This window comes from Ostrinia furnacalis, unplaced genomic scaffold, assembly GCF_004193835.3.
Source record: "Ostrinia furnacalis isolate ACB-3 unplaced genomic scaffold, ASM419383v2 OfSCF1160, whole genome shotgun sequence".
In the NCBI taxonomy this organism is placed as follows: Eukaryota; Metazoa; Arthropoda; class Insecta; order Lepidoptera; family Crambidae; genus Ostrinia; species Ostrinia furnacalis.
In genome coordinates, this window is record NW_021131399.1 from 160,175 (window position 1) to 415,191 (window position 255,017).

Consider the following 255,017-nt stretch of genomic DNA (forward strand, 5'->3'; position numbering starts at 1 on the left):
TAAGGATCTTCAATTGAATCTTTATTACCGTCTATTCAAGCTACAGCGCCATCGATTTTAGCTCCTGTACGAAACATACGAGTCTCGTACATTATGTAGATATTCACGTTGAGTGAGTTTCCGAATGGCTCATAATGATTGTAAAATATAAATAGCCAACTCAACACAGGGAAGCCGGACGGTCGGGTCGCATGAAGGAACAAATAGGGTATTGTGTCGCTGTTTATGTACGTTTGCTTTGAATAGGGCGAAACGAGAATTTCGACCTGCATGTAAATTGTACGGCTTTATGTGTGTGTTTATTAATTCTGAATATTCTTTACGGGCAACATGATGGGTATGAATATGAATTATTTGAAGGAAAGCAGTAAAAGTAATAGCTTTATATGATTGAAGAGTATTTTGGTGGTCCATCGTTGAAGTCTACACTTCTGTAACCTCGAGTATCAACATCAAAACACTTATTGATAGTGTCTAGTCTGGTTAGGAGAACTAAAAGTAAATTATTTTCTTCATACAGTTGTATGGCTGCCCAAATGAGACCCAGTGTGGCAATATAAAGAAGAGATGTAAGAAGATGAAGAAAACTAAAAGAATAAAGAAGATATAATAAGCAAATACTAACGAACGATGACTCACTCTTTGTATTTATTCCCAAGACAAATTAATATACCCCAGACAACACTCCATTAGGCAACCTTACTCAAAGTTAATTTTAGTTGGCACGACTTAAGAGGACTCTAGCGCGGCCATTCAGTTTATATTATACGGGATAGAATTTTGTAATGCCACCTGGAGGGAAAGTACTCTTAATACTGTAGATACGGGACTATTCCCACCTCTCGTTCCCACTACTGCAACTCCTGTGTAGCCAGGATCTTCAGCTCGACCGCCAAATAAAACCGACCGACAGTTCGTTCGTTTCAGCCGAAAGATGTCCACGCTGGACAAAGGCCTCCCCCAAGGATTTCCACAAAGACCGGCCCTACGCCGCTCACATCCAGGCACCTCCCGCGACCTTCACCAGATCGTCGGTCCACCTAGTGGGAGGCCTGCAAACGCTACGTCTTCCGGCTCGTGGTCGCCACTCAAGAACTTTCCTGCCCCAGCGGCCATCAGCTCTCCGAGCTATGTGACCCGCCCACTGCCATTTGATTTTAGCGATTCTGCGGCTATGTCAGTCACTGTGGATGACTCGACCGACAGTAAAGATAGAAAATTTTATTCAAAGAAAACATCTCTTTATTTTTGTGAACTGAGAACTGCATAAAAGATTTTCGAGATTTTTCGCTACCAACCGCGCGATGTGGAAATCATTGGGGGAGGCGTTTGTTCAGCAATGGACATCCTGTGGCTGTAATGATGATGATGAATATATAGACCATATCCAATCTGAAGACATATTTAATTTATTCTCATCACATTAACTCTCTTCTATTACCAATTTGTAGGTGCACCCGTGATACTAAAAATATAATCATTATTATTTCGTTAAAGGTATTCCTGTTTATAACCCATAAAAAGCGATACCTTTATTACTCTAGTTATGTAATCTACTTACCTGAAATTGCCTCCATATAAGCGTCGAGCTATAACAGTATTCGTATTCAAAAAATTAATGAGATACTGAAATTAGTTTAAAATCTGCTTAGCTAAACAAAGGCTTGATAAGGAGGCACTACACTAAAGCCACTTTCTTCCTCCGTAAGCTTGTTATACATTTTACTATATTATAATTGTAATGAAGAGTAGAATTTAATCTCGTATATACATATTCTAAATAATTAGAAAGAAAGAAAAATATTTATTTGGTACTAAATGATACACATTGAATAAAATAAATAAATTAAATAATTAAATTATATAATAATTATTAAATGATTGTCCTCAGACATAATATTCAATAAATGTGTCATAATGGCACAGCTAATTTCAATAGCTGAGATAACAAGCAAATTACGAACAATACCTACCTACCTAATTTAACTTTAAGAATATTGAAAAGTGAAACAGCACACACAAGGATGAAAGTAAACAAAATAGTATTTTATAGTCATACTTTATTTAAATCACAACAACATTAAATTAAACATAGTTTAATCGATCGTGATTGGTGGTAATTGACTCTACCTACGAATGAAGATGTGCGGTCGTCTCACTGAACACATTCTTATTATGCACGTCAGTATGTTCCGTTTTAAAAACTACCAAAATAACGCATCGTGAAAGCACCCCCCTTATTTTTTAATTATTTCTATTTATCAGCAACAGTAAAATTTTGTTAGAGTATTGGAAGTACTAAGATATCGCTATTTTTAAGTAAGTTTATCCATAACTTAGTGATGAGAAAAAGTGCTGTATAGTCTTGATTCGCTTATCTTAATGGTGAGTATTTATTTCTAATTAAAGAAGACGCGAACCAGCAGGGTTTTGCTATGGTGTAAAAGGTATCTAAAAGGATTTAAACTCCAAAAGATGACTATAATATCAATGTAGTCCGCCTACTCCATTGAGGCTTCGAGTTTAATATTAAATGGGACCGTACTTTGTACAACTTTGTATTTTAACTCTAATTAAACGACAAATTCCAAATCTACAGTGGAACGAATGCTATTCAACTTATCTAAAAGAGCCTACGGTGATTTTGCAACCGTATGACTACCTACTTCGCTCTAAATTGAACACCGTTTTCGTCGCCTGTTAAATAAAACTGTCTATCTGTATTTACAACGCTACGTTTGGCACGTAGTTTCAGTATCACAAATTCACGTGAAAATACGAACTGAAAAGGCAATACACGATGTAATGGAGTGACTAATAAAGGAAATTGATAGCTTAAGCTGAATTCGGATATAAGACAAGTTCCTCTAAATTGGTTTGAAATTAACTTCTGAAAGTATTAAAACTTAATACTCTAATTGGATTACAAAACGTTCTTACTTGATCCCAATAGGTAATCACTACTAATTCATTTAAATTCACTGGGAATGTTGATACATAATATAATTTATAAATCTCTTATCATATTTGTTTTCTTTCAAAATGAAACATAAAGGTAGGTTTTTACGCTACGAAGTACATTAATATGGGTGCGCCAATCAGGAGAGTGGCGGTTAAAGGAGGCGCTTTATTTTCGTTTGCTGGGAGGTAGGAGCTGGGCGCCGCCGGGGCCGAGGCGGGCTGTCGCTGGGACCTCGTCTCCTCGTAGGAGCCGCTGCCTTCTGACGCGTCCTCGTCGTCATCGGAGAGAGCAGTAGGCTCATGCTTAAAAGCTTCTGCGCGCGGTAGATTCACTTCCACAGGATGCGATATGGTCGTGCGTGTGTGTGCTGCAGTGCTCACAGTTGTCGGGTTTGTCACGTTATGTTTGGGCGCTTCTGTGGTCTTTACTACTTCAACCGTTATTGTCTTGTAGAGCTTATCTTCAGTCACATTGGCGAATGAGTGCGATTTGAAGAACATGTCCGTATAATCAGATGAGTTGTTGTTTGTGACGTTAGACTTCGAGAACTCAAGCAGTTGGTTCTGTAGTTCTTTGGAGAATGCAGAGTTGCACAGGTCATCTGCGCATACACATGTCAATATGAATGTGCCTGAGGAACGTGTCAAGGAGCACGGTGTCTTCGAGGCAGCGGCGCAATGAAGCGACGACGAGTAATCTGTGGAATAAAATATTGTTTTAATTAAATGTTGAGAACATACATACATGTGTCAATAACTTTTAGTTACTTATGTCGTCATAAAGATGTCACATTAGGGTCTGATATACATGCTAGCAAGATGGTTGTTAGTATTCAGTGTGACACCGGAAATAGTCCATATCGCGGTTATCAGGGCATTATAAATCTTGTTCGCACGCCGTGGTTGGGGTTGTGACATTAATATTATTAGAGCATTACGAGTACCTGCGTGTGTAGGTCTAATGATTTTGAATAACATCATAGTTGATGACAGCAGTCACTGAGTATTAAACTTATGACTCATTTCAGCAGTATAATTATAATAGTGGATAATATTTCTAGAATAATAAGTTGTACGAACTTGGTACGACAGCTGAGGTAGCGCACAGCGGGCGGTCGCCGGGGCATTCCACCGTGGCGTGGCAGGCGGTGCCGTTGGCGGCGCAGTGGTAGCAGCGGCGTAGCGCTGCATCTAAAACAAAAACATTACAACACAAAATACACGTAGCTTCTAACCTCGGATCATCCCAGTTTCCTTTAGTCAACACATTAATAATAAATGTGTTCCTCATAATTAGCCATATCCAAATAAACAAGCCGAGGAGAAAACAGAAATTGTGGAAGTGTGTGGCTGCGGCCAACCAAATACATGAATAATGAAATGGAGAATCCGAGAGTTCCCAAGGCGGTTCCCTACGAAAACATAATTATAGTTACACAGCGTCATGTAATTACAAAGATAGGAGGATCCTTAAAGTTTATTCAGTAGACGGGGATAGAATAAACATGATATATTATGTATTAGTTAAGTAATTGCTTACAGGCCCGGCGTGAGTCGGAAGCGCTGCTTTGACACAGCACTTGTCAGACAAACAGAGTTGTTTTTGCGCCGCGGTGTGAACCCTTCCTAACTTCCAACAACTCGCCAACTTCGCAGCTATCAGACGTATGTTCGTGAGAGCTCGTGGCTTCCTTAATATCTCTCATTGTCCCGCGCCACCTTTGTTTGTGCTTCGGAATTAAACTTAACGAGCTAGACGGGCGCAAACTTATGGAATAATGTTTATAGCTCTACCAAACGAAAAGTTTTGTTTAACAAGCCTTTACTCTCGCACGTGACTGAGTTCGTATCAATATAATAGTAGACAACCAAAGAATCAGCAGCTTTCATTATTATAAACATCAATCATCTTTTGAAATAAAACATAACGAGAAAAATACATTTTTATCTATTCACAGTAAATCACGTATTTTATAGCCTAAGTAGATTATACCTTTGCGCCAATGAAATAAAATTGCCTCAATAAAACTTAACGGCGTATCGCCATTCCGCAAAACCTCTTTCCATATCATTAGCTAAATTGGAGGTAAATACAATTTGGGAATATTAACACACTCTCGGCACTGGAGGCATTTTACACAATGGTCTAGACAATTAGTGGATTTAACAAGTTTGGAAAGTTCCAAAACTACTCGGTTTCAAAGAGATTTGACAGTTAATCCCCCAATTTAACCAAATTTAAATCCTTCCACTCCATTAAAATGCCTGTAAAAGGTATTTTAAGATAATATCCGATTTCAATCAACCTACAACACTGTGAGAAAGTTAAGGCCTTTGTCCAGTAGTGGATTTATAGCTGAAACCACAGAATAACAAGTAGGTATCTACTAAACGAACGAACTGTAAGAAAATAAGTTTTTCCATAGATAAAATTTAAGTATGCAATATTGTAATAAGTAATATCCTGAAATATCAAATATATTTACTTTATTTTTTACAATCTACTCGTACCTACCTCTGAAGATAAGGTCGAATATTGTTTTTCGTATTAAGTTATAAAACAATTGCAATAGGAAAAGTTTTATCAACACAAAAGCCGTACCATGCTATCATGAAATAAGTATACCTATAGATGCTTTCTACCATCAAAATAAATTCAGGCGGGATGCGATTGAACAAAGAAACACTTGTCATAAATAATGATCGCCGAAAGAGTCTGTAAACCCAACACCATTACAAAGGAAAATAATGAGTAGAATTTGTGATTTTGTAAACATCATAAAAAATATTTGGAAGCAAAAATACAATTTTTTTGTACAAATCTATTCTGTTGGCAGGTTTTGAAAAGCACGGTCGACCTCGAATACTTGAAATACAACTCATTGGTTACACTCGCAAACTTTTAGTATGCAATGTTGGGAATATTTGTATTTTTGCGCGTAATATTTGCGCCATTTGTACGTTACCAGGTGACGTGTACCTAGTAGTGTCAGTTCTTTTTTTACTCAAAAATGACCTAACAAAATCATGTTAGAAATATTACATCGCGTCCAATCACTTTTTTCTCTGATATTGCACCGGGTGAGAACGGGGTTGAGGCCACATATTTCAAGCCCTACGCAGCATTTTTGCACCCTTCTGAAATGTAAGGGCCGCCAGTGAAACAAGGAGGCTTTCTCCTTTATTAATCTCCAGAAATGCCTGTTCTATCAGACATTTTCAAAGAAACTGAAGCTCCTTCAAGCAGCTCACATTTTGAGAAAACTTCTTCGAATATCACTGTTAGATAATTATGAAATTAAAAGAAAACATGCCATAGTTTTCTTTTATAAAAAATATCTCAATACCCAAATACAAACTGGTAGGATTTTAACTAAAGACCACTTGAATAAAATATGAAAAATAATAATAAAGGTATCTCACTCAAATCAAGTTATCCTTATGTAAAGTAAATGATAGACAATTAGGTATTTACTAGTTTACTACTTTTGCGTGTTTCTACTTTTGCAGAACTTACAGGTAATGGACAAGTAAGTACATTAAAGTGAATAAAAGAAAACATGTTCATTGTTTACTTTTGTACACGTTCCAGTTCCAGCATGTGTTTTATACTTTTTCAGGCGTGTGAAACGTGGCCTTTAAGGCTCTGGCAATAAGAACTGCACAAGAGCACTCGGTGATCCTGTATATTACTAGACTTGTCGTCGCTAAGGGATTTCGAACCTCGAACTTTTGTAATAATAATCAGAGTTCCGGCGATATTACTCAACTTCACGGCGGTAGGCACGTTATTAAAAATATTTTTAATACAATTTCGTTTCATGCAGTAGCTATTACGTGAGTTTGCAGGTTTAGTAAGTGCTTCATTTCAACTTCATAATCTACGAGTATTCTATTCCTCTATTATTTAAAACAACTGTCCTTCCTGTAGTGTCTGGAAGAGCTCGCTCCCTATCGATAAGACCGCCTAAATTGTGCTACCTCTTTTGAACTTGTATTTCTTTTATATGTAAGTTTTGTGTGGTTAGTGTGTACTAAAAAGTATCTCTAATAAAGACAAATCGAGACCAGTATCTAATGTCTATGTTTTCTATAGCTATACTATCTATTAGATACAAACTTTGTACAGTGCAAACCACCGGAACATTTTAAATGACTCGTCAAAAAAGCGACCGTAACTGTCGCTCGTTTAACGTACCGTAAGAAAAATAGCGCTCAAAAAGACTAAACGAATGAATGTTGAACAATGGAATCACATTCAGTTGTTCGCTTCCTTGATTACAAATTGTTATAATTGAAGTAAAAGTCCCAAAGGTTTAATGCATTTTACTTAATTGTTAGCACAATTCTTTCGACACATAAAATTGGATTATATTTGTAATAAAAATGTACGGTTTTAGGATTTTATCCTTTATTTGTGCTCTATGATGTTGCTTTTTGCCTTTCATATACCTAGGCCAACAAAAAGTACCCTAAAAAGATTCCTTATGAGAGCCTCTCCTCTTAGGACAAAAATGCATTCTATAGGGATACCTTTTTTACTTTTAAGGTACAAACCGTAAAAATATTCAAATTTCTAATCAATTACGCGAGATTTTATCATTCGTATCAAATAACCAAGATATGAAAACTCAAACATCGGGAGACGGTACTGATCAGAAAATATCGCAAAAATTCTCACGCAGTTCCGAGAACTTCAGATACCAAGCAGTGAAGTGATTGAGAAACCATATTGATCGCGAACCCTGATTATTTTTTCAATAGATGTCATAAAAATATAAATGTGATGTGATTGCCTTATATGTACCTATTATGATATAAAAGTAGGTGGTACTTAGTTGAGCAGGTATTATTTAAAATTGGAGAAAAAAATATTTAACGTTTCTCTTCGTTCTTGTTTATGCAAAAAGTTACCTCAGTTATCTTTCAATACTACCTATGTACAGTCACGGAATGAAAAGGTTCGTCAGTTTTCAAATTGATTCCTTCAACGAATCGCGAGCACATATTACCTTTTGAAACTATGTTACAGAATAATCTCGAGTTAGAGAAAATAATCTTTAACTGTTCGTCAGTAAAGTTCAAAATTATTCGGATCAAAGTTGTTTGACGATTTATCTTGTCAAGAAGATTATTATGATTGATAAACTAAAACCTTCTTGTTGGTTCAACCTGCCATTATTATTTCTATTAAATAAAAAAAACTATTGTCAATTGGTCAATGTCATCATTGCATTGCACTGATGGGATAGAAAAATAAACAAGCAAAACCTTATTTGTTAGCAAACTTCATATTTATTTAAATGTTAGCAGCACTGTTTCTTGCACTGTTATGTTGGCAGGTTTGACTCTTACAGTACCTAGTGCAAGCGAAAACCGACACTAAGGTGACGAACCTTTTCATTCTGCGACTGTACCTACTTAAGTTTACCTCGATAGTTGAAAGAGGGATCTTTAGTTTCAAACTATAACCCCGTATGAAAAAAGTTTTATTATCATGCATCCATAAGGCACTGGGATCAGATTTGGGGGGCAAATGTATAATTGCTACATAATATTTAAAGATGTAAATAAAATAAGTAGTTGATTCTTGCTTTCGTTCGAGCTTTTTCTAACACATGGGGAACATATAGGTATATTATGTCGTTGTTTGTAATTAGGTATAGACATAATTAATTTGAGGTTATTCTAGTTGTATAGTAGGTACCTATAAATACCTACTTATATGTATAGGTTCAATGAGCACCCTTAAAACAACATTTGCCGATCGCAATGTACAGAGTACAAATTAATATGGTTTTCGTAGAAAATCAATTATGTGTAGGCAGTTGTATTTATTTGACTGTAAATAGAACTCTCATTGTAAGTTATCAAACGATATATTCTCCAACTTTTCCCAATATTTATTATACACATGTCAATAAAACATACTGAATAGGTACCTAAATATACGAAAGAACTTAACAGTTTTCCTGGAACTATTTATTTGCTCAAGATGAAGCCTATTTAAGGAGTACTTGTACTTTACTTGTACTTTATTTATTAATGATACAATTTAAACGCAAGGAACACGTAACTAATTAAGACAAGCAAATATTTAATTATTCTTGCCGTGAAATATGTTTATACGCTTACAAACATTAATAATTATTATTTACCATTAATTTAAAGAAAAAATTATTAGGTACAGAAAGAATTGATTTTAGTTCTGATAAAAATTATAAGCTCTCGAACTGCTGAGGCTGAGAGCACCACCTTACTTTAACCGTAACTATAAACTAGTTTTATAACCTGTTTTATGTGTGAAGTTTGACAGACTTTTAACGTTTGTTATTGTTAAAGTAAAGTGTTGCAACCCACCCATTAATGTATCAAGTTCTATTAGTTGTTGAGCAAATACAATCAAAAATAAACTTTTAGGGATGATTAAAAATGTTGTTTGTAGAGCTTAATGTTAGCTTTATTTATAGAAATAATTAGCATGCATCAAAAATTCTCACCTTTTTGTTGTAAGGCTCCAGTGCGGACATCCACTACAAGAATGGCGATTATACTCATGAACCACATCGAAGGAAGCATCATAAGTCTTTTGTATTCACGTTACAGTCCACTATCTACGTTAATAGTAACAATTGTTTCCTGCAATCGTTCAATATTTATTAACGATTAATTAATCAAACAATTCGCTTGTTGCGAAATCATATAAGATATAACCTACGTATTGATTTGCCTGACCTATTTAACTTGAATAAATTAAGACATCAAAAAGCCGCCAACGACGTGGAGGTGTGAACAAAATAAAGGGCTCCCATTGTTTGTGCGCCTTTAATTCGCCACCCGACGTCTGCGCCGTTTTGTCGCCGATATTCCTCGCGTCAAATTTATTCAAATTAACACTGAACTCATAAATTCCGACTCTATCATAATCAAATTTGAATAAATCAACTCCCCTTGCCCCAATTTTAAATGGGAATTACTAATGTCAACACACAAACATTTCCACACACGAAAACTTACTTCAAAAGTCCATTAATAACAATATCAAGCCTCGCTAGTATTTTTAAAAAACTTTTTGCTCTACTTATTACAGTTGTAATAAAGCAAAATTACAGTTTTATTTCGCGCACGTGTTCGTCAAAGCGCGCGTAGTCCTCGTAGCGGCGGCGTCTACACCGTAGCAGCCGCGTCTACGGCGCGTAGCAGACTGCCGTAGCTCGTAGCTCGGCGGATTCCCGAACCCGGCTGGACCGGGATGGTGGCAAATAATTCATTGAATTTATGATGTACCGTTCATATTGCTGCTCGGGAATACCTAGCACTGTACGCGGTGGCATAAATAACGAGCCGTGTATACGTAACACGATTTAGAATCCTCGTCGGCGCCTCGCGCGGTGAGAGTATATCAAGCCGAGAGAAGTCTGCTGTCAGTCAGTGGATTACCTGACTATTGTGTAGATTAATGCGTCTATTGCTTTGTGCTTAATATGGCTCTCATTAATGCTGCATTGTGGAGCGCTGTAAATCTTAAAAGCGCTGGTAATTACGGCAACTATAGAAATCACGGTATTGTAGCCGTTGCGGTATCAATGAGAATTGGTATAATGATTTAGCATACTGCGAAACAGTTGCTAACCTGATTTAAATATACGAACGAGATTAGTTTTTGTGGTGGTAACTTACTTTTGATTTATTACTACTTTTTATTATAGAATCATTGGGAAACATATTGTTGGCTTTTGATCAAGTGCATCGTTAATGACACCTTTAATTTTGAGAAATACATTTTGAAGGTTTGGTTTCTTAAAAAAATGCCTCATATTTATTAAAATGACCAAGATGTTTACGTTATCAGATCAGCGTAAAGAGATGATTACACATAAATACAGACTCATTATCTCTGCAACCCTAGAAACACGTAAACACATACTAAATCTTAATTAGCAAATGCTCAAGTGGTCTAATGTTTACAAAAAAAAGTCACGAGCACAGTCCCCGGGGGGCGGGGCGGCGAGGGGAGTAATTATTTACAAATAAGAATAATGTATTCAGAGAAGAGAAAAGATCGGATTAAATCTTCCGACTCAAGGTATCCAGGGATATTGGTAAAGCTCATCACACACTACTAACGTCAATTCATTATGTAAAAAAAATAATGTATACGGAAATGTTTCCATTTAAAAGAAACGATGAGACACCTATTCAAAATCGCTCGAATTTAATACTCAAATTACGCTCGAACTCCATCTGATCTTAACTTATTCTTACTTCTCAGTAATTAATTTCACGTCATTTACTTTTGTCTTTGTACGTGGAAACTTGGGCAACTTAATTAAACTTCTCAACGGAGAGCATTCGTGTTTTGTTCAGATGAACTAACCTTTAGGAAAAGCGGAAAGCGCATTTGCTGAGAAAAGGGATTTAGAGTGATATGCACTAATTCCTTGGACATCAGAGCATTACTTAGCTTTGCAATTACGAACTGCAGGTGTAAAGGCAGACGGGGGATTCTAATAAATCATTCCTTTGGATGTAGGTTCAATTAGGTGCTGCGAAAACGAGAAAGAGTTTCTTTCACGGTGAAAAAATAACACAGACGATTTTTAGGGTTCCGTATGACAACCATATTTGTTAAAACATTTAATATTATGGGCCATTTTTTTGTATAATCGCATACATGACAGAGTAAGAAAGGCCTCTTACTTATTTATGAAGACACTGAACATGATTGAATGGCACGCATGTTCGCTGTAGAAAGTATAAAACTGGGTTTATTGGAATGTATGTGTCGACATTTTAATTTAATCATAGATTTACACAAGAATTATACTTTATAATTATTCGTATTATGTATCAATCAATTGAAAATGTACGGAACTACCCGCTCGCTTGTATCATTCGCACTCGGCCAGTCTTTTTGTTTACGTGTATACAGACAAAGAGAAGCATGTTTTCAGGGTGCTTTTCTAATGTGTTAATGCATACTTTTGGTATTTGTTTTCTTTTTTTCCGAGCTATATGTATAAGTCTATTTTATACTTACAGCTATACACCTTTGATCATTCGTACCAAACAACTTTCTTTTCAGCAGCTGTTACTTTAAGTTTCTCACTATCAATCAAACCTGATTATGCTTTATTTTGGTATTCTCACCTGGTTTTTATTTAACTCTCAAACTCTCTCTCTCATCTCAAATGCCTAACGGCCCTTCACATTATTTAATTACCGTGAACTTTAGCCGACTATACCTAAGACCGTACCAAGAGTGTAATAACTAAATTTAATGTGTCTAGTCCTGCCACTGGACAAAGGCTCGTTTAACTCCTTGAAGTTACTTACGGTAATATATTAAGGCATTATTGTGTCATACACAACAAACAACTGTAAATCTTGTCCCTGGACCTGTTTCCATTAAGCAGGATAGTTCTTAAGGTAAGGCTTAGCGGTCGACGAGGGATGATGTAGGTGCTTACTTACGGCTACTATCGCGATGCAGAACCACGTAGTGTGTCCTTGCCCTAAGCTGGCGCACAATGTAGGAAGAAAAGCCAGCTCACATTATAAAAAATAACCTTTGTAGCTTGTCTATGGGGTATAAGTTAAGTAAGCTTATGAGCTAACGTAAAGTTCTTGCCAATAGATGAACACGATTTATCACGCTGTGGCCTTTTCAGAATCTTACTAATTTTCAGGTAAAACTGTATTGTATTCAAACAATGCTTTTCTTATCAATAACAGTAAAAAGTCTGAAAACGTACGCCTCCACCCACCTACGTATATCTAAGGAGATAGTTACCTCTGACTGAACATAGAAATATCGTTGCATCTACCTTCATTATGCCAGCTAGTAACAAAACCGCTCACAGGTCTTTCCATCAAGTGAGATGCCAAGAGCTTCCTCGTTGTAGATAAAATAATAATCATTCTATTCAGGTGGGTTTCTTTACTATAACCGATGGTTAATTTAGCTATTTTTCCGGCTGTGGTGGCGCTGCTACGGGCGGGGGAGCCGCCCGACGCATTAATTGGCAATTTCCGCGGCCCACTGCCCGCCGCGATCCGCCGTACATTACTCATCGGCACAGATATCAGATAATGATGTGGCGACGCCACTACAAACTAGTGACCAACAGATGGCGCTGTTACTACTTCACTATGGCACACTCCGCCGCTCATACAAACCTGCATCGCGGTGACGGAGTTTTATATCCTGCCAAGTATATATAGGCAAACCAAGATGGTGTAAATTGGACCTTGGTCCCCGAGCATAACACCCGCTCGGAAGGAAGCACTAACATCTAGCTTCCTTATTGTGGACGAACATCATATCCCACATTGGTGACCCCGACGTGATTGGAACGTGACCTTCCATCACCACCATCTTCGGCATCAGCCTCCGCCATCCTCACCATCTTCGCCACTCCGTCATCAGCTCCAGTCTTCAACAAGCCAGCATCCAGCCTTCAGGGACCATCGCAGATCGCAACCGACCTTCCTGGTTCCTCGGCAGCAAGCAACCGTCACTTCACTGGTCACGGGTACAGCTCTGGCCCAGCTCCACGCCCGACCATCGAAGACGCCTCCGCTCACTATCCCGACTCACCGTGGATAGAGCACCGCAACCTGCTCGTCTCGACTCACCGCAGACTTGAGCACACTGGCACTTGTAAGCTCATCACGCACAGACTGCTGAGCTCGTCCTGACGTCATCCACCTCCGGTTCTTCCGGGGGGAGTGGTGTGGCGACGCCACTACAAACTAGTGACCAACAGATGGCGCTGTTACTACTTCACTATGGCACACTCCGCCGCTCATACAAACCTGCATCGCGGTGACGGAGTTTTATATCCTGCCAAGTATATATAGGCAAACCAAGATGGTGTAAATTGGACCTTGGTCCCCGAGCATAACACCCGCTCGGAAGGAAGCACTAACATCTAGCTTCCTTATTGTGGACGAACATCATATCCCACAATGACGTTGCCAGACTTTGACTAGAGGGGATTGACGATTCGTTATCAACAAGGATTTGATTAACGGTCAATGAATATGTAGATTATATGAGTATACAGGAGAGAATATTTAATACAGCAGGTAAGAGTCGGTGTCACGATAGTAATGTCCAATAAGGTATAATTTGTAATCAGATTTAGAAAATAACGCAAATAAAATTAAAGTCATAGTAGCCGAAGTTATAAAATGATCACTAAAATTAAACTAATGAATCTCATTTCGTCTTAATTGATAAAAAATGCATATTGCTCTTGCACAACAATATGTAAAGTAATTTAATATTTAAATTCTTAGCAGTTTATAACTCTGCAATACGTGGTGCGACACCCGTAAAATATTCGCCTCCTGGGAAGAAACTTCCGGTTTTATTCTGTGGTTCCTATTTGCCGGAATAATTGCACCGGAATGGGCTGGGCGTGAACATTGCATTGGACACTGCTGTGATACAAATTATGGCAGCGACGTATACAGTACTACGACGGATATATTAGAAGTTATACATAGGTACAGATATAATGTTTTAGATTATATAAACGCATACATTATCATCAAAGGGCTCTTGATGATAATGTATGCGTTTATATAATCTAAAACGGTGTGTCTTGTTATTTTCTAGATATTTAAGAGATGACCTCCTGTCCTATCGATGACCATGATTAGGAATGCAGATTGCTAAAAGACCATTATTTTAGTCATAATGTCCGTATGCTAAATTATTTTGTTGTAACAGGATTCTAGATAATAATCCGTCTATTTAAAGACAATCCTACTTGTACGAAGTTGGGACGTGTCATAGGGCGTGTATTACAATGATATATGTATACTCGTATACGCGATTAAAACTGTCAATTGTAGTAAATGATGAATAGTCCCCGAATGACTGATTACTTTGAACTTGGCATGTTAATATAAATAAGGTAGCAATTCTCGTTAAGTACCTACTCAATTTAATATAAATTAATTACATGACATTGATGATAGTACCTACGAGTATCTTGGTGTCATTTATTTCTAATTGTTTTCCATAAATACCTCTAATAGCTACAGTATACTACTAAATATACATGCGATTTCGTGCTTAATAGAAACACAATAAAAATAATAAAGGTTATGACAAAAATAATACGAATCACTAAACATTGATAACAACATAACAAAGCGCCACAGCAAATGTATTTATTGTTCCAAATAAATTGTAATTAAATATATTCTGGCGATATTTATCTATTTTTCCGGATTTTCCCCATTTACTGAATGCCCCAAAGATTTATGGTGGCATTTTTTCTAGTATGTACTATCGAGGGCACATCAAGCTGACCACTGTGATACTAAATGTAGTTGTAATAGGTGTGGATTTGCAATAAAAATGCTTAAGCCTGATATGCCGGACTGTACGTAATCTGTTCATAGTCGTTTGGAATGTTTCCAAGGCTGATGCGCTCGCGACAGCGCGGCGAGCTGCTAAGTGCCCCGGGACATTATGCTCGTATGATTCGGGAAATGACGCTCGGGCAGGCGACTCTTGAGTTACAACACTGATAAATATCCTTCTTTCTTGTCGTCCGAACATTTGAATAGCAGCGACTACATTATTTATGCTTGTGTCCCTTCGGACGGCTATTCCCTTCCTTATTATACTCAGCGTTCAAGTTTGTGTCTTCCTTATTGGGGTCATCCCAATGTTAGTATAGTTACAAACAAATAACAAAAATCTTAATAACAAGAGTTCACAACCAAAGGCAAAGGAGGTATTTATTTATAGGTAGGTAAAAGATATCAGTATCTCGGTAAAAATATAATTACTAACCATCAATCTCGAGGCTAATTAATGTGCCTATAACAAGAGCAATAATCAATAGCCACTTAGCAGTTTTGATTAATGAAATCTACGAAATTCAAGGATAAATTATTAAAAAACTTTGACAGTCGCGCTAGGCCGTCGCTGTCTCAGACACGAGCACGTTTTAAAACAAATCACTTTCAGCGCTGAAGCGTTTGAGTGCTTAATAAACTTGGTAACATCCCGTTTTAATAATGAAGCGCGTCGCAGTCCCGAGGGCGGTGTGTGCCCCGGCGACACACACGCCCGGGACCGACAAACAATTCACGTGTCGCGAGGACTTCGCAAAAGGTCGTCTTGATTGAATTGCATGAAATTTTCGAGTCCTCTTCATACATATTTATTGCATATTTCACTTCACGTCTGTATTTTTATATTGCAAACTTCGTTACTCTCGTATTTATGCTCGCGATCCGCTGTGCGAGGAGATTAATATTTAAGTTGTTCATCCATCAAATAATGTCGCTGCCAGAGCTCCACTGTTTCAGTTTTTGAACAAACTCGAAAGATGTGAGCGACAGCCTGCACTCTGAAATATTATCCGAGGCTATTCCCATTGTGTATACAGTGGTTTTTCAGGTCAAAGCTTAATTACTAAAATGATCATTTAATTTTAAACGAATTATAATCACGCATAATTTATTGGCTCCCAAAACCATTGACGCCGCAGCATATCTACAACGAACCTAATATAATTTATTCAGTGCTATTATTATTTTAATAGCGTTCGGTTATAGCATCAAAAACCATCTCATTATAGGCATGTATTTGACCTTTACTGTCAATTTTCATAGGTATCCTTACGTACCTACTATCGTAAGATGACGTGTTATATTCTTTTGTATACGTTACTTTTAATTCATTAGTATTATTATGAGTTTTATGGTTTTGACAGGGATATTACAGATTTAATAAAAAGTTATATAACGGAAAACTGCAACAATGCACTGTGTGTTATTTTAATTGTATTCGATTCCAACATCGAAACATTTATCTCGTAAGATAAGAAGACTGAAATATAAAATGAAAAGAATATTCGTAAACTCACAATACAAGATCGTGCAAGCACAGAATATAACATATTCCGCTCACGGCACGTTAACATTCCCCATTCGATTACCGTACCTATAAGCTGGGTAATCCGATTCGCAGAAAAAGCAATTTAGTGCAAATAAGGAAATGTAGCGGAGAGATGAAAATGAAATAGAGTCGCGATCGTCTCGAGGCAGTTTAATCAGGCGACAGACACGGCGCGGGCGGACCTAACTCCGCCGGCTAACGCAATTACACGCGCGCCACAGACTATCAGGTGCAGTGGGACAAATGACAAACACGATTTTATATTTCATTAATTAAGTTTACCATGGACACCATGTTCATAGCATACAATATTAATAAATCAACATTTCGCCGAACGGATAAAGCTGCAACTGACACGTGACTGAGTTTGTTCTTCTCAGAAACCGTGATAGGATTATAAGCCCAGTATAAAATTAATTTTCATAATTTATATTGCAATGATAATATTCTGTAAACTCATTTTGAAATCATTTTGAATTTGAATGAAGAAACAAGCTAAAATGACTGATATTAATTTAGCAAACTAGAGCTAACATTACTTTTATTTCAAGTTTTTACTCGTGTATTAAATTCACTCTTCTTCAACCTTCACATCAGCACCAAACTGCACTAGAAAACTAATGTACCGCCTCGGAATAAGGTTATATTGTAATATTACATTTTCCCTTAAAAATTCTACTTTTAATACCTACTTTCATATCTCAGGTGAAACTTTTCACGATGGCATCATTAATTATGTCAGTACATGTATAATCCCAATTTCTCATTACAGCGCATTATGAACTCATGACGTCGCGAGCCAAATAGACCAGCATGTTTTATGTGGTCGTATAAATAATATAGTAATATAATGTGTATAATAACTAATGAATCACCAAGTAAGTACATCTTATACTTAAATAAATAAAAGGAAAAGTGTTTGCTACTGCGATTAAAAAGATAACTTTCCAAAAAATACTTATACTTATGTATAGAAAATAGCTCTATCGTCAAATAACCTTTCCATCCACACACATCTAATAGTTAATAATAACTTCTTACAAATCATATTCTTTGCTATACGAGTATATAAATAAATTATTAATTATCTGACCTACTGAACACGCCTCTCTGCGCAATTTTCCCGCTTTGCCCGGGACATTAGTGATACTCTACTACTCGTCTGCCTTAGTAGCCGGACTTTGGGAGTTCCACTATTACACTATAAGCTGATTTTATTAATTTCAAAGAGCTAACAGAGAAATATAAGGCTGAATCCATTTGAATTAAGTTGGTAAAACACAAAAAAGTGTAATTTTCAACTTGATATTGAATTAAGGACACGATAAATTAAATTATATTCAATGTCACATAAAAGGACATAGAGAAAACCTTCTGATATTACAAGAGTAACTTAATTAAAGGCCAAGAAGCTTACAAAATATGAATATTATTGGAACCCTGCTGTTAACGTTAAGTAGGTACCTATACTTACATCCAATGACATATTAAGATATAAAAAAACATCTTAGCTTACATCAAAATACATAGAATCGTTAAAAACAAGAAGTATTCCTATCTTATTCAGCCTCTAAATAAATAAAAGGACTTCTTCCAACTAAACCTAAAGCACCTACGTAAAATAAGAACCGGAAAAGTGAGCACGCAAAAAATAAAAGCGTGGTCATCACATCATTTGTGGACTTAACGAAGTGGACCGCTTATCCCACTTACAAAATAAGCGTGAACGCGGCCTTTAACGGCAATATTGGCAGAGGGTTGGGCATAAAATTTCGTTGCCATATCGAGTAATTTCACGATAAATTGCGCGATTTGTCAGTCAATTGGTCGCGCTAAATTCGCGCTGTCGCTCCGATGTCGCTCGCGTCCTGCATTTGTCATCTCGTCTCATAAATCGGGGAGTGGAATTATTGATGGCACCACTTTAGTTGGTATGCGATTCAAATTACCGACGCGCACTTATCGGATTTGATTTACACATGTGTCACGTTACGGCACATGAATATAGCTGTTCAAACTATACATTATATGGAAGGGTACCTCCTACGACATTTAAAATGTTATCATCTTGTACTATGTTTTTTACCAACTATCATAAAAGTAAAGTAGTAAGACAGGGGTCTTAACGCGACGTTTATTAAGTTACATTATGTACTAAAAATATCATAAAAGTGTCTATCCCAACTAATATTATAAATGCGAAAGTAACTCTGTCTGTCTGTCTGTCTGTCTGTCTGTCTGTCTGTTACGCTTTCCCGCTTAAACCTCGCAACCGATTTTGATGAAATTTGGCATAGAGATAGTTTGAGTCCCGGGAAAGAACATAGGATAGTTTTTATCCCGGTTTTTGAAACAGGGACGCGCGCGATAAAGTTTTTCTGTGACAGACAAAATTCCACGCGGGCGAAGCCGCGGGCGGAAAGCTAGTAAGTTCATAAAAACTAGTCTCGGCTTACAACCTAATTAATAGGTAAAGGGCAAATAAGATTTCAGCATACCGTTTTAGTAAGTATGCCGTGCTTTTTTCTTAGATACCTACTAGGTACTTAGATATCTTAGTGCCCAGCCTATCCATCGTATCTATCAAATTTTTGATAAGGTTGGTAATCAGTTAACATTATAAGATTTGGTGATTATTAAAAAAGCTTAATTTCTGATGGTGCTTAACACGCCTCTCTACAAAGTCTCAAGAAGATCTCGATTTCAAATTAACACCCTCCTGCCAAAAACACAAACACACAAGTTAAAGTAAATCCGCTTTTGTTAGAAAGTACTCCATCAAACCAATACGGTAAGTGATTCCAACTCCTCCAAACTTTGAGTTTTGGGCCGACAAACAATGGAGGATTATTGCGTGTCCTACTTGTAATTATTTTAAAACGATAACTGAAGCAAGGTCATCGAGCCCAACACCTTCAAAAGCAGTGTTGTTTCAATCTTGTTTTGTTTTTGTTTTGCTTCACACCTGTCCGGGTGTCTGTCTGTGGGTAATCAAATTATACAAGCTGAATTTACCCACTTCCCAAGTTGAGCTTACAATGTAGATAATATCGTTCATGGTGTTATAAAAGCCTGATGGTACAGTTGGAAATTTAAAGTAGGGTAGAGTATGAATAGGATTTTAACAGATTATTTTAAAATAGAGTTTTAATCCTTCATGCCGTGTTTCTAATATTCTCGCTTTCTCTCTCTATTTTGTTGACAAATACCTACTTATATTTATATTTTACACTTAATAGTACTCAACTATACCTGTAGTTATACGATATGATTTTATCTTGAAGCCACCAAGTTAACATCAATTGATGAATAACGATGCCTCATGTAGGTTCGATTTCCAATGCTCCCAAATGGAACTATTGAAATTTTCGATGTCCAATGCCCCTATAGGCACATTGAAATAACCATTTATGGCACTATACAAACTAAATCATACACAACATTATTTTTGTAGCCTTAGAAAGTGTTATAGTTACGTCCCAAAAAGAGGTCAGGCTAACAAATAACCGTTTATTACTATAGTTTAGGGTCGGGATTATTGGTTCGGTTTTTGTGGGAACAGGGCAACGATCAATAGATATTCAGCTAGCAATAAGTGATGTAGAGTTTTAAATCAAAATACGAAAAATGACTTTGTTTAAGACAACGCAGATTGATTAAATAAGTCGTCTGGGTAGGCGTCTAACCTGAATTAGTAAAGTAAAACATAGGTACTAGACGTTAGTATTACTCGTTGTAGCAATCAACTCTACATGTATACCTGCTGAAGAAGAAAATTACAAGATTAACACGAGGAGAGCGAATAAGACAGTTGACACGTAGGCGTACCTTCAGCAATCTGGAAAATCAACTGACGATTACCTTACTACACAATCACATTTTATCGCTTATTTATAAGCTCTGACGTGTCGTTTATCTGAGTTGTAAATAAGCGCATCGCGATTAAAAGCAGGTCAGTGATTCGGAACGGTCGGCGGGTTGGCGTACAACGCTTCTACACGACTGGAAACTGCCATCCAGGGCCGAAGTGCGGGGAAATCTGAGCAAGTAGGTTAAACCTATGTGCTATAACCTCAAGCAATGTTATCAGACTTTGTGATCGTTTATTGAATTATGCACAATATTCATTGTAATTTATCATCTTAGTAATTTATTCATTAATTTTCCGAAACTGATCTAACACAAATGTTTTGGGAAATTATATATTTTCTTCTTTTTCTTTTTTCAGGAAGTAAATAAACAAAGCGCATCATGATCCGGGTCAAGTTTACTAAACAAGTAAGCGTAAGCCCGCTTGACTACACTTTCAGTGAAATGAAATTGCATTTTGGGCTAAGTGCACAGCTGCGTACGGCTTAACCCTTACGACCCCATTCTCTGTTGTTCCTTTCAAATGTTCCTAGAATATACACGCGTATTTCGAATAAAATTGCTTGAAATTTATATAATAAGAATTGGTAAATAAATACCTACCTACATACTCGTATTTACTCAATGAATTTTAATTTTCTAACTCTACATTATAGCAATTTAAAGTCCGCACAATAGACTTATGTTATTTTGTTAACAAATAAGACTCACCAACATTATCTTAATTGCGAAGTGATAAGTGAGATTCATCTTGAGATCGCAAAATCTTGTAATAGATTGTTATCAAAAGTATTTTTTTCTAGTTTTAGCTTACTAAAACACACGGCGAATAACAAAGGTCAGACCCTGGCTGCGGTTATGGCGGCCCTGGCTGGCTCTCCTTTAATTGATTCGACGCAGGATTGCCTGCCCCACTGCCCAGAGATAAGCGGACATTTTTAACCAGTCCTTTGTTTAAAAAATGAAGACTTCTCGTGCTGGTTTGGGACTCGGTAAACAGCAACCCTTTTTTCGGCAAAGCTTTCAGGAATGTTGTGAATAATTTGTTGGCTCCGGAAATTTTGGAAATTTTAATGGGTATTTATTTTCGTTTTGCAGGACCTTGGGACTGAAGCGTTCTGTTGTAATTCGATATTTTATTAAAGGTAAACAAAGTCTACCTAGGTAGCTACTTTTTAATTAAATTGTGTCAAAAGTAATTAATTAGGTAAGTATCTGTTTTATATGAAAGACAATTTCCACTAATAACCTAAAGACATCGCGGTGAAAAGCAATAACGAAGACAAGGTACCCTTATCGTTGCAATAAAGTATAATGGAAGACGTCCGCTATTTACAATGTATTGTAAGTGGCTCCGCAGTTTTATTGGAAGTGAAACAATGTGTATCATGGCAGATACCATACATCAAAACTAAAAATTTCAATAGTTCCATTTGGGAGCAGTCGGTCCACGTTATGAGCTGTAAAACATCTTCAGTCTTACAATGTTGCACGTTGTTTATACCCAGCACAGACTGTATACCTAAGCGCTATTTACCTTTAATAGCGGCTGTATTCAGCAAATGCTCACACTTTATGGCACTTCCACGGGTTGCTCCATTATTGTGGTACCAATCTGTAAAACAATTTCCAATTTGGAAGGGTGAAATTCGATTAAGGTGGGATAAAGCGGTCGATAGAAACACCAGAGGGACACAAAGGCAATTTGGGCAACACATTTGCGACAAATATTGAGTTGCGGTAATGGCATAACATCAATAATAAGTAATTTAACCGCCATGAAAACCTAATTACTTACCTACTGTTAATAAATATTTCATTATTACGGACGACGTTGATAAAAATTAATTTGTCTTTCTACGTTTGATTGGTACTAGGTAAGTACTTATTGGTATAAGCAATTCGCTTGAGTGATTTACAGGATCTAGGTCGAGCCTATAAAGTGGATTAGCATACTATCAGATGAACAACAGGTGAGATATGGTTGTCAATTTGTCTACTCGTATGTAATTCGAAGATAAGAGGTAGGTAATACATGGATGGGTACACAGATTAATTAATAGTATTAAAACATAGAGAAAGGTTATCAGAAACATAAAACATACGAGCAGGTACCTACCTAAGGCTAATAAGTTTTAAGCGCCTACTAAGTAGTATTGGAGTAGGTACTATTGGACTAAGTTAAGTATCCAATAGAGTTAATGAATCTTTTGATTTGTGGTCGCGTAGCAGTGACGCTCAGACCGCTCTTTTTATTGTTTTATCAAAATTTATATTTACATCTAAGTAGGTATATAAGTATGGCATACGAGTGGCACCTTAAACATCAGCGTCAGTGTACTACCTATCTACATGGCAGAACGTTTGCATCACTCTATCCCACTATCCCAAGTCGATTGAGAGCAGGGTTGCCAACTCTACGTATTTTTACGTAGATCTACGTATTTTAAGCCTTCCTTGCAAACCTACGAACTTTAGTCCCAGAATCTACGTATTTTCTATCAAATTTGCAAAATAGGCTGAATGGGCATCGTTTCCTTTACTTTCGCGAAAAAGTTCGATCATGGTTCCGATCACGGTTATTTGGCATGTGGCAAAAGTCGGAACTAATGTTATTTTGACATTTCCCCATAGAAAAAATGCTGTACAGCGCCCCCCTGTAAATGTCACTGACGCTATAAAAATATTTCGAACTAAGATTGTGCTAAGATTTCGAAGGTGTTGTTGTATTTCGATATTTTTCAACTTCCTTCCTTCTTTCCAACAAATATAATTATGTATAAATTTAATTTGTCTGAAAATGATACACAATAAAAGTGTACTTTACTACTTTTAGGGTAATATAAATTGTCGTTTTATTACTTTTACCTTACCCCTACTCTCTTCATTTCACTCAGAAAAAAAAGTACGTAGATCTACGTATTTTCTATATGGAAATTGTACCATTTCTACGTAATTTTCTAATCTGTCCTACGACTTTTTCAAAATCCGAGTTGGCAACACTGATTGAGAGTCAATCGGCTCGCGTCATGCTCAAATATAAAGCTTCCGTGAACATGTAGCGAAGTTTGTATGTTTAGCATTTACAAAGCCTGACAGGATTGCTAATGTTTGGCCAAAAAACGTTTCCCAAATTATCACATCGCAAACAACGTTTCGCAAATTTTCATTTGGCAAATTCTCTTTTGGCAAAGCAACTTATTGCAAACTTTTAATTCGCAAATGTTGTTTTTGACATATTATTGTTTAGCAAATTATTGTTTGGCAAAGTATGGTTTGCCAAATGTTTCATTAGGCAAAAAATATTCACGATAAACTATTTACAAAATAATTTGATTGGTGCATAGATTGGATACAAATTAGCTTGTGGATATTATTTTGTTTAGTGGGTAGTTAATATAAAATTTGTTCTACATTAATTTCCTTATTTCATTCTTTTTATCGAAATTTCCAAACGATTCATTAACAATAGAGGTGATACTAGCGCTCGGCGGCCGCTGCCGCGGCACGCTTCGCTCGCCTTCGCGCATTAAGGGTCACTGTTCTAACCTAACCTAACCTACTTTTTTCTGTAATACCTACTTTTTGCAACCATACTATTTCCTGCAATGTTTTACATAAACTAAATAAATAAAATAAATAAAATTCTTGTGAAAACCATAATCATGTGCCTTATACTTTGATTTGTGGGTAACGGTGGGTAAGTATGTGAAGTGTCAATTTTACCAAACAAATTATTTGGGATATAATATTTGGCAACATAAAACATTTGCTATATAAACATTTGCCAAGTAAAATTTAGCCAAATGATAATTTGACCAAAATGAATTAGTTGCGAAAAGTACAGTTGCTAAAAGTTCATTTGAGAAATGAAACTTTGGCGATAAGTAGTTTGCGAAGTGAAATTTGGCGAAAAGTAATTTGGGCAAACGGAAGGATACCAGCCTGACAAGCTAATACATTCTTTAGATCGTTCACGGTATGCGTGTATGGTGGGTGACTGCTGAGAGTAACAAAACTAACAATAAAATTTAAACTTAAAGTTTTGGGCTGGACACTGTGTACCTACCACGAGTTTACGTTAGGTGTGCTCGCTAGCGAGTACGTCAAAAATCTCTATGAAGATTTTGTTTCTTGAAAGTAGTCACTAGGGGCGCTGCACAATATGTCATACAATTTAAATGTCATTTTTTTACGCAGTCGCTAGCGAGCACACCTAACGTAAACTCATGGTAAGCACACTGATGTATTGGTTTGTTACTGACAAGAAGAAGAGATGAGCTACTCATCTCTGTTGTAACAACTACCTACTTAACTAGGAGGATCTACCCGAGAAAGCAATTTGGTCTAAGTAGGTACCTACCTACTAATGTGAACTGCTTTCGAATGGAAAGAAATACTTACCTACCTAGTTACATTATATTATTTAAAGAGCATTTTATAGTTAATCCTACGTGACTGGGATCGCAGCTTAGACTAGATAGTTGGAAGATACTTTTGCAAAAACAGTTAACCTAATCCGTAGCCATCAAATTGACCCATAACTCGTATTTCTGAATGACACTCGTAAAAAAGATCTTTTCACAAGTTTTAAACATTTCGCGTGCGCTTGTAAAAATCTCTTCTCTCTGTATTCCCTGATAGATAACGTGACGTTGTCTTTATAGGGCCATAAAGTAGTTATTGCTGCGAGGCGATAACGGCGATTTATAACACTTTAGTTGGTTCTGGGCGCCATTTTGAGGGCCCTACTAACACATCTCCTCTTTTCCTGCGTCCGTTATGTAGGCCTATACTCTTGCTTATCTAGGAGGGTGCTGAAATATGAGTATAAACTTTTATATTCACAGCTATTCATGGCAAGGATTTTTTCTTGTCAACGTTGTACTGTAATGAAAAAGATAGGTAAAACCTCATTCAGAGTATTTTTAAAGAAATCGAGAGAAAAGAAAATATGACAAGTGTGAAGAAAAAGCCTATTTTCGTGATTTTTGCATTGCGATACCAGTCAAAGATGAGGCGTCACCTAGTACAGGTAGACGCGAAACGATTTAATAAAATTGTTTTTCCAAGATTTTCTCGAAAAATAAAGGTTCTCGCGCGGTAGGTACCTATTTACCGCGGCCATAGTCATATTATATAATTTACTTATTAGCTTTTCTTTTATGCTTTATAATTCTGGTAGGTATTCAGTAGTTTTGCAAGCATACTTAGGTACCTACCTACTTATCTTCTAGTCTCTTGATAATTTAGAAAGTCACTTAGATCAATTTTATCCAGAGCTTTCTCAATTAATAGAATGATCTCATAAATTAGGCAAATTTTATTATTGACTGAATGACGGCAAAAATATTTTAATTTTGTGAAATTAGCTGCAAATTACTGGCAAAGGGTAGGCGCGTTATATTTCATTGCGAAGCGGATCTGCCGTAAAGTAAATTTTTATAGCGGTGCGGTGACGTAAATATGAATTGTCCAGCGAAATATAAGTGTCCATTGTTCCTGCTCCGCAATGACCGTGCCACTCTTAACAACAGATAGGTTCTGGCGTTTTTATAGCTCTCTACGTAATTAAATGCTTTGTCGTTATTTCATTCCACATAATAATAGTAACTCTAGGTAAGAGGTAGAACTACCCGATAGTATGAAGTAACATTAAATTGCAAGTTGCAGCCTAGGTAGGTAGGTACATAATAATAAAATAACTCTTGAAGACAGTAGGAAAAGTATGAGCCGTAGCCTCAGAATCGGTAGAACGATTGCGTCTTAAACGTCGTATGAGACGAAAATCTCACTACCGTAATCAAATATGTGGTCAATATCGCCCAGTAGATAACGGAATCTGGGATCACCACACGGTCCCTAAACTTCGCTCCGTCGCGTCGCGTCGCGTTCCCGTCACATAGTTTAATTTTCATGTTCGCGTGATTGCCGCTGCATTCCCGTCCAGTTGATCAGTTCCCGATCCAGTTCGTTGATCCCATGAAACTACATAATGCGTTGGAAACTACCTACCTTACTTAATGCCTTTTTTACACAAGTTTTATACAACCAGTAATGTAAAAACTAACTTAGTATAGCCATTTTTTGTGACTCAGTTTGGGAAGCCCTGCCATAAAGTAGGTATAAGGGATAGACTATTCTGTACTGAGCTTATGGGTATTTCGCCGAAACAGTAAATTTTCTGTGTCCAGGCAGGCGAACACATGTTTTTTTATATCTATCTGTATAAAACTATTTTTATGGGAAAGTTCATCAAAAGTTTTATTTGTTTTTGCTATTACAATAGCAGAAACTACAAATAATACCGTAGAAAAACTTAATCAAAAGTCGTTTTTCTAATTTCCTTGTCATGTCCATTACTGTTGTTTGCCAAAATGAAGGCTCATTATAACAAATTGAAGCGTAATTTAATTCTAAGAGCACTCTCTTTACATTTGAGAAACGTTTGGCTATCGGAAAATAAAAACTTTAAATGTCAAATACTTATAGGAAGAAAATAAAGTGAAGTTCTTGTCCAGGTCAAAAGTATAATTTCCCTGGGTCTTCGTTTCGACCATTGTTGTAACGAAACGAAAATTAAACTTAGAATGGAACGCACTGCACCACTACACTCGGCCATTTCGTCCCAAGAGGCCATTGAGGCAGGACAGCACGTCGTTGATCAGTTTTGCGACAAATCGCATAAATAGGTCCCTCCTTGGGTTTTTGTTTACTAAAAAGTCAATTTCTTTGGACGGTTTTTTGCAACTAAACAATGGATTAATTTTATTGTTTATTTACACAAATGTAGTGTCTGTAGGGGTAAACCCATGATTTAAATAGTAAATGTATAGGGTAAATAGGTTTTTGTCTGTGGTGTCTTTTAGGCATAAATCTAATTTCTTTGGTCCTAATTTCCTTGTTTTCCGTGGCATAAAATGACCTAGGAAATTATAAAAGACCATTAATAATTCGGCGTAAAGTCAAATTTTGAGTATTTCTTTATTGGAATAAGTTTAAAATTTACATTTTAAGAAATAGGTATCAGAATAGATATAGAAAAACTTGTTTTTAACTTTTAACTCAATCTACTGCATTTATCTCCCTTAGTTGTGTAAAAAGGTCGTAATGATATAATATTCATTGGCATGTTTGCTTGCGAAAGTACACAAAAATAGGTCGAACAAAAAAAAAGCAAACCACAGAAGAAAACTTAGAGAAAAAAATATTTATAATAATTTCCTTGGCTACCAAAAATTTATGACCTCATAACTTTGTTTCTAAAACGAATTATGACACCCCTTCTAGATATATTAGCTTAGTTTTTACTACTTAATGCAATGGGAAACTAAAAATAGTTAAAAACAAAAATAAAATTAGTGCCAAGGAAATTAGGCAAAATTGACCATTTTTGGCGAAATACCCTTATAATGTAGGTATAGATGACCCACGCTGAACTGTCCCGCCAAACTCAATGACAGGGGGGCGCTACCATCGTTCAACTATATGGTTTCCAACATGGCAAAAATCTGAACCAGCGATCCGGTATTGACGGTGGCGCCCCACTGTCAATGTCATCGACAGGACAGTCCAGTATTTTGGAACTATACACTAGATTTATTAAACAACTATGACATATTTCAAAATAAGAACATAAGTTATAGGAAAAGTATGAATAAAACTAATTCTGTGTTTCTTTAAAACGCCCAATATTCGCGAGGTATCGCCTTAATACATTTTATTAGTAAATTACTAGCAGAGGCTATTTAAATTCGGATAAAGCACTCAATAGCTTGTTTTTAAGAAGAAAATAAACCAAAAAATAGTTTCAAATTTTATTGAAATAAAATTAAATATTTTGTCAATAAATATCTTGTGGTGGAGGACTTCCAAATAGAAACTTCCATGATACAGGTTCAATTAGTTGTGCCGTGAGATCAGATGATTCAGGAAATAGTGGCAGTAAACTTGCTAAATGGCTAACCATCTCATATGCATCTGGTATATTATTTCCCTCAGAACAGTATTTGAATAAAATTAGACAAGGCAGTGAATTTTCTTCACAAATTTCATACAATAATGTTGCAAATCCACCACCATATATTTTAAGTTCCTTATCACGTTTTTCATGTTCCATCCAATCCAGAGACTTCACTTTGGACAACAATGAGAATGAGTTGCTCGCAACAAATCTAAATGGTGAAGTAGAGATGTGTCTGTTTTCATGAGCAAAACTGCTACTCAATATAATTATATCCTTAATATTTCGCTCCGTAAATTTTTTCACAACTTCTTCTAAAAATTCTCTTGCATATTTATAAACAATAGGCGCTCTTAATTGTAAAACAACTAGATTTTTAGAGGCGCATTTGTAGATCTCGCAACAAGTGGACAACTTAGAAGACTTAAGGTCATAAGGATCATATCCTACTACTGGAATAAGAGCGGGGCTGTATACAGAAGCTATTTTCACCATATCCAAGGATGAAATCAGCAAGTCACAAGCTAGTTGTCCAACATTTCCCACTGCAACACTTGTAACAATAAAAGTGTATCCTGACAAATCACCATCTTCTATGAACTTCCAAATATTTGTTTCACTCATTTTTAATATTAATTTTGTCTAGAATAAACCAGAATAACTGAAAAAATTTTTTGTTAAATTGATTAGAGGTTATGTTTACGTCCGGTAAAATGACAGATTTTTGACACAATGACAAAGGATATTTTGATTTTTTAATTTTTCCTCTCTCAGAAACCGGCTAAGGACAAAGATGAGGCTGTTCACAGATATCCATCTGATGCTGTCTATAATTAAGTCATCAGTTACAATGTCTATGAAAAGATGACACAAAATTATCAAAATCATAGAAGCCAAAATGACCTTTATGCCATAGCCCTAAGCCCTATCCCAAAGATTTTCACAACGACCGGCTCTGTGTCGTCGCACTACAGGCAACAGTATCGTAGTCCTTCTGTAGTGCTTCCATTATCCGGTATTTTGTAGCTCAGTCAGTCAAGAAATTCCTATCTTCGCTCCATGATTACAGTGTCATATATTGCACATTTTGAGAGCTGGAAAAAACTTCTGTTAGAGTTGTGGTTTGAGTTAAAATTAAATCTTGAAGAAATATGAGCTCATAAATGAGTGTAAGATCTATCATCCTTCATTATATCATTACTTGATTTCATTTTGTAACTCGTATCACTTATACTTGAAAATGGCACAAATCAAGTCGACCTCGACGTGTATTGCCATCATCAAAAAAGAAGAAGAAATGAGTGTAACTTATGGTAACACCGACCACATATTCATTCATTCATAGTAATGACTCTCATTCACCGTTCATTCATTAAAGTGTCAGATTCTTTTCTGTTGGAGAATTTCTCCAATTTTCTCCATTGTTTCGAATTTTTGCTTTTCCAGGTATTGCTTTATTCAGATACATAAATGTGTACAATCCATAAAGATTATTTTTATTGTTTAGCGTATCAGGTTTAAAATATAATTTTGATCTGATTATGACCGAAAAAGAAAGTGTTGATCCGCAGTTGGAAGATTTTATCCTTGCTGAAACCCAGAAACAAAGATTTCAGGTACCTGTAGAAGAAATGAAAACAATATTAAATGTGTTACAATTGTAAATAATTAGATAAAATATTTATCGTGGTATTTAGTTTTACGACCAAATATATAACCTCATAGTTCCTGACCTTTGGCCTGTATTTAAAAGAACATAATTAATTCAGATACACTGTTACTTACTTAGAGTGTATTAGTTTTTCAAGGTTTACCGATAGCTTAATTCGATAGTGTCTTCTACGACGTTAAATGTTCATTTTATTTTCATTACAGGTGCTTGTCCATGGTTTAACAGACACTTGCTGGGACACATGCATGGGCCGGCCCGCCACGCGCCTCGACACTAAAACTGAAGTGTGCATCATGAATTGTGTAGAGCGATTCATTGACGCTACTACCTTCATCACTAAACGTCTAATGAACACAACCAAATACCGTTCTGACTCTCCCCTGGAATTCCAATAATTTAATATCAAGAGTACAACAGAAAACTATTTACAACCATGTTTTCCAGTATCAGAAACTTTTTGCACCGTCATAAGAGGAAGTTCATAGTGACGGGTGCAGTTTTTGGTGGACTTTATATACTAAGTAGTTATGCCCAGAAAAAACTACGAGACTGGCAGGAGAGAGAAACCAAAAAGTTCTTTGACATGACTCGCAAAAAGCAACATTTTGAAAGTACAGAACGTACCTGCAACCAAACAATACTTTCCTTGTCAAAGATTGTTTCTGAAAGTATTCTTAGTGTTTTAAACACAGAAGAAATTGTGAAAAAGTTGCTAGAAAATCCTGATAATAAATTGGAACTATGGGAGCAGTTGAAAATTATGATATTTACAAGAATATGTGTGCTTGTGTATGCCTTGTGTATACTGCAAGTCACTCTGAGGGTCCAGCTGAATGTCATCGGTGGTTATCTTTACAGGGACTCGGTCCAAGAAGATGAGCAACTGGTTGATAGTGAGCTGCAAGCAAAGTACTTATCTTTGTGTCATCACTTTGTTGGTAAAGGCGTAGAAGATTTGATTAAACAGATTGAGAAAGCCGTGAAAAGGGTTGTTGAACCAATCTCTCTCAAAAAGAAGATAACTCTACAAGAAGTAGAGCAAATGTTTTGGTCAGTACAGACAATATTGTGTACAGACACTACTGAAGGTGACCCGGTAAAGAAGATGGTACACTACCTAGTTGGCCATGCTGAGATAAATGAAGCTAGATTAGATACAATTGTAAAAGAAACAATGGACATTTTAGAGAGTGATGAAGTGTCTTCAATCACTGTCTCTTCTATCACCCGTAGTTTTTCATCTGTTATTGATGAAATGGCCAACCTTTTTGTGACCAAATCAACTCCCATGACAAAAAACCATTTAGAAGTAGATGAGCATGTGGTAACAAATGGAGCTTTAAAGTTAGGAGCAGCCCCAGAACCGTTTGTGGATGTAAACAAAGTGGAGATGTTCTTTGTGAAGCTGCTGCCACTTGTGAACGACCTCATCGCCAAGAACACTTGCAAAGGGAACACTAACATTCCAGATATGCTGATCCAACAGCTTACTCTGAATGATAAGCTGAAACTATTGGGAGCTAATATTTATGAAGTATTCAGTGGAGCATAAAGAATTCCACTTACATAATTGCTCTTAGACCCTGGTCTGGTTTAGATTTCAAATTATTCTCTGGTGATATGTTTAGCTTACAATTTACAGTGTTAAGGTAATTTTAACTTATTGTGATGATTGGTACCTAAAAAGGGACATTATATTTTATAATTAATTACTACTTGGTAACTTAAAATGATTATTGAAACTCTTGGCACATTTTATGTTTAACTAGCCAGTTTAGTTTAGGTGTTAAGTACTTTTCTATAATCATGCATTTGGGGAAATTAAAGTTATATGACAAATTATCTTTTTTAATATTTTGTAAGTCTCAAACCTGAAACATTTTTGTTTTCTTCATAGAAATAAAAAAATATTAAGGCATAATATTTTGTACTGATTAAAATTAAAGTAACTAGTAAACTTCATGTAACCAAAATATCATATTACTCTCTCCTCTACAAAAAAATCCATCTCAATTTTAAATGTTTTCCCCAATCCTTTTTTAACTGACAGAGATTGCCCTAACTAAGTAATAAGTGTAGAGTGTGTTCAGCGCAGTAGAAAGTAGCTCAGTGCAGAATCATTAGCGATGCGTTTTAATGAACCGTTACCGAACCTCAGGAAAAGGCCTAAAGTGCTTTAATTAACTCCAGGTAGATAGTACCTACGTTAGGGCATCACAATAAATAAACACAGCAGCTTAATCGAAACTGCAGCTATGGTAAACAAAAGGGTTTAGTCGGTACTTGAACATGAAATACTAGGATAAGTTTCCACCTCATCGTGAATATGAATATGACGACTGCACGTAATGAGGTGTAAAGTACAGCGCGAGTGCCACAGCAAACGCCCCGCAATCTGGTTTTGCAGACCGCAATGGCTAAGCCACTGCTACTTAGTCGCAATATTATCGAGTCTGCAGTAAACTTAAAAAGAAAAATCTCCAGCGCCCCAGTTTTAGAAACAAGAACTTCAGTACCTAAGTAGTCACTGATAGCTGATAAAGAAATCTCCCGCAAGTGTGCTTTGTCCCATGTTGAATAATTAAATACTAGGCCTGCCTAGGAAAAAAACAAAGTGGCGCGAACAACTTTTTCAAATCAATAAATCTTGTAATTGAGAACATTGTTGCGAACGATGTTAGTTAGGTACAATAGCTAAAAAACTGTTTTGAAATTAATGTCTCCCATGCACCCATGAGCACACTGGATCTATTTAGAATAGAATAATCTTTATTGCCAAAACTGTGTACAATTTGTGCTGGTCACAATGCAAAAAAATATTTACTTAGCTACTTACCTAATAAAAACTAAACAGAGTACCTAAGTAAGTTGTTAGTGGAGCAACATTCTCCTGTAGGTATGCTGTGAATGTGCAGACAGAAGAGCTCAATAATTCCGACAATAGGAAATTAATTTAAACATCCGAAACTTTTTAAAAACTCAATGTTAGGAATTTTTTCACTATTCAATTCGGGCGTTCCGCTCCGATAAGTTAGTGCTTCCATTTTTATGTTCAAAGTTTCAAAGATTATTATCTGAACGGCTAACTATACAGCGTCACGAGGGCAGCACGCAATAAGTAAATACCTACTTATCATTAATTTTCGATTATTCAGAATAGCTTGCTACATATTTTTAGTGATCTGTGATTCAGAATGATCATATTTATAATGATAACGTGTATGTTTACTTTTCCATTAGAGCCAGACATCTCTGTTGTTAGAGTCGATCTTTACACGCAAATAAGCTATGCACAAACGTAAAAGGATATTGATAACCACATAGTTTAGGTACTTTATTGATCTAAGGATAGCCACCATAAATTAAAATTAGGGAAATTATTTATCATAATTTTACCCTACAAAAATAAGTAGATAAGATACCTACATAATACCTACTCTTCTTCCAATTCTAAACTAACATCTACGCCATAAAATGGTGCCACCGAGAAGTCGTAAACAGCTGGTATGCAGATTTTGGGTAACTCAAGATTTTGTTTTGGTTTCAAAATGTCGCTATCGCAACACTGATTGACAGTGGCGCGGATGCACAAGCGCGTTATAAATAACAACGATGAAGTCTTGTGTGGATCTTCGATTCAGTGTGTTGTGGTGAGATGTTACTATAACATTTGGGAAGAATACGGTGAACAGTTATAGAAATTTAAATGCGCGGTGAAACTTTCGACTAAGTACGCTCGGTTATTCTCATTACTATTGATGATTAAGTCAATTTCGACCCTGGCGACCTCTTCTACTCGGTTTGCTGCTGGGGTACTCGATGGCTGATGCGGTGATCGAGTAGATATTGGGGATCTTGGCGGTAAACTCCCAGGCTCGTGCACAACGAAGACACGTGAGGTAGGATGCTCACTTTGTTGTGTTAAGGAATGGCAGCTGGTGGACTCAAGGTTTCAGGTATTAATATGGTCCATGTCAGCTTTGCGCTACTCTCATTAGTAGTTTTCAGTTGACTGTAGGTGGTTAGGCTACTATAGACTGTATAGTTCAGATGTGTTCAGTGATTAGTCCTGAAAGAAAGAAGTCTTCTACAATCTTAAGTGTTCTTCGTAGTCGTCATATCTTCGTGTGTCACATTTAATTAAATTTGGCTCTCCTACCTACATATTTAGGCAGTAGGTACTATGGTAGAGTAACCTTTTGAAGTTTATCCATAACGGGATTTAAACCAATGCCAACGTGTAGCAAACTTAGAACTTTAAATTAACTTGTTAATTTTTTTTAAACTAATTATCGACAACGATTGTTTTATTGCGTGGTTAACCTATGTTAACTACGTAAGTATTTGTCAAATCTCAAAATCGTGCCATGAACGATTTAATTATCAGAATCGGGACCCAGTGGGAATTGCATGCCAAATTGACGTTTAATGATAGCTAGATAAATACCTGCGACGCGACGGAATGTGTGTGTGTACGCTGTATTGTACACGCAAATAACACTTATCAATGAAGTTACATTTCGTCATTATATCTACATTTGCAGATAACTCAATGTTTCAATGCTACTCGAATACATTTACCTACCTAGCAACGAAATTATGTAGGTAGATCTAGCTATTTTTCTAAAACTAAAAATTTACTAGTAGATATTTCCTGAAAACTGTTCTGCTAACTAGTCTTTCTAAGCCTTCTTTTTTCATATACTACTTATTCTTAAGGAAATTATCAAATGAAATAAGATGCGATTGTTTAGGTCCGATTCAGTGCCAGCAGCATTTCATAAACAAAATGCGTACATTGCATTGAGAACTCTGAAAGTGTGACATGCTGCGAGGTGGCTGTAGGCTACGTAGATATCCGTCAATGCGGCTCGGATATGCGGCAGCGGCTTGCGCGCGCAGCACCGGCCCGCCAATACCGACCGGTGGCACCCGAAGAGCGCGCGTCGCCTCGCGCCTTCCGACAACCGATATCGACGCGCAAACACTACGCACACTCGATTAAAGTGAAATACAGTGATCCCTTCCCCTGATTAAACATCACCCAAAAAATACCCATCAAACACCCCATCACAAAGCATCGATTGAAACCTTATCAGTTATCACAGGACAGTGCAACGCGCGGTTTCATGTAAGTACATTCCTCAGCTGTATTTAAGAACGTGCAGTGACTGATGATAGATCGTTTGACTGTAGGTAGGCTGATTTATGAATGTATTAAATCTCAAATATCGTCACGGTTTTGTAATGAAGCAATAAAAACTAACAACAACAAGGCAAGTGCAAGAAGGCTCTATCTACACTGAAGAAAATATTATAGGATTAGTAAAAAATAATACTTACTTAACTACTGTTTTTGATACCTTTCAGTAATAATTATTAATTATTAAAATTCTGCGACACTTTAAGTATACCTTGGCATTGAAACGTAATGTAACACAAAATATTTATCAGAACAGCGTAATGTTTGTGTACTCACCAGCTTTATTTTATTGCTATAGGAGCTCTACATTGAGAGCCGTACCTCTAGTAGGAAAAACTTTCGAGTTCGTTTCGTTGCGTATTCAAAGTGTCATCGAAAAATTTTGTATGAAAAATTAAACAGCGCCCCCTATATTATAGCCGCCCTAGGGGGCGCTGTTTAATTTTTCATACAAAATTTTTCGATGACACTTTGAATACGCAAACGAAACGAACTCGAAAGTTTTTCGTACTAGAGGTACCGTTTTATGTCACGACTGTAGTTAGGTACGAAATAAACGTATTATAAAGAATTGGTATTTAAAGCTGTAAAACGCCTAAAAATCGTTACAATTGTAAGTGATGATGACGCAGAATTGGGGTCTTATTTTGACTCCTAAACTTAAAGTCGCTAAGGGCGTTATCGTTATGTAACGTGTCCCTTGCAGTGTGGACATGGTCGGCACGCCCCATACTCACCGGCTGCATTCGATATCTCCATATCAAATCGTTTAGTTGACATACGATAGCCATAATTTTTCAGTCCGTAAATAACGACGCTATTATGTTGATTGCTCTATCGTTAAATGTTTCAATTTAATTTAAAACTATCTTATTCAAATCGAGAAATCTTATTAACATAAGTACAAACTCATTAGCGATAACCAAATCCAACCAAATGAGTTAATTAACAGCCACAGCTTCATTGTATTAAAAATTAAGATATGGTTTGATACACTATTTAACGTAAACTTCTAGTAAATATTTTACTGATCTAATGCTTTATGGAATAACGGCTATTAAAGAAACCAATCGTAACGTAAGACCTTAGAATGTATTTTTTCTAAGCGTAAGACATTAATACCTAAATATAGTTTTGTTTACGCATTTTTATCGGTCTGCCGTAAGTGGGCACTTAATTATTAAGTGACCCGGGTATCTTTAGCACTTTTTGTTTGTGACTCAAGTGTAACCTACCTATCGGCCAAATATGGCTATTTTGTTAATTCATGCAAGTATATTAATTTAGTCTTACTGGTAGAGTTCTGTACCTCTAGTAGGAAAAACTTTCGAGTTCGTTTCGTTGCGTATTCAAAGTGTCATCGAAAAATTTTGTATGAAAAATTAAACAGCGCCCCCTAGGGCGGCTATAATATAGGGGGCGCTGTTTAATTTTTCATACAAAATTTTTCGATGACACTTTGAATACGCAACGAAACGAACTCGAAAGTTTTTCGTACTAGATGTACAGAACTCTACCAGTAAGACTAAATTAATATACTTGCATACTTTACTACTGTAGAGAGCTATTTCCCTTCTATGATCTGAGGCTATTCCTATTTCCTATTGTAGAGACATTTAAAATCCATAATTTTTCCAGGATTTCAAAATAAACACTTGGCAAATGTGAGAAAGTGAGAAGAAGTTCCGGCAGAAACTTTGTCACCACAGGCTGCCAAATAAAATAATGATAATGATGCAAAACTAGCTTCTGCCTATGGCTTTGCCCACGTGAATTTCAGTACACAAAAAGTCATACCAAATCGATAACGCGCTAGAGACCCCCACGTAAAACACTTTACTTATTTGTTAATAAAAGATATTATGTTTTATATTCCTTACGTGAGAAAATATTGATTCCCTGTATGTACTTACTTACTACATTTTCATCGTAAGGTAAGGACATTCGAAAAGGCTCCAGAATCAAAACTATTTTTACACAACAATAATCTGAAAACATAATATAACAGACCGAGTAAATTTCGGATTTATTATAAGTTTGTAAAAGTAACACACGAACGCATTCGTGAAAATTAATTGTGTTTGTATGTCGTTCTGTCACTGGACGTATAGTGTTATTTGTATGGAAATAAATTATTTTCAACAACACAAAGCTCAAATCAGCACACATTTCATATCCGCGAAAATCGTTATCATGACTACCTAAATGAAAAGTTTGCAAGTTCTGACATTCTTATGAAAACATTTTATTTGCCATTCGTACAAATATGTACGAGTAATGGGTAATTATTGTAATTCGATAGGTACCTACTTTTGGAATTCTGTTTTCCAGTTGTTAAAACTCAATTGTTAAATTGAGTTTTAACTGAAAATCGCACAGAACGTATTAACGTAGGTATATTATACGGAATGCTAAATGGTATTCCTCACTATATTTTCGGCCGGACAAAAACCATGCCATAATATTTTTCTTATGTCAATTTCGTCGTCAGTTTAGCGACCTCGTTTCTTCACACAAAACCGTAGTGTTTCGATGAACAGCTAATAGGTTTTTTAACGCCAATGACATCAGTGATAACGGGGTCCGTTTATCATTTCAGTCCTCAAAACACGCGGTAGTGTTTAAGCCAGGCTTATGCAGAAAATAGCATCTTTTCAATAAACCAGTTTTCCTAACAATACACAATGGTGCTGATTAATATAATATATAATAATGTAAAATTTATTTCGACCACATACATATCTAAGTTAGTTGGAAAAAAAGAAAGTTAAGAACAGAGAGGAAAGTTTAAAGAAACTAATACTTACCTGTATAGGTAGGTCTAAAGCCTTTCCCAGAAAAAATCGTAAAAATCCTTATATTTTACATGTCATCCTTGAATGCTATCTAAGTTTACTTATTATGTAGTTGATCGGTTCAAAAATTTGGCCAAACTAAAAATGTGAAGTCCCCCGGAAAATCCACGCTAATGAACTGGCATAGTCATTTATTATTATCAATCTGTACCTAAACAGTATAAATGTAAAATGTATTACAGTGCTTCATCAATTACTTATTCATTTAATTAATTTTGCGACTATTAAACTAAGTAATAGAAAAATAAGGAAAATAATTGCTTTTTTAAATAGTTAGGTAGTTTTTTAATGAAACTCATTAGAATTATCGACAGATGACGTCCATTTTATCTTTTTATTTCCATACACGAATATCTAATACATAGTTGATTCGTTCGAATAAACTGAAGCGTAAAATTTTCATCCAAGTCCAGCCCAGCCTTTCCGTCCAACAACTGAAGAAAATTTCGTTATCGTATGCAGTTTGCTGAAAAGTTACGCAGTTAAAAATTAAATTAGCTCGGTTAGTTGTTTACCATTCGAACGCTTCAGTTACTTGTTTACCATTCGAACACATGATCGTCTCGTGCCTTGATCAATCGCACACACTCACTAAATGGAGGAATCACCACTCATCCAGAGGGACTCTACATACTAATCGTCTAGTTTTTAAAAGCAACACGCACGATTACCCCAGCGGGCTTAGATCACGCGAAATTCATATTATGGGTACCTACTAGTTTTTATTCTGTGTTGTAGGCTAGATTTCTGTAAATACTGACACTCCTAGCCCCGTGTCAGCCCGTGTGAGTACTAGGCTGGGTGATTGGTTATCGTGAAAACTCGCAGAATTGACTTCGCTCTTTAAGTGCAAAAACTGTTTTTATGTTGAAGACGTAGATTTGCTGTTTTTGTTATAACATAAAATTGGCATATTATTTTAGTTTGATAGTACCTACCTAGTTACCTTCTTAAAAACTAGTCTACATACAACCTCCCTCCCTAAAAATGTAACTATAAGGTACTTACTATGTTACCTACCTCCTACCTATACCTATCTTACTAATTACTGTATGAAATGCGTCATCATCAGTAGTTTCAAAACCATAACAATAACTAAGGCAACTTATAGATTTCAAACATTGCTACGGCTATCGTGTGCTGTGAAGCAAGTTTATTATTGATATACAGTATAGTACCTATGTACTTTGATTTTAAATGACATTAAATCACACGGCTAACTCACTTGCTGTAACATTTATTGCGATTTCAGTCATCAGTTAGGTTACACTTTATGAGCAAAAAACTTTTATTAAATAAGAGATTGGTTTGGTACTTTTCAAACACGTGAAAATGTAGATTCCAAGCTAAACTTCTTTTTGGCATGAAGTTATAATATTGTAATCGTTATGTAAGAATTTGGATTTTATTCAAATGTGGACTGGGAGAGAATTACTTAGTATGGCGACAAGTTCACATATTTTGTACAATAAAGTTGTTAAAAATCATATAATAATACTCATTGCACACCGTTAACGATTGTCTATGGTCCTTACGAGGCTACCTTCGTATTCCCCTTTATACTTATGTATTCCCCAGTTTCGCGCACCAGACTCTACATTTTTGTTGCAATGTAGCTCCCATTACACAAACAAATAACATAGAAACGCCACAGTGTTAACTTGACATGCTGTCGTTCGTACAGGGTACCTAATCATTTTCTGTTTTTGTTTGCCCGAGGTGAATGTAAGTTCGATTAAATCCCAAAAACATCTGTAATTTGTGACTCACAAATGCGAAATTGTGATACTGTTATAATTTAAAATTGCGACGTAGTTGTGGTATTCTTTGATAACAAACTAATACAATCGGTACTGTTGAATGAACGCCTATCATTGTATTTCTACACGGGCATAATGATGTCCCGAATATTAATTAAAACAAAGATAACATAAGACTGTCATTTTTTAACAGTAGATATAATTTTAAACATTTATGTACGAGTCCTATCCATCCACTCTACTTCCTACTAATAAATATTAGGTAATTATTGTGAAGATGGATGGTTACCTAATTAAACCACTGAACTTTTGTCTTTAAAAGTTGAGACCCACGGAAAAACAGAATAGTTTTTATCCCGGTTTTTGAATAAGGATAGATACTTTTTGTGGCAGTCCGAAACTCACGCGTGTGAAACTGCGGACAATACTTAGTATAGCTAGCTAATTTAAAAATATAGAAAAAAAATGCAGAATAAATTACTTAAATGTTGGATAAAACTTTGTTTTGCGAAAAGTCAACTATTGCACTATGAGTATACCGATAAGACGGCCGCCATAAATTAATTAGTAACCCAAGACGTAGGTAATTGATTTCCGTGAGTTGCTTGCCAATTAATTTAAACCAGAATGATCTTCAAACGAAAGAAGATTGCAAATACAGTAGCAATTTTTAGAAACATAGACAGTGCGATAGTGCGAAGAAAAGTAAGTAAATAAGTAGTCGAGAAAAGTCAGAAGTTGGGTTTCCGTAAAGATATTGTCGAATACAACTCAAGTAAACTTAAAATATAATTTGGATTGTTATTCTAAAGTAATAGCGGAAACTCTTCACCAGCACCATAATTTCCTCCATAAGCAATATCTAATCAAAAAGGTCCCTTAAAGCCCTAGAATAGAAAATTGCTTTGTTTGCATTTCTCTCAGAGAATTTATGAGCAAATGTTTGCGAAAACAGATGATTCGTTTACGAACAGACATGCAGTATGAGGCAGCATTGTGTTTAAGTCATATCGACACACGCAGGCAGTCTCTGGATCATCGCCATAAATTGATTTTATTGCTCTTTCATCATCATCATCATCATTTCAGCCACAGGACGTCCACTGCTGAACATAGGCCTCCCCCAATGCTTTCCATGTTGATCGATTGGTAGCGGCCTGCGTCCAGCGCTTCCCTGCTACCTTTACGATGTCGTCGGTCCACCTTGTAGGTGGACGTCCCACGCTGCGTTTTCCGGTACGCGGCCTCCATTCCAGAACCTTTCTGCCCCATCGGCCGTCAGTTCTGCGTACTATGTGCCCTGCCCATTGCCACTTCAGCTTGCTAATACGTCGGGCTATGTCAGCGACTTTGGTTCGTTTACGGATCTCCTCATTTCTGATTCGATCTCGCAAAGAAACACCAAGCATAGCCCTCTCCATAGCACGCTGTGCAACTTTGAGCTTCTGTATAAGGCCTATAGTGAGAGGCCACGTTTCCGAGCCATAAGTTATCACTGGTAACACACATTGGTTATACACTCTAGTCTTCAGGCATTGAGGTAATTTGGACGAAAAGATGTTGCGTAGTTTCCCGAACGCTGCCCAGCCGAGTTGGATTCGACGATTGACCTCCTTCTCGAAATTGGACCTACCTAGCTGAATCGTTTGTCCGAGGTAGACATACTTGTCGACAATCTCGAGAATTGAGCTCCCAACTGAAACTGGGTAGGGCGTAACATGGACATTCGACATAAGCTTCGTTTTGTCCATGTTCATCCTCAGGCCTACCTGTTGGGAAACTCGATTAAGGTCTTCGAGCATTGTGCCAAGATCTTCCAACGATTCTGCCATGACCACAATATCGTCGGCAAACCGAAGGTGAGTGATGTACTCGCCATTAATGTTTATGCCGAATCCTTTCCATTCCAGGAGTTTGAAAGCGTCTTCCAATGCAGCGGTGAATAGTTTCGGAGATATAACATCTCCCTGCCTAACGCCTCGCTGCAGTGGAATCGCCCTCGTGCTCTGCTCCTGTACTCGGACCGACATGGTGGCGTTTTTGTACAAGCACTTCAGCACCTCGATATACCGATAGTCAATACGGCACCGCTGGAGAGATTGTAACACTGCCCAAGTCTCAATCGAATCGAAGGCCTTCTCATAGTCTGTTATTGCTCTTTATTTCTTTGTAACTACGTATTGTTAATATCCTATTCTGTGTAGGCTTTAACATTATTATGGCAAGGTACTCATAAGTAGTTAGTACGACTGTGTGACTTAAAACTATCACAAAGAATCACATCTTCCTGCATCAGAATTGTTATCATAATTTATTTAAGTAGGTACAATCTACATTCTCATTCACTTTCATAAACTATTACACAACTTAGATATTAAGTACCTACAATACCTACTAAAATTTAATCCAAAAACGTAGTTTTTAAAAAAGCAAAGCCTCATCATCAAATTTATAATGGGACAGACAGACGGACTTAAAGCACGATGATTAACTCAATTATAGTTAGAGAACGCGGAGGGTTCTATTTTTAATCGGCATCACACAAAAAGAGAGCATAATGAAATAAGGAAGGAAAGGAACTGCTGAGAAATTAAATTGATATAATAACATTAGAATTGATATACATTCTATTATTGTAGATAATTTTAAATTTTCCTGTCCTGTAGTAATATCTATAGGTATAATTATCAAAATGTGGAAGGAAGGAAAAATTAAATAAACACCATAAATTCGAGATAACAATTAAATATAGTCTTATTCGTACCTAAAACCTACATAAACATTTCGAAATAGTTATCATAACTAATTAATGAGAATGTATTTGTAGTTTGCATGGATAGACAAACTTAATAATATTCTATGTAAAGGTATTATTTAAGGTGGAGAGATATGGACACGCGTGATTTTCTTAGGTTGCCTGCATAGCGAAATACTGGCATGGACGACAAATAGAGCTGAAAATGAGGAAATATTTGAGTTGCAAGGGGTAGCCCCGTTGCTTTTATGCTGGTGTAGGTATGTTATAAATTGCGTTAATTCTATACTACACTAATTTCAGCACTAAAAGCATGAAACGAAGTGCTTTGAATATTTTAATGCTATCGAACACCAATCGACATAACTCAGACACATTTATTTTAGATCACTTTCATCATCTCATCCGTATTGTTCTTTAGTCTAGCGGTGGTAGTTAAAAATAGATAGTGGGGCACATAAATTGTTAAAAAACTGATTGAGATTCCTTGTTTGGTTCGTGCAAGAAATAACAAAAAAGTAAAAACCCTATTGTTCATTCGGAAATATATATTCTGTGCTTTAAAGAGCACATTTATGATGACTCCATGAGCCCCTTTTTGGTTGTACCCCATGTTATTCTATCGCTCTTAAACGTAGGTTCTTGCATAAAGTTTTTTTAAGAAAACTCACTGAAAAAAAATTGTCTGTAAAATGCAATCACCATCAAACATAACACAAAACAGCTGTCATGCGGGCATACCACTATGGTGTAGCTGTATTAACCTTAACACCGTTGGAAAGTGCATAATGAAATGTACCTACAATTTTAATTAAAATACCAACCTGCAGCTTCTGGCACCGACCGGATAAAGTTTTACTTCGCTTATTTTTTTCCAAAGATTTACCGTTCCTAATTCAGTAGACACTGCTAAGTATAAAATTACGAAGTGAGCATTTATTTTCTAACCAATGTCTTAAGAAAATAACGCGACGAAGATAATTTGATACGGTTAACTTCAATTAGCCATACCTTTTAGCTATTTCTTATGTAACGGTTGTGAAATCGCTAGGAACTGAGATTCGAGGTGGAGTACTAACTTTTCTATTTCACTCTTACTCGATCATAGACTGATTCATTCATTAAGTATTGAAATTTTGAACTATGGCTGCAGCTAACGCTTTTATCGTACAAATGGCCTAAAAGGAGTATTTTAAAAGCTTTTTAATAAGCTAATTGATATACTAATAAAAGCTAGTCAGCGATGCTAACCACTATCCGAGTTTCAGTCTTCTTCTTCGTGACATCGTAATTTCTTTCTGTCGAATGACAGCTCGTGACTTTACATTACAGAAACTAATAAAGATTTGAAATTATTCGTTGAACAATAATTGTCTAAAAGAGAGCTGGAGCCAAATACCTATAGTAATGAAACTTGTTATAAAATTAATTAAAATATATTAAGCTTGACCTCTCTATAACTACTTGTTATCTTTGTCGAGACTTTATCTTCTTAAATCACTAGGTAAAAATATGTACTTTTTCATTTCAAGTTGATTGCACTATCTAAAGTTAGGGTGCTTTTACAAAATTTCAACAAAGGGTTTCCTCGCTTGCGTTTAAATTAGATTTTCTCTGACCTAATTTGCAAGTGAATTGTTTTATAGAGGCGACCTTTCTTCGTGTCAATGCATCCATTTACCGAGGTACGTAAAGCGACTATGAGTCGTGAAAATTAAGAAATAAAACTTATACCAATGTCTTGTTCAATAAATAAAAGACATTTGACCAGGTGTGTACAAGTAAGTGTATAATCGAGTTTCATACAATTCTTTAGTGTGTAAATATAGTTCAAGTTACAAAACAAAATACTCGTGCAGTAAACAAACATTTAACTGACTACATATTTGTTCCAGCAATAGTCCCAAAGGGTGAACGATATTAGTTTTTCGTGACAATTTACCGATGGAAATACCTACTCGTGGGCGTGCTGGCAAATGTGGGCAATAAAGGATTATAGGAGCGATAAGATTACTCGTATTTGCCTAGTGAGCTAGCTTTATCATATTTTATCTATTTTCAATGTTTGGGTGTTGTAACATTTTTTTAGTATTGCACTAAAAAAAATATAGTAACGTTTGAAAATCTTATATAATTAACATGCTTTATGCCTAGCCACACATTACTCTACTAATCATCAATATTCGGAGTACAAGTAAATATTTTATTCTCGTTAAGGTATGGTAATCTTTTTTTTTGTATGAGAAACAAAACAGCAGCGCGCCGTTACGGTTGTTATGGAATTCGATTAAGAAAGTTATTCGTGCTCAGGGTACAGGCGGGCTATCCATAAATATTGCATTGTTTTCTGATTTTACATTTTAGATTAATCGAAAACGGTACAGAATCAACTTTCAGTTTTGTTGAGTAACCAGAGTTAGAACGGGTGAAAGATAGTAAGTCTTGTAAATCTTTATTAAAGATTTTAGAAGAAATATAGTGTTTTAGTTAGGTTATATTAACACACACGTAAAACCTATTTCAAATTATTTTAATGACTGCTTATTCCATAATCCCATTAAATTTCATGCTTCGTCAGATCGGAGGCATTATTTAGTCACATTATTACGTGTTACGCATGTTCATCGCACACAAAAAATGTGACAATAAAATTCTCTGTGTAAATAAGTACGGAAACATTTATTGCTGGCAACAATTTACATGTTGCCAAATAAAGTAATGTTGGGTTACGTGAATTTTGAAATAATTGAATGAATAATAATAATAGTTGATAGGCTTATACCTACATAGATCTTGGATAATGGATTTTCCAACCGTGAACATTACATATTATCCATCGATCATATCATTAAAATATTGATTGTTTATCATGCTGGGTGGCTGATAGTACGAGTGCAAATTAAAACTAATTTTAAATCATTCAGGCTGATAAATAATATCTTTTATTTTCCATGTAACATATTCATTAGTAGATTTGGTTATTCGAGATCGTTGGAGTGAATTATTTTTACTTTCCTAAATAAAACATCTAACAAATTTTGTTTCACTGTTATTACTGTGTATTAATGTTTGTTACATTAACATAATTTACTGGTACTTTATGAAACAGAAATGCCTACATGACCAATTACGAATACCACAATACAAATTATATTCATATTTGGGTATTAAGGAAATAAAATAACTTAATAAGGTCGAAATAATATTAATGGCTATCGACATAATATTAATACTATTTTTTTGCTGTACCTACCTAATGTAACAATAGCAATTCACATTTTATGTAGCTATTGCATACAAATTGTTACCAAGGTAATCATAACGATGACGACCTATGTAAAATTTTATTATGAGTAGGTAACTATATTTTTCTGTCTGCCTGTTTGTCTGATATTGAGGATAACATCTTCAAAAACGAATGTAATGTGCCGGCGTTAAACACATAAACATCGATTGATACTATGGAAGTGATAACAGCTGATAAGTAATAAATTATCTTTAACATAAGTATAACCTACATATAAAAGACATCAACGCTTCTATTTCTATCCTAATAGGGTCACTTCATCACTTGCACGTGATGGTACTTAGTATAGACATTTCCTAGTGATACGTATAAAGAACGCTCGATGGAGCTAGATCTCATATTCTGTAAAAATCAAATTCATGGGTTAACTTGTAGGTTAGTAATTACTTTTACCATAAAAGACGCTGATCTACGTAGTCCATACATACTATTGATCCTGCACCTGCATAACTACGTGGGCCTTGAAATTGGTTCGTTTTGTAAACTACATAAAATCAATTTAATTTCCGGCGAAAGCAATCAAAATTTGATTAAACTGCTACTTGTTAAAGTATCGTAGCTACGGTTTTAAAATCGAGCGCATGTAAAGTTTTTGTTTAATTTGTTGAAAGAATTTCCATATAGGTACAAGTTTTTAGCATGTAAGTTGAAGCGCAATGCGACACAACGGTAGGTAAAATTAGCGTCCATAAGGCAGTACGGTTACCCCGGCAAATAGAGTAAAGTTCATGTACACCGCAGATGTCGGACGAGTTAATAAAACTAACAAATAATGTTTTTCCGAAGTTATGAGTCCATTTTACCTGCAAAAGAACTAGAAATTGCCTGTGTTGTTAAGAACAAAACGTAGAGGAACATTTCGTTCTTGCCTAAGAGAAGAAATGCCGATGTAAGAAGATAGATTTAAATGGTACCTAAGGTGCTTTCAGAAAAGTAAGATAGTCAAGTCGCACTCAGCTCTCCCTACTCGTACCTACCTACATACTCGATATGCCGTGTACTACATTTTGAAAATACCGACTTAGGTAAACAATACTACCTACAATAATTACTAATAATCTTTTTTAAAAAAAAAAAAACAAAAAAAAAACATATGTGGTAAGCATGTATGATTACTCACTTTACTTATGGACTCTGTAGGAACTCAGGGGAAATAAAGTTACCTTTGGGTTTACCTTACCCAAATGAAATAACTTCAAAGACAAATATCAAAATAAGAAATTCTTCGTGTTGAGATCTTATTTTTCTCTGTGACTATAAATTCTTGGCGGGTGCGAGTGACACTTTGTCAAAGTTTCAGGCTTGTTTACCATGTTTTTAGATGATAAATATTTAGGAAATGTATTGTTTACATGGTTAATTGGACGGCTTTAACGAAAATTCGTAGACTTATTTTTGTAAGAAACACTACAATGTTGAGTAAAATGCCACGTAGATTATAGCAGCATAATTTATTAATAAAATCGATACTTCGTGCGACGTTCTTTCCAACTTCGTTTAATGGGCGAAGGGCACATCATAATTGGACTCTTCTTTGAGCAAGTTGTACGTAATGTTAAAAGATTGTATTAACACATAAGTACACATGCGAAAAATCTTCTCTACAATAGTAGGTAGTAGTAACAAACTTGACCTTCATTGGTTGGGTTTTTATTGGCGATCAAGCTACACAGGAGGTCCTGGCTACACAGGAATTGCAGCAGTGGGAATAGTCCCTCTCTCTCCTCTACATAATAAAAAACAAGTATTGAAAACTTTTTTTAATAATCTCTAATATTATGTAACTAAAGTAACTTTTTAGGTAGGCGTGGTAAAACTTAAGTTTTACCACGTTTTACATTCGTTGTCTACTTAGGTAGACTCACTACCTTACTTAGCACATAAGTACTTTGCTTTGGGACTAGAATCAGATGGTGCAATGAAAGATGTAGTATATTGTTTATCAAACATAGTTTAAATTGTTCCAGATGTCCCCAGCAAACGGTTGCGTCCCACGATAGTGAGGGGATGGGCGCGGGCGCGGCCGCGGGCACTCAGTATCGCGGGGCGGGGTAGCGCAGCATGCGGGTGCGGGCGGCGCGCGCGCTGCGGGCGCTGCGGCGCGTGGCGCTGGTGCTGCCGCTGGCGCTGACCGCGCTGGTGCTGCTGCTGCTGCCGCGCCCGCCGCCCGCCGACTCGCCCGCGCGCGTGCCCTCCTCGCCGCAGCCGCCGCCGGCGCCGGTCAGAGATGATCCGCCGGTGCAAGTAAGTTTCTACCAGTATCGTTCGTTTCAGTCAAATGACGTACACTGCTGGACAAAGGCCTCACCCAAAGTTTTTTGCAATGAACGGTTCTGCGCTGCCCGCATGCAGGTTATTCCCGCGACCCATTTATTGTCCCAAAGCAGTGGTAGAGTTAATACTGGGACGTGTAAAAGTGCTTTTTAAAAGCCTATTTGCAAAAATAAATGAGTTTTATGAGGTTTTTCTTACCTTTACCAGATCGTCGGTCCTAGTTGGACGCCCGCCCCGCTTCTACGAGTATATTCAAAAGTTATTGGATTCGGTGCTCGAAGACGCTTTTACCTGCAACTCCACTTGTAGTTCAGTTCCTAACATTGTCAAAGATGATAAAACAAGCAGCACGGGTGGGTGTTTTGTGGCGTCAAGCGTCAGCGTCTCACCGATACCACAGCAGCAAGACTTCAGATGTGCTTGAGAAGACTCTCTCTGTCACGTGATGTCACCCCTCCGCCCGTGCCGTTCCCTTACCTTAGTTAAGCGGTAGACTTGTACTTAAACGAACTTTATGAAATTCTTCTGTGCTTAAACCATTTACCAAATATCGACAAAAACTCCGATTTCTTCAGTTCCAGATTTTAGTAACCGAAAACAATGACATAGCCGTCGAGGAGAACAAAATTGAGGATAGGCCATGGTTCATGCGAGGCGGTGAGAAACGGCCCACGCCGGAGGAGCCACACAGGGGGATGTTCCCGGATGATCTTCCAGGAGAAGACAGGTAAACTGGCTTTATTGTTAAACAAAAAGTATAAAATTCACAAAGATACTTTCCAATTAGGTAGTAGTCGAAATGCTTTGCCCAGTCAATCAATTAAAGTTATGAAGACTTTCACCTACAGACTTTGAGGGCTTACGATCACAGGTAATCTGACTTCAACAATTACTTTCAGAATTTACGAACAACTGATGTACGTTCTTCCGAAAAGCGATGAAGAAGTACCAATAAAGAAGATTCTCCTTGCTAATGGGCTGGGAGCTTGGGGTGTGCCAGCTGGCCGGACGGAGTTCATACGAAACAAATGCCCGGTGGATCGCTGCTCTCTGACTGCAGACGCGAGAGAAGCCGCCACTGCTGATGCTATCTTGTTCAAAGATCATCACACACCGTTCAACGTTAAACGCCCGATGAAACAGGTAATTTATCCGTTAAAGAATGACAACGTGGGCAACCGCTAACAAACTCCTATACTGCTTTGTATGATCTTGGGTTATGGGTAGACGAATTTTGTCTGGAAGAAGGAAAAAAGTCGCTCTTCGTCAAATCTTTTACTTATGCCTACATATTTTCAATTCGTTCCAGATTTGGATACTCTATTACCTCGAGTGTCCATACCACACAGCCTCTTTGCGGCCGACGTCAGTGGACCTGTTCAACTGGACGTCCACATATCGCCGCGATTCAGACATCGTGGCACCCTACGAGAAGTGGTTGTACCACGATAAACTCGTTACCGGAAAGGACCACGAAAGAAACTACGCGGCTAACAAAACCAAAAAGGTACCTTAATGATGGACTTATTTTAGAAATTCTGCGAGCGAGCTGGACAGTTGCCTCGACTTGAGCCGCCCCTATCAAACACTTCGTGAAGGTTACATTACTTATTTTAATGCAATTTCTTTATTTTTAGGTTGCATGGTTCGTATCTAACTGCCACGCTCGAAACCGTCGCCTACAATACGCTCGTCAACTCTCAAAATACATTTCCGTGGATATCTACGGAGCCTGCGGATCGCACCACTGCCCTCGCACCGATCCCAACTGTTTAGAAATGCTGGACAAAGACTACAAATTCTATCTAGCGTTCGAGAATTCAAATTGCCGGGATTATATCACAGAGAAATTCTTTGTCAACGGCTTACAGTGAGTATTCGTGCCGAATTTCGTGGTAACTTTATGTCAACTACCTACAAACAAACACAAGACCAGCTTAAGACCTTTATACGTTTCTGACAAGGTCACTCAGATAACTTAATAAAACCGAATAAACCCATTATCCAAAGTGCCCTCAATTTGAACAGCGCTGTTATAAGAGGCTTACGTATTATCCGTGTAGTGATAACCTTATCTACTTATCATACATCTATATTTTTTTATCTCATCAGTATTATGATTTCACATCCGTTATTACGCATTGAAGTAAAGATATTCAATAGAGTTATATTCTCACTCAGTTCTAAAGGGTTCTGTACACTTGCGCGAAAGACATTTGAGCGAAGACACTAGCGCAAAAAGCCATTTGCGCGCATGGACACTTGCGCGAAAAGACACTAGCACGAAAGACATTTGCGATTTTCTATAAAGATCTAATTTTTCGCATTTTCAAGATACAAGCGAGATAAGAAAATCGAATCGTTTCGGTCATTCAGGAGCTATAATGAAAGACAAACAGAAAGACACCTCAAATACCTACTTTTCGCGAATAACAATTCTAAAACTGTTTTCGAGCTAATGTCTTTCGCGCAAGTGTCCCGATACGGTTCTAAAGAGGTGAGTCTTCTCTTCCTTCAGGCACAACGTCCTGCCGATAGTGATGGGCGCAAGAGCGTCGGAGTACGCGGCTGCCGCGCCATTCACCTCGTACGTGCACGTGGAAGAGTTCGCGGGGGCCGAGGAGCTCGCCGCCTACCTGCACCGGTTGGATAATGATGACAACCTGTACAACTCCTACTTCAGGTGGAAGGTAAATGTATATCTATAAAAGCGAAAGGTCACTGATTGACTGACTCACTCGTCACGAAATCTCAGAAACTACAAGTGCTAGGAGTCTCAAATTTTGCATGGGAAACCCGTTTTAGAACATAGGTGCTCGCTAACAACGGATTTTACGAAACTCCACCCCTAAGGGGGTAAAACGGGATCCACGCGTACGAAGTCGCGGGAGGCCGCTAGTAATGTGCTTTGGTCTACTGAACCAGAATCTCATCTTGCATGTCATGTCGTCTACGAAAATATAAACTAGACTTGGCGACTTGTTTGTGGCTTTGTGATTGAGGATTCTGGGTAAAGCTCGCTTCTAAGTTCAACCAGATCATCACATTCCATCAGGTGAGATGCAGGCCAAGAGCTTCCTCATTGTGGATAAATAATAAGAGATTAAAGAGAAGCCTGATATCGTAAGTGGGCAATCAACAGTATTCAGTCAGGGTAATAATGACGAGGAATTTACTAAACCTGTAGGTACTAGACACAATATTTGGACTCTACCCACGTGTTTTTAGTTTCTGACAAAAGGATAGATTGTTCTGGTGCTTCAGAACAAGAAGAGCCGACCCAGGGGCTAGGGCAACGAAGAATAAGAGGAAGCGATATTTATGTGTCATTATTTTCAGAGTACTGGCGAGTTCATAAACACGTACTTCTTCTGCCGCGTGTGCGCGATGCTGCACGCGAATGACCGGCGCAAGCGCACCGGCAGCTACCCCGACGTGCAGTCGTGGTGGCGCGACGGGGCTTGCACGCGCGGAGACTGGCGCTCCACCGAGCGCGACAACGGATAGCGTCCAGCAGTCCTCCGCCTCACGGGCGCGAGACACTGATGCTCCCATATCGCAACGCTTTGCGACGGACTCGTACGGACATTCATTTCATTATGCACATTATCGTGTCGATCATCGCTTAATGCGCCCAAAACTAACGATCGTTATTTGAGGACATCATTATTCCAGTGTTTACATTAGATTCGTCGGCGTCATCTATGATAGATCACGCTATAATGCAATATCAATGGCATTGTAATGCTACGAATCGGTATTAGGAAATCTATTGTCAACGTAGAGATACGTGTGGTTTATAGCATCACAATTTACGAACTGTAATTTGTATCGCGTCCATTACATGAATATGTAACTAATTTATTATTAATTATGTATAGTTACTTTTATAAACCATGGCACGACGATTAGTTTATTTAAATTAGTTGTAAGACTTGTCAACGTGCGTACACAACTGAAATGTGTTTCGAAAGTACTTACTACCTATTTACGTAGGTGGTTGTAAGTAACATTAACATTTTGGGACATGGCTGACACTAAAAATGTCTTAATCATAATATCTTACACGTGCTACATCGTGGCATAAGCAAACAACTATAAAATAATATGTGGTGAATTAGACATGCCTCTTAACCTAGCGAACTTGGCGCCCAACGTGGGGCTTGAAAGTCGATCCATGTAGCCTGTAGTATTTAAATCTGTAGTGAATGCAACCTTCTTTTACTTCTTCATGCTGTCCAGCCCTGTTCCTGGCACTGATAGATTTAAGTTAGTTTGTTTGAAAATTAACAATGGGTCTTAAAGACTGTTAATATTATTTGAAAGTGCAAAGAGTAGATTTAATATTAACACGCGTCATTGTACTAGCACCTAAAATATGCTCATTGTGGTGTGGTGTGTTCATTTTAAGACCCTTTTGGAGCTCAAAAATGATGTCTAGTCATGACAGCATTAAGTAAATCATTATAAAATTAGCACAAATTAAACCATTACTGCCATATTTTTCGATTAGAGCACAATATGCACAAATTCGAATTATTATGAACTTCATTTTGTAAATCAATTTGCTTGAATTTTTTGTGGTTTTTGACTTCTGTAAGAGGTTTTTAGTATTAATTATTACAAGTACCTATTGTTATGTTTGTGATAATTAATTGATGATGTAGAAACTTAAACATTACTTGATTTGATGTTTTTAATTGTTATTGTTACCTAATACTTAATTGTTACTTTTTCCAACAGTGTAAAATTGTTTTAAGCTAAGTTATTTTGAATTTGTTTTGTTACCTGCATTTACATTTTATCAATTATGGTGATTTTATTTATTATTTATACATTATACACTTTAAAATCTGTAAATTATGTTTTTGTGTAGACTTTTGTTTATCAGAGTATACATTTTAATACCATTATACATTTCATAGAACTAATAAAAACAGTGGGTTATTAGTTACCACGTAAAGATATACCAAAAACATAAATAATGCCAATATTAAGAACCTACCAAATCCCAACATTTTACAAAACACTAATGAAAAAGACAAAATGTGCATTTAATATTAATCTACTTAAGTATTTAATAATGAATTAAATTTCCCAATGTTTTATTCTTAATTATATGCAATATGTACATTACTGTGTGTACTTAGGTATTTATTAACAAGTTTTGGTTACTTGTGTTATCTATTCAATGTCAAGGATTATGTATGTAATTCAATAATTGTGATATTATCTTGTTTGACTACCTATATTTTTACACATAGCACTAAAGAACAAGTGCTTTCTGTTAAAAAACCAAGGATTTTTAAGGAACCTTACAACAAAAGTTTCTAAATAATATAAATTTGGTATGCCTACTTACTCAAAATAATGCAATGTATGTGTGTTATGACTACTAGATAATTACCCATTGTTATTCAAGCTAATCAAGTTAATTCTGAAATTCTGTGAATGTATTTAAATACCTAATACTATTGATTAATACATGCAGTATTGAAACACCAATCTTGTTAGATTAGTCAAATTACTATTGTAAATATGATTGTCAGTTTTTTAACAAAAGATAACTTGGCAAATAACAATAATATATTCAATATAGTATACATAATGTATAATTCTGTTATGTAAGTGTCCAAGACAGATATAGTTATTAATAAAGTAGGAAATGCCTTAAGAATGTATTAGTAAATCATCAAGACATCTAAAGGACAGGCTTATGAAACTGATAGGTATCAAAGAAGGCAAATTATGATCATGCTTTTGCAGTACAATGAAACATTGTTAAGTTACTATAATAGTTATTTATTTGATACCTAGTGATCACTTCACTGTTATATTAAATAATTGAATTTAACATGGTCTTTTATTCAATACACATACAATACAAACCAAAAATTTACAATTAAAATGCATAATTTACAGAACTTCTAAACTTTGTAAAGTATCTAAGCAAATAATAATAATATTAATTATCTAACTTACATACTTTTTTAACATGTCCATCTTCTTCATATTATCTAAAAGTTGTAACTGTACATTTACACATTCTACTACATAATTGATTGCATTTTGGAAAATGCCTTGGGCTTTATGCAAATTCTGAGGAACCAAAACTCCGAACCAGCGCATAGGATTAACAGTGTTTTCAGCTTTGCTTTCTGCTACCTTAAACTGCATGATACCATCATCATCAGGTGTAGTCTCACATACAGCCGATGCTGAAAATTCTGGGCTGTTCTCAACTGGCAACCTAGCTGTACTCACTGAACTCTGACCCATGATATATCTTGATTTTGCTAAGTGAATGCTGCCATTATTTATAGAAGACTCAATGTTCATCTCGCAGCGCATTTTCTCTTCGATTAAATGCAAGTGTTTTATAGCAAGTTTATCCAATATATCATTTAGAACTGGTTTATCTAGAAACAAAATAATATACATTAGAAATGCAGTTATTTATTGCACAAAAACGCGAAAGTAAGACAATAGTTTGACTTCACATACCTTTATTATCCTGCATTTTTTCTATTAAATGAACTTTCTATGTACTTGTTTATTATGTTATTTTATATTTTTACGTATTTTAAAGTGAAATAGTTTTTAGAAAAGGTGAATTGTATCGTTTTTGTAAATAAAAATACGTAACTAGATCTGTCAAAATATTAGAATCTATTTTACCGATTCAACAAACGTCACATGACCTGTGTCCAGCAGGCTTATTGGCTGACTATATCAACTAATTGTTTCAACAAATAGTGGACACTTTTAGTTATACACTATTCGAGTTCATCATTTTATATTATCTTTGGATACTTTGACAGTTTATGCCGACGCCATTACGGTGTGGTGGTCGCCATTTTGACATTTGTGAAAACTCTCGTGTCGTGGGAATTTTGTGCGTCTGGAAGAATTTATATTTTTGTGGATATTATTAGAAACGTCCTAAAATAACTTCAAGCGATGTCTGATAGAAAACGTTTACTCAACGACCTTAGGGTTATAGACTTGCGCGCTGAGTTAGAAAAGCGTAACCTAGATAAAAGCGGTGTACGCGGCGTGCTCATCCAACGCCTAACAAAGGTGATTAGCTGCTATTTTATTACACAATCGTTTAGTCATCACATGGATTTCAATTATTTATTTATTTAATACATCTTTCGCGTGTTTTTAGCATTTAGAGGAGGAGGGCCACGATCCAGCAACGTTCAAGTTTGAGTTGACTACTCCTGAAGGTAAAACGCCTGTAAAAAAAACACGTCGTTCAGAAGGTGCCGCAGAACAGGAGGCTGAAGAGACGACTCCTACAATGGAAGACATGATCGTCCAAGACGACGCAGGTGATGAGGAAGAAACTGAGCAAACTGAAGAGGAGACCAAAGCTAACGACCACACGGAAGCCACAGAAGAAGCCGCGGACGAGAAAATGGAAGTAGATGAGAAAACAAGCAGGAAACGTGAAAGCAAAGAAGAGCCTGAAGCTAGTCAAGCTAAAAAACCATGCATTGAACCAGAAATCAAGAGTGAGGATGATCCTAAAATTGAAAATAATACAGATGCTGAGGACAGCATTAATTTAGATCTTGGAGAAGATGAATTGCTCAATGAAGAGGTACGTTTCTATTTCTTCAGAGTCACTGTTAAACTGCCTCCAGTTGTCACCAAAATTACAAATGGATATTTCATGGATATAGATTAGAAGATCATTGTAGAGTAAATGATTATGTTCACATATTTTTGTAGCTTTGATATAAATACATGTTGATTTGAAAGATATAATCATCTTTTTTTAGAAGTAAATCTATATTTTATTAGTTAGACAAAATGCATTTATGCAATAATATTAGCCAAATGCATTTATGCAAAAATTACAGTGTTATGATTTTGATAAATATAGATCTATTAATATTTGCCAGTATGTGATATTCTGGCACTTTGCCAGAATGCAGTAGTTACTTCCATGTTGCTTAAAGATTTGTTTTACTTCTTTCAGACTGATAATGCTGAAAAAGCGGACAATAATGGTAAGTTCCTTTTTTATTTGTAATTTAATACAAAATTAAGCTCTGCAGTAACAGCTATTGTGCAATAAAACCTTTGATCCTGGATAATTGATATACATAGATTACAATGTGCCTAAATGTTACTGAACCTAAGAACATTGTTTGTTATGTAAATTTTTAAAATGTTTAAATATGAAATTAAATGTGAAGTGATCCTGCAACAAGACTGGAAATATTAATCAGAAGAGATAAATTACGATGGCACTTTAAGGCACCACTGCCATTGATAAAAATTGTGTCAGCTGCAACGCAGAACCCAATGTTGAGCAGAAATTTGAGAAAATGCAACAAGGCAGAAACTATCTACATACACGAGCTGAAAGCCAAAGTTATGTGGTTGATATATAAAAGTTGCGGGACATTTTTGGTTGCGTTGCGACCTTCAGGTGTTCTACAAATGTGGTAATGTGTAGTCCATAAGTAACATGGACATGGTGGCCCAACGCCACTTCTGCTCCATATCCAGACAGTGGTGCTAATATCCAATCAAGTTTTCAGGTCAAGAGTTAGTATTTTTTCAACATGCAACTGGGAAATTCTCTAAGAAGACCATTCTGCCGTTCCCAAAAGAAGATGAAGGGAGACAGGGCAGGCCGCCGTCGACTCGACGGGCGACCTGCGCTGACTCAGCTGATAACCGCTACTGACGTAGATGATGCCGCTCTCGAAGAACCAGCCGAGGCCTCGGGCGACGCATCGGCGCCGGCCGACTCCGCGGCACCTTCGGACTCCACCCCTGCCGACGATCAACAAGTAAACAGCGAAGCCCCTGCCATTAGGTTGGTGAACGACGAACGGCCGTCGCGACGCCGCTGCGCGCATTATATTCCGCTCCGAAATATCGACTATTCAATTTCGTTTTCACTACAAAGTTTTGCACCTAGTTATTTGGATGGAAGAATTCTACGCCTACCGTTTGGACGTTCCCGATTTCCCAGAGAAGAGGATCTCCAACGCATCCTTGGCTGATTGTCTCCGCGCCCGAAATATGACGGACTTCAGGTGCTTCGTGGTCGCTCCCCGTGAGAAGGCCTGCGGTCGGCGGCTCCACGCTTGCGGCCACCCGAACTCGTCGTGCTCAACGATCGACTCGTCTGCTTCCCTGCTGCTGCCGGAGTACTGGTGCAAAACTTTGTAGTGTCGTGTGCGTTTCTGATAGTCAAATCGTAAAGTCACGAATTAATGGACGATTTCAAAAATTCTATGCCGATGTATCGTCAGACCAGTTTGTGCCATTACTATAATAAAAAATTTCTGCTTTCAGCAATGATGGTGAAAAAACGGAAAAGGATGAAAAAGGTACAATTTAGTTTTTTTTTAAAGAAAATACATCCCTGAAGAACATGAATGAGAACATTTGGTTAAATAACTTCTTTTTTTTTTAAGACGAAAAGGATAAGGATGGCGAAAGTGATAAAAAGGAAAAGAAAGATGACAGTAAGGAAGGTGGCGCTCGCAACCTATGGGTCAGCGGGCTGTCGGGCGACACTCGCGCTAAGGACTTGAAGCAGCTGTGTAGCAAGCATGGAAAGGTAAATTTAATAAAAAAATGCATTTATTTACCTAAACCTTTAATAAAATATTTTTGTATAATCTGAATAATTTTAATTTTGCAGGTGATTGGTGCTAAAGTTGTAACTAATGCACGGACACCAGGATCTCGTTGCTATGGCTATGTTACCATGGCTAGTCCGCAAGATGCAGAAAACTGTATCAAAAACTTGCATAGGACTGGTAAGCTAATTATCTTGCTGACTTTATTAAAAACTACTTCAAAGATTGATGTCTTTTCATTTAAATGAAATCATCGTTTTCCAGAATGTTTGTAAATAATTTAAAACTTTTTGCTAACAGAACTTCATGGTCGAATGATATCTGTGGAAAAAGCCAAGTCTGAGTCGGAATCGTCGTCCCGGCGCCAACCCTCGCGCACGGAACGTCCCAGCAACGAACGCAAAGAGGAGGGCAAGGAGAATGAGGTTTGTTTCATTTTGTTTTTTTATTTTAACTGATATGAAAACACTCCTAGCACTATTGAGGGTTTTAATTTTTATGCAGTAGTACACCATTGTAGTTACTAAAGTGTTTTCAATGTAACGTCAAAAAACATAAAAACAGAAGTAATGAAAATACAATAAAAAACAGCATAAAAGGTTGTTTCTGTCGCGAACAACAGATAACGACCTTATTTATCGCACTCATATTGTAATTAATGCATTAAAACGTCTTTTTAAAATACTGAAACATTTATACAGGAGGGTAAAGAAGGTGAAGAAAACGCCGAGTCCAAGCCAAAGAAAGAAGGCGAGGAATCCGGAGAGGAAGGCACGCGGGCCACCTCGAGGACGCGGGAAAAGTCACATCGCTCGGACAAAGTAAGATTTGGTCTCATTACTCTCATTTATTTCTTTTTCTGATTTATTTTACTGCCCAAAAACGTCTCCTGTAGACCTCGGGTGCGCGCCGCGCCATAATAAGCTTACTGCGAAATTTCATCAATTTTATGAGTTTGTCATTTAAATTCATCGATAAAATTTTATCACGGCGCGCATCCTTGCCTGGCTGATACGTTGTTGACATAAATATCAAGGAAAATAATCATCTCTTTCTAACAGCTGATCAGGTACTCAGTGTGGGAAAGTGTATATTTTCTTTGATGTCGATTTCAATCTCATAAGAGATACATTTGAGTAATATCAGCCTGTAGAAAGAAGGTAAATAATAAAATTGAGAGACCTTTTTAAAAATGCAATTTATTAAAATAGTTTACAACTTTCAATATATTCAGACTATTTTATTCAAGAATATTACTGTAATGGCTATTGTTATCGAACCATAGGACAGGGCAAAACGCAGCACAAGAAGCCGCGAGCGTAAACGGTCCCCAAGAGAAGTGCTGTCGTTTTCGAAAATATGGGTAAGATTTTTCATCTCTAGTCTATTCTGTTAAATACTAACCATTCTTCTCTTGATAAAAATGTAATTTTCACCTAGCGGTGCTATTGCATACTAACCTACTTAGCTGTGTTTGCCGTTGTTCTATTGCTTGTCGTTCATGTTTTTAGGACTCGTTCATTCTTTGATGAGGTGTTCAAAGCGTGCGTGTTATTTTTTTATGTGTTTTTTTTAAATATGTATTTGCATAGTCAGTTCTTCTTGACTGTGTAAGTTTAACGCTCCGCTTTGAACGCCAAATTAAGCTTGGCCACATGTATTCGCATTCTTCCATTAATTCATTAGTGGGTGGGTTTTGCGGTGTTCGTTCGTTCGTTCGTTTCAGCCGAAAGACGTCCACTGCTGGACAAAGGCCTTTCTTTGCGGTGTATCACGCATTAATAGGCCTCCGCTAAAACTTGTACGGATGCTCTTCGCCGATTGTATCTATAAAAATAGTATGACCAGCGCATGCCTACTACCCTACACCCGTGTGTTATACCACCCATAAGCTCGTATTTTAGTAAGAGGCAAGTCTGCCTCTTAATAAAATACTCTTAAATTAAACCGATCGCTGTTTGATTCTAGTCAGAATCAAGCAACCTAATTTTTAAGTTACCCTTTGTAAAAAAAAATCCTGGTATGCGTTACAATAGGGGTTACTTAAAAATTAGGGATTGATGGTGAAAACGGGCATAGGCGTCTCCTAAATAAGTTGTTCCTTCCCTCCTGTAGAAAGAGCGTGACGTGGCGCGCGCTCGCGAGCGGTCGCGGGCGGCGCGCGAGGAGGAGCGCCGGCGCCGCGCGGCCGAGGACGCGCTGCGCGAGCGCGAGCGCCGCCAGCGCGTCGAGAAGCACCGCCTCGCGCTCGAGCGGGAGAAGCTGCGCGCCGAGAGGTAACAACACAGACGGGGCGAGAGGTGGCCATATTGTTACTAGTCGCGCGAGGAGCGCCGGCGCCGCGCGGCCGAGGACGCGCTGCGCGAGCGCGAGCGCCGCCAGCGCGTCGAGAAGCACCGCCTCGCGCTCGAGCGGGAGAAGCTGCGCGCCGAGAGGTAAGTAACGCGACAGACGGGGCGAGAGACGGACATATTGTTACTAAAGCCCGGTCTGTGAGCACGTAGAATTTTGTCCAATGACCCCTAGCCCCATCCTTATCGCTCGCGAGTAATTATATTGCTGTCGCGACTGTGCGACGGGCGCCCGCAGTGAGTGTGCGAGAGCGATAGCAACATAATTACGCGAGCGATAAGGATGGGTAGCTTGGGGTCATTGGACAAAATTCTACGTGCTCGCAGACCAGACTATAGTCGCGCGAGCGGTCGCGGGCGGGAGAGGTAACGCCACACAACGACGACAGACAGCAGAAATATGTCCATATCTAAATGCCGGCAGTACACTCTCGCTGAAAAACCACGAGACAGGCTGAGTCCGAGAGTGTACGGAAAGTTCTCGCTACCTCGGGACCCGTGAGCGAGGCACCTCGACAGGTGTCTCGCTTTCGGGTCCCGTGTTCGTACATGAACCTGTCACGAGACATTCGGGTGAGACATTACAACTAGTCCACCAAAAACCAACACTTCTACAGGCGGACACACTGTTTAAATTCTGCTAGTTCAAAAGAAACGTGTGACAAATGCTTATTCGTCACACTTCACATTGTGTACTTAGGTTAGGTTCACATAAGCTAACATATAATTTTGTTTCAGGGAAAAAATTGAGAGAGAAAAGAATGAACTTCTGCGTCTAGAACGTGAGAGACATAGACTTGAAAGGGAAAAGCTGGAGCTGGAGAGACTGGAACTCAAGAGGGCACAGTTGAGGTTAGTCCTTTTTACCTTTTAAGCGAGGTTTATGCCCGTTTTCCCCATCATTCTGTAATTTTTAAGTAACCATTTGAAAACAAAATAATCCTAGTAAGTGTTACCATGGGGGTCATAGGGAATGATGTTGAAAACGGGCATTAGACTAGCAATGAAACTTGCAGAAGTTGACTTCCGCAAGCTGTCACCACTGCGTAAATCTTGCAAAAGTTGGCTTGCCACAGCTATTTTCACAGTGGTAAACAACTTGCGGTCTTTATTTTGTATCCGTGCTTACGCAAAGTACGGCCAACTAAAGCCTGGTCCGTGAGCACGTAGAATCCCGTCCAATGACCCCAAGCTGCCCATCCTTGTCGCTCGCACTTAATTATGTTGCTGTCGCGCTCGCACACTCACTGCGGGCGCGCGTCGCACAGTCGCGACAGCAATATAATTACGCGCGAGCGATAAGGATGGGTAGCTTGGGGTCATTGGACGGGATTCTACGTGCTCACGGACCAGGCTTTAGCAGCTATACAAAAGGTCGATACGACTGTCGAGTTGACAATATATTCTGTATCTTCCCATCTTGTGTATTTGTCGTAATGTCTCGTTCCCCCTCCAAAATATGTCAAAGTAAGATGGGTTCACCCATGACATTGGGTTTGTTTACATTTGGTATCGCTTCTCGTTAGCCGTACTTTAATTAATGTTATGTCTATCATTACCCTAATTTAAGAAAAATTCAAAAAATCAGAAACAACAAAATTAGACAACAAACAAAACTAACAGATGCCCTCCAAAAAGCTTTAAAACTAAAATGGCAGTGGGCTGGACACCTAGCAAGGTACAAAGATAGAAGATAGACTATAACATCAACAGAATGGAAGGGACCGAAGGGGAAGAGGAATGTTGGGAGACCCAAAGAAAGGTGGGCTGATGATATAATGAGAGTAGCGGGAGAAAATTGGCTCGACCTAGCCCACGACAGGAAGAAATGGAGCGGAATGGAGGAGGCTTTTGCCCATACAGGGGTGCCACAAGAGTGAAGACAAATGCTTCTAACTTAATTTATAAAATTGTAAACTTGTGGAAATAAAAGCTTTTTATTTTATTATTTACTAGCTTTCCGCCCGCGGCTTCGCCCGTGTGGAATTTTGTCTGTCACAGAAAAACTTTATCGCGCGCGTCCCTGTTTCAAAAACCGGGATAAAAACTATCCTATGTTCTTTCCCGGGACTCAAACTATCTCTATGCCAAATTTCATCAAAATCGGTTGCGAGGTTTAAGCGGGAAAGCGTAACAGACAGACAGACAGAGTTACTTTCGCATTTATAATATTAGTTGGGATTTATGTCTATCATTAGATTGGAGGAGGAGCGTCGCAAGCGCGGCTACGAGAGCAGCGCGGCGTACCGCAAGGCGGCCAGCCCGCCCGAGCCCGCCTACGAGCGCGACCAACGCCACAAGCGCGTGCAGCCGCCGCCCATGGTCAGTGAGCCTTGTGTGCTTGTATTAAGTGCTATTTTGCAACAAATCGTCCTCTTGCGACGACAGTGTGACCTCTCCTACGTTAATCTAATGAGGGCTATCGTTTTAGCGCTCGCCACTGTAGAGTAAGGTCCTGTCACTTGCTAGTAGCGAAGACGGTGGCGCCAGTTGGTGAGCGCGAAAGTGGTAGGAGGACTATCGCATTTGCACTCATCAAGATGGCGCCACTGTAGAATAAGGTCCTGTCAATCGCCAGGGGTGCCAACTAGGGCATGCAAAAACCGAGCGGTTTGGAAAAACCGGTTTTTTCGGTTTTTATTTTTAAAAACCGAACTAAACCGGTTTTTTCGGGTTTTTCGGGTCGACTGTTTGTAAGTAAATAAAAATGCTGCAAATTATAATAAAAATCATTTTATTTCTTTTATATTCTAGTTTGACAAGATGAAGTTACATGTTCTGAACATAATATTGTGAGATCAATTGAATAGTTTAATTAAAAATCAAATATAAAGAGATCAACAATAGGATACTTCGCTCATTAGCAAAGCAAAACCTTTGGTCAGGACTTCTTGGCGGGAATCTGAAGCGTCATGTTAGCGGTTTTGTTTTATTTCCTCAAATTCGTGTGTGGGCGACTATTAATGTGTAATAATGGTGGATTATTAACCATTGAGTGTTCGTGAACGTCCATGGGTGTGGGCAAGTGAAGCAAAACAGTGCATCGTGATTCTTCTGGTTCTCTCAAGTTGTCCATAGGAGGTCTCAGTAAAGCACCACAACTTTACTGAGACTCAAAGGGTGGGAAAGGGTATCATCTATCATCCTTCATTATATCATTACTTGATCTCATTTTGTAACTCGTATCACTTATATACTGGAAAATGGCACAAATCAAGTCGACCTCGACGTGTATTGCCAACATCATCAAAAAAGAAGAAGAAAATTTGGTCATAGTTATGCTTATTTAAATAATATGTAAGTTGACACTGACAGAGACTAGCAAAGCAAAAATAATGGCGGCAATGGTCAAATACAAAGCGCGTTCCATTTTGCGCCCGCGCGCTTATAGCTTTAGCTAGAAGATACATGGTACTTTAGTTCAATACCATAGCCATAGACTATACTCTACTCATTCACATTGCATTCATCATCATTCATCATCATTTCAGCCATAGGACGTCCACTGCTGAACATAGGCCTCCCCCAATGCTTTCCATGTTGATCGATTGGCAGCGGTCTGCGTCCAGCGCTTCCCTGCTACCTTTACGATGTCGTCGGTCCACCTTGTAGGTNTACCTTCTAAATACTTATTGGACAGTTCTGTACTACTCACGCTTATTGTTTTCTCATGCAAGTGACTATGGTTTTAATGAGAATAAATATTCTTTAAGTCTAATAGATATACTTTAGGTTTGAGATGTATCATTTGATATGATTAAAAGAGAAAATATCTATAAAGATTAACCAGTTCTCAAATAACAATAACTTTATTTAAACCTAGCTTTTGAGAGTGTGTAGTTGAAACTACCTCAGTAATTTGATTGCAGCTGCTTATAACCTCGTCTAGACACAACATTGGAGTGTGAATACCTTGCTAGCTAACGGGGGCTCTGACTAATGAATATTGAAGACTGCGTTTAGTGTTGTTATGCCATCGATAGTTTTCTGATCGATGAATGATTTGCTTCAATTTTCAACTGCCAATACCCAAATTAAAGTAGCATAGTATTTTGTGGTGACTATGGAACTGAACCTGTGTTCAACTATCTTGCTGCCAAGATTGACATATTTTATTAGGTATACGCATGACGTATGCATACATGTAACTCCGGCAAAAGTCTTAACGGTTATGACATTGACTAATCCCTCTAGTAAGATTCGACACTGTTACAACAGCTGTCTGGCACTAGCACGGTGTATCATAACTTATGCTCTACGTATACAACTTCCTCTACAACGAAATAAAAGACAAAATCGCATTTTAATTATCTAACAATTGTAGTGCCACCTGCCACACAATCAATTATATCGATAAACAAGACATTCAATTAGATTCGATAGTTTACTTAGGACTTGGGACAACACTGCCTGCATTACCGCACTCCTCAGTCTCGCCTATCGATATACGCCTCAAATTAGATCCGAAGGTAAATCGCATCAAATCCTGAGATGAAGGATAAATATTATTAGCACTAGCAAGATCTAAAAGCCATTACAGTTAGGCTGAGTTGCATCACCTTATTTTAACTGTAACAATAACAAGAACCGGTGCTTTTTGTATGGAGTTTGGCAGATTTTTGACGTTAGTCAAAGTTAAAGTAAGATGGTGCAACTCAGCCTTAGTGTTTCTAGGAACCGGCTAGATAGACTAAACGCCTTAATTAATAAGCATTTTCACAAATAAGAATGAAGTAACTTTGCCCATCAGTATAACATTGGCTCAAAATACCCGTTTAATGGCGAGTTTAGTACTTTTTCGTTTTGATTTTTTATATTTCAAACGAGCTTTATAAACAACGTGTTAAAGATACATAAAAACTTATTTTAAGTAAATAATTTAAATCAAAGTGAAAAAAAAAAACTACTTAAATTCGCAATTTTAATTGAAGCCACTGATGGGCAAAGTTACTTAAATTGGCTGTGGTCTTGTGACACTTTTGCTATCAAATGAAATGCATAAACAACCCTTGGAATGTCTACATTTGGAAACTTTAACATCACAGCAAGGTTTGCAAAGGATAATATTGGGTCAAAAAGTTGCGTAATTCGTTTATCTCATAGTCAACTACAAAAGTAGAAAGTATGACCGTTATTTGTATAGGATTAAGGTACACATTGCAATATGACCCTTGGGCCGGATAGTCGACAAATAAGTCCGGTAGTCACGAGCATTTGAACCAATGTTTGTTTATTTCATTCACGTTTTGTGCTCCTAGTGAGCACTCGTAGTTTTAGGTTTCAGAGTTGTAGCTGTTCAGATTAGGTTAGTTTAGCGGATAATGTTCAATGTGAGCGATTTAGCTTGATTAATAATTGAATAGCTTGGCTTATTATTCTCAGCACTTGCCAAATGTTGGTCTCGAAGCGCTGGTAGGGTAAAAAGATTATGAGACATGTAGAGGCTCCTTAAGAGCATATTTTATGACGATTTGTAAGAACTATTTATTAGTCTAAACAAATAAAGAAATTTTGACTTTATTGATGTTTACTTGTGACGTTAACCAATATTTTAGGCTCAGAATCATAATCAGAATCAGAAATATTTATTTGGTTTTACAAGATATTATTATTACAATTGGCATGTCCACATGTTGACTTAATTAGTCGTGCAAATATTGAAAAAAAAAAAAAATGTAAGTACAAAAGAACAATAATAAATTACAGCGTTTGAATGTCAGGATTATTATTACAATGGATTATATTAACATGCTTTACAATAAATAATTCTAGTCGAGAAAATTAAATAGTCTGTTAATCATAATAAATTGTCGTCAAAGTATTCTTGTATTGAGTAATAGCATTTATTGAAAAGCCAGATATGCAACTTTTTTTAAACAACTCTAGCGGCAACAGTTTAAAAAATTCAGGTAACTTATTATATATTTTAATAGCCATACAATAGGGGCTTCGTTTAACCCATTAACCGCCGCAGTCGCGTATGACCGACAACAGAATTTGGGGGCACTAGCGCCGGAGTCGGGCATAGCAGACTGAATTTTTGCCGCTCTATTTTAAGGGAATGAGACGATCCATGAGAAAGATAATAATAAAAAATCCAATACTTTGAACACATTGTTTTAATTCATGAATTCGGACTTCATTGCACCTATTAAACGTGACATATTTAAAAATAACTAACACCATAATTTCACATCGCATAACGCAATATTATTTTAGGACCTCAGCGCCGCAGTCGTTAATAAAAGACCATAGTGTTGTAGTAAAATCTTCTCATCATTTTAATGAAATGGAAATTAATTATGATGAAAATGTATAAATTTGTTTTAGTTTATGTAGATTTAAATACAGAAAGATAAGTACAACGTTATGAATTAAACAGACGAATTATTTAAATTGTAATACGATATAAATTTTAAGTAAACGATGATAGAAAAACGCAAAGATTTGGAAACTTTCACAACACTAGCAGCGCGGAGTATTCAACGTTTTCTTAACATGCTCCAGCGCCGGAGTCGGGAATACACGACCGCTTATGACGTCATAGACGCACGGAAGTTTGGAATAGTGAGGGTACGTTGATAATTTTATCGTATGATGAATATTAACTTACAAGTGGGTAGTTCATGACTAATTGCTAGTGCAAAATAACGCAAAATAACAAACCGATACTTTGTAGAATAACTAATATTATCAAAGACTTCAGAAATACTGAATTTTTTTTCTGATAGTTTGCAAATAAATGTCCACCCATGCAAAACTGAAACGGGCTGATAATAAATAAATAAAATCAAAATCTTACTTACTCGGTTACGTTCTACGTATGAGCTTACAGAATGCAGGTAGCGAATAAAATCGTACAGTAGTGGAACCAGTGTAGCCAGTACTTTTAGCCGCATTTGATTGTTTCGTGTCCATGAACTTCTTAAATAGCCATAAAACATTAGTTAAATAATAAAGAAAAAAATACTATTTTAAAGCTAATTATATTAATTAAATCAATAAATAAATTATGCAGTGGTTGGAATTTATTCGTTAAAATTCATCAATTTATCGACATCCATTTGATCGAGTTACCTCGTCACTAAAACTAATAAAAATAACGCCTCTTACTGCGCCGGGGTCGTCTATACGCGACGTACTGCTTTGTCAAGGTTAAATAGGGATTGAAAATATCGATATTCTGCTGAATTAAAAAAAAAGTTTCGTTTTTTCTCAACCTGTTTTTTATTGATTAAGCTATGAAATAATTCTCTATTTATTGAAACTATTCTTCTTTTTATATTTATTTTACAAATATACAAATAAATACATACATATTACACGTTTTTTTACACCAAAACGCATCTTGAAATAAAACTATCGCAAAGCAGATTTCCCATCACTAACGTCAAAGAGTTGAAAAAGAGTTGCGGCGCCAGTGGCACGTTTTGATATCAGTGGTCCCGGCGGCTAAAAGGTTAAATAATTGCAGTCTTATGCTAGCTCTAATATCTCGGGGAGTTTTCATGCGAACGAAGTTATTGTTTCACTAATGTTTCGATTATTGAAAGGTCCTTCAATAAGATACCAAAATAAAATAAAAATACATTATGCCCGTTGCACATACTTTGAGGGTATCGTACGCGTCGTTTTTACCAAGGTCATTGTAATAAATAAACGATGGAATATTTAACGACCTGAGGGTCGATTTTTCTAGAGAGATTTTGTACTAACATTCTACGAGACAACTCTGTCTACTCCCAAACCAATAGAGAAAAGAATGACACTATGGTAATGTTCAAGAAGAATATAAATATAACACAAACTGGCAACAAAAAGTATATTTTACTAAAATATTCTCCATTTAAGTACACATTGTACAAACCACATTCAGATTTGTCACACCCGTATATTCATACTGTTCCATAAAGGAAATAAATTACTTACATAAACAGAAATTGTTGTTCATTTCTGACGATACGCGTGTGCTGCAGACCAACTGACCTGGCAGATACCTCTATTTATTTACTGAATGAACTATCTCGACATTTTTGTTTATTTAAGCCGCAAAGTTTAGTGACTCATCATTTAGACATTACATAAAATGTATCGTGAAACTATTTTTACCTACGAGTAAATAAATTTACTATTTTAAATTAACCATTGTACCAAACATATGGTTTTTAAATCATCAACGAGGAAGCTATTGGCCTGTATCTCACCTGATGGTAAGTGACGATCAGGCCGAAGGTGGAAGCGAGCTTCACCCAGAATCCTCAACCACAGAGGGACTGGCTATTTCACCTCTAACTGCCGGAACACAGCAATACTGTTAACATCTTAACAATCTTATAACATAAGCTGACATCTTAAAGCGTGTAAATTCTAGTCTCGCAACATGCATCGCGAAAAATTTACTTGTAGATTGTCGGCCAATTAACTCTGACAAAAACCGAGTTCCAAATTGTGTTGGTTATCCGGTTTTTCGGTTATCCGGTTAACCGGTTTGCATGCCCTAGTGCCAACTGTTAGGTAAAAAAACGATAGCCCTCATTGGAGATGTCACACTGTCATCGTAAATGGACGAAATGTAGAATGATGTGCTGACGTTGTACATAACCTGCGACACGCGGGGGTCTGGGCATGCACTGGCCCGTCTCAGTCAAATGTGGCACTGACTGACACTGACTGGCTTAAGTGGCACAGGTAACCATAGCTTACAAGGAAGAGTCCACTTCTCAATAGAGGCGCATACGTATCATCACCAATTTTATGGCGTAGTTATACTATGCGCGAAACCAGATAGTGTAACACGCAGTTCAGTTACTTTTGCAGTGCTTTGCCCATGCTTCCGTGCGCGGTGTTCGCGCATAGTGTAATTGCGTCATTAATATGTGACGATAACGAAATAATGTTTTCTGTTTCATTAGTTATCATTTCATTCACGAATGTTTGTAACACTTCTTCTGATTAATGTCGTTGCGGGTCCAATGACAGTTCTTTCCCCCGGAACAAACTTGACCTTCATTGGTTGGGTTTTTATAGCGGTCAAGCTGTAGATCCTTTCTACACAGGAGTTGCAGCGGTGGGAACGAGAGGTGGGAATAGTCCTGTAAGTGCCTTTTCACACGTTCCGGTTGCCGGCTATCTGGCGCCGGGTACCCGGTCGTGAATGTATGGGCATGCCGGATTATGTGAAAGCTACGTACCATGCCCATACACTTCACCACCGGGTACCCGGCGCCGGATAGCCGGCAACCGGAACGTGTGAAAAGGCACTAACAATTGGATGTTGTTTCAGTCGTCAAGCCGGGGCCAGTTCGAGGCGCCGCCGCCGCCGCGCTTCGAGTTGGGTGCGGGCTACGAACGCGGCGAAAAGCGCGACCGCGAGCGCGACTACAAGCGAGACTATCAGCGGCATGTGTCCTGTGAGTCTACAACTTATTGCCTTTTTTTCCTCTACTGCTGACTAGTGCCAGACTTATTAACCCATTAACCGCCGCAGTCGCGTATGACCGACAACAGAATTTAGGGGCACTAGCGCCGGAGTCGGGCATAGCAGACTGAATTTTTTCCGCTCTATTCTAAGGGAATGAGACGATCCATGAGAAAGATAATAATAAAAAATCCAATACTTTGAACACATTGTTTTAGTTCATGAATTCGGACTTCATTGCACCTATTAAACGTGACATATTTAAAAATAACTAACACCATAATTTCACATCGCATAACGCAATATTATTTTAGGACCTCAGCGCCGCAGTCGTTAATAAAAGACCATAGTGTTGTAGTAAAATCTTCTCATCATTTTAATGAAATGGAAATTAATTATGATGAAAATGTATAAATTCGTTTTAGTTTATGTAGATTTAAATACAGAAAGATAAGTACAACGTTATGAATTAAACAGACGAATTATTTAAATTGTAATACGATATAAATTTTAAGTAAACGATGATAGAAAAACGCAAAGATTTGGAAACTTTCACAACACTAGCAGCGCGGAGTATTCAACGTTTTCTTAACATGCTCCAGCGCCGGAGTCGGGAATACACGACCGCTTATGACGTCATAGACGCACGGAAGTTTGGAATAGTGAGGGTACGTTGATAATTTTATCGTATGATGAATATTAACTTACAAGTGGGTAGTTCATGACTAATTGCTAGTGCAAAATAACGCAAAATAACAAACCGATACTTTGTAGAATAACTAATATTATCAAAGACTTCAGAAATACTGAATTTTTTTTCTGATAGTTTGCAAATAAATGTCCACCCATGCAAAACTGAAACGGGCTGATAATAAATAAATAAAATCAAAATCTTACTTACTCGGTTACGTTCTACGTATGAGCTTACAGAATGCAGGTAGCGAATAAAATCGTACAGTAGTGGAACCAGTGTAGCCAGTACTTTTAGCCGCATTTGATTGTTTCGTGTCCATGAACTTCTTAAATAGCCATAAAACATTAGTTAAATAATAAAGAAAAAAATACTATTTTAAAGCTAATTATATTAATTAAATCAATAAATAAATTATGCAGTGGTTGGAATTTATTCGTTAAAATTCATCAATTTATCGACATCCATTTGATCGAGTTACCTCGTCACTAAAACTAATAAAAATAACGCCTCTTACTGCGCCGGGGTCGTCTATACGCGACGTACTGCTTTGTCAAGGTTAAATAGGGATTGAAAATATCGATATTCTGCTGAATTAAAAAAAAAGTTTCGTTTTTTCTCAACCTGTTTTTTATTGATTAAGCTATGAAATAATTCTCTATTTATTGAAACTATTCTTCTTTTTATATTTATTTTACAAATATACAAATAAATACATACATATTACACGTTTTTTTACACCAAAACGCATCTTGAAATAAAACTATCGCAAAGCAGATTTCCCATCACTAACGTCAAAGAGTTGAAAAAGAGTTGCGGCGCCAGTGGCACGTTTTGATATCAGTGGTCCCGGCGGCTAAAAGGTTAAATAATTGCAGTCTTATGCTAGCTCTAATATCTCGGGGAGTTTTCATGCGAACGAAGTTATTGTTTCACTAATGTTTCGATTATTGAAAGGTCCTTCAATAAGATACCAAAATAAAATAAAAATACATTATGCCCGTTGCACATACTTTGAGGGTATCGTACGCGTCGTTTTTACCAAGGTCATTGTAATAAATAAACGATGGAATATTTAACGACCTGAGGGTCGATTTTTCTAGAGAGATTTTGTACTAACATTCTACGAGACAACTCTGTCTACTCCCAAACCAATAGAGAAAAGAATGACACTATGGTAATGTTCAAGAAGAATATAAATATAACACAAACTGGCAACAAAAAGTATATTTTACTAAAATATTCTCCATTTAAGTACACATTGTACAAACCACATTCAGATTTGTCACACCCGTATATTCATACTGTTCCATAAAGGAAATAAATTACTTACATAAACAGAAATTGTTGTTCATTTCTGACGATACGCGTGTGCTGCAGACCAACTGACCTGGCAGATACCTCTATTTATTTACTGAATGAACTATCTCGACATTTTTGTTTATTTAAGCCGCAAAGTTTAGTGACTCATCATTTAGACATTACATAAAATGTATCGTGAAACTATTTTTACCTACGAGTAAATAAATTTACTATTTTAAATTAACCATTGTACCAAACATATGGTTTTTAAATCATCAACGAGGAAGCTATTGGCCTGTATCTCACCTGATGGTAAGTGACGATCAGGCCGAAGGTGGAAGCGAGCTTCACCCAGAATCCTCAACCACAGAGGGACTGGCTATTTCACCTCTAACTGCCGGAACACAGCAATACTGTTAACATCTTAACAATCTTATAACATAAGCTGACATCTTAAAGCGTGTAAATTCTAGTCTCGCAACATGCATCGCGAAAAATTTACTTGTAGATTGTCGGCCAATTAACTAGTCTTGGTTTTTCGTGAAATGTAGAGTCTGAACAACTAAGTTCTCTGTGCCGTGCGCGTATTTATGTGAAAAGAAAATGCGTTGCGGTAATTTTTACGCGCCCTCACCGCTGTCATCACTTGATTAGGAATAACGAGTTGTTGTAAGTTGTTGCGGTATCGTCTTGTGAGGGATCGTGTTGTAAATATTTCAGTAAATAATAATTACTTTCCATTCTCGTACTTATTTATTTGGAGGAGTTATAATGCAGTTTACACATCAATGCTAAAAAATATAGAAAGTATAAGTCCTTGATGATAAGAATCTTTCGAATTAAAGTCGCCGACACTAACCCGTATTCACAAACATTACTTTGAGGCCTCATAGTGCGCGTTGACGCACAGGGTCCCAAAAACCTATTCATAGACAATACTTCAGTGGTGACAAGCACTATGCGTCCCTTAGAATGAACGCAAAGCTAAGGTAGACAGGGAGCTGTATTACGCAACGCATAGTGTCTATTTACGTCAAAATTTTTAGGTTATTCTCGTTTTTGAGGTTTGTTTGCTTTATTTATGGTTGTATTCGATTAATGTTATCTTANAAATTCAATTTTTTTATTGCATATTAAGTGTTTACAATCATATTGGGTCTTAATCTAAACTACTGCGACTATAAGCGAGACTACCAGCGGTACCAAACTAGCGCTACCTTATGTTCCCTCTACTGCTGGGTAATGCCAAAATAACAAACGAATGTAGGCTAAACTCGACCGGAGGAGTGACTAGAGTTTCAGGGAAATTATGTGATACAGTGCAGATGTTTAGTGAGCTGGAGTCCTTAAATTCAAACTTCATTCGAACAAAATTCAAACTATTGAAAGCGAAACTCCTAATTTAAATATCTTTTTTTCTGTAATATGAAACGACTTCAGTACAAAGTACAAACTGGTTCAATTTTCAAACATTTAAAGTACCTTTTACTAGTAAAAGAAAATAGGAAATTATAATATTGTTTCTTTTCATTTACAGCTGGAAACATGAAGTATCCTAGTAATGGCAGTTCAAATGATGACTCACGGCAACCGATGCCTCCTGGAACGAGACCAAAGGAACCTGGGTAATTATTACATAAATTTTTATTTGCTGTCATTTTCATCTGCATTGAATTGAAATTGATGAATTTTTGTTTGGTTGTTTTCATGTCTGAAAAGACTAATAGCGCGATCGTATATGTATGTACCCCCATTTTTACTACTATTTTATGTTGTACTACAATATTATACATTTGAAAATAAGTATTCGATTCTCACACAGAAATAAATAATTAATTCGGATGAATTTGGATGGAAATAAGATTTGTTTAAGAGGACATGGCTGATTTGTCACAAAAAAAATTAAGGGGGTGCAGACTTCCCAAGTTCAGGATCATAATATCATTTTATTTACATTTACGATTGGGATTAGATATCATTCAAAAGTGCACATATTACGAGCGTGTTTTAATCTCATTACGCGCGATAAATCTTTCTCATAAATCCACCCAGCAGAAGCGAGTATTGTATAAAATGTATGTTTTTTATTTAATCATGAAGAGGTTCTGACAGTTCTCCCGATATTTACAGGCGTTCATACGACTCGCGCGACACCCGCTCGTACCGACCGTCGCCGCCAGGCAAGCCCGACCCGCGGTGGAACTCCTCCAGCCGGTATCCTGACTCCGCAGCCGCCTCAAAGGGTATGCACATTATTTGTCTTACTTCGCGACTACAATCTTGAGTTTTGACAGACTCGAGACTTGTGAAACTTACTAGTTACATGTCGGATTTGCCTTATTTTTGGTCAAAGTTGCATTAGATCTATTTACTGACTTACGAGTAGTATGAATTGATCCTGGTCCTAGCAGAGTTGAATAGGAACACCCCTACTCTTTCGTGGATGTCGTAAGCGGAAGGAAAGTCCTGTCCTGAAGTAACGAACGTCAGGCCACCCCAACCCAAGACCAGAGTGTATAGGTAGTGTAGGCCAAATCTATAGTACATGGTGTAGTATTCCTCTAATGGAGACAATTACCTGATGGTGATAATTATGTGTGTATAATAAATGGCCTGATGATGATAATGATTGATGTATGTACAGTCAACGTCAAATAGTTAGTGACACCCAAAGTATCCAATAAGTTCGCAAGACAAAAAAGGTTGTTATCAACTTTTTGGCCACTTTGGGTATCACAAACTATCTGACGCTGACTGTATAAAAATCAAGCCGCAATTCTTTCTCTCAACAAAATTTTATCATGTCCTCACTGTAGCAGTTTCCCATTTGGTCCGCAGGTAGCAGCAGCGGCGCCGGCGGCGAGGGCTGGGCGTCGGAGGCGCGCTACGGCGGCGCGTACGAGGCGCGCTACCCGCCGCAGTACCAGCCGCCGCCGCCCGGCGCCTCCTACCCCGACCGCTATGCGCCGCCCGCGCGCGACTACCAGCGCAAATACTAGGCGAGTGGCTTACACCAAAATCTGGCTTATTCCACTATTCCCCGTTGACAATCCCCGTCAACGGGGATTAGTGAACTTTTTGTTCACTAATCTTTTGGTTTAATTTTGGGCTTATTCCACTATTCCTTGTTAACGCCAATTGGAGCTTATAATGGGGAATAATGAACTAAAAAGTTCATTAATCCCCGTTATATTAGGATTTTATTTTTAACGTAATGGGGATTAATGAACTTTTTAGTTCATTATTCCCATTATAAGCTCCAATTCGCCTTAACGGGGAATAGTGGAATAAGCCCAAAATCTATATCTATAAAAGCGAAAGGTCACTGATTGAGTGACTCACTCATCAGGAAATCTCAGAAACTACAAGTGCTAGGAGTCTCAAATTTTGCATTGGGGTTCCGTTTAGAATGTAGGTGCTCACTAAGACGAGATTTTGCAAAATTCAACCCCTAAGGAGATAAAACGGGATTTACGCGTACGAAGTCGCTGGAGGCCGCTAGTAAATAATAATATTAACACAACGCGTGGTGGCGGATGAGCTTTTTCCATGTTGACACTAACCATATAAAGAATCACTATTATTAATGTATTTTCTAAATATTTAATTCCAAGCAGCGCAAAAATAATATTATTTTGTCCATCTTTACAGGTATTCTCACGGACTCGGCGAGGTGCAGACACAGTGTAATCAATTGAGTTTTTGAAATTCAAGTAAAAGTAATTGTGCACATGGGATAACAATGCCTTTGTCAATCATTCCGTGTAATTGTTTGCACTTATGTATTTGACTTCTAAAATTATGTGATGCATTAAAAGATAAATAGTAAAAAAAACAATGATCTTGCATTGCCACTAAATACTATTAAGTTGAATTATTATGTAATATAATTATTTAGGTAATATTATCTATAGATTAACTGTATGGTAAATAAAAAAACAATTGAAATAAACATGTTTTTACTTTGAATAAGTACTATAACTAAAAATACTCACAAGCCTTACTACTCACTTTATTCCTAACATATTATTGTTCTTGGCTTGGCCAACAAATGAATAAAATAGGTTAGTAAGTTCATTCCCAAGTACCTATTTTTAAAACAAGGTACCTTATCTCCTACATTATTTTGAAATAGCGATAATTGTTTTGATAGCCAATTTAAATTACCAATGATTAATGTAGTGTACTGCAAACTTTAGGACCTAAGCTCGTGTGCATTATTTGTTCTCGGTAAATGTCATGTATGATTTTATTCAATTCCTATACAACTGCATTTTTTTCTTATTCAAATGTTAAGTTGTTTTAGTTGATGGCGAATTTAAGTCAAAAAGACTACTTACTCATTACATTTCAGACATACACAGAACAAAAAGCGTTAAGTACACAGCTCCATTTTAAAATAAGTACTATTCTGAAACAAGTATATGGCCATCTGCCACACTTTAAAAACCAAACCACCACAAACAGAGAAACATCTAAGTATATTTTTTTAACTTTTTGATTAGTTTTTCTGTACACAAAACAAAGACTGAATAAAATATTGTGCTTAAGTGCTAACACTTAAAAATTAAAAAAGTAATCATCACTAATATCTAGTTTATTCATTCTAATTATAATCAATTAGTACGCATATTTCTCTGGACGACAATAGCTTACATTTTCCACAAATAGTGTAGTTGGTGTTGGCATAATGCTGTTATTTTCTCCAAACAGATTGTTGAATTGATAAGACCAAGTGCCTGTATTGTTATGTTGAGGTTCAGTATCCAAATCCAGTGACTTCAGTGCATCTATGGCATCTTGCTGACCCTGCACTGCAGCCAGTCGTAAGAGGCGCGTCGCCGTAACAGTGTCGCGAACCAAACCACCTCTGCCTTGGCCGTAATAAATACCAAGGTTATACAGTGCACCAGGATGCTCTAAGGCAGCAGCAGAACGATACATCTCCATTGCCTGTTTTAAAGAAAACATGTTTAAACATACAGAACCGGTTAGTCATTTTTGTATCAAGTGACCCTCAAATATTTAACTTACCACTTTCTCATCAACATTCACACCCAATCCAATTTCATAACAAAGGCCAAGATTGTAAAGGGCAGGGGCATGATTACGGTTTGCAGCAGACCTGAAATGATACATTTATTTCATCACTGTTACTACCGACAAAAGAAGTTCGTTTTGAACTGCTGGTACTAGATAGAACATGAAAAGATTACCTTAGTAGGTTAAGTCCATCCTGAAGCTGACCATTCTCTATAGCATTTAAGCCCAACTTATTCTCGATGGAGTTTAAAACATTCCCTAATGCATCATCAGATGAATCAGGGCTAGTTGAGCTGCTACTTTGGCTCTGAACACTCTCTTTCTTCTCTCCATTCTGTTCATTGGACACCAAATGCACAGTAGGGGTAAAGTGGTTAATTATTTGTTCAATTGTTGCCCCAGAAGTTATATTTTTATTCACCGATTTAATATATGGAGACAATGCAGAAAGTAATGCAGTAGGGCATTTCTCCTGGTCTCCTTTCTTAGCATGGTATTTGTATTTTAGATGGATGAGCTGACTAGTATACCATCCTAGTACCAATGCACTGCTCTGTAAATAAAAATCAAAATTATCCACTGCTTATGACACAATGATGAATGTACAAAGAATAAAACATGTTCTGGATATAACCAGCAATATAAATAACAATATTAGGACAAAAAAAAAATTACATTTGTTGTCAAGGACACATTTTTAGTACACAAACTATAGAATATTATTTACCAACCCAGGTAATAGCACCAATCCAGCTGGAAGTTAGGTGTTCGAAGTTCCATTTGTAGTTATTGTTGGTATTGTTTCCTTGTTGAAAGGAATTCCAACATTTCCGTGAAGTGAACCAGCAACACGGAGGACATGATCGTTTGTTTTTCTCTTCTACATTACCAGGAGTATGCACTACACCACTTGCTCCACGTTTATCAAAGTGGTTAGCCCCTCTTTCAAAAGTGTCTCTGATACGACGTGACACATATTTCCACATATTTATTAATTTAGTGCACACCTAATCTAGATAACTAACTCAGTTCCATTTTTCCAGATTTTTTACAAATAAATAAAGTAGTGTTTCTATTTTTAATACACACACACACACACACTTTTTTTTAATCTGTCAAAAATGAATGAATGAATGTATCGCAAATTGACACTTTCTTTTGTGCTTTCTTTCCATGAAGCTAAAGATAAAAATGGAGGGCAGAGTTGGAACAAAAACTTGAGTCAAATACCTACTTATATCTATCTCGCTCTCTGCGGCCCTACCTCTCTTTTTAATGTGAACTGTAGTATTGCTATCTTCTGATTTAAATCTCCTTGTAAATTCTTCGAAATAGCCAATTCACTAACCAAATCAGAAGTTAAACAAATAAATAATTAATATTTGAAACTAAGATTACCTAGTTAAATAAAAAATCACAAAATTGTCGGCCATTTAGGCTTAATGTGTTGGTGAATCAGGGAATTACAATCCCAATTCCTGGGTAATCGGTACCATGTGGCAGCATCGGCCCAATCCGGCCCATCATGGCGGTTGTTTACTATTTTGTTTATTAAGCAGTTAATTTCGTTTGAGATTGTTTACAGGAAATAATCATTGTTTTATCACAAGAATTGGTGCAACATTTTGTAGTGCGTGGTTGCGGTAGTACGTGGTGTCCTGGAATTGACATAAGATTCCACGCGTAAGTGTTTATTTCGTGATTTCCGACATTGGATCATTGTAAACATTTTTCACATTTTTTACAGTAATTTCTTCCTAAAACGTTTTACCAGTAATTACACATCATTTTTAATTATACCTATGTCAAGAAATAAAGATTTTACATTGGTTTCATTGAATTTGAGCAATTTTATATTTTTTGTTTATTTAGAAAGAGCGAGTCTGCCCACAGAGAGCGAGATAGTGATACTTAGTTTGTGCTTCAAGTAGGTATTCGGAGTGTGGCCTCCATTTTTATCTGTAGCTTCATGTTTCTTTCCTTGGATCGTGTTCGTTCGTTCACTCGACTACCGGTGCTTAAAAATTAGTTGACAACTGAATAAAATTGAAATTTAGCCAATATCTCTCGTTGATTGTTAAAACATAAAAAATTATACCATCTTTGGACGATGAGCGAGACAAAACTAAACGCAAATAAGAAAGAAAGAGAAAGAAACAATGTTGAATGAGATGAGCGAGTGGAACTGAGCGGAACGGACTCCTTTCTTTCTTTGTTTACATCACAGATAAGGATAGATGCAGCATGTGTCAAAATTTGTATGAAGCCGAGCGTGCCACTTTTTAAACGTCATTAGTGTCATTTTAGCGAATTTTAGTGATTGCCGCAACGTAAAAGTAATCGTATCATCGTACTGCATTCGCAAAGTCATCGAATGATATCGTGTGACTCGATTCAAAAATTAATTAATTCCGATAAAACTGATATTTTGTTAAATTTATAGCTAGTCTGACTGTGGATTAAAATAATTATGTAGCGGTAGACGTTATTCTACAATTCTACATTATTAATTTGCAAATAATATTTTTGTTGTGCCTAATGTTTATGAAAGTAATGATCGTTATTCCATTATGTTAAATAGTATACTACTAGTAATTCATACTTAATTCCATACTTTTAAATATCCTAGTAAGACCTACTTTCATAAAATAAAGACTATTTTACTCAAGTTTTTTATTTTTAATAAATGTAAAAATGCGTAGTTTTGCCAATACGTTTTTTTTTCATAAAGCTAAGTCAGGTACCTAGTTTTGAAGATATTTCTAAACGACAAAATCTCGAGCGTCGTATACATAGTAGTAATAATAGTGTATACTGCGATCACTGACCTAACTTCTTGATTTGTATATTTCGACGTTATACAGTGCACTCTGTCTTCCGCGATCACTGATCTAACTTGTTTTATAATTCTTCTTCTGCTACTTTATTCTAATTAATTACATATTTGTTACTCGTTGCTGTTAATTACAATTCTCAATCCGTAAATAATTTCTTCTCTCTACCGTGTTCGTACTACTGTCCTCGTAAAATCATCGTATCCGATTGTTGTAATCGGATTACATGAACATCACTCGACCATGTATGTCCATTTGGACATATCGGAATGGCACGCTTTGACTAGCAACTTGCTGTATCTACTCTAATCCATATCTGTGGTTTACATGAAATTTTTGGCGCCTAAATTCATTTCATACTAGGCCTAATTTTTAAGCCTAAAAGTACCCATATTCATATAACAAAATATAATTTAAAGGTGTCGCTATGTGTGGACGGACTGGTTTGTAAGTAATGTTTCTGGTATTCAGTGCAAACCAAGTTTTTTTTTAAATTCTATGTGATTTATATTATTATGTTTTTACAGATCCCTAAATAAAACACAAATACAATGTGCTTGTAGCTATAAACCTAAAGGTTCAAGTTCTTACATAAAACCAGACTGGCTCCCTGAACACAATGATGGCAAGGAATATACTCCTTCTTACAACATAGCTCCCACTGATGTCACTCCAGTATTAGTATCAGCCAGTAAATATAAAAATGCAACTAAAACTTCCCGGGTACTGAAACCTATGATGTGGGGCATTATACCCCCGTGGCATAAGGTCAGCATTACTTCTAATATTGTTTAATAAGCAATTAATTAATTAATTAATACATAGTTAAAAAATTACAGGGCGACTATAAGACTCACAACTTAAGCACAAACAATTGCAGAATAGAGACCATACAGTCTTCAAAACTTTACAGTCCAATTCTGAAAGATGGCGGTAGATGTATAATCATTGCTGAAGGTTTTTATGAATGGCAAACCACAAATAAAACTTCCAAGATAAAGCAACCTTACTATATCTATGCTCCACAAGAGGAAAATATAAAGGTAGTAAATTAAAATACCTAAATATATTATGAAGACTTAAAATTTAATTTAAAATTATTTTGTTTATCATTACAGGTCGAAGACCCTAAAAGTCCTAAAACATGGAACAATGATTATAATGAAGAGAATGGTTGGATGGGACTGCGCCTTTTACACATGGCAGGACTCTATAATGTATGGCAAAATGAAGACAAAGTTATGTATTCATACTCTGTCATCACAATGGAATCAAACAACACATTCAATTGGTTACATCACCGAATGCCAGCTATTTTACACAAACAAGAACAAATTGAGGTAATTATTAATTAATAATATTTAAATTGATCCACCAATCATCATTTACTCTACATTAGGTAGGTACTAAGGTTGACTGGTAGAGATTGCTGTCACACTGTAGTAATTTCTATGGTATGACTTGATATCAATACTTTTAAAAGAATTGCCATGACCTTATAGGACCAAATTAAAATAACAGCCAAATTATTGATATGGCGATTTTCTCAATACAATGACCAGAGTTTCGCCCAAACTAATGTATTTTAAATTCATTTCAGGCATGGTTGGATATAGATAATGTGCCAGCAGAAATAGCTCTTTCTCTTCTAAAACCTGTAACAATTTTATCCTGGCACCCAGTTTCAACTCTCGTCAATAACTCCAAAAACAAATCTGATGACTGCAACAATAGGCTGATAGAAGAAAAGAAAGACAAACATAAACAAAAAACTCTATCTTCATGGTTCCAGAGGGCCGAAAAACGAAAGAGTGAAGAAGACAAGGCATCAGATTCTAAAATGCCAAAAAAAAATTAATTGCTCCTAACTTACAACTTTTTTTTAAGACTACCCACCTCATAGGTTAATTATTAAAAACTGTTGTTCACATGTTGGCGATCGATCTATCTATGCCACACACAGTAAAATGTTTTGAAAAACTAAGTAAGGTTTATTCTTCGATACAAAAACATCAACAAAACATTATAAGTAACGTAACTGATGCAGTACCCTAAGCACGAACGAATTGTATTTAAACTCGTAGTCGTATTCACCGAGCACGTAATAAATCGTATTTCAAAACCGTAACGCACGCTGTTTTGTTTACCACCTAATTACAAAATAAAAACTCAAGGCATTAGATATTAAATCTGTATCCAAGAATTAACTAGAAACTCACCGCCGCCATCTACTATTATGTGGTCGCAAACTAAAATCGCTGATCTAAGCCGACAACGTAACATGAGGCGCTTGAAGCTTTGTAAATAAATTCCGACTTCTTTCTGAATCATCAGGTCATATTTCTATGGATCATCAATAGTAACTTACACCTGCGCGTGAGACACAAGCTACTCTTAAGGGCCTTGCCACACTGGCGCATTTTAAGCGTTTTCGTGCGGATGCGCAACGTTTCCGCCTAGAGTTTTCTTTGCCTCGTGTTTGCCGCGCAGCCGCGACATCTTCGCTGCCGCTCCGCTCTGAAAACGCTTGCAAACCGCCAGTGTGGCAGCACACTAATTTGCGACTCATGCACAATGCACGACCTGCATAAATTCATAAAATGTATAGATAAGTAGTACGGCAGCACATCAGACTCTTGTTTGTTGCAAATAAAATAGCACCTATTACCATTAGGTACATGAGATACCGCATTGTTTAGGCTAATGTGCTGTTGTCTGCACTAAATATTGCATTTCAACCAGTCATGAAACATTTAAGTACAAACTTGCGTCACAGATTTGCAAAACAATGATTCGCTCAAGCAGTTTTAAAATTCAGTAAAGAAAACAAAATAAAAACTTACCGCCGCGGTATTGTTTTACGTATGGTTTTACGACTTTATATTATAACTCTTCCAGCAATCATTACTAATCTGAATACTTTACAATTCTTTTAGAAGGTCCTGCACATGCCGTTTTTTTTTACATCCTAATTTCATTTCTTGCCTTGTCACACTCTTTTCCTTTATGCATGGTTTCCCATGGTGTATTTATTAGGCTAACATAATTAAACATTCACAAATAACAGGCAGTAAACATAAATGATTTATTGTTCCCTTTTACATAACGAAAACAAAACTTGCATTATAACAATTTAGTGGTGTTCACAAATTATCAATCCTAAATTGCTTGAAATCAGCTTCACATCTTATCATTTTATGATTCTCAAGGAAGTCTGATACAAAACTGTGAACTTCATATTCGTCTGCAATAAAAATTGATAATATGAATGAGATGGAACTGTGAGGGCAGCATCTACAAGTTGATGCAAATATAAATAACAAATACATAACAGCATTTCAAAGTACTAAAAAGCAACTTACGAGGGTATTTACTGCACTGATATATCAGCCGTATAAGATGCTTAGCTACTGCTTTAAACAGTGCTCTGCCTCTAATCCGTCCTTTGATGTAAAATGGTGTGAGAAGTTTTATGACCCAAGGCGCAATACGCTCTTTGCAGCTGATAACAAATTCAGGCGTTTCTTCCAGAGGTGACATGATACCTTCATCATCACTATCATCACCAAACAACTCGGTAAACATTTCTTTTATCTGAAATTAAAATTTGTAATAATTAGAAAGTGCCAGTAAATAACATAATAATGATTGTGATCATATTTACCCGAGCAAGCTTTTTTCTGTTCTTATCCCCTATTTCATCTAACAATTCATACAGCTTTAATTTGAGAAAATATTCCTCACAAATCCACTTACTAGAGTTTCTTTTTTTTATTTTTGGGTTTTCTTCTGGTTTTTCTTGTGGAATATTACTGTCATTGGTATTGACCAAAAGACCAACAAGAGAAGATACTCTTTCATCTAATGACTTGATCTGTGCTGCATGATTTTCTATCACTGATTCTGGGATTGATGCAGAATTTGGTTCAGTACTTTTTTTGGCTCCATCTTCATGTACTATAGTTTCATAAGCATCACACAGTCCACCTTCAAAAATATCATCTTCCTGTGAATCACCTTGGAACAGCTTTTCCATCTGTTGCATTAAATCATCTGAATCCTGTGATTCAATGGACATTCTTGTGCTTTGATTCATTGATAACATATTTGGTTTAGTGAGCATAACTGGCATGCCTTGAGTTTGAAGTGTTTGATCACTGATGAGATTTTTTTCTTTAGCCATTTGTGGACTATCTACGTGTAGGTTCTCTATTACTGGTATAGTGTATATGGGTTGATTGGTGTTCTGGTATTCTGCAGCTGTTCCATTATTTAGCTTATCAATATGGTTGCCCACGGGAGACATGGGTACTTTACGGCGTTTCTTCTGTGAGTTACAGGCGCATTGACACATACAGTCATTGACATTAATTGGCTCAGTTTGTGTTTTTTTATCATTTCCAGGAGGTGTGCGGAGATATTCAAACAATTTTCTGTGTAATTTACCATTCTTTGTATCACTTTTTAATTCTTTGATCTACAAATCGAATTACATATTAAAGTTCAAAAGCTAGAAGACAATACATTGCAAGCATCAATCAATGTGTAATAATGGAAAGTTATAACTTTACAAATTGTATGCTACTACCACTAATACTTACAACTGCAACAATACTTTTTCTATATAGTTGCACAACCATGCACGTCTGTGCAGCATTCATTTCTATAGATTTCGCGCACCTCCAGATAGCGCTTGGCAAATAAATATTCTTATTGAGGAGTTTTTGGTTCTGTTCATAGTTGACAGAAAGTAACTTTATCACATATTCAAAATAATGTTTACGAACCTAAAATGAGCATATAAAATTAAAAGTAAGATTAAGGTACGTGTAAGTTGTGAAATTATTTTGGAGATAAACCTTACTTTGGATATTAGAAGATGCGGTTCAGCTTCAAAGGCCGGCAAAGACATTACAGTATCGTCATAATCACATAACATTTTATCTAATAAATGGTCTGTATCACCCAATTCCATCTCTCTATCGAGAAATGAATTCATTTTGTCAGAATCAATCTCAATACATTAATTAAATAAATTCACATAAATCTATTTTAAATTCTAGGAGAAACCGAACAAACTCAAAGAAAATAAATAATACTTTGCGACCACAGACCGTACTGTCATGTTGACTGACAGTGTTGACAGTTGACACTGACAACTTAATAAGATCTGTAAAAAAAAAGTGCTTAGAACAAAGAGATATAGATGACCCACGCTGAACTGTCCCGCCAAACTCAATGACAGGGGGGCGCTACCATCGTTCAACTATATGGTTTCCAACATGGCAAAAATCTGAACCAGCGATCCGGTATTGACGGTGGCGCCCCAGACAGTCCAGTGGGTCTAGACAAAGTGCCATTATAATCGCAAACCAGTCGAAAAGTGGTCGAAAAGCCCCTTTTTTGTATGGAATTTGACGGATTCGATTTTCGATTCGATCAAAAAGTGCGTTTTGTCTAGGGGGGCTGTATTTTGGAACTCATCATTATTTGGAATAAAAAAAGGATCATCAAACCCTCAAGGGAACATAATTCAAGCAATGACTTTGTATTTTTTTATAAATGCTTGCCGCGCTCCCGTCTCAAACTGTTTTTGTCACTACATACATATTCTCACGACTCACTCAGTGAGAATTTCCACTGTATTCCAATAATACATCAGTCAGTGTATTCGCTCAACTTTCGTTGCGCAACCTTTACTTTTGTTTCTCTCTAAAGCTTATAACATCTTTGCTAAACTAAAGTCCTTATAAATCTGTGGTAAAAAAAGTAATGTATCCAAAGCCGTAAAACTTCTATGAAAAAAAAAGCTGTCTGTCATTTGGTCTGTCTGTCAGTCACTCTCTGTCACTGTCAAATCCGGCGCGCTGGGCCGGGTGTGTTACTCTCTAATCTGTGGGTGTGTTATTTTCTCTGATAAAATTTTGTTTGTTGGAGTACGAGCAGGTATTCATAAAAACTATAGCTATTTCAGAAAAAAAAACACTAAATTATGGCAGATTCCACAGTTACCGATGTATCTAAGATGAAGGTAGTAGACTTAAGGAAGGAATTAAAATCCCGAGGTTTGTCGTATGCTGGTGATAAAGCGGAACTAGTCGCAAGGCTCCAAGCAGCAATGTCTCAAGATGATCACGGCGACATTAACCTTGATTCAGACGAAATAGATTCGGACGGTGTACTAGAGGATGAAGATGATAAAAGCCAGACTGATATTCTGGATGACTCTGCAGTTGACACCATAAATGAAGAACTTGCATTAGCTGACAACCCACCACCCGTTAAATCTGCTCCCGAAACAAAGCACAGGGTTTTGAAAAGAAAGATAACTTTGTCAGAGACTGATAAAGACAAGTCCGCAGACAAGGATTCAGGGTCAAAGAAAATTGTACTAAATCGGTCAACATCAACTCAGCCAAAACCAGTTGTAGAAGAACCGACACAAAACAAGCCTCTGGATGACAATAAACCTTCTGAAAGTAACAAAATCCGCATAACAGCTGAAATTGACCCTAAAACAAGATTAGAAATGAGAGCAAAGAGATTTGGCTTGCCAGTCAAAATGAGTGAAGCTGAAAGAAAGGAAGCCAGAAAACAAAGATTTGGTCAAGGGACTGGCACTGCTACTTCTGGAGTGTTAAGTACAGGGACCACAGGATCTTTATCAGAGAATATAGACAAACTGAAGAAAAGAGCAGAGAGATTTGGACAGTCTGTATCTAAAATAATGACAGATATAGAGAACAAAGAAAGGCTTGAAAAGCGCAAAGAAAAATTTGGGAAAGTTAAATAGATTTGACTGAGGGATGTATGTGAGTTTGAATTAAATAGATTCTAACATTGTTAGTTGTAACTTGACAGTAAGCATACTGTATTAAATAATTGTTCATTACTTGGTTTTCCATTTTTTCATGTCTTCATGTACTTATAAAATGCATTTGAATAAAAATAATTTGGAATTTATGAAGATTTATTTTATTAAATAGTCAACCAAAACAAAAAGGTAATTCTTGAAAGTCTTTAATGTCACTTTGTACTCCTTTATCCAGTAATGACTCATCAGGATCTTCATTAAAGTCTTGTGGTATGTTAATTGCATATTCCATACCAAGTTCCTTATGTATTGTCGCCCACCTTATAGCAACATCTTTGTGCAGTGTCTTTCTAAATGCCATGCAATGCATGTGCTTGAATTTTTCATATTTGATTCTCATAAAACCAATACATGCTAAAGTATATCTCCAGCATTTCATAAGTTTGGAATTAGCTCCAACATGTTTTGAATCTGGGGTATTTATAATCAGCAACCCACCAGGTTTCAGAAGACTGTATGCCTTTTGACATGCTAATATTCTTAAATTTGAATCTGGTATGTATTCTAATAAATAGCAAAAGGCTACAACTTCAAATGAGGATGAACGCATTTGTTTAACCTCACAATTGTTAATAATGGTCTCTGCACCAACTAATACATTAAGAAAATCACACTGCAATACACTGTTGTTAGCAGGGCATAAGTCAATAGCAAATACATTTAAATATTCATACACTTTAAAAGGATTGTAACAACTCCCAACATCTAGGAAATGAACAGGATTTGAAAAGTGCTCATCTTCATCTTGAACTAAATTATTTTTTTCTGCTATATTTCTTTCTTTTGCTTTGAATCTCATGTACTGTTCATTCAAAAAGTAATCAAAACAAAAATCTGCAGTCCACTGAATTCGCGAGGTTGCTCCACTGGTATCACTGGCGCAGTTCGTCGTCCAATGAGTAGTTGCTAATTTCTCCATACAATGAGCATACGTCTCTAAAACATCTTTATTTGCACAGTGGTCCAGCCATGCTCTGTCTGAACCATTCTTTGCAGACGCTTTTCTGAGTTTAGAATGAACGTTTTTCAGATAGCTTGCTAGTTCCTTATGCTCTTCACTAGCCATTGTGGACGATAGGACTATGTCCAGTATTTACAATATTATAATTCAGCATAGAGAAAAGTAATTAAGTGAATGAGAGACTTTTTATAAAACTTCTCCGAATCTGAAAGAAGAACTAAAAAGTTATCGGGTCCGTAAAACAATTTCGATATATTTATATCTCTCTTACTCAAGTCGGTAAGCTGTCATGTCTGAAAGAGACAAACAAAAAGAATCGAAACAAGTTTTGCGATTCAATACGTCCACGTTGACATATTTGACAGATAGTAAACACAGATTATACCGACTACCAAAGATCATAGATGACGATAGAGCTATTTCGGGATCAAAAGGCAATCCGACTTTCGAGTAATATGATCCCATCTCATGATGCAAGATTTAGAATCTGAAGGATTCAGTTAAATTCAATCTTATGCAGAAGTAGTAGGTATTGCTGTGGAAAACTTTGATTTACAGTTCAAATCTGTTCGTTCGTTTCAGCCGAAAGACGTCCACAGCTGGACAAAAGCCTCCCCCAAGGTTTTCCACAAAGACCGATCCTGCGCCCCTATCCCACATAACCCTACAGACATAAAATATACCAGTGAAAACTTACTTAAAAAAATCCAATCTAATTTGGATTTTTGGGTATTTCGCCAAAAATGGTCGATTTTGCCTAATTTCCTTGGCACCAATTTTTTTTTTGTTTTTAACTATTTTTATTTTTCCATTGCATTAAGAAGCAAAAACTAATCCAATGTATCTAAAAGGGGTGTCATAATTCGTTCTAGAAACAAAGTTATGAGGTCATAAAATTTTGGTAGCCAACTAAATTATTATAAATATTGTTTTCTCTAAGTTTTCTTCTGTGGTTTGCTTTTTTTTAATTCGACCCATTTTAGTGTACCTTCGTAAGCAAACACAAATGAATATTTTATCATTATAACGTTTTTACACAACTAAGGAAGATAAATGCAGTAGATTGAGTTATGAGTTAAAAACAAGTTGTGCTATATCTATTCTGATACCCATTTCTTAAAATGTAAATTTTAAACTTATTCCAATAAAAAAATACAAAAAATTTGACTTTGCGCCGAATTAAAAATGGTCTTTTATAATTTCCTAGGCCATTTTAAGCCACGGAAAACAAGGAAATTAGGGCCAAAGAAATTAGATTTATGCCTAAAAGACACCACAGACAAAAACCTATTTACCCTATCCATTTACTATTTAAATCATGGGTTAACCCCTACAGACACTACATTTGTGTAAATAAACATTAAATTAATCCATTGTTGTTTAGCTGCAAAAAACCGCCCAAAGAAATTGACTTTTTAGTAAACAAAAACCCAAGGAGGGACCTACTTACGCGATTTGTCGCGAAACTGATCAACGATGTACTATCCTGCCTTGATGGCCTCTTGGGATTCTAAGTTTTTTCGTTTTGTTACTACAATGGTCGAAAAGAAGACCCAGGGAAATTATACTTTTGACCTGGACAAGAACTTAACTTCACTTTATTTTCTTCCTATAAGTATTTGACATTGAAAGTTTTTATTTTCCGATAGCCAAACGTTTCTCAAATGTAAAGAGAGTGCTATTAGAATTAAATTACGCTTCAATTTTTTATAATGTGCCTTCATTTTGGCAAACAACAGTAATGGACATAACAAGGAAATTAGAAAAACGACTTTTGATTAAGTTTTTCTACGGTATTATTTGTAGTTTCTACTATTGTAATAGCAAAAACAAATAAAACTTTTGATGAACTATCCCATAAAAATAGTTTTAGTTATACAGATAGATATAAAAAAACATGTGTTCGCCTGCCTGGACACAAAAATTTAATGTTTCGGCGAAATACCCTTTTCCACTTAAAGCTATCGGAAGGGATAATATTATGGAATATTTTGCTCCTTAAATCTCTACCATTGCACTGGTGGGGTGGGGATAGTTGGATTTTTATTTCCATTTATCGCTACCAGTGGGGATAAGTTTTCCAGGGTTTCTATTAGTCCAGTCATTATAGTAAGTTCACCTCGGAATTCGAGATACGTATCCTACAATATTCATAATAAATACAAATAGCAAAAAACCCATAGGAAATGAGATATTTCTAAAAAAAAGCGCAAAAAAACGATTTTTGTGACCTTGAAATTTAATAGTTGCTTACTCCCTCAGATCATAGAAGGGAATAGATGTGAAACGGGGGCGTGGCGCGTGTCTCCGCGATATGCCCAGAAACGAACATCGGCCGCGTAGCTAGGTTAGTCGCGATTCAGTCGTACTAAGGAAATGTTCTCCGATATTTTGGATAATGCGTCGTTACGTGCAATAAAACAAGTGAAACGAAGAACTACAGGAACAATGGAGTCATTTACTACATGTAAGTATTACAAATCCATTGGTATTTTGCTTATAAATAAAAAGAACTAAACATTTTTACGAACGAATTCAGTGCCGTAACAGTTACTGCGATATCGAAATCAGTGGTGATAAAAATTCTAACACGCTTGTACATTGACGATTTAGTTATTAGCAACCACTTTATGTCATGCTCAACTACTGCGCAATGTATTTAATTTCTTCCGATATCCACTGTCGTGTGAAAATACACAGTACGGCCGCATGTGCCGGTCGTAACATAGTGCCGTGCTCGTGTTCTAACGCGGTTTCCGATTATCGATAAATAGAAGTAAATGTATCTAGAAAACTGGACCGAAATTGAAAAATTTTACTCGACTTGGCGGTTGCACTACCGTGCCCCCAAATATTTTAGTTTTTCCTTGATTCATACACCAAACACTACTTATATTCCAAATTTGAAGCTTCTAGGTCTGCTAGAAGTGCCTTATAATTTTGATGATCGGTGAGTCAGTCAGTGAGTCAGTGAGTGACAAAATTAAGTAACTTTGACCCGTCATAATTCTTAAACTACTGATTCAAATTGAATGAAATTTTAAATATACCGTGTCTTTACAATGCCTGCATAGCTAATGAAAATTCAGCCTTCTAGTTTTATCCACAACGAAGTTACAGGTAGTCGAAAATGGACTGAATTGCTTCGAGAAAAGGATGGTACGGCCGTGCCGCTTTTTTGCTCGACTTGGTGGGGGCACTGCCGTGCCCCCAGATTACTATAAGAGCTAGTTGAAAGCCTAATATAGGCATTATTTTTGATAAACATATTATGCGGTACGCAGATCGCCATAATTAAAAAATAAATGCGTGATAGTAGTTAATAATAACGTATAATAATAAAAAGGTTTTCATACATAAGCATTTTGTGAAACCAGTTTCGAGCCTTGCCCCTAGCGATTTAAAGTATCGATATCTTGTCGACTCCATTTTATCTTTGTTCTCTCACTAGCGTTTTCTATGTGTGCGTCACGTCACGCGGCCATTGATTGGCCATAAGGCACGCCTTCTGGCCAATCACAGCACTTTTAAGCCGGTTGCACATGTTGTCGTACACTCTCAGTCGCTTTGTTTTTACACAGTGTCAGTTGAATGTGTGTGTGGGAGCTGTGGTGGGGGAAATGTGGGGACACTGGTTCTCGTTGTAGTTACGCGCGACTTCATATCTATTCTCTTTCTATGATCTGAGCTTACTCCCTACCATATGTAGGTTTTGAGACAACTTTTAGGGTGTCAATATACGTATTTACAGACTTACAGCTGGGTATCTCGAATTCCGAGATTCTTACCTAATTTAAGCTTAAATTACTGGACTATATAATGATTAGGACCTAATAAAGTTCATAAACAGACGTAAGTCATGAAAACGATTTTAAATTAGTACGAAATTGCCACTCAGATGCAAGTTAATTGCAAACTTATCGCGACTGACTGTTGTGTGACGAGCGGCCGCAGTGAGTGTGCGACCGCGATATAATTACACCCGAGCGATAAGGATGGGTAGCTTGGGGTTATTGGACGAAATTCTATCTTCTCGGCGACCGGACTTTACATGTAATTAATTTTAACTCCGCTATTGAGGCGGAGCGGAGATGTGATGTGTATTTTGTCAATTTTGTAAAGTCTGCTCTGCTAAATATTTTCTATAATTATTTTTACCGTTTTCTCTTCAATGGTGGTCTCGTCGACATTCCATTAAGTAGATACCAACTTGGGACAGGAAATGGTTTGACAGGAAAACATTTTTGCAAATGTTGAACTAAACTACATGTTTGTATAATATATTTTTATTTAAGAATAAAGTGCTTTACATTGTTGTTTTGCAGATTTAGTAAAATAATAATAGTTACGGTTAATCTAAAATAACAAAAAGGATGAGCAACAATAAGTGAAACACAGTGATTAAGCCCACTAACCACCCTTATTGTTAATGAAGTCGATTTTTGCAATTTTACAAGACAAGTGAAGCTTATCTTACCCTGACCTAGAATCCGATTTACAGCTGTTTACACGTTCAGCCACGTTTATAGGAACAATAAAATAGCCTATTGAATTTACGTTTTAGCGGAAGTATATCCCAAACTTTCGTAGTTTAAAGCCGAACGCAGACAGGAATTTGTATAGTCTGTGTTGCTGTTAAAGAAATGCACAGAAACCTACTGGTTTGCGCTTGGTGGTGAAGCCGGTGGGCGCTTCACTCCTACCGGCGCTCTAACTTTAGATTACAGCGCATGAGATGCCTGTACTATCGGCCACAGTGTTAACTATCCATTTCCGTTTTTGCTCTCGCTCATCAAATGGTGATTCTTTGCGATAGAACGAGACAACATGACCGGCAATGGGTAAGTAACACTGTTGCCGATATTACCTGCCTAGTGTTACAGTGTGAACAGAAACAGTAGACAGCCTGACCCGCTAGGCATTGAGATCGAGATCTAAGCAGAATGGGAATTGAAAAAGTGAAGTTACACAGAATACTACACAAGAGCAAAAGATAAAAAGCACACCTTTCGGAACCAATTTTGCAGCGTGTGCGAAGTGTGCTTTACCTCAAGAGATCGCGGATACTGTTTGTGTGAAATTTTTGTAATCGAGTAAATGTCGCTGCAATCTAGATCCCTGATTTTCAACACCCACCTGCTAAAATCGGATTCGAAAGTAGGGGTGCTGTAAATATCTTTCGTACAATTTTAAACAAAGCAGTTTGATCAGACTCCATAACGCAACCGAGGGCCATGTGTTTTATATTATGATACAAAGTTACACGTAATTTTAGTGAAATTAAATAATGAAATGCATATTTTAATATTATAGAATTTATTTAGGGTACATACAAACTTTTTGTAATGTTGGAGTATAATAATCAAACTAATAAGCACTTCTTAATATAGCTAGTGAATCTGTGGGTGTCGCATTCGTTTGTATTAAAAATTTAGAGAGGAGTCTCCACAATTATTATTAATTTACAATTACAAGGGTAACTATACGCGTATAATTAACTCTCAATTCTATGCAGAACATAACAAAAGAACAAAAACTACGCCTCACTGTACAATCGCCGGAGCGGGCTCTAAGAAGCGGGGGCCGGCGCCCGCGGCGACTCCTCTCGGCGAGGACGCTCCGCGACTATCACACTCTACGATAACGAAGTCACACGGATACTCGGAAAGCCAACAAACAAAGGGAAGCGGCCGCCGCGAGCGTCGGCGGCGGCGGACCGCGGCCGGCGTCGGTATGTACAGAGCGCGGGCGCGGCCTCCGGGATAAATAAAATCAGATAGACTACCGTAATATCTAAGGAGCGAACGTTAAATAGTTTCATCTACCGATGTCTATACAGGCGCGGCGCGGCGGGCGCGGCCCCGACACTACCTGCCCTCGGGCAGCTGCCGCGCCGCCGCCAGCGCGCGCGCCGCCGCCTCCTGCAACACAACGCGCGCTCAGCACACTGCCGGCGGCCACGAGAGCCGGGATATTGGCGGTCAAACTCGATGGGTCGGGGACGTTTCCGGACTTTCCCCGATATTTTCACTCGACGGGTGCGTTCCGGGAACGGTATCGCCCCTACGATTGATATTGAAATTATAAGAGAAATCCATTTTCCCCAAACCGATATCGGATACATTCATCGGAGGCTTCGATACGTTCCGCCTCCGGTCCAGTCAAAATAACCCAAAGGGCGACAACGTCGTTACACGATAAACAGCGCATCGATATGCTGTTAGCTGTCAAAAAGCGACGATCTACTGTGGCGCATCACCGCGCCTGTCAAAGGCTGACGCCCGCGCAGCGACGCGCCGTTGCCTGTTGGCGCATCGGCGCGGCGCGCCAGCTGTCAGAGGACGACGGACGCGCGGTCGGCGGCGCACCGGTCGGAGGCGGCCAGCGCAGGAGCGCGCTAGCTGTCAAGCGCGGGCGGCGCGCGTACCTTGGTGTAGACATGGGTTATACTAGGTAAATTTGATACTAGGTGCACCTATTCCAAGTATTTATTAATACTCGATCCAAATACCTGTTCCACCTAGTACGTAGTAATTTATCATACTTGACGCGACTAGTGCGGACTAATCCAAGTAATGTGACTTTAAAATACAATTTTCTTTGAAAAGATACAACCGTAGTATGAATAATGCAATTTGAAATTGAATAATAACATAATTCCTCCCTTCATACTTCAACAGGCTTTGGACTGTCAACTTAAAAGTTGGCGTATTTAAAAGATATCAATTTCATAAAAATATTTACATACTTTTTTCTTATTTGCCTACATGAATATTATGGTTTGACTACGTTTGTGTGCGTTTGCTTCGTCGCGCTCAAATTTGTTTGGTCAGACAGAGACGAAGTGAATCTCTACGTTCGCACATAAGCTTAGCGAGAAACACTAGGTGCGCGTAATACACGACTACGGATTACGCAATAATAACCTCTATTACTTTCAGGGTAGGGTCGGAAATCGTGTAATTTATAAAATACTAGGTGGATCAAGTATTTTTTAAAACGGAATAGGTGCCGCGCGGGCACGGGCGGCGCGCGGGGCGCGGGCGGCGGGGCGCGCGCCAGCGGCGGCGGCCGGCCCAGCGACGCCAGCATCAGGCCCCGGAGCAGCGCCACCCGGGACTCCGTCTCCGCGGCCGCGGGGGTATTCGATGCTCCTGCGGAATTTTTATGTCGATTATTTTTCCATCACGCGCAGGTAACGCACTACCTGCGTAATATACAAAATAGTGACAACGTTATTTACATTATCATTTTTGACCTCACGCTAGCCTTTTTTTATCTTGTTTGTATGTATTTTTAGATTGTTTTTTTTTTATTGATTTATTTTTAGTGCATACTATACTACCTACCTACAAGGTGGTGTGTTTGTGCACTAGGATTTACTCAATGCAGATGAAAGAAAATATACAAATAACATGCGGTCTTCAACTTTGTCTGTTTCAATTTATCAATAAACTAGTCTTTTTGGGTAAAAAAAAGAGTCAATTCTGTATACCGATTTAAAGCATCTGGAATTTTGTGATACAAATACGATAATGGTAGATATTGTTCATTGAGTTATGCCACAAAGATCGATTACACACTACAATAAAAAAACAACAATCTCTCAACTGACCTAAGAATCCGGACAGCAGGAACTGCGAGTCGCTGGCGTCGGGCTGGGGCGCGGGCGCGGCGGGCTGCGGCTGCGGCTGCGGCGCGTGCGCGGGCGCCGGCCCCGCGCCGCCCGACGCGCCCGCGCGCCGCGGCAGCCGCTCCAGCTGCTGCCGCGTCGCCTGCGGGTACAACTGACTTATGTTGACACACACATCACTCAATCATAGACAAGCACCCCATCATAGCTTAAATGGAATCTACATTATCAAATCTCAGGTGTAAATCTCATATTTCAAATATTCAATGATGCGCGAGTCTGCGGGTACAACTGACTTATGTTGACACACACATCACTCAATTATAGACCAGCGCCCGATCAGAGCTTAAATGGAATCTAGATTATCAAAATATTCAATGATGCGCGAGCCTGCGGGTACAACTGACTTATGTTGACACACACATCACTCAATTATTGACAAGCACCCGATCAATAGAATCTACATTGTAATTATATCGCTGATGTCGGACTCAAAACTAAGTATTTCTAACATCCGAAGACTCTTCTCCATCTGTTGCCGCATCGCCTGCTGCGGGTACAACTGACTTATGTTGACACACACATCACTCAATTATTGACAAGCACCCGACCAAAGCTTAAGGCCGGCAATACACGGACCGCTTGAAGCAGTCAGGGTCGACAGCTTCAAGCTGCGACTGCACAGTGAACTGCAGAGTTCTATGGACGCACATACACGAACCGCTCGAGCGGTTGCAACTGATTCGGGCGGTCGACAGCACGGTGAATTTTCATCGTGCGGTCAAGCAGTCGCCAGCCATACACTGACTGCTCGAGCTGTCGACAGCTCTCGCGCAGTTACCTCCGCCCACTTTCTTCATTCCACGGCGCGCGCGCTTGTGATTTGTTGAGCAGTTAATACCAACTGCTCGAGCAGTTATCACTGGAAGCTTCAAGCTGTTGACTCTTGACTGCAAGAGCGGTTCCTGTATGTTGATCACTGACTAATTGCTCGACCTGTCCGTGTATTGCCGGCCTAAATGAAATCTACATTTATGTATTTATATCGCTGATGTCAACTCAAACTAACTATTTCTAATATCCGACGCGGGCGCCACTCCAGCTGCTGCCGCGTCGCCCGCGGGTACAACTGACTTATGTTGACACACACATCACTCAATGATAGACCAGCACCCGACCATAGTCTAAAACTACATTAAAATGAAATCTACATTATCAAATCTCAAGTGTCTGACTTAAATCTCATTTTATTTTTTTATTTTTATTTATTTATATTAGGGAAACAAACAATTTTGATATACAGACAAATAATCACACAAAAAATAGGACAGAAATCAGCAAAGTTTCCACAGTTAAAATTAATACAGAGTGCAGACTAAAAATTAATTAAATAGTAATAAATTATACATTAATTTCTAAATGTCAAATAAATACAATGTCAATCTTATAAAATGTCAAGCAGTTAAATTTAATAAAAATTATAAAATGTCAAAAAGTTAAATATTAATAAAATTATATAAATTAAAAACACAATAATTATGTAGGTCAAAATTAAAATCAAGTTATAGGTATATTCAAACATTCTCTCAATTGTTTTTTATAAGATGGTAAGGAAGAATTAAAAATGTCAATCGTGTTAAACCTATTATTATATTCCTTACAAGATCTAGGTACAAAATTGTTGCTAGCATAATTAGTCCTAGTGAGAGAAATAGAAAAAAGTTTTGTAGAACGCGAACTCGTCCGAGGGCACCTAAAACTAATATTACTTAACAAAAAAGAGGAGTCAACATGGTTATTTAAAACTTTGTAGAGAAAGACTTGGTCTTTCTCAATGCGACGGTCTAAAAGAGATGGTACATTAGGAAGTGTTCCGCCAAACTTATCAGCTTTGTAACGTAAGTGTTTTTCAAACTTTTTGTTAATTTTTTCTATTGAGTCAATGTATATTTTGTATTGTGGGTTCCAGACAGATGATGCATACTCCAGAATGGACCTTACGTACGAGTTGTAAAGTAATGAAACTGTAGAACATAGTTTAAAATCTCTTCCCGTTCTTAAAACGAATCCCAGCATTCGGTAAGCCTTAGCAGTCATGATGTCTATGTGTGTTTTAAATGTCAATTTGGAATCTAAATGAACTCCCAGATCTCTCACCTCTGTCACTCTTTGAAGAACTATGTTATTTAGGTGGTAATGATGGTCAATCGGCTTCGCTTTCCGCGAAAACGAGATAGAATTGCATTTATTTATATTGAGAGTCAAATGATTAAAATTACAATAAGCACAAAGCGCGTCAAGGTCATTTTGCAGTAAAACACAATCGTAAGGTGATTTAATTTGTTTAAAAATTTTCATGTCGTCAGCGTAAATTAGAATGTCAGTGTTTTTAAAAATTGATACGATGTCATTGATAAATAAATTAAATAAAAGAGGGCCCAGATGAGAGCCTTGGGGTACCCCAGAGGATACAGGCACAAACGAAGAGCAGAAACCTTTGATGGTAACCGCTTGACTCCGCTGCTTCAAGTAGGACTCAAACCATCGCAGAAGGTCGCCATGAATACCCATGTCACTAATCTTTTGAACGAGAGTCGAATGCGGGATCTTGTCAAAAGCTTTGGAATAATCTGTGTACACAGCATCCACCTGGTAACCCTTGTCCATTGCCACTGAAACTCGGTGAACAAATTCACAAAGATTGGTTTCTGTTGATCTTTTATTAATAAAGCCATGCTGTTGAGGTACAATTACAGGCCTCAAAATTGGATAAATTACATCGTAAATAATTTTTTCGAATAGTTTAGGTATAGTACTAATTTTAGAAATTGGCCTATAGTTTTGAACATTGTGTTTATCGCCAGACTTGTAAATCGGAACGACATGACACTGCTTCCATAAATCGGGCATTGTACCCTTAGCCAAGGATAAATTAAATAAAATACATATAGGGTAAGCCAAAGATTTGCTACAGAGTTTGAGAAAGATGGGTGGAATGCCATCAGGCCCACACCCCTTAGTAATATCAAGTAATTTCAAGTATTTCTCCACCGTGTCTGCAGCGATATCAATAGTACTAATCACTTTTAATGGATTTGAATCGTTTAAGAGTCCAGCTTGTGTATAGTCCGAAACAGAGGGTTCAAAAACTGAGCGAAAGTAATTGTTAAACAAGTCACAAATATCCCTCCCATCGGTAGATACAGTTTCATTATAGAACATTGTATCTGGTAGACAGGAAGATGATTTTTTTGATTTAACAAATGTCCAAAAATATTTGCTGTTTATTTTTATTTTTATTTCTGCATTAAAAATGAATTTGTCATAACATTCCCTTTGCACCCGCTTCTGCCGCTCGCGCAGGAGACAAAAAGTATCGTAATCGCTTTGACGATGGTAAATCTTCCATTTTTTGTGGTATTTAAGCTTTTCTTTAATTATCTTAATAAGAGCAGATGAAAACCAGGGCGGGTAGCGATTATCGCTTTTAAAAGTTTTAGTGGGGACGTATTTTGAGATAACATCGTTTATTGTCTCATAAAATCTCACCACGGCCATATCAATGTCGGTGCTATGATCTAAAAACCGCCAGTCAATGGACATAATTGCATTGTTAATGCAGTCATAGTCAGCCTTACCGAAAAGAGGAACGGTCCGCGGTATAGATGGAAATGAACGCAAAGATAAGGATTGCACGTTCACATCCAGAGCGGGATGGTGGGCATCCTCATTTATTAGCGGTTCTCTACATCGTCCAACCACGCAATTTCTATCACTGATAACAAGGTCAAGAACTCTGTCATTTACATTGGGTATGTCATTAAATTGTTTCAGATTCGTAAAACTTAGGAAGCTTTGTAGAGCCTGAGTCAGATTATCGTGGTCCTTGGATGAAACATTAATCAACAGTTCAGACCCACTGCGAGACCATTGTGCTGAAGGTATATTGAAGTCACCTAATATGAGACAATGGTCATTTGGATTATTTAGAACGATGTCAGATACGTTTTCAAAAAAGCCACATAAGCAGTCAAAGTGTAGGGTACAGTGTGGGAAATAGCCACATAATATACGAACCAACTCTGTCTTGGAAGAACATTTAATTTTAATAGATACCTGGACTACTTCAGCTGCCGCTTCAGGCATAGTCATAACCCCGAATGAGTATACCGAGAGATCCCTGCGCACTGCTATGAGTACACCACCGCCTAGCTGGTTTCCTCGAGAGATGTAGTCGCGGTCGCATCGATACACATTATAGCGCGAATCAAATAATTCTGAGTCATAAATTCCCGGCAGTAGCCATGTTTCAGTAAGACAAACAATATGATATTCGGCCTCAATAATATTGCGGAAGAAAATATTTGTTTTTGTACGTAAACCACGAACATTTTGGTAGTACNCAACAACTCATGTTTGAAGTATTCAATGATACGCGAGTCTGCGGGTATAACTGACGTTGACATAGACATCACTGGATGTTAGACAAGCACCCGATCTTCATTTATGTCGCAGGTGACTCAAAGCTCAAGAATTTGTAACAACTGGAAGTCGTGTTTAAAGCAAGGTTTTGCCTACTGAATGTAGTTATTTTACAAAATAACGCATGCAGGACATTAGGCGTTAACGTTTAGGTGCAGAAGGTCCAAGTTGCAAAATTTCCAGGTCAATAAAGATAATAATAAGACCTTCTGCATCTAAAGGAAATGTAGCTTTTGCTACTGAAAAGCAACTGAACACGTTTTCTTCAGACCACCAGATCGCTCGCTGGCCGCTGTACATACCGAGGCCTGTTGCCGCTCCAGCTGAAGCTGCATCTGCAGCTGCTGCAGCTGGCTGGGCGTGCCGGGCTGGCCGGCGCCGCGCCGCACGCCCGACAGCTGCGACAGCAGCTCGGCGATCGGGTCCACCACCGCATCCCGCGACGACGGCGACAGCGACGATATGCCGCCGCCCGTGCTGCAACACATTGTCAAATCAAAACATTCATTTCAGGGCACTTATGCTTCAACCACACCAACGCGGGCAGATCGCCATCGCCGGCGCGCGGACTGTCATGGGTCGCGCGACCTGTCATGGCTGATGTATTTAGATTATGTTATGCATATCATACGCGCGACCCATGACAGTCCGTGCGATCTGTCATTGGCCTATGATCATGCCGTCGACGGCGATCTGCACGCGTTGGTGTGGTTGAAGCTTTATACATGTCCCAAATGTTACTTGCCCTAACACCACTTTGGGACAACATATCGGCTGGAGTTAAGATGTGGCGGAAGAATCTGTCACCTTAAAAATAGCGAATTTCAAATTGATTAACTTCTAAATGGGAATTTACGTGATTAAACATGTTACAAAATGGGATTTGGCAATTATTATGTGGAATGAGCTAAGGAATAAACAGAAGGGCACCTATCTGTGATCGACATACTGTATGACATTGCTATGCAAGTAATCACCAAGTGAAGCTACATAGGAGGACTTTGTTGCAATCAAATTAGTAACATAGGGCTAATGTTTCGAGGCAAAGCAGATATTTTAGGGCAATAAATGTAATTACTGAATGAGTTTGTTTGATATTAATTTACCTTATAATTATTATTCACAGGATTAATTAGATTTTCACAGGAATTTGTTGGATTGTACCCTATGAAAAAATAGTAACATGCCTGTCTTGCAATTTTGGCAGAACAGACAACATCACAGGGTCATGAGCTTGTGCCAAGAGCGTTACTACAGCAGATTGAGTCCAATGAAAATTATAACATACAACCAATTTATAGGTGGAGATAAAATATAATAGACATAATATTATTATGTACAATAATCAGATTAAGTAAATTATTCAAGCTGGGCTGATGTATTTAGATTATGTTAAGCATATGAGTTAATTGTTGGAGTAAATAATAGTATATCTCCAATATTATTCAAAAAATGCCTATTTTGAAATAGTAAAAGCCCAGTAGTATTTGCTACAATTGATGACTCATGCATGAGCAAAAACTGTATCAAGGTAAGATGTGGTCATGCATATGACTAAGATAACTTTGTCTTTTCCAAGAGTTAGTTGTAGTGGCAACATCGGCATGCAGCTGTCAGAATACTAAAAACGCTTATGAAATACTTGAGCTAAACTAAGGTTTGAACCTGTGTTAAGCGGACGCCTGCGCGGTTTCAAGTAAAAGTGTTCAGTCGCGGGCACTCGCGCTGGGGACTTTAGTATGAAACCGCGCGGGTGTCCGTTAAACGTAGTTTCAAACCTAAAACATGGTAATATACTTTACCTAAACTGCATATTAGTCCGGCGCGCGCGGCCGACGCCGCGGCCCGACTGCGGCACGCGGCGCACGCCACCGTGTCTGATGCCACTGGGTTCGTCGTGCACAGTGGTTAAGGAAATTACTCAATTACACGGCCGTAAATATACTTGATAAAAATCACAGATGATAGAAAATGAAAATGTATGACTTCATATTGGCAGTATTGGCACCAAATGACGTATCTTAGATATAAATAGTGATAACTACTGAAAACATAGGTGGTCTATGTTTTAAGAATCACTATGTAATATGACTAAGCTTGATATAGTCCAAGCAAGAGTAAGAGTTACCTTACCCCTCCACTTATTTGGACTGGGCCTATGTGTGATGTTTGGCCTGAATCACTATAGTGGTGGACAAAAATAGACAGCCTCTGTTTTTGTACTTCCTCATTAGTTAAAACAAAAAATTCTAATAATTGTAACCTAATATTTTTGACCACCAATATAGTTTGAATGCGGTCTGAGCCCAGTGGAGCTTACTACTTACACACATAAAGCTTATTTCACTTTTTTACACAAAAACCATTTGAAAAGGATATCAGAAATGAGATGAGATCTCTAGGTCCAGTCCTGTGCTCAAGTGTGAGATGACCAGCAAAGTCATCAGTTACAAAATTAGGTTCTCCACCAGGCATTGATGCACACACTGGACAGACCACCTGGAACAATAACAAACATATTTTTATGATTCATGACCAGTGGCGGGGGTAGCATGGGTTGGTACCCGGGGGGATCCCCCCCCCCCCCCCCCGTCATAGTCCTAAGGCACCCCCAGGTACCCCCCGGGATTTTGGGGTTACCTACCGATTCGAATATTGAAAGATCGCAATCGCACNCACCCCCAGGTACCCCCCGGGATTTTGGGGTTACCTACCGATTCGAATATTGAAAGATCGCAATCGCACGCACCCCTCCCGTATCATGACATAGACCGCAGATTTGCCATGCAGATGCGCCATTGAGTACTAATCAGCGCGACTTGTGTCACCCCCTGATGCTTGGCACCCGGGGCGGACCGTTCATGACTCACATCAATGATATGTCATGCAATACTATCATCAACAGTCATACATGTATAATTTAGTACTTAAAAAGATAGTATTTTCAGTGAAAAGTGCCATATTCTTCAACATAAACACTGGTTTATTGTTGGAAAAGTATATTGAGGTCAGATGTTAACCTGACTGATATCAGTAACATTGTATTTTGTAAAATAAGTCAATAACTGGTTAATACTACTTTAAGCCAAATAGTAAATGGTTTTTATGTACTTCACTCACAGCTAACGTGGTATCAGCATGCTCTGCAGTGACGTGTTCCATGAGGGCGGTGTCCGTGAACCCCATGCGGTTGCAGTATGGGCAAGTGTACGCTTGAGGCTGCTCAAGGGCCAATGCTTCACCTCCATAATACAAATCTGAAAAAAGTTAAAAATATACCCAGTCAGTAACCTTCCACAATAATCAGGAATAATTTCTTAAAAATATATTGCTTACTAACATCTATTTATAGACAAAAAGCGAAACCTTTGTCTGTTCTTATTAGGCAATCACTACTTAAATTCTAATTGGAAATACATCCAAACTAATAAGTAAACAGTAATTTTATGATACTTTCTAATATTGCTACATTTTTGACACAAACATAATGACTAATAACAACAGAATCCAGTTTAGATCTAACTAGGGCAAATCGATTGGGAGCTAAAAAATAATGATTCTCACCAAAATCACTTCTAGAAAGAATACACTGCATAGGATGCTCTGTTGTATGTTGGTTTGTGGTAGCGCCAGACTCATAGCATGCAGCGCACAAGTCGTAGTCGATGCAAATCAAACATTTGTATCGTCGTCCTCTGAAGTTATTTTTCAAACAAGAATCACAGCTGACTCCTGAAAAGATGTCAATACAATGTACAACAACAATTTTTGATAGTGAATAAATAGTTAATCTGAGGGTTTTAAACCTTGTTTGGGACTGAAAAATCATCAATTAACAGGGGCAAAATGTTTTTGCAAAGAATTTCACGGTGACAAAAGCATCGAACAAATTTTGATTATCATTACCCACCTTCATGGCGATTCATTTTCGCCAGAGAATGTCGCCGAAACAAACACTTCTTGGCACCAGGATTACTGCTACTCTATGAGGTATTTATATTACTAATCTAAAATAAGTAGCACAACATATATTACACTAAAATACAAGATTTTTAACAAAAATTTCCAAGCAAACCTAACCCAACCAGGCCATAATGACGTCACATAAATGTATGAAATGTTGCAAGCACTAAAAAATTTGTGTTGATTGACAGATTGCGACACAATGTGTTTTCTACCTAAGTTTAGTGATGTAGAATGGTTTGTAAAACCGGTAAGTAACACGTTTTACTAAACGTTCAAATAGTGAGACAAAAAAAAACAAATTTCAATTCAACTGTCAAGACTGTCAAAAGAGTTTTCGGCTTTTCGCGTTTCTTCTTCAGCAAATCTGCAAAATTACTTGAATTTACAGCTCGATAGCGCCGTATTTCTTTCTAAAAACTTAACCATTAAAATTGTAAACGGCTGTATATCCTTTATCATCATACATTTATAGATTGCCAGCTAATCGTCGTTACAGTTCGTATTCCAGTTCTTTCAATACCTACATTTTGCGCGGGAATCGTCGAGTTCTGGTGGAATGAAAGTTGGACTTGAGGCCTGTAAAATCGGCTCAAAATGACTGATCAGCTGTGCCATTTGGTCGTAGATGGAAATGAAATATTAGAATTCAAATTAGGTAAGTATTCTTGGTGATTAAAATCATTCAAATGTTTGCCAAAAAAAGAAATTTTAGTTGCCTTTCTCACATTTGTAATAAAGGAATTGTAATATTTTAATATACCTTCATAAATATGATTATTTCAGTAAGGAGCCCAGAAGATATAGAAAATGATGAGGTTAGTTTTGGGCCCGAGATGTGCCACCAGGTGTTCGGGGAGAATGAAAACATATTTGGTTACACAGACCTACACATACGCCTCTACTATAGCGCTGCCAGCTTACAAACATACCTGGGAATTGAATATACAGATAAGGTTAGCTCTCCTTTTGTTGTATAAAATTGTTTCCAGTTGTAATCCATCATAATATTATAGTACATTAATTTGCCCAAGATTTACATTTAAAAGCAACTTTTTATTATGTTATTATTTCAGATTGAACCCAGTAAGTCTGATGGAATGAAGGCAGACGATGTGGAAGGTGCCTTGAAGAAGGTCCTGGCTCCAGGTTATGTTACTAACCTGGACCGCTTCGTGTCCTTGCTGGAGAAAGACAAATCATTTACACCGCACGGTAGACTATTACATGCATTCAGTGTAACTCCACGTAAGTATTGTATAATAATTAATTTTTTTTTCAGACCATGATAATTTGTGTGTATTGATACTAATTTTAATAAAATGTTTAGATGATGGCGGTGAAAAGCGTACATTCGAAGTTTACTATAGTGAGACATCAACACCTGGGTTTTTGGCCTTCCATGAGAGATTGCAAACATTCTTGCTTTGGTATGTGGACGCAGCATCTTTCATAGATGTGGATGACGATCAATGGACATTTTTCACTGTGTAAGTTGCTACTGCTGTATTTTTATTTATAGTACCTACTTAATTAAGAATTAAGTGCAGTGGACTTCATCTTATCTGATAAAGGCTGACGGCTGATCGCAGATAGAATAAAAAAAAATAAAAAAAAAAGTGCAGTGGACAGCACACCATTTACTCTTTTGGTTGCAAAGTAGCTCCTATTACAACTGTGTACAGACTAAGTGAGCTGCTGCTGCGTCGCCGCTTTGAAAAGCTTTTAATACACCATTGTGGCAAGGCCCTTAGCTAAAGCTAAGGGCTGCATCTTATGAATATAGGTGATTTTTCTACAAAAACATTTTCATATTCTGTCATCATATCAATGGTTCATATTTTTGTATTTTGTAGATGATTTGATTTAAAGAACATACTGTCACAATCGTTTCAGCCAAATGACGTTCACTGCTGGACAAAGGCCTCCCCCAAGGTTTTCCACAATTAACGGTCCAGCCAGCGCTGCCCGCATCCAGGCTCCTCCCGCGACCTTAACCAGATCGTCGGTCCACCTAATAGGTCTGCCCACGCTACGTCTTACCGCCCGTGGTCGCCACTCGAGAACTTTCCTGCCCCAACGGCCATCGTCTATCACAGTGGTTCCCAAACTTATTTAGTCTACTGCCCACTTTGAGAATAAATTATTTTTAGCGCCCCCCATTTTTGTAGTCAAGAGTCGAGCTCAGTCGATGTCTAAGAGTCCTCCTAGTAGATGACGCCTCCCAAGCCTCTACACAACGTCCCGATTTTTTTTCTGGTCTTAGCCTGCAGCGCCCACAAGGGGGCGTTATCGCCCACTTTGGGAAAGACTGGTCTATCACAATGTTATAGTTCCAAAATACTGAACTGTCCTATCGATGACATTGACAGCGGGGCGCCACCGTCAATACCGAATCGCTGGTTCCGATTTTTGCCATGTTGGAAACCATATAGTTGAACGATGGTAGCGCCCCCCTGTCATTGAGTTTGGTGGGACCTCAGATCATAGAAAGAGAATAGATATGAAGTCGCGCGTAACTACAACGAGAACCAGTGTCCCCACATTTCCCCCACCACAGCTCCCACACACACATTCAACTGTGTAAAAACAAAGCGACTGAGAGTCTACGACAACATGTGCAACCGGCTTAAAAGTGCTGTGATTGGCCAGAAGGCGTGCCTTATGGCCAATCAATGGCCGCGTGACGTGACGCACACTTTGAAAAACGCAATTAGAGAGAAGAAAGATAAAATGGAGTCGATAAGATATCGATACTTTAAATCCTGGGGGCAAGGCTCGAAAACTATGTTACGACCGGCACATGCGGCCGTACTGTGTATTTTCACGCGTCAGTGGATATCGGAAGAAATAAAATACATTGCGCAGTAGTTACGCATGACATAAAGTGGTTGCTAACCAAATCGTCAATGTACAACGTGTTTGAATTTTTATCACCACTAATTTCGATATCGCAGTAAATGTCACGGCACTGAATTCGTTCGTAAAAATGTTTAGTTTTTTTTATTTATAAGCAAAATACCAATGGATTTGCAATACTTACATGTGGTAAATGACTTCATTGTTCCTGTAGTTCTTCGTTTCACTTATGTTATTGCACGTTACGACGCATTATCCAACAATATCGGAGAACGTTTCCTCAGTACGACTGAATCGCGACTAACCTGGCGTCGCGGGCGATGTTCGTTTCTGGGCATATCGCGGAGACACGTGCCACGCCCCCGTTTCACATCTATTCCCTTCTATGATCTGAGGGTGGGACAGTTCAGCTTGGGTCATCTATATTTAAATACACATTATGTTGACACCACCAGTCAATTGACGCACTTTTTAAAACTGTCAAAACGAAACTCCCATAGATTTTGTATGTCATTACAAGCAAGTGACGTCACTATTTTGTCAACTCAATTAAACTACTTTTTTTCAATTACAATGCGAACAAAAATCATAATTTTACTGGTAATTTAAAATGAACTAAGTTTTAAAGACCAGAATAAGTTTTTAAGGGTCTTTTTAAAACAGTTGTAGTTTCGAATTATTGAGGTATGGTGTCAAACTGTCTGAATAAACCACGGATACTCTCGGCGCACTTAAGGGACTCTTATCTAGGTATAAATAAGACGTCAATATGTAGGTGACAATTTATTGCTTGACACAGGTTGTCAATGGTTCACAAAGGTTGTCAAAGGTTCATTGTGTCAAAATCCTCCCGGTATATAAAGCCGGGGAAAAAAATCTGGACACCGCGGTACAGCTTTACGCGTCTCAATATCGATACAGTGACATCTATTGGCAAATTACACAAACAAGTTTCATGGAAGGTTTATACACTGTCTATTGCAGGTTCGAAAAGTACCAGTCGGCCGAGGGCGCGTGGCGGTACGCGGCGGCGGCGTACGCGACGGTGTACCGCTACTACGCCTACCCGCGCCACCTGCGCCCGCGCGTGTCGCAAGTGCTCACGCTGCCGCCCGCGCGCAAGCTCGGGCTCTGCGCCAACCTGCTCCAGGTACCACGTTAGCCAAAATTAACTACTTATAAAGCCGATGACATAACAAACAAGGCAGGGAAAAATTGGATGCACATAGCCAGCGACAGGGAAAGGTGGAAAAAGATGGAGGAAGCTTTTACCCAAGTGGGGCCACAAACAACAGATACAGATTAATTGAATGAAACTGTAAAAATGTGGAATATAAAGCTATAATAATAAAAAAAAGCCCGGTCTATGAGCACATACAATTTTGTCCAATGACCCCAAGCTACCCATCCTTATTGCTCGCGCGTAATTATGTTGCTGTCGCGCTCGCACACTCGCTGCGGCCGACCGTCGCACAGTCGCGTAGTGCTCGCAGACCATAGTTGTTGCAATTCACGAAGACGAGTGAGCTTTACATGTGTGGCTCGCTACTGTTCATTTTTCAAAAGTTTTGATACAAATTACACTATCGTTACGTACACGTACACACACAAGTAAAGCTCACTCGCCTTCATGAGTTACAAGAACTTAACTTCTTATCGAAGCAGTGGGCAGGAGATATTTGATTATGCAGTAATCTCAACTCTCAATCTCCCTCTTCTCTCATCACTGGAGATTCTTTCTTGAGTGAGAGAGGGCTTGGGTAGAGACGAAAATATCGGATTTGTTTTACTTAACAAAACAGCTTCGTGTTGTCAGCCGTAGCCCTTTATTTCCAATAAAAAATATAGCCCTTTGCTATAGAAAATATTTATGTTAATTCACTCACTTTATTCAGTCTTGGACACAGATATTACCTGTTTTTAGGGTTCCGTAGCCAAAATGGCAAAAACGGAACCCTTATAGTTTCGTCATGTCCGTCTGTCCGTCTGTCCGTCTGTCCGTCTGTCCGTCTGTCCGTCTGTCACAGCCGATTTACTCGGAAACTATAAGTACTACAGTGATGAAATTTGATGGGAATATGTGTTGTATGAACCGCTACAAAATTATGACACTAAATAGTAAAAAAAAGAATTGGGGGTGGGGCCCCCCATACATGTAACTGAGGGATGAAAATTTTTTTTTCGATGTACATACCCGTGTGGGGTATCAATGGAAAGGTCTTTTAAAATGATATAAAGTTTTCTAAAAAACATTTTTCTTAAAGTGAACGGTTTTTGAGATATCAGCTCTCAAAGTCGTAAAAAGTATGTCCCCCCCCCTCTATTTTTATAACTACGGGGTATAAAATTCTAAAAAAAATAGAGGTGATGCATGCTAATTAACTCTTTCAACGATTTTTGGTTTGATCAAAGTATCTCTTATAGTTTTTGAGATAGGTTGATTTAACTGTAATTTTGGTTAAGTTATTGTGCTTACACTGAAAACGATGGCTGAACCTTATAAGATAGATCAAAAAATATACTACAGTATTGTACACCTTTTAAAATCCGCGATGATATAAAATCTTTATAATGTAGGTACTTTTTACGAGAAATATTAGCTTATTCAAGCAATACGCCATTAATCCTTATCCAGTAATGTACCTTAAATACATTGTGCATTTGATAAAGTTTAATATTACAAATGTGATTGTTGAGTAATAATAGGTTAAACATATCCATCGAACCAATATTTTTAAAACGCGTTAATCCTATAGATTATTATTACATCGATTCAAGAAGATCGGTCGCTCGCTGCGCTGCAGCGCGTGAGTTGCGGGGCGTGGTCTCGCGCGGGAGCGGGGATAAGATAGCTAACCGCGTCGACCCGAACGGGCAGACACGTGAGGGCAGACGTCGTTGTCACTTGTGCGCGCTAAGAGAATTTCATCGTTCCCATTTACTTCTTTCGCAAGTCGAATTTGGCGTTGAGACTTTTTAATATTGAATTGTACCTATTATAAAAAATAAGTAAGTAGGTATACTGGTTTAATAGGTGCTATTAAACCGGTCACGTACTAATAAATCCCCCAATAATATAAATTCCTTTGTTTTTGGTGCAAATTTTAGTGTTTCGTAGCAGGTTTTTAAAATTTCTAAAGCTTATTGTATATCATCTAACAATGGATACTTTAGATAATACGTTTTCCTACATTCTGAATTATAATAACTATATCGAAGATGATGTGGTTCGCGCATTTCATGAAAAGTTACTTCGGTGCACATCATTTAGACCGCGTGAGCTAGAATTATTTCAACACCCTGAACTGATTGAACCTGTACCTAAAAATGAGACGCACCTTCAAGTAATTTATGACGGTGACGTGGGATTAGTGGGGCACTGGAGTTGTATTTATTACATTAATGGAATACTGCGTGTGTACGATAGTCTTGTTGGTGTTCTAGGAAAATCGCAAAAAATATATGTAAAAGCCTTGTTTCCGTATCTATCGGAGTCATGTATTCAGTTTCCAAGTGTTCAGCGACAACCGAATACTATTGATTGTGGTTTGTTTGCCATTGCTTTTGCCACCTCTTTAGCTCGGAATATTTATAAATACATATATAAAATTAATATTCATACATAAAAGTACAAGGCAAAATATCGGGAGAGTTTAGGCTCCATTCACCAGGTGTATAAATTGACATAATAAGTTTATTATATTTGCTGCTACGGAACCCTTTGTGCGCGAGCCCGACTCGCACTTGTTACTTTATAATGTTGTGCTGTATTTTATTATAACTTTGTATTTCTTGTTTTCAGGCTATTTATTCTCATTTCGTAATAATACCAGAAGTTGTGGACATAACAGTTGAAGACCCATCACAAGACTTTCAAAGAATAAGAGACTATGTTGATGCCAAAAATTGTGAATCGTTGCCAGCCTTCCAACCTGCTAAATTAGTTCAAGGGTAAGATATTTAAATTTATCTATTAACACTATTTAATGTGAATGAACAATTTCCAGAAATATCCAAATCATGTAGGTGAAAACTTCTGTAATTGTATTTTTTTTATATCTATAGGTTCTCATCGGAAATGGCAAGCCAAGCATGTGCCAAGTTCAAAATTAACAAAAAGCAAGCACGGAGAATTTACGAGATTCTGCGACTAAAGAACACAAATACTTCAGATAAAACTGCTTACCTAAATTACAGGCTTGATGTTAAAAATAGGCTCAATGCTCCTTACCAGGTATGTTGTTCACTAACTGTGTACATTGTTATTATGTTTACTGTTATAATGTACTGAATGAATAGTCATTCTGTTATCCTGTACTTATCAGATTATCAGACTAAACACTGACATGATTGTAGTTGTAGTATATGCAATTTTGTAACCAATAAGGATAGATATGCAGACAATATTATAAGTATGGTATGCTTTGCCTCTGTGTAATTTAATTATATTTACTATTTATTTACAGAAAAAGAAGTTAGAAATGAAGAAGCTGCAAAAAGTGTTGAAGCCCGAAGAGTTTGCCGCCACCATCAGCTCCACTGGGCTCGCCGAGACACACGGCCGCCTCGCCTCGCAGTATCTGGCCCTCGAGGACGACTATCGCCGCGTCATCCATCGCATGGAACACGACTAGCCCTCAAGGAAATAACCACTCTGCCACGCGGAGATAACGCATACTGTAGCAGAGCACGCGGCACGTTTACTAACCAGTTCGAACCAATTAAAATTAATTACGACGTTGAGCCTCCTTTTACTGTCTCAAAATTTTTATGCGACAGCTTGACTGTATTTTTACAATTCGATGTTACTGTGAGAAGGGTTTAGGTTAAATTAAGAGTGAGACTGCATCTATTTTAACTCGCTATTCATATCGTAAGTTTAGTTTTACTGTTATTATGAATACAATCAGTCACAGATAGCCGATTATAACATTTGTATTGTATCTATCATCATCATTGATCTCAGATTAAACGTTTTAAACAATAATAGTGTCGAGATTTAAATGCTAATGATTTTTATTTTCTTTCATAGTACTTAAAATGGGAATTGTAACAAATGTATTTAAGTTGTAACAGCCATGCTGATTTTTAAATTGTTTATATTCAATTTGGTAGGTTTGCATATTTGTCAATGCATTTATGTTGTACAGTCAGATGCGAAAAGTAGGTGTTGAATCTTGATATACCTACTTGCCTGGCATCTAATGCTTGTTTTTTGTAATTTTGTGGTTTAATTTTGTCATATAAATGATGGAATTTGACGTGACAACTAAAATATCATGAAAACAGGAAGAAACTTTTAAAATATAATTTAGTTACTCTTTTATGAATATTATGTAATAATTTTCACGAGTAAATAATAGTAATACCTAGTTGTGATTTGGTACCAAGTGTCTCTAAAATTGTTCTTGTTATGTACTTTCGAATAAAATGTAATTTTGATAATAAAATGTGATTTTGTAAAATATTTTTTTATTACATTACATTAATCAATGAAATTAGATAACAACTACTTCAAGAAGTACACATTTTGATATTGTCCGTGCACTCTTGCTTTGTCTCGTAGGAGTCGTAGGTACCGCAAAAATTGGGACGAAAATTAAAAAAGAACATGTTTTTTTCGAATAACTTTTATTTTTAACATATCGCTTACAAAGTACAATCAGTAAGTCGCTAAATTAGAGAGCTAACAGGTTTTAGAAAACTAGATAGTCTCGAGAGTAAGCTAGTGAGATCATGCATTTTTGACGTATTGGTCGGAAATATAGTTAATAATAATAATACTATACTTGTTACCCTATTCTCTAATAATATCAATCAAGTTTCTATAACTATTCCCAACGTCTACTGATAAAAGGCTTATAGCAAGTCACTCGTTTTCATTCCTTAAACATAGAAATAGGCGATGAATATTTCAATAGCTCGAAAATATCATTTTTGATGACGAAACCTATTTTTGACAATTTTGTATCCAATGGACGGTATGTAAGCTAACAATTGAAACTTAACTTAAAAATAAAATGTGATTTTAACACGAGTATTATGTATTTGGAATGCTTGTAATAAAGTGTATGTAGCACATTTTCTAATTGCAAATGTTGAAGGAAATGGTAAACCACTTACCAAAATTCTATTATTTCAGTTAATATGATATCGTTAATGTATTTAAATTAAGTACTGTGAGTTTAGTGAGAACGGGACATATTATCGGCCACGTAGTACATCTCCCCGAACCATTCGTTGTGTTCATCCAAGTACCTGCATGAAGGGAAAGTAATATTAATTATTAATCCCAAATAATATTATAAATGCAAAAGTAACTCTGTCTGTCTGTCTGTCTGTTACGCTTTCCCGCTTAAACCTCGCAACCGATTTTGATGAAATTTGGCATAGAGATAGTTTGAGTCCCGGGAAAGAACATAGGATAGTTTTTATCCCGGTTTTTGAAACAGGGACGCGCGCGATAAAGTTTTTCTGTGACAGACAAAATTCCACGCGGGTGAAGCCGCGGGCGGAAAGCTAGTGTATATGGATGATGGCCCATCAGGCTAAACATTGTGGTTGTCATAATGAAGAAATATTGCACTTTGCAGCTCTGTTTTGTTGTTTTTTTATGATAAAGCTGTACCAATCAGGATATAACCAGGCCTGTTCATCTCCGCGAGTTTACATCGAAAACAAAACACGCACGATTGCCCCCTACAAGAGTACTATTCGACAAGGCCTCACATACGAGCGAACATTGACTCACGCACGCGTATTCTTGTGTGTGTATGATGGACAAAAATAAAGAAAATGGTGTACTAAATACTGTGCAGTATTTAACTGCCTAAATAATAATAAAAACACAGAATGTACTTTTTTAAGCTGCCTGAAGACACTGAGAGGTAAATAAGTAGTTAATATTATTTATGATAATTCATGCTAAATCATGTATTTCCTCCGCCATTTTCTGCAGATTGGCACCTCACGTCACATCATTTTACCGAAGTCAGCCCTATAGCTTCGGCGCAGTACCGATCACTGACGTTTGTCAACAAAACTTCTGACAAACTTGCTTGACTCTTGAGACAAGCTAAATTACACCATATTGTTAATGACATTGAGCATACATTTTTTTAAATACCTTCGCGAAGTAAAACTTCTGTACGTAGTACTTATTATTCGTTCGTTTCAGCCAAATGACGTCCACTGCTGGACAAAGGCCTCCCCCAAGGTTTTCCACAATGAACGGTCCTGCGCTGCCCGTACTATTATTATTATGTGATATAACTGATGTAGGGATGTAATATAGGCATACTCACTGGACAAACATATCAATGTGTTTCAAAATCAGTTTGAGCTTAAAATCCGGCATCTGAGTTGCGTTCAGGAAATCTGGAAGTTTCACTGTAAACAAAAATTAATTAATTAAAAACAAGTCACAATTAATCCAAATTGTGTAATGAGATGTAAAATATAAAGTACCAAAAAGACGGGCAAGATGAATAGCGCCATACACCCGGCAGGGCAGGTGCTCGGTGCCCTCGCGAGGAATGATCTGCCACTTCGCAACCTGAATAAAAGACAGTGATATTACATACAATTACAGACCTGTATAGATTGTGTCATTTCATAACAAAGATGGATGCATGAATATCTAACCCCCTTACTAAAAGTTACACGCGCGTTGATTGAACATTACTAAAACTTAATTCAAGGCATGGGTAGATTCCTTTAAAATAGTGGTATAGTTGATAGTTGAGTTTTCAACTATACGAACAAAAGTATGGAATCGGGTTCTTGTGTTTTGTTACCAGCGATATGAAGAACTCATTTATTATCTATGGTATCACAAAGTTTATTATAAAACCTTTAAACTGGCATCATTTTAATTTAATCTTCAGAGTCATTCAGTTCTAACGAATTCACTCGAAACGAATCTGGTGATTCTATACTTTTGCTCGCGTAGTAGTTGCTAGGTTCTTTCTGAGCTCTATAAAGAAAATTGTGCTTTAAATGAAAGCCGGTAAGGTACCTTATCGAGCAGCAGCGACAGCGGCGTGCGCGTGGGCGTGGGCGCGGCGGGCGCGCGGCCGGGCAGCATGGCGCGCGGCCACGGCTCGCTCAGCGACGACCCGCTACTGCCAACACTGCATAAATCAATATTCCTCAACGCTAGCCACCGCCGCAGGTGGGAATGAGGGCTATCGTATTAGTTTTAATACATAATGCACTTGAAAATTTCTAGTCTCCCTTGTACAGTGGTAAGAGCAGTTGCCCAATAAACGCCGCGGGTTCAATGAGGGCTATCGTTTTTATACTTAACAGTTGGCACCCCTGGCGATTGACAGGACCTTACTCTACAGTGGCGCCATCTTGATAAGTGCAAATGCGATAGTCCTCCTACCACTTTAGCGCTCACCAGCTGGCGCCACTGTCTTCGCTACTAGCAAGTGACAGGACCTTACTCTACAGTGGCGCTAACAGGTGAGCGCTAAAACGATAGCCCTCATTGAACCCGCGGCGTTTATCGGGCAACTGCTCTTACTACTGTACAAGGGAGACTAGAAATTTTCAAGTGTATTATGTATTACACTTTTGGCCACAGTTTGCGATGCATCTCTTCAAGAGCAAAAATTCTACATACGAAAAAGATATGTGCTGCATAAGAAATCCATAATTTTGGGTTTGTACTTTATGGGCAGTCGTAGCCTGAATGAGGCAAACAAATACAGAAGGTAAGGCGTACGGACACGAGTAATACACAAGCTGGGTAGCAACATACTTTATTTTAAATAACTTACGAACTGCCTAAGGCGGGAATCGAACCCACCACCACCCACCTTTCGCTTGCTGGGTTACTGCTCTTCCAACTTAGCTACTTAGACACTGGATGAACCCGTCGAAATTTTCAAGTGTAATACGCTGTTTTGGCCACGTTTTATTTCATCAATGTAATAACATACTTTTATTCTACAAAGAAGCGGAGCGTGGCGTCGTAGATGTAGCCACCCGCATTGGCGTATCTAGGGTTCTTTATCAGGGGGGCCTGCCCTTACATGCCATGTCACGGCCCAACATCCGCTATATACGCGCCTGGCCACCCCTACATAAGATAAATCTATACTATTATTATAAAGCTGAAGAGTTTGTTTGTTTGTTTACTTGAACGCGCTAATCTCAGGTACTACCGGTCCGATTTGAAAAATTCTTTCAGTGTTAGATAGCCCATTTATCGAGGAAGGCTATAGGCTATATACCATCACGCTACGAGTAATAGGTGCAGAGCAAAAATGATTTTCATGCGTACGAAGTCGCGGGCACTGCTAGTAAATAATAATGGTCGTCCATACCTGGAGGACTGCGTCTCGAAGGCGCGCGGCTCGCTGCCGCCCGACGTGGACGGCAGCGGCTCCTCCGCCTCCGACGCCGCCGACTTGTGCGAGCGAAGCCTAAGGAAATAACGTAAATCAATATTTTCTTCCTCTTTAATCATACTTTATGCCACAGAATTTTCTTTTGTGGAAATTTTAAACCTTTAAATTATAAAAAAAAGTTAAATAAACACTTTTATGAGCTCGGTATACACCAATTACTGGCGAGCAGGCGATTTCGTAATTCAAAGGCACGATAAAAGCCATGTCTAATCGCCAAATATCTGACGCTATATTCAACATCCAAACGTTCTAAGAGCAACGACCATAACCGCGTATCACCTCCTGTAGGCCTAGGATACGCGCCGCGACAAGCTGTTATCACGCCATTTTATCGATTTTGCAGTTTTGCACATACATTTTACCTTCGATAAATTATATCACAGCGCGTATCTTAGCCCGGCTTGTGACGTGGTAGACGCGCGCTGTCGCACCTGATTTCTTAATTCCGGAGCACGCTATATGCAACACTAACATCACAGCAGGAAAGATCATAATCGAATACAAACCTCCTGGCAACATGACCGGCGCGGGCGCGGTCGCGTCGCGAGCAGGCGGAGGCGAATGACACTGAGGAAGCGTCGTCGGCCGGCTCCTGCTTGATGTCCAAATCGCATTCCAGCTTCATAGGCTCGTCAGGCTGGCTCGTGGGGCTTGGCGAGCCTAGAATTTAAAACATGTATTCTATTATCCAGGAGGGGGGCGGGGTAGTCATATCTTAATTGAGCAAGCTCTCGCACTAAAACTACACATAACACAAAGGCTTTTTAACATAAGACGTTTTGTTTGACGTACACACGGAAAATTTTAATCTAGTATTTGAAAGAGCCCTTAGGTGGTGTAAGGTATACCTATACAGGGAACGTCCACGACTGCTAGCTTATCTGTCATACTCCTTACAGACTCGGTAAGCTGTTTAAGTCACTGCCAATATTGTTTAATTGGATTAAGTTTTAAAAATCGTAATAACTAGGTAAGTAATATAACTGCTAAAGTAAAAATTAATTTTATTTAATTAATCGATTTATTAACTACTACGGCACTATTCCCACCTCTCGTTCCCACCACTGCAACTCCTGTGTAGCCAGGATCTACAGCTTGACCGCCACAAAAACCCAACCAATGAAGGTCAAGTTTGTCCCGGGGGAAAGTTAAACTGTCATTGGACCCGCAACGAAATTAATCAGAAGAACATAGGAGGAGTTCGAAATTAACAATTAATTTCGAACTCCTCCTATTTATTAACTACTGCTTAAACAAATGCGTAATTCTAATCGCAGAATCACAAGGTCACTGCCTATTTATAAATAACAAAACACTGGTGCATATCGTCATACCGTTTAGAGCTGACCTTTATTATTATTGAAGCTTTATCATACACAAAGGCACATCGCGTTCCCCCTATGTCTAAAGAACATAACAAAAAATGACATTGACCTAAATCATAACAAAAGCTGGACATTTTGCACCCTCTTTTCTGTTAACCTTCAAAGGGCAATGGCAATAAACAAAAACATATTATAGTTCGTCATATTTTGAACCTTAACTAAGTGCATTTAAGTAGATTTTACCTTCCTGTTTCTCCGAGTCCACGGGGTCGGGCGGGAGGTGCGAGTACTCGGGAATCTTCGGGCTCTTGAGGTCTTCCTCGGCCGAAGCCATCGCCTCATCCTGCGAAGCTACCTCGTCTTCCAACTCGGTTTTCAGCTCTAATTCTTGCCTAATACACATAAAGTTATAAAATATTTATCTGTAGAATGAAGAAACATTAAAAACTAGCTGACCCGGCGAACTTTGTTCCGCCTTAATGGCAATAAATAAGCAGACTTTTTTTATTTCGAACGGGATGAAAAGTATCCTATGTCCTTCTCCTGGCTCTAAACTACCTCCCTGACAATTTTCAGCTAAATCGGTTCAGCCGTTCTTGAGTTATAAGTGGAGTAACTAACACGACTTTCTTTTATATATATAGATCTTTGGATAGCTTTAAGGCTAAGAACTCATGGCGCGATTTTCACCCGCGCCCGCGGCGGTTGCGGGCCCGCAGCTTCTGTAGAATGCACTTATGTAAAAAGAGCAGGGTGAGCAGGATGACCAGCGTGCCGCGCGAGCCCGTTCGCCCAGTGTGGACGCACCATTAGGATAACCGCGCAAATAACCGTGAGTTTTGAAATAATACCGCAATTCCACAACAGCCGCGGGCGCGGGTGAAAATCGCGCCGTGAGTTCTTAGCCTAAGAGGAGATTATCGTCGCCCACCTACTACGCGATCAGGTATAAAAAAACAATCACTCAGAAAATAACAATACGTCGTTGTCGTCAACCTAAAAAGATCTGGCTAGTGATCGAAGCCTGTAAGGGGAAAGGTAATCTTCCCGTAAACGGGAGGTTTTTCCTCTCGGAAATAAAAGTCTAATGCCCGTTTTCACCATCAATCCCTAATTTTTAAGTGACCCCTATGGTAACACATAAAGAATTTAGTTGTCATAGGGGTCACTTAAAAATTTGCGATTAATGGTGAAAACGGACTTAAGCCCTTTCAAGAAACGTAATAAAATGAATAAGTACTCACTCCTCGATGTACTGTCCGCAGATCTCGTGGTACTGGTTGAGCTCCTGCTTGTACAGCAGGTGGCCGCGCAGGATGAAGTCGAAGTACACGCGCAGCCCGTCCGCCACCTCGCGCACCAGGTTCAATCTGCGGAGGTCATCGAAAGTCAGTTTCTACTGCTCTTCAGAGCATAGGTTTGGCCTTAAAGCTGTAGATCCTACAGGAGTTGCAGCAGTAGGAATTAGGAAATAGGACGTGAGAAAAGTGTCGTATACGAAACATCTAGATACCTTCACGAACAAATTATTTGTTGTGCGGCGATCGAACCCGAGTGCTTTGATATAGGTACATACTACATACATAGTAATCCGGTACGCGAGCTTACTAGGTTTAGCGGCCGTCAAGCGGTTGTATTGTTCGTTTCAATCAAATGACGTTCACTGTTAGGAAAAGGCCTCCCCCGAGGATTTTCACGACCCCGCCTCCCGCGACCTTCACCAGATCATCGGTCCACCTAGTCGGAGACCTGACCCGTGGTCGTCCTCGTAAGTCACGAACTTTTCTACCCTGGTTTCTGGAGTTACAGGGTGAATTTTTCAGGAGGGCGTAGTCGTGGCATGGCACGCGTCAGGTGCCAGGACAGCTCAAACCTCCGGGACAGCTGCAAGCCACTCACCGCACGACACGCCCAGGAAGTCGGGGAGTTTTTCAGGAAGGCGTAGTCGTGGCATGGCACGCGTCAGGTGCCAGGACAGCTCTCGAACCTCCGGGACAGCTGCAAGCCACTCACTGGTAAGACACGTCCAGGAAGTCGGGGAGTTTTTCAGGAGTGCGTAGTCGCAGCATGGCACGCGTCAGGTGCCAGGACAGTTCTCGAACCGCCGGGACAGCTGCAAGCCACTCACTGGTAAGACACGTCCAGGAAGTCGGGGAGTTTTTCAGGAGTGCGTAGTCGCAGTATGGCACGCGACAGGCGCCAGGACAGCTCTCGAACCTCCGGGACAGCTGCGGAACACTCACCGGCACGACACGTCGAGCAGGTCGGGCCGCTGCGGCGGGTCGTGGCGGGCGCGCGCCGGGTGCCAGGACAGCTGCAAGCCACTCACCGCACGACACGCCCAGGAAGTCGGGGAGTTTTTCAGGAGGGCGTAGTCGCGGTATGGCACGCGTCAGGTGCCAGGACAGCTCTCGAACCTCCGGGACAGCTGCGGAACACTCACCGGCACGACACGTCGAGCAGGTCGGGCCGCTGCGGCGGGTCGTGGCGGGCGCGCGCCGGGTGCCAGGACAGCTGCAAGCCACTCACCGCACGACACGCCCAGGAAGTCGGGGAGTTTTTCAGGAGGGCGTAGTCGCGGTATGGCACGCGTCAGGTGCCAGGACAGCTCTCAAACCTCCGGGACAGCTGCAAGCCACTCACCGCACGACACGCCCAGGAAGTCGGGGAGTTTTTCAGGAGGGCGTAGTCGTAGCATGGCACGCGTCAGGTGCCAGGACAGCTCTCGAACCGCCGGGACAGCTGCAAGCCACTCACCGCACGACACGCCCAGGAAGTCGGGGAGTTTTTCAGGAGGGCGTAGTCGTAGCATGGCACGCGTCAGGTGCCAGGACAGCTCTCGAACCTCCGGGACAGCTGCGGAACACTCACCGGCACGACACGTCGAGCAGGTCGGGCCGCTGCGGCGGGTCGTGGCGGGCGCGCGCCGGGTGCCAGGACAGCTCTCAAACCTCCGGGACAGCTGCAAGCCACTCACCGCACGACACGCCCAGGAAGTCGGGGAGTTTTTCAGGAAGGCGTAGTCGTAGCATGGCACGCGTCAGGTGCCAGGACAGCTCTCAAACCTCCGGGACAGCTGCAAGCCACTCACCGCACGACACGTCCAGGAAGTCGGAGAGTTTTTCAGGAGGGCGTAGTCGCGGTATGGCACGCGACAGGTGCCAGGACAGCTCTCGAAACTCCGGGACAGCTGCAAGCCACTCACCGCACGACACGCCCAGGAAGTCGGGGAGTTTTTCAGGAGGGCGTAGTCGCGGAATGGCACGCGTCAGGTGCCAGGACAGCTCTCGAACCTCCGGGACAGCTGCGGAACACTCACCGGCACGACACGTCGAGCAGGTCGGGCCGCTGCGGCGGGTCGTGGCGGGCGCGCGCCGGGTGCCAGGACAGCTCTCAAACCTCCGGGACAGCTGCAAGCCACTCACCGCACGACACGCCCAGGAAGTCGGGGAGTTTTTCAGGAAGGCGTAGTCGTAGCATGGCACGCGACAGGCGCCAGGACAGCTCTCGAACCTCCGGGACAGCTGCGGAACACTCACCGGCACGACACGTCGAGCAGGTCGGGCCGCTGCGGCGGGTCGTGGCGGGCGCGCGCCGGGTGCCAGGCGCCGGCGCGCGCGAACCACTTCACGAACGACTCCAGGATCTCCGCCGCACATGGTGTGGCTGGCAGACGTGAAAGACGTCCGCGTTTCACTACCAGGTGGTAGTCGAAGGTCAGACGGTCTCTGCGTTTTTGACAGACGTTAATTAGTATGATTTACTCACAAGGTAAATACGTGTAGCACCTACCATCTTTAAATTGTTTAAAAGTCAAGTTTAACTAAGTTCTAAAACTCAAGTTCTTAAGTCTTCCGGCCTGGGTTCCACCAAGGCGGCGGAGCGGTGCGCAGCAGAGCAGAGAAGTTTTTTGAATAACCAATTAGATTCCATTATTTGCACATCCCCACTCTGCTCCGCTTTGGTGGAAATAGCTGCTAGCTTCACCGCTCATCTCTGCACCGCTCGACCTTGGTGGAAACGCACACATTTGGAAGTCAAAATACTGGAATTCATTGTGTTGAATGCCTATGGAAAATAGGTAATACACAAAACGTACCATGTTAAATAAATGCTGTTAAATTATGTTAATATACTCATTATAAACTATGGTTAAATACACTAGGTTTGTGTTGACTGTAAACACTTCAAGCACTATTAAATATTCTGGTTAAAACATAGTTACAAAAGTGGTGCTATTTGTCGTCTACAATCTACAATCATGACAATCGCAAAACAATTGACAAGTAACCTGAGAGCCGAGGGCAGCGTGATGTGCGCGCGGCCGACGTGCGCGTTGGGCGGCGGCGAGCGGCGCTGCGAGCCCGAGCCCGCGCCCGAGCCCGAGCACGAGCCCGAGCCCGCGCCCGAGCCCGACGCCGACGAGTCCGTGTCGCCCGCCTCGCCTTCTGTCGTCACATACACATTGCCTGAACATACAAAGTCAGTTCTCCGGCTATTATATGTTTTAGTGAGGTATAAGTATCTTTGTAGCAGGGTAGCAATTTGGAATAGTACAAACGCTTTGTGCCAAACGCCGCATCACGAAAAACAGCAATCGCGATTCATACATAACAAAGCGATCTTGAAAACATGATTACCCATCTAAAAACGAGAAATCTTTAGAAAATTACTTGGCGTTACTAATAAAGAATGACTTTCGAATTATTCAGAGGCTATTCAAGTTGTTTACTGAAAAGGCTGACAAACATTTAAATCATAATCATAGTACTGCAATTCCACACCATTGAAACCATTTGCAAACACCACCACCATCCTAATTTCGAAAACGGAAATTAAAAAACAACAACAAACCATCGGGCTGCGTGCTGCTCGAAGAACCGTCATCGCTGAAGCCCTGACGCGGGCGCTTGGCCGGCCCCGGCGCGGCGCCCGTGCTGCCCTTCTTACGCTCGCGCCGGTATAGGTAAGCACCCCTTTTGGAACGGACAAACATGTTGTACACACTTCCACAGCAATAAAACAGTTCAAATTATTAACCTGTCACTGCAAATTTATTTTTACCTACCCACAAATAAAAAGATTGATTAATTTTAATCTACCCACAAAAAAATAAAGGTTAACTTATTTTATTAAAACTACAAGTTTGCTTTGCATCTTTGCAATTAATTAAGTCATACATTGTTACAGGACCAAACACTTTGGTTGCAAGCATTTCAAAAGTTAAATTACGTTGATTGCTCACTCAACTCAATTTAAAAATTGTGATGAACAAATTAACAACTTACAATTGGAGCTGTGATTTTTCGGCGAGGTCCCTCTGCAGTTGTCTATTCTCCTCTGTATCTTTGAGGACAAAGTCTTCACTGACGCAACGGTCCCACGAAGAGTTCCAGCCTTGAAAGTGGATCAAATATTCCACTGTCCGCCGACCGCGCTTATCCTTACTTTCTATTACTTCCAGCACCTATATTTGACATGTGTCAGATTATAAGATCCTGCCCACAACACTTTATTAACATGTTATGAGCATTCAAATAAAGTGCACAAATTCATCGGGATAGACCATTATTTAAACAAATGTCACATAATTATCACTGCACTGTAATGAACACTTTTTCTGATATATTGGTTGGTGATGGGCGTTGCCTGATAGTAATTTATGCAAGAAAAATTTTTTGTATTAGCCGACAATATGGTAACAGATATGGTGTGAATAGGTGTGGTCTCTAAGTTACTCTTTGAAATAAAATAATTATTAAATATCAGATATAGTTCAAATACTTCGCAAGCATAAAATGTATATTTTAAAACAATTACTAAATGTTTCTTCATTACTAATCACAAAACATCTAAATGACACAAATCAAAAACGTTGTTATAAAATTCCCAAACACTTTCATATTCCACAAAATAAAAAAAAAACTAAGTAATATCTTTATAAATCCATGTTTGAATTAGGTTTAGTATTATATTTAAGTGAAGACAATATTATGCAATAAATGCAGCAGATGGGAGTGGTCACATGGCCAACAACTCGCAACCACACCCTTGATACGCTCTAGTTACTAAATAATTTATTTATGGCTGAAATTCTTAAGTGATCCATGTTTTCATTCATAATCCTGTTAATGCTGATCACACAGGATATTTTACAGTAGTTTAGCAAGTCTCACTTTGTTCACAACACAACTTTAGCCCACTTACTGCAAACCACACCCAACCCCACCCATGTAAACAAAGACATTTCAAACTGGGATAAAGATGAAAATACTATTCCAATTAAATTCCGGTTTTAAATACAGGTTTTTGTTACGATGCTACACATAATTAGCCCATTAAAATTGCATAGCATTACTGCAGTAGGTATGTAATTGTGACCAATTATCTGCAGGGAAAATTCTATGACAAAAAAAATTAAAGTGGTTCTAAATGAGAATATTACATTTTTTTATTTGGTTTAGTTAAAAATGCATTAAAAATATAAATTGGCTCAAAAAAATTAAGTGTAAGGTTATGTAAAAAAGTTTTTGTTTTGATTTTTTGGTTATGATGAATTGAAAACTAGGATAAAGTTTAAATGTATGATATGCCTAGACATTAAAGAATAAAAAAAAGGATAGTTACCTTAGAATCGTAAAGAACTTTCGCCTTTGTGGGGTCCGGTTCGTAGCACAAAACCCGTTCGCCTTCACTGAATTTATATCGAATTCCCCTGGTTGAAACCATTTTCTAGCACTGTAGAGGAGGGTATGTGTCTTTAAAGACTTAAGGTTACAGGCCAATATTTAATTACGTAAGTTTACAAGTTACAACGCCCAGAAAATGTTCTAAATTCGTAGAAATGCGATACCGCCAGAAAGTTACGTGTAACAATATTATTTATGACTAGAGTTTAACATTAAACACTTTAAAAAACTTTCACTAATTTACGAGGAATCGGCAATTTCCAGCCAACGCCTACCTCGGAATACCAAAGTATTATTTTATATAGAAAAATATGTTTTTGTTTGGGCGTCGACCGCACCGAAGTTTGTTTGCAAACTGTCATCTGTCAACACATGACACAAGACAAGCCTTTTCTTTTTTTTTAATGTTAGTCTATCGTTACCCTAGGGAAAGTTCCACATAACGTTTGAGATACCGGTATTTACCGTTATATTGTTATTGTAGTTTTTGTACTTTGCTGCGTTTCTATCAGAGATATGCTACGAATCTATGGCTACGAAGGTAAATAGATCGAGGATAGCTGTGAAATGGTGAGGGTATTTAAACCAAAGCTGTGCACAGGAAGATAAGCTGTGATAATAGCATCCATCCATCGCCCAAATTCCTAGCCCTGGCACATCATCCCTCTCTAGTTTCTTACATATCTTGTCACATTATCTTGTATGTTGTACAAAAACCTCGCTCCGTTATGCTATTTCCACCAGAGCTGTGCTAACAAGGAGAGATACCATAGGCAAGAAAAAATGCCTGTGTCCATCCAGGGGAACCTAGCAGGTGGACCTCGACCGAACACTGTTGAAACAGAACACAACTCACATTTTTCGTGCTCGCAAAATGTGAGTTGTGTTCTGTTTCAACAGTGATCTCTGGTGAAAATGCAGATTTTTTCTTAAATTGCCTAACTCCTATTAAATTAAGTATAGCAAATAGGTACGTATAAAAAATTAAGAGCAATGATTTATTTAAAATAATCCAATTAGGTTAATTGCGCTAAAAATAGACTATTAATCAATAAATGTTACTTAACAAATTATTTCAGTAATGGAACATTAAACTGTTCTAGGGTTCCAAAGGATCTCATGTAGGTATTTTATATTATTGTTTTCACACGTTCGCGTATGCACAGTTCGTTCGTTCGTTTCAGCCGAAAGACGTCCACTGCTGGACAAAGGCCTCCCCCAAGGATTTCCACGAAGACCGATCCTGCGCCGCTCGCATCCAGGCACCTCCCGCGACCTTCACCAGATCGTCGGTCCACCTAGTGGGAGGCCTGCCCACGCTACGTCTTCCGGCCCGTGGTCGCCACTCAAGTATGCACAGTACCTATCGGAATAGAATAGGTACCCATACGTACTTATACTTACCTATTACTTATGTAGTAGGAGTAGTATTAAAACATGCCTCATGTTTAATTATTTAACTTTATCAGGGCTACGAAGTGTAGGTTGCCTGAATGAAACGATTGCGTAACGGTGTGCGCCGGCGCAGGCAGCTGCCGCATCGTCGTGGGAACTATGGAAATATCAAGGTAGCCTAGCGATTAAAGCTGCAGCGTATGTGTGTGTCTCCTGGCGTCTAGACTTTATGGTGTAGGCATAATGAGGCGACAGAAAGGCTATCCGCTCACCTTCACATTTGGATAGGTGCTGTGAGAAAGATCAACTTCTAACCTCTGGACTTCAGACCCATAAACCTAATTATAAGCGTACTTGTTAGGTACTTGTAGCTTGCGTAAATCTATTTATGTGTAATGAATTAGGCAGGCTACGTATGTACCGATACCTAGCACTAAAATATGTATTTGGTAAGTAGGAGAAACTGGCGACTTGTAGAAAATTATTTTACTATCATTAACGCCATAATATGTATAGTTAGTTTCATTGGTTTCATTTTCATAGGTAATTTATATGCATCGTATCATCTATTTATTGGTGTAAAATACGTTTTTCAGTAAATTACAAGTAGGCAATAATTATCTCTTATTCATGGTGAGGTAGGCAACATTGAAAAATTTGAATAGGGATAGAAAAATTTAATTAAATACCTATCCTACTGATCATAACATTTCATACAAAACAATGTATTTAAAATAATACTTTATCGTTTTGTACAACATAAATTACTATAATTTGGCAACAATTTAGTGGTGGTAGACGGGAGCAGAGTGGTAGACGGGGGCGGAGTGGTAGACGGGGGCAGAGTAGGCCACGGGAGCTGCGATCTTGGCCACGGGGGCGGCGTGGACCACAGGGGACGCGGCGTACGCCACGGGGGCGGCGTACTTGGCTACGGGCGCAGCGTAGGCCACGGGGGCGGCGATCTTAGCGACGGGGGCGGCGTAAGCGACGGGGGCGGCGACCTTCACGTGAGCGGGCTCCTTGTGTACGACGGCGTTGAAACCGTTGTGGGGGTCGGCGGTGTAGTCCACAGTGCGCTTGGTGCCATCGGGGTCCACAACGGAGTAGGAGCCCTTGACGACATCACCGTCGCGGGTCTCGTGCTGGGTCTTGGAGTCACCGGTCAGACCGTCCTGAACGTCGTAGGCGAAGCTGTACTGGGGGTGGTGGTCGTATTCCTCGACGGCGACTTTAGCGACGGGTGCGGCGTATGCGACCGGGCTGGCGTACGCCACGGGGGCGGCGTGGAGGGCGGGGGCGGCGTGGTACGCCGGGGCGGCAGCGTAGGCCACTGGAGCAGCCGGGACTAGGCCGGCGCTGGCGGCCGCCACGAAACAAGCGAGAACCACAAACTGAAAGATAAAACGTTACATTAGATTTTTTTCAATAATCACTTTGCACGATCACTTATCACTTTGATGCACTTTATCACACAATATTGTTCATTGGTAGTACCTTGAATGCCATTGTGTAGTGTGTGAGTAGATCGAGGATGTTGAATGATGCTTGATGAGAAGCGTTTGGAGCTTTTATAGCGGAGGCGGGGGCGCACCCTTTCACTCGCGGAGGCTGCGTCACGCGGCCCTGAGCCCGCGCCCCGGGCGCCGGCGCGGCTTCCAGGCACAGCCGCCCTGAGTTGCACTGTACAAAGCCCACCACTTATAAAGAAACTTTAAAAGAACTGAAGGCACATAGCATGAATTAGGCAGATGTTTCATCTCTGTATAATGAATTTTAATGAATAGCATTTAAAAAAGATGTCAATTTCTAGTTAATTAATTAATTAATAACCACCATAGTACATTTTCATTTAAAAATAGACGGTTCGAGACTCGAGAGGGATAATACTGATCTCTACATATTTTGCCGAGGGTTGTAGCCGAGGTGTAAGTATTTTGAATAGGTACTTGGAGGATTTTAGCTTGTGTAAATAACTTAATACAAAATATGTATGTACACCGTACCTATACCTAACCTTTCCAGCATAAAAGCTCTTCAGTAACAACTGCTTCAACAATTTTCAGATAGAAATGTAAATAGGGAATTACTAGGAAATGCTCCACATAACAAAAGCAGGTGAATATCGTACAGACAGGTAAATTAAACAAGAAGATCAGTCAAGTAGCCGCCGTGTTACATAATCATGCGTAGTAGGTAATTAAGTAGCAAGTGCTATAAAGAACAACTCGTGAAACTGGCTTCCGGACCAAAGGCTACGCTTTTAATAAATTAACCTTTATACTTTTATTAATCTTTTAAGGACACTTTTGTAACCAAATAAAGTAGGTACCTTACCTACTTGACCTACTTACGAATTATGAACATTGAATATGAATTTGAAGCTCATAATCCTATTGGCGTTAACGGGGATTAATGAACAAAAAGTTCACTGGTCCCCGTTGACGGGGATTGTCAACGGGGACCAGTGGAATAAGTCAATTTCGCATGCACTACTTAGATATTATATTCATCGTTAGCGTCTTATCTTTAATGAAAAAACTGTCGTTATCAAATTGGCACTGAGACCGGAGCGAAGGAGTATCACAGATTACTATAATTATAATAGTTACTTCGTGAGTGTAATTGTCTCTCAGAATCTATGTCAGTAGTAGCAATTATGCAGCTATCATTCAATACGGTGCAAAATTAGCTAAGACAAAGGCCGAAAAGCTCTCATGCTAATTAAATTAATAGCTTAATCATTTGCGTCTAGACTATTTTTAGATGTGAAATTTTCCCTTACCTACGATATTAATTTGGTTTCAGCTAAAGTTCATCCTACCTACTTTAAAAAAGCTCTACATAAAGAAAAGAAGCTCAGCGTTATAGCAACTCTACAAAAGCTTAGTTAATTATTTCCTAATGTTCTCGATCATAACTAAAGCTCTATTAGACGAGCGAGTATAATGGGTAGTCATTGACACAGTGCAGCGTAGCATACGCAATCCGCGCACAAGGTGGTGCTCATGAAGTTATTATGGCGGCTTTTGAAAGCTCGCACAACGCTTGCAGCTTGCAGTGAGAGCTTTACACGGCGGCTTCCAGGGTTAGGATTTACCTAGAAAAAAGGGAATTCCTCTCTTTGTAGCAGATGTATTTTTAAAATAAAATAAAAATATTGTGTTACTTCTTACACAAATATTGTGTTCTTCTTACAGGTGGACTGACGACCTGATAAAGGTAGCAGGAAGGCGCTGGATGCAGGCCGCTACCAACCGTGCGATGTGGAAGTCATTGGGGGAGGCCTATGTTCAGCAGTGGACGTCCTGTGGCTGAAATGATGATGATGATGATGACTTCTTACACTAGGTATAATGTTACACTTCAATAAATACTACTTAAAGAAGGTTTTATTCATCTGTTTATTTTCTAGTCCGACAGTATAAAAGTACAGTAGGAGGAAATATAAAAGTCACCGCAGCAGTTAGCGTCTCTGCTCTACTTAGTGTTACGTAAGGGAGCCGCCCGCACTCAAGGATGGCCGAGCTCATAATCTGATCCACTGTCAATTAACTAAACGGCTCTGAATAATAATCCGCGTGAGAAATACATCAATATAAAAGTTCAAGCGATGTTCTAATACCGAAGACATATACAATCGAAGATACTTTACCGCAAAGATCTGCGCGCAGTAGTTCTAAAATCACCGTTTAGTAGTTTAGTATACTAAAAAGTCCAGAATTGATTTAACAAATTGAGTGGATATGGGGCGTTTTTTGATAATATGAATTACTTATATGAACAGTGATAATACATGATAATCACTAAAATATCTTATTCCAATCTTCTCAGGCGCGGATCCACCGTTGTGGGCACTGTGGGCATGCCCACAACCCTAATTTGCTTGTTTTAATTAAGATCTATTGATAAGATCGATACGCATGTATGTACATATGTCCGGGCATGTAGTGATCCAACTACATACTTTTGGTGGCTGTGCCCACAACCTTTTTTGAGGGCTGGATCCGCGCCTGAATCTTCTCTACTTTTCTACAGTGTGAGCGTTACTTAGTTGTAAACTGGTAAGACCTATTTTAAACATTGATGGCAGACTTATTAGCTATCCTTATTTGACATATTCAAAGAAAACACCTTGCCTAACTTGGTGTAATTTAGATCTAAAACGAATCGAATAGAACCGGATGAGTGCGATGGCCGCACGGTCGGCGTACATGATTGCTGACAACTGTAACATACTCGTAACGATGTATGCAAATAATAAGTAGATACAAACTACATACGAGTGGTTCTCATTGCTGGAACTGGTTCCGCTCAAATGTCAATAGAGCCTCTTAACTGCAGTACCTACATTAGTGATTAATGTTAAATCTAATAAGTACCTACCACGAGCGTAAAACAGACTTTATGGCTCTACTAAAAAGCCTACGTCAAAGATGAGGTACATAAAAAAAAATCTCATACCATTATCTATGCGTCTGTTTCCTAAACAATTAAAAAGATTCCCTTTTGCCGGTTGGACGCATGCTAGTTTAATCGAGTCAATCTGGATATGATATGAATAATTTAGGGAATGCAAGTACTTAGGCCTAGTAGGCAGTAGAAATAGTAATGTTCAACAGTGGACGCCCTTAATTATAATAATATGTTGAAATGATGGTTATGATAAAGATTCCCTGATTATGGCAAATACCTAGTACAATATGTATTACATAAATCTAATAATTTATGCATGTTTGTCGCAACACACATTTGGAGCAATTGGACAATAAACGTTTAAGTTATAGTGGGCGAGAAAGGTCTAGGTCGTAAACGGCTAATTTTCTCGTCGGTCAAACATGAAACTTCTACTGAGGCCGCTGGCCAGCGGATAACATCGGCATTATCCACGCCGAGTAATGTCAAGGTGAGGCTTGCATTGTTTCAAGAGAATATTAATATTTTATTTATCGCCTATCAATAACATTGAGAGCTTTTAGTGCACTCATGTTTGTGGGATTGTTTCGTGGGTTGTGTTACTTGTAAATCTTGTAATATAGATATTGACTGCATTTTTTCTATAGTCCTTGTTGACTTCTAAATGCAGAGTTAATATAATTATGATCTTTTCACAGCTTTTGAGTGGTTTTCATGTAAACATTTAATTTAATCTACATGTTACGTAGATATTCTATCTACGTAGGTATTTGCCCATTAGCATATCGTAAGTGACAAACATTATTTAAAATCATAATAAAACCGACCTCTTCATCTCTTTTAACATCAAAATCAATGAAGCTCACGATTCCCTTTCACGTGACAAATTATCTTTGTCACTTCAGGTGTCAGCCCCCCTAGACAAAACGCACTTTTTGATCGAATCGAAAATCGAATCCGTCAAAACTCCATACAAAAAAGGGGCTTTTCGACCACTTTTCGACTGGTTTGCGATTATAATTTGCACTTTGTCTAGACCCACTGATCCACCATACACATAACGCGTGCGAGAAGCCGTATACCTGCGTAACCTTGTTCTGATTAAAAATACCACTTGAGCATGTTGTAAAAGAATAATTTATTTATTAACGTTCGCAACTTGCACGCTAATGAGTGAAGATTACGACGTATGACGTTTATCATCAGACTTTATAAACATTATTGGCAGTTAATTAAACATGAAACGAGATGGTGTGAAGTTATTATTAATTTATTATGATTGACACACTACATCTATATAGATAGGTCTATAGTTGACTGTTGGCTATAAATAAATTTTATAGGTATTAACCTGGTGTTATTACTATATATTTGTATACGCTGTGTTTAAATTCTGACTGGATTTAATTAAAAAAGGAACCTTCAGTTAAAGAGTTTTTACTTTTCTAATTTAGCCAATTAAGTTTTCTGCCGATATTTAATCACATTGTCATTAAATATGTGAAGCAAAGTCGTGCGGAAGTTTGTTGCGGGTGGAGTCGATGCCGAAAGTTTGAGGTCAGCCGGGCGGTGCTTGTCTCTCGAATTAATAATTCTTTATTAATTACACGTTCAACGTCAAAGTTCAATGAAACGACTAACAATACGCAGCTATGTTCATTAAACAATTTTAACGCAGGCGTAATAAATTACCTACATTTACAACTGGTTAATAACGTTCATAAAGATTGGATCAGAAACTAGTTTAAGATTGCTAAGAGAAATAAGATTTTTTGGTATACAGAAAAAAACAGGACAACCAAGGAAAACTATTTTATATTTTGATAAAAGCTTAACAGTTGAGCTTTCGGCGTATTGAGTAGTGTCAGCACTCAGAGTTTATAGTATTGTTACTATGTTGTTAGTTTGTTATACTATTGTAGCGTGAGCCCGCGCACGCGGTCACGGAACGTGACGCAACGTCCGGAGCGTGACCCTCGCCACCGTGCGGCTATTTTTCCGGTTTAGGAAAACCACATATCTAGCCCGAAATCACTAAGATTAATAATTAGAATTTAATAATAACAAAAGTTTGAGTTTCGTGAACCTAACCTAGTATTCCAGAAATAAAGCAATTAAAACATGAAACTTGACTTTTTTTTTTATTACTTTAGAAGGTAAGTATGTTACATTTTACTCGTACTAGCATAGAACTGCGTTTTCAATTAGTAGTAGACCTCTGAAATGGAGATACCCGTAAGGAACCACCACGAAAAGGTACATTTTCAATTATTAAACTGGAACAATATACCTACATCCTATATCCTATTATTTTAAAAATGCGAAAGTTTGTGTGGATGTTTGTTGCTCTTTCACGCAAAAACTACTGAACGGATTTTGTTGAAACTTCACAGTATTATTGTTTATAACCCAGAATAACATATAGGCTATAATTTATGACGATATGTGACAAACTAAATTTCACGCGGGTGAAGCTGCGGGCAAAAGCATGACATAAGTAAAATCAGAACAATTCTTCAAATAAAGTTCGTTTAACTTTCACAAAAACTAACGTATTCCTATTCCTACATGCTGAACTACGATCCTAGACATCTTAGGTACTTTGTAAAACCTAACATAAGCAATGGTATGACCTCACTCATATGGTAATGCGTTGTTGCAGTATCCTTGTGCACCTATCACATTTTGTTCTAGTTTAGTTACTTAACCTGAGCCTGTTCTGAGAAATATTGTCATGGAAAGCGTTTAGGCTGCGGCTGCGCGGACGCACTGAATGTCAATAGGGTCTGACGCGGCAGACATCGTGATGCAATTTGCCATTCCGGTGAGTAATTGAGGTTGCAATAATTAATAACTTCGACATTCGTTTCAAGAATACGACATTAGAAACTGTCCTCTTCAGCCGCCGACGCTGTAGAAAGGTTTCAGGCGGTCATAAACTAGGTACATACTTTGAAAAAATTCAGGTTGCACAATATGAAGAAACATGTTTAATTGTTTATTAATTTATACCTAGGCTAGTAATTTTCGTAAAAAAATAGAACAAAAATATTTTTTGTTAATTCTTTTTAACATATTTAAGCATACCTACATTTGTATTTTATCAGGTACCTTATGACGAAGTCGGAAAGTGTATAAAAAATGAACTTCAGTTGAATTTGCCTAAAAAGCCCTTTTAATAAGATACGAGTAAAACAAAATAAAGAATATTCCCAATATTACGAAATCGTCAGTTAAAGTTTAAGTTTAAAATCAAGCTAAAAATAATGATGAAGTGTCACTAATGATTTTAAAAGTGAATGTTTCTCATGCCGAGTGTGTACGAGTATACTCGTAAAGTCGAAAAGGCCGACAGGAGCACAGGACATCAGTTGACTACTCAAATACCAAGTTTAATTAACTGGAAGCATTTATTACGCAGGCAACCTCGACGTTTGTGTCGCGGGACATATTTTATCAAACGACATTTGAGTGCGACATTTTGTAACTTGGTTGATGAAGTCATTGGTGTGTAGATTACATTTAATTTTGTGTTTTACGGTTTGTTAATTTCATTAGAGACAGTCTCTGCAAATTTAAGCAAATCAAAGTAATGTTCGTCTTAGGCTTAGGCCCCACGACGATAAACGGTTGTTTTCGTATGGAGTTTGACAGATTTTCGACGTTTGTTAAAGTTAAAGTAAGATGGTAGGTACAACCACAGGTGCAACCCAGCCTTAGAATGGTTAATATTGTTTTGGCATTTGGCAATTGTGATAAAATAATTAATTATCGTTTGCATCAACAACTCTTACTCGTAATAGATTGGTGAAGCTATTTATTTATGCCCACAAATAGCCAAACATTATTAGCATAAATTGAACCTAGAAATCAATAACCGATATCTATGAGCAACACACGCGAGATGTCGCGCGCGTATCAAGCGTGCATTTATCGTTGCGCAACACCTGGCAGCCTTCTGAAGGACGCGCGTGCGCAACTCGGGAAAACGCCTGTCGTGCATTTTCATGCGCTCGGAGTGGGGCGGGCGGGAAGTTTGACATAGTAACATGATTTTTGCCGATGCCAATGCCAGCGAACTAATAAATGGTTGCCATTTAGCATACTTACTTTGTATAATAATGATAACGCTTACGTTTTTTGACGCTATTTTAAATGAGTTTCAGTGAAATAGGAGATAGTGGTACTAATACGTTATATTGTAACAAGTAGGGAACTAATTGTAATTACATTACATTATTATTCGCCTTGAAAATTTTATTTTTCAAAACACCAGGAGGTTTATTCTGCAACATACTTTAATATTTTAAATTCCAAAAAGAGAGACAATGAGACATTGAAAATACGTGTTAGCAACGCCCCCATTTACGTGTTTTGGTAAGCTACTCATTCTAACTATACAGAGCACAATATTTCCAATTCGTAACACGTATTCTAAGTGAGCTTAGAAGATCAACTCCTTTTAAGGTGTGGGCCGACAGTTATAGTGGTAATAGTTCCATATCTAAGATCTCGGCAAACCTTAGACGATACCTGTTTAACATTCATGTGAGACAGCTGGTGAAATAATTGCTTGCCTGGCTTGTTAAATGTCTGTCTGTCTTTCACTTTCATTCTTTTCGAATTCCTGAATACCATTATGTAGTAGCAATCTAGTAAAACAGCTTCAACTTGTTCGAGTTATGGTTTCAGATAAAAATAGTGAAGAGCCCTAGGTATTCATTCAGAAATGTAATGGTTTAAAAATGACCTACCTAAAACAATAATACAATAAGTAAATATGACGAACTCGACGAGCGGAAGACAGAGCTTTAGTTACCGCTATATGAGCTTTTTATGATGCACCATGCACACCTACATTTCATATTGAACCAATCTATGTCGGACATAATATACAATTAGCTGCATCAACATAAAGAAGTTCCTAAACTTACGTTCTTTTTTTATGTATGTTTAAAATTTAAATTAGATGAACACCAAACCCTCATGGAATTTGAACCAGTGCAGAGGCACGTGACCTTGCGTCCTTGCGCGCGATCTGAAGACTGTCCATTGTAATGCAAATTCGTCGACAATGACACACATGCTTTCTACACTCGTCCACTTCTATAGAAACGCCTATGTTCTTCATTAAGCGTTTAATTGTTGCGAAAGTGAATGACCGTAGTTGCGATCATTACCATCTTACGTTTTGTTACAGCATGTACAGTGTACACATCAGACTAAATAACTATGCCAAGTTAAATGAAAAAAAAAATGTATGAACTATCCCATCAATCACCTAACCTAAAAAACATACCAGCCGAACATAGAACCTCCTCCTTTTTTGAAGTCGGTTAATAAAGCCATAAATGGGACTATAATCCTCACGTTCCCAACACTGCAACTTCAATATAATGCTCGTAAAAGTTTGAATACACAAGAGTCTACTCTCCTACACTAGAAAAAACTTATGATTCAAACTGCCTGGAGTTTGAACATCTATCTTCTTGAACATCATCTTGAACATCTACCCTGAAAAATATAGACGGTAATTATTATCTATGTAGGTAGTACGTTTCTGTTCAGATGGCACATTAATATGTAAATCCATGCTGTGATTTGTTAATATCTGAGTACCAAGTAGTGATAAAATCACAGGATAAAATCTTATTAATCTTGGTCATATGTACATGAAGATAAATATGTAAGCAATCCTTGAAGATCATTGCATGTTGCGCAGACGCCTCATGTCCGAGCTGGTTTTAAATGTCGTTGACGCAGAAACGCGTCCACCGAACTAAACTGGATCACTATCGCCCAGAACTGGCCGTCTGCTTTCAATGAAATGTTATTTATTTGATTACCAATAAAATCTAGATGTAATTACAGTCGCGCTAAATCGAATCGCATTTTTATTTGAGAAACATTTATTAAAATCATTGTAAATTTTTAGTTAGCTTTACATAAATGTTTTGCTGAGTATACCACTCGTAGTTATTGGGATATCAATCACACATTAATCGTAAATCTCTACCTTTCTACAGTGATAGAGAACGAAGTTGTTCACAAAATATTGTGGTTATTTAGGCAGATTATTCTGTAACGACGCTCAAGTTGTCTTAAACCTCAGATCATAGATTCCCTTTCTATGATCTGAGTCTTAAACTAAGGCCTAAACTGAAGAATCTATAGACTCAAATCTGTGATTAGTCCACGTTGAATTCAATTAACCAATCATAGATTTGGGCTTGTCGGCAGATGCATGGTTGATTTAGAATATGAACTTTGTGTCCGAATCCTGAATTGAGATTTTGAACTTGAACGTGCTCATTTTCTACTCAAAAATGAATTTAATATGAAAAGCTCATAACTACTTGATTACAAGATTCAATGAGCACGCTCAAGTCAAAAATCTCAATTCAGGATCGGAGCCTGGAAACCTACATAATTTGAAATTACATAAAATCCATAGTAGGTACAACAAGCTGATTACTGACTAAGTCGTAGGTAGTGTCTTATTGTGGACTACATTATCTACATATATTACGGAACCCTATTTTTTTCCAAAATAAAAAAACTAAAAAAACTCATTAAAACTCATTTATTTCTGTAAATAGGCTTAAAAAAAGCACTTTTACACGTCCAGTATTAACCCTACCACTGCTTCAGGACAATAAATGGGCCAGTGCTGAGAAGAAGCAGCGCAAGAAACTCAGTCACTATTGTCAGCCTCTTTTTCAAAGGTTTACATGCTTTAAAATGTACAAAGTTATAAATATTTATGCGAGCTAGGCAGTAACGTATCCCAAACATTTTTATCTTTTAAATAATCATCGACTTTATAGTAGCCCTTTTTCATTAAGGTACTTTTAATATGTGCTTTGAATTTATGAATGGGTAGTTCTACAACAGTTTGTGGTAATTTATTAAATAATTTAATACATTTTCCCATAAATGAATTACCAATCTTATGCAATCTGAAATTTGGAACGGCAAGTTTATTTTTGTTTCTTGTATTAAAGTTAACCTATGTTACTCGTGGATAATGTAGCTTTCGAATGGTGAAAGAATTTTTAAATACGGTCCAGTAGTTTTTGAGCCTATTCATTACAACCAAACAAACAAACAAACAAAGTTTTCCTCTTTATAATATTAGTGTAGATAGTATAGATGAAATGTATGAAAAGCTTTTCAGCCTGTGGTAGCTGTAAAAAGGATATGAGCGCAATATAAAGGAAATAATAAAGAAAATAATTCAACAGAAATAGAATCCGGCTACTTTCACACCATACAAAAGTCTTTTGACCCAAAAAATATGCATTCGATAGAATAGCAGTGCAAACACAATGGAACTAGCAATTTCTCTGCGAATATTTTCGCATTTCCTTGACGTCTCATTTCAGCGTAGCCTCACCGTGAAGATCGCTTAATGTGCCCCCTGAAAACAACTTGCTTTGAGGATTAACCGAAGAATTGGCGTGACCGCGATGTTTCATAGGCCCGGTACGGTTGCACAAGTAGCTGCTTTGTCTGTGGCATTGTCCAGTCCCATCGGTCAGGCTCGTACGTGCGTACTTGAATATATTTAAATTTGGAGATGCGGCCGGGATGAGGCAAGCGCGAGACTTCAACGACTATAAATGGCGTTAGGCACCAACAGGGGGTACAGTTCACTGCTCCAAGCACCCCTGTTCACAACTCAACAAACAAAATGGCTTTCAAGGTACGGAACACCTGTGGATTGATATCGTGAAGTGTGAAAAAAGTGATTGTGATAAAAGTGTTATAGTGGAAATTCATAAAACCTGCAAAAAAGCTCTGGATTTTCAATAAATATTTGTTTGGAAAATTATTGTGAAAATAATTTATAAAGTGGTAAATGTCTGTAATATTATTAATTGTTCTAGTTGGTGGTCTTCTCTTGCCTTGTTGCCGTGGCTTACGGCAGCGTGGCCCCGGCGGCCATCGCGGCGGCTCCCGTCGCCTACGCCGCCCCCGCGGTCGCCGCACGCCTCGAGGAGTTCGACCCCTTGCCGCAATACCGGTTCGGCTACGACGTCGCCGACTCCCTCACCGGTGACTACAAGAGCCAGCAGGAGCAACGCAACGGCGACCTCGTCCAGGGCTCATACTCCTTGGTGGACCCCGACGGCACCCGCCGCACTGTCGACTACGCTGCCGACTCCGTCAACGGTTTCAACGCTGTAGTGCGCAAAGAACCTCTGGTCGCCGCCGCTCCCGCTGTAGTCGCCGAGCCCGCCGTGGTTCCAGCTCGCCTTGCCGCCGCTCCCGTTGCCCAACCTGCCGTATACGCTGCCAACTACGCCGTCGCTCCCGCTGCCGCCCCTGTCGCCGTCGCCTCTGCGAGATACACCGCCACTCCCTACTTTGCCCGCTACGCCGCAGCCCCCGCCCCCGTCGCCGCTGCCGCTGCCTACTCCACCGGTCCTGTGTTCGCTCGCTATGCCGCCGCGCCCGTTGCCGCTCCCGTCGTAGCGGCCCGCTATGCCGCTCCAGTAGCGGCGGCGGCACCAGTCCCAGCTGCGTACGCCGCGTACTCCGCTCCGGTAGCGGCAGCGTACACATCGTATGCTGGTCCTTTCGCCTACAACGCGCCAGTGGCTGCGGCCTACACCGCCCCAGTGGCAGCGGCCTACACCGCCCCAGTGGCAGCGGCCTACACCGCCCCAGTGGCGGCGGCCTACACCGCTCCCGTGGCGGCCGCCAACGTGTACGCGGCGCCCGCGCGGCTGGCCGCAGCGCCCGCGCCCGTGGCCGCCCCGGTGCGCGCCGCTCCCGCCAAGATCGTGGAACCCGTCGCCGCCGGCTACCGTTACCCTTAAGAATGATAAGACTACCGACTTGATGGCTCATTTTTGAAGACTTGATTTTTGTATGATATAGTTTTAAGTTTTTTTTGTTTTTGTATGGAATAAAACAGAGCTGTTAATTCTTGAGTTATGGAGTACTCATTTCTGGTCAAAAATCCCAATAACAAAAATAATAGTTTAGCTCTACATCTACCTACAATGACCTACATAGACTACATACCCACCATTAGGTATTTATTATTTTTTGTCAACTATATTCAGTTATCACCACACTTCTTTTTTCATATCCATTTGCCATTACCGAGTTATGATTTAGTAACTGTATTGCATCACCACCTCAGAAATACTATAATACTGTATAAACCTTAAACAGCATCAAAATCCATGCAGGAATTTATGCCTACAAAGCTACAGTTCTACTATTTACTACTACCTATCTACGAGTAAGTACTTTGATAGGAAAACCCAAAAATAATAAATAAACTAATTACGAGTAAAAATTACCTACTTAGGCACTTTCGAGCTTTCACGAAGCTTTAAGTAAATTGTGTTTATACATATTATAAAGGAGCTTCTGAATTTGATTCAACAGTTATGTTTTGATCTTTAATTATGGTTATTATTATGGTTACTTTTTGATTTATTAACTTATCATAATTGATCATTAAAATTTCATAACACCTATGTTCATCAGAAATAATGATACTAGGGAAGCGCTGGACGCAGGCCGCTGCCAAACGATCAACATGGAAAGCATTGGGGGAGGCCTATGTTCAGTAGTGGACGTCCTATGGCTGATATGATGATGATGATGATGAATAATGATGATGGTTTATGATACTACTTAACTACTCATAGACTAGGATTCTAATGGTGTAATATTGTTTTTAATTTGGCGCAGTAATTTCGGAGGTTTTCAATACAAACAAACAGTCAAATCTTTCCTGTTTATAATATTACCTAAGCGTAGAAAATAAAATAGCTTTTGTAGAGTAGTAGATGGGTACTCGCAAAGTAGGTGATATACAACGAAAGTATTCTAAGGTGTTATTTCCGAAACGTGATTATTTTAAAATGTCTATTCAGGTATAGGGTTGCCAGGCGTCCGGCTTTAGCCGGACATGTTTGGCTTTTTAGGGACTTGTCCGGCCAAATATTGCCTTGTCCGGCTTTTGTTAGGCTTTTTATTTGGTTGCCGCGCTAGGCGAAAGTCGAGCCACAGAATCATATAAAGCGCACGCATCAGGATGTTGGATAGTAACCGATGATGATAGTACTCACTCATGAACTGACACTAATTGCACATGTCCGGCCAAATGAAGCACAAAGTCCGGCTTTTGTGATTTTGGACCTGGCAACCCTATTCAGGTATTTATTTGTAAGTTGATAAAATTAATGCAATGTCAAAATGAAAATGGAAACTTGAATCGAACTGAGATCAAATTCTTAAGAGCCTAAGACCCGTCCAAAAAGAGCTCTTGGATGATTCGCCCCACACGGCCGCACGTCGAATAACTCGTGGGGCGAAATCACGAAAGACCCGTGATAATGTCGATGGAGGTAAAAAATATTTAAATTGGGCCCGAGTAGCAAAATCTGGTACTATAAAAGACCTAAGAACTTTTTGGAACATGCTCTTTGTATATGTACAAACCTATCAAAACCAATAGTGAACGGTCTCGTGATAATATCAAGATTGTTCTATTTTGCAATCAAAGATCACTTTATAATAAGAATATTCAGCCTGATTTGTTAGTACCTGACAGGTTTAAATGGCGTGGATTGATAATATTCATTCAAATATATATCAGAAATGTTATCTTCATAAATGTTAATCATAAGAGTATAATATATATGTTGTTGGTATGCCATATAAATAAATAAATAAATAAATAAATTCATTTCGTTCGTTCGTCCACTGCTGGACAAAGGCCTCCTCCAAGGATTTCCATATCGACCAGTCCTGCGCTGCCCGCTTCCTGGCTCTTCCCGCGACCTTCACCAGATCGTCGGTCCACCTAGTGGAGGGCCTGTCCACGCTACGGATATTCAATGAGGGTTTTCGCGAATGAAAGATCCGCTAGATGGCGGGACGTGGATGTGGGGTCTGACTGCTGCGTGATTGGTGGATTTTGACATATCTGTCAATGTCATGTCAAAAATAGCCAATCATGCAGCATTTGGATCTCGCGTCTACGTATTGCCATCTGGCGGATTTTTCATTCGCGAAAACCCTCATTCCAATTTATTTATTTAAAGATAACAATGATCCACATGTTTAGTAAATGCCACAACTATGTAGGTACTTCTACTTATCCAACTACTTTTCCATTCATTGTCCATTTTTCCGATGGTTGTACAGAAATTAACTCTTCAAAACCCATGGTTTCAAAGGCTCGATTCCAAAAATTTCAGAATGGGATTGTCCAAGTAAATTCAAGGCAGAAAATCAAAGCGCCCGGTGAGCTTAGTTGATGGCAGAATTGATGCTAACATAATTAAATATTTTAGTGAGATAATAACAATGAGGTTCAAAACAATTAAAAAATATTTTTCTCTATTCTTACCAGTTGAAGGGTTAAAGTTCAATATCGGGGTTATTGATGTCGCGGCAATAAATATTGTTCTTATTTCCTGAACATCCAGCTTAGAGACTCCTACTAAAAATAATGATGAGCTTACTAATTTCGGTTTACAATGTCCGAGGATATGGTCCTAAATGGGAGCAATTCACATCACAAATAGGTAAAATAAGCTGAAAACAACCCGGAATTGATCAACCCCAATATATCACGAAGAAAGCCAGTCAGCAAAACGCAACATGTATCGCAAGAGCGTCGCGTAACACCGAAGCACTTTCTTCAATGAGCCGTCCGTATGGACCTCACGTCCTGAGTTACGCATCGCTCGATATAAAACGCGCTGGTGCCCGGGACTACCCACACTCGACCTCGAGGACTCTGCTCACTACCCCACACAAGCAGACATGGACACCAAGGTAAGACTCCCGGACAATCCTGCAGGAACTCCCCAAACAACAAAAAAGTGCATTGTGCGGATAAAGTGTTAAAAGTGATAACAAGTTAGATTGCTTTCGGTGATTCGGTGGTTTAAAAGCATTTTACGTTTTATTAAAGTTCACAATGAAGTAAAAACAAATTAATTTAATTTAACTACAAATATTTTTATTAATTTTGCCCGTCGATATCCGTGATCATTCATCATCATTTATTTAGTCGGTGATACAAATGATAAAAATTAGATTGAAAGCTCACATGAATGGGGATTCCCTTACAAAATAACAAGACCACCTGACCGTCGGAACAAGTGTGACTGTAGATTTATTACCGTGGAAATGTTTGAAAGGGGAGTTCGTGGGCATATTGTAATCGTGTTTTTGAGACATGTTGCGAACTCGCTATTTGATTCAGAGCAGGAGCAGCGCCGATGCCGTTTGTTAGGGTTGACCAAATAAAGTTTCACTCATGAAAATATAGATTTTCAAGCTAGACAAGAATAACAAAAAGATGCTTTTGAACTTCAAATTACCAAAACCTGAACATTATAGGTAATCGGAAATGTTTTGATTTTAATTAATTATTGTTTTTATTTTCATTTATTAGGGGAAAAATCTGATCACCTTCAAGTGCAATATTGAATCAAAAGTGCACCTTCAAGTGCATTACGTAAATTATTCACCACACAAATGCTTCTATCCATTACCAGAACAGCCCTGCTAGTCATGCGCGCACGCCGATTGACCAACGCGATCCATATCGGGACGCTTTGCGACACCACTTCTCTCTAACCGACAGTGCGCTTTCGTTTCGTACCTTCCATAACAATGAGACTATCCCCAAATTGTCCTTTGTTCTTACATTTACATATTTTTTGGTTATTTTTATTATTTACGGGACGAGTGTAATCTGCCATTATAATTATGTAAATTAGTAGTAACCTCGTGACGTGGCTAAAAAGATTATTTCAGCAACTCTACTTTTTATCAGAGCGATCAGCTATTATGTGGTAATGAGCAGCCTACACAATCCTCAACACAATATGAGCCGCGCGACAGATTTGATGTTATGAATTAAAATCAAAAGATAGGACTCTACCACGCATTACCTTGCACTTAAACTTTTATTATTTTGCAATGTAATTAGGTCCTTACTCCTTAGCCCATAGTAATTGTCTTAGGAAAAGATTACGATAAAAAAGTACATGAGTACGTCTCGGTCAGTTACTCGGTGTTTACATACAGCGCACGCCAAAGTGCAGAAGCATCAACTCTTGCGCAACCGCGCTGGTAACGAGGCGATAGATAAATAACGTCACGTATTGATTGAACCGATGGGCACAATATGAACAATCGCACGGGCCCATGACATGTTGTAATGTCTCATTCAGACTTATCTATCGAATAAATCTTGTTTTGGCAACTTATTTGTTTTGCTTTGTGTAATGTGATGTGCCGTCTGATAAAATCCTTCGTCCATTTATTATTTGTACTCTGGCAAACTAAACCAAATACTTATGAAATTGTTTCAGATTGTAGTATTCATCTGTATGGTCGGCGCAGCCTGCGCTAGCGTGGTGCCAGTGGCCCCGGTAGCGCGGTTAGACCCCTACCCCCAGTACGCCTACGGGTACGACGTGCAGGACGCGCTCACAGGCGACTACAAAGGCCACCAGGAACAAAGGAACGGGGACCTAGTCACCGGCTCGTATACCGTCGTCGACCCCGATGGCACCCGCAGGATCGTCGACTACGCAGCTGATCCCCTCAACGGCTTCAACGCGGTCGTCCGCCGCGAGCCGCTCGTCGTCGCCGCCCCCGCCAGGGTGGTAGCGCCCGCCCCTGTTGTCGCACCCGCCCCAGTAGTGGCACCCGCCCCCCTCGCCCCCGCACCCCTGATCGCCCCAGGCCCCTTCCTCCCCCGTGCACACTTCCACGCGCCCGCCCCAGCACAATTTTTCGCCCCCAGGCTACCTAGTCCTTACTACTTCTAGATGAATTATTACAATTTTGTTGTGTTACTTTTGTATATTGTTTAGATTTGTATGGTTGTTATTTATACTATTTCTATTAAATGAATTGAACTGAATATTTGCTTTACTTTTCTACACAAAAATATTTGACACAGATACCTACTTATAAGAAAATCTCTGAAAAACAGCATGTTGTCAAAAAGAATAGGGCTATAAAACATTTTCAATAAAAAGCTCATGATTTTGAGACACAGTAAATTCACAGGTAAAATCAACTCATAGTCATTCGTTTCAAAAGTTTCAATAACTGAATAAAAGCTAAAAATAAGTTTGAAATAAAATAAGTGGATGCACCATTTAAGCTCGTACTAATTCACTAATAACTTATTTTATTAACCCGGTAGGAAGAAGTCCGAAGTCCGAACACTAAAAGGCTAAACTAATTTTAAACTTTTTCGCATGACGACGACCTTACGGATAATGCTATAATGTGCGAGTGCGAGGAAACAAGAGCAGGCGGCCGCATTCCGGCGAAGACCGCGACCTTGCCTTACCGCCTCAATTAAAAGCGAAAGTTCAATAAGCTCCTCGTAAGTGCGGATTCGATACCGGCCCATATCGCGTGACGTCACAAAGCCGAAAGTCACGGTGGACAAGCGACGAATATAAAATGAGAGCGTGCACTCGATTTGGCAGTTCAATCTCACTCTTGGACATTACTACTACCAAAAATGGCATTCAAGGTATAACAATAATTAAATAATAAGTGCATTTAAATAAAATAAAATGTAAAATTCTATCTGACCTGTAAAGTAAATACAATCATAATAAAAAATATTTCGTTTCTTTTCAGTTCGTCGTCTTCAGCTGCCTGGTCGCTGCGGCCTGCGCGGGCATTGTCCCTACCGGTCACGTCGCCTACTCCGCTCCCCTGTCGTACGCCGCTCCCGTGGCCTACGCCGCCCCGATCGCTAAGGTCGCGGCCGTCGCCCCCGTCGCCAAAGTAGTCGAAGCCTACGACTCTCACCCTCAGTACAGCTTCTCCTACGACGTCCAGGACGGTCACACCGGTGACTCCAAGACCCAGCACGAGACCCGCGACGGTGATGTCGTCAAGGGCTCCTACTCCGTGGTGGACCCCGATGGCACCAAGCGCACTGTGGAGTACACCGCTGACCCCCACAACGGTTTCAATGCCGTCGTGCACAAGGAAGCCCTTGCCGTGAAAGTCGCCGCCCCCGTCGCCTACGCCGCTCCCGTCGCCAAGACTGTGGCTTATGCCGCGCCCGTCGCTAAGTACGCTGCTCCTGTAGCTTACGCCGCCGCCCCCGTGGTCCACTCTGCTCCCGTGGTCCACTCTGCCCCCTTGGTCCACTCTGCCCCCGTGGTCCACTCCGCCCCAGTTTACCACTCCGCCCCCGTCGCCTACCACGCGGCCCCCGTTGCCTACTCCGCTCCCCTCTACCACCACTAAGTCAATTGATTTTATAGACAACTTTGAATGCCATAATGTAAATAAATTATTATTTATTTAAACGTTTTGACTATTTTTTACACTAGCTATAATAATTCATTAGACTCATATTGTCTTATATCATTAGTTAAACAGTCCCTCGCATGCCTGATTAACTTATTTATAATAAGAAAAGAGGGTTTTATTAATGAACATAATTTACTAGCAAATATAGCGAAATAACAAATTACAATTTTGATAAGAAGGTAGGTATACAACTTAAAAAGTAATAAAATAAGATTAGATATCGAAAACTTGGAACCCGAGTACACCAGACTTTGGTGGGGGTGGTAGAGCCTGCTCCGGGCCCGGGATGACGGACAGCCCGCGCTGGCGGCGGCGCCGGCGCTCCGGGCGCACCTCGCCCGCCTGCGGCTTACTCGGCAGCACGGAGAAGCGCCGCCCCGTCGGCACCGTCGACATGCGCTTGAACAGCACCTGCGTCTCTACACGTTGCTGTTCGTCCATTACACCTACTATCTGTTTCTCACGCTGTACAACCGCTTTACGTTCGTCCGCGGTCACTGTCTCCGCCGCCATTTCCGCGCATTTACAAAGGAAAGCTTGCACTCTTTCCGGATCTTGCAACTTTTTAGACCATTCGTAAGCCTCTTCCACTTGTATACGCACTTCGTTAGCGTTTCCTTGTTGCATATCACCACTCATTAGTACGAAACATCCATTCAACCACCAGGTCACACTACCCAGCTCCTGAGCTTCGCGTTGGCAGCGCTTTGCATAGAATTTGGCAAGAGCGTAATTCTTTTGTGTACAGAGCAACCGTGAAAGTTCGTACATTAGCCAACATTTCATTGTAGAGTTCTCGCACATCTCTAAAGTCGCCACGACTTTTTCTGTAGCCTGTTTTATATCGATGAACTTGTATGGATAATTGGCCATAACAGAATCGAATGATTGTGGACGGCCCACTGGCAAACCCATAAGGAAAGCAATTCTGCGTCTGTTACCCCGTTCGCTAAGCGTGTACGAGAGTCTATGCTGAGACAAGTAGCCTTCACCGACAGCTCTGTATAACCGATCAGTGTAAATTTCTTTGTCGGGTAGTGTCCTCGGAGTCTTCATGTCAAGGAATATCTGCATGCGTTCGGCTTGTGCAATCAAGTCCATGACGCGATTCTCACGCATGCTCTTCTCAAGTTGTTTCAACAGTCGTTCAGCAGTACGAGCACCAATCTCACGCTCTTTAATAAGAACAGCTTCCTTATACTTGTTCTGGTGTTTAGACTCCGCTTTCTCAGCCAGTTTAATAGTGTAGTATGGACGTTGAGCTCGCAACATGTCCTGACGTTCGGAAAGAGATCGCAAGGCTTCTTTTACAATTCCCCTTAGTTCTATACTACCTCCAGAGTTCGCAGACATTATTCGAGGGTCTTCAGTAAGTTCCTGAAGAAAAAACTTATCGTAAGCCATGGGGCCAAGGTATTTCATTGCAAGTACACGTGCTAACGTTAAATGCTTACGTGCTTCCATTTGAGTCAACTTACGTTTTTTGAGCGGTCGTGGAATGCGCGACACGTGTAATGGTTTTTGTGGTTCATTTTCATCGACACCCGCTGCTTCGTTTTGTTTTATCAAAGGAAGAAAATCTAACATGACACTACCGGCGTTAATTCCGATACAGTCTTGTATCGTTTCCACTCCTTGGTTGATCCCTTCGATGAAGTAGGGAGGTTGACGACGAACCCGGGCCCCTCGGTAGTTCATGACCACCGACCTCTCGAAGTCGGACATGGTGTACATGGCGCGCGCCTGCATGTTGCGCGCGATCATGTTGCCGGGCTCCAACTTGAGCGCGATCTCGGCGTCGGCGTACGCCTGCACGGGCTGCACGGCGTCCGCGCAGACCTGACTGCGCCCGGTCAGATTCGCCACATCGTCTGGAGCGGCCTTATACGCTTCATCAAACGATGCCTTGGCTTTTTCAAACTGCTCCAGTCGACGCAAATAAGCGCCTCTTTCTCGGTACACGGTAAGTGCACCGTATAATTGCTTTTCTTCCATCTGCATTTTGGAAACTGAGCAAACCTCTACAAATAAAAATATACAAAATTTTCTTGATGTTCAAAATCTTCTTCAAAATTATTGAAAATTATGGCAGTCCTCTGACATTGACATAGTTATTGATTGACTGAGAATTTTTCCATCATCAAAAATCAAAATGCTTTTTTTACTGATCGTAAAATTATAGTTTGGACACTGGACCCCATTAATCTTTCCACAATAAAATATTATTCTCTCGTAGTGGTTCTTTTGTGAAATCAAATGTAGTCTACACTTAAAAAAATAGGGATTCTGTAGGTATGAGGTATGTAATAACCTACGCAGACCAGCAATTCGCACTGATCACCAATAAAAGATATAGTCGAGTAAAAAAATTTAATTGGCCATTAAAAAGTCAGTCCTTGTTTGAGTAGATCGTCGATGTTTATACTACTACAGGCGCAGCAGGAGCGTAAGCGAAGGGCGCAGTTCTTAAAGCTGCCACTTTGGCGACGGGAGCGGTGTACGCGGCAGCGACGGGAGCGGTGTAGGCGGCCGCGACGGGGGCAGTATACGCCGCATACGAGAACGGAGCGGGGTAGGCGGCGGTGTAGCGGGCAGCCACCACGGGGGCAGCTGCCACGGGAGCGGCGACAGGAGCGGCGGCGATGCGGGCGGGGACAACCGCGGGAGCGGCGGCGATGCGGGCGGGGATAACAGCGGGAGCGGCGGCCACGACTGGAGCGGCGGCTACCAGCGGCTCTTTGCGCACCACCGCGTTGAACCCGTTCACTGAATCAGCAGTGTAGTCCACAGTGCGGCGTGTTCCGTCAGAGTCAACCAGGGAGTATGAGCCTTGCACTAAATCACCGTCACGTTGCTCCGTTTGGCTCTTGTAATCTCCGGTGAGGGCGTCAGCCACGTCGTAGCCGAATCGGTACTGGGGAAGAGGGTCGAATTCTTCCAGGCGCGCCGCCACGACAGGTGCGGCCGCTACCGGGGCGGCCACTGCCACAGGAGCCACGCTAGCGCGGGCCAATGCCACCAGGCAGGACAGGATGACGATCTGTAAATGAAATAAACTATCAGAAAACCCATAATAAAACTATTATTTTCTAGTATTTATTAAGGGATCGTTCCTCTGGCAAGGTCAGTCAGTGTAGATAGTCATCGCCGTAATTATTATAACATGTGTCTATCGTCGCGACAGTTGTACTTGAAATAGTGACACGGTTTTGCGAGGGCGAGACTAGTGCAGTTGCGCAAGCGCTGCGCGGAGAAATTACAAACAAGCCGAGGATACGGCGCGTCAAGGACGCCGGCGACGCTTCCCGCATCCAAATGAGCAAATAGAAGAACAAATACCTAGGCAACTTACTTTAAGCAACAATTACACGTGGAAACTCTAATTGATTTGGATTAGTTGTTGTAATGGTTAAAACTAGAGACAGGATTCTTAAAATGAACTGAAGTAAATAATGTAACAATCTATTATAATTAGTTTAAATCTTGATAGGGTATGAAATTAGCTTTCATTGATATGATGACCATATTAAAACTTAAGAAATTGATAAGGTTTTAATTAGATAGATAATAATGACTGTTTGTGATCCTGTAGATGAAACTTGAACTGAATTATAAAGAGATGATTTGGAATGATATTATAAATCGGTTATTAAGAAGAATCTGATTCAAAGCTAATGATTTGTAAGAAACAATGAGATGATGATTTCTCTAGTGTGGTCCAAAATGAAAATTTACCTTAAAGGCCATTTTTTGACGTTTGAAGATGGGTTGTTGACGAAGTCAGAGGTGAGTATGTTCCTGTAAGTGCCCGCCGAAGTATATATAGTAGCCGCGGGTTGTGACACCGGCCAAGACCGCACTTAGCATTGTACCCGCGCATCACTATGGATGTGCACGCAATTGGAAATGAGCTGCAATTTGTCAATGGCGGAAAATTCGAACGCGTTCTTGACTTTAGGCCAAGTATTATGAAATTGGAACAAATAACCTGAAACATAATGAAGAATTCCTTATTTTCATGTTAAGTGGTGTTAATTTGTGGCTAGCACGATTATGGACGCTTGAAAGGGTTGTCACATTGAAATGATTCATCAGCTAATTTAGACGAACACTTATTCGGGCAGGCATAGTAGACAGATCTAAGAAAATATGAAGAGTTTAATGATTAGAGAAAATACAAACTAGGTATGACGTGGCTGATTTTGTCTATCAACAAAAAAGACAAGACAATTAAAAAAACAGGAAATTAGATTTGTGTTGTGGCATTGCCTGCTACGGGATGCTTATGTCCAGACTGCAATCGATTGAAATGATCGTGGTGATAAAATAAATCTTATGAACAATTAAAGAAGTAAGTAATCATCATATCGGATTCGGATGATATGATTTACTCATAAAATTACCTTACTGCTAGAGAAACTGGTAGATAATGCCACCCGGCATTAAGTCCGCCACTGTACAGTGCAAATGGGTGACAAATTCGGGTCATGTTATATCATTTTCGGTCTATGTTTTCGGTCAATGGCTGTAGCTTAATCCTCTGCGAACATAAGCACTACAAAGCACCTACTTCCGGTTTGTTCATCCGGCCATTGCCAGTATTTTTTCTTTATGTCGTCGTAAATGTAAATAAATGTGTTGTAAGAACTTTCATCATTTGTTTCTAGTATGTATCTGTCATTGTTCTATTGATGCTTCTCGCGAGCTTCACCAGATCGGGAAGAATTAATTACGATGAATAATGTAAACAATCTTTAGCCCTTATTTTCCATACTTTAGGTATTATAAAGTGCTTTATTATGTTTTGATGTTGTTTACTTTTGTAAAATACTACTCTACTAATTTAATTTGAACATGGTCTGAACATGTTTGTGTATTTTACTACGATACTAAGGACATTTTTTGGGTTTTAATTGTACGATTTTAATTAGTGTTTTTATTTAATTAATTTAAAATCTTAGCAGGGGGTACTACCATTTTACAAAGTAGTTACTTGGTATAGAATGTACCTATCTAGTTTAATTTACTTGTTTCTTAAAGTTCGGAACAGGAAGTAGTACCTAGGTAGTAGGTATAGTTTAAGAAAAAGTATAGACAGATTTATAAATTCATGTATATATTTTGTTATATCTAACAACAATAAATAGGGTTGCTTACATTGTATTTGGTCTTTGATATTACGAACACAGCTTAGTGGTGGTAGACGGGTTGGGCATGGTGGTACACGGGTTGAGCATACGCCAGGGGAGCGGCGAACTTAGCCACGGGGGCGGCGTGAACTACGGGGGCGGCGGAGTAAGCAGCGACCGGGGCGGCGACCGCGACTTTAGCGACGGGGGCGGCGTAGGCGACGGGGGCGGCGACCTTCACGTGCACAGGCTCCTTGTGGACGACGGCGTTGAAGCCGTTGTGGGGGTCAGCGGTGTACTCCACAGTGCGCTTGGTGCCATCGGGGTCCACCACGGAGTAGGAGCCCTGGACAACATCACCGTTGCGGGTCTCGTGCTGGGCCTTGGAGTCGCCGGTCAGACCGTCCTGGACATCGTAGGAGAAGCTGTACTGAGGGTTGTGGTCGTATTCCTCGACGGCAACTTTGGCGACGGGTGCGGCGTATGCCACTGGGGCAGCGTGGTAGGCGGGGGCGGCGTGGTACGCCGGGGCAGCAGCGTATGCCACGGGGCCAGCTGGCACCAGGCCGGCGCTGGCGGCAGCCACGAAGCAAGCGAGGACGACAAACTGCAATTTAAAAATAATAATTAAACACGATTTTTAAAATTAATTCACGCTTAAAGAATTGTTAAACATTTTAATAATATCGATGAAATATATCGTTTTTATAAACAAACCTTAAAAGCCATGTTTGTTGTGTGTTGGTTGGATGTTGTTATGAATATGATATCGAAGAGAGCCAGCCATGAGGTTATATATCGTCCGGAAAGCGCCCGAGGCGAGAGCTCTAAGATCGCTGCGCCCGCGCCCATGACATGTTCCGATCAATAATCCAATTGTACTTGATATAGCACAAGGACTACTAGGTCACAAATATAAAAAAATATTGCTTAGTACATACATACTTGCAGAACTCGTAAAGTAAAGCAATTACCAATTATGGTTTGAATGTTTTATTGCATTAGTCAGGAAAAAACTGGTCCTGCTTTTGAATAATTTCGTTAGGATGTCAATAAAATATAAGTACCTATAATGGATGTTCTAAATACCGTTTTGTTTTTTTAATGTAACTACGGTCGTAGGTATTGCATCATTAATAAATGATCAAAAATATTTTTATGCTAAAAGTATCTGAGACGACAACATCAAACATAAAAATTATTAGGTTTAAGTGATCGTAAAGCAATAAGCATTTAAATCTTAAAGGTTTAGAATGTGTCTACCTAACGCTTCCTAAGAGGTTTTTTAACAAAATTTTATTTTAGGTTAGTTGATAGTACCACAGTACTACCTACATAATATCAGTGATAGACGTCGGCATATGAAGCTAAACCCTACGGCATCTTATGTTGTCATAATAAGTACGATTGTTCAATAAAAATGACTTTTTTTTGAACTTTCGACTACACGTTTTATTTAATTGTTCTGTCCATGGACTTGAGAAGTTGGTCAAGGGAACTCATATCGAGTTCCTAATACCATAATATGAAAATCGATATTTTATTCGTTGATAAAACGATAATGTGCTTTAAATTTAAATTAACTGTGTGATTTCCTTCTTTCAACCATTATGAACGGGTAAATACCAAACAAAATACGAATATCAAAATTGATTTTACGATATTTTGAATGATCATATTATTCTTTGAGTAAAAGATAACTTAAAATGCAGATGTTAATCATAACTAAAGTCATAACTTTTCTCACATTGACCTAAGCAATCAAGCGCTACTGTATAGGTATATTTTTTAGTCCAGCAACGTCGATTTCATCTTTTCTTAAAAATACCATAAAACAGCTCGCAAGATCCACTACTTCTTGCATTTGTGCTAGTGAGGTTATTGAGGTTCAGTAATGCATATTTGTATAGTCAAACAGGTATCATATGTTAATATTACAATTAAGGTGAGTATAGACTAACTAGAGCTTTTTCAGTGGCTACTAATTTGCCGCGACTGAGTTGGCACTCCTATCCGTTGTCACCCCCTGATGTTTGGCACCCGGGGCGGACCGCCACTGCTCGTTGTTCTGTTACAAGTAAATGCTCTACATACTCACCGTAAGAGCATCATATCGTGATATCGTAGTTTGTTAAGTTTGCATTATGAACCTTTAAAGGATTTTTTGGCTGAAATACAGAATATTGACTGTCAGTCAGTAGTAACACAAACTAATCAACACTCGCTACTAAACACCTAAGTACTGATCAATTACTTCCTTATTATTATTTTTCTTAATTAATTATAATGCAATGAATATTATGATCTATCACATAGGAATTTACAGTTCAGTCAGTTTTCGTGTGTCGTAGATACATAATAATGTATATCTGTTTAGATATGAATTGTGATTGGATTGGCATTGAAGTTGCTCTGCGCTTTTCCTTTAGGAGATCATCCACCTCCTGCAATTCTAAACACCAATTTTATTCCTTTATCTATCACATGAAAAGCTTATTGTTGTCCCTGATGTTTTCTTTGAATTAAAAAAATACCTATACGTGCGTAGAGACGTGGGAAATATGGAAAATGGTTACCTAGTTTATAAACATTTATTTATTTATTTTCACCAACTTAAAATATTTTTACAGGTTAACATGAAACCAAAATTGTAATTAAAAATAATAATAAGTTTTAATAAACTTTTGAAACTTCAACTTCTAATTAGGATGTTTGGACTATCATCTATCTATCGTAAATCGTGGTGTGCAGGATTAAAAGAAGGCTTTTAACGCTTTAAACGTTTATTGCTTATACATTCCATTATAATAAATAAAGTCTTTAATGGCAATTGTGACTAGTTGCAATAGCGTTTAGTGGTGGATAAGGGGAGCAGCGTGTACCAAGGGGGCAGCAGAGTACGCAACAGGAGCGGCGATCTTCGCTACGGGGGCGGCGTAGGCTACAGGGGCAGCTGCGACCTTCACGTGCGCGGGCTCCTTGTGTACTACGGCGTTGAAGCCGTTGTGGGGGTCAGCGGTGTACTCCACGGTGCGCTTGGTGCCGTCGGGGTCCACGACGGAGTAGGAGCCCTTGACGACATCACCGTCGCGGGTCTCGTGCTGGGCCTTGGAGTCACCGGTCAGGCCATCCTGGACGTCGTAAGCGAAGCTGTACTGAGGGTGGGGGTCGTATTCTTCGACGGCGACTTTAGCGACGGGGGCCACGGCGGCGAGCTTGGCGACGGGCGCGGCGTAGGCGACGGGGGCGGAGTGCAGAAGTGGAGCAGGGGCTGCGTGTACTACGGGTGCCGCGGCGTAGGCGACCGGCGCCGGGTGAGCGGCGTATGCAGCGGGAGCGATCACCCCAGCGTGCGCGGCGGCGATGGCACACACGAACACTACCAGCTGGAATGGAAGCAGAAATGTTATTTAGATTGCCTTATCAAATTACAGTCAGGTTACAAATCTAAGGGATGAAGTGTACTGATATCCAATGGAAGCGAGGGCTTAACTTGCCAACTATTAACCGAAGCACTGGATCACACCTTCATAAGGCTTGTACCTAATGTGCTGATTGATATCAGATGAAAGTGTGTGATTTTCAGTCGAAGCCAGGATTTCTGGTGGCAAAAGTATTAAGAGCTTATAAAATACGGAGCCTACCTTAAAAGCCATTGTTGATAGAATGACAGTGACTTCACAATGAGGAGACCTCAAATTGAATGTACCGTAATTGTGTTCGTCGGACTTTTTATATACACCTCCCTAAAGCCTCGGGCGTTGCATTATACGTCGCGGCGTGCGCATGCCGGTCGCTTTAAATGTTTCGAAACGTAAAAAGCTCTTTATGAACTGCAGGCGTCTTGAATCGGGACGTGTAATACGAAAACGAGAATAAGTAGGCTATGATTGATCTTGGGCAGAAAGATCACTTGCATTATAATGCGGCTGCTTTCTTTGGGTGTTTTGTCCTTGCAGCCCGCGCGACACACTCTTTAACTTGTAGGTACCGCAAATTGACAATCGTTCATAATGCTCTCTCATCGTTTAATTTTTAAGTTGTACCTACTTGTATTCTTTTTTATTTAGATTTTGCTGGTATTATGTTCATTATGATGATAGCTGATGTGGATGTAATGTGGGTAATACAGTAATGACATGAACTAAACGGGGCTGTTACAAAAAGTTGAAAGCTCGTTGAACACTTGTTTAAATTGTCATTTGTAATGGAAATGTCATATTAAACCAATTTTCAACGTGTGTTGTCTACCTAAAGTTACATAATAAATATGCGCTTCAATCAGTAATAATAAAAAATGAAATAGTAATAAAAGTTCTCGTTCTTCTTCCTTTCTTCTTCAGTGGGTATTTCTTATTGTTATTAAACAAACCTTTTTTATGTAGGTACTTGAATTTAAACACGGAAAGCCCTTTTTGGTGCTGACATTTTCATTGTCAGTGTGACAAAAGCGTCAAAAATTAAACAAACTTGCGAGGACGGTGAAATTATAAATCTATTTCTATAACTTTGGAATAATAAATAATTTGGGTAAGCTTCCTTAAACATTCGTTATACGTATAACGTATATACTTAAAGATAGTATCACCAGTTTAAAACTATTGGTTTCATAGAAGCAATGTTGTGGTCGCGCGTTTTGCCTGGCGTGAGGCGCGCAGGCGCTCGGCTCTACGGCGCCTTCCACGACCCGCTGGACCACGTGACCGGCATCGAGAAGAAGGAACTGCTGGCCCATCTAGCGGGCAACTGCGACCCCTTCCACATACTAGCTATTAAACGAGGTAATTGTTGTTTGATCACAGAGAATACGTCGGAATTCACTTAACGATTCGTCTGTAGTTCTACGCCTAGCAGGCACGTAAGTTATGTTTTTCTCGCGTGCTATGTTCAATAATGTTTTCAGTTTTATTGAGTTTGTAAGAAAACTGAAGACCGCAAATGTTAAATTCTAAGAGGGGACAAAACTATAAATAAAAAATAAATTGTGATCATCCCGAGTTTTAGAGGGCTCACTCTGTAAGTCATAAGAGAGTCATAAGCAGGGCAAGATTTGAGAAAGAACAATTTGGGTTATATCCTTAGAGCTTATGGAACCTACATGCAATCCGTTCTACACTAGGGGAGACATGTGGTCTTCAAAAATCCTGTTGTCTTCCCCTGAGACGCCATCAAGAGCGCGAGTCCGTCCTTTACCCAGCTGTGCTCATAAAAACTTCACATGTTTATGTTTTTAAATAAGCAGCAAGTGCACGCACAGACAAGTTGTTAAAAGAAGTAATCATCAACATATTGTGTTCTCAGGGCCAGGCACCCGCGAGCGGCCTAACCTAATGCCGAGCGCGAACCCGTCGCGGCTGATGGCGTGCCTGTGCAACGAGCACGTCATGCACCTGGAGTACATGTGGCTACACCAGGGCGTGCCCAAGCGCTGCGGCTGCGGCTACTGGTTCGTGCTGTGCCCCGTCGCGCCTTTTGTATAGATATTTATTGAAAATAAAAGAAATATAGACTGAGATTGTCTTTCATTAAACACTCCCCTCCGCTGCCCCGAAGTGTGCTCGTGCTGTGACTACTGGTTCGAGCTCTACCCCATCGCACCGCTCTAACGATACTCTTTGTAGATATTATTTATTGAAAGAATAGAAGGATGAAGAGTGAGATTATCTTTTATTCAACACTCGAGTAGCTAAGCTTTCGTAAAGTAGGTTTTTGAAAAGATTTCCGATAGTTAGGTTTTAGGAAATCTCCATCGCGCTGCCACCCTTATTAAGGTTTGTAGGTTGTGTTGAAATCCACACAGAGCTTCATTCATACTGACTACGTTTTCTTCGAAATTGTATCTAATTAGGGAAAAGAATGGGACCTCTACTAAGCTCCGTTTAAGCTTTCTTTCTTTTAATTGAAACTCCGAACTTCCTTATGTTCCTTCCCGGGGACTAAATATGCAGTTGACCTTTTTCTCTCATGAGGTTTTTTTGTACTAGTCGACTGCAAAGGAAACCACAAACACACATCATGGGATCACACAACATTAAACATGGAATAAGAAACTATAAAATGAAGTAAAGCTATAAATACACACACGCTGCACGCTGGCTCGCTTCACCGACCCACATCTCGTTGCGACCTTGAACCGCTCCGTGGTTTCCAACTTTAGTACCGGAACCTTAATCTTATGGCCTATTACGTTAATTAATGTAATCGAAGTTATCTGTATCGTAGGTTTATTTATGGTAAAGGACGTCGACACTACTACGAAACTGGTTTTGATATTTTTAGGTGGAAATAAAATAAAATTTAATCTTATTGTTAACTCGTACATGTCGGAACATGCGGAAAACACGTCTTCATGAAAATAAAATTCTCTAGATACTTACTTGCTTAATTAATGTAAAAAATCTGTACAACTTTGTTTCTGTTAAAACTTAGCACATGTCTGTTGGATTGATTTATACCTATCATTATAAAATTATAATGTATAATATTAGTCTTCACGTTAAATGCATGCTGTGTTTGCCTGTAATAAGTTAATACATTGAACATGTACCTATTCTTCTTAAGATTTATACAATTGTATTGGTGTAATTAACTGTTGGTGAACCAAATAAATAAAATAAAATAAAATAAAATACATAAGTACTGAATCGTGGATATGCTATATTATGTTAATATCTAACTCTACATCAGTGATATCATTGGGATCTTTGATAACAAGCTGTCGCTTAAAGTATTTTATTTAGATTTTCATTTTAAAAAGTTAAAATGCTTGAACTATTTTGCTGCTAGATAAATAAATGTAACTTTTTTTAAATGTAACTTAGATTATGGAAATGAATGATAGATGATGTACGTAGTCGTACCAACTGTTAGACCAATGCAAAGCATCTAAATACCTACATTACATAATTATTCTTTAAATTATAATCTAAGCAATTACTACGTTTAATGTATGTTAGACGTTACCAATTTTTTTATTACTAGGCTACTAATCTACATGTTTCAAAATAGCATAAAATGCGTCGCTGTCTAATTATTACAAAATTATTACGAATAGCACTAATTACAGACTAGCTGTGGAACACTTTTTGTGTAGATGTCATTTCTCAATGTAGAGCCACCGTATACTAAATACATTATTTTCCATAACCAGCACCCTTTGCACCTCTCTCCTAAATCAATACTAAGTACATTAATGATACCAGCAGTTTCTATTTACATACAATATTAAGTATTATGAAAGAAAATGAATTTTTTTTGTTTGAAACAAAATATTTCATTTATAACACTTTTTTACAAAGAAAATAGCATAATCATAAAGTATAAAGTATCACTTTTAATCGATTTATTTTATAATAACCTACCTTAAATGATAATATCACAAGTGTTTTAGTAACTTCACACACGTCTTACTTTCTATGAGCAGGTACGAAATACTGTCCGTGGTTATAGAGCGCTTCTTCAGGTGCTACATCGTTCGATGGAGTGAAATAGATGGGTTGTGGTTCTTGTTGGTACTGAGCCCTTGTGTACAAACGAGCTGGACCGTAATTGACCGGCTGTTGTGGCTGGGCAGGCTCGTAGCGCTCGGCAGGCTCGTACACAGCTTTAGGCTGAACTGACGCATATCCGTAGCCAGTATCAATCGCGTTATTTGCAGGAACATAAGCATTGTTGACTGGTTCAGTACGAACAACAGCATTAAAACCTTTCTTCGGGTCAGCAGTGTAGTCAACTGTACGTTTTGTGCCATCGGGATCTACCACCGTGTATGATCCTGACACCACATCTCCTTGTCTAACCTCATGCTGGCTTTTCACATCTCCAGTCGACGGGTCATCAATGTTGTAGGAGTATTTGTAATCGAGTTCTGTAGGTGGTGGATCCTTGACGATGATGCCAATGACTGCCGGCACTGCCCACGTCAGTAATAATGTCTGGAAAGCAAATAAATTCTAAATTAAAATGATTGACACTGTTAAAAAGCTTGGTAAGATCAAATATCTGGTTGCGCCAGACAATGAGATCGAAAGGACTAAACTAGTTCTGAGTTCTGTACAAAAGTAGGTAATTGATTGCTACCTGCTGATTTAGTGCACTAACTAGACACTCAAATGCTAATATCCAAATAGATATCCAAACACCGAGATTAGTTGATGCAAGTGTTGCGCTCAAAAATGACACAGCAACGTGTCATCCGATGAAAAGTCTTAAGCAGCATGAGATGAATTAAAAAATAAGATAAAATTTACCCTAATCATGTTGCAAAGCGCTCGACAATAGGATCTGTACCTCTAGTAGGAAAAACTTTCGAGTTCGTTTCGTTGCGTATTCAAAGTGTCATCGAAAAATTTTGTATGAAAAATTAAACAGCGCCCCCTATATTATAGCCGCCCTAGGGGGCGCTGTTTAATTTTTCATACAAAATTTTTCGATGACACTTTGAATACGCAACGAAACGAACTCGAAAGTTTTTCCTACTAGAGGTACTGGAGTAAATAGTCCACGGCACTCCGCGCCGCGCGCCGGTGGTATTTATAGAGGCGGCTTGCATTCACTCGAATGTTCCGTGTTGCTAACACGCTGCTCCGATTGTCGCACTTACCTTTATTTACAATTAAGCTGCGCTAACTCGCTAATGCAGTGTTAAGACAATCACATATGAACTCTGGGCCTATGCGTCCTCTTGATCATTGCGCAAGCAGTCGTCCTTTTATACACGGCCGTGGCTTATTATACAATGTTATATGTAATTAAATTATGTATTATATTAATACCTATTTGTATTTGAACAATTTAAGTAACGTCCCGAACCTTGGCAAATTAATCTTCATTCCAATTTCAGTGGGACATGACGCAATTCTTTTTACCCTAATTTTGCTCTTTTGTATTGTTATCGTCACCACCCCTTGAAGTTAAGCATTTAATAACCATGTTGTAATGCGATAGCGACACACGCAACAATGGCGTAATTAATTCACACACTCACACATTTTTCAAACACATCAGAATTCGAAAATGTCTTCAAACATTCAAAACTAAACAATCGAGAATACCTCGGGTACCTGTAAGATTGTTTTAATTAATTAACGTTACTTTTAACACAAGGTAACAGGCTCCGCTAATTATTAACTTAAGTTTTTAAGTTAAACTTAGAGTCATTATGATTAATAGAATATAAAAATACTATTTTCAATTAAAATTATTTAAAATGTTATATTTTAATATAAGTAATTCCGAAAATATGTATTAAACGAGAAACAAATAAATAAAACTAGAGGTGCAGTGTAATATTTATTTATTACTTAATTCAAAAAAAGATAAAATAATACATAACAATTTGATAGTTACAAAAGTTATTATATGCTCGACTACGTCATACATATTGTTTTGTCAAGCTTTAACCTTTGTGATCAAGATGTATTTTATTGTATATGCTACCCATTCAATTGAACTTTCCCGAACGAGATAATATGTCGTAATAGGTCAGGTTTCAAAAAGGTTCTAATTATTTAGAGTAAGCATACTTATTCCCTTTCTGAGAGAAACACAAAGCAAAATTTATCTAAGGATTAATAACATTTAAGTAATTTGTCATGTCAATCACCAAGTCGAGGGCATTTCATTAATATTTTTCATCATTTGTATAATAACAGATAGGAGGTGTCAGTGACTCATCATCGATCACTGGCTCGCGTGAGATGGACGTTTCGATAACGTTGTGATAAGGTAGAACGAGCCACGAAGTATACCTTAAAATTGAACGATAATTTGGCTGTTAGGTGCAGTTCAAAAGTTACGCCCATAAATAGAGATGGGTAAGTGCTAATAATCCGATTAATAGCAATTGGCTAGTAACGGATTAAAAGCAGTTATTAGCCATAAATAGCCAATAATAGCCGATTTCAGATGGTAACCCTGCTATTAATGTTATACTAATGATTAAACATATCCCTTCATAGTTTACAAATTTAGCACTTGAAATTTGGAAGGGACGTAGCTTAGGTACCGTAGAGGTGCATTAAGAAAGGAATACCCGAAATTCCAACGGGCACGGAAATTAGCGGGAAAATCCTTTTGTATGAAAAATCTAAACCGCTTAAGTTAGACGCTTGAAATTTGGCATGCAGGTACCTTAGTAAACTTAAAGCTTAATTACAACAGAATATTGCAAAATTCCAACGGGAACGGGAATCAGCGGATAAAAAAAATATATGAAAAAATCTAAACCGCGTAAGATAGACGCTTGAAATTTGGCATGTAGGTACCTTAGTAAACTGAAAGCTTAGTTTCAACAAGGAATTCCCAAAATTCCCACGGGAACGGGAATTATCGGGAAAATCCTTTTGTATGAAAAATCTAAATCGCCTACAGTACAGTACAAGTACAGTATGAGTCTTGGGAAAGTGCATATATGAAAATAGGCGGAACTACTAAACCTATTTTTATCGATAAAAAAAGTCAAAAAATATCTGAGTTTTTATTATTTATTATTTATCAGCACTTGCCAAATGTTTGTCTCGAAGCGCTGGTAGGGCAAAAAAAGAATGAGACATGTATAGGCTCCTTAAGAGCATTTGACGATTTGCAAGAACTAATTTAATTAGTCTAAACAAATAAAGATAATTTTGATTTTGATTTTGATTTTATTGACATTTTCTGGGTATTTTACGTATTTTTTAGTATCGCCTGTTATTAAGCACTAGCGGCCGCCCGCGACTTCGTACGCGTGGATCCCGTTTTACCCCCTTCATCTATCTTACGCGGTTTAGATTTATTCATACAAATGTTTTTTCCCGCTAACTCCCGTTCCCGTGGGAATTTTGCAATATCCTGTTGTAACTAAGCTTTAAATTTACTAAGATACCTGCATGCCAAATTTCAAGCGTCTAACTTAAGCGGTTTAGATTTTTCATACAAAAGGATTTTCCCGCTAATTCCCGTTCCCCGTCTAACTTAAGCGGTTTAGATTTTTCATACAAAAGGATTTTCCCGCTAATTCCCGTTCCCTTGGGAATTTTGGTAATTCCTTTCTTAGTGCACCTCTACGGTATTTAAGCTACGTCCCTTCCAAATTTCAAGTGCCTACGTTTAGCCGTTTAGGCTGTGTGTTGATCTGTCACTAAGTCAGTCAGTTTCTCCTTTTATTGTATAATATTTAGATTCTTTTTTAACTACAATGTCGTTTATATAAATTACATTGATGTTTTTTAGTTCTTTTTTGTTTCTTTGAGTAATATTTGATTTTAATATTGATTTGATTTTAAAGGTGGAAGAAAAAACGTAAGAAACTATTAATAGCAGGGTTACTAGCCAATGGATGGCTAATAATGGCTATTAATAGATAATAATCAGTTATTATCCAAACTAGCTGGCTACAAACCCATCTCTACCCATAAATTACTAAGGAGCTTACTGGTTCCCATGCTGTTTACTCACAGATCAGTTCAAAGATAAGTCAATAGTTTGGTTACAGAACATTCATACCCATTAACTGACAAAACCTATAGTCTTTTTCACCTAAGATGATCCTTATGACGTTTCGAGTTTGAAAGATTTAGAGATGTCACATAACTAAACCATAGCGATTTATCTATCGATTTTTTTCGAAGAGTTAGTGAAATCTACTTTTAGAGAAATATTTTGTACTAGCGGCCGCCCGCGACTTCGTACGCGTGGATCCCGTTTTACCCCCTTCATCAATCTTACGCGGTTTAGATTTTTTCATACAAATGTTTTTTCCCGCTAACTCCCGTTCCCGTGGGATTTTTGCAATATCCTGTTGTAACTAAGCTTTACGTTTACTAAGGTACCTGCATGCCAAATTTCAAGCGTCTAAGTTAAGCGGTTTAGATTTTTCATACAAAAGGATTTTACTAGCGGCCGCCCGCGACTTCGTACGCGTGGATCCCGTTTTACCCCCTTCATCAATCTTACGCGGTTTAGATTTTTTCATACAAATGTTTTTTCCCGCTAACTCCCGTTCCCGTGGGATTTTTGCAATATCCTGTTGTAACTAAGCTTTACGTTTACTAAGGTACCTGCATGCCAAATTTCAAGCGTCTAAGTTAAGCGGTTTAGATTTTTCATACAAAAGGATTTTGCCGCTAATTCCCGTTCCCGTGGGAATTCCTAAGTATACTATAACCTGCCCAGGAGTATGAAGAATAATTGTACCAAGTTTCGTTAAAATCCGTCAAGTAGTTTTTGTTTCTATAAGGAACATACAGACAGACAGACAGACAGACAGACGGACAGACAGACAGACAGACAAAAATTTTACTGATTGCATTTTTGGCATCAGTATCGATCACTAATCACCCCCTGATAGTTATTTTGAAAATATATTTCATGTACAGAATTGACCTCTCTACAGATTTATTATAAGTATAGATAAGTAGGTGTTATTTAACAAAAAACATGTTTTTTTAATTACAAATATTATTGTAACAATTTTTATTCAAATTTCATGGTTCGTGTTCAAAAAAACGATTCCTAAAAAGTACTGGTTCTGTTTCTTTAAATAAAAACTATTAATTTATTTTCAATGCGTTTATTAAAGTCAATAATCGAAAAAAATATAGTTGATTTTTGTGATGTTTTTAATAACTAAGTATTCACTGCAATCGATTAATAAACCGCGGAAATAATCGATTTTATCATACAAGAAATACCCCAGCACTAAATCTATTCCGTTTCACACATTGCGTACATTAAATAAAAAATATTTTTACATCATATTTAATTAAAATATAATCAATAGACTCAGATTTTACTATATATTTCAAGACAAGTAATTAATTTATTTTTATTATATTGCTAATAAAATACAAATATTTTTTCAAAAATTTTCTGCATATGTAGTATGCGTAAAATGGATAACCTTGAAGTGTCATACGGATCATCTTACGTGAAAAAGACTATAATTAAGAACAAACCATTCTTCTATGGTGCTATAAAAATACATTAAACTAAGCACTAAAGGTACAACGAAAGGGATATGTTGACATTATGTAGTAAAAAATAAAAATAAACATCCTGCTTTGATTTCCCGGAAAAAGTTTATTAAAATAAATGTAACAAGAAATATTATTATAAAATGAGCACCTAATACGCTCGACTTATTAGGAATTGAAATGAAAGGCGTGTCTTTCATTGAGGGTGTCACGACCAGTGAATTGACATTTCATCAAAACATTTTTGCATAAAATATATTAGCATTAAAGGTCAATATCGGTTACTGAAATAGAATAGCTGAAACTATATCTACAAGCAAGTGCGAGTCAGACTCGGGCACCAAGAGTTCCGTACAACTTGTATGTATGTAAAAATATGTAACTTGTAGTTTGTTCCTGCAATTACAGTTTTTTTGGGAAGCCCATTTAAATATTTATTTTAATCTGTTAGTATTTGTTGTTATAGCGGGAAAAGAAATACATTATCTGTAAACATTTCAACTGTCTGGTTATCACGGTTCATGAGATACTGGTGACAGACAGAAATAGGCTAATATGGTCTCGTTTTACTCTTTGGGTATGGAACCCTAAAAAGTAGTGACAGGTGATTTTGGCGCTGAAATACAACTGCTTTTTGTTGAGACTCAAAATCGTCAAACATTTGAGCTACAGAATCATTCAATCAGAATTAGAAAAAGCACATTCGAGCTCTAACAATATCGTAAAGTGCAATAAGACTCATGATCTTGAGAATCGAGAAGCCTTTTGATTTTTATTTTTTCGTGGAATTATTTACTCAGTTTGCAAAGGTAATAAATTATGATGAATTGAGTCGTGAAGTGCAGCGCTACTTAGGCTTATGCGGGCATTAGTCACGGCCTCATGTGTTACTCAACGCGCAGAGGACTGCAGTTCCAAGGTCACGAGCGTGCAGCCCAATGAGAACAGCCAGCTCATGAAGAAATATATTCTACTAGCGGCCGCCCGCGACTTCATACGCTTGGACCCCGTTTTACCCCTTAAGGGTTGAATTTTGCAAAATCCCGTTGTTGGGAACCGATAGGTGGACCAACCTCTTTTTTATATTGTCTATGTTTTTTATACTTTTTTTTTTTTTCGGATTAAAATGAAGATATATTCCTGCAAAATATGCCCACAACGGCTATCAAAAAACATCAACTTCAAACTAAACGGTAAAGGTATCAAAAGTAATAAAAAAAGTATAAAAAACATAGACAATATAAAAAAGAGGTTGGTCCACCTATCGGTTCCCAACACCCGTCTTAGTCAGCACCTACGTTCTAAAAGGTGCCCCTATGCAAAATTTGAGACTCCTAGCACTTGTAGTTTCTGAGATTTCGTGATGAGCGAGTGAGTCAATCAGTCAATGACCTTTCGCTTTTAAAGATAAAGATTAAACATGTTATATTTGTGGTACTATGGCAAACGGACGTGTGATCAACGCTACTACTTGTTTGTGAACAGTGTGGGTCTGATTAATACTTTTTTGGGTGTCGACTTCCTTACAGGACATAGATTCAAACTTATAAAAACCCTCAATTTCATGTACTAAACATGTGTTGTTACTATTAAAACAAAAAATTACGAACCCCTTTTTTGGACACCCTCATATCTCGTTTCTCTATTTATTTGAGAAAAACATCCGACTATACTTCAGTAAAGGCATAAAAACAATGTGGACTGGCTGTTTTAGTTTCGTCTGTCCATAAGTGGAAGCAATTTCGTTTCAGTCGATAAGATTATTGATAATCCCGATTGTTCGTGTTTATAAAAAAAAAACAATTTTACACTGATTCCGGTACTTTAAAACAGAGTAAAGTGTTTTTAATTGGTACACCTCTTTGTATCTTATTTATGCTTTATTGTTTTCCTATTTCATAACAAAAAACTCTAATTATGAACACTACTGGATTGTACATTGTATCGTACATTTAATTATTATACTCATCACTTAATAATAAGTTTTTAGTTTATGTTTTAAATTCTATTATTATTTAATTTAAATATGAGGGCATATATTTATTTTGAATGTCAACTCAAATTCATTCAACAACATGGTTCATTTTAGCGGAAGCGCAACCCGTAAAAATATTTTCATAGAAAAGACATCAACGCGTCACATAAGTATTCAAGCTATCATCGTAAAATTGTGGTGTTAAAATGTCAAGTTTAAGTTAATCTACTTAATTCTTTACTTTAAATATTTGCTTTTATTAATTACAAAATACATTTTATGAAAAGATAGTCATGATAAAATATAGTATTAATTACAAACTAAATTACAACCAGGCAGCATCAAAAGTAGCAAAGCTGTACACTTTTACATTTCTAGAATTTTTATTCATAAAAATAATGTTATTAAAAATAGAAGTTAACACTGAGTATGTATTTTTGTACCTCGATTGCCATTTGAAGTTACCGAATAGAAAGGACTAGCTGTGAGCCTTGGTTTAGTTTTAAAATTTAATGCACATATTGCATTCATCCTACCTACAATGTGTGACCCGGGCTTAACTAGCTGATAAATTGGATAGAAGTTAAATGAGGTCGAAATTATGTCACAGACGATAAGCTACCTACCGTATGCAATAGTATGATGAATCTAGAACGAGTCGCAGCTATGCTATGGTGTGAAAAGCTTCTATGAGTTATAAATATCATAACCCATCAACATCTTTAGTTCTTATCGCAATTTGAAATTTTACTACTAAATTGTAAAGTTCAGGTTTTTTTATATCTTGTTAATACTGTTTATCGTCATCATTTATGTGTGACTGTGCTTTTGGTCCATTTAGTGCAGAGCTAACTGATTGATTGTTTGCAGACGATAGAGCAAAAATATTTCAAAATTGGCCAATATCTATTAAAATGCGAGTTACAATCTGACAAAGCGCAAGTCCTTAAACATACGAGCGCTGCGCAGGCGCTCGCGAATAATGGCAGGGCGCGGCGCACATATGGTTCAGGGTTGTCACTTGCGATTTCTTGTACCTATTACCTAGTTACAATACAATAATGAATTAATTATGTCAAATTATAACAGTGGTTTGTTTTTTTTTAATAACTTTTAAAGCTTTAAAAGTTAACTTGTTTCTTTTTTAACTTTAAAGTAGTGTAAAGAATCCAATCCAGCCAATGATGGACAATGTTCGTTCTCCATACATTGTTCGCCTAAAGAACCAACAATTTTGACATATTACTACCCGAAAGCGAAATAATACGATTCTGTGTGTAAGAACAATGATTCCTGATGGACACTTGCCATAAAATTAATGATTAAGAATATTAAATCACAGCGATTTTATAATATGTCGTTTATGACAACATGGCGTCTAATGTATTGTGTGAATGTATGAACACCGATTCGCGAAAAATGTTTTGTATTGTCGTCACGCCGAGTCGCAGCCAAATAGTATAAAATAATAGAACAAGTTTTAGAAATACAACTCGGCATTCCACTTTTACAATATGCCCACATATTGCACGTAAATAAACAACATGAATCGTAGGTTGTTTCCACCCTTGTCATCTGACACATGAAATAAACTCCTATTGTATTATAGATATCGAAGCCGAATCGTATATAATAATAGACTGTCAATATCTTTTTAGCTTTTAACGCAAATCTAGTCTTCAAAGCAGTTTAATCGATTTATTTTATTTTCAAAATCGATATTTTATTGTCTATGATGGCCGCAGGAACATCACTATACATGGACTCCCAGCAATAAAGTACGGTAATGCCTCGTACAGATTTTATCGGCAAAAATTATGGAACTTGATAGGTTTTAGACCATGCCACGCACCAAAACGTCCGGAAGTTGTAATAGTATTATAGAATAAACGTTAAAAGACTTATTTATTTAATTTTTCAATGCTTAAGTGTCCATTAGAATGAAAGGGTGCTTAATGTATTAAAAAAAATAGAAAATAATTATGATGGGTTAATGTTTTTGGGCGGTTTTTTAGGCGGTTTCTGACAATGTCCTTTCTTCATTATAAAGACAGAGTGTGAGAAACGTAATAAGCAAATGAAACTATCTTGAATAAGTATTGCATTTACAATAAAGCTTAATTTTTTTATTATTATTTTTCAATTTAGTTTTTTGTCTTCCATGTAACATTCGCACAAACTGGTTCGCACTCACACGCCCTTCGCAAGCTCTTTGAAGCACGGAACATTGCACTGCATATAAGTATCGCACTACCTACTCACATCCGATGAACGTTTACGACGCGAACTGACCCACTTTGGAATAAGAGCAAGAAAAATTTACGCGTTTACACCAAACCACCTGATTCAGGCCAAGGGCCCCATTCGTGTTGGGCACTTATTCGATTTAATTTTATAGTTATGGCTACGTTATCGTAAAATGACGACTTTTGTGATGTTGATGACGATATTAAGCTCGTGAGTGATTCAATATGTATTAAATTATATTACTGTCAAAGTAGGATTATGAACTTATGAAATAAGCATGTAATACATATACAGAGTGTTAGGTAAATGGGTATATGAGCCGACACTAGCCCATGTTAACATGATCATTTATATGGTATGGTGAAGTCAGAAATTTGATATCATCATTTTAATTTTTTTAATTTTCATACAAAATAAATTTTATAAAATCCGATTTGTATGAAAATTAAAATATCAATTTTCTGACTTCACCATACCATTTATATGACCATGTTAACATGGGCTAGTGTCGGCTCATATACCCATTTACCTAACACCCTGTATATTTTAACCATTTAAACTTAAACTAAAATGAAAGCAAATAATTCGATTCCTCTTATTTATTACCTTAGTTTTAACACTAGTACATAACAATACATAAACATAAATAATCAACACAACACGGTTCAGGTCACTGGGACGGAACATAAGCCAGCCCAGACGGATTTAAATAAACGCATTACTTACAATCACGTAACAAATACCACGCTGACATCACTCCTAACAACTGCTAATTACAATTAGATCCCCTTAAGTTCAACGTGTAAACAATAACTGACATTCTTAGTCCGTTAACAAAAAATAATAATCAAGAAAAAAGCGGAACACTCTAATTTTCATAAAGCGCAAAATATATCCAAAGTTCTCCTTTGATAACCAGTTTAATACGTTTGGTGGCCGATTTCTTAGACTACATATCACGAGGCGGACAGTAAACTGTATTTAATGTAGTTTAATGTCATCGGCACCTCTAAATCCATCTAAGCGGCAAATCTGTCAGACGAAGTTAAGATTACAGAAATGAGGGCTCATTTTACGTAACTACCGTCTCTTAGTTATTGATACAATGGTGAAAGTTGATGACATTGGTGGTCATAGATGCTAGGGCCCCGAAGATGGTATATTTCTGATTACTCCAGCCCCGTCTGGTGGTCATCGTTTGGGACTAGTGGAGGTAAGCGTGGGCGGCGACGGGAGCGACGGCCTTGACGACGGCGGCGCCCACCGGCTCCTTGTGCACGACGGCGTTGAATCCGTTGTGGGGGTCGGCGGTGTACTCCACGACGCGCCGGGTGCCGTCGGGCTCCACCAGCGAGTACGAGCCTTGGACTACGTCGCCGTTTCTGGTCTCTTGCTGGTTCTTGGAGTCACCTGCGAAAGAAATAAGAACATGGGTTACTTCGGGTGATGTGTTTAGTTAATAGAGTCTAAAATGATTGAAACTCAATCTAACTCGATTTAAACACTGACGTATATTTGGACTCAATATTAAAATTCAGCCAATGAAAGTCTATAACAATCAATCTATACTTGACCGAATCAAGTTTTGAAGGCACTTTCCTAATACGGAGATTTTTAAGCTACTGCTTCTTTACATGCCGTTATCAATATGAAATTGTCTACGTGACATAATATTCAGCTCGAAAGGGTAGTAAACCAAGCGAAAATTATAAAATCTTGTGTATACCATACCTGTCAAAGCATCCTGAATGTCGTAAGCGTATGAATACTGGGGGTTGGGGTCGTATTCGTCGACCGGAGCCGCCACCTTAGCGATGGCGTGTCCGACGCCGACGGCGTAAGGCGCTGCGTAAGGCGCTGCGTAAGCGGGCGCGTGTGCCACCACCGGCGCCGCCAGCCCCAGCGGCCGCCCGTAGGCGTAGGGCGCCGCCACCGGCACTACGCCGCCCAAGGCGCCGCTGCACACCGCTAGGACAGTAGCTACGATGATGACCTGAAAACCGACGTTTGATATAGTATCATTTTTGATAAAAAAAACTTTTGATATATTATAAGTGAAGGGGTCGGACTGGCCGACTCGTGATCCGGGGAACGCGGGTTCGGTCCCCGCCGCCGCTCGACTATTGTGGTGAGCTCACTCGTGACACAAGCATATTTAGCTTAGTACGAGGGGCTAACGGGAGTATTAGTAATTTGTGTAATAACAAATTACTAATAATCTTTAAAAAAAAAAGGATTTTATCATGTTTCTAATTATTTTTATACATGTTTTTAAAATTTAATTTATGTTAAAGAAACATCTTAACTTTCCCAACGTTTCAGTTTTACAATATTGGGTTAAAACATAGGCCTACCTAATCATGAAACTTTAAATCCATGACAAATTCTACAGAAATAATTATTATTTACACTTATTATTGAGTAATTAAGATCTAATATCAAAAGGTATCGTACCTTCATGTTGAGTAGGTTCGACGTTCCCAAGTGTTGTGAGTGCAGAGGGTTGCGCATGCACCGCTTTTATACACGCATGCGCAGTTCAAACGCCCGCCTTAGAAAAATGCAGCTCTATGCGGCCGGCCCTATTCCCTTTACGTTGGTGTGTATGATTTATTCATAATACGTTTATTTATTGCATATTGGTTAAGGTTGCGGTGCTAATCATAATCAATCAAGCTAAAATTAACGTCTCTAACATCATAAAAAGATAGATACCTTACAATTTTAGCAGGACCTTTAAAGTAAGTAAGAAACATAGATAATCATGTTTTTGGAAACGTTAGTTTATGAATAACCATTTATTTTATTAAATTTTAAACTGTTAGGGATATATTAAGTCCGCTACAGAGCAATAAACACAGTGGTTGGTAGTAACATAATAAATATATTGGTATCAAAGCACACGTAGAATATTTACAATAGAGAGTTCGGCACAGCCATTACACAGCATGCATGCTTACCTTAGACCAATGTTGAAGACCAAGTTCCTTCAGTAAGCCATTCAAATACACTGCTTCTTTCATAGCTTCCGCTAAACTTACAAATTCAGCCTCACAAGTCGACGTCGCAACGATGCGTTGCTTTTGTGATGCCCATGAGATACCTGCTCCGCCTAAAATGAAAACATAGCCGGTAAAAGATCGTCTATCTGTTTCACAGTTACCCCAATCTGCATCCGCATAACCTTGAATGCACTTACCCATCGGTTTAAATGTTAAACCCTGAGTAATCGTACCTTTTAGGTACCTAAGGATCCGCTTTGCAGCTCTCCAATGAGTTTCCTGAGGATTCTCTGAAAATTGTGCGAGTTTTGCCGTCGCGTTCGCGATATCTGGTCTAGTCGCTACGCTCAAGAACATAAGTGCCCCTATGAGTTCTCGGAACGGAAAAGACTTTCCTCCTTCATCCTTCTCTTTGCCACTCATAGCTATCTTTCCCATCTCCATTGGAGTTTGTACAGGATTACAGTCCCTCTCGAACTGTATTCTTCGATAATTTTCACCCTAAGTTGTTCAGGCTTTGGCAGCTCGTCTCTACTTTCAATGGCGCATCTGAAGTTCTCATAGCTTGCTGGTAAACTATACAGCAACATAATCGCTAAAAGATCATCATGGATCACGATGTCCATTTCTTCTAACTTATCGACAGCTTCAAAAAATAAATCAAGATGTTCGCATACGTTCTGATCCTCACTCATCTTGTGTAGCATGAGCCTTTTCATCAGGGTCGCTTTTTTCGCAGGTCCACGTGATACGAACAGACTCTCTAATTTCAGCCAAACCTCTCGTGCAGTCTTCAATCTTTTCACATGATGAACAACACTCGGATCCAATGACAAAATCAACTCCGATCTTGCCTTTCTGTCAGCAAAATCCCATGCTGTTGATAATGTCTCATCCGTGGGTTTTGACTTTTCTCCACTTACATATTCCCAAAAATCATTTCTGATCAATAGGGCTTCTACTTGCACTTTCCAACTATCATAGTTGTCTTTTCTCAATAACTCAATACGTACATTCGACATTCTGTTCACGTCACTTTATACGAAATTATTTTCACGACAAACTATTTTAAAATGTTACTTTGCTCTGGGGCTCTGGGCCCATAACCCTTGTTAGGGATATATTAAGTCCGCTACAGAGCAATAAACACAGTGGTTGGTAGTAACATAATAAATATATTGGTATCAAAGCACACGTAGAATATTTACAATAGAGAGTTCGGCACAGCCATTACATAAACAATAGTTTATTTATATGACTAACAAAGTCCATCTGTCCTCCATCCATTTAGTAGATTTTAAAATAAATTAATATGGCTATTTAACATCACATAGATGTATCGTGCCAAATAAACAATATTCTATTCTATTAATATCCTTTTAATTAAAAATTAATTTAATTATAGTTAATAAAAAAAGCTAACATAACTTTACATAATTCGAAATTAATATGCTTAGTTTACATGCATGTTTAAAAGTCGTGTACATAGCATACCTAGGTACAGCTAGAGACCGTACATACACCAACTAACGGCTATTATTCCATTTTATTCAAATATGACCTTAATGTTTATCGGTCTATGAGTGCTAGGTAGTGTCCGTATGTCACAAGTTTTTGGGTCACAGCTGCAACACACATTCCGAAAAGATCAGTCAGTCATTTTCAAATAAGTGGAGTAAAGCAAATCAAATTGATATAATATCTATCTTCAATCGGCCTGTAATAGACAAGTGAGCATTGAATTCTGTATCCTTCCCATGCGTTTATTTACTGGCCTTGTCAATTTACAAGAAGTTATTCCCTGTGGTGGTTGCTTTTGTACGTCACTCACGCGTTGGGTGCCACAATATTTAAACGCAGTATACACTCGTAAGAGTTGTGGAAGTTCACATAAAGTCAGCATTTTTCCCCTTTTTATTTTAGTTCTACATTGGCTGTTCTCGTTTAGCTGCATATAAATTGCAATGCATGTTATCACTGCTGGGTGTGTGATAGTGGCCGCGCTACATTCGAAGATAATTCAGAATAGCCCTGCCCTTATACGGATTAATTGAACCAGTGTAGAATTATTATAGAGTGGAACTAAAGGACATGAAATAAAATATTATTACCTAATTTATGTAAGATACAAAGCTACTAATAAATTACCAACACAACTAATTATGTTTTTTTAATGTGATAATTATTAGAACACCATACCATGCCACATTCTTAAAAAACTTTTGTTAATTTACTAATCAAAATCAAAATCTAAATTTTCTTTATTTGTTTAGACTAATTAAATTAGTTCTTGCAAATCGTCAAATGCTCTTAAGGAGCCTATACATGTCTCATTATTTTTTTGCCCTACCAGCGCTTCGAGACAAACATTTGGCAAGTGCTGAGAAGAAGCGCCGCAACAAACTCAGTCACCACTGTCTGCCGGTTTAAAAATATAAAAAAGTAGGAAGTTACAATACATTCAGAAGCAAGTTACTTACCACGCGCTCCCGTTGATAGAAGGTGGCCTTTAAGACGCCCATCTAGCACGAGACCGCGTGGCAGTTTTGAATATATTTATTTATTTATTTAGTGCCGTGCTAATTTCTAGGTTAATTGTTGCGTTTTGATACATATATATTTTATGTCAGGTATATCTTTCCTTGACCAGTCCCCGAAGGCAGCGCCTGTTCACAGACGTGACGTGTGAACCAGCCATCGCTTCACTCGACCATATTATAGGGAATGTAACGACACGCCACTACCCCAGAGACATTTTAGTGAGCATGACAAGTCTAAGATATCCTTCTGGCTAAGTGCCAGATATAAAACTATTTAGGAGACAAGGCAAGAAAACTCTAGAGAGAAAAGCAAAATCGTTAGTATATACCATACTTTTATTTAAGTAATACCATATTTCCAATTATTATTATAATCAATTACGAAAATAATATACGTAATTGGTATAAATACTTTATATAATTAATTGAAAAGTTTTATTAATAATAATTGGGAAATATACAACCATCATAATTATTTTTTTCTCTAATATGAACAATGCGATGCGATTTTTATTTTACACAAAAATATTTATGGGATTATTTATGGATACTTGAAACAATTTATTATTATTATTTTATTTTTATTTTTTTCGATAGTATAATTTATTAAACAGGTAAACAATATACTAATATTATAAATGCGAAAGTTTGGATGTCTGGATGTTTGTTACTGTTTCACGCAAAAACTACTAAACGGATTTTGATGAAACTTTACAGTATCATTGTTTATAACCCAGAATAACATTTAAGCTATAATTTATGTCGATCTGTGACAAACGAAATTTCACGCGGGTGAAACCGCGGGCAAAAACTAGTAATTACATAATACAATAAATAATTAACCTACATAGACTAAATGTTTAAAACAAATATTTTTTTGGGATTAACGTTATTATCAATTTATTACAACAATGTTATCACTAATTTACGATATGATTTTTAGCAAAAGGCGACATCTATAATCTAAGTTCATATCATCCAGTGAACTACAAGAATCCGTGTTTTTACTGACATCTGTTCAAAAATTCTTGTACTACCTGCTTAAACTTTTAACACTTTCAGACAGATTTTCCCATTTTTTGGGAAATATTTTTTGTTTTGTGGTCCACAATTTTATTGATTCTGATTATTGTCTCAAAACTGCCGTTAGCACTGTGTTGTTGTTAATGTCACAATAATTGTTATGTAATGTTACATTTATATTAAAACAGTTATCGAGCTCTAATTGAAAAATATTAAAAAATGACTTAATTCCTTAAATGCAATAACTTTGTCTATTTTGCAAATTGACTATGATGCATGGATACAGTTTTGAATACATTTAGTGAAATATAAATAAATCCTAAATAACATCAGCTGCTGATTCAAACCCAGCCCAGTGAGTAGTGGTGATAAAAAAGGCAAAACTAAATACCCAAGATTGCAACACCGATCATTTCTGTTTATGAAATGGAAACGTCACTTTTCTTTTCCATGAATGTGTAAAAAAATCCAACAAACAGTGCTTTGTGATGTGTTTATAATAATCGTTTTTAGTTAGATAATAAGTAAAATGGCAGATTTTGATGCAATTTATCCAGATGAGACTGAGAGTGAGGAGAATATAGAGGAGACACATGTGACGTTAGTGCCAGATCCAATAGTCGTCCGTGGAGCTGGTAACATGACAGTGTAAGGTTCAATTTTATGTTCATAATATCAGCTGTTCAGCGTAAAACATCATACTAACTCGTATCTCGCTCTCCCAAAAATATGAGACACGTATGAGCAAAATCTATTCTTGTTCTTTGTCGTCTGCGTTCAATGGCATTGAGGTGATTTCTTGAGTCGGATATTGACCTGGCGCCAATTTCAATTTTCTTGAGAACACGAACATGATAAATTAATACCAATTGCATACGTGTAAAGGTCATTTGATTTCTTAGTCCATGATTTATCTTAATCACAATTTCTTGACGAATTTAGATATCTCATCTTACAAAAATCCTTTGTAGTTTGTAGTTGTCCATTCTTACAAAAAAAAAGCCTCATTCTTTTTTTTGTAAGAATGGGCCTACAATTTTCCACATTTTGAACTGCAAGTTATTTTTATTTTTGATGCATCAATACAAAGTTTATTAAGCTTTGTGTTATGATTTGGCCTGCCATAATGTTGTTCTTATTTGTGTTTTATTATGTAAACAATCTTTATTATATAATAATAAGCTTACTAATAAATTAGATTAAAAAGTTACTTTTAATTAAAATATTGGTCTTTATTGAAACTTTTAATGTAGGTTTTGAATCAATTATATCTTTGTTTAGCTATGTACTTTTTGATGCAGTAGGATATAAAATTTTAATACACCATGGCCATGCTCCATAAATACAATATTCTAACATTGTCATCTGTTCAAGGTTGATTTATGTGGAAACAAAGTGTACTCAAGGAGTATAGATGGCAAGGTCAAGAATGAGCAAACATTTATAATATTGCTTACATTAATGCTATCAATATTGGTTGTTATTTGCACTTCATTTAGATACCTACTCATTCCTAATTATGGCCCATCTATCCTTAATTGAAGAACTCATTAATATAATTACTAATGCATGGATTTTGTAAGGCAGTGCAGTTAATCTACTACATTATATTGTTTATAATATTATCATTGATATTTTTTGACTGTTGAAAAGAAGCTTTAATATTGATTTTTGTTTTTCAGTTTTGGCTTAAGCAACCGCTTTAATACGGAGTTCCCATCTGGGCTGCAGTCGCGAGTGGCACCCGAAGAGTACCAGGCGACGGTGGCCCGCATCAACAGCGTTCTAAAGAAGACCTTGCCTGTCAACGTCAAATGGCTGTTCTGTGGCTGTGTTTGCTGCTGTTGTACATTAGGATGCTCTCTCTGGCCAGTTATATGCCTTAGTAAAAGGGTAAGTGTATGTACTAAATTGCAGTATTTACATAATTTTTCTATAACTGTTCTCATTTATAATTGGACCCATTTATGCAAACAAGAACCAACCCACAGCAGGGTGGTTTCGAGAAAACGAGACTTTTGTAAACAGATGTTGCAAAATGCGTACATAATATATTAATGAATGATTACTTGTTAATCTTATGTGGGATACTGCAGCCTATCTAGGAATATCAGATTTATAAATTTTATAAAGTTATAATATAAAGTAAATCGATAAAAACCGGTTGGTTCTTTCTTGCAAAAACATATTTTGTTGCTTAGTTCTTTCTTGCAAAACGGATGTAAGATTTCTTGTTGTGATATTTCTAAAAATTAAAGTCATTCTATATAAAATATAGTTTTTAATGCCATTTATTAGATAGTAAATCATTATCTTTCATTTAATACGAAAATTATACGATGGAATCACGAACTCTTAAAACTAAAATCACTATTAATATCGTCTTCTACCTCAAAATCGTTAGGGCCGGTAAAACCGTCAATATCGTCTTCTATGTTGCTACTTTTCAGGGTTTTTTAGAAATCGTGTGTGTCGTTTTGGTATAAGATGCAGAATAATTGTAACATTCTGTTAGTTTAGCCTCAGATATAGCTTTTCCTGTAGGCTAAAGGAAGTCCATATCACTTTTGGTTATCACGGCCCTGCTTCTGATATTTGTCTGTACATTAACTTCTTTGTGCCGTGTGGGGACGGCCATAAATAATAGGTACTCTTCCCCACCGCCAACAGGAGTCGTGTCGTAAGAGGAGACAGATCTCCAAGTCTTTGACTCGCGACCTACGCCAATTTAATACAGACCGTATAAAAGAAGCGATTGAGCGTAACAAGAGCTCTAAAGTATTCGCAAGAGATCTGCCTATTGGCCAAAGCCTACAAATCAAGGTGAAGACTGAGGATGGCAGAGACATCTCGTTGGGGCCTGAGTTATTGGAAGAGGTTGAGAAGTTCTACGGACGGAAGATACGGAACGTACGGAAGTTGTACGTACACCTGTCACAAATCTAGCCGAAGATCCAAGAGCTAGATTGACCCAACACTGGAATCACGGCTGAGCTTTTGAAAGGAACGCCGGTACTAAAGGCTCTTCAGAAGCTGTTTTATTCCGTCATCCTCGAGGGAAAACGCCTACGGCATGGCACAGAAGTGTGGTGATACTCTTCTTCAAAAAAGGCGACAAAACTTTGTTGAAGGATTATAGACCCATCTCACTTCTGAGCCATGTCTACAAGCTGTGTCTGGTCTAGACAAAGTGCAAATTAACCAGTCGAAAAGCCCCTTTTTTGTATGGAGTTTTGACCGATTCGATTTTCGATTCGATTAAAAAGTGCGTTTTGTCTAGGGGGGCTGTTTTCGAGAGTCATCACGAATCGTCTCATTCATGATTTGTCAACGTCGTTATTTCGTTTCGAAGAACAGGCTAAGGTCATAGATCATACTGCCTCGTCTCATCTCTTTATTTTTTCTTGAGTAGAGTTTTAAAATGCATAAATATATTATTCAAATCATTTTATGTTAAAGGTACCAACAATGCAACGATAAGAACGGATTTTTATTTTTTTTAAATAAAGCTTAATTTTAACACTATTAAGAACTATGCTAAGTACATGGACCTTTTATTTTCGTGTAAATACTGCGGAAATTTGCGAGAATAAGAACTATGCTATGTGGTTCCTTCAAGACCAACCTAATTTGATTATTCAAACAAGAACAAAACTCTTTGGTTCTGCTTATTTATAAAAAAATTGTAACTATTTTTGCTAAATGGAACCAACCAACATTGGTTCTGGTTTGCATAATTAGTTTAATTAAGTGTTTAGGTACCATGCTGTTTAGTTCTTTATAGTTTTTTAAAAGTTGGCCAAAGTGGGTTGGTTCCGCAAGTGACAGTGCTGTATCTCTGTTGTTAGTCGTTGTAAAGGAACCAAATTTTTTTACAAGATAGAATGCGTTATTTGAGCGCCATCTATGTACTTAACTCAATTTCACTCAAACTGTGGGTTGGTTCCCGTTTGCATAAATGGGTCCAATTATATTCATTGAATGATTCAATTCAAGATTATTGCACCAATTATTCTCAGCAGGCCCATTTGATTATTCTGAAACAGTATAAAGTTGCTAATGTATAGGTCAACTTTCTTGTCAAGTCTTAAGTTTCCAACAGATACTGGTGCAGGATTTCTTAATAATGTGAAATACTTTCTTTTCTTTTAGACTCAACACTCTCTCAACAAATTATTGGAATGGGAGAACAGCAGATTATACAACAAGCTGGGACTCCGCTGGCGCCTGACGAAGCAGCACTGTGACTCGTCATCTATGATGGAATATGTACTTCTTATAGAATTCATACCCAAAATACCAATATACAGGCCTGACTAAATTCTCTGCTCCAAGGCTTGCCTGTGGGCTACATAAACGATCTGTAAATAATATAATCCTAAAATCGTAAACAATATTGTATCATCGCATCTAGCATTATGTATGTTACAAGTGACCACAATAAGCGATTTGTGCACAAGCATTTCGGCCCAGGGTACAATCAATAATTAGCATTGACTAATAACTTTAAGAAAAGAATATCACACTCCATATTTTCAATGATAGCCCAGAAATACATGTGTCAAAGAAATTTTATGTTCTTTGGGTGTCTATATAAATCAGTATAGGTACTAAAAACAAGAACTTGCAGCAGCAACTCGTATAAGTAGATCTAAGGAGCTTTATCAAATTGGAGTGTGGAAGTTGTAGTAAGAAAATTTGCAAATCAGATTGTGCACAGTACTTGGGTAAGTCTTACACTTCCTTGTAAACGGACAAATAAATTTAAATGGTATAGTTACTTGCTTTTTGTGTATAGATGTCACTGAAAATTGCAAGCTTTTATTTGCTTAAATGCAAAATGTTAACTTAATGTGTATGTTAAAGTACTATACTTCTTAAGATAATACTTAATGATCTTAATGATGTTAAATTCGTATTGTTGGGAAGTTGTTGGGTTTTAGAAACTATCCTCTTCGAAAAATGAGGCTGGCAAAAAAGAAATAGTTAGGTTTCTACTTTATTAGTTGAATCTTGTGTGTGACTCATACACATTACTCACTTTTAACTTTGTGCTGCAGTTATTTTTTAACGTTTCGACCTTTAGACATTACTTCAGATAACTTTATATCTGATAGTTTATGTTGAAGTGCTTGTAATCTAGTAATAATAACCTATGTTTTATAATTAATGTTGTAACTTGTATGATGATTTACTGTATAGCAGTTTTTATGTTAGAGAAATAAAATGTTAGTGGGAACACCTACTAAATTGGTGGGCAAACAAACTGATATGGTTACAGCCGTTATCCAGCCTTACAACCGTCATAAACATTATTAGAACAGTTAGGTATGTGATATGCAATTTGTTTTGTAATCACTTAGCTTCGTGCAATATAGTCAGCTCTATTTTTACTCACGTTTATGAATGCCATTTCTATTGGTATAACACTCATTCGTTCTCTCAATTTGTCGTAATTAATTCTATTGGTTGCAATAAACGTAAGTCAATTTCATTGATAACAAATCATATTTTGTAACTTTTAAAATTTTCTTCGTATTGTTTTCCAGCCTGATACTTTACTAAATGTATGTTTTGTACCTGAATTGTCAGTTTCTACAGATTTAGGAATACGTTAAAGCCATAGCGAGGAAATACGAAAGATAATTCTTAATTAATACGCTAGGGAAATGTTCGGGACTGTGTTATTAGACAATTAGTTATTATAAAAGTATGTACGTATTCTATATTAGAAAAATCCCGCCCTCTTTTCCCTTTTCAACGTGTTGTGAATGTGCCGGATTTTCGTTAAATATTGTAGTCGCTATTTCGCAATAAAGTCTCACCGCATTCATAACTATTGGGAGAACACAAATTGGAGCGTTGTCTTGCCATCCAACATGTCTCAAGTTGTTTTTGTCGGCAACGGTTGAAAAGTGAACAGGGTATGTTGACATTAAGTTGTAATTTAAGGAATTGTAAATATTTTAAGTACGTATAGATTATTTTTGTTCAAATAAAGCTCACTTAATGTGATGTAATGAGGCATGTTTTATTTTACTTCTTAGCAATTCCATCATTCAAGTGCTATTGTTTTGCATCAGACTTAACGAATTTGTTTACCCAGGTGTAAATCTAACAACGCTAAAGTCACGATTTGAATAGGTACTACTTAATTATACTGACTTGTTAACCCAATCAATCCAACCACGATGTTTCATAATCGGGAGAGCGCGTTAGTTTTGGGTAGGTATTATTTTATAGCTACGATTCTCTTACGTTATGTACCAAGGCGCCATAAAATCAGTCTAATTTATTGGAAACAAGAACGCTATGCGTGCGTTCCGTCTACGCGACGTACAGCAGGCTAGGTGACGTAAGCAACGCGTACGCGCAACTCATAATAATACTTAGTAAGTACTAGCATAACAAATAAAATATCATGAAATAATTGACATTTAGATTTTATTTCATTACTTATACATAAATAAATTCATTGTATTATACACAAAAATACTTAAGGCACTTAATATTATGGTCCCTCGAAACAATAATTATTAACATTTAAATGACACAAACAGAACCTAACAAAATATACAAATTATTACAAAAAATATATCAACTGTACGTAGAATAATTGGATTTCATAGATACAATTACAACATATTGACTTTATAAACCAACATAAGAAGTAACGTTAACTTATCAGCTGATTATATTATACATGGCATCAATAAATACATATATTTTTGTAACGCGTCGTACGAATTGCTTTTTAAGTTAAACTTATTGAGTAACCCACACTTTGCTTGACAAAGAAAATGGATACTTACTGCATTGTATTATTTGGTTTAGTTATAAAACATAATATACAATTTAAAGCATTATAACGTCACCTACAAGCTGCTAACTCAGCCACTCGGCTGTAATCTCAGGTATAAAATAAGTAGCAAAACTATAATAATATGTATACAACTAAATTTTCAGATCATATCAGGACTATTATACATAAACGTAATATAATTACACAACCTTTACCAACTAAGATAATTAATACTCTAACGAAGGGGCGTTTTAGTTAAATAAAAGCACTAATATTTACAATCAGTCATTACAAACTAATCTTGCATTTTTAAATAACGCTCATATACAGGCCACTTTATTCGTCCGTTAAAAACTACCTGTACATACAGCTACTTAGTTTTATTATGGCAACAAGAGTGCAAAACTCATTTTAGTAATTGTACATAATAAATGGCTTAAATTGTCTAATTTTTTGTAAAAATGGACGTTGGTTACGCAAAAAGGTGCTCTCTAAATGTTGTCATAGCAAAAAATGGAAATATATTGCACTAACTAGTATTAACTATTATACCCCCCATATCGTCGAGGGGTAGTTAAGATTAAGGACCGGTTTCTTTATAAAAAAAATGTAGATAGTTGTCATCTATCAAAGAAAAATTAATAAAATCGCCAACTACCAGACATCTATCTCTTTTCGAGACCTGTTAAAACAAGATTTGTAGTTTATCTAACAGTAAGTTTTAGGCTGTCAGCGACTTTATCAACAAGTTTATGAAACTGGCCCTTTTGATATGATAGACAGTCAGTCTTCATGCAATGTATCACATTGGAGTAGTATGTCTACCTGGGGCATTTAATTGGGGCTTATTTAGCTTAGTTGCACGTAATTGACGGGGAATTGTCCTTTCATGCCGTTACATTCTCCAAAGTACCATTCATCGCTGACTTTCTGCAGTACCGTTATGGTGTCTCCTATACGGAAGCGTAGGTCTCCTGGTTGCGCCGGCTCGAAGTCGTAGAGAGCCGTGGCCGTGGCAACGTGGGCCGGCTTCGCCTCGTTCGGGAGAGGCACCTTGATCTCGACGTAGCTGCACGGGAACAAACCTTCGGCGCCGCTGCGAAGACTCCCGTAAAGCCACTCGTGGTCCACTCTACGTATCAGGTTGATCCTCGAGTTTGCCTGAAAATAAAAAAATACTAATATAAAACAAACTATTTAACTATAAAATGTGAATACCTACGTTTACATACACAATACAGTTTTACGGGTGTTTTTAATAGGCAAAATTATTGCTGTCAACTACCCAATTCACCGCATTGAATATACCTAATCAACTGCCTAAGTGATGGTTGGTGAAATATTTCACAAGGTTTTCAAACGGTTTCTTTAGAAAATTCGAGAATCGACTGTTGTACAGTACAGTTATATGGGGGCGTGAACAGTGAGTCGTGACATCACACCCAGCTATTTCCATACTAGGCGGATACAGTTCCATTCTCATTTTCTATTTAATTTTACTGTCCTATTTATACCCCTCTTTACACGTCATTATGGGACTTTAACACGAAAAAGTTTTTTTACTTGTTACGGTTAGTCCAGCAGAAACCAACGATATATTTTGCAAACTAGCAGAAGTCAACCCCCTTTTTACCCGACTTCGCCAGAAGGAAGGTTATTATTACAATGAAAAGCAGGAAAATATAACAAACAAGAGCCCGAATAAAGCTATCAGTCAATGGAGTGTCGTCACAGCCAATGATTGCTTTTTATCGAGCTATCAATAGCCGTAGTACACCCGCCGAGTTTAAATGGCGAACCAAGGTTTCTTCAACCGATCCTCATGAAGTATAATGACCCTTCTCGTGCAATCAACGCCGCTATTAATACAACAAGATTTCAAGTAATTGACTTCTGACCTAGACTCATATATTAAAAGAAGTAGGTGCATTTATTTTTATACCGATAACAATTACATCGTGTAAAAGTTTTATGTGAATTACATAAATATTGTATAAATATTTAAGAACTTCTTATTACCTTAGAATTTACATCATAATATAATTATTTTTAACTAAAATAATATAGTTACTACATAATAATATTTTTCTAGCTTTGAATAATAAGGCATCTTAGGTATCGATTTAGGCAAACCGATTAACTACTTTTGAACCTAAAGATTTACGAAAGAATATCTAGAAATTAAAAAGAGATCACCAAATTACGTCACATCAGTTGCTGCAAGTTTTGCGTAATTTTTAAAACTGTCAATCGCACAGAATAGCGTTGCGAATTCAATTCGCTACAAAATCATACACTAAGGTACTTTATCTTAGGAATTACTTTTTATTTAATTTGAAGATTATCGCACTAGACATTCATTAGTAAGCATTACTTTAGGTTTGATCGGAAAATGTAAATTAAGTTAGTTGCTCTCAAATATTAGGCTTCAAATAACGGTTCCAAGTTTGATAAGTGGGTGGTGGCAATCAGACCGCATAAAAATTGCTCAAGTTTTAAAATACCTATTTATAACAATTATTTTCTTTACTCCGTTTTTTCACAAAAAAATATAATCATGACTTACACAAATAGGTCAAATTAACAAATGCTTTCATTTGACGTCGACATCGCGCTTAATTATTGCAATGTCCTCGAATTCATTAAGGTAATTATCTGGTTAACAGACAAAAGTCGTAATTGTTGTCCCTGTGTTACCATAGCTACGTCGATTTTATAAAGTAACTCATTAAATAGCTTAAAGAACCTACCTAAATAATTAATTTATATTTATTTATTACAGCAGAAATATTCAACCAATTCATCTAATGCGAGTAGATTTAAAATAAGTAAATTATGATATAAAAAAAGATATAAAAAGAATTAAAGTGTGATTCATACAATAACAAGAAATTGATTGAAGTAGATAAGATAAAGTGCGACTGATCGACACAGTTGACTCGTTTAAACAACAATCAAATCACATTTTTATATGGCGAGTGGAAGTTCGCTTTGTGATAACGATAGCCAGTTCCTGTGGCATATGTGACACCTACTCAATGGCACTGGGTATCGTCCAGCGTGTGTGATATGCGATTCATTGCGAAAACTTCGCAATCGTTTGAAACGTAGATATTGTACTGGTACAATCAGCGCGTGAACGCCCCAAACAACAGCTATCCTACAACGTCATTAAACAGGTGGTTCTAAACAATCATTGACGTAACGAAACAGACGTTATCTCTGTACCCCCAGTGAAAANTTTTTAAACAATTTTTTTAAATACTCATAAATTATGAAAATTCAAAAAATATTGATTATGAGTCATAATCAATATTTTCAAAAATGTCTTATATCAAATTATATAACAGATACCAGTGATGAAGTATGCTTAATTTGAAAGTCGTAGCTGATAAAATAAAGATTTTAGAGCCAATTATGTAAAAAACCGCGATCCGCCGATTGGTTTTTTGGCTTTTCCCAAAAAACGGAATTTTGGAGTTGTGCCCATTCATTTATTAAGGGTGCATATGCGTAGGCACTCGCTTTGAGAACTGATTAGGGGAATTACCGTGCGCTATTCACTTGTCTAATAATTAACTCTCGTTCCGACATTGCCCATTGAAATTTGAGAGTCGTAGTCCGCATAAAATATTATTATACGCGAGGCCGGCCTCCCGCGCGCGTGTTTTGTTTGGATACTAAACGGATTGTAAGCATTGAAAGTTATCATTTGTGTTTATGATGATGCATAATTGATGCAATTATGTTTGTTATGTTCTTTTTTTCTGATTATATTTTTTTGTTCCTACTCATAGAGTATCAGTGTGTATCAGTTAAACCTAATATTTTCATGAATTTGTCTATTTTAAAAATGACAATATAAAAAACATTTATAACAAAATGTTTACGTAAGCATAGGGGGAGGGGGTAAGTGCTTTGCTTACTTTTGATGACAAGGGGGGCGGGGGGGTAAAAAATGGTAAGAAATCTGCTTACGTAATACTTGAACGGCCCCATTGCCAAAGCAATAAAAAACTAAGATTTAAACACATTTATGTGCAAATGTGATTGTCAGAAAACTTTCGGTTCTCCAAGGATCGATAGACACTTCAGATAAAAATATTATACCTAGGTACTCACTTTCAGATAATGAAGTGCAACTTTTACATGATAAATTTTTAATTTCAATAAACAGAAAGGCTTTAAAACCCTTTATACTTTAAAGGGTTTTAGTTTAAAGTATGCAAGGAGACAAGACTAAGAGGATATTTATATCTTTTACATACACAATTCATTCAGTGCCATACAAATATTAGCGAAAAACGAGCATGTCTAAAATCATTTCACTTTTCTCAAAAACGTGACGTAGAATAATGAAATCCAAACAATATGGGTGCATGAGTTAACTAATATGCGAGAGTGGTTTAAAAATAAAACAAATCCTGCATCACTGGCAGCGTGCCAGCTTTGCGACCACTTTACTGCCCCGCAATAAGTACTACCATCAGCCATTGTGCCACCGCAAATACAAACGAACGCCCTGAATAATTAAACTCAATTTGCATTGAACATCTTTTGTTGGTATCTTGTTTACATAGCGTCAAGGTCAGCTCAATCATGATTTTAATAAAAATACAATTTTCATTACATACTGAGTCGAGTTTTAATCGTTTGAAACTTGTGCTTGAAGCTGTATAAATATAGGCACTGGATTTAATATGTCTCATGGAAGTACGTTCATTATAAGATCTATCTAAATTGTCAGCCCAACCTGTATGCACCTAGCGTTGATTTCTAACGATTTCTAAATACTTGGTGAAACTCAAATGTCATCAACATCATTGACAATGCCCCACGCTATGCGTTCGAAAGTGCATTTTGCGTGTGTGCTAGCGTCGTGTCACCATGTTCCTGCCGCGATGGATTCGTGTGCGCCGGTTTATGCAACGGAATCATTCCGGTCGCGCGTAACTGCTGCAATTTAGATAATTGCTTCGCTGCGCTCCAACTGGTCGCGGTAATAACGCTGCCTATGGGTATAGGAGAAATATACACGGTAGATCCGCACCAGTACTAACTGGCAAACAGCTTTATATTCTATTTGAAGGCTTTTCATTCCATTCTACCAGAAAATTACTTCCGCCAAAAAAATCTTAGTCAAGGTCAAATCAAACTGTACTTATAACAAGGGGATATTTCTCTAATGCCCGTTTTCACCATCAATCCCTCATTTTTAAGTGACCCCTATGAAAACAAAATGCCTGTTATGTGTTACCATAGGGGTCACTTACAAATTAGGGATTGATGGTGAAAACGGGCATAAGTCACCTCTTACGACGATATAGCTTTGTCGGTAGCAAGCTTACTGTTTTCCCCTTTCTTATGGTGCAGTTCTATCGTACAGCGAACAAATCAGTAACAACATAATCGTCCGTAAGTCTATGGAAATAGGGCGAAGTGTTATTCAACTTGTAGTAGATCGCTGTACGGTCGCCTGATGTACGCAGCCGGATGTATTTTTTGCATGTCACGTTATAGCAAGCAATTTAATTGTAAATTTAACTAGATTTTAACGAACAACTCGTGCGTCAATCATAACTTTAACGTAATCCATTATGCAGTTAATTCAAGGTCCTCAGCGATAATTCTAATGTTTCGCTGACCCTTAATTTATTATGCATTAACTTGCTGGTTTGCAATCTTGTTCCTTTTAACTTTAGGCAAAAATAAAAAACGTAATAATACATGCTGCTGTGCTGGGCTGCAACGAATGTCGTCGTTTCGAAGCGTTATTCTGTAAAGACTAGATTCTGATAACTTATCATCGGTTGTGTCACCTATCAGCCTTTTTGGATGGTATTTCATTTTATGTTAAGGTTTTCAGGACTTTTTTCTACAATGGCGATGTGGTCATGGTTCGCGGCAGAAAACATTGAAGTGAAAATGTTTCTGCAAGGCATGAAGAGATCGCGCGAGAACAGTCACGTCTTTTATCTCGCGCAAAGTTGAGCTACTATCAAAAGCTTTTATAGTTCGTGAGTTAAATGCACTAACTGGTACATTTGGCTTCTAGCGCTCTGCTTTCAACTCGCTCGCGAACTATTGTCAGTAGCACAGATCACAGAAACTAAAGGGCGATGTGAAAAGGGGGCGGGGCCAGTGTCGCAGCAATATGCCCAAAAACAGAACACATTGCTCGCGACAACAATGATGACAGCAACGACATCTACTATAAACTGTTTACATGTGTAAACAGTTTATAGTTCTAAAATACTGAACTGTCCTATGCATGACATTGACAGTGGGGCGCCACCGTCAAAACCGGATCGCTAGTTCCGATTTTTGCCAAACTCAATGACAGGGGGGCGCTACCATCGTTCAACTACAGGGTGTTAGGTAAATGGGTATATGAGCCGACACTAGCCCATGTTAACATGGTCATATAAATGGTATGGTGAAGTCAGAAAATTGATATCTTCATTTTAATTATTTTATTTTTCATACAAATCGGATTTTATAAAATTAATTTTGTATGACAATTTAAAAAATTAAAATGATGATATCAAATTTCTGACTTCACCATACCATTGTATCTTATCTTCACCCTGTAGTTGAACGATGGTAGCGCCCCCCTGTCATTGAGTTTGGTGGGACAGTTCAGCGTGGGTCATCTATACATTGCTAGTATTAAAGATTATGCGAACGTTGAGTACTGATACCGCAGTGGATAGACAGTTATTGACTCACCCTTGGGCATGCAGGCGAGCTCCCGATGCAGGCGCTGCTCAAGGTCATCCACAGCTGCGGCGGCGGCGGCGTCTAACCGCTGCGGCGACAGCTCGGCGCCGGCGGAGGAGCCCGAGGACCAGTCGGGCGCCGATTCCGCGGCGCCGGCGCCGCCGCTGCCGCTGTCGTCGCCGCCGGCCGTGCCGCACTGCCGCTTGCGGTACTCGGTTATAGAGAGCTGTAGGGTTGGGAAGACATTTGAATATCAAAATCAAAAATATTTATTCAGTTTAGACCACAAGTGGCACTTATGAACGTCAATAGAAAATAATAAAAAAAGAAAAAGGTAGCCCTTATGGGGCACTTTACATGTCTCCTTATCTTTTGGGCCCTACCAGCGCTTCGAGACAAACATATGGCAAGTGCTGAGAAGAAACGCCGGAACAAACTCAGTCACCACTTATTGCCAGGAATTATCTAACGGTAAGAATAGTCAAATTTAAGTACATCAAATATGTGCAGACTGAACTGACCACGCATCCTATTTAATGCTATGTACAAACAACATTCACCAGAATCGCTAAATTCAAGTGGCAGTGGGCGGGGCACACAGCTCGTGGAGCTGATGGCCGCTGGGGCAGGAAAGCTCTTGAGTGGCGACCACGAGCTGGAACGAAGCGTGGGCAGGCCTCCCACTAGGTGGACCGACGATCTGGTGAAGGTCGCGGGAGGTGCCTGGATGCGAGCGGCGCAGAACCGGTCTTTGTGGAAATCCTTGGGGGAATCCTTTGTCCAGCAGTGGACGTCTTTCGGCTGAAACGAACGAACGACGAACGAAAATCAACATTCAATGTAAGAAATGGACGAAATTCGTTACATTTGGTCCTTGTAATACATATTGCCAGTGCTGTTTTCCTCAATTCTCTTCGATATTTCTTAATTGAAGATCAATTGATTTCTATTTCTAATTGAGGAAAGACTTGTCATTACTCAATTTGTGCCACTTCTCACGTTTTGAATTGCGATTAATTATGTAGTCATTCATTTTAATGTACTAATTATTATTCATTCATAATTAATTGGCAAAACCATAAACAATGACATCATAAACACAGACATGAATACATGCACATCATTTATATAAAATGGTATGGTTTTTGAGTGATTAAATTCTTATTAAACAATAAAACCATAAAAAAGTACAGCAAATTCAATAAAATTTCATGCTTTATATTTTTACAACAGTTAAGTTCACTCACATGTTTTAGATAAGTGGTTGTAAATAAACACACATAATAAAATTATATCATACATGGCAACTGAGCAGATTCAATGTAAACATGTGCAGGCTATTAGACATCGAAGATACACAAGATAACTTAAATTATCTACTTTTGCCAACATCATAATAATTATTTATTGGGATTGAAACCATCAACTGTTGAATTTTGCAATTCTACGTGCTCGGTGACCGGACTGTAGACTAAATGGCTAACTGCACGGCACAATGTTTAAAGGGCCTTCTACAATAATGCATCAAACACAAAGTTCAATGGTGTTTTTTCATGTAGTACCTGTGAAAGCAATACATATACATTAGGAACAGGTTTAAACCTAACCTCATGTGTCTGCTTTATCTGTCTTATAATAATAATAAACACATTCGCTTTAGCCTTTAGCACCAAACAACAAGTCATATACCTACTAACTTAACAACTGATTACGTAAGAAACAGCTGAATTCATTATCAATGAAAAGTATTTCTTAATGACACAACCTCAACGCATTGATAACGTCCATCTTATCTGGAACCTTGATCCCAATAAAACACAACAAGTCGGTTTGTTGAATTTTGAATACATTTGTATCGCATAAATAGATTTTTTCTTATAATAGATGCTTTCTCAAACAATGAATAATGTATTACACATTAAAACAAAGGAGGTCGATGCTACGGACAGATACACGTGTAGAATAGGGGCTACTCAGGACAGGAGTAAATATTAAATCTAGGTGCATCAAGTTTTTTGAAACCTCTTTCATTGGTGATAATCAAACAATCTTACTAGAAACAAGTAGTCTTACCTTTCTTCTGACGGGCTTGGGTTTCTCAACAGGCGGAGGGTTTAGGCGGGGGTCGTTATTGCGCGGGCAGTAGGGCTTGGCCCCGGCCGGCTTGGGCGGCGCCAGAAGGCTCGCCTTGTTCGAACTCTTCAGCACTCCCGACAGAATCACACTATTATTAGAGTCCATATTGTTCACTCGCGTCAATATCTCCTGGACGCTTTTCAACTCGTCCACTGGCGTAACACTGTCCTTGTCGAATAAGCTACTGTCTAAACTTGTAGTCCTGTCTATCGCACTCTTTATTATCGACATGCTGGGCACGTTTTCGTTGATCGGGCCGGGGTCCACGTTGAAGGACTGCGTGATGTTGCTGAAGATGCCCGAGAATAGCCCCGTCGAGCTGAAACGGGAGGAGAACGGCAGCGTGGAGTTGTCGAGAACCGACGGCCGCTCGAGGCCGCCGATCGGTTTCGGCTCCTCCACTTTCTCGACGACGGGCGAGGCAGGCCGGATGGCTTGGATGACTTTTGTCATCGGTTTCATCGGCTCCTCCGGTAAAGGTATCGTCTCGGGCGGCGGGATCAAAGCCACAGGCGGCGGGCTCGGCTCCTCGGGAAGGGGTATGTTCTCGGGCGCCGGCAGCGGTATCGACTCGACCGGAGGCAGCGGGATGTTCTCGGGCGAGACGTGCAGCTTGTCGTCGTGTATCGAGTTGCCCATCTCGTCCTGCGCGTCTCCGTTGATCTCCGGCGACTTCGAGTTGGAGTCGTTCTCGGTGCGCAGCTGAATACTGATCTGGTCGTCGACCATGTTGAGATCGAAGTTCAAGTTCACCTTCTTCCGTTTCTCCTTCGGCGGTTTTTTGTTTCTGCTCTTGAGTATGAGTATGTTTTCCGTGTGAAACGAGTGGATCTTCTTCTGGATGTCGTCCATCTCGTCTCGTTGCGGCGACGAGTTGCCGCTGGTGTCGGCGGACTGGCAGCTGTTGGGTTTGTCGGTCGGGCTGTCGATGCCTTTCACCTCGAGGCTGTCGTTTTCCTGTATCTTGAGCTGCGTAGGTATCGTGGTGTCGATGTCCATGGGCACCACTTTGGTGTAGTTGGTGTCGTCGGTCTCGACGTTGTTGTTGTTGGTGTTGAAGTCGTCGGGCTTGAGGTCGGGAGGCAGCTCGTCCTCGGGCGTGGGCACGCCGATGATCCTGCGGATGTGGTCGCTGTCGGCGGCGCCGAGGCTGACGGCGAGCGCGTCGTGGTCGGCGCCGTGCTCGTCGGAGCCCTGGCCGCTGTCGGAGCGCGTGCGGTCTCTGCCGTAGATGCCCTCCATTATGTTCCTCATTTTGTACTGTCTGCTGTACGCTTGAGGATCGTCTTTGACGGGCGAATCCTCGGACGTTAACACGGGCGAAGCTTCCTCGTGGCACTGCAAAAAATTTACCATCAGTAAAAAGTTCCTTTACACAAAATGTTTACGAAAAGCTCCAAAATAAAGACTCACAGGCACAATGATGTTCTGTTCGCAAGACAACGATTCCCTCGCTAATCTTCTCTTCTTTAACGGTGTCACCATTTCGTTGGGGGGAGATTCTGAAACAAATACATCTGAATTTAACATAGTACGCCCGAGCTCTGATCGACTGTAAGCTTTGGCCAGGCTAAAAGCGCGGGTACGGGCGCAGCGTGTCGTACGAAACATATGAAACGCGAGTAGCACCCGCTCGCGTGTCATATACAGGGTGTCCTAAAAAGTAGTGTCAAGTCGATGCCCAGAGATAGAGTATCACTAGGGCTACCCAAATCACCGTGATTTCGAGTAATGATTTTTTTTTACAACGTACAGGATTTTAGTTTACATTCGTGTTATGGATCATGAATGTAAATACTTCTGAATCAGCTAGGCCTAGTATTCATGTAAAAATAATAAAAAATCGGAATGTAACTTGACTATTCGCGCCAGTGACCAAAAAAGTGCCTAAGCACAGAAATTTAGAACAATCATAACTGGAAAACTAAAAAATTGCGGAACATACATGGGGGTGATTTGCATAGCCCTAATGATGCTGAAGCCCTGAAGTAGCAGAAAGGCGCTGGATGCAGGCCGCTACCAACCGTGAGATGTGGAAGTCATTGGGGGAGGCCTATGTTCAGCAGTGGATGTCCTGAGACTAAAATGATGAATGGATCTATCTGTGGGCTTTGGCTTGACACTACTTTTACGACCTTAGTCTCTACTAGACCTGTGGTTGACTGGCAGAGAATGCCACTGTACAGTTTTATGTGCAAAAGTATAAATAAATAATACTTTTTTTCAAAAACACCCTGTATACGGTACGCGCGCTTCCAGCCTGGCCTCGCTCGATCCCACACGCACCTGCGGAAGGCGAGTCGCTCTCCTCGCTGATGGCCTGCCGGAGCCAGCGCTTCTTGGCGCTGTGTTGCGGCTGCACGGTGGGCGCGGCTTCTGGCGTGCTGCGGGTGACCCGCCTGGCCTTCTTGGGCGGCTTGGAGCGGTCGCGCGCCGGCGTTCGAGGCGGCGACGCGCTCGGATCGTCCTCGAGATCGTGCCCCGCGCTCAGGTCCCCTATCATGGTCGATGCGACCTGTGGACAGAAGAATGTTACTAAAATCCTACTGAAAACACTCTTCACCAACTTTCGACAGCTAAACAGTACCTATTTAACATCGTAACTGCATAATCATTATTCAACTCCATAAAATACATGATGTGAATCTTCAAATCCAGTTCCCAAGAGGCAGAAGTACCTAGTTTGGGAACTGCTATCATAAAATTGTTATTTATAAATAAGTGATTATTATGATTATGTATTTTTTCCTTCACAAACAGTCTTCAGTTGTAACAATAACTCTGGGGCTCATACCAAGTGAATTAATTCTCTTTTCTAACAAAATTAAACTATTTACACTAACGTATCAGGAAATTCAGGAAAGATTGGTTTGTATGAATAGGCCTCCGAAACTTTGCAAAATTATTTTACCATTAGAATCCTACATTACTTCTAACATAGGCGCTACGAAGTTCACTGGGCCAGCTAGTTTCTCTATAAAGGGGAGGCGCAGACCTTTAAAGGGGGCGCGTATACTAAGTATGAAAAAAAACCTGCGATTGCTGAGAGAATGCATTCCAGACTGCTCGATACGACCAATAAATCTTGAATGGAGGAGGGGGGCGCGGAATTTTTTGTATGGTTGAAAGGGGGCGCGTCTTAAATAAGTATGAGAACCAATGCTCTATAAAGATGACTCCCATCTCAATACCCTGCAACATACCTGGACAAGGCTCTCGAGCGAGGGCGCGGCGACGAGGGCAAGCCGGTAGGGCGAGCAGTAGGGCGAAGGCGNTTTGTTAAAAGTAGACATGTATCAATATACACGAAAGAAAACTCAAAATTGGTTCACAAAGCCTTACTTGTATCATTTGGCACAAAATTATTTTCTTTTCTATACGTCGTAGAAACATACCGATTAGATACAAAAATAGCTAATTTTTCAGAGATTCACATTATGTTATAAAGTCAATTTTGATCTAAGTCGAGTTAGATCCCTTTTCACTGGGGGTACAGATCTGTCCACGCATGCGGCGAGCGACCATTGTCTAGGTAGGTTTGAACAAATGGCTTCAACATGCAATTATAGCAATTGCCGAACACATTACCTACATAAGTGGTTACCAAATTCAAGAATAGTGTATTCAAAAGAGAACAATCATACTTAAGTCAATATAAGCACCTAATGAAATATTACATTGAAATAAAATATTAATATTCTCCTATAGCTAGAGCTGGTAATCTAAGCCGGGACCGATGCAAAGCCATCTACTACACCACGGCGCTTCATGGTCGTTATCTTTGCTGATACAACGTATTTTCCAGAAAAATGGCTAACGATGGTCTACTACACAATAAACGGAACGTTTAAAGTATGCAAACAGAAGCTTCCTTAATATGTTTAGAATAGATTATCTTGTTATGACGTGAACAGCTGAACTGCCTCGCCTATTTATTGGCGCTAATGGATGGCGAAGCAAATTTAGAACGTAAAGACATGAGAATACATACAGGTGAACTACCAAAATACCTTCCACAAATTCCTTGCCAAATTACGGCGTATTTGAAACTAAGAAGTCATCGAAGTGGTATCGACGAAGAAATTAATAACAATGGGGATTCTTGGTAATTTGATTACACTGAAATAAGACAACACATCAGACAAAGGAACACAATGGAATACCTACTACCGACTTGTAATACTGAAAACTGGTTTTTGCGATCGGCGGATAATAATGAGAATCCTAGCACATTATAAAAATGCGAATAACAATGACTTTATCTAACAACATACCTAATAATTATATCTATTTATTTTTAAAAGTCTCATTACTTTTCTGCGTATTAGCGATAAAAGCCTTAATTCGATATGACGACCGAGAAAACTTACACCTACATAATGCCTTCTATTAATAGCAGCTACTTGGCTTCAAGCCATTGCGAGGTCTAATAAACAAAACAATCCATAGTGTAGCTACAGTAATAATTCTAATATTTTTGAGGAATTCAGTCTGTCTTTACAAATAAAAAAAAACATATAAATTAAATAACGCACACATAAAATGGAATACAAATTACAAAGTTGGCGAAAAAAAATCACGGAACTAAGGATAGGAATTATTATACTCGTTGATTGGACTAAAAGAAAAGTGAAAACCTTACGCATTTTTTTCACGCTTCTTCGTCAACGGAAATTATTACTTACAGTTACAGTTACAGACATCTTTATCTAAATTCGTCAAACTATTTTGGAGATAAAACGCAATAATATTATTACGTTCCTAGCGATAATAAGATCGCCTAAATTGTGTCGTTCCATTTATCATATATTTTTTAATTGCCAGTTTTTATGTTTTGGTGTGTAGTGTGTAATATAGACAGATTAGATATGTCTGTTTTTGTTTGCAAAAATAAACAGAGTCACGCATACAGCGCGACATCCTTTCGTCGCAAATAAAAATCCAAATTGATTATTATGAATTAAACATACAAAATACGAAACACATTAAAATAAAATAATTGTGTAGTTGTTTTCACAGTATCATAACATTCGTATACAAAAATACTTATTATTTGAAAACTTTAACTGATCTAGGGAAACAGTATTTGGAAACTGTTAACAATTTTTGTAAAGTCATGAACACGAAAAAAATAGTTTTAAAGATACTCTCACTAAAATCATAAAAGATTCGTTCGTTCGTTCGTAAGTTTCAGCCGAATGACGTCCACTGCTGGACAAAAGCCTCGGGACCAAGGATTAAACTATCCTATTTGTAGAAAGTGTTTTTGGATATTAACTACCAGTGCCTTTAGAGACAATGTATTGATAACAGTTGATAACGATATCGAACGTTATTACTATCATTGACAAGAGAGATACAGTGCGAAAAATTAATGATGGACTTTTATATCATTAGTCATCTAAGCAAAATTTAATTTCAATAATAGGGATATAATTGATACACCAACCAAGATATTGCTTAGGTCAGTTTTTGAGTCAGTTCAGCATCATAATGTACACATGAATAAGTCTAGTCTATGAGTATTATAAGAGTAAACATACGTAATTGATGATAACAAAAGTGTTATTAAATAAAAACATACCGAAAAACAGAGGTCATCTGGGTGATCCGTAAAGTAATCGAACAGAGCAATGGCGTATGGCTTCTCCGTTTCAGCGCAGTCGAAGTTTGGCTCCGAGTTGAAGTCAACTTCTTCGGGCCACTCCACTGGTAGATCCTCGTCTGCCTCCGGAGGCGGTGGCGGGGGCGGGACGGACGGCATCGGCGGCGACGACGGCTCGGGAGAACTGTCCCAGGCGAGCCTAGATTCCTGCAAAATAACTTATTTTAAATACACAAAGTAATATTTTAGGAATTATTGGGAATTTACTTAAATACTGTCCAACTCCAAGCCATATTTTCTGCTTTCTGCATAAACGCAAAAGTTTGTGAGGATAGATATTAGGGTGGTCCTTATTCCTACGAAAAAAAATTTTTTTCTTATATTTTGCGGGGCACCACGTAATTTGAATATATACCATATGAAAGTCTTTCATTATGTTTTTTTTAATTTTTAAAAGACATTTAGGGGTCGCTACCAAGGTTTGAATTTTAAGTAAAAACACAAAATCTGTATTTGTTAGATTCATTTATTTTTAGCCAAAGCCAAATAAAAATATTACAAAATTATTGTTGTTGCTATGAACTAAGATATCATGTACAATGTACATATTTGAATCAATTATTTTTAAGATATAAGAGTTGACTTGTTAGTATCTCGACGCGTCGGTACCATGGTCGGTACAGAAGAGGGGTTGAGGGGAGAAGGGGACAAGAAGTGATTGTCTATTCTATCTATGCGATGTCCATTTGCACGTAAAATGTGATATAAACACTTAAATAAAACATTTATGAAACCATGATTTAAGATCTTCAAAGCTTTTAGTAAATATTTTGACAGCTGGTAGCGACCTCTAAATCTTAACCAAAAATAAAACAAAAAAAACTAATTTCATATTTAGAGGTATATAATCGAATGAGAAAGTGCCCCGGGGATAATTCAAAAGTCGAAAAATAAGGACCACCCTAATAGATATGGTTGGTATGGAGGTTATTATTATTACCCCTTGGCATAATACTGCTGCACTCGACGAATTTAGATGAAAAAAAACTCATCACCAAATTCTAAACTAGATGTATTCTAGAAACATTATCTATTCATCAACCAGGTATTTTAATCTTAAAACTTTTTCTTGCAATCACAAACCATAACTAATTGAATTATTACTATAAAAAACTGCTTCAGCCAAAACATGGACTCAAAGATGTGCATGATAAACACCTAATTAGATTCATACAATTGCTAACCAAAGTAGAGGGCATGGCCATGACTATTAGTGTTAATATGATTACTGGCCACTATGCAGCTTGACTGACTTTTCCTCAAGATACATGGTACATAATACAGTATGTTATTTATATTAGACAAACCCTGTTGGAATTATCAAAATAGGTATGCACTCAACTATTATTAAATAAATATTATTATATTACAAATGAAAAGTTATATTTTCTCGCACAGTCTCTACAGTTGGTTTACATCAAAACCTTGTAATGTTGTAAACAAACGCAACAAGAAAAGATCTTTGATACTATGCTTGTAAAGTAAAATGGAGGAAAAAATATGCTGTTCAGATCCAAATGCAAATAAAGAAAATATTGACCAATTAAGAATATTCTAATTGCTAAATTGATATTTTTAGTATAAATTAATAGAGCAGAATAGAATAAAAATACTTACAAAAGTATCTCCAAAGCCATTACTAATTTTTTGAATAGGAGTCTTAGTGTTTATAGTCATGGGAGTGACTGGGAAGGTGCTTCCAAACGTTGTCTTCAACAATGCAGAGTTGTCTGGAGGCTTAGGCCTGGCTGGCTTGGCTCTGATTATTGTAGGGCCTTTTATTATTGTTATTGGCTGGTTACTCGTTTGCATCTCAAACAAATCCTTATTTATTATAGGTTTCTTCATGATAGGAGGTTTATTCACAACAGGCTGAGGTGAAAAAGGATCAATTGTAGCCAAATCATCAAATGTGTCATCTTTTGTAACCTTTTTCCTAGAATTCAAGAATAAATCAAAGTCATCTTCAAATCCACTTTCAGCCTGGGATGCATTTCCACCATTATTTGCATTATGGTGGTTCGTAGAAGTTGTAGCATCTGATCCAAAACTGTCCACACTGAGACCATCACTGCTGGACCTTGTGGTAAATGTTGGGGAGCTCGGTGGCGAGGAAAAGTCTATGAGAGTGCCCGTTTGAATATTCTTTGGCTCACATTTTGGGAACACTTTACTTGTATCCACCTCATTAGTTAGATCAGTAACATTGTGTTGATTGGCATGATTGTTACTACTATTCTTCTTACGGGATAATAGAGAAGACAATACTGTTGGTCTTCTAACAAAGTGAGAAGGCTTAACAGGAACATCAGGTTGCTTGTTGCCTACTTTCGGAGGGGGAGGACGTGGGGGAGGCATTTTCTTCTGCACATATGGGGCTGGTTCAAACAAATCTGCACCAAAAGGGTCATCATTCCAATTGGTCACTGGAGAATATCTATTGACTGCTGGCTTAGGTACACCTGGTGCTGGTCTAGTAGGACCTTTCATTCCTGTGGACAATAGCATGAAATTAAAAAATCTGTTGTGGCACATACATTGGCACTGAATTTAAGTGTACACAAGTGTTATCAGTGAAAATATTTTCAGTCATTGTAGTCAAAGGCTCATTCTAATTAGAATGACTCACTTTTTTCTGAAATTTAATGTAACTGCATGAAAATAAGCCAACTATCTGCTTATAGATGGTTCTTGATATCAAAAAATCACTTCACTGTGGGCAGCAGCAACGTCGTGTCTGCATAACAAACTTCGCAATTTAACGCAATAAACTAGCGCGCTGCGTAACTCGTCCGCGTCGTGACTGGGGCCTGCCTGGAACTCGATGCGGTATCGATAGTGTTATTTTGATATCGATATCCACCCACCAACAACAAGCGTGCGCTAAACACCGCGCCTCTCGCAGTATCAGCAAGTGCCTGGCACAACGATGCACGGCCTTGAATGGGTTCGTTCGTCGTAACAATAAACGGAGATGGTAAAGAAACATTTCTTTACGACGAATCAACACGTTGCTACCATATTTTAGAGATACATAATAGTGATTAAAAGTTCGCAAAGAATAATGTTTTGAATACATAAAATAAATGACACAGCATAGCACACAATACCTTGTTTGAATAGATCCATTAGTTTCCCACAATCCTTCCTTCACTTCAATCGTTTTAGAAAGAGAGCCCTAGAACCTTCAAGAATCCTGAATCGAACCTGAACTAGAGGAAAAGGGAAAATAAAAACTATTACGGTATTAACTTGCTAATTGGGTGACACTCGTAATTTATTTTCCATTCGTTTCGATCCCGTTTCTTCCGTTTTTACAATAAATAATTTTACATGACTGACAGCCAGCAAGCCTTGCAGCAACGAAACGTCAAGTATGTGTCAAAATCCAAAGAGTATATAATTAGTAGTAGTAGTTCACAGTACCATGAACGAAGCAACACAGTAAAGGAACAGCACACTTATTTCAAAAAGGGATCGAAATCACGCGCCGACCACATAAACGTCTATTATTCGGCATGTGACGATGNCGAGCGGTAGGGCGAAGGCGTCCGCTCGGGCGAGCGCCCGACCCACTCGGTGGCCATCGTCTTCTTGGTCTTGGGCAGCTTGAAGGCGGACTCCACGGAGCCCACGGCCGCCTCGACTAGCAGGCACGCCGAGCTTAGGCCGAGGTCCTGTGGTTGAAGATCAAATGTAAGGGAGCTTCTTACGGTGCTAGCACGTTTATCGTGCAACGCCACTCTTGTAGCGGACTTTTGAGCTGATACTCTTTGAGTGTAGGTTTGTTGTCGACACGAAAAGATGATCAAAATCAAAAATCAAAATCAAAAATATTTATTCAGTTTAGACCACAAGTGGCACTTATGAACGTTAATAGAAAATAATAAAAAAAGAAAAGGTAGCCCTTATGGGGCACTTTACATGTCTCCTTATCTTTTGGGCCCTACCAGCGCTTCGAGACAAACATATGGCAAGTGCTGAGAAGAACGCCGGAACAAACTCAGTCACCACTTATTGCCAGGAATTATCTAACGGTAAGAATAGTCAAATTTAAGTACATCAAATATGTGCAGACTGAACTGACCAGGCATCCTTGTCATCAATATAGTCTCGAACCTTGTAGTACCCTTTGGACATAAGGGTATTTTTTATAGATCGTATAATAGAAAGAAGTTTACGGTTGTAAAAAAACTAATTTTTCTTTACCTCTGGTAAATTCAAGAGGGTCATGCTTCTGCTATGGAGACTAATGTAATGTTAATGATTATGGAGAACATCGTTTTTTGTATCAACAATAATTAAAATACTCAAGGCACAACTCAATTTTTTTAAATGTTTTTACTAAAGAGTAAATGCCTATTTTGTAACATTTCCATGCCCTTTGACTCAGAATATGTAAATTTTATCATCATCATTTCAGCCATAGGACGTCCACTGCTGAACAGAGGCCTCCTAGATTTGCGCAATGGCTATATTTTTTAAGTTGTGTCAAAATGAAACTTGATATAGGTATGTAGTTCCAAAATACTGAACTGTCCTATCCATGACATTGACAGTGGGGCGCCACCGTCAATACCGGATCGCTGGTTCCGATTTTTGCCATGTTGGAAACCAAATAGTTGAACGATGGTAGCACTCCACTGTCATTGAGTTTGGTGGGACAGTTCAGCGTGGGTCATCTATACAATGTTAGGCTGGGTTGCACCATTTATTGACATCTTGAAAAACGTCAAAAATCTGTCAAACTCCATACAAAAACACTGGTTATCGTTATGGTGCGTCCACACTGGGTGCACGCGCTCACGTGGCACGCTGGTCATCCTGCTCTTGAGACGAGCAGGATGTCGAGTGTGCGTCGAGTTACGATCAAAGTTAGGTGGTGCAATTTAGCCTTAGTCCTGACCTGAAACGTGTCATTAGTCTACAACTAGAGATGAGACGTATTTACTAGAACAGATCCACACACTAGGTATTTTACAGTACTAGGCGGCACCTATTCCATTTTTTAAAATACTTGATCCACCTAGTATTTTATAAATTACACGATTTTCGACCCTAACCTGAAAGTAATAGAGGTTATTATTGCGTAATCCGTAGTCGTGTATTACGCGCACCTAATATTTCTCGCTAAGCTTATGTGCGAACGTAGAGATTCACTCCGTCTCTGTCTGACCAAACAAATTTGAGCGCGACGAAGCAAAACGCACACAAACGTAGTCAAACCATATTCATGTAAATAAGAAAAAAGTATGTAAATATTTTTATGAAATTGATATCTTTTAAATACGCCAACTTTTAAGTTGACAGTCCAAAGCCTGTTGAAGTATGAAGGGAGGAATTATTATTCAATTTCAAATTGCATTATTCATACTACGGTTGTATCTTTTGAAAGAAAATTGTATTTTAAAGTCATATTACTTGGATTAGTCCGCACTAGTCGCGTCAAGTTTGCTAAATTACTACGTACTAGGTGGAACAGGTATTTGGATCGAGTATTAATAAATACTTGGAATAGGTGCACCTAGTATCAAATTTACCTAGTATAACCCATCTCTATCTACAACTGACCTCATGCGCCGTGTCGGTGACCGCTGGATGCGGTTCGGGGTGTGAGAGGGGGTGCGGGAGCGGGTGCAGCGCGCGCGGCGGCGACAGCGGCGGGCCCTCGTCGCCTGACGTCACCATGTCGCTGTCGGCCGAGTTTAGTCGCCGTCGGTTGGACTGTGACGTAGTGCGCGCGCGGCCTTTGCGTCTGTTGAAGAAGTAACTTGTAATCCTTGTAAAGCCTCTGTGAGCACGTAGGATTTTGTCCAATGACCCCAAGCTACCCATCCTTATTGCTGGCGCGTAATCAAAATCAAAAATATTTATTCAGTTTAGACCACAAGTGGTACTTATGAACGTCAAATATACTATATACCAAACAATAAAGAGAAAAGGTAGCCCTTATGGGGCACTTTACATGTATCCTTATCTCTTGGGCCCTACCAGCGCTTCGAGACAAACATAATGGCAAGTGCTGAGAAGAAACGCCGTAGTAGTTAATTATCTTGCTATCGCGCTCGCACACTCATTGCGGGTGCCAGTCGCACAGTCGCGACAGCAATATAATTACGCGCAAGCGATAAGGATGGGTAGCTTGGGGTCATTGGACAAAATTCTACGTGCTCACGGACCGGGCTTTAGATTACACTCGAATATTTATGATCTCTATACTTTGGCACAGTGGGACACAGTTCCAGTTACCCATTTCTGGTCATGTCTCGTTTTATCGCAAAAATTACCATTTGATGAAAGCGAGAGAAAAAACAAATAGGTAGTTGGAACTGAAGCCCTCTAAACGTATACGGTATTTGTATGATACACAAGGTGTTGCCCAGCCGTGTATTATTCAGAAGAAGTCGCGAAATTGACATGTTTTCCTAAAGACATAAACAAAAAAAAAGATCTGGAAATGGGAGGTAAAATAACAATGAGTCTTAAATTTCGAATAACAACCTAACGGTATTTCCATAATTTACTTACTATATTTTGAATATGAAATTATTTTTGTACTGATAAATTCAAATACTACATTATGTTGGTTTTTTTTAACATGTATTCAAACATGTTTAAGTTATTTACACATTGTACAAACTTGCAACGCTTCTTAAAATAGTAAGCCCTTCAAGTAAATATTACAGTAGGGACAAATAATTATGGACTCTGTTTGATAAGCAATAAGGTCTAAAATAACACAACACTCACTTGCGGCGCCTCTTGGTGGCGGCATGGTCGTCGTCGTCGGGCGGCGGGCCGGACTCGCGGCGCCGCTGCCGCTCCTTAACCTAATCATGGACCCTGTTTGATATGTAATAAGGCTGAAAATAACACAACACTCACTTGCGGCGCCTCTTGGTGGCGGCATGGTCGTCGTCGTCATCGCGATCGGCGGGTCGGACTCGCGGCGCCGCTGCCGCTCCTTCACATAATCATGGACCCTGTTTGATAAGTAATAAGATCTAAAATAAAACAACACTCACTTGCGGCGCCTCTTGGTGGCGGCATGGTCGTCGTCGACGTCGCGGTCGGACTCGCGGCGCCGCTGCCGCTCCTTAACCTAATCATGGACCCTGTTTGATAAGCAATAAGGTCGAAAATAACACAACACTCACTTGCGGCGCCTCTTGGTGGCGGCATGGTCGTCGTCGCGATCGGCGCCGGGCCGGACTCGCGGCGCCGCTGCCGCTCCTTCACATAATCATGGACTCTATTTGATATGTAATAAGGTCTAAAATAAAACAACACTCACTTGCGGCGCCTCTTGGTGGCGGCATGGTCGTCGTCGTCGTCTCGATCGGCGCCAGGCGGCGGGTCGGACTCGCGGCGCCGCTGCCGCTCCTTAACCTCCTGTTTGCGTTGTTGTGCCTTCTCCATCCGCTCAAACGCTTTCATTATCGCCTCCATTTTGCGCTCCTCTCGAGTCTAGAAGGAAAATAGACCTTAGGGTATGGGAGTAAAGTTGGAATTGTGTTGAAGCATGATTAAATTTGGTGCGTTCACACCGAGCGAATGAGCTCGCGAGTCACGCTCGAATTCTTCTTGCTCACTCAAGAGGTTGACAATGCGCCCAGTGTAAACGCACCTATTAAAATACTGGCAATAAAAGATGTAAGAAAATGCTTACCATTTTCTTCTTGTCTTTATCTTTGCTGATAGTTTGTATTTTATCCTGAGAGTCGTCAGTCTTGTCATCCAAGCTGTCCTGATTGACGCACGTGCGGCTGGAGCGCGATGAGCGATCGTGACAAGCCGATTTGGCGGCAAGTTCCCGCGTCATCGGTCTTTCGTCCTCAATCTTCGGCTCGATTTTCGGCTCCGATTTCGGTTCGTCCTTCGGCTTTCTCTCTCTCTCCCGTTCTTTTTCTTTCTCCTTCAACTCCGGGAGTTCGGGCTTCTCGTCGTCGGACGAAACGGGCTCGGGCTCAGGTTTCACCTCCTCTTTTATAACTTCTTCAACTTGAGGTTTCTGAGGTTTCGGTTCTTCAATAATCGGCTCCGGTTCCGCAGGTGCCTCCACTTTTTCAATGACAGTTTTCAAGACCGGCTCCTCGGGCTTCTCCTCAACTATGGGCTCGGATTTGACAAAGTCTGGCTCGTCGATCTCAGGCTTCAGCTCCTCTTTGGCGATAAGATCTATCACCGGCTTCACGTCCTCCACGACGGGCGGCTCCGCTTTAAGCGGCTCGTCGCAGGCCAGCGCGGCCGGCAGCGGCACTTTAACCGGCGACATCGGCGGGTATTCGTGTTTCACCGGAGACTTCTTCTCGGTCTTGATCGGAAGGCTCGGGGGAAACTCCTTGACGGGCGTCGACGGCGGCTCCAGGGGCGGTGACATCGGAGAGGATGAGCTAAGGCACCTGTTTCTACTTCTCTTCTCTCGGGGCGGGTAATCGACGCTCTTTCTGGTCATCATCGGGCTGAGGCCGTTGATCTTGCAATGTTTGGGGTTGCCGCACGCGCACGGCTGCTTGCTGCCGTCCGTGTCGTGGCCGATGGTTATCTCGGTGTTGGACTGGATTATACCTATGGTCACGAGGTACACGTGCAGGGCGCCCTTGACGATGCAGTGCTGCAGTTCCGCGTTCGGCTTGCACGACCTCCGGACGAATCGGGCTTCGTTGCCGTACGTCCTCGTGTCGATGCATATCTGAGTGTTGTCTTTCGGCAGTCTGTAGAAGAACACGAACGGTCCCGGCTTCTGACTTCCGGCGCGGGCGGAGTTCTGAAGCTGGGGCCGGTGCTGGTTGGACAGCATGTACTTGCCGCGGAGTTCAATGATCGGAGTGTTCTCCTTGAGGTCCTTGGTGGCGATGAGTATCTTCCCGCCGGCGTGCGGCACGTTGGCGCACAGGTGCGCGGTGACGGCGGACGCCATGTTGGGCGTGTTGCCGAGCCGGCCGCTGTACTTCACGATCTTGGCGCGCAGCTCGGGGCTGTAGTGATTGGTGACGGCGAGCTCGAAGGCCTCCTGCCAGTGGCTGGCCTGGCTCGCCACGCCCGAGGCGTACTTGCTCCGGTTCATGAGCATCTCCTTCTTGCGCTTGACGCGCTTCTCGACCAGCTTCCGCTTGGCGCCCTTGCGCACCGCCTCGGCCTTCCTGGGCCGCTTGGGGCCGCGCTTGGGCAGCGCGAGCGCCGGCTGCGGCGGCGGCGGCAGCGCGGGCAGGCTGGAGTTGTAGGTGGTGACGCAGGCGCCGGAGGTGTCGGTGTAGGTGGTGACGGTGAGCAGGCGCTTGCGGCGCGGGCCGGGCGCGCGGCCGTCGGACGAGTCGGTGTCGGAGGCGCCGAGCGCGCTGAGCTCCTCGCGCTTGCGCAGCTGGATGGCGCGCGCGTGGCGGCGGTCCACGGCGCGCGGCTGGCACAGCGCGCACATGTAGGCGTCGGGGATGTTGGCGCGGTCGACGCCCATGCAGTCCACGTGCTGCCACTCGCCGCAGCGGTCGCAGCAGATCATGTAGCCGTCGTCGTGCGTGAAGTCGCAGATGCAGCGCGTCCTGCCCTCGTCCTCGCCCTCGGGCGCCGTCTCCGTGTCGCTGCCGCCCTGCGCCGGCCGCTCGCCGTCGAGCGACGAGATGACGGAGGCGGCGTCGTCGTCCGGCGCGGGCTGCGGCGGCGGCTCGGGCGCAAGCGGCGCGGCGGGCTGGGCCGCTATTACTGGTGCGGCGACGAGCGGCGCGGGCGCGGGCGCGTCATAAGCGGGCGCGGGCGCGGGCACGATGACGGGCGAGGCGCGCCTGAGCGGGCTGGCGGGCGCGGGCGCGGACGCGGACGCGGGCGCGGGGGCGGGCGAAGCGGGCGCGGGCTGCTTCTGCGCGGGCAGCGAGTACGTGTGGTCCAGCATTATGAGCGCGAGCGANTGTATTACTTTTCTCTATGTCGTCAATGACAGATGTTTTTTTTTTCTAGTAGTGATGTGCCTTGTATTCGATTAACAATACAAGAAGTCGAATAACGATAAAATAACGGTATTTATTTAAAAGACACTAAAGCTAAGCGTCCACTTGTTAGTATCGTACGAAACACATCGTATCGGATGTGCGATGCGTACGATGCGGACAGGTGGACGCACTTATAATATTTTATGAGTTTCCATATAAATAATACTACGATCCGTTGCGTGCGATACGTCCGATACGTACGATACCGACATGTGGACGCTTAGCTTTAAACCTACTTCAAGCCTCAAGCTTTGCTCAAGTTCATGACAGTTTGTCAAAATTTCAAAACTTGTGGCCTATTTTAGTTTTGGTTTTTAATTTTTAAAATTATAATTTTACGATTAATATGAATGTGCTAAGGACGAAAGGGAAGTTCCATAAAATATTTAGCACTGTAAGTAAAATTGTGATAAGATTTTATCGTTGTATGCTATAAACTGGGTTAATTTTGGTTCTGTTTCAAAGGAGAATGTAAGCCTGCATGCGTCTGGCGATGGGGCAGCAGCAGGTCGTTGTTGCCGCCTTTGTGGTGGTGATACCAGCCTCCGTGCCTTCGGGGACACTTACGTGTGGGAAGGCGTCGAAGAACGATACGACCAGCTGCTGTACGACTGTTTTGGAGTCCGGGTACTTTATTATTTATAATTTTATGACTAAAAAGGGGCATGTTTTGCTTTTTTGTCAACTATCCGAAGTCTGGCACCATTGAACATGACTGCGATTATTTACGAAGCTTGTTAATTCGTTATTTAGACGATCACTTTTCTATACCAACCCAAGACCTACCGTCATAAAAGTGGTCACGTTTGTAGGTCACGTATTTAGGCACCTAACTGACATGCTTCATGATTTCTTATATCACAATTGTTTCTCTTTTTAGGTGACCCAGCTAGACAACATGATCTGCGAGTGGTGCGTCCGGCAGCTAAGAAACACTGAAAGGTTTAAGGCGCTAGTGCACGCTGCTTTTGATAAACCACCAAGTTAGTATTCTTTTTCTTTGAAGATATTGATTTATTGAGAGATATTTACTGCAAAGGTACAATCAGACAACTCATTCGCAGGTTCATCAATTCCCTCGCCAACAGTTTCCACAAAAGTTCCAGATGATATTCTTAAAAATGAAAACATAGGCATCATCAACAACAAATCAATAATAGAGTTGCTGAAGACAAAAATGTCTAAGGAAAATAGGAAATCTAAAAGAGGCCATCCGAAGCCTCTAGACGTGAAAAGAACGAACGTGCAATGTAAAGTCTGTAAGCAGAAGTATCCGATGATAGTTCCTGCAAATGGGTGCAAAGAGTTTGTGTGTTCACGGTGTAAAAAGAATAATGACAAACAGAGTTTGTTTAGAAAAAGTTACGTAGCGATGCCGACTGGGATGACTACACACATGAGGTTTCAATCAGGAATGGATTTGAAGTGGAAGAATAGGTTTGTTATTTGATAATTTTCGGATATTCCCCTTATTGATAAATTAAGGTTCAGCCAAACCAACGCGATCACACGCGATCAGCTGGCGTGCAGCCGGTGCAGCGATGGCGATCAGACTTAAATGCATTTATCGCCATCGCTGCACGCTAGCTGATCGCGTGTAATTGCGTTGGTTTGGCTGAACCTTTATACGTGGGTCGAACACTGGTTTAAAGCGACGTTTAAAAGGTCTTTCAACTACTGTTCAACGGGTGTGTAACTTTTGTTAGTAAGGGGGTTACTATTTAAGCATACTTAAGGTAAGAAAAAAATGTTATTGACGCTAGGGTACAGTGTTGGCGTTGACTTTTTGAATTTTGTAATTTTTTATACCTTACATTTATTAAACAGTGTAATCTATGTCTTTTGCAGGCTATCCAGCCTATCAAAAAAGCCATCTCAAACGAAAAGGCAAGAAAACCCCCTCCGCAGTCGCTTCGCCAAGTTCAAATGCTCGATTTGTCCGAAAAAATACACCACATCCGCACATTTAGTTGAGCATATGAAATTAGTTCATGGAGAACGCAAAAATACAATGTTCGCAAAATACTGTGTCCTCTGCGGAAGACATTATAGAACGAAAGAATTGCTGGATAAACATCTTCAAATGCATTTGGATAACGAAAATTTAATCAACTCTCGTTGTGCTTCAAGAGCTCAACTAGCTTCGAAAATGCACGCGCGTGAATAGAGGAGCGTGTAAAATGGCGACTGTTTTTGGCGGGAGTTGTATGTTGGAGGTTATGAAGTGAATAAAACTTTATTTTGTATTTCTGCATTTCATTCAGTCAATTTTTGTCCAACATTTTTCTTTTACTTTTATCCATTAGGTAGGTACATCAAAGTTCGCGCCGATATACTTAAAAAAAAAAAGAATAACAAAAACAAGATTCAATGAATTGAGTTTGCGGGTAAAATATTAAAACAAACTTTGATTATGTAGTACAGTACTATACTCATATTTACATCTTAATCAAATAATATACATTTTAGACAACTTAAAACCTACGCATTATTCGATTACTAAAATAAATTCTAACTTTTGTTACTAAAAGGTACTTACTTTTTGTACTAACATGTACAGTAAAATAGATTTATTTTGCTAAAGATATACCTAACAAATACTTAACGTGCCACAGTGGTAAGTACAATGGTTTTTACACGGGTTTTACGGTAAAACTTTTACCACGCTGATAGATTTTTATAAAGGACCAGCTTTCCGCCCGCGGTTTCGCGCGCGTGGACTACATTATGTACATATTTTACGGAACCCTATTTTTTTCCAAAATAAAATTTAGCCTATGTTACTCGTGGATAATGTAGCTTTCGAATGGTGAAAGAATGTTTAAAAACGGTCCAGTAGTTTTTGAGCCTATTCATTACAACCAAACAAACAAACAAAGTTTTCCTCTTTATAATATTAGTGTAGATAACAAGGCAGGTATTTGACCGCAATCGCACCTTGTCAAGTGAGATGCAATCTAGGATGGTACTTGTCTGCCCTGTATGTGCCTATTCACTCTCGCCTTAAAAAGGTCCTGATTTTAGTGTTCGGAAAAGACAGGAAAGTCGGCGCTAACAGATCAATATACGAGTATGTTATTAAAAATTCCTCAGTGAAGTTGATCGCCATGACACCTCTCCTAAAACCAGCCTTAGAAGACCACATCCTAAGCGAACTTGGCGCAATGTTTGACCAGCGGCCTCCCAGGCAGCCGCAGCGAGGCCACGCAGCTCTTCGTGGCTGACAGCTCCTTCCTCAGTCGCACAATGTCGAGCTCAGCCTGCCGTTTACGCTGGAAATGTACTGATGGATTATTGACAAGAAGTTAAGAAGCTGCAGAGATGTGCTAAGCAAGGAATGAGATGAGTTTGTAAATTACTAAGGCCCATCATAGCGGATAGCTCGAGTCGGTGATAAAATTATAGATCGTTAAATCGTTTCATCCACGAAGATGCGCCCCATCATTCTTCCGCTAATGTTTGAGTGTTATCGGTACACGCTAAATGATCCATGAATGCACACGCGCACTACAATAATGACGCTTGGATTGCTCGGATCAAACTCCCCACGCCCCGCACTTCCCTCGACCAAAAATTGTTGGGGCGCGTCTTCGTGGATGAAACGATCTATAGTTTGCTATGCAATCATAGCTTGAAGCTGTCGACACTAGCTGCTTCAAGCCGACCGTATTACAGGCCTAAGGGCTCTTTCAAATAAGACGATTTTAAAGAAACGACCCTCACAGTATTTTTTGATAAAGATATGTAGGGCAAGCTATATTTGGAACGTGTACAAGTGCCCTGGATAGGGCCTGTACTGAATAACTATTTCATTTCATAATATAGCAGAGGCAAATGGAGGATTATAACCTGATTCAGATGATGATGGCCATTTTGAGACAGAACTGCTTTGAGATGATACCTTTAGCTCGTTGGCAAGACGGGCCTCCACCTGAGCCACCCGTTGCCTCAGCTCGGCGATGTCGCGCATCAGTCGCGCGGCAGCCAGCTTGTTGTCCGCCTGAAAACAAAAACCTTTCAAAAACTTCTCTTTTTAAAACTTCAAACTCGACTGCAAGGTCGAACCTTACTTCGAACTCCTCCTTCTTGTTCTTCTGATTAATTTTGGGAAACTTAATTTTCACTGTTTAGGTTTTTATTGGTCACGCTGTAGATCCTGGCTACACAGGAGTTCCATAGGCGGGAATAGTCCCGTGCCTTATTAGTGCCGCAGACTTCGTGCTAGGTGACAACTCTGATCATGAATTACGAAGACATTGGTAAACCAGTCTTTAGAGTGTTTGATTCTTGACTCAAGAACTGTACCAGACAGCAGAAATACCACATAGCTCTTGATGCAGCAGGAAGTTAGGTATAGTAGGTAATTTGAGCATTTGATATACCTACTGTCTCACTTTAAACGTCGTCGAAATCTGCTAAATTATGAGCTTGCTCTTTACAGAGAATTTCCAGTTAATCGCCAATCATCCAGTTTTCCACAACCTATTATCAATCTCTTGGGCATGCAATATACTCACGCTGCACTTGTTCATAACTTCCGTCCATCTCCATGCCCATAGCGACTCCATTATGAGTCTTTATCATTACCTTGATGATATTCTCAGTATTGCAAGTCTGGTTGCGGGTGCCACAGTTATTTGGCAGTAGGCAGAGACACTATTAACTCAACTAAACTATACCTTGATGAGTACTCACAACTCTGGAAGGCGCATTCCTAGCCACACTCCGACTGACAGCATTTGGCAGTTCTGCCACTGAACACGGTGTGAAGAGGAGATTAGTGGGGATATCTCTCACTATCCCCTGGATAGCCTGAAAGAATAGGATACTTACTGGGTGGTCTAATACCGGTGATCAGGGTTTTCTGGGTAAATTATGGAGGGACGACCATATTTTGAGATTGTGATAAGATAAGATGTCATGCGATCATGCTAAGACCCGTAATACCTTTCTTTGTGAGTCATTAAATTAATGACTATAGGGATTTAAACTATGTACCTATTGTGTAATGTAGCCATTTTTTTTTTAACTATTGTGACACTCAACGCAGTCTTTAAAAGGCTTATGACCGTTTTCACCATCAATCCCCAATTTTTAAGTGATCCCTATCTATGGTAACACATAACAGGAATTTTATTTCTATAGGGGTCATTTTAAATTAGGGATTGATGGTGAAAACGGGCATTAGTCGAATCTGGGTTTCTATTCCACAGAAGACCAGCGTCATGATGCCGTCGTGGCATTGTGACAGTCACCGAAACCAAGAATATACAAACTAACTATTAACTAGGTACTGCCATTAATTCATAGACATTTGGTTCTGATAGAGTCGTATAGGATCACACTCTTCCCGTGGATGTCTAGAGGCGACTATGGGATAAATATAGGACCGCGTGGAGAGTGTGGGCCAAAATGCTACCTTTTTCTTCTGGACCATTTGGCCTACACTTCACTCTTGACCAGAACTTCTGGTAATTCGGTCAATTTCCTGCTACAGTGGAGTCTACTATGACCTGATGATGACTCCAAAGACTGGTCACACGAGCCTACATTACCTGAGCTACACATGTCCGTACATGTTTGACATGGTGCGCCTCTTCCCTCTGAAGATGTCGCTTCATGTGCTCGATGTCTGACATCAGGGTGTACTTCTCTTTCTCCAGGCGGACGTTGGCTTGTTTCAGAGCCTGTAACCAAATGTAAACCTATAAAGGTAGCGTTAGAATGTATCTACAAGCATTATAACTTCGTTACAAGGCACAGACTGTAAGGCCCGGTTTTCACCCAGGTGGAGCAGAGCGGAGAAGTGTTTTGAATAACCAGTCAGACTTCATTATTTTCACATCTCTCCGCTCTGCACGGCTTTAGCACCGCGCCTGCACCGCACCCACGACGTTGTCAAATTCAAAATAGTTAAATTATTCCACCCGACATTATCTCTCTTCTTCGCTCCACTCCATCTTGATGGAAACCGAGCCTTAGTAAGTTTTGGAAAGTGAGTAAGGTTTAAGGTAAGTTTAAGGTGTCTACTGAATTAAACTAAAACAAAAAGGGAAGATACAGTACGCATTTCGTTCTCGTTCTCTAGTTTCAGCCAAATGACGTCCACTGCTGGACAAAGGCCTCACCCAAGGATTTCCATAAAGACCCGTCTTTTGTTTGCAAAAATCAAAATTAGGCATTACTGCACACATAAGCCGATCTGGTGAGAGAGAGAGAGCATTGAGCTCCAAGTTTAGTGCAAGTGAAATAGTCAGCAAGCCGGAAAATGACAGATGCTGCATGCCACAGCAATGCAATGATGTCCATTTGCGGATGAGACTATTGCCGTATCTTCCCTTTTTGCAAGGCGTTACGTTATGGTACGTCCACTGTCCACACTGGGCGAACGGGCTCGCGCAGCACGCTGGTCATCCTGCTTACCCTGCTCTTGAGTGAGCAGGATGTCGAGCTTGCCTCGCGAGCCCGTTCGCCCAGTGTGGACGCACCATTACGGTGCGGATAAGTGTGCGTTGTAGTATGGAGTTTCATACAAAGAATACAGACCGCCTAGCCTCGAGTTGATACAGTTACGACCCCTTTCAGAGTTGATAAGTGTGCTTCATCCTTATGGCGACCCACTTGCGAGACGCTAATGCTGTATCTTCCCTTTTAATTCAGTTAGCAGAATAATATTTTCTCTCAAACTTTTAGCCAACCACTGACCTTCATCTTCTCCCTCTTCTCAAACTGGCACTCCTCTATCCTCCTCTTGAGTTTCTTCCTCAACTCGTCCAGGAGCCCGGAGAGAGTTATCCGGTTGGATTCGAGCTCTGCTCGCTGCTGGACGACTTGGTTTATGGAGGTGAGGAGTTTGATTCCTGTCAGAGACAAAAGAAGAAGTACTTTAGGGCTAGTGCTTTTTCAATGCCTGAGGTATTAGAGCGGATGGGAGGTGTGATCTTGACATATGACGTGACAGAGCGTACAAATCTGAAGCACATTAAAATTGGATTTGATCTCGCTGACGTTTGATATCGCAATAACCGTCCCATGCCGCTCCCATGCCAGGCACAGGCTGCTAGACCATGCTGAGCAGTGTCTTTTAAAAAGGAGTATTACAACCTCTCGTTCCTACCGCTGCAACTCCTGTGTAGCCAGGATCTACAGCTTGACCGCCAATAAAAACTCAACCAGTGAAGGTCAAGTTTTTCCCGGGAGAAAGGTAAAAACTGTTATTGGACCCGCAAAGAAATTAATCAGAAGAACATAATTGGAGGCATTTGAAAAGTAGGTAATACGATCAAAGAACGTAACTATTAGCACACGTATCAATCAACCCGGAAAGGGATCGTAACCGTATCAACTCGAGGCGGTCAGTATTCTTTTTATGAAACTCTATACGCAACTTATCCGCACCGTAACGTAAACGTCTCGTATGGTTGACAGCGCGCAAAAGGCGATGCGGTGTTGATCCCTTTCCGAGTTGATAAGTCTGCTATGACCTTAAAAGCGCAAGGTTTAGACAATACTCACTTTGCTCGTTCAACCGAAACCTCTGTGCAGCAGGCTGGAACGTGCAAGACTCGGGACTGGGTGCTCCAGAGTCCTGGCCCTGGTACTGCTGGGAGATGTAGTTCGGAAGGCTGTCCTGGGTATCCTGAATGGATAAGAAACTTGTTTATAAACAACCTGCTCCTTTCGTTATTTAGTGTGTCGATTAAAAATCCAGCCATAACGAGTCGGATAAAATACCTAATTGTTTTAAAAATCTCCAAAATCACCAAATGTTTTTAAATTTAAATCGTTTGACACGTTACAAAAAATGCAAATGCAATACACACGCAAGTTAGTAGGGTGCCCTCTCAGACGCATAACATTTTTCATCATAATTTAGTTTGGTATAACAGTATTTGCATAAAGTTTTTTCGAATAAACTTTGATATGCATAGTTTTCTAAATGCATATTAATGGTTTCATAGGCATAATAATAACTTTCTCTAATTTTCAATACCATAATTTAAATAATCATAAATGTAAAAAACATAATTTTTATATTCCTAAAGTTTGTTTTTAATAAAATACGATAAACATAATGTAATTATTTATAACATTTAAAGTCATAAATATTGTCTATAAGAGCAACCAACATTGAACATTAAATAATTATGTATTTGTGATGTTGCGATCAATCCTCCTTCTACCTTTATACTCTTTCGGCCTATAGATTGGTAAAAACAAAATTCTCTGTGTCATTGTCATTTTTGTTCTTAATTTTTGACCTGTCTCTTAGAAAACTTAAGCTCGTGAAAATACATTCTGTTTTATCTCGAATCCCTCTTATCTTTTATAACGCACATATTATACAGTCCACATTTCTTTTACAACATTAAGCTTGCCTGGTCTAGAATTATGTAGATCCCGACTGGCCGTGGTCTCTTCCACGTGGTACTAGTCTGCCCTATACTAGAGTGTAATTTAAAAGCCGGAGATAAGGCAATCCTAATGCTTGCTTGCATGCTTGCATGCTTGCATGCTTGCATGCTTGCATGCTTGCTTAGGGATGTTCCGATACCACCTAAGTATCGATACCTACTCATTTCGATAATACTCAAATCTTTTTTCGATACTACTTAAATAAGTACTCCTAAAGTATCGATAGTTACTGATATCGATACTTTTTGGAACTTTTATTTTGTTTTATTATTTTGAGGGTGCTATCAATGAACGTTGAAGGACTAATTTAAACAAAATTGAGAAGAAAACAACTATTTATTTATTATAAATGTTTATTAGGCTTATTATTAATTTAAACTAAAAACTCTTCAGCATTAAGATTGCCCAAAAACAGTAACTGTTCAAGGTATTTTGAAGACAATCTGTTCCTTGTTTGTGTCATTGTTGCACCGGTTTTGGAAAAAAGGCACTCGCTAGGAACTGATGTTGCAACAACAATTAAATATTGGCGGAATGGCGAGATGATTTGCGGGCGGGTGCGGGTGTCTCCTTCTCTCGCTTTCGGCTCGGGCTCGGCTGAAGTCGGACGAATTCGGCTGGCCCAGCGCGAGACAACGCGTCACTCACGCTACCACGCGACGAATACTGGTAACTCGGTAACCGATTAAAGCTGATTAGCTCACTGTTTTTGCTCTCTCAGTTCTGTATGATGCGTTCTCGGTTTTTTTATTGTTTTCGGTTGTTTTGCTGATTCGATTCGATACCAAGTATTTTTGTTTCGATACCGATTATGTATCGCAAATTGATTCGATACCATAAATACTTGGTATCGAATCAAAAGTATCGAGTACCTACTCATATTTATTAGTATCGGAGTACCTGTATAGTTAAACGATGGTGGCGCCTCCCTGTCAATGAGTTTGGTGGGACAGTTCAGTTTATATGTTACGGTAAATGTGATAAATTGAAAATTATTTAATCGCCGGTTATTATGAATAATTCCCGACAGTCGAGGTAAAAGTAATAAATGAAATGATAAATAAATGAATTACATTTATCAGTGATTATTTAATAATGTAACCTTAATACTAACAAATATCATAAAAGAGAACATCGGCTCGTGTAGGTACTCGTACAGCGCTCGTGTACAGCCACACATTTTGAACGTCAAAACGTTAATATCAAAATATCATATACATATTAATATAATTTGGAATAATGAGTTTGGCCTGTTCCTTGCGTAACATTACTTTGCCATAATGCCCATAACATATTGTTTTGATTTAAAGTGAAAAATAGGTGAAGGTGCGGCCTAAGCCGCCTATTTAGTTTTATACACACATAAATGATCTTATATTAATCACATTTACCAAATCATGAGGTAATTATTAATAATAACCGGCGATTATTCATAATTTTCACATTTATCACATTAACCGTAACATAAATATGACCTACGCTGAACTGTCCCACTAAACTCAATGACAGGGGGGCGTTGCCATCGTTCAACTATATGGTTTCCAACATGGCAAAAATCGGAACCAGCGATCCGGTATTGACGGTGGCGCTTCCCCGCACTGTCTCGCCACTCGCCACTCGGCCAAATGATTGACGTCACATTCACTGATTAGAGAAAAAGAAAAGTCTCAATAGAACTGAACTGACTGTGCTAATTTCAAAACACGTGTAAATAGCTACTCGCTTACATCCATCATTGTCTCGACCGAGTAAACATTTTACTGTCTCGTCCGTTTACTCGGTACGTCTGATCAAGGCTTAAGTCGTGGTTAAGTATCGTTAGTCATCATTAGCTTGACTTTTAGCAATGACAACTTTTAGTACATTTTTTAAAACTATTAAACTATTACTATTATTTTTTATTATTATTATTTTTATTTATAGTTTAGGCCGAGCGCACTCGGCGTAATGTTTATACTGTCTCGCCCGTTTTCTCGGTACGTGTGATCAAAGGCATAAGAGTCAGCGTTTCTGTGATACACTGATCCAGAGTTCAAAAAGGGTTTTTTTCATAACGATCTTACACACAAATACAATGCAATATCGATATCGCCTCGTGCGTGTCACGACTCAGCGTTGTATCATGATATTGTGTTGTTGACGTCGCCGCGTCGAATTTACAGGATGTCCCAAAAACAATGGATAACCCTATAACCATCGATAGGCCTCGCCATGATCTCCCTAACGTCCAATTTTGACCCTAGTAAAAATATCACCGTTTTCAAGATTTTTAAGTTTTTGTGCATTTTTTAGAAAATTGCCACTTGCGATTACTTATTCTCATGCCATTTCTACAAATGAGGATACTTTTCAATCTAGTTTTTTTCCTTATCACAAGGGATAAGTAGTTGGGCTATCAAAAGAAAAGATTAAAGTTCAACAAACTAGTTTAAAAGTATGAAAATTTTAAGAAATTGCAGAAAAGAAGAAAAAATTAATTCATAGTCTTGCACTTTTGATCAGCCTTCGTGTAAAAAAAATGTAGGAAGACCATGGTGCCTATTAAAATACCTTAAAAACTTCCTCGGTAAATTGAGATTCTAAAAAGTTATCACAAGCCAATGTAGTTACCTATTCTGTATTATTTTTATCTTATGGCTACTAGATTATCAACTAGGTAATATGAAAACTGCAAAAATGAGTTTTTCTCGTAATAGTTAAACTAGGACTGCATAGTGGCATTAAATACAAATGGATAATTTTTAGCGTAGGAATTTAAATAAAGCAACATTTTATCATCATCATCATCATCATTTCAGCCAAGTTGAAAATTTGATAGTGTTCTGCTAAAAGCATATTTTTTTATGTTTCTAGCAAAAATTGTGTATCTTGCATCAAAGATAGGAAGGCCAAGGTGATTATTTTTTTCAAACATCTGCAATTAATAACAAATCTGTCAAAAAAAAAGTAATCTGAGAAAAGTCAACCCAAAAAAAAAGATAAAGAATGTTAAAGCCTAGATCTCACAAAACACACAAAAAAATATCACAAAATTAAATCTATCCCTAAACTAAGCAAAATCTTAGAACATGGGGGTAAATTGGATACACCTTGATGTAAGGAATCTAAATTTTTCTTTTAGATCTCACTGTTTTGGCCACCCTCTGTATAGAATCTGAATGTTAGGTACTTACCTACAGGTCTGTGTTTGTCATGTCAGGGAGGAGGCAGTATTGCCCAGTCGAGTAATTTATAACCTAATAAGTTATGTAGGTATGCAAATAAAACGACTTTAAGTATTTTAATTTGACTTGTAATTAAATCAAAAAACGAAGAGAAGAATAAAGCTTTTTTTGCTGCATATCCTACCTACTTAATGTCCTGAAAGGCAGCTCAACGCGCGCCACACTCATGTCGAGGCTTTAAACATTTTCTGTCTTTTGACGTGATGTGATGATGGAAAATAATAATTATGGTAGGTAGGCATTAATAAGGTATTCTAAGCAATCAAATAGAGCTAGCGATAAGATTACATACCTACTTGGTGGATTGGTAAAAGTAAGAGTAGGTAGTAGATACCCAGTATCCATCTATTTAAAGGAATAGAAGTTTTTTACCGGATAGGTATATTAACTTATTCAAAGTTTAAATTGAGAATTTTAGGTAACTGGAAGAAATGAAAACCAAGCTGACTGTTTGAAGAGAAAAAGCTGTCTAAAGATAACTCGCAGAATAAGCAAAATTGGTTCGCTCCGTTGGAAATTGCATTGTTTTACCTTTCTCAAAGGAACTAACTGTAGATAAGAAAGTACTTGTTGGCTCATAAATGATAAATTAGACCATAATTAAAGGAAGGAAAATATGTAGTTGAGGTAATTAATACACAAGAAAAGGAACCAGTCAAAAGGAATTCATGGGTTCTGGCAAAATTGAGCCGATGGTTCTGCCCTGTTTACTCAGGAACACATGGCAGTGACCCTGCCCGGGCAGGCCACAGCTCACGTCCTTGACGCTGTATCTCCCAACGCCGGGCCATACGATCACCCGTTTGTACCCTGGAGGCTTGTCATATGAGCTATTAAATCCACACTTATTTTGCTTAAATACCTTCGGTTTGTCGATGTTCAAGTGAGCTGGCCCAGGCTCCTCCGGCCTCCTTAAACACATAGACAAATCGACTAAAGCATTCCGCCCTCGATAGGGCTTGCTTCGATTCGTTTTATTCATCGTACCGAAATGACTTTTCTTATACTTTTCCAAGGAACCTCGTAATGCTATGGGCCAAGTAGCAGCAGAAACTCTCATGGACCTATTAAAATGATTCTTTATGGAGGAACCGTCTCGTTTGCCTGTGAAAAGATCGTATGGTCCCCTAAGAGAAACGATTTTATTAGATTTCTGCTCTATGCTTTCTTTGTCCACGATTCTGTAACGGTCTGGAGCTAGTGACCATCTGGGGCAAGTGTCTTTGAACCGACAGGGCTCCTCACGCTCGAAGGATGGTCGGGTGGAGTGGGGACCGTAGGGTGCTTTAAACGGAACAGCCTTGTAATAGGTGCCTGGACCAGGTATTCTATTCTTCGACGGTTTGTATCGGGGTGTCCTGCCAAAACCAACATTCTTGCATGCGGCTTCGTATTTCGGCATTTCAGGTACGTCGTGCCACGCTGGACCTAGTAGTGATTGTTGCCACCGTCGTTTGTCTAGAATGGATTGATTTCTGTAACCTAAATTTTTTGCCCAGTCTTCCAATTCCTTTTTGTACCGCCATGGATCTTTGTCGGTCTTAGAGTTTCTGTTAACTTCGAAGATTTTGTGGATAGGCTGCGGATGGTAGAGGCAGGGGTCACACGCTGGTGGTCTCGTGGTGTACAGGCCGCTCGGGTCCAGCGCAGGGTGCACTGTGATCCTGCCGAACCTCTTCACGCTGCTCCCAAAGGGAGTTGGATTTTTCTGGGCCACGACCATGGTGTAAAGCTGGTTAAAAGTTATTGGAATAGATAAAACACGAATTATTTAAACAAGTTATTGCTTTGACAAGAATGACAACAAAAAACATAGAGAAAAAATATTGATAGGTGATAGGTAAGTAGTTTTTATTTTTCTCAAAAGAGTCGGCAAGGGTTAAGATTTACAATAAACCAAAATAAATGTTCTATTTTGGATGAAGTCATAATAATTGAGGTCCACCTAAGGCTGCTGGTCCTCAGGGACGGAGCGAGGTGGCGGAGAGGTCAGCATAATTAAAATCCACTGATAGCATTGATTGGACCGACGACCTCATAAAACTAGCAGGAAGGCGCTGGATGCAGGCCGCCACCAACCGACCATTGTGGAAATCATTGTGGGAGGCCTAGGTTCAGCAGTGGACGTCCTATGGCTGAAATGATGATGATGGTGATGCATTGATTGCATAAAATCTCCGTTCGTCTTCAGTGGACAGGAAGTTGAGAACTAGTTTAAAAATTCATAGGTATAAACCGGGAAGCAGAGCGAGGCAGCGCGCGGAGCGGTGTGTCAAAGTAGGTATAAGAATTACCGAAAGTTCCTTTGCAGTTAGGAAACTTGCAGCAGCTTGGAATAAAACAAAAAATTCGCCGTGTTCCGAACGATGTTTGATATGATTTCTTTACTAAAATCTATGTTTCCTTAAGAGCCATTTTACATTTTCGTGCGAATTTCTAAGATTTTGGAAGCATGAATTACTATCTTAAGCAACACCCAGAGAATATTTAATAACTGCAAAAGATAGGTCAATCCTTGGCGTTGACCATTAATGAAACGGATTTACTAAAACTCTTTTGCTTAATTCACAGTGTCCCATCTCCCACAACCATTTTACGGAAAAATTGCCGCAGACTCATTTTCAAAGTCCTGTATCTATTATTTATGCTCGTATAATAAGCTTAAAAATATATAGTAATCATCGGACATATATTCTTGTAGTTCATTAATGAAATAGATTCTTGAATTTCATTACCATTATTGAGTAAAATCTAAAAATAATTTGGCAAATTTGAAGATTAACGTCACATTTTGATCGTGGTTTTTGATTTAAAAACACAGCANAAAAGCAAATCTAGTATGAAAATAATTAAACTTCTAATGCTCGTAACTCAGTTCAGACTGAGTTTAGAGGTATACATGCCATAGTAAGTTTGGTTTAAAACACTATTTTGAAATCAAAAAACAAAGTTTGGTCGATGGCCGCGCGAAAAAAAAAAGACGCCACCTTCCATACAAAATCTGGCATTGCCATTTCAGGCCAATTTTCGTATGAACGAAGGTCACTCACAATACGATCCTCCTCTGGTTGTTGCCGCTCGGTTTGACTTCCAGCGGTTCCTCCGCCGGCAGAACTGTCGGAGCGGGCGGGGAGTGGGTGACGATCGCGGGCGGCGCCGGTGCGAGCATTAGCTTGGGCTGCGACAGCGACTGCAGTATTTGCGCGGTCAGCTGTTGATTAGCCGACACCTGGGACACCGTAGTGAGCGGGTTGTCGGCGGTGCCGTAAGTTTGGACGTAGCGCAGGTTGGGGGTGGCGCCGGATTGGACGTAGTGGGGCGCTTTGCCCAGGCTGGTGCTGATGGGCGCGGTGGAGATGAGCACGGGCCCGCACGGCGACTGGAGCACGAGGCGCTCGCCTTTCGCGGGAAACTTCTGCAACGACATCGGCTGCGGAGCCTTATTGGTCGGACTGCCGACCTTCTGTATTATCTTCGACGGACTCGCTTCGACTACGCCGTACGCCGGCTGTTGCGCTTTGTACGTCACGCTGGCGACGGGCCAGGTCTTGGTCTCGGACTTGTTGACGGTCCCGGTCTGCTGTATTATTTTGATCGCCCTCGACTGATTCTTCTGGGCGGACACCTGGCTCGAGCTCTTCGAGCTCTTGAACGTGTTGACGGACTTTCTTCCCGAGTGGACCGACATCTTGTTGGGCCCGGACACGACGCGCGATAAAATATGGCATTGCGTGTTCCCGGACGATGCGGCCACCATAGCGTTTATGTTAGCACCGTTGTTTACTTTATTTAATGTCTTGTTTAAGTTTGTGCCTTTCGCGAAGGAGTGGCTGTAGGAAACGCTTTTCACTGGACTGCTGTTCAGTACGTTGGGTGATAACGTCGAACACCCGATCAACGACTGGTTCTTCTGAGGTTTTGTGCAAAGCACCGAGTTACCTAAATGCTTCTGGGACACTACGTTGGGACCCAACTTATAAATATGATTCTGAGTTCCGTAAACAGGGGTTGTGATCTCTTTACTCTGAGTGATATACTGTTGGGAATAGTTAGCACTTTTGGGAAGAGATATATTGCTTAGTATTTGAACTTTCGAAGTCTTAGGTCTGCTAATATAACTAGTTTCTGTAACGATATTCGCTCTGCGGCCCGCCTGGCTGGCGTCATTAACGTAACTGTCGCTTATAATTATTTGAGAAACGCCGGCCTGTGGGCGATCCTCGTCGCTCTTACTGTCTGAAGTTGTAGCACTGGTAGCAAGGATTGTGGGCAGCCATAGAGTTTGGGCCCCAGAAACGTCTTGAGAGACATTGTGTATCGCTGTGATGTTGGCCACTGACGGATCAACATTTATTGTGAAGTTCTGGGGCAGTTTCGCAACGTTGTGTACGATTGCCGTATTCAAGGGGGCTTGAATGAGTGTTGCTGAGTTTTCAACATAGTTGCCATCGTTTGAGTCATCTGCTTCTTGTATTATGGGGTAGGCAATGTGACTCACATTATCGATAGTCTCCTCTATTCTGACAATCCCAGAAATGGAGTCTACTGACATCTCTGTATCACACCTTTTCTCAGCGATGTGATATTCTACTTCTTTATCTACTTTGTGTACAGATTGAATAATGCTTTCAGGATTAGTGGAGTCTGGCTCGGGGTCGCCCTCGGTGGGAGACAGGGGAACTGCCCTCAAGACAGGGGGTCTAACATTTGGTACGTTCATAGTATCTGTTAGTTTATGTTCCAATACATGTTCATACACATTTTCACTGGAGGTGGCCGGCCCGTAATCCTGTAACAAAAAATATTTACTTTAATATTCCCATACTTAACATCTGGGTTAGTTACAATTGGAATCAAATAAGAAATGTGTTTTGTTGTACCCATTACTGGAAATCATACAAAGATACACATAATTTAAGAGCCACAGAAATCACACATTTAAAACAATACAATAACATGGCTAGCTGTTTTTGTCCCTCATCTAATGAATTTATTATCATATAATCAACATATTTTATATTGCATTGCTAGTACCGACTTAAATAATGGAGTAACATTCATATCAAATGCCCCCATTCTGAACTAGTGATGATAGTAGTATGCTAAACAAACATGAAAAAGTAATCTCTACTCACCAACAATAAACTAAAAAGCTGGAAATAACTAAGTCATTATTGAAAGGGATATCAATGAATACACTTCAGATTTCAATTATTTATTTTACACAATTGTCAATTCTTCAACACAGCCACATAACAATAGTCAAATTGTGCTAAAATATAAATTTGCAAGCAAAAAGCAGAAAAAGTACCAGCATAAGAGAAACGTTGGAACAATTTTCATTCATAGACCTAGGAAACTCAAGTATGTAAGTGTTACCTTCAATTTTATGGGAAGAAATTAAGTCGGAAATGCGATATTCGGAGGTCTACAGACGCATTTCCATATAATGCTTGTGTCAAGTGGAACAAAGTGATGTAGTAGGATTTAGTGAGTTAATGTGTTTAGTTGATGAAAATACTTATTGTACTCACTTGCCGGGCCACTGGTTCATGTTCTGATGTAGCTGACATACTGTAAATACTATCATCTTGGGTCAAGCCCGAGATGACGCCTTGGAGAGCACCTCGGCCTCCAAATTTATTTCATGTGACTGCAATTGAAAATTGACTCTTTAGCCATATGTCTTCTAAATCATCACGTACACGGGCACTGCAGATCATAATGCTCTTCGTGAAATATTTTTAGTTCAGTACAACGTTATATACGACCCTCGAGGTCATTGTTCTAGAAACATGACGAAATTAATTTTAAAATGTGCCCCACGGTAAAACAATACGATATACATAAAATTATTCCACCAAAATAGTAGTAGAAGCGCAATAAAAGCACTAAATATGTGAATAGGTTAATCTACTGCCGCCATTATTGTCGCACGGAAACTGAAATGTCTCGTTAATAAACATCAAAAAAAGTAAACACTAACCTAAAATAAAGCTCATCATGAACATTTCTGGTTGGAAATGCAAATTTCATATTCATAATGGGATTCTAAAGTGATCAAGCCCCCTTAGTAACAAAGGGATGAGAAATATAAGTACCTACGTACGAAAATGAGGTTTGTATATTTTTATTGAACATTTTTAAATAGTAATGACTTACAGTAGAAATATCACACATTTTTATGAATTAGAACACTAAAAATATTAAGTATTTATGGAATATGACAGCATCACAATAGCCAGGGACTACGAAATCCAGATGTAAACACTTTTATTAGAAAATACTAAAATAATTCATTACTAACCTGTGCGGAAAAGACTTGAAAACACTTACAATGTAGCGAAACAATTTCCATCAAATAATTGCATATCACAAATGAAATAGGCCTCAAAGTTCGTAACTACGACCAAAACATTCACAAGAGTCGAAGATGGCGGCCATTGCATTTTCTTGATACAAAACAACGGGGTCTCACGAAACATGTCCAAGTACTTGTTACATCCGGTTAGATTGAAGACTAATTATGAAAAGAAAAAATATTTAGCTGAACATAGAAATTTTTTAATTATAATTTCACATAAAATATTAAATTGTGAATTTTAAAATAAATTAAACTATTTTTAGACGCTGAATTACTTTTTAAAAATTAAAAGACGTAATTTTGAATGTACTTTTGTCTCTGGCTAGAGTAATAACTTTTTTTTTCATACGTCAGAAGTATAGACTATAGGTTTACATTTTTTTTTATTATGTTTGATTCTTGGCAAAGACAAAAAAAGAAGCTCATTATTGCTTACGATATTGTTGCCATAATATTTTTTTATTTATTTATAATGAGCTCATTAATAATTTTATTGAGCTCATTAAAATTCACGTCATGAAACTTAGAAAAAGATTAATAAACTGAAACTTATATTTTCGTAAAAAGCCGTGTTTTTCCCTACTTAATCAATATGATTTTTCATGATGAAACGGTGAATTATTTTACGCTAAACCGTTCCTGGATGACTTTTATTTAAAAGTTATTGAATCAATTGTTGAATGTCGACATGTTTTTGTTGATTTTGTAGGGCAAAACACGCCTGAAGACAAAGCTTTATTTCATACTTTTAGCTCCTAAACGATGGCACGGGGTATTTAAGAAATTAATAATGGCACGCTGTCGACACTGTGGGACAAATAATTTTATTATTGTTCCTTAGTATTGTTCCCAGAAAAAGTCGACCACCTTTTCCCGTTATCCTCTGTGAAATATGCAATAGCGTCGCAGTGTTGTCTGGCTGGAGAGGTGTCTTTCTTGTGGTGCAAGTACACTATGCGGAAAATTGTTCAAGTCGAACTACTAGCCGAAGCTAGCTAGCGAAGTATGGGCGCGCACGTGCGCACGGCGAGTGGGGGATGGAGAAAGTAACCGAGATTGTGTTCACACTGGTGGTGCCAATTTCCCGCATAGTGTACCTGCGCCCATAAAAGCTTTATGCCTGCGCCATTTCTTTAAAATCTGTGTGTGTAAAAAAAAAATGTACCATGCTTGATTGTGTCAATCCGGTTGTTTTGAGGTTATTTTTTGATAGTGAATACTAGAAAATAAATACAAAGTTTTAAACACTTGGAGTGAAATTAATTTTAATTAATAATTAGTGAACAGTTCTACGATGACGGATTTCATTTTAAATGATAGCGATACTGACGTGGATTCAGATGAAGAGGTTAGTTTATTTTTTCGTTAACGCAAAACTTTATGCTGTTTTTATTATTTCTGATTATATTTAATCTCCTTTTATTATTTCTAGTTACAAGAAGCTTTCGCTAAGGGCTTACTAAAGCCAGGCTTGAATGAAGAAATAGAGAAGGTTCAAAAAACTTACACGAACAATGTTGCTGATCTAAAGACAAAACTGAAGGAATTCAAGCTGAAATTACCATGGATCGAAACGCTGGATTTGGTGACAAGTGTGGCGCCGATGGCTCCCGATGTAGCTCTACAAATGCAAGAAACAGCTCAAAGAAGAAAGTGAGTGGAGCTCATGTTTACACACATTAAAAGCCGTGCAACTTTTTTACTGAGTTTCTGACCTAATTATTTAGAAAACCCAGGGTTTTACAGTTAATTACAACAGTTGTCAATGATTATAGATGAAGTAAAATTAAAAGATGTTCATAAATGTTTTTTTTCCTCCAGAAATATCAAAGAGAACAGCAGAGGTGCGAAAGAGTATGATGCCTCCCAAGATCCAGTATTGAATGAGTTCAAGCGTGAGAACTTGATTCATCGGCAGGCACAGGCAGCAGTTGTGGAAGGCATAAAGCGGCTGAAAGAACTTAACATACCCACTAGAAGGTGAGTGAAGCTCAACCAACCATTTATAGTTTATTGGGATAATGTTTGTAAGAAAAATAACATTCAATTCCTTAGTACTCTCAATCAGACATATAGTATACACTCAGAAAAGTTTCCTTCCCCTTGAATATGATAAATATATGGTACAACAATATTGCCCCTTTTTATCCACTTTGAGGAAACTTGGCCTGCATATTACTAACTTATTTTACTATCTCTGCATGTTTCAGGCCTGACGACTACTTCGCGGAGATGGCTAAGACAGACGAGCACATGCAGAAGGTCCGCAAGAACCTCATGGCCAAGCAGGCAGCGCAGGCTCGCACTGAAAAGGTCCGGCAACTCAGAGACCAAAAGAAGATAGCTAAACGAGTCCAGGTATGTTTAAACTGTCAAAAATAAGTACAAGTTATGTCACAGAATCCACAAACAAGGGAAATACTTACGGATTAATTAAATAAAATTGTTTAAATGTAGAATGTAAAGCTATAATAATAAAAAGTCACAGACAAATATGTATGTGTTGTGTTGTAATTACGGTTCTCATACTTCTCTCTCATGAAAGCTATATCTAATATTTAATTATAATTTCAGATTGATGCAAAATTGAAACAAGCAGCAGAAAAGAAACAAATGTTAGAACAACTGAAGAGAGTGAGAAAAGGTAAATCAGCTGATCTAGACTTTTTAGAAGACAATAACAATAATAAGGGTAAGAACAACAAAGGCAAGACATCAATGAGCAACAGAGCAATCAAGAAACGGGCTTCAAAAGACAAGAAGTTTGGCTTTGGTGGCAAAAAGAAGGGTTCCAAGTTGAACACTAGAGAATCTTCCAACCAAATGGATGGTTTCAACAGTTCAGCCAAGAAGAGGCCTACCAATTTCAAAAACAAGAACTTTAAGCCTAATAGCAAGAAGAACCAGAGGCCAGGAAAGTCTAAAAGGAAGAATGCTAAGAGATAATTTTAATTTAGGTGTAAGTTTATAGAAATAATAAAAATAAATGTTTTAACATTACATAAATGTTTTTCTTCTTTATTTGAATATAGGTCTCTACCCACTACACCGTATCATAGACCATGACCGTGCTAGGAACGTGTCAGGCAAATAAATATTATTTGTATTGAAAAGTATGACTGTTCCCCAGTAGACCGTTCCGTCACCGACCAACACCGTCGCATGCCATGCACGGAGCGTCAACAAAATGTTGGCGAGAATATTTTGCCGGTGCTGACACGCTTTGTGCGGGATCATACGGGATATACGGGCACAGAACGCCGTCGATCCGTTCAGTGGGCATAGTAGAGCGTATCGTGTTGCTTTTCGTGCCTGACACGTTCCTAGCACGGTCATGGTATGATACGGTGTAGTGGGGAGAGAGAATATTATTTCATTTTATATTCACAAATGTTTAGATCAATGAATGTTAGATGATATTTGCAGAGTTTGAATCATTGATCTTTTTTGATTAGTGGACTAATGTTAATTTCAGATAGATAACACTGTAAATTAAATAAATCCAGATTCCGTGCTTCATTTGGCCGGACATTTTACCCTAAAAGCCGGACATGTGACATCGGTTGCCCAACATCCTGATGCGTGCGCTTCATATTATTCTGTGGCTCGACTTTCGCCTGGCGCGGCAGCCAAATAAAAAGCCTAACAAAAGCCGGACAGGCCGGACACGCAATCAAAAAGCCTAACTGACGCCTGGCAACTCTACGCATGGAATTTCATCCCAAAATGGAGTGCAATGGGTTTGAAATTTCATCTTGTATGGGGTGAAATTAGTGAACATGAGGGTGGATGGAATCGTCAAAGGGGTAGAAAAAACCATTTTTTCTATATAACAATGTTTATTATCCACTACCACTTGCGGGCTTTGCCCTTGCCCTTTTTCTGCTGCTGCTTGCGCTGCCACGCGCTTTCGGGCTGTTTGGGTTCCACGCGCGGGCTCTTGGCAGCCGTGGCCGCCGCCGCGCTCGGCTGTTGCTTGCTCATGTCGCTGGAAGGGATAAGAACACTGTTAAAGCCTGAGCCCCGATTACGGTAATTTTTAACGTCTCCAATCCAGACGCGCTTCATAATTCTGCGATACGATTGGTCAAAACAGCTGACGTACGCTGTTTTGATCATTACGCTGACCAATCGTATCGCAGAATCGATGAAACGCGTCTGGATTGGTGACGTTAAAAATTACCGTAATCACTCACTGCGGGTGCTAGTCGCACAGTCGCGACAGCAATATAATTACGCGCGAGCGATAAGGATGGGTAGCTAGGGGTCATTGAACAAAATTCTACCTGCTCACGGACCAGGCTTTAGAACACTACGTCATATGGGAATTGTTTATTGGGTGTAAAAAGATAAGTGTGATTAATCACAGCACTGTCATTCGAAATGCCTTTGCTTCGGATTTTTATGTATGTGGTTACTCAACTCCGTGAATGGATTACATTTTCGGAGCGATAAAAAATACCACTAAGAGGGCAGTGACACTTGGCATGGGCTAATATTATGACTTTTGCCCTAAAAATAAAAGATTTACAACTTAAAACTGATCTTCCTCGGGCTCTTTTCGGAAGACCAGTGTGTTTTAGTAATAAACATGAAAATGGTTATCCAATAAAATTGAATACTGACTACTGGTCTGTGGCAGTGGTGGTCATCCCCTGCGAGCCCTTGATGACGTCACGCCGCACGCCGCGACGCTTGCGGTACGCCGTTCGCTCGTATTTTGGTAGCCATCTGAAATATCACATTTATTAAAGCACATCATCACAAGTTTATTGAAGGAGCGGGATGAGGTGTATAGAAAAATTCATCCCCTGTGAATTATAATGGGATGGGTTTAGTTTTTTTTTATTGGTATTTAGTATTTAGGCTACAATTTTATTAAAGTGGTACCTTTCTGGATCCGGAGGTTTGGAGAGGTCGGCGTTGGGCGGCAGTTTCGTCTTGCGCTTGCGCTTCTGTTTCTTCTTCTGAAGCAATTCCGAACCGGGGGTGCTGTGCAAATAATAATAATTTTAATGTTATATTCAAAACTGTTATTATATCTGAAGCTACTACCACTACAAAGGGTAACTAGATACTTTTTGTTCCTTACCACCTTTTTCATTTTAATTGTTTATAGTACTAATTTACTTACCCAGGTGATTGCTCCTGCTTGCTCTGTACAGTTTTTTTTACCACCTTCGCGCCCATCATCCATTTGGACGATTCCAGCGCATCGATGTCGATCTTGGTCTGAAACACAACATTATTTTAATAAGTCATTTCGTCAAGTATGTTTCTATAAGTAGCTCTGATGAACGCTGCTTTTCAGGCGTGTTTATTGGTCAATTATTACCCTATTATCCCCCTTAATGGTCTTCAACACTCACGTCCATGTTTTTGAACTTCTGCAAGTTCTTTGTCAGCTACTTGGTTCTCTAAAGGTGTCATAGATTCGTGCATTCTTTTTAAGTGTTTTTGATTCACTTTGCTATTCCCTTGGTCCTCTAAAAAGTGTCTAGAATGTCATCTATCTGCCCTAATTCCACTCACCTCCATATTTTCCAATCTGGGCAAGTCCTTAGCCAGCTGCTTGGCCCGCGCGGGTTCCACGGCTGCCAAGGCCTTGACCAGGCGCGCCAAGGACCGCGTGTCACCCGGCGCGGCTTTGGCCAGGGCTTCGAGCGCCGCCGCCGCTAACAGGCGTGATTATTGGTCAAATATCCTGTTATCCACCTAAATGGATCCCTACTAGTACTCACCTCCATACTTTTGAGTCTCGTAAGTTTATTGCCAGTTGCTTAGTTTTCTAAAGGTATCAAATTGAGCAGTCTTGCGACGTGTTTTTGAGCCTCTGCTTGCGGCTGAGTCCTATAAAAGAGTCTAGGACCTCGCCAAGTTCCACTCACCTCCATGTTTTCGAGCCTTGGCAAGTCCTTAGCCAGTTGCTTGGCGCGCGCCGGTTCCACGGCTGCCAAGGCCTTGACCAGGCGGGCCAAGGACCGCGTGTCTCCCGGCGCGGCCTTGGCCAGGGCTTCGAGCGCGGCCGCGGCAGCCGCTTTGTCACCGGCGCGGGCGTGCGCCGCTGCCGCCGCTCGCCATACGGAGCGGAGCGATGATAATTTCTGGGGTGAAAAGTTTTTGATTAAAAATGGGATCGAAATTACAACATCGAAATTAAAAAAAGGAAAGGAAGTAAAGAACGATGGCATATCGAGGCAAGGGCTGTGGCATCTTATAAAGTTGTAGCTGCTCTACTCTGTAGTTTTCGCATCTACATGTATGAGTCTTCTATGACCTATCAAAGGCTTTCGACTGTGTTGTTTTACATTACACAGTACATACATTATTTTGTATGTTGTTAGGTGTCAATTTTTTGTAGTATTGCACCATAACCATCTTAATAAAGTAAATTTTAGCGCCACTGTACCATTGGTTAACTTTGAAAATGGGAGTTCCTCAAGGGTCCATAGTGGGCCCATTGTTATTTCTCATAAGTTCATAAGTGTAAGGCTGTGTGTGCTATGTGCTTTAACCTTTAAACGGCCAAAACCAGTCTTTTCATTGTTTTTGTACATTAAATTAACAAGGTTGAATGAACATTATGGTGGAAATTAAAGGTTTAGACGCATAATGTCAAAAGCGCAAAATGTCAAATAAAAATCTTATTAATTTATGATATTTTTGTCCAGTTTTAATTTTGTTCATTAGTTAAACCGTTGAGTTAATAAAGTAAAGTAAAACTCGTAGTTAGGTTAGGTTTAAGAATTTTATGGTCATTTTGCGCCTAATAAGGTTTTTTTAAGGCCCTAAGGGCTAATATTAAGTTCACTGACCTCCTGGTCGTGCTTGTAGTGCTGGTAGACTTCATGGAACAATTGGGATGCTCGCGCGTGCTCGCCGGCCGCCGCGCGTAGCGACACAAGCGCTCCTAAAACGCCCGCGCGGAACTTGTACTCGCTCTCTTCCAGCAGCTTGATGGCTGCTTTGCGGTCACCCTGGTGATATTAAATTATGAAAATAATAGAAAAACAATGATAGAAAATAGACTGTCGAAGAGGCGCAGTATCCTATGGGCCTACGCTAAAATTATCGGGGGTCAAAACACTGCATAACAATATAATGTATTAAATAAAATTAACTGCCTCTGTGGTCTAGTGGTAAGACGCAGAGGTCCCGGGTTCGATTCCCAGTGGGGGCAGATTTTTCTGTTCGGTTTGGTTGGTAGTAGGGCTTGTTTTAAGTCCGCCTGGCTAGCTACCACCATCTTACCTAAGTCTGTCGCCATAACAACAAGTTAACAGCATTATTGTGTTCCGGCAGTTAAGAGGTAAGATAGCCAGTTCCTCCGTGGTTGAGGATTCCGGGTGAAGCTCGCTTCCACTTTCGGCCTGATCGTCACTTACCATCAGGTGCGATACAGGCCAAGAGCTTCCTCGTTGTGGATAAAAAAAATGCCTTTTGTAATGCCTGTACCTTATGTAAACACCGCTAGTATAATTTTAATAATTTTGACGCTCGAGGCATTTGGAAAACCGGTGCATGCGTTCACACGGCTCTGTTTATTACTATTTTCGATAGACACACGTGCGAATGAAATCTAGCGTAGGCCCTAAAGTATACACACTAGTCGTATGAATGCTCTAATAACTAAAATACTACCCAAACGGAAATTATTTCATACATCCTGAGTCTTGTTTAATTTGGCAGGGTAATACCAAACGAGATATACGAACGAAATCAATAAATGAACAAAATTTTAGGTCAAAATCCCTTACCTGAGCCAACAAAACCTGCACAGCGGCGAAAGTAAGGTCCCCGCCATACTTCAACAACAAAGCCACTGCGGCCGCCGTTTTCCCTTCCTTGGCGAGCGAAGACGCCTCCACCAACGCAGCCTTACGCTCCTGGTTGAACTCGCGGGCAAGCTTCACGCAACATTGCTTGCAGAAGTCCGGCTATAGGCAATAAAAACATTGTTATACATATTTTTTTGTTTTTATCTTTGTATTTTGTGTCAAACAGATTTTCTATTTCTATAATGTAATTAGAAACATTTTTTTCGAATGCCTAACACGATGTAGTCGATTCATGAATAAGACAATATAGTTCGCGTAGCGAGAGTTGAGGCGATCAACACAATCAAAGGGGCCCCCCACAAGGGGGCGTTATCACCCACTTTGGGAAAAACTGCTAGGGCTAGGCGGTAGTAGTATGTATCAATGTAAGTGTAAGGCCCAGAACAGAAGGTGAAACGCAACTGCAACGAAACTGCAACTGCTAGTTACTTTTGAGTTGCGTCTAAGTTTCTGCCATAGCGTCCGATGAGACACCACACATGACGCGACCAGTTTGAAAGTTTCAAACTAGTAACTAGCAGCAGTGGCGGCGTAGCATGGGTTGGCACCCGGGGCGATCACCCCCCCCCCCTCCCCGTCATAAGTCCTAAGAAACCCCCTTTGCCATGCAGATGTGTGCCAGTGAGTACTAATCTGCGTAACTTGTGTCACCCCCTGATGCTTGGCACCCGGGGCGGACCGCCCCCGCCGCCCCCCCCTTACGCCGCTACTGACTAGCAGTTGCAGTTTCGTTGCAGTTGCGTTTCACCGTCTGTTCTGGGCGTAACCCACCTGGTTGGAGTAGATGCACAGCACGGCCTGGTTGTAGGCGACGGCGGCGCGCTGGCGCGAGTTGAGCTTGTGCTCCAGCCCGTCCGCCGTGGCCGCCTTCATGCGCTTGCGGGAATCGAACACGTTCCCGTCGCTGGCGGAACGATTGGATATTATTCTCATAAGCATCATCATTTACAGCATCTATATGGCTCTGCTGTATTAGGAGTGAAACTTAAACACAAGATAAACCTAAACACAATAAAATCAAAAACCAAATTCAGAAGTGTTGTTGTGACAATTAGAAAGTTGAAATGGAAGTGGACGGGACACCTAATGAGGGAAAAGAAAGAGAAATGGACAAGAGCCGTAACGGAATGGCATCCCCGTGAAGGAAAAAGAAGCAGAGGCAGACAAGCAACAAGATGGGAGGACGATATCCGCGAATTAGCAGGGCCATTATGGCCACAAATGGCTAGAAACAGAGAAGCATGGAGATCATTGGAGGAGGCCTATGTCCAAGGACAAACTGAAGATGAGTGCAGCTAAATTGTAAAATGAAATGTTAATGTTAAAAAATACCTTGTAATCCAGTAATAAAGGCTTATATTATTATTATATTATTATTATTATATGGCTCTGCTAGACACCTGTAATGGTAAGCCTAGGCGCAGACCACCGATCCTAATTTGTATGCCGATACCAAATCGGTGTAATGTGCGCACTTTCATACATGTCCATATTGTCCATACTAATCAACACCCAGATTCAACTATCGGCCAACTAAAAATCGGTGGTCTGTGCCTAGGCTAAGTCTTTCTTGTTTCTGTAAAAAGAATCAAAATAAGGAACTACTAAGCGCCCAAGCCGTGCAGATCGGTACGCTTCGGGCACACACAGCGTCAAAGGCTGGTCAATAGACTAGTCTCTAAAACCGCTTAATGTGTGATGTTACGATATTTAGGACCCCTCCTACCCCTTGTCACAATTTATCGAACCCCTCCACCCCTTAAAGCGTCAACGTAATTTATGGATAGCCCTTTTTAGAAACCGATGTCTCCACCATAAGTGACAGCTAAAGTCGCTAAATATCATCAGCTTATCGTTTGAAAGTATGACGTGACAAGTGTATAAGGCATAAGTCCATTGTCCCAGTATATTGGACCTGTATGCTACTTACCGGTTGATGACGACCAGATTGTTGCTAGCGATAGCCACCAGAGCCTGGTCGGAGGGCTTGTCTTTGAGCACGTTCTGGTAAATGCTTGCGGCCTCTTTCTCCTTGCCCGACATCTGTAGGCAGTAGGCTTGTTGTACCCTGTGATAAAACATTTAAAGTTATTAATAAAGAATGTTTTTAATTTTACATACATCATACATAATTTGAAAGTAAGAGTATGTTTGTCTCATTTGATGCACGCACACGTCTGTTTCATAATTTTTGTGAATATCAAGATGTGATGTGAATGTTAAGTACCTATTTATCTTTTGGTCGGATGATGTGACATACCTTGTTTTATGTAAATGTATAGCATGGTTACCGAGTTGCGAAAGACTGAGATTGGCAGCTTCAGATTCAGAAGTAGATCTGTTTTTTTTTTTTTTTTTTTTTTNAATCTTTGGGCGAGACTGGGAATGCCTTGTCTTTTCAGTCGATTGTACTGTAGTCCACCTTCTCCACTTAAGGCCTGTGCGAGTTCGTTTGCATGAGTTTCCAGTTTCTCCTGGTATTTCAGGCTTGCCTGTACTATTTCCTCACGAACAGTGTTCATGCCTAGGTCAAGATACATGTACTTGTTGCTAATACATTGGGGTACGCCGAGCATGGTTCTAAGTGCTTTACTTTGAAATCTCTCCAGTATGTCGATGTTACTCTTGCTAGCTGTTCCCCATAACTGTATCCCGTAAGTCCAGATAGGTTTCAAAGTTGCTTTGTATACCAAGACCTTGCTGGTGCTGTTCAGTTGCGAGCTTCGTCCGATCAACCAGTTAAGACCACGAAGTTTTCCATCTAGTTGTTTTCTTTTAGCCCAGATGTGCTTCTGCCATGTGAGCCTTCTATCCAGGTGCATTCCCAGGTATTTTGCATTATCTGTCTGAGGTATTTCGTTGTTATTTAGGTTGACCGGAGGACAAGTGTCTCTCCTAAGGGTAAAGGTCACATGAGCAGATTTTGTTTCGTTTGCTTTGATCCTCCATTGCTTGAGCCATGATTCAATTTTATTCAGATGATTTTGCAGAGTGAGTGATGCCGTTACTGGGTCGCTATGAGAGGACAGCAAGGCGGTGTCATCAGCGTATGTCGCTGTAATCGTTTGGTCATCTGTTGGAACATCTGCAGTGAAGATGAGGTACAGGACAGGTCCTAATATGCTACCTTGGGGGACGCCCGACTTGATTTCGTAGAGCTCAGAGCTGTCATCGTTGCATTTTACTTGGAAGCTTCTCTTGTCGAGGTATGATTTTAGTATCTGAAGAAAACAGTGCGGCAGTGAGTTTTTGATTTTGAAGATAAGGCCCTCATGCCATACCTTGTAGAAGTAGATTTGTAAGAGATTATTTTCTTGGAAAATAGGGATTAATCTGGCCGTAGTAAGGACAATCTGGTCAGGTGGGGATTCTTGGATGCCTTAAACATGGAGTGCAGGTGCGGTTTTGTTCCCCAGTCGATGAAGCACCTGATGTCGTGCCCTGAGTGCCCAAGCAACTGCACTCAGGAGGATTTCATGAGTGCTGCTAACAACGCCACTCTTGTGGCGGAGTTTTGGGCTGACACACTGACACTGTGTAGGCTTGTTGTCGACATGAAAAGAAGAAGATCTGAGCATCAAATATTTTTTAGAATTTACCTGATGATAGCCGCCTCCTCCTCGGTGCCTCCGTCGTCGATGACGCTCTCAGCGCACGAGGTCTCAGCTCTCCTTAGCACGGGTAAGGCGTCGCTAAACCGCCCGCGCATAACTAATGTACTGCCAGTCTGCCAGTGTTATACATTCTATGTATCTTGATACTCCTTTGGCCAAGCCTCTTTGTGAGTCCTACCTGATGATAGCAGCCTCCTCTTCAGTGCCTCCGTCGTCAATGACGCTCTCAGCGCACGAAGCCTCGGCTCTCCTTAGCATGGGTAACGCGTCGCTAAACCGCCCTCTCATGGCCAACATACCGTTTTGTAACTTATATCAAGCCTCTTTGTGAGTCCTACCTGATGATAGCAGCCTCCTCCTTCGCCTCCTCCTCGATGCCTCCGTCGTCGATGACGCTCTCAGCGCACGAAGCCTCGGCTCTCCTTAGCACGGGTAAGGCGTCGCTAAACCGCCCGCGCATGGCGAGAGACAGAGTAATGCCAGTGTTTTACACTTATCCTGGTATCGACCTACTTTAGTGTTGTCCCTATCCTTACATCTGACTTCCTTGTGAGTCCTACCTGATGATAGCAGCTGAATAAACCACGGATACTCTCGGCGCACAAAAGGGACTCCTATTTTGGTTTAATTAAGACGTCAATATGTAGGTGACAATTTATTGCTTGACAACGGTTGTCACAGGCTGTCAATGGTTTCTTATGTCAAAATCCTCCAGGGTATATACTATAATAGGGGTAAAAAATCCGGACACCGCGGTACAGCTTTACGCGTCTCAAAGTACAGTGACATCTATTGGCAATTAACACAAACAAGTTACATGGAAGGTTTATACAGCAGCCTCCTCCTCGGTGCCTCCGTCGTCGATGACGCTCTCAGCGCACGAAGCCTCGGCTCTCCTTAGCACGGGTAACGCGTCGCTAAACCGCCCGCGCATAGCCAATGTACTGCCAGTGTTATACATTCTATGTATCTTGATACTCCTTGTACCAAGCCTCCTTGTGAGATCCTACCTGATGATAGCAGCCTCCTCTTTCGCCTCCTCCTCGGTGCCTCCGTCGTCGATGACGCTCTCAGCGCACGAAGCCTCGGCTCTCCTTAGCACGGGTAAGGCGTCGCTAAACCGCCCGCGCATGGCCAATGTACTGCCAGTATTGTATGCTAGCTCGTAGGTTGTCTCTTCGAACTGCGGCAGGTCGGCGGACTGGTGGAAAAGATAACAAATGGAGAATTAATAGTGATAATAGAATGTCTGACTTATACGAAAAAGGAAAAAAATATTGGACTACTAGCGGCCGCCCGCGACTTCGTACGCGTGAACCCCGTTTTATACCCTTAGGGGTTTTATTTTGGAAAACCCTGTCTTAGTGAGCACCTACATTTTAAAATAAACCCCCATGCAATATTTGAGACTACTAGCACTTGTAGTTTCTGAGATTTCATGATGAGAGTGAGTCAGTCAGATACTTAGCCTGAGTTAACAAACCATGTACTGTCAAATTGTATGTTTATCTGATGGTAAGGGCTGTTATTTATTACTACATCTAGTACCCCAGATTTGTATTTATTTAAAACTTACGTCACATTCTCTCCCAGTCTAGAATCAGTATTTTTTTAGGTTTTCATAGATTCTCGTTAGATTACTGACAGTTTGGTTGGTTGGTTTTTTAAAACTTGAACTAGATATTTTTGACCTTCAAGCTTCATTAGCTAAGAATAAATGAAAGTATTTTTATGTATGAGTGAATTTGAACTTACTGGGTTAATGGCAGCGAGGTTGGCCACCACAGCGGCCATATTGGCTTTCCTCTCATCCTCGTACTCGTCGGTGCTGTTCTTTACCACATCTCGGTACAAGTTGTAGCAATCCTGGTATCTTTCTAGTCGGTATAAAATTTGAGCCCTGTAACAAGAATCATTTATGAAACAGTCAAAATCAAAAACATTTTATTAAATTTTCACAACTAGCGGCACTTATTAACGTCAAATTACAGTAAAAAAGGTAGCCCATGGGTCACTTTACATGTCACCTAATCTTTTGAGCCCTACCAGTATTATTTTAATGCTAAAATATTTATAAAAAAATGTACTTTTTCTAAATTAAGAATAGTGTTTTTGTGCATTTTATACAGTACTTACATACAATACTATTGTATGACATAAGATAAATTAATATGTGCTAAATGGGTAGCATAATGTGTATCAGTAATGGCAAAACTTTGATTAATGAAGTTCAAGTTTGTTATTTCAAAAGGAGTACTAACCTTAACTCTTTCAAAGCAGGCGTCAACTCAGGAGCCGCGTCAACGGTCTGCAAAGCTTCCTTCGGTGTATTGAGCCGGTACTGGGTGTACGCCTTCTCGAAGTGCAAGTCAGCGGCCAGCGCTGCATTCTTAGCGTTCGTGAGGATAGCTAGGGCCTCCTTGAAGTTGTGCAGCTGAATGAAGCACACCACTTTGCAGTGGAACGCTTTCTGCTCATTTGGAGCTATTTGCAGGACTGAAATAGAGGCAAAAGTTGGGGTTAAACGGGTTTACTGTTGTTTTAAATTATTATCTCTTGGTTGTAAAGAATAGTATTCTACAAAAATGGAAATTCGTAGTGATTCAGACACCTGAAAATCTATAATGACTTGACTATTAAACTTCTAAAGTCCCTAATTAATCATCTTGTTTGAATATAAATAAAAATAGTAAACAAATCCTTCAGCAAGTTCCATTATTTACCTACTCACTTTCAAGGTTAATTACTTATCAATTTTAAGAACGAGTTTCAAATTTGCATTTTATTCGCATGCCTACCTACATGCAGTCAAAATTACTTGATGGGAGGTCGAGAAAATATACGATTTTCGATGTGATTTTTTGAATAAAAAGAGAAACAACGTAATATAGTTAAATTTTATGTAATTCTTAAGCAGAATTTGTGATAAAGTTGAGCAAATTATTTCGGGAAATAGGAAAATAAGGGTAGGAAAGTCAATATCATTGATTCATAGATTTTGGAGTTTTGAGACAAGGTAGCGATTATTCAAATATGAAATATGATAGCTTACTTTTTCCTGTTGCTTTTAAGGCTCGGTCATAATCACCACTTTGGCAAAACTTATTTAATTCAACATAAGCCTGAACAAGGTTACTTTCCTTGTTGGCTGACATTTTTTTGACAACTTGGCAAATGTCATGCACACACGTCACTTGCAATTCCGTTTCGTTTTCCACAATGTATTATTAAATTATTTACTTTAAAGAAAAAAATTAGTTCAATGAAAAAAAAATATCATGTTAATAGCAGCCATTAATAATCATACAATACCGTAAATTTAGTGTAATCTACAAAACAAAATGTTTTCCCAGTTTCTCCTACAGATTAGAGATTTTCCGCGATCAGTATTAATGTATGTACTATGAAATTATAGATCACGTGGCTTCCGTTAAAAGTTTTTAAAAGTTTCATTTGGTATTTTCAATTCACACATTGAATGTAGGTCAGTTCGAGTATTACATACCTATTTAGATAACATAAGCATAGCTGGGCATTAACTCGTTAATCCGTTAATCGTTAATTAACGAAGTTAACATTTCTATTAACGGATTAACTTTTAAGTTAACTTTAAAAAATGTTAACGGACTCGTTAACTTCCGTTAAATTATCCTAAGTCCATTAATCGTTAATCCAGTACCTACTATTTACCAAAAGCACGCTGAAAAACGCAAGAAAAATGCGTTCTGACAAGTACGTTCGGGTTTTCAGAACTTCCAGAACCCAAAACAACAGTTTTTGTAACCAATCACTAACGACATTTTTGTTCTCTTTAAGACTAGTTTTCCTCAACCGATTGAGCTGAAATTTGGTCTGATGATGGAGTCATGAGGTGGCCATAGGAACTCCTAAATGAAACGGCGGCATCGCATCGAATTTGGGTTCGTTGGATTTGTCTTTTCGAGCACTTTAGTACTAGCTGATGTCCAGGGTCCTGATGATGGAGTCAGGAGGTGGCCATAGGTATTCCTAAACGAAACGATGGAAACTTATTGAGTTTGGGTTTGCTGGATTTGTCTTTTCGAGCACTTTGGTGCTAAATTGTATTGTAATTGAACCAAGGCTCTGAGATTGAGATACTACTAAAAAGTGTAAAATAAAATTATAACTTTTTTTAAAAACAAGCTTGAAGAAAGAGAAAGAAATGCAGTTGTACTAAAACGAAAAATTAATTGTACTTATGCAAGGTTCAAATAATTTCGAAAGCTTGTAGCGCAAACAAAAAAAAATGGCTAAGTGCGTGTCGTGCCACGCGCAGTGTAGGGTTCCGTAGTGGTCCGTCGTTACCACAGTATATTTCAGAAGCAAGCAATTTTACTTCATCTACAGTCACTTTTCATGTTTTCTTCTAAGGAATTTTCACTAGTTAAGAAATTTTGTAATTAAAAAAAATTAAAAATTGTTTATTGACAAAAAGTTTTATACAATATTTGTGCGGAGGCTTCCCAGTAAGTAATCGGAGATACTTGTGTTGAGAATGTCTCGCATCTTTCCAAACGGTAAACAAAATTACATAGCTTTTTGCAAAATACAATTTGTAGAGGTAGAAAAGAGTGAGTGTTGTAATACATGAGTTAAATGACTATTACTCTCAAAGTAATTGCTGTATCTTAACCGCTATAGTTTTCCTTGAAAGTTCATGAATAGCAGTATTATCACGAATTTTTCCAGATTTTTCAAGCCAACAGTTTAGTTTTTAGAGGGGGGACGCTCTACTCGAACAAAAATTGGCACTTTAAAATTTAATAATTTGCAAACAGATCCCTAAATGGAAAAAAGTCTTAGGAACCCCTAAGCCATTTTAAAAGACCTATCCAACGATACCCCACACGATGGGGTTGAAGATGAAAAAAAAATCATCCCTACTTTACAGGCAGGAGAGCTAGCTACCCAAAAAAAAATTTTTTTTTTTCAAAATTTTATTCTTCCTTTTTGTCGGCGTTATTAATATACATACATATCTCTACAAAATTACAGCTCCCTAGTGCCAATAGTTTCCAAGCAAAACCTCGGACAGACAGACAGACATATCGAAACTATAAGGGTTCCTTGTCAGGACTACGGAACGGAACCCTAAAAAAGAGGAATAAATTCCATGCGCGATACAAGCTTTCGAAATTATTTGAACCTTGCATACAATTATTTTTTTCGTTTTATTATCATAATGTGTTAAGGTTAACGGATTAACGATTAACGTTAACTTGCGTTAAGTCTTGTGAAATGACTGTAACGTTTTAACGTTTAACGAAGTTAATTTTTTTATTAACGGTTTAACGATTAACGAAGTTAACTATTTGATTAACGGTGCCCAGCTATGAACATAAGATGTATACAATATATACATATAAGTATGTTATAGTAGGTATACCTAATCTTTGATCAATTTGCTTCTCTCTTTTTCTTTACTGTTTCACAAATGTTGATTATGAAATCAATCGAAAATATAAACAAAGCACACAATTCCTTCGCCACAGGTCACAAACTATTCGTCCTTCAAATTGGAGTTTGAAGTTGGTCAGAGAGTTTGAAGCTGTAAGCTGCATGTTGCCGGCACTTGTCTGTGCAGACTTCTTGTGCAACTCCAACGTCTAATGCAATCGCTATCAAAGGGATAGCGATTACATAATAAGTTACAACTCAACTTCCACTCCACTCCTATAAAAATGACATTTGAATACCAGCGAATCAAGACAAAAATGTAGACATCAATTGTTACCACGGTCTCGTGCGACCACTTGGGGTTCCTCGAGCAAGCCTCGTTTCGATTTAACAATTTTATTTTTAGTTACAATACTACAACATGAAATATAATATCAGTTAGTATTCATCGTTTTTCATCCTTTAGCGATTACATAATGCGCTATCAAATATAGGATTTAAATATCATTCAAGTAACTATCCTTTGCTTCAAATTGACAGAATAACATCTGCGATAGACACTAGAGTTATACAATAGCTCTGCGGATCTACAACCAAGCGGTCCAAGTTTGATGAGTTCGATTCGACGCGACGCTAGCACAATAGCTTTCATTATTCTGTATTCTTCTGCATAAAACTTCAAGGAACTCCGCATTTCAAATATATCCCTTGATTGTCGCTTTCTTTTTGTTACAGTTTCATAGTTAAAACGCAAGGTTTTCGACTCGTTAAAATTATTGTAAGTAGGTAGGTACAATTGAAGCATTTGGCATGGTGGTGCGCATACTACACACGAGTTGCTATTGCGAGTTCGAATCTTGCAGGAAAAAATGTCAGTGTAAATAAACGTGTTTTTAAATAAGTCTATGTTTTTTGTGTCAATGGGCGACGGTAATACCTAATTTACCACAGGCGATCTGTCTGCTCGTTTGCCTCTTGTCCCATAAAAAACCTCTTAAAGTAAGCAGTGGCGTAGCTAGGTAACCAAGGGCCCTGGGGCAAATAAAAAAATGTGGCCTCACTGCAATCTTAACTGGTTAGGTTTTATCAAGTTTAGTGACATTACGCTTACTTACTCCTGATAAAGCTTTCGAATTTCTCTCTATTTATTTTGAAAATGGGATAAATTTTCAAAGTTCAGATTAATTGAGATTTTCTGGTAAGGATTTGGGGGCCTCCTGAACTTGGGGGCCCCGGGGCACTGCCCCGCCTTGCCCCTTAATAGCTACGCCCCCTGAAAGTAAGACTTTGTAGAAAACAGAAAAAGATAATAATACAGAGGAATCGAACCTGGGAATCTGCAATTTTCAAGAATCTTACTGAATCCACTCGTTTAATATTTGTTTACTTAGGTATTGAAAGAGTAGGGACAGTACCTTTTTGTCATCGCAAGGTGACCATGATGCTATATCGAGTTCAGATTAATATTCATGCATTATGCAGGTAAATGATACTTCGCGTTCGCTTCATTATGGGAAGTCCCCTGCACTTTATGAGGCAGGTACTATGTAGTGTACCTAGTTGAAGAGCTGTTTTTTATAAAAAAGGCATAAATGAACACTGATGGAATGTCTACAAAATGAGGATCCCAGGAAACAACATTTTTATTTGTGCATTGTTGCACATCGGCACAAAACAGACTGTTGTGTTTCTCCAGTCATGAGCATGTAAAAAAAAACTAAATCCTACCAATTTACCAATTTAAGATAGATTGACGTACGCAAAGTAGAGGGAAAATGTGATCAGCATCAAGGAAATACCTATTAAGTTACCTGTATTATTTTTCAGCTTATTGGTTTCTTAGCCTGTGTGGTATGGTATTTTAAGTAACTTACTTATATGTATGTATAGAGTTTGAAGGGGGCATTTACTTACATATAAAAGAGCATTTTGAAGTGGACTGGGAACGCTGTGAGATTATCAGATACTTGAAACCTTATAACTTTTGCCTATTTTGCTATCAAATTAGAAAAAAGTGCTTAAAACTTGAAAACAAAACAAAGTGTCACCCAATTTCTTAGGAAACGACACTCAAAACCACTTCAAACTTCAACCACTCATAGATTTCCACGCATAAATTATTGTAGAGTTCAGGACGATTTATTTGGGAATCATCTCTTATTATCATGATGTCTAAACTTATTCCTTTGCCTGCTATGCATCCAACAAAGGAAAAAAAAGTTGTCCAGTCTGGCTGCAGCACACAAGACAAACAGCGTTAAAGTAACATCTATTGTTGCGCGGACAGCCCGACTTTTAATCGCATTACGGGTAACTTTCCGCAGAGTTAGGGCTTAACTTCGCGCCCACATCGCCACCTCGCCCGCAACTATCTTGCGTTCACTTATTTTTATTGCTGTTTAAACTTGCGGCCGGTGATTTATCGCAACTTTGGAACTAACAATGATGCACACTCATACCTTGGTTTAGAAAAGTGCATTTAAAATACGACACTAATATAGTCAATAGATACTATACCTAGTATTACTGAAATGCAAACTTTGACCAAGATTTGGCACTTATAATAATTAACTACGATCAGAGAGTTTATGGATTGATTATTTATTAGGCGAGATTAGGTAAGATAGAGTTTAACAATTCTTATTAAGTATCTTCAGCAGATGTTTTGATGATAAGGATTAAAAAAAAAACATACTAACTAACCCAAGTTTAATAGAAGTACTAAACAAATTGAAAAACAACTTTTACAACTTTAAAATCACATTTCCAATTAGAGCTACACTTCTAAGTACGAAATATGTATTAGGCATATTTTATTCCTTAAACAGGCAATTTCAATTAAGATTTGTATTAAATAAGTATGTTAATACTTCAAAGGAATTAATTCGGTTCTCATGTAGAGTCGCTTGGTTTGAGTTCTTTTATGACTTCTCTAAAACTGTTAATTAAATTAGGCCTATAGGTACTTGGCCATAAAAAGCAATCTAAAACACCTCGTGTTCAGTGTTAGGAGGAAAATCTAATAAAGGACGCTCCCTGAAAATGATTTCAGCGAAGCACTTAGGGCAGGGATGGCGAACCAATGGCACGCGTGCCAATATTAGGGCACAACACCAATCACAAAATTCACTAGGAATAATAATACATAAAATACTTAAGGAGTACCCTAAATAAGTGTTTTGAATAAAGTCCTGTAGAGTAAGGTCCTCGTCATTCGCCAGTGGCGCCATTTGTACTGTACAAATTGTAAAATACCCCTCTATTGAGGTATAGGTGTTATTTGATGGCACGTATTGACTACAATACTATATCTTTTTTTTAGTTAAATGGCACATTGATATATCAAGGCTCGCCATCCCTGACCTAGGGCTTGTATTCGACTTAATTAAGGTCCTCTAAATCTATACCGTCCAATCCACTTTAAATCTCCGAAACGTCATATAATAAATAACTGAACACACCCCATCGGATTAAATTGTTTGAGGGGGCACCGTATTTTATCAGGCTCCTCTTGATAAATTGCTGGAAATTCAATTTAAAAGGGTAATGTTTGTGTCCCTATAACAACGTCACTCGACGCCAGCCTATAAACTCCGTCGGCCCACTGAACAATTGAAATATCGAGCCTTCCATACTTCCCCCATAAAAATATAAGCCCGGTTGGTACTAACGGTCCTTGAATTGGTGGCATTAGGTACTTATATTTTAATCAAAAGAAGGGATAGCTGCGCAATTTTGAAATAAATACGAAAATAAACAAGTTACTGTTACTACGGTAATTAGTTTCATCGCTTAGTTTGGCAAACAACGTTTTGTACATTGTATTTTAATATTTTTACAGACAATCAATTGGCCTCTATGTAGGTATTGCCTAAATACGAGGTAAGTATTTACTTTATCAGTTTCTAACGCCTTTTTTTCTAAGATAAAGGTGTTAAATAATAAACAAGTAATGAAATCAACTTGTTTAACTGGATAAACTTAAACTTAGATTAACTTATAAAATAAGATAATGGATCATGAGCTTAAAGCTTTGGCTTTTAGACAAACTTAGCGTGGGATTATCTATTTAAGTAGATAATTAATTAGATAGGCTGATGCCCGTTTTCACCATCAATCCCAAATTTTTAAGTGACCCCTAAGGTAACACATAACAGGAATTTTGTTTTCATAAGAGTCACTTAAAAATTAGGAATTGATGGTGAAAACGGGCATGAGGCTAACAAAAACAAAAAGGATTGATTATAATACTCAAATGTCAATGTCACAAGTTGTAACGTCTTTTATCACTAACTAGCTGACCCGGCGAACTTTGTTCCGCCTTAATGGCAATAAATAAGCAGACTTTTTTTTATTTCGAACGGGATAAAAAGTATCCTATGTCCTTCTCCTGGCTCTAAACTACCCCCCTGACAATTTTCAGCTAAATCGGTTCAGCCGTTCTTGAGTTATAAGTGGAGTAACTAACACGACTTTCTTTTATACAGGGTGTTAGGTAAATGGGTATATGAGCCGACACTAGCCTATGTTAACATAGTCATATAAATGGTGTGGTGAAGTCAGAAAATTGATATCTTCATTTTAATTATTTTAATTTTCATACAAATCGGATTTTATAAAATTTATTTTGTATGAAAATTAAAAAAATTAAAATGATGATATCAAATTTCTGACTTCACTATACCATTTATATGACCATGTTAACATGGGCTAGTGTCGGCTCATATACCCATTTACCTAACAACCTGTATATATAGATTTGTCCCACCTGGGAATTGAACCTCCAAATCATGATAGTCTAAGTTACCTCTATAATCACAATCTTTATAGGCTTTCGGTTCCCGTAAAACGTGTCTTTTTTACTCGTACCTTTTGTATTTGCCAGCTTTGGAGCAGAAGCTTTTTCTACGATCGCGAAGTCAGTATACCTTTGACATGCATTAATTTTAAAATCACGCAAAAATTAAATATTTGGTGTAATAAATGTGGAGCCCAACCCTCGTTTTAGTAATCTCAGTGATATACGAGATAAAAGATTAGGGTATATCCGTTAGTCCACAAAAATACAGTGCAAATGCATTCAGTAAGTACAAGTCAGCATATCCATTGTCCTCATTAGTTCACATTACAAAATAGCATAATTATTACAATTCAGTGAGATGCGACAGTGTTTTTAACTTGGTGATGTCGTGTGTACCTAAACTATTTAATTTAGGGCTCTAACCCTACCTATCATTTCTTTCTACAAGACATTTGCGCACTGCCATGCCACTTTGATCGTTGTGGAAATCTTGGCAGTAAGTACTCTTTTTTCTTCTTCAGGGAATGCATGAAATTGCATATGTACTGGCCCAGCGGAACCAGTGGGATGTAGGCTCTCCCTACCAGATGGGCAGAGCCTACTCTCTAAAACCTGACGGTGTTGTCCAAAGTCTTTGGGATGAAACTGCGAGTTATTGTCCGGGCTAAATGGCCTAGAATTTTTTCTTGGGGGAACCCTTTGTCCAGCAGTGGACATCCTTTGCTTAAAAGTAATGGGTGCAATTTTCTAAGAAACATGTTAGTTTGTTGTTCTGTTAACTGTACCTACCTTAATTTTGTGAGCCTACCTTCCCATAAACTCTATTGTGACAGCGTCTGCTTCGGGAACGTATGGGACACCTTCCCATTCATTCCCGGGTGGGACACTTTTTTCCCGACAAATCGAGTGGAAGTAATTTTAAGCTAATGTCGTTTTATTTATGTGCCCTAATTGTAAGGGGATTCAGGTAATTTGTTTCATTTGGAAAGGTATTTTCCACCGTTTGTGACGTACAAAGTGAGTTTAGATAAGGTTTTAATGGAAAATTTTGATTGGAGCTTTTTTAAATAATTTTGGTAAGATACATACAAGAAACATAGGTTAGTATAGTAAGTAAAATGTACCTTCTTTCGTACTCTGTCAGAAAAATTAAAGCCAGAATTTAGGGTAAGGTAAGCGGTCACTAGGTGGACCGACGATCTGGTGAAGGTCGCGGGAGGCGCCTGGATGCGAGCGGCGCAGGACCGGTCTTTGTGGAAATCCTTGGAGGAGGCCTTTGTCCAGCAGTGGACGTCTTTCGGCTGAAATAAAATGTTATTAGATATTGCATATTTTTAATCAGTAAACCATAAATTGATATCAAAGAAGACTACTTCAATTAATCTAAGAAGACGTGGGCCAATCACGATTCGTCTCGAGCCACCAAATTGAAAACTCATACCCGACCTTTATTAGCTGGGATCGCTCGACTCAGCCGAGCTATCGCCCCGTGTGCTTAGGGCTGCTACGAGTACAGCTACAATTCTAAGCTTTTTATACCTAAAACATAAACATAATTAGGTACGCCACTGCACTGTTGTAGACACGTTTTATGCAACTAGAGGCATTTTATGCAACTGTAAGAAAAATGTAAAGTCTGACTTCTATTGTGTACAGACAGTGTAGACCATTTATAAGCCATTATCAAATTATAATTAGCTTTTACATTATTTTACATGCATCGATCTGTCCGACTTGCTGCTAATAATGCTGGCCATAAGTGATTTTCGTTTTTTAGAAACAAGTAACTAAATTAGTTCTTACGATGTTCAATTGTTTTATCGGTGCAAATGCGGCATGTGGCGACGTTCCATGGTTAATTCTGAAATTCTCTCTTCATTTGTTTTTAAATAACTTCTGTTACTTTCAGCACGTTCATTTGTTTTTAACCGACTTCAAAAAAGAAGAAATTTATATGTTCGGCTGTATGTATTTTTTTCAACATTCGGCTGTCTCTACATTAGCAGTAGTTGGACAGCGGACAGATATACTCGCGTTTTCTAGCCATGTGTTTAGACTAGAGCTAGCAAGGCATCAGCACACAACCGCTCTAAAATAAGTCCTACTTCAATCCTAATCATACCAGCAGCCCTACCAAGAGCCAAACTCGTTAAGTGTAGTACACCGCTAACGACACGCCGCGGCGTCTCCGACACCTGTCCAATTTGCGTCGGATCATGCACTCCTCAGTCCTCATCCGTGATGGCGAAAATCAAAATCGAATTAAATGAACCAGCTGGGAATTGGTTGAAGATGCTATTGTGAGGGTAATTCAATTTGTCAGTACTAGAATAAATCAGTATTTTGTGAGCTGTCCAGTACTTAATCTGCGTTGAAAACTTAGGGAAGGGGATGATAGAGCTTCAATTCTTACCTATAATTAAACCATTCTTGCGGAATTCACTTTAGTCTATAGATGACCAATATTGAATAGAACCACAGATAATATAGAACTATGGGAATAATAATTACCTTATGAATGAAAATTTATTGTAAGTTACCTAGTCGAATTTCCGAATTATTATTTCAGAAACGGAATAAAAAATACTTTCCATTACGTTCAGACACGTTGATTATCCGAGTACTTACTCCTAACTATTGCTGACCATCAATTGAAATAAAAATATTAGAACTATTTTCATGGAAAAGATTTATAAATTCTATTGCAGTAGGTAACAATAAACAAACACGCTTGTCTCTAGTTATTGCAGTCAAAATATGTTACCTATTTGAACACATAATTACGGATGCAGTTTCAGGTTACGGGTCTCACAAAGAATCTATTAGTGGGTGATACGAAATACGTGGAAACGTAGCCATGAAACCTCGCTCAAATGTCTGGAATACTGTATGGACTATGGACGACACAGTACATCAAGCTATGAATGTTATTAATTCTGTTTTATTATGCTATTTGCTACTCGTATTACAACGAAAATACCAAATATCTGGCTAGCCAATTTTAATTTCATTCAGATATTTTATACATAAAAGTGACCTCTCTAAATCCGTTTCGGATATAATAAGACAATACATAATGTATCATCATCCTCATTTCAGCCACAGGACGTACCCACAAGGTGGAACGACGACCTGATAAAGGTAGCAGGAAGGCGCTGCATGCAGGCCGCTACTGACCGTGCGATGTGGAAGTCATTGGGAGAGGCCTATGTTCAACTGTGGACATAATTAATGTTATATTAAATCATTTCACACTTCTGTGAACTTTCCGCCCTTTCTTCTTGTGTGTATATTCAGTCCGTTAATTAGATCAAATTAATTAAGTAATACATCAGCAATCTTACAATAATACAATGTCTACACGTTACTAAAGGTGTGCTGAGCTCAGCAATCAAATTGAGTGAGGATTAGGCCCTCGTGGCTAAATAGACCCTAATTGGTGCGAAAACTGATCGCGAAGATCAAACTGTTCATATACACTCATGTAAATAGAAGCTAAATCATATATCTGATTAAATACATAATAATTACTGAGTAGAGATATCGTTTAAGCCACTGTTTTCGGGTTTTTACGATCTTTAGGCAGGGCCGTCTTTAACCTACTAGGGGCCCTGGGCACTTAAGGATCAAGGGGGGCCCTTATCATCTGGAGAAAAGGTATTTTGAGCACATGGGGGCCCCTTCGGTTGCGGGGCCCTGGGCATGTGCCCAAAGTGCCCAGTGGGAAAGAGGGGCCAGTCTTTAGGACCCTCCTAAAGATAGTAAAAACTCTAGAACAGCAGGTAACTGTCGATTCGCCACAAAGTCGATTCGTCTCACTTTACAAATTCCTTTTAATTATGGCAAATCGACAATAACCAGGTTAGGACTACACAAAATAGAGGATATTCATAATAATTACTTAGGTACAGCAAAAGAAAAAGTTTTGTTACAATTTGCATTGATCTACAATGTGAAGTAATAATTTGCAACGATAACAAACAAATCATTTTCATTTGTATGGAAAGTCCAAAATTTTCAGCAAAAGGCAGTAAAGAAGTAGAAAAATAACAGCATACTTCCAACTTCCATCCTTAACAACAGAGTGATCGCGCGTTGTTAAAATTTTCTAGCGTTAAGAGTCGCATTCGCATCTCCAAAAATCGTTAAGGTTCGTGGGTTCGATCCCTTACTTAAGCAATTCGATTTTATCAAGTTATTTCAAAAGAGAGTGATCGATTGACCATTCTCAGAGAAATGTCCTACCTACCTACTCTGTCGCGTAAAAGGACCATTGACATTGTTGTGGTAATTATACGCGAAAGTAATTTCGCACCGCGAGTAGTTTGAGAGAGACAATTGTCGGGCTGATTATAATACTAGCGACACTTTCGTAGGGCTGCCATCTTCTTTAAAGGTTCCACGTAGTTATACCTACGAGTACCTACCACATGAATAAGACAAGGGAATATAGAGCTTTTATGACAAAGTTTTCATGAAGTCGAGGTAAAATTTCTTGCCTTGCCAAAGCAAAATTAGTGTGAATTTTATAATAGCGTCCTATGACGAATGTAAAGATCACGATTTTCGATTCTTTGTTTAAAGGGGCAGTTGGAGATATCGATGGAAAACTGCTTTAGCTTTAGCTACTAATCGTCGTTCTTGATGAACGACGACGAACGATGAAATAAGTATTTTTAATAAAATTTCGCTGAGCTTAAAGCCGTAATTTGCTCAGCTTTACATTTTTATTTTTAATGCAAAGTGGGAATAGTAATTTCCTTGACCTCTTCATTTTTATTTTTAATGAAAACTGGAAAAATTGCAATTTCTTTGCCCTTCGCAATTAAATGTGGTGCTAAATGGTGGAAAACTTAAAAAATGCTTTCTGTTGAGAGTCGGTCTCATTCCCACTGTAATTAACGCGAATAAACTAATATTCAATTAATATAGAGTTAAACTTTGGATCACGATTTTTTTTCATTTTTTTATTAAACGGGACTAGGGTTTCTGATTTCTCGACCTGTTTTTTTTCTCGAGTTTCGGGAATTCTCGAGGCCAAAGTCTCGAGTTTTCTCGGGTCTCGAGTCTTTTAATTAAAATTATTGAAATCATTGAAATTTGCTAAAAACACAGGTTTTTTTAAATCTAATCTATACAAAAAAACAAAAACCCAACTACGTAAAAATGAACTGAAAAGATAGGAACAAGACAAAGTGTTCACAAATGCAGTCGAAGGCATCAATGACTATTTTTTTTGTTGGTGATAAGTAGTGGGTGATAAGCCGTGTGGTGACGGCAGAATAGAATAGATTTGTCACCAACCCCTATAGGCTCATAGTCCAGCAGTGGACTGTAAAGGGCTGTTGATGATGATGATGATAAGTGTTTGATGCTTCCGACTGCATTTGTGAACACTGTCTTGTTTTTATCTTCTCAGTTCATTTTTACCCAGTTGGGTTTTTTTCATAATAATATTTTTATTTTAATCTTTTAGTTAAAGAAAATACATTTTGCAAGCTATTTAAAAACCCTTTATTTTGATACCCCACTCGATAGGTTTGAGATATTTTTTTAATACATATTATAGTGCCAAAAATCGGCCATGTTAATATATTTACAGTTAAACAAATCTAACGATAGTCTTTTAGGACTGAGAGGAATCGATTGACGTGCGAATCATTAAAATCGACCCCGGAGTTTGGTCTCTATAGTGCTTCAAAAAACATACATACATAGGCTGTTAAACACATTATCACTCCTTTGCGTCACGCAGTAGGGTAAAAAAGGAAAGACTAGACCAGTCTAAAAGAAACGTTAACCTATTAATTAATTAAAATCTTACTTTTGTCTAAGAAAATAGGCTTTCAAGAATATTAAAGCTTCAAATTCGAGACTCGAGAATTCTCGAGCTCCGGTAATTTTTTTCTCGTCTTGAATGAAGCCAAATTTCTCGAGTTTTCTCGAGTTCGAGAAAGCTCAAGCAGAAACCCTAAACGGGACTCTTCCCACCTCTCGTTACCATCGCTGCAACTATAGTGTAGCTACATGTGTAGGATCTACAGCTGTTTTTAATTAGTAAAAACTTTCAGTCATTACAATGTGACTGATTGTTGACACCCCTGTAGCTGTTTCAAGTAGAGTTTTAACGAGGCAAGTTGCGTGAATAGACGCGCACCTCCGATTGCGGCGGATGCGGGCTAATATGATGCCTACTGTTGTAGTGTAGGTTACCCACTAAGTTCACTAGTTTTACAGATTAATAATTTATAGAAGGTTGAAAACTTGAAAAAATCTATTGACTTTGGTGGGAATTGAACTCACGGCCCTTCGCTTGCCGGGAGCAGACGTAGTCGCTCTATTAGCCATCTCGTGGGTCATTCAATGGGTTCTTTGGAGGAATTACTGAAAATAAATTAACTTTATGAAATTCAGTGCCTAATTTTTTTTATGCAGAACAATTTTAAGGCAGGTATTTGACCGCAATCGCACCTGATTTAAATGAGATGGTACATGTATAAATCTACCCTGTAAGTGCCTTTTAGGCAGTATTTGATAATCTTTTGATTATAAGTTAAATATCATATAGGGAGATATACTTATCTTACATCATCATCATTTCAGCCACAGGACGTCCACAACTGAACACATCCCCGGAATCCCCAAATTGAGCCATTACTACAATATTATAAGAAACGAGTTTTTTAGTTGTATTATGTGATAGATAGAAGCCAAAATATCACCAAATCACCAAATGTATTTAGGTTTACCTCTATAAAACCTACGAATGTGGCTGAAGCAGGCAAGCAAAAGGTTTGTTTAGGCCAGCCCTCATGAAAGTTGCTGAAGACGAAAGTAATATTTATACGAAAGTGAAACTTTCCATTTGTTCAGGTTTAACTTTGAAAGTCACAAAGAAAGAATCATGTTTCTTGTGGCTACCGCATTGTGAAAATGGCTGGCATTATTAGACATTAAAGAAAAAATACTGAAGAAAGACAATTTTTTTTATACTTACCTTTCTTTCTTCTATACTTTTCTTTAGGTCTTTTTTGAGAGGATTTGTTCGTCCATCTCCATAATCGGCACTATCATTGGAAAACATAATATATTTTTAACTTTATTGGATTTATTCATTACAATATTTAATGTAAAATACGGGTTAAAATACTTTGTAGAGCACTATAAGAGAATTCGTCTGCCGTCGTACCTACATTACGACGTAACAATGTCATCTCGCGATATGATCGAAGCAAGAAGCCGAATCAATTCCAAAAATGATTTATTTACCAAACTTATTGTCCAATTCACTTTTCGCCAAGACGCCGTGATCTCGCAAGGCATCTTAGTACGTAATCAAATGGCGAATAAGACCAATTTTCCGTGCGAGCGCGCCGCGATCCAGCGGTATCAAACGATTGCTGGCGAATTAACCAGCCAAGGGAACGCCTCAGTGGTCGTAGAAAAAAAGAAACAAAGGAATGAAAATTCTATTTGTCTTCTTATTTCAGCTCTTTAAGGATGAAATTGGAATGCGTAACTCTTAAGGTTTTTCTTTTGCTTTACTGTGTTTTGTCTGAGATTACATTGTATACGTGTGGCTGTACCTAGCACTGACATTGTCATGGAAAGCATTAGGCCCGCCATATATGGACCGTTTCTTGCAGTCAAAGTCACGATGAAATTTCACCATGTTACTATAGTAAAGCAACCCGAAGCAGTCACAACTGCTCAAGCGGTTCCATGTATGTTGCTATGCAGACGCAGCTTGATGCTAGCTGCTTCAAGCTGTCCGTGTATGGCGGGCCTTTAGCTGTTGAAAAATCGAATCTTTACAGTCTGCATAGCAAATAAATTAGGAATATTCGAGCATTTACGTCTGTTTGTAGAGTTTACAGCATATTTTTATAGGACTTACAAGCCCTTGTAACTTATCTTGCTGTTTGCGAACCGGCATATCATAGCCGGATAATTGGCAATTTCAGTTATTTATCTTTTTAGTAAGCGTTAAATTGTTTGTATTCTAAGTGGCCAAAAAGTTGATAATACAACCTTATTAAAATTGTAAAAAGACGTGTCACGACCTATTTGACGCTGACTGTACGTACCTATCTAGTTAACATTTACAGAAAACTCGTGTTTGTAACCCGCTTACCCAAATTGGGAAACATGTTACATTGGGAAGCATTCACTAACGCTAACACCAAAGTTTATGGGGTTCCGCAAATTATTGCCTGATAAAATTAACAACATGCATTCAATTTTATCGCCGGGTCAGTATGAAGTCATGGGTTATGGATAAAGTAAAAGGGTTCTAATACGATCTGCGAAGTTTATATCGCTACGGTCATGGTACAATTTATGGGCCATCAAACAAACTTATCAATTAAAGCGAAGATTAGTCAGACACAATAGATTAAGTAGGTATAATTAAATTTTTATGGTTTTGAATTTGTACAGCAAGATTTATTCCAACAAGAAAGATTTACTGGACCTACGTAGGTTTTATTTTTAACTAGCGGCCGCCCCCGACTTCGTACGCGTGGATCCCGTTTTATCCCCTAGGGCCTAGGGATTGAATTTTGCAAAATTCCGCCTTAGTGAGCACCTACGTTCTAAAAGGCAGAATTTGAGACCTAGCACTTGTTGTTTCTGAGATTTCGTGATGAGTGAGTAAGTCAGTCAATCAGTGACCTTTCGCTTTTATAGATAACCTATAATAAGTAGATAACCTTTCTGATTGAATTGGTTATTTTAACATTACTGTATGTAAATAGATAAATAAATATACCTGCACAGTTGCACACCTTGCGACCACTGTGGAACATTTTCAATACTCGCACGCGGCTAACGGATTGCGATGTCTAGAACGAATCACATCTCGAACGAGATCTAGCGCGCCATAATTGGATCGTAGGCCTCCAATGAGCCACGTACCCACTGGTGGGGTTCGGATGCATTTGCCAGATCCGAATTCGATTAGTTCTTGATGCAATTTTCGAGTTTTGCCGTGCTTGGCTTTGGTGGCATAACATAGAGGATTCTGTAAGTGGCATAAAGGCTCTTTCTTAGAGGACTGCTGCGATTGTGGTGGGTTATAAAAGAAATTGGCAAAACTTTTTTTGACAAAATAAATGTTGAAAACTATGAATGGAGAGTGAATGGTATAAAGATTCAATAGTGATTAAAGTAAAATTAGACAGTGATTTCCATATGATTGGGTTGCTATTAGGTATTGGGTTGCTATTTGATGCAATTTTCGAGGTTTACAGCAGTGTCTAGGTGGCTTAAGTGCTAATTATTAGAGGATTCAAAAAATATTTGACAAATTGACGAATGTAAAGCCAATAATGCCAAGAACACCTATTCGAAGGTATTGTGATTATGTTATATCTTGATTTCCATTATGATTTTTAATTAATAGTTGAGTTGCCCTTAGGTTTATAGCGTATAAATCGAATATGAACAGGAGGAAAGCACTATCTACTGTACCAGGGTGAACTATCTTTTCAAGTGCAAAGTCAATGTTACCTAAATAATATTTACCTCTGCCTAACCGGTCTCGCACTGTGCTAATAAGACAATAAACACATTCAAGTTTATTTTGGGTTTGAAAGAGGAAGATATTATGTTCTGTTGATGGATTATGCGAAACCTAAAAAACAATACCCCATTATTATTCTATGAATAACGTATCTGATACAGAAATATAGTCTTGTTGACGCGTTTACGCGTTCAGAATTCTAATTCATTTGTCACCCAAAACATTCGTTAATATACAGTGTAATGATAATTTTATTTTTCTGATTCTATTACGATCTCTCTTCTGCCTGATCTGAAGCCTGATCATCACTTTCAGATGCTGGCAATTAATGATTGCTACTTTAATGTGTTAAAAAAAGTTTTCTATTAGGTAACATTATAATATCAAAATATAAATAATGTAATCAACCAACCTAATGCACTTTTTATTAATACAATAGGTAACTAATAATATTTTATTATTGTTCAAAAAGCACATTCTATTT

At 38.8% G+C, this 255,017-nt stretch overlaps 30 protein-coding genes across 41 annotated transcripts; 12 read left to right on the top strand and 18 right to left on the bottom strand.

Annotated features, from left to right (window-relative positions):
- Nucleotides 1–3,063: 3,063 nt before the first annotated feature.
- Nucleotides 3,064–10,142, bottom strand: LOC114351562 (uncharacterized). The gene is made up of 4 exons (XM_028302824.1): nucleotides 10,072–10,142; nucleotides 9,462–9,600; nucleotides 4,042–4,152; nucleotides 3,064–3,659 (listed from the first exon to the last, which is right to left on the bottom strand). Exons 2-4 carry the CDS (start codon nucleotides 9,541–9,543, stop codon nucleotides 3,064–3,066), a joined length of 789 nt encoding a protein of 262 aa, XP_028158625.1. The 5' UTR covers nucleotides 9,544–9,600; nucleotides 10,072–10,142.
- An 18,424-nt stretch (nucleotides 10,143–28,566) lies between these two features.
- Nucleotides 28,567–29,549, bottom strand: LOC114351538 (proteasome assembly chaperone 2). The gene has a single exon (XM_028302792.1). The coding sequence runs from the start codon at nucleotides 29,346–29,348 to the stop codon at nucleotides 28,605–28,607; it is 744 nt and encodes a 247-aa protein (XP_028158593.1). The 5' UTR covers nucleotides 29,349–29,549; the 3' UTR covers nucleotides 28,567–28,604.
- A 528-nt stretch (nucleotides 29,550–30,077) lies between these two features.
- Nucleotides 30,078–32,063, top strand: Pex3 (peroxisomal biogenesis factor 3). Of its 2 annotated transcripts, none has more exons than XM_028302806.1 (2): nucleotides 30,078–30,340; nucleotides 30,600–31,955. In XM_028302806.1, the coding sequence occupies exons 1-2, from the start codon at nucleotides 30,266–30,268 to the stop codon at nucleotides 30,789–30,791; spliced, it is 267 nt and encodes an 88-aa protein (XP_028158607.1). In that variant the 5' UTR covers nucleotides 30,078–30,265; the 3' UTR covers nucleotides 30,792–31,955. The 2 variants fall into 2 exon arrangements, with proteins under 2 accessions (XP_028158607.1, XP_028158606.1); XM_028302805.1 differs by having other exon boundaries at nucleotides 30,084–30,170; nucleotides 30,600–32,063.
- A 3,226-nt stretch (nucleotides 32,064–35,289) lies between these two features.
- FucTA (glycoprotein 3-alpha-L-fucosyltransferase A) lies at nucleotides 35,290–54,279 on the top strand. Its single transcript, XM_028302810.1, has 8 exons — nucleotides 35,290–35,527; nucleotides 48,244–48,520; nucleotides 49,126–49,277; nucleotides 49,450–49,693; nucleotides 49,860–50,057; nucleotides 50,188–50,420; nucleotides 51,069–51,240; nucleotides 51,890–54,279. The coding sequence occupies exons 2-8, from the start codon at nucleotides 48,338–48,340 to the stop codon at nucleotides 52,055–52,057; spliced, it is 1,350 nt and encodes a 449-aa protein (XP_028158611.1). The 5' UTR covers nucleotides 35,290–35,527; nucleotides 48,244–48,337; the 3' UTR covers nucleotides 52,058–54,279.
- LOC114351550 (coiled-coil domain-containing protein 115) lies at nucleotides 53,507–55,213 on the bottom strand. Its single transcript, XM_028302812.1, has 2 exons — nucleotides 55,055–55,213; nucleotides 53,507–54,969 (listed from the first exon to the last, which is right to left on the bottom strand). The coding sequence occupies exons 1-2, from the start codon at nucleotides 55,068–55,070 to the stop codon at nucleotides 54,524–54,526; spliced, it is 462 nt and encodes a 153-aa protein (XP_028158613.1). The 5' UTR covers nucleotides 55,071–55,213; the 3' UTR covers nucleotides 53,507–54,523.
- A 187-nt stretch (nucleotides 55,214–55,400) lies between these two features.
- LOC114351546 (Scaffold attachment factor B) lies at nucleotides 55,401–75,874 on the top strand. 3 transcript variants are annotated; one of them, XM_028302808.1, is made up of 18 exons: nucleotides 55,401–55,630; nucleotides 55,722–56,159; nucleotides 56,541–56,571; nucleotides 57,263–57,389; nucleotides 57,875–57,909; nucleotides 57,997–58,142; nucleotides 58,227–58,344; nucleotides 58,465–58,589; nucleotides 58,866–58,985; nucleotides 59,450–59,527; nucleotides 60,280–60,440; nucleotides 61,254–61,371; nucleotides 62,718–62,837; nucleotides 69,799–69,925; nucleotides 73,464–73,551; nucleotides 74,057–74,169; nucleotides 74,765–74,925; nucleotides 75,578–75,874. In XM_028302808.1, the coding sequence occupies exons 1-17, from the start codon at nucleotides 55,511–55,513 to the stop codon at nucleotides 74,923–74,925; spliced, it is 2,226 nt and encodes a 741-aa protein (XP_028158609.1). In that variant the 5' UTR covers nucleotides 55,401–55,510; the 3' UTR covers nucleotides 75,578–75,874. The 3 variants fall into 3 exon arrangements, with proteins under 3 accessions (XP_028158609.1, XP_028158608.1, XP_028158610.1); XM_028302807.1 differs by having other exon boundaries at nucleotides 61,254–61,367; nucleotides 62,714–62,837; XM_028302809.1 differs by lacking the exon at nucleotides 75,578–75,874 and having other exon boundaries at nucleotides 61,254–61,367; nucleotides 62,714–62,837; nucleotides 74,746–74,783.
- Nucleotides 75,875–75,952: 78 nt separating this feature from the next.
- On the bottom strand, nucleotides 75,953–78,081 carry LOC114351548 (uncharacterized). The gene is made up of 4 exons (XM_028302811.1): nucleotides 77,701–78,081; nucleotides 77,143–77,522; nucleotides 76,961–77,051; nucleotides 75,953–76,879 (listed from the first exon to the last, which is right to left on the bottom strand). The coding sequence occupies exons 1-4, from the start codon at nucleotides 77,953–77,955 to the stop codon at nucleotides 76,547–76,549; spliced, it is 1,059 nt and encodes a 352-aa protein (XP_028158612.1). The 5' UTR covers nucleotides 77,956–78,081; the 3' UTR covers nucleotides 75,953–76,546.
- Nucleotides 78,082–80,124: 2,043 nt separating this feature from the next.
- On the top strand, nucleotides 80,125–81,931 carry LOC114351559 (embryonic stem cell-specific 5-hydroxymethylcytosine-binding protein). The gene is made up of 5 exons (XM_028302822.1): nucleotides 80,125–80,250; nucleotides 80,331–80,571; nucleotides 80,643–80,846; nucleotides 80,922–81,143; nucleotides 81,404–81,931. Exons 1-5 carry the CDS (start codon nucleotides 80,231–80,233, stop codon nucleotides 81,659–81,661), a joined length of 945 nt encoding a protein of 314 aa, XP_028158623.1. The 5' UTR covers nucleotides 80,125–80,230; the 3' UTR covers nucleotides 81,662–81,931.
- A 933-nt stretch (nucleotides 81,932–82,864) lies between these two features.
- On the bottom strand, nucleotides 82,865–84,925 carry LOC114351558 (uncharacterized). The gene is made up of 5 exons (XM_028302821.1): nucleotides 84,668–84,925; nucleotides 84,405–84,590; nucleotides 83,468–84,280; nucleotides 83,166–83,397; nucleotides 82,865–83,047 (listed from the first exon to the last, which is right to left on the bottom strand). Exons 1-5 carry the CDS (start codon nucleotides 84,800–84,802, stop codon nucleotides 82,947–82,949), a joined length of 1,467 nt encoding a protein of 488 aa, XP_028158622.1. The 5' UTR covers nucleotides 84,803–84,925; the 3' UTR covers nucleotides 82,865–82,946.
- Nucleotides 84,926–85,685: 760 nt separating this feature from the next.
- On the top strand, nucleotides 85,686–86,695 carry LOC114351557 (SAP domain-containing ribonucleoprotein). Its single transcript, XM_028302820.1, has one exon. It carries the CDS (start codon nucleotides 85,796–85,798, stop codon nucleotides 86,594–86,596), a length of 801 nt encoding a protein of 266 aa, XP_028158621.1. The 5' UTR covers nucleotides 85,686–85,795; the 3' UTR covers nucleotides 86,597–86,695.
- A 55-nt stretch (nucleotides 86,696–86,750) lies between these two features.
- On the bottom strand, nucleotides 86,751–87,937 carry Samtor (S-adenosylmethionine sensor upstream of TORC1). The gene has a single exon (XM_028302819.1). It carries the CDS (start codon nucleotides 87,741–87,743, stop codon nucleotides 86,790–86,792), a length of 954 nt encoding a protein of 317 aa, XP_028158620.1. The 5' UTR covers nucleotides 87,744–87,937; the 3' UTR covers nucleotides 86,751–86,789.
- A 5,968-nt stretch (nucleotides 87,938–93,905) lies between these two features.
- Kcmf1 (Potassium channel modulatory factor 1) lies at nucleotides 93,906–103,880 on the bottom strand. The gene is made up of 9 exons (XM_028302826.1): nucleotides 103,664–103,880; nucleotides 103,318–103,485; nucleotides 102,874–103,010; nucleotides 102,133–102,252; nucleotides 101,556–101,650; nucleotides 100,056–100,230; nucleotides 95,254–95,413; nucleotides 94,651–94,792; nucleotides 93,906–94,065 (listed from the first exon to the last, which is right to left on the bottom strand). The coding sequence occupies exons 1-9, from the start codon at nucleotides 103,677–103,679 to the stop codon at nucleotides 93,906–93,908; spliced, it is 1,173 nt and encodes a 390-aa protein (XP_028158627.1). The 5' UTR covers nucleotides 103,680–103,880.
- Nucleotides 103,881–104,018: 138 nt separating this feature from the next.
- On the top strand, nucleotides 104,019–111,924 carry Hat1 (histone acetyltransferase 1). The gene is made up of 8 exons (XM_028302781.1): nucleotides 104,019–104,374; nucleotides 104,503–104,672; nucleotides 104,793–104,964; nucleotides 105,047–105,206; nucleotides 107,560–107,725; nucleotides 110,378–110,526; nucleotides 110,641–110,809; nucleotides 111,042–111,924. Exons 1-8 carry the CDS (start codon nucleotides 104,314–104,316, stop codon nucleotides 111,207–111,209), a joined length of 1,215 nt encoding a protein of 404 aa, XP_028158582.1. The 5' UTR covers nucleotides 104,019–104,313; the 3' UTR covers nucleotides 111,210–111,924.
- A 273-nt stretch (nucleotides 111,925–112,197) lies between these two features.
- msl-3 (male-specific lethal 3) lies at nucleotides 112,198–124,370 on the bottom strand. Of its 5 annotated transcripts, none has more exons than XM_028302779.1 (13): nucleotides 123,947–124,370; nucleotides 122,608–122,786; nucleotides 122,174–122,295; nucleotides 121,611–121,767; nucleotides 120,859–121,047; nucleotides 118,564–118,689; nucleotides 117,563–117,711; nucleotides 116,501–116,654; nucleotides 115,911–116,009; nucleotides 114,593–114,707; nucleotides 114,043–114,130; nucleotides 113,880–113,964; nucleotides 112,198–112,833 (listed from the first exon to the last, which is right to left on the bottom strand). In XM_028302779.1, the coding sequence occupies exons 1-13, from the start codon at nucleotides 124,046–124,048 to the stop codon at nucleotides 112,761–112,763; spliced, it is 1,638 nt and encodes a 545-aa protein (XP_028158580.1). In that variant the 5' UTR covers nucleotides 124,049–124,370; the 3' UTR covers nucleotides 112,198–112,760. The 5 variants fall into 5 exon arrangements, with proteins under 5 accessions (XP_028158580.1, XP_028158579.1, XP_028158577.1 ...); XM_028302778.1 differs by having other exon boundaries at nucleotides 114,593–114,695; nucleotides 121,611–121,788; XM_028302776.1 differs by having other exon boundaries at nucleotides 114,593–114,698; nucleotides 121,611–121,788.
- Nucleotides 124,371–126,082: 1,712 nt separating this feature from the next.
- CPR67 (cuticular protein RR-2 motif 67) lies at nucleotides 126,083–127,091 on the bottom strand. The gene is made up of 2 exons (XM_028302791.1): nucleotides 126,901–127,091; nucleotides 126,083–126,797 (listed from the first exon to the last, which is right to left on the bottom strand). Exons 1-2 carry the CDS (start codon nucleotides 126,910–126,912, stop codon nucleotides 126,189–126,191), a joined length of 621 nt encoding a protein of 206 aa, XP_028158592.1. The 5' UTR covers nucleotides 126,913–127,091; the 3' UTR covers nucleotides 126,083–126,188.
- Nucleotides 127,092–137,439: 10,348 nt separating this feature from the next.
- Nucleotides 137,440–145,143, top strand: LOC114351564 (calphotin-like). Its single transcript, XM_028302827.1, has 5 exons — nucleotides 137,440–137,524; nucleotides 137,709–138,633; nucleotides 143,188–143,510; nucleotides 144,299–144,364; nucleotides 144,475–145,143. Exons 1-5 carry the CDS (start codon nucleotides 137,513–137,515, stop codon nucleotides 145,093–145,095), a joined length of 1,947 nt encoding a protein of 648 aa, XP_028158628.1. The 5' UTR covers nucleotides 137,440–137,512; the 3' UTR covers nucleotides 145,096–145,143.
- CPR69 (cuticular protein RR-2 motif 69) lies at nucleotides 141,414–143,642 on the top strand. The gene is made up of 2 exons (XM_028302786.1): nucleotides 141,414–141,630; nucleotides 143,181–143,642. Exons 1-2 carry the CDS (start codon nucleotides 141,619–141,621, stop codon nucleotides 143,640–143,642), a joined length of 474 nt encoding a protein of 157 aa, XP_028158587.1. The 5' UTR covers nucleotides 141,414–141,618.
- A 204-nt stretch (nucleotides 145,144–145,347) lies between the features above and the next one.
- Nucleotides 145,348–147,256, bottom strand: LOC114351527 (tetratricopeptide repeat protein 25). Its single transcript, XM_028302774.1, has one exon. The coding sequence runs from the start codon at nucleotides 147,160–147,162 to the stop codon at nucleotides 145,375–145,377; it is 1,788 nt and encodes a 595-aa protein (XP_028158575.1). The 5' UTR covers nucleotides 147,163–147,256; the 3' UTR covers nucleotides 145,348–145,374.
- A 267-nt stretch (nucleotides 147,257–147,523) lies between these two features.
- On the bottom strand, nucleotides 147,524–149,100 carry CPR70 (cuticular protein RR-2 motif 70). Its single transcript, XM_028302782.1, has 2 exons — nucleotides 148,897–149,100; nucleotides 147,524–148,201 (listed from the first exon to the last, which is right to left on the bottom strand). Exons 1-2 carry the CDS (start codon nucleotides 148,906–148,908, stop codon nucleotides 147,581–147,583), a joined length of 633 nt encoding a protein of 210 aa, XP_028158583.1. The 5' UTR covers nucleotides 148,909–149,100; the 3' UTR covers nucleotides 147,524–147,580.
- Nucleotides 149,101–150,286: 1,186 nt separating this feature from the next.
- On the bottom strand, nucleotides 150,287–151,059 carry LOC114351531 (larval cuticle protein A2B-like). The gene is made up of 2 exons (XM_028302783.1): nucleotides 151,008–151,059; nucleotides 150,287–150,897 (listed from the first exon to the last, which is right to left on the bottom strand). Exons 1-2 carry the CDS (start codon nucleotides 151,017–151,019, stop codon nucleotides 150,352–150,354), a joined length of 558 nt encoding a protein of 185 aa, XP_028158584.1. The 5' UTR covers nucleotides 151,020–151,059; the 3' UTR covers nucleotides 150,287–150,351.
- A 1,996-nt stretch (nucleotides 151,060–153,055) lies between these two features.
- Nucleotides 153,056–154,018, bottom strand: CPR71 (cuticular protein RR-2 motif 71). Its single transcript, XM_028302784.1, has 2 exons — nucleotides 153,935–154,018; nucleotides 153,056–153,676 (listed from the first exon to the last, which is right to left on the bottom strand). The coding sequence occupies exons 1-2, from the start codon at nucleotides 153,944–153,946 to the stop codon at nucleotides 153,143–153,145; spliced, it is 546 nt and encodes a 181-aa protein (XP_028158585.1). The 5' UTR covers nucleotides 153,947–154,018; the 3' UTR covers nucleotides 153,056–153,142.
- Nucleotides 154,019–154,740: 722 nt separating this feature from the next.
- LOC114351536 (cytochrome c oxidase subunit 5B, mitochondrial) lies at nucleotides 154,741–155,797 on the top strand. 2 transcript variants are annotated; one of them, XM_028302787.1, is made up of 3 exons: nucleotides 154,741–154,820; nucleotides 154,904–155,071; nucleotides 155,592–155,797. In XM_028302787.1, exons 2-3 carry the CDS (start codon nucleotides 154,909–154,911, stop codon nucleotides 155,768–155,770), a joined length of 342 nt encoding a protein of 113 aa, XP_028158588.1. In that variant the 5' UTR covers nucleotides 154,741–154,820; nucleotides 154,904–154,908; the 3' UTR covers nucleotides 155,771–155,797. The 2 variants fall into 2 exon arrangements, with proteins under 2 accessions (XP_028158588.1, XP_028158589.1); XM_028302788.1 differs by having other exon boundaries at nucleotides 154,747–154,820; nucleotides 154,907–155,071.
- Nucleotides 155,798–157,576: 1,779 nt separating this feature from the next.
- Nucleotides 157,577–158,570, bottom strand: CPR72 (cuticular protein RR-2 motif 72). The gene is made up of 2 exons (XM_028302785.1): nucleotides 158,540–158,570; nucleotides 157,577–158,224 (listed from the first exon to the last, which is right to left on the bottom strand). The coding sequence occupies exons 1-2, from the start codon at nucleotides 158,546–158,548 to the stop codon at nucleotides 157,697–157,699; spliced, it is 537 nt and encodes a 178-aa protein (XP_028158586.1). The 5' UTR covers nucleotides 158,549–158,570; the 3' UTR covers nucleotides 157,577–157,696.
- Nucleotides 158,571–168,049: 9,479 nt separating this feature from the next.
- CPR73 (cuticular protein RR-2 motif 73) lies at nucleotides 168,050–170,002 on the bottom strand. The gene is made up of 3 exons (XM_028302771.1): nucleotides 169,920–170,002; nucleotides 169,197–169,458; nucleotides 168,050–168,875 (listed from the first exon to the last, which is right to left on the bottom strand). Exons 1-3 carry the CDS (start codon nucleotides 169,974–169,976, stop codon nucleotides 168,670–168,672), a joined length of 525 nt encoding a protein of 174 aa, XP_028158572.1. The 5' UTR covers nucleotides 169,977–170,002; the 3' UTR covers nucleotides 168,050–168,669.
- On the top strand, nucleotides 169,982–180,050 carry LOC114351525 (cysteine-rich hydrophobic domain-containing protein 2). 2 transcript variants are annotated; one of them, XM_028302773.1, is made up of 3 exons: nucleotides 169,982–170,064; nucleotides 175,713–175,923; nucleotides 178,183–180,050. In XM_028302773.1, exons 1-3 carry the CDS (start codon nucleotides 170,036–170,038, stop codon nucleotides 178,348–178,350), a joined length of 408 nt encoding a protein of 135 aa, XP_028158574.1. In that variant the 5' UTR covers nucleotides 169,982–170,035; the 3' UTR covers nucleotides 178,351–180,050. The 2 variants fall into 2 exon arrangements, with proteins under 2 accessions (XP_028158574.1, XP_028158573.1); XM_028302772.1 differs by lacking the exon at nucleotides 169,982–170,064 and adding an exon at nucleotides 174,437–174,678.
- Nucleotides 180,051–181,681: 1,631 nt separating this feature from the next.
- Nucleotides 181,682–223,463, bottom strand: upSET (SET domain-containing protein upSET). The gene is made up of 20 exons (XM_028302828.1): nucleotides 223,283–223,463; nucleotides 222,510–222,628; nucleotides 220,026–221,764; nucleotides 217,733–218,657; nucleotides 212,852–212,975; nucleotides 212,042–212,196; nucleotides 210,892–211,023; nucleotides 209,238–209,336; nucleotides 208,510–208,608; nucleotides 203,023–205,269; nucleotides 202,648–202,820; nucleotides 200,925–201,108; nucleotides 198,889–199,030; nucleotides 192,892–192,947; nucleotides 191,975–192,203; nucleotides 191,102–191,205; nucleotides 189,626–191,026; nucleotides 187,562–187,778; nucleotides 185,467–185,504; nucleotides 181,682–181,993 (listed from the first exon to the last, which is right to left on the bottom strand). Exons 2-20 carry the CDS (start codon nucleotides 222,546–222,548, stop codon nucleotides 181,682–181,684), a joined length of 8,415 nt encoding a protein of 2,804 aa, XP_028158629.1. The 5' UTR covers nucleotides 222,549–222,628; nucleotides 223,283–223,463.
- Nucleotides 205,631–207,547, top strand: LOC114351552 (zinc finger and BTB domain-containing protein 41). 2 transcript variants are annotated; one of them, XM_028302814.1, is made up of 5 exons: nucleotides 205,631–205,730; nucleotides 205,802–205,963; nucleotides 206,217–206,319; nucleotides 206,401–206,773; nucleotides 207,185–207,547. In XM_028302814.1, exons 1-5 carry the CDS (start codon nucleotides 205,683–205,685, stop codon nucleotides 207,501–207,503), a joined length of 1,005 nt encoding a protein of 334 aa, XP_028158615.1. In that variant the 5' UTR covers nucleotides 205,631–205,682; the 3' UTR covers nucleotides 207,504–207,547. The 2 variants fall into 2 exon arrangements, with proteins under 2 accessions (XP_028158615.1, XP_028158616.1); XM_028302815.1 differs by having other exon boundaries at nucleotides 206,425–206,773.
- LOC114351551 (uncharacterized) lies at nucleotides 217,036–218,781 on the bottom strand. Its single transcript, XM_028302813.1, has one exon. It carries the CDS (start codon nucleotides 218,696–218,698, stop codon nucleotides 217,631–217,633), a length of 1,068 nt encoding a protein of 355 aa, XP_028158614.1. The 5' UTR covers nucleotides 218,699–218,781; the 3' UTR covers nucleotides 217,036–217,630.
- Nucleotides 223,464–224,477: 1,014 nt separating the features above from the next.
- On the top strand, nucleotides 224,478–226,339 carry LOC114351539 (probable rRNA-processing protein EBP2 homolog). Its single transcript, XM_028302793.1, has 5 exons — nucleotides 224,478–224,687; nucleotides 224,772–224,992; nucleotides 225,161–225,319; nucleotides 225,550–225,697; nucleotides 225,914–226,339. The coding sequence occupies exons 1-5, from the start codon at nucleotides 224,634–224,636 to the stop codon at nucleotides 226,283–226,285; spliced, it is 954 nt and encodes a 317-aa protein (XP_028158594.1). The 5' UTR covers nucleotides 224,478–224,633; the 3' UTR covers nucleotides 226,286–226,339.
- An 800-nt stretch (nucleotides 226,340–227,139) lies between these two features.
- On the bottom strand, nucleotides 227,140–237,972 carry Srp72 (signal recognition particle 72). 2 transcript variants are annotated; one of them, XM_028302799.1, is made up of 14 exons: nucleotides 237,844–237,972; nucleotides 237,053–237,287; nucleotides 236,547–236,691; nucleotides 235,886–235,992; nucleotides 235,130–235,213; nucleotides 233,108–233,245; nucleotides 231,949–232,081; nucleotides 231,097–231,276; nucleotides 230,155–230,316; nucleotides 229,228–229,443; nucleotides 228,474–228,571; nucleotides 228,230–228,331; nucleotides 227,966–228,070; nucleotides 227,140–227,327 (listed from the first exon to the last, which is right to left on the bottom strand). In XM_028302799.1, exons 1-14 carry the CDS (start codon nucleotides 237,944–237,946, stop codon nucleotides 227,189–227,191), a joined length of 1,947 nt encoding a protein of 648 aa, XP_028158600.1. In that variant the 5' UTR covers nucleotides 237,947–237,972; the 3' UTR covers nucleotides 227,140–227,188. The 2 variants fall into 2 exon arrangements, with proteins under 2 accessions (XP_028158600.1, XP_028158599.1); XM_028302798.1 differs by lacking the exon at nucleotides 235,130–235,213 and having other exon boundaries at nucleotides 235,802–235,992; nucleotides 237,844–237,946.
- Between the last annotated feature and the right edge of the window lie 17,045 nt (nucleotides 237,973–255,017).

Excerpts from the sequence above, each read along its gene's own strand:
- LOC114351552 (XM_028302814.1), top strand. The coding sequence starts at position 205,683 with ATGAATGTGCTAAGGACGAAAGGGAAGTTCCATAAAATATTTAGCACT. Across the intron at positions 205,731-205,801 it reads TCCATAAAATATTTAGCACT|GAGAATGTAAGCCTGCATGC; the intron begins GTAAGTAAAATT and ends TCTGTTTCAAAG. Across the intron at positions 206,320-206,400 it reads TGCTTTTGATAAACCACCAA|GTTCATCAATTCCCTCGCCA; the intron begins GTTAGTATTCTT and ends ACTCATTCGCAG.
- LOC114351551 (XM_028302813.1), bottom strand. The coding sequence starts at position 218,698 with ATGGTCGTGGCCCAGAAAAATCCAACTCCCTTTGGGAGCAGCGTGAAG.
- FucTA (XM_028302810.1), top strand. The coding sequence starts at position 48,338 with ATGCGGGTGCGGGCGGCGCGCGCGCTGCGGGCGCTGCGGCGCGTGGCG. Across the intron at positions 48,521-49,125 it reads GAGATGATCCGCCGGTGCAA|TTCCAGATTTTAGTAACCGA; the intron begins GTAAGTTTCTAC and ends CGATTTCTTCAG. Across the intron at positions 51,241-51,889 it reads ACTCCTACTTCAGGTGGAAG|AGTACTGGCGAGTTCATAAA; the intron begins GTAAATGTATAT and ends CATTATTTTCAG.
- LOC114351525 (XM_028302772.1), top strand. The coding sequence starts at position 174,560 with ATGGCAGATTTTGATGCAATTTATCCAGATGAGACTGAGAGTGAGGAG. Across the intron at positions 174,679-175,712 it reads GGAGCTGGTAACATGACAGT|TTTTGGCTTAAGCAACCGCT; the intron begins GTAAGGTTCAAT and ends TTTGTTTTTCAG. Across the intron at positions 175,924-178,182 it reads TTATATGCCTTAGTAAAAGG|ACTCAACACTCTCTCAACAA; the intron begins GTAAGTGTATGT and ends CTTTTCTTTTAG.
- Kcmf1 (XM_028302826.1), bottom strand. Across the intron at positions 95,414-100,055 it reads TGGAGCGGCAACAGGCCTCG|GCGACGCGGCAGCAGCTGGA; the intron begins GTATGTACAGCG and ends TTGTACCCGCAG. Across the intron at positions 94,793-95,253 it reads CCTGCTGTCCGGATTCTTAG|GAGCATCGAATACCCCCGCG; the intron begins GTCAGTTGAGAG and ends AAAATTCCGCAG.
- LOC114351539 (XM_028302793.1), top strand. The coding sequence starts at position 224,634 with ATGACGGATTTCATTTTAAATGATAGCGATACTGACGTGGATTCAGAT. Across the intron at positions 225,320-225,549 it reads CTTAACATACCCACTAGAAG|GCCTGACGACTACTTCGCGG; the intron begins GTGAGTGAAGCT and ends TGCATGTTTCAG. Across the intron at positions 225,698-225,913 it reads AGATAGCTAAACGAGTCCAG|ATTGATGCAAAATTGAAACA; the intron begins GTATGTTTAAAC and ends TTATAATTTCAG.
- Hat1 (XM_028302781.1), top strand. The coding sequence starts at position 104,314 with ATGACTGATCAGCTGTGCCATTTGGTCGTAGATGGAAATGAAATATTA. Across the intron at positions 104,673-104,792 it reads GAATTGAATATACAGATAAG|ATTGAACCCAGTAAGTCTGA; the intron begins GTTAGCTCTCCT and ends TTATTATTTCAG. Across the intron at positions 107,726-110,377 it reads TCTGCGCCAACCTGCTCCAG|GCTATTTATTCTCATTTCGT; the intron begins GTACCACGTTAG and ends TCTTGTTTTCAG.
- Srp72 (XM_028302799.1), bottom strand. The coding sequence starts at position 237,946 with ATGTCAGCCAACAAGGAAAGTAACCTTGTTCAGGCTTATGTTGAATTA. Across the intron at positions 233,246-235,129 it reads GAGGAGGCTGCTATCATCAG|GGTACAACAAGCCTACTGCC; the intron begins GTAGGACTCACA and ends GTTTTATCACAG. Across the intron at positions 228,071-228,229 it reads AAACCTCCGGATCCAGAAAG|ATGGCTACCAAAATACGAGC; the intron begins GTACCACTTTAA and ends GTGATATTTCAG.
- Pex3 (XM_028302805.1), top strand. The coding sequence starts at position 30,830 with ATGTTTTCCAGTATCAGAAACTTTTTGCACCGTCATAAGAGGAAGTTC.
- Samtor (XM_028302819.1), bottom strand. The coding sequence starts at position 87,743 with ATGGCTAGTGAAGAGCATAAGGAACTAGCAAGCTATCTGAAAAACGTT.
- LOC114351546 (XM_028302808.1), top strand. The coding sequence starts at position 55,511 with ATGTCTGATAGAAAACGTTTACTCAACGACCTTAGGGTTATAGACTTG. Across the intron at positions 58,345-58,464 it reads CAAAAACTTGCATAGGACTG|AACTTCATGGTCGAATGATA; the intron begins GTAAGCTAATTA and ends TTTTGCTAACAG. Across the intron at positions 74,170-74,764 it reads CTCCGCAGCCGCCTCAAAGG|GTAGCAGCAGCGGCGCCGGC; the intron begins GTATGCACATTA and ends TTTGGTCCGCAG.
- LOC114351527 (XM_028302774.1), bottom strand. The coding sequence starts at position 147,162 with ATGCAGATGGAAGAAAAGCAATTATACGGTGCACTTACCGTGTACCGA.
- LOC114351536 (XM_028302787.1), top strand. The coding sequence starts at position 154,909 with ATGTTGTGGTCGCGCGTTTTGCCTGGCGTGAGGCGCGCAGGCGCTCGG. Across the intron at positions 155,072-155,591 it reads CATACTAGCTATTAAACGAG|GGCCAGGCACCCGCGAGCGG; the intron begins GTAATTGTTGTT and ends TTGTGTTCTCAG.
- LOC114351557 (XM_028302820.1), top strand. The coding sequence starts at position 85,796 with ATGGCAGATTCCACAGTTACCGATGTATCTAAGATGAAGGTAGTAGAC.
- CPR73 (XM_028302771.1), bottom strand. The coding sequence starts at position 169,976 with ATGCGCAACCCTCTGCACTCACAACACTTGGGAACGTCGAACCTACTC. Across the intron at positions 169,459-169,919 it reads CGAACCTACTCAACATGAAG|GTCATCATCGTAGCTACTGT; the intron begins GTACGATACCTT and ends GTCGGTTTTCAG. Across the intron at positions 168,876-169,196 it reads CATTCAGGATGCTTTGACAG|GTGACTCCAAGAACCAGCAA; the intron begins GTATGGTATACA and ends TTTCTTTCGCAG.
- LOC114351558 (XM_028302821.1), bottom strand. The coding sequence starts at position 84,802 with ATGAATTCATTTCTCGATAGAGAGATGGAATTGGGTGATACAGACCAT. Across the intron at positions 84,281-84,404 it reads GAAAAAGTATTGTTGCAGTT|ATCAAAGAATTAAAAAGTGA; the intron begins GTAAGTATTAGT and ends TTCGATTTGTAG. Across the intron at positions 83,398-83,467 it reads ACAGAAAAAAGCTTGCTCGG|ATAAAAGAAATGTTTACCGA; the intron begins GTAAATATGATC and ends TTTTAATTTCAG.
- LOC114351562 (XM_028302824.1), bottom strand. The coding sequence starts at position 9,543 with ATGATGCTTCCTTCGATGTGGTTCATGAGTATAATCGCCATTCTTGTA. Across the intron at positions 4,153-9,461 it reads TGGAGCCTTACAACAAAAAG|ATGCAGCGCTACGCCGCTGC; the intron begins GTGAGAATTTTT and ends TTTTTGTTTTAG. Across the intron at positions 3,660-4,041 it reads TACCTCAGCTGTCGTACCAA|ATTACTCGTCGTCGCTTCAT; the intron begins GTTCGTACAACT and ends TTTATTCCACAG.
- LOC114351538 (XM_028302792.1), bottom strand. The coding sequence starts at position 29,348 with ATGAGTGAAACAAATATTTGGAAGTTCATAGAAGATGGTGATTTGTCA.
- msl-3 (XM_028302775.1), bottom strand. The coding sequence starts at position 124,048 with ATGGTTTCAACCAGGGGAATTCGATATAAATTCAGTGAAGGCGAACGG. Across the intron at positions 122,296-122,607 it reads GAAAAATCACAGCTCCAATT|GGGTGCTTACCTATACCGGC; the intron begins GTAAGTTGTTAA and ends CCGTTCCAAAAG. Across the intron at positions 118,690-120,858 it reads CTGCTCGACGTGTCGTGCCG|ATTGAACCTGGTGCGCGAGG; the intron begins GTGAGTGTTCCG and ends TGACCTCCGCAG.
- LOC114351548 (XM_028302811.1), bottom strand. The coding sequence starts at position 77,955 with ATGTGGAAATATGTGTCACGTCGTATCAGAGACACTTTTGAAAGAGGG. Across the intron at positions 77,052-77,142 it reads GATGGACTTAACCTACTAAG|GTCTGCTGCAAACCGTAATC; the intron begins GTAATCTTTTCA and ends GTATCATTTCAG. Across the intron at positions 76,880-76,960 it reads TGAATGTTGATGAGAAAGTG|GCAATGGAGATGTATCGTTC; the intron begins GTAAGTTAAATA and ends TCTTTAAAACAG.
- LOC114351559 (XM_028302822.1), top strand. The coding sequence starts at position 80,231 with ATGTGTGGACGGACTGGTTT. Across the intron at positions 80,251-80,330 it reads ATGTGTGGACGGACTGGTTT|ATCCCTAAATAAAACACAAA; the intron begins GTAAGTAATGTT and ends ATGTTTTTACAG. Across the intron at positions 80,572-80,642 it reads TTATACCCCCGTGGCATAAG|GGCGACTATAAGACTCACAA; the intron begins GTCAGCATTACT and ends AAAAAATTACAG.
- LOC114351564 (XM_028302827.1), top strand. Across the intron at positions 138,634-143,187 it reads ACCCGTCGCCGCCGGCTACC|TATTCATCTGTATGGTCGGC; the intron begins GTTACCCTTAAG and ends TTCAGATTGTAG. Across the intron at positions 144,365-144,474 it reads TACCAAAAATGGCATTCAAG|TTCGTCGTCTTCAGCTGCCT; the intron begins GTATAACAATAA and ends GTTTCTTTTCAG.